The sequence below is a fragment of the Triplophysa dalaica genome, chromosome 10, assembly GCF_015846415.1.
Source record: "Triplophysa dalaica isolate WHDGS20190420 chromosome 10, ASM1584641v1, whole genome shotgun sequence".
NCBI lineage: Eukaryota > Metazoa > Chordata > Actinopteri > Cypriniformes > Nemacheilidae > Triplophysa > Triplophysa dalaica.
Genome location: NC_079551.1, coordinates 9,684,809 through 9,906,863, shown reverse-complemented (window position 1 = coordinate 9,906,863; position 222,055 = coordinate 9,684,809). Strand labels below are relative to the sequence as shown.

Sequence of the window (222,055 nt, the reverse complement as noted above, 5' to 3'; positions counted from 1 at the left end):
ATGTACTTTACATGTGGCAGAATTGACAATAAAGCAGACATTGACTTTGATTATAAACGACATACTGTGGCAAGGGTTACAACTTCCAACAATCCGATCAATTCCCAAAAGACAAAATCAAGCCCTGCCCTACATGTAATACTATTTATAACCTACAGAGGCCGCCATTTTCTTTTTTAATGATATTAAGTGTTGTAGCAGACTACATTTTCTACAATTTCATGGCAATGAGACAAACTGATTCATTGAAATTCTTTAACTTGAAATCATTTTAAGAAAAAAAATGAAACAATCCCACACCACCACTGTACACAACAAACAAAAAACTCTGAAGTGCATTTAGTTGCACAAATTATAATTGTTTTGTGCTCACAGCAGCTTTACAGATGATAAAAAGAGGACAATTTTACGAAAATAAACATATTTCGATTCTGTTTATGCATAAGTCAATAATAACTATTAGTTACATTATTGATTCATGGAAGAAATGCTGAAATTCTTTTACTCATAATCTTGACGTTTGCCTCTATAAGTTTAGGACTTGCTGCTCCCGTAGTGGTCAGACGTCCCCAGCCTGCAACACTGCAGTTAGTAGCCTTTTTGATCTCCTCTGGTGTAGTTGGAATGGGAATAGTCTTGATGTTCTTATTTAGTTTGACTGTTTGAGCTGTAATTCAACAACAGGATCATATGAGCTTCTAGTTCCCAAAATGTCCAGGAAAACCACCTCCACCCTACCAATGAAGTTCTCATTAAGTTTAATAAAAATCATTAACCACAGTTTAAATGATGTCATGTTTGTGGCAGTGTTGATATAACAATTCTGAGGGCAATGTATTACCTTCACAATCATTCACGGTCTTCACAGTGTACTGTGGCTTGAATACAGCGTTGAGGGGTCGTCCGACATACTGTCTGCGACCCCTTGACCCAAAAAAAATAATCTTGCTTTCATCAGTCCAGAATATAGCCCCATTTCTCTTTAGGTCAGTCATTGTGTTCTTTGGCAAATTGTATTCTTCTTGCTAAAAGATTGGCTTCACATAGGCGTCTTCTAATTGTTGCTGTAGTCGCAGGTAATATCAGACTTTCTTTGATCACCCTGGAGCTGATCATTGGCTGAGTCTTTGCCATTTTGACCAATTTGGCTATTCTGTGATATTCTTCGAATATTCCGTTTCCAACACGTCTTTCTGGTTTTGGTTGCCATTTTAAAGCAGTTGATATCATTTAATCTATGCAGCCTTTCATTTTCTGCATTTCTTTTTATGTTGTTCTCTCTCTTATCAATTTTCTAATCACAGTACGTTGTTCTTCTGAACAATGTCTGGAACGACCCATTTTACTCAGAATTTCAGAGAGAAATGCACAGTAAAACATGTGCTGCCTTCATCCTTAAAAAGGGCCACTTTTCTGGCACCATTTCTTTCACAGAATGATTTGCCACTCGTATTGAACTCCACACTGTTATTGAACTGATATTATTTTGAACACGCCCATTTAGATGAATGATTCATAACACAGAATGAGCAGCATGTATGTCATGACTGTTGTATCTGTTGGTTTTCTATTACTCTACAATAACAATATTTGCCATATAGAAATATAACTTCTACCAAAAACATTGAATGATCTGCTTAGTGATCTTGGACTGCTATTATTTTGTATATTTTTACAAATACAAAATGAATAGCCACTGCACAATACAAGTCCATAAATAATGTTAGCACAAACATTTATTCTGGATGTGATTAATAGTGATTAATCGTTTGACAGCCATATTTTTCTGCAAATTCATGGCAGAGAGACACAATCATTTGATGCTTTACTCACAACGCACAAAGTGTTTTTATGAAAAAAGAAAATGAAACCATTAAACACTCGGTAAGAACACCATTATCACTATGCTTACTGCAGTTTAATGAATGATAAAAAGAGAAACATTTGAAAACATTTCAATCTTGTTTATGTAGAAGTCAATTAGCTCTTAGTTACATTCTGGATCCATACAAGAAATGCTGAGATTTCAGTATAAACATCAGCTTGATCTCTTATGCGACTGAAGGATGATACACCCACTGCAGTGTCTCCACAGACTAGAGGACCTCCGGAATCCCCCTGTGAAAAAGTAAACGCACACATATCAACATAGTTGCCATGTATCTCAATTAATGGCAGCAATATAGCCAACTAATATACAATGTGTAGTCTGTTTTTCATACCTTGCAGGATCCTCCATGGCCATGTACACACAGCATACTTGAAGCTATGTAATCTCTGAATGGCTTTTTACAATGTGTTTTATTCATAATCTTCACTTCCGCCTCCATAAGTTTAGAACTTGTTGTGCCATTACTCTCCAGAAGTCCCCAACCTGCAATGCTGCATACTGTATTGACTTTGATCTCCTCTGGTTTTGTTGGTATAGTAATCGTCTTGATGTTCTTATTTAGTTTGACTTTTTTCTCTAGCTGTAATCCAACAAGAGGAGTGTGTGGTCAATATTAGAGTAGCAAGTAAAACACTCTTAATCACAAAGCATCCAAACACACACATTTTAATTCAGCACTTTTAATTACATATTAACATGCCTGTGGACACAATTTTGAACTGCAAACTTTTTCTGGCTTCTACCTTCCAAAATCTACCTCAAAGCTTCACATTCAGTTGTTTATGGTTGTGCCAGTGATGGTTGTGCCAGGAGTGATGACCTAACAGTACTGAGCGCAATGTATTACCTTCAGAATCATAATGTCCCCTTGTTTAGAGTTAGCTGGATCTTGCTTGTAGGAGAGATGCTTCTCATAAGAGCTAACATTAATACGGACAGTCTCTTCTCTTTTACTGAAGTCATGTGCACCTGTATGGAGGACCAGGAGAGTCATGTGTAAAGTAATAAAGCATTTCATTGTTTAATAACTAATTCTTCAATAAAAATAGGCATTAATCCATTTATTTCTAATTTCATTTTTTAATGGGCAATAAAAAGTGTGATTGTAAAAATAATTATTAAATTAAATATTAATCCATCAATAAATACTTCAATTTAAAAAGGGACTTTTAAAAATCAACATAAAACACGAAATAAATACACCATTTTAAAGCGCATTAATGAATTCCTTTATAAATAGTGGAATTTCAAAATCTATTTCAAAATGCGATTTAAAAAGAGGAATAAATAATTGGATTTACAAATTAAACTAGAAATAAAAGTTTTAATCCGTCATTTAAACGACTATTTCTTTTTGCATTTCCATTTCCCCTCTGCATTTCCTTATCCGATTTGCTATTCGATTTGCCAAATCATTTAGCTTTTCCATTTAGCCTCTCTATTTACCATTTCCGTGACACTCTGGGGCCTTGCATGCTCAAACGAGGTAAAACAATGCAAATTAGCCGCGGTGAGACAGATGTAACAAGCTCTCTGATTGGCTAGTTCATTTTACGTCATGTTCAGGGGTGTGTCAGATGAGCAATGGAGAAGAGAGGATAGTCTGTTGTTCACTACACGTGTAACCAGTGCGTTATCAGCGCCTGCTTATTCTCTAACACAAATCATAGAAAATGAAACTTATTGTAAGAACAGGTTAGAACATTCATACTGCACGTGGAAGCAGCAGTGCTGCGCTCATTTTGGCGCCGAGTCTATTTATGATGCGATGCTTACATGGAGTTAACGTGACACAAGTTACGGTGCTTATGGCCCAAATGATTATAGTTTCACGCGAAATGTAACAGTTTTACCATTAAAGCATGTAACTGATGTCAGCTGTGTTTTAATCCGCCAATATCTACTCTTTATGAAACCGCAAACACACACCATGGTGTGTATTATATGCATATAGTAGATCCAGTGCCGGTGTTACAAATTTTCTGTTACCCGTGATATTTTGTGAACGCAGTAGGCTTTGTTGTCACTGTCGACAATTCTCTACGCAAAGAGCGTAAATTCGGGCGAGGATGCCCTTTTGCTCGTGCGCAGCTTTTTAATCTTGGGCAATAACGCGCTTTGTTCTCGTGCACGTTACTGTGAGCGGGCTTTTCGGAAAGTCTGTTAAGAGTGCTGACGTGACGTGAGTGCCTGAACACGCAGATTGAACTGTACAAAGCAGGATCATTTAATTCCTCTACTGATTGCGTTTGGCATTATTGTGATTGCCATGGTAGTTGTTTTATAGCCAACATGTAGGTGTGTGTATGTATATATATATATATATATATATATATACATATATAAAAAGTGAATACACACACACATATATATATATATATATATATATATATATATATATATATATGTGAGTGAGTGCGTATTACCCTTTAGCCAAATAATAGAACAGCAATCACGACAATCTAAACGTTGTCCATTTAAGAAACATGGACATAAATGAGCTTTGTGTTATACATAAATACATAAATACATGCATTATAGGCTATAAAATGTACATAAGAACATAATATTATAAAATGATATGTTTATAATGTACAGAGTAACCTTGTAGTACAGCAGCTCACCATATTTCACTATGCACGGTAACAGGCTAAAAAAAGCTTTTACCTTCCCCTGTTTTACACAGAATAGCCTTATTGTTCTCCATATTCACTCTTTTGACATGTAATGCCTTCTGTGTCTTATCCTGAAGAGCATTTAGCTGTGATGAGAACAGTGACTGTGGTACAGCCGGTCACCATATATCACGATGCTTACTAACGGCCTAAAATAATCCGTTACCTTCCCCTGTTTTACACAGAATAGCCTCATTGTTCTTCATATTCACTCTTTTGAAATCTAATGCCTTCTGTGTCTTATCCTGAAGAGAATTTAGCTGTGATGAGAATAGTGACTGTAGTACAGCAGGTCACCATATATCACAATGCTTACTAACGGCCTAAAATAATCCGTTACCTTCCCCTGTTTTACACAGAATAGCCTCATTGTTCTTCATATTCACTCTTTTGAAATCTAATGCCTTCTGTGTCTTATCCTGAAGAGAATTTAGCTGTGATGAGAACAGTGACTCAGGTACAGCAGGTCACCATATCTCACGATGCACAGTAAAGGCCTAAAATAATCCGTTACCTTCCCCTGTTTTACACAGAATAGCCTCATTGTTCTCCATATTCACTCTTTTGACATGTAATGCCTTCTGTGTCTTATCCTGAAGAGAATTTAGCTGTGATGAGAACAGTGACCGTGGTACAGCAGGTCACCATATATCACAATGCTTACTAACGGCCTAAAATAATCTGTTACCTTCCCCTGTTTTACACAGAATAGCCTCATTGTTCTTCATATTCACTCTTTTGACATGTAATGCCTTCTGTGTCTTATCCTGAAGAGCATTTAGCTGTGATGAGAATAGTGACTGTGGTACAGCAGGTCACCATATTTCACGATGCACAGTAAAGGCCTAAAAAAATCTGTTACCTTCCCATGTTTTACAATATATGGGTTAACTTTCTGAAATGAGTGACAAAACATATTGACCTTTTTCATGATATTCTACTTTTTTAGCTTTATTTTATTAAATACTAAATAATTATTTTTTAATATTCTTCCCATCTCCCCATATCGCACATGCCAATCATGTGGGGGCTCCGTTAGCTAGTTTGCACCAACTGGAAAGCAGATTAACGTGATCGGATCCCTGATATTATATCTGTGCAAAATGGATGGTAATATGCAGCTGGGACTGAAGAACAGTCTTTTAAAAGGGGAATATCCCAAAGATGCTGATAAACAGCAGTGTTACATTTTGAAAAGAAGAGCTAACTACTTTCGTATCATTGGTAGGTAATGTTAATAAACACCTGAGAGAAAAGTACACTAGTGGGTATGGCTATAGGCTTTTCAAATATTCATTATCCCCACTATAAATATAGTCTTACTACAGTAACTGTTAAGCATGGTATTTGTGTTTAATTTGTTATAAATCAGCAAAAGCATCGATCGTTATTATTTGAAATTTTTCACCCATGTTGTACATATTTATTATGCATGCATGGCAACAGTTCATGGAAGGACGTTGATAGCATTTATAACAGATTTAAAATAACTTAAACACAAATTCAAAAATATTTTTTAACTAAATTATTACAGTATTGTATTTTTAGTAATGTAACATTTGAAGGTATAAAGTATTCATTTTGTGATGATTTAATCACATGTCTCAGCCAAAAACGGTGTGACTTTAGTGGCGCAAAATTTTGGCTAATCATAATCATAGCTAGCAATGAGGTCAGAGAGGTCCAGATAGTTTTTTAATGCTCATAAAAAAATTGAAAAAATTAATTAAACTGTTTTCAAATGTATATAAAACATACTGTCATACAGTATGTTCGACAACATCTTTAACAATAAATTATTATCAATTACAATGAAGTTAACGAAAGCAAACACAGAAAGTTCCCCTAATATTGGTTCCCATTTGGTTATTTTTGGGGAACCAAAAAAGAACGTTCAAAAAACGTTCCATACAGAAATTGGATACAGGTAAAGCTAAAAAATAGAATATAATGAAAAAGGTCAATATGTTTTGTCACTCATTTCAGAAAGTTAACCCGTATATTAATAAACAGGGGAAGGTAACAGATTTTTTTAGGCCTTTACTGTGCATCGTGAGATATGGTGACCTGCTGTACTACAGTCACTGTTCTCATCACAGCTAAATGCTCTTCAGGATAAGACACAGAAGGCATTACATGTCAAAAGAGTGAATATGAAGAACAATAAGGCTATTCTGTGTAAAACAGGGGAAGGTAACGGATTATTTTAGGCCGTTAGTAAGCATTGTGATATATGGTGACCTGCTGTACCACAGTCACTGTTCTCATCACAGCTAAATGCTCTTCAGGATAAGACACAGAAGGCATTAGATTTCAAAAGAGTGAATATGAAGAACAATGAGGCTATTCTGTGTAAAACAGGGGAAGGTAACAGATTATTTTAGGCCGTTAGTAAGCATTGTGATATATGGTGACCTGCTGTACCACAGTCACTGTTCTCATCACAGCTAAATGCTCTTCAGGATAAGACACAGAAGGCATTACATGTCAAAAGAGTGAATATGGAGAACAATAAGGCTATTCTGTGTAAAACAGGGGAAGGTAAAAGCTTTTTTTAGCCTGTTACCGTGCATAGTGAAATATGGTGAGCTGCTGTACTACAAGGTTACTCTGTACATTATAAACATATCATTTTATAATATTACGTTCTTATGTACATTTTATAGCCTATAATGCATGTATTTATGTATTTATGTATAACACAAAGCTCATTTATGTCCATGTTTCTTAAATGGACAACGTTTAGATTGTCGTGATTGCTGTTCTATTATTTGGCTAAAGGGTAATACGCACTCACTCACACACATATATATATATATATATATATGTGTGTGTGTATTCACTTTTTATATATGTATATATATATATATATATATATACATACACACACCTACATGTTGGCTATAAAACAACTACCATGGCAATCACAATAATGCCAAACGCAATCAGTAGAGGAATTAAATGATCCTGCTTTGTACAGTTCAATCTGCGTGTTCAGGCACTCACGTCACGTCAGCACTCTTAACAGACTTTCCGAAAAGCCCGCTCACAGTAACGTGCACGAGAACAAAGCGCGTTATTGCCCAAGATTAAAAAGCTGCGCACGAGCAAAAGGGCATCCTCGCCCGAATTTACGCTCTTTGCGTAGAGAATTGTCGACAGTGACAACAGCGCCTACTGCGTTCACAAAATATCACGGGTAACAGAAAATTTGTAACACCGGCACTGCATCTACTATATGCATATAATACACACCATGGTGTGTGTTTGCGGTTTCATAAAGAGTAGATATTGGCGGATTAAAACACAGCTGACATCAGTTACATGCTTTAATGGTAAAACTGTTAAATTTCGCGTGAAACTATAATCATTTGGGCCATAAGCACCGTAACTTGTGTCACGTTAACTCCATGTAAGCATCGCATCATAAATAGACTCGGCGCCAAAATGAGCGCAGCACTGCTGCTTCCACGTGCAGTATGAATGTTCTAACCTGTTCTTACAATAAGTTTCATTTTCTATGATTTGTGTTAGAGAATAAGCAGGCGCTGATAACGCGCTGGTTACACGTGTAGTGAACAACAGACTATCCTCTCTTCTCCATTGCTCATCTGACACACCCCTGAACATGACGTAAAATGAACTAGCCAATCAGAGAGCTTGTTACATCTGTCTCACCGCGGCTAATTTGCATTGTTTTACCTCGTTTGAGCATGCAAGGCCCCAGAGTGTCACGGAAATGGTAAATAGAGAGGCTAAATGGAAAAGCTAAATGATTTGGCAAATCGAATAGCAAATCGGATAAGGAAATGCAGAGGGGAAATGGAAATGCAAATGCTAAAAGAAATAGTCTTTTAAATGACGGATTAAAACTTTTATTTCTAGTTTAATTTGTAAATCCAATTATTTATTCCTCTTTTTAAATCGCATTTTGAAATAGATTTTGAAATTCCACTATTTATAAAGGAATTCATTAATGCGCTTTAAAATGGTGTATTTATTTCGTGTTTTATGTTGATTTTTAAAAGTCCCTTTTTAAATTGAAGTATTTATTGATGGATTAATATTTAATTTAATAATTATTTTTACAATCACGCTTTTTATTGCCCATTAAAAAATGAAATTAGAAATAAATGGATTAATGCCTATTTTTATTGAAGAATTAGTTATTAAAAAATGAAATGCTTTATTACTTTACACATGACTCTCCTGGTCCTCCATACACCTGCCACAACCGTCAGAGTCTTCTTGCTGTTCAAAGAACACAAACCCTGTTCAGTTTGATCAGTTTTCTATATTCTTTCTAAAGATTTTATCAGATGTGTTCTGAGTCAGTGATGAAAGTAATAATGGTCGTTTCTAAACAATGCTCCAAAGCAAAATACTAAATTCAGTCAACGTTTTTAAGCACAAATACATGTAGTTGATAGCTCAGTTGTCAATGGATGTGGTCACACTTTCAAACCCTTCAAATTTTTAAATCTGTCATTTATGGCAGATTTAAATATAAATGAGAGAGTTCGAGTTGGTTATGGTAATTTTTGTTATGTACTTTGGTCTGCAATGTGCAGCAGTCATGACAAACTGATCAGAGATGAGGAATCCTCCACAACTATGTGACCCATCCTTCTGAATAGAAACCATGTAAGGTCTGGAGTGAGGTCGTGCTTCACTGCCATTCACTATCCCCACATTCACACTGGCTGAAAGAGAGAGTGAGATACCAGTCAACATATTCACTGTGAAATATGTCATGCAAATATAAATATATAATATTTTATATAACAATGATAAAATGTGAGACCACATTGATATGTTAGTCGTGAATCATATTTCATTGTATTGACTTTCCAACTTACATTTACATTACATTTAGCAGACACTTTTATCCAAAGCGACGTACATTGCTTTATCCTATACATTTTACATAGGTATTTGCAATCCCCTGGGATCGAACCCACAACCTTGCGTTGTTAACGCAATGCTCTTACCATTGAAATACAGGAAAGAGATGATGATCATGATGAAGATGAGAATCTGTGAGATCTGACTGAAAAACTGTGTCATATATACTACAATGAGACGGAGGTGGAGACATCGAGTTGCCCACAGGATTTTTTAAATCTTGTGGTATAACCGTTTTCGTGTGATATTATGTAATTTTGCCTGTACAAAAAATATCCGGTCCATTCTAGCATGTTATTTTCTTTTAGCCTCAAGAGGACTTCAATAAAACTGAAGGTAAAGTGATTAACCTCTTCTGTTAATACTCTTTAATGTACTATAATCTTATAAGTTATCTTCTGTTTAACTACTTCAACATTTAAAATGCATGCAACAACAGTCTTGGTGGATGAACAGCAGATTTCAATCCGACTCCCACTCATGTCCAAACCCAAAACTAGCATCTGTTGAATTTCTATCTGGTGTGTTTTTTTTGCTCTTCAGGCAAGAAAAACTAAATTTGAATACATTTTATTTTTCACAGTGAAAGCCACATTTGAGATAAAGCAGAGAGAACCATAGGTCAAATATTAAACGTACTATAAATTCCTATATGTAATATTTATTATGTAAAACTTCTGATTCTAAAGCAGCCCCCCCGGCCAGGCAAATAATGCAAAACAGTATGCAAACGGTGACGAGGAACCCAAAACACCAATCGAGAAAAAAAACCTCAGGAGAACCCAGGCCCAACCAGGGGATTCCAGTTCCCCTCTGGCAAAAGCTGCTGCCTCTGCACAAGCTCAACAGTGTTTGCACAACAAGGCTAAATAAAAAATAAATAAACTTACTAATAAGGTCAATCTTATATTTAAGATTACCATTAACAATCTAATAACATTTGATATTTTGTAGTGAAATCATGTCAAGTCGCCGTGTCCTTTATCCAGCTCTATCATCTCAGCTCTTGTCATGTCACCGCTTCCCATTCTCAGCTATGCCATCAGGTCTGGGCATGAACTGCATCCTGCGGTAACCTTGGAACAAAGAGACAAGACTGGCTGAGAGAAGAGTACTGTTCTCATCTGTACAGCCTAACATTTTACTGGGTTTTCTGTAGGGATCTCAAACAATTAATTACGATAAAAAGCATTAAAAAAAAGTGGTGTTTACATAATATATCTCTTTCTACTGTGCATAGTTATTTATAAAAACATACACATATGTTCAGAAACATTTACAGTTGTGTTCAAAATAATAGCAGTGTGTTTAAATAAAGGGAGTAAAGCTCAAAATCCTTATAATAACTGTTGTTTCAATACACAAATGCATTGGGAACACTGCACATTCTATTCTAAATACTAAATCACTACAGAAAGTGAAGAAAAAGGAGTTTTAGGCTATTCAAAAAAATGTCTTTAGTCAAACATTTACTGTATAAAATGAAACATGCTTGAAGATTTAGCGTTCTTGTGAATCGCTGAACTATTATTTAGTTGTATAGACACAGTTTTTGAGAACTGCTTCACATCTGAGTTGCATGGACCTGTAAACAGGTCTTCCAGGCCAGGACGATTGCACCGCGAACCACAATTCCTCGTAATTTCCTTGTAAATTCTTGGAAAACAGTTTTTTTAGATTTTCAGAGAGAAATGCACAGTATCACATGTGCTGCCTTCACCCTTAAATAAGGGCAACCTGTTTGACATCATATTTTTCACAGAATGATTCATCACTTTAATTTATGCGACCGAAGGCTGTTACACCCACTGCGCTGTTCCACAAACTTTAGGACCTCCCGAATACATCTGTGACGTAGTTGCCATGTATCTCAATTAATGGCAACAATATAGCCAACTAATATTCAATGTGTAGTCTGTTTTTCATACATTGCACGATTCTCCATGGCCATCTACACACATCATATTTGAAGCTACGTATAAGTTGCCCCATGGCTTTTTACAATGTCTTTTATTCATAATCTTCACGTCAGCCTCCAGAAGTATAAAACTTTGTGCGCTGTTTTTCTCCAGACGTCCCCAGCCGGCATCGCTGCACACTGTATCGACTTTGATCTCCTCTGGTTTTGTTGGTGTGGGAACCGTCTTGAGTTTCTTATTTAGTTTGACTTTTTCTCTAGCTGTAATCCATAAGAGGAGTGTGTGGTCACTATGCGATCTCTAGCTGGAAATGCAAATATTATTGTGAAGTTTATTTCTGTCAAAGAAAAGAACATTGTTGTGCGTTGTCGGTCATGTGGTGGTAATCAAAACCCTCTCTCCAGCGAAAAACAACCCGAAAGGGCAGTACAGAATGGTTCAAATTCTCGAGACAATAATGTAACCGGACACAGAGAGCATTGAGTCAACCGGGACTGTCGAGTGCAGGCTGGTATTAGCAACTTGTTTAGTTTTGTCAGACTAGTTGCTGCTCTAACGCTGTTATATTTATTATATGACGATGAAATCATCATAGAAATATGCAGAAGCACAAGTTAAGATATACAAGTTTTAAGAAACTAGGGAAAGACTTTACACTATGGAGCATGCAGGAATAGAAATATTACAGTTAACATATGAAAACTTTTTAACTAAAATGTCACAGAGTTTCATTATCATTATTATTCATGAAATAATTTATTAAAATAATTTAAGACAGGCTTAATTAATCACATCGTCTCTGTTGGTCGGGATATGAGGTTTGCACACTGCACAGCTCTTCACTAACTGGCCTCAGTTATACATACACACACATTTTCAATAACCACTAATACTAATACCAAAAATACATTTTTATTGTAAAAGTAAGGGGACCTATTTCAGTATAAGGGGCTATGTAGGTATGCTCAACTGTTCCGACGATCGTATGATTGATCGTATGATTGACAGAAAGCCAATAAAGGCTTTAGTATTGACAATTGCTTGCAGCAATTGAAAAATAATCAGAAACATTTCAACACAAGGTGCATCTAGTTGCATAACAATTTTGGTTAAGCCTCGTTACGCCTGTTAAGCCAAGAGGGTGAGTGCACATCAAGCCCGCTAAGCACTCTTCTCCTGCAGTTTTAACTTCACCCTCTCGTTCCGGACGGGTTCTAAGAACCTCAGACCCGATGCGCTCTCGCGTCAGTTCGAGGCTTCCGAGGGATAGCTATCCGTGAAATGATGGTGGTTGGGGCTCTATCTTGGGTAATCGAATGGCGAGTAGTGGAGAATGGATGAGGGGTGCAAGTGCCAGCTGAGTGCCCAGGATGTAAACAGTTCCGCCCGCTCTGCGGTCCGATGTCCTTCAGTGGGGTCACTCCTCCAGATTGGTCTACCATCCAGGAATTCGGAAACCACAGGGAGCCATCCGCCGACGTTTCTGTCGGCCATCCTTGGCCGATGATGTCAGACAGTTTTTGTTGGCCTGCCCGGTTTGGGTTCAATGTAAGGCACCCAATCACCCTCCTGCTGGTCTGCTCCGCCCTTTACCCATCCCCTCCTCCCCTTGGTCCCATGTAGCTCTTTGATTTCTTCACTTGGCTAGCTGCTTTCAAAGGCAACACTGTGGTTCTCACGGTGGTGGATCGTTTCTCCAAGGTGGTCCATTTCATTTCATTACCCAAACTTCCCTCCGCCCGGGAGACTGCTCAACTGATGGTAGATCATGTCTTTCCTCTCCATGACTTACCAGGCGACTTGGTCTCAGATAGGGGTCCTCAGTTCTCCTCCCAGTTCTGGAAAGAGATTTTTAGACAGATCAGGGCCTACTAGCTGGCCTACGTTACAAATACACACACATTTTCAATAACCACTAATATTAATTACATAATACACATGCCTGTGGACACATTATTGAACTGCAAACCTTTCTGGCTTCTACCTTCCAAAATCTCCCTCAAAACTTCATTTTTTTATGGTTGTGCCAGAGATGGTTGTGGTAGAAGTGATGACCCTACGGTACTGAGTGAAATGAATTACCTTCAGAATCATAATGTCCCCTAGGTAAGCTTCTTCTGGAACTTGCTTGTAGGATGGATACTTCTTATAAGAGCTAACAATAATATTTGTCTGAACTTTAATTTTTTAGATCATGTTTACCTGCCACAACCGTCCAATGAGTCTCTGTGCTGTTGATAGAAACATGCTTTAATCCTTTTTTATAATTCTTTCTAAAGAAGCGTGATTTTGTAATTAAAGTTATGATGGCCTTCCAAACAATACAACCAATACAAAAATATTAATAAAAACCGGTCAGTTCATGGTCCTTGATTCTGATTGGTTGAGTTGATAAAATACCCGATTTGTAACGGCTGACTAAATTACGCAGCCTAAGAATCATTGTATGATACTCTGGGCCCTATTTTAACCATCTGAGGACATGGTGTACAGTGCAGGTGCACTCAGGGCGTGTCTGAATCCACTTTTGCTAGTTTAACGATGGGAAAACGGTCGTTGCAACCGGGTGCATGGTCTAAAGGGGTTTTCCCAATTCTCTTATTGACTAATGGGTAAAATGCAATAAACCTGTCAGAGTCTCATCTCCTTTTCCCTTTAAGAGCCAGTTGCACTAGCAACATGGCGGATTCGCAATTTAAACAAACTTTGGCATTATTGTGTGTTGCTGCGCATCCCTCTGTGAGTATCAGCCTATTGGCACATATTCGTAATGCAATCTTTAAATTACAAAAAAAAATTGAGGCATCTATTTTCACTTCCTCAAAATAGCATCGCACCAACAATGAGCCTGAACACCTCTTTTTCAGACCATACTTTCTACTCTATTTAGACTTTATCTGTTTTATATCTACTCAATTCTTGTTTAGATGCATTCAAGTATTTCTTTCATCCGGGTCGAAAATTTTGAAATCTGAGTGTAGACTTTGCCTTTGTTAGTTTTTGTTGCAGTTGTTCTCCTCGTTAAATGAAACGTCACCAAAATGTACTAACTTCTAAACCGTAAGGATAAATCCTCTTGTATCCTCCGACTTTTCATATTTATTTCTCATGTCATGTGCACCTGCCACAACTGTCTAAGTCTCTGTGCTGTTAAAAGAAAACAAGCCCTGTTAAGTTCTATCAGTTTTCTATACTCTTTCTAAAGAGTTTATCAGATGTGTACTGACTCAGTGATGAAAGTTAAGATGGTCTTTTCTTAACACTACACCCAATACAAAGAAATACAGTGGGTCAAAGTTTTAACCACAAATATATTTGTAGTTGCATCACATTAGCAACCAAAGCTTTTAATACGCCTGTTTCACAAAATGGCGACAGAGACTGGAAGTAGAGGAAAACTATTTCCGGCTGCACTGCTACCATTCATTCATTCAGCTTGTTTTCTCACAGGCATTCATTTTATTTACCAAAGACAAAAGTAGCATATGTTTTCCGATTTGTAAATTGTTTACTGGGAGATGTAAAAATAGGAAACCAAACATTACAAAAACATTGTTTTTTGAGTGATTTATTAATTATCAAGGTCTGACATATGTTAGACAAATCAGCATAAAGTGAGCTCTACATGCTTAACCTCTTCTGGTCTCATCAACTGTTCTGTGTACTGAACGGAGCTAGAGCATTGCAGGACAAGCGTTCACCCCACTTCCGGTTTGTACACGTCACACTGTGAAATAGGTCTATTGTCGTTATAATTACTCTAAATATCTTTGTGTCTGTGTGTGTTATGACTTTGTTTAATAGTAAAGACAAATTGTATAGATTTATTTTAAGTTGCACATTTTTTGAGTAAATAGTCTTTAACATTTGTGGTTAACACAGATAAGTCTGTAACTTAGACTTGTGTTCACAGTATTTTTCCTCGGTTGCTACATGTAACATGCATCGGTCAATACTGAAGGTCTGAAGAAAAGAAGTCTATGCACGCCAAACTGTTATTCGTTTTTCATTGGTTTCACACAAAACGCATTCAATGATACTGTACACTTAACAAAACTATTTTGTCATTCATTCTCCATCACCTGCGAAACAATTAATCATTTCAGCATATTTTTCAAATGCTAACACGCTGCTTCCAAAAAACACATTCAAAACAGCCTGATGGCAAATTTGATCGTAGGCCTAAAGATTTTGAAAACTTTAGCACAAAATGAAATATTCCTTCTGCAAATCTCAGGAGTCCTGTTGGGTCAATGTGGTCATTGAAAGCATTTTGTTAAAAATCATTTAGGATTTACAGTTTGGCCTGCATAGACTTCTGTTTCACTTTCTCTGTGTATAGTTGTGCATGCATGTTTGAACGTGAAAAAAAGTAAGAAGACAAAACATTCATTTTCAGTCAACAAAATGCATTTTTTAACAGAAAGTACATTTCTGAAGAAATTCATATAAATTCAACCATTAAACACGTCCAACTCTGTGACATAACAGGGACAAATTGTTTACAATTGTATTCGCTGCAGTCTAATCTCTAATCTGCAGTCTAGTCTTTTTCAACTCAGTCAGATCTTCTAGTTATCTTCTTGATCCATGAAAGAAATGCTGAAATTTTTGTATAAACATTAAAACGATCCGGATCGTTGCAGTTGTACATGCTAACAAAGTACGTAACACCCACTGCTGTGTCGCCACAAACCAAAGGACCTCCTGAATCCCCCTGTGAAACAACACAGTTGACACTTTAGCAATTCATGGCCTCAGTAAAGCAAATGAATACATGACATAATCTGTGAATCAGGAGTGATTGTTTGACATACTTTACAGGATCCTCCATAGCCATACACACACATCATCTGTGAATTTAAGTACTCCTGGCCCCATTGACGTTGACAGACATCATCACTCATAAGCTTCACATTTGCCACCTGGAGGATTAGATTTATGGGCCCATAAATACTCGTAAATCCCCAGCCTAAAACACTGCAGTTAGTATCCACTATACTTTCTTTTGGTTTCGTTGGTAAGCGGATCTTTTTGATGTACTCATTTAGTTTGACTCTTTCATCCAGCTGTAATCCAACAACACAATCATCTAATTTGTTTTTAGTAGAAATAAGTTTGATGAGAAATAACTGGAAGGATAGTTAAATGTTTATGTGGCAATGTGTATACAGGTTATTACCTCTAAAATCATGAGGTCAGCCTGCTGGTAATAGGACTTCACACAAAAGCGCATAGTATCTCCTTTCTTTGTTAAGTCATGTACACCTGCCAAAACTGTCAAAGCTCCATCGCTGTTAAAGGAAACATGCTTCAAAATATTGAACCTTTATCTGTTTTATAAAGTCTTTATAAAGGGTTTTGAAAGTGTGCTAATTGGTGTGCGAAAATCAAAATTTTATTTGAGCCAGAATTGTCAATGCAGGATTACCTTTTGCAATGAGCTGCAGTCAAGACAAATTGAGAAGAAATGAGGAATCCACCACAGACATGTCTTCCATCCTTCTGAATAGAAACCATGTAAGGTCTGGAGTGAGGTCGTGCTTCAGTGCCATTCACTATACCCACCTTCACACTGGCTGAAAGTGAGAGATACCGGTCAACATATTCATCTATATAAACATTTTAATAGGACATCAATCAAGATTTATCAGATGTTGGGTTATGCAAATGGAAGTCGAATTTTATAAGACCAAAGTATGTGTCATTGGTTCATTGTTATAATTTAATTGTAGACTCTCCCTTGCCAAAACGTAATACAAATGAATAAGGTATAATGTATGTTGTTAAATTAATCTTACCAGAGAAGCTCAAGTGTGGAAGTAGAAATCCCAACAGGACCAGATAGATGATGATCATGATGAAGATGAAAATCTGTGAGATATTTCAGAGTAAAACAGTGTAAAACATCCTTTTTATTCATCTAATCTTTTATGAATATACAATACATAACAAGCTTACCCTATTCAGGCGCTATAACTCTGTGTTCAAGATGTAATGTTTGGTATTTTTCACTCAGGCTGTGATCTGAATGTCTCGATCGTCTTCCACTCACCGCCTTTCTCAATAAAAAAAAGACACAAGAACTTCTTAGACTTATCATCTCTATTTATAGTCAGTTTAAGTGTTCATGCGTCTTGGAATACATGTATGTGTTACTTTCATTTCCGTCAATGCTATTTCACTCTTTACCTTTTCCCTCTTAGTTAAAAAAGCCTATTTTGAAATAGCATGAAGAAAAGCTAAAATGGGCCTTTTTTTAATGGTTTAAATACGTTTGTGGCCACAACATTGAATTATATTTATTCAACAGCAGTTACCAACACAACTCTACAACTATATACCAATGAATCCATTTTGTAAAACAATAATTACGCTAACATGCATTAAATTGGGAAGTGGCCCATTTTATTCTTAATTATAAATTACGATTCTTTTATACGCCTCACACCTCCAGGGTTGGGGGTTCGATTCCCGCTTCCGACTTGTGTGTGTGGAGTTTGCATGTTCTCCCCGTGCCTCGGGGTTGGCACTCCATCCAGGGTGTATCTTGCCTTGATGCCCGATGACTCCTGAGATAGGCGCAGGCTCCCCGTGACCCGAGGTAGTTCGGATAAGCGGTAGAAAATTGAAAGGAATGGAATATTTTATATAAATTAGCCTTAAATAGCCCATGATTCTTGGTTCTATCCTGCAGATGTGAAGCAATGATCATGACCACAAGGTGACTGACCACACAGTATGAGCTCAGCCTCACAAAGGAAGCTGACCATTTTTCCACTGAAAAGCATTTGTCTTTCCGTTTGTCACACCTGGTGTGAGGAAGGTCTTATCTGAGATCAGCATCAACTGCATGAAATGCTAGAAATTTTTTTGATCTTACCATGATGGTAAAGCACATTACTAAAAAAAGTTTAGAATTAATTGTTCACTAAACTCAAAGAGAATTATCCAGTGATTAGTTTTTGTTTGCTATTTATTTAAGTGCATGCTAGTGTTTTCTACTTAATGCTGGAGGACAGAACTTTATGTTGACATTTGCTAATGTTTATCAACCCAGTGTATATATACAAAAACAATTTACAAATTCCCAACCTATGTAGGATCCCCTTCAAAATTAAAATGACAAATAAATGTATTATTGGAAAAATGCAGACCACAAAATGATATATCGCTTACTTTAATAGTTTAGAAACTCTTCAGTTCAGATCAGAGGGTTGTGGATGATGATGACCCTGTGTGGTGAACACAGACCGACTGAAGGGGAACAAACATTACAAAAACATTGTTTTTTGAGTGATTTATTTATCATCAAGCTATGTTAGACAAATCAGCATAAAGTGAGCTCTACATGCTTAACCTCTTCTGGTCTCATCAACTGTTCTGTGTACTGAACGGAGCTAGACCATTGCAGGACAAGGTTTATACACGTCACACTATGAAATAGGTCTATTGTCGTTATAATTACTCTAAATATCTTTGTGTCTGTGTGTGTTATGACTTTGTTTAATAGTAAAGACAAATTGTATAGATTTATTTTAAGTTGCACATTTTTTGAGTAAATAGTCTTTAACATTTGTGGTTAACACAGATAAGTCTGTAACATAGACTTGTGTTCACAGTATTTTTCCTCGGTTGCTCTATGTAACATGAATTGGTCAATACTGAAGGTCTGAAGAAAAGAAGTCTATGCACGCCAAACTGTTATTGGTTTTTCATTGGTTTCACACAAAACGCATTCAATGATACTGTACACTTAACAAAACGTCTTGGTTACGTATGTAACCTCAGTTCCCTGATGGAGGGAACGAGACGTTGTGTCGAGAACGACAGATGGGGTTCGCCCTTGAGAACCAATCAACTCTGACTACTATAGAAAAGGCCAATGAAATTTGGCGAATGCAATTTGCATGCCGGGCTCCGCCCCCGGAAATCCGGTATAAAAGGAGGCCGGCGTGCAGCATTCACTTACCTTTGTTCTGAAGAGCCTGAGACCTCTCAAACTGCAGCAGAATACGATACGTGTTCGTGGCATAAGGGACACAACGTCTCGTTCCCTCCATCAGGGAACTGAGGTTACATACGTAACCAAGACGTTCCCTTTCTGTCGGACTCTCTACGTTGTGTCGAGAACGACAGATGGGGTTGCCTATGGAAAACGCCACAACGCTGTATCGCGTCACAATCTCTAGCGAAGCGACGGTAACAAGCCTGGGCGTGTCATCTCGAAGCTTTCGTGAGACTGTAACCTTCCAGTGTGGTGGTCGGGGGGTTCCAGAGCTTTCTTGGAGAAAGATGGCTACAGCCCTGACCGGTAACTTTCACGGACGGGGCCTTAGCTCTCTACAGGCGAGAGGCCGTCCAGATCAGTTAACACCGGGTAAGCGCGACTCTTAATCAGAGAAGCACTACAGAGGCCACCTCCTACCCGTGGGGAGGAATATGGTGGATATAGGTATGGTCTCGTCCTTGGAGGAGAACGCATGGAACGTGCGGACTGAGTAGTTAACCGTGAGGTGGAGGCCCACCTGGGGAAGCTCATGGGTTACCAGGAGTGGGAACCATTCTCATGAGGATACATCAGACGGAACAGCCCACGGAGGGGGTGTTACAGACGTCCGGTAGCACTAGGTCCGGTTAGAGCTATCTGTGATAGCTCACATGGTATCCCGGCCTAAGGGGGAAGGCTGCTCTGCCCAGCCAGCCCCCAGGGGGTGCTTGTTTGGTGATGGATGGAATGCCTATTCTTAACCAGTGTCTGGGTAAGAAGGGAGGCTGGTGAGGTACCAGTTTCTTAGCGATGTGTTCGGGTAAGAAGAAAAGGTAAATAGCACACTGACCCAACCTGTTAGAGGGTGGAAAGGTGCTTTCGCAGGCATACGCCCCCCCGGATGCCAGTCCTACATGTCGCCACGCAGGACGTGGGCTGACACCGGGTTTACGCGAAGGTTGTTAACCCTTGCGAAGGTGTTTGGGCATAGCCCAACCCGCAGCTCTACATCTGTCTGCTAGAGAGGCGCTTCTGCCAGTGTCCAGGAGGTGGCTAAACTCCGTGTGGAGTGAGCCCTCACTGCCAATGGGCATGGGAGATTCTGAGATCGGAATGCCGTCGTAACGGCGTCCACGACCCAGTGCGCCAGCCTCTGTTTGGAGACAGCCTTCCCCTTCTGCTGTCCTCCAACAGACACGGAGCTGGTCAGAGCTTCAGAGCTCTGCGTGCGGTCCAGTACGTACTGGACACAACACTAATCGGGTTGGGTCTTCCTCCCCTATGGGGAGCGCCTGCAAGTTCACCACTTGGCCCCGGAGGGAGTAGTGGGAACTTCTTGGGCACGCATCCGGGCCTGGGTCTCAAGATAACGTGAGAGTTTCCAGGGCCGAGTTTAAGGCAATCCAGGGACATGGAGGATGCTCGGTGGTCCCCTACCCTCTTGAAGGAAGTGAGCGCCCGTCAGGAGGGCCGTCTTACTCTATGAGGAAGATCGGAACCTCCGAGGGGCTCTTTGGGGGGCCCTGAGGCTCCCCAGGACCACTTAGGGTCCAAAGAGGGTATGGAGCGGAGATGAGGCGGATTCGGCCCTCTCGCTGCTTAGGAACCTGTTGACCAGGTCGTGTTGCCCTAGAAACTTTCCACCGACTGAGTCGTGATGAGTGGCAATAGCGACTACATACACTTTCAGTGTGGAAGGGAGATGTTAGTCTCCAGTCTCGTGAGAAGGGGAACACAATCCTGATCAAGCACCTCAGTGGGTCTTTCTCGTTGAGAAAGACACCAGGACGAGAAGAGGCACCGTCTAGAGGCGTGTAACCGCCTAGTAGATGGGGCCCTAGCCTGGGTGATGGTCTCAGCCGTATAGGGGGAGTAGCCATCTTAGGATCTTCTCGTCCCGTCTAGAGACCAGACATGGGTGTTCCAGAGGTCTGATCTGGGATGCCAGAACGTGTCCTTCCCCTGAGAGAGCAGGTCCTCTGTCAGGGGAATGGTTCAGGGGGAGTTGCTGTCCAGATCATCGGCTCTGAGGCCAAGTGCGGTTAGACAGGTGTGGTGTAACCAATAACACTTGGTGCTCCTGCTCCCTGACCTTGCACAGAGTCTGTACAAGAAGGCTCCTGGGGGGGGGAAGGTGTGCTTCCGCCCATCCCGCGGCCAGCTGTGCGCAAGGAGCGAGGTGTTACGGGAGGTGAACAGGTTTTACCTGGGCCTACCCGAACAGCCTCCAAATGAGCTGGACTGCACGGGGGTGGAGTCGCCACTCTCCACGAGGCATAAACTGGCGAGAAAGCACGTCGGCTGTCTAGTTCAGTTTGCCCGGGGTGTGTGGCCTGCAGGGAACGAGTCACCTGTTGACTCCACCGGAGGAGGCGTAGAGCAAGTTGTGTTTAGCTGCTGTGTGCGAACGCCACCCTGACGATCTGTATTCGCTATAGCTATAGTGTTGTCCTCGGAACAGCACGTGCATGTCTCGCACGAGAGGCCGTAGCCTAATCAGTGCAAGTAGCATAGCCCACAACTCTTGGCAATTGATATGCCAGCGCAGGCGGGGGTTCGTCCAACACCCCACCTGCGTGCCCGTTGCACACTACACCGCACCCCTGCAGGGAGACTTCAGTCGTCACCACGACCATGAAGGTGCTCTGTTCAGGGTACGCAGCCTTTGGGGGCAACCCGCCGTCTTTCTTGGGAACGATGAAGTGCGGGTGGTGACCCACTGAACATCTTGGTTTTGAGGGACAAACTCGATGCCTGTTTTGCCAGAAGGGTGGTGACCTCTACCCGAAGTACGGAGGCGTCCCTGCCTCTGACAGAGGGAGAGATGATGCCCCGAAACTTGGGTGAGTCTCTGGCGAACTGGATCGAGTAACCAAGACGGACCGCCCTCATTAGCCAGCGAGACAGTGTGGGCAGATCTCGAGCTCCCAGGGACTGTGACAGGGTGACCAAGGGGACGGTCTGCTTCATCATTCCCACGGGGGGTGGTTCGTCGGCTGGCGGAGCTAACCATGTCGTGGGGAGTCCCTGGAGGGAAGGTTTGTTCCGCCTACTTACCTGCCTGGCGGTACAACGGCACGCACTGTCGGTTTGAGAGTGGTGACAGCTGTCGTATGTGTACGACCTCACGCCTCGCCAGGGTGTGAGGTCGGTTCGCCGAGCACAGTCCAGTGGAGTGTGCGATCCGCTGCAAGTAAACCCGGGGAGAACAGAAAACTCAGTGAGTAAGTGGGCGTCAAGCCCTAACAAGGGCCCGGCTTTGGTGACGAGGCAGGAGTCGTCCCGTACCGACCGATCAGAGCCGTGGCTGTGAAGGTTCGGGCCCAATGTTGTTCTCCCTGGGGTCTTCCCGTCAGTGTCCCTTCTCGCGAGGAGGTTGCTGACGGGGTGGAGGTTTCCCCCTCGACCTCTGCTTCCGGGGTGCCGCCTGTGGGGGCACAGGAACCGGAGCCGATGTCGAAAGGGTCCTGGGTTGCAGGGAAGCAGACGTCACGTGAGATCTCGGAGGCCTGTAGGCGGCCGAGTCGCGGCGTGAAAAAAATGTGGTTAATTGCCACTGTCTGCTTCGCCGTCAAAAAACTGCTGAGCGCAGTCCTCGACGGTGTTACAAACAACCCACCCTGCGAGATGAGTGCATCAAGAAAGCGGACTTCCTTGCTGTCACTCTTCTGCACAAGGTATTGCCGGGGGTGTCTCTCCTGGACCACTACCGTGGACATCGTCCGACCCAGGGCCCGTGCCGCCGCCTTAGTCGCCCGTAGAGCGCTGTCAGCGGTGGCACGGAGATCCTGCATTATACCCGGGTCGGCCTTACCCTCGTGGAGCCCTCTCAACGCCCTGGCCTGGCGGACCTGCAGGATGGCCAAGGCATAGAGAGAGGAGGCAGCCTGGCCCGCAACATCGCAAGCTTTCGACACCAGTGATGCCGAAGTCTTACGTGCTTTGGACGGTAGGAGTGGTCGATCCCCCCCAGGTGGTAGCCGTCCGCGGCACAGGTGCACCGCAGGCGGACGTTCCACCCGGGGGATCTCGACGCAGTCCTTGGCTGCCTCACCATCGAGGGAAGTAAGGGAGCCAGAGCTGGTTTCACTGGAACGGTCCGTGAGTGGAGCGTTCCAAGTTTTACACAGCTCCTCATGCACCTCCGGGAAAAACATGGCACCCAGGGTGGGCGCGGTTTGCACCGCGCACCGACCTCGGGAACCACGTATCCCCGGGTTAGCACGGATGACATCACTTCTGCTTCCTCCTGAACTCGACCGCTGGGGGTGGAGTTTGGATTCGGCAGAGTCGGATGCCAGTCTCCCTCCGATGCTGCGAGCGACATCTCATCTACGTCACACATCGTTTCCGAGTGTGTGCGTGAGGATCCGGACGGTATGCCACCGCCGGTTGGGGAACGTTCAGAAGAGCGAGTCGGGGTGCGATCGGCCCGTGAGCACTTGGCTGGTGGGTTTACGTTCGCAGAGTTCCCCATATCACTAACGCTGCTAACGTGGGTGGTCATCGGGGCCGTAGGCACAGATGTCACAGCCCAGGTAGCAGACGAAATGGTGGCTGGTTCCCGTAGGAAGACAGCCACCCGTGACCGCAACTTCTGAATGACAATCTGCCCGCAGTGCAGGCAGATGTGTCAACGAACGCTGCTTCAGTATGCTGGACGCCCAGACACCTAATGCAGCGATCGTGTCCATCCCCCTCCTCGATGAGGGTGCCGCACCCAAGAGAACAGCGGGACATGCCGCGCTGGAGAATGCTCAGTCAGTCCTGAAAAGGACTTTTAGAAAAGAATCTCTAACACCTCCGGAACCGCCGAGACGCCCAGGGGAAGGTCGCTGCAGGAAGGGACGATCCGCTGTAACACGTCGTAGCACCAGCGTGTAGTTGTAGAGGATTGAATCCTGAGTTGTACTCATGAGCGATGGCTCTGAAGAACAAAAGGTAAGTGAATGCTGCACGCCGGCCTCCTTTTATACCGGATTTCCGGGGGCGGAGCCCGGCATGCAAATTGCATTCGCCAAATTTCATTGGCCTTTTCTATAGTAGTCAGAGTCGATTGGTTCTCAAGGGCGAACCCCATCTGTTGTTCTCGACACAACGTCGAGAGACCGACAGAAAGGGAACTATTTTGTCATTCATTCTCCATCACCTGCGAAACAATTAATCATTTCAGCACATTTTTCAAATGCTAACACGCTGCTTCCAAAAAACACATTCAAAACAGCCTGATGGCAAATTTGATCGTAGGCCTAAAGATTTTGAAAACTTTAGCACAAAATGAAATATTCCTTCTGCAAATCTCAGGAGTCCTGTTGTGTCAATGTGGTCATTGAAAGCATTTTGTTAAAAATCATTTAGGATTTACAGTTTGGCCTGCATAGACTTCTGTTTCACTTTCTCTGTGTATAGTTGTGCATGCATGTTTGAACGTGAAAAAAAGTAAGAAGACAAAACATTCATTTTCAGTCGACAAAAGGCATTTTTTAATAGAAAGTACATTTCTGAAGAAATTCATATAAATTCAACCACTAAACACGTCCAACTCTGTGACATAACAGGGAAAAATGTTTACAGTTGTATTCGCTGCAGTCTAACGGATGTGTAGGGGAGAAAGAAGTCTAGTCTTTTTCAACTCAGTCAGATCTTCTAGTTATCTTCTTGATCCATGGAAGAAATGCTGAAATTTTTGTATAAACATTAAAACGATCCGGATCGTTGCAGTTGTACATGCTAACAAAGTACGTAACACCCACTGCTGTGTCGCCACAAACCAAAGGACCTCCTGAATCCCCCTGTGAAACAACACAGTAGACACTTTAGCAATTCATGGCCTCAGTAAAGCAAATGAATACATGACATAATCTGTGAATCAGGAGTGATTGTTTGACATACTTTACAGGATCCTCCATAGCCATACACACACATCATCTGTGAATTTAGGTACTCCTGGCCCCATTGACGTTGACAGACATCATCACACATAAGCTTCACATTTGTCTCCCGGAGGATTAGACTTATGGGCCCATAAATACTCGTAAGTCCCCAGCCTAAAACACTGCAGTTAGTATCCACTATACTTTCTGTTGGTTTCGTTGGTAAGCGGATCTTTTTGATGTACTCATTTAGTTTGACTCTTTCTTCCAGCTGTAATCCAACAACACAATCATCTAATTTGTTTTTAGTAGAAATAAGTATGATGAGAATAACTGGAAGGATAGTTAAATGTTTATGTGGCAATGTGTATACAGGTTATTACCTCTAAAATCATGAGGTCAGCCTGCTGGTAATAGGACTTCACACAAAAGCGCATAGTATCTCCTTTCTTTGTTAAGTCATGTACACCTGCCAAAACTGTCAAAGCTCCATCGCTGTTAAAGGAAACAAGCTTCAAAATATTGAACTATTATCTGTTTTATTAAGTCTTTATAAAGGGTTTTGAAAGTGTGCTAACTGGTGTGCGAAAATCAAAATTTTATTTGAGCCAGAATTGTCAATGCAGGATTACCTTTTGCAATGAGCTGCAGTCAAGACAAATTGAGAAGAAATGAGGAATCCACCACAGACATGTCTTCCATCCTTCTGAATAGAAACCATGTAAGGTCTGGAGTGAGGTCGTGCTTCAGTGCCATTCACTATACCCACCTTCACACTGGCTGAAAGTGAGAGATACCGGTCAACATATTCATCGATATAAACATTTTAATAGGATATCAATCATGATTTATGAGATATTGAGTTATGCAAATGGAAGTCGAATTTTATAAGACCAAAGTATGTGTCATTGGTTCATTGTTATAATTTAATTGTAGACTCTCCCTTGCCAAAACGTAATACAAATGAATAAGGTATAATGTTTGTTGTTAAATTAATCTTACCAGAGAAGCTCAAGTGTGGAAGTAGAAATCCCAACAGGACCAGATAGATGATGATCATGATGAAGATGAAAATCTGTGAGATATTTCAGAGTAAAACAGTGTAAAACATCCTTTTTATTCATCTAATATTTTATGAATATACAATACATAACAAGCTTACCCTATTCAGGCGCTATAACTCTGTGTTCAAGATGTAATGTTTGGTATTTTTCACTCAGGCTGTGATCTGAATGTCTGGATCGTCTTCCACTCACCGCCTTTCTCAAGAAAACGAAGACACAAGAACTTCTTAGACTTATCATCTCTATTTATAGTCAGTTTAAGGGCTCATGCGTATACATCTATGTGTTACTTTCATTTCCGTCAATGCTATTTCACTCTTTACCTTTTCCCTCTTAGTTAAAAAAGCCTATTTTGAAATAGCATGAAGAAAAGCTAAAATGGGCCTTTTTTTAATGGTTTAATACGTTGGCCACAACATTGAGTCATTTTTAATCCACAGCAGTCACTAAGACAACTCTACAACAATATACCAATGAATCTATTTTGTAAAACAATAATAACGCTAACATGCATTAAATTGGAAAGTGGCCCATTTATTCATAATTATAAATTACGTTTATTTTATATAAATTAGCCTTAAATAGCCCATGATTCTTGGTACTATCTTGCAGATCTGAAGCAATGATCGTGACCACAACGGTGACTGACCACACAGTATGAGCTCAGCCACACATAGGAAGCTGACCATTTTTCCACTGAAAAGCATTTGTCTTTCCGTTTGTCACACCTGCGGAAGGTCTTATCTGAGATCAGCATCAACTGCATGAAATGCTAGAAATTTTATTTGATCTTACCATGATGGTAAAGCACATTACTAAAAAAAGTTTAGAATTAATTGTTCACTAAACTCAAAGAGAATTATCCAGTGATTAGTTTTTGTTTGCTATTTATTTAAGTGCATGCTAGTGTTTTCTACTTAATGCTGGAGGACAGAACTTTATGTTGACATTTGCTAATGTTTATCAACCCAGTGTATATATACAAAAACAATTTACAAATTCCCAACCTATGTAGGATCCCCTTCAAAATTAAAATGACAAATAAATGTATTATTGGAAAAATGCAGACCACAAAATGATATATCGCTTACTTTAATAGTTTAGAAACTCTTGAGTTCAGATCAGAGGGTTGTGGATGATGATGACCATGTGTGGTGAACACAGACCGACTGAAGGGGAACAAACATTACAAAAACATTGTTTTTTGAGTGATTTATTTATAATCAAGGTCTGACATATGTTAGACAAATCAGCATAAAGTGAGCTCTACATGCTTAACCTCTTCTGGTCTCCGCAGCTGTTCTGTGTACTGAACGGAGCTAGAGCATTGCAGGACAAGCGTTCACCCCACTTCCGGTTTGTACACGTCACACTGTGAAATAGGTCTATTGTCGTTATAATTACTCTAAATATCTTTGTGTCTGCGTGTGTTATGACTTTGTTTAATAGTAAAGACAAATTGTATAGATTTATTTTAAGTTGCACATTTTTTGAGTAAATAGTCGTTAACATTTGTGGTTAACATAGATAAGTCTGTAACTTAGACTTGTGTTCACAGTATTTTTCCTCGGTTGCTACATGTAACATGCATTGGTCAATACTGAAGGTCTGAAGAAAAGAAGTCTATGCACGTCAAACTGTTATTGGTTTTTCATTGGTTTCACACAAAACGCATTCAATGATACTGTACACTTAACAAAACTATTTTGTCATTCATTCTCCATCACCTGCGAAACAATTAATCATTTCAGCACATTTTTCAAACGCTAACACGCTGCTTCCAAAAAACACATTCAAAACAGCCTGATGGCAAATTTGATCGTAGGCCTAAAGATTTTGAAAACTTTAGCACAAAATGAAATATTCCTTCTGCAAATCTCAGGAGTCCTGTTGGGTCAATGTGGTCATTGAAAGCATTTTGTTAAAAATCATTTAGGATTTACAGTTTGGCCTGCATAGACTTCTGTTTCACTTTCTCTGTGTATAGTTGTGCATGCATGTTTGAACGTGAAAAAAGTAAGAAGACAAAACATTGATTTTCAGTCGACAAAATGCCCATGATTCTTGGTTCTATCCTGCAGATGTGAAGCAATGATCGTGACCACAAGGTGACTGACCACACAGTATGAGCTCAGCCTCACATAGGAAGCTGACCATTTTTCCACTGAAAAGCATTTGTCTTTCCGTTTGTCACACCTGATGTGAGGAAGGTCTTATCTGAGATCAGCATCAACTGCATGAAATGCTAGAAATTTTATTTGATCTTACCATGATGGTAAAGCACATTACTAAAAAAAGTTTAGAATTAATTGTTCACTAAACTCAAAGAGAATTATCCAGTTATTAGTCTTTGTTTGCTATTTATTTAAGTGCATGCTAGTGTTTTCTACTTAATACTGGAGGACAGAACTTTATGTTGACATTTGCTAATGTTTATCAACCCAGTGTATATACCCAGCAGGCACCGGACGTCATTGTAACGTCAGAATGACGTTGGACTCCGATGTTGCATATTAGTTGAAAATGAAAATCGGGTTGACGTCAGAACCCAACATCAAACCGATGTCAATCTTCAACATTGTCAATTCGGTCGACATCAGAATCCCATTTTGGACCAGTTGCATTGCAGTTGGTTGATCCCAAAACTGGAAACACTGTCTTTAAATCAAGCTCGAACTCTGAAAAGATTTTTGTACAAATCAAAATCGATACCTGTCAAAAACGAAGGATAACTTAAAGTGAAACTTGAATCCACACATTTTCAGAAAAATTAAAAAAGAAAAAAAGAGATGAACTGGATTATGAAAAAAATATTTTAATTTTTTTAAACAAGTTTTACAAATATTTCACATGTTTAGAAAAATTGTTTGGAACAATTTTTTTAAAATAAGATTAGATAATTAACCATCTACAATCTGAACAGAATGTAAAATAAATATTTAATAACCAAAACTGAACAGTTGCCACCTCCACCAACCCTGTCTAGTACATATTTTAAACAACAAACTGAAATTATTGACTACTACCAGGATAGTAAAAGACTTTCAACCAGTTTCTTTGAAAAAAAATCTTCTCTAGCTTTAATAGCCGTGAACATTAAACATTCCTACAGGTAATTGCTGAAACAAGATACTGTGTTTCAGCTTTTGATGCATTTCAGAAGTACTGAGCAGACAATCTAGCAAAAACTTAAGAAAACATGAAAGCAAATGTCTTAAGGTAAATTAACATATATAGGACATGTCAGTATGAATGCTAAAACAATTGTTAGAGTTCTGAACAATTAAAGATCTCAAATGGAATAAAGTTATGCTGGCGACAGGAATGACCTGCCAATCAACAAGTGTATATAGGAACGTTTGTTTTATTTCTGTGTGACAATTACAAAACTCTGAAAAACAAGTTTTGACAACACCAGAGGGATACCACAGTTTCTGAAATGTAATGTGACATTTTTTGAAGGTAGCAGATCACAGCTTGACTACAACACGTAATTAGTGGTTTTCACTGAAAAAAAAAACTGAATTTAAACTAAACAACCCTCAATGCCACAGTGATGTGGAACTAATATTTTCATTCTTTATTTTTACCTGTGACAACAGCATACAGGTGGAGCTTGGTGAAGGCAAGTTTCCCCTTCCCCCCTTCATATTAAAACTCCCCATGACCTCATTTGTCATCAACCTGTGAATACAAGAGGAATAATTAATTATACATGACACATTGAGCCGGTTGAGTTTGTTTAAGCTTCATCACTTTAATTAGGGTTGGGAACCTAGAACATGCCGTTTTTTTGAAAGAACCCGAACTGTTAGAGATTAGGTTCCTGAAAGTGGTTCTGATGCGACGTGTGGCCAAGCGCTGTGAACAACTTTGGGCAGCCATTTTCCATGAGGCGTGTCACAAATCAAACAGAAACGCCACACCACCTCTAATAACTGAACAGACTGTTTCAAATGATTTAGGCACATCTTTTTACTCTCAATGTTATTTTGTATGACTACATGTACCAGCAGCATGCAGCTCCTGTCGTCACTTTAATTTCATTCTGTGTCACAAATTGTAATTAATATACTGAGGATTAGTCTAAAGGTTGGTTCAAGAGTGATAAAGGGATGGAAGCATTAATCTACATTAAATTTTAAATAAAAAAGTATGAAAGCCACTCAATGCATCCCACCCTCTTTTGGCTGAATTATTTTGTGAATAAGCTTTATTCAGTGTGTACATAGCTATAAATATAACAGTTATGATTTAAAATTTATATTTTATTTATTTAATAAAATCTTTATTTTAGGGAAAATGTCTAAGCCCTCAAATGACAATTTGGTCAACAAGCTTATTCCTGATGAAAAGCAGAATGTTATCAACAGTGTGAAATCACCAACAAGAAATACTGAACATTACTATTTCACTCCATACACCGAAATGATCAATAGTTAGTTGAATGGCAATTAAATGGAATCTGAACCAGGAATCATTAGGTAGGACTGGAACCAGAATTGGAAATGAAAATTTTCTTACAATACCCAACCATAAGTGTAATGCAGACATCACATTGGTCCTCCTGTAGGTGCTAGATTAAGGGTCATAGATTTACCCAAATTGGCAGGTTATAGTCTTATTGCAGCACAACTGATACTGCGCCATTTCAAATTGTAAAACCAGTACCATTTTAACAACTTGGCCCCGTATTGATACTAAAAGTAAGTAAGGATGTGAAAATTTTGAAAAATGATCTAAGCATATACTGTAGTTGTAAAACAAAAAACCAAACAAACAACAATCGAGGGAACAATCTATGACTATTAAATGGTGCCAAAAGCAATTTGGGTCAGTTGTGGACTAGAGGTTAGAGAGTTAGACGCGCAGCCAGCAAGGCACCTTACCCCTGTTTGCTCTGCGGGGATAGCTGTCCACTGCACCCTACTTGTAAGTCGCTTTGGATAAAACCGACTGCCAAATAAATAAATGTGTTTTGGGATATTTCACAGTATGGATTCAGCGCTATTACTAGTCTTTAATAACTGCACAAAGAAGTTGGAAACATCTGCACATGGGGGCAATCATGGCCTAATGGTTAGAGAGTCGGACTCATGACCAGAAGGTTGCCGGTTCGATCCTCAGGCACCTAACCCCTACTTACTCCCCGGGCGCTGCAGTGATAGCTGCCCACTGCTCGTGTACGGGTGTTCACCACTTGCTGTGTGTGTGCTCACTAATCACTGGATGGGTTAAATGCAGAGGTCACATTTCGGGAATGGGTCACCATAACTGACAAATTGGTCACTTTCATTCTTTCATTTCATTCATATTCTTCCTACAGAGTCTTCCTGTATGCAAGTAATCTAAATCATGTTCTGTATCAAAATCATTTTTGAATCAGCTTTATGTGTTACAAATTTGATTTAAAAAAAATGCAGATAAACAAAACAAGTAGGGAAAAATTAAATGTGAAACAGTCGTGTGAAACTGTTATGGGTTACCTAATAAGGAGAAAGTCAGAGGGGGGTAGATTAAATGCATGAAAAAAACGAATGAAATTTGAATGGATCTCAATGGTTAATAAGGATGGATTATTTAATAGCCTTTATCTTATCAGATGGCCTTACATTGTGTCATCTCACAAGGTTTCTTTTTCACTCGCAGCATGCCGAACAAAATCCTTACAATTTGGAACGAGTTATTTTATTTGATGCTGAAGAGATATTTCACAATATAGTTAATAAGGTTTTTTGTTAAATTATTAGATGTGGAGATTAGTTAATTAATTCCACTTTAGATTTGACTATGAAATAACCCCCCTCAAAAATATTCAAAGCCATTATAGTGCAAAATCAGAAAAGCAACAAACAGACATTATAAAAAAGTAGTTATAGAAATATAGGTGGCAGCCTTATGCAGTTAAAAGATCGCATGTGCTCAAATTGCGATTGCGATTAATTGCACAGCCCTAATCCGAACAGGGATGAATTTAGAAGTCACCAAACACTTCAATATTTTTCCTATTTAAAGACGGTTACATAAGTAGTTACACGAGTATGTATGGTGACACAAAATAAAACTTTTCTAAGCGGATCATAGATTATAACTATAATGTATGGCGGAAGAGCATTTCGCAGCACTTCCACTTTGGCGAAGAGCGATTAAGAGCACGCACTGAGACGGGGACAGATATGTATCAACTCATCTAAGTTGAGGGAAGAACATAGTGACATACCTAAAAACAGTTGTGTTTCCTTTAAGTCTGACATGCAATCATTGTTTGAATGCTACGGTATAATAACATAAATTTCGGCGCCAATGGCTTATGTCCTACTTTCTCCTAATTCGATTCCTGTTGTCCTATCTAATGGGGGCAAGTATAAAAAAATCTTTCGAATAAAAAAGAATAACAAATGTTAAAGTAAGTCATAGTTCCAGATGGTAAAAATTAGGCTAGTTTACTGTTAATTTTATTCCATTCCCTGTAAACAAATCTAAGCATTCAGCAGTCAGATTAGCCTGCTGACAACAGATTTGGTACAGCTGGCATGTGTGTGTATTGGGAAGTGATGTGATGGAGATTTACACCAAAACTAAACAAAGTTTCCACTTTAGCTTGGATATTTTAAGAGTTGCATTTCTCAGGAGCCATGATAAAAACAGTGGATTAAGTGGTATTGACAAGGGCCCTATGATTTCTGTGATGTGGATAACACAGACAAAATTGCAGTATTCAGTCATAAAAATTAAATTATAACTTGTAGAGTCACATAGTTTTTCAAAGTTTGGATGAATTAATAAAAAGTAGATCAGTACACTTAAATATGTGATATGGACTAGTATATGTAAGTACTAAGCAGTAAAAATGTTCTGTGTGAATGAATGATGCAAGCCAAAAAAACTCATTCACAATTGTATTTAGCGCTTACCACTTGAGATCTGTTGGATTGTTTAAATCCTGTACTGGATACTGCTGGATGAACTTTTTTCAAATGATTGATCATTGTGCTCATTGTATTGAATTTTAAAACACAAAATTTCCCAAACAGACATTTTGCGTGCTCTCTTCCTTTCTCCCTTGCATCAGCTATGTTTTTTGGCGTAAACTGCACATTTACATTTATTCATTGGGCCGACGCTTTTATCCAAAGCGAGTTACAAGTAGGGTGCAGTGGGCAGCTATCACTGCAGACTAAACAGGGGTAAGGTGCCTTGGTCAAGGGACTTCAGTCATTTCCTGGTGGCACTGAGAATTGAACCAGCGACCTTCTGGCTACGAGTCCAACTCTCTAACCCATAGACCCCAACTCACCCCAATGTGTCTCAAATTATGCATGTTAAAATGACAATGTCTAATTATTTAAAAATTATCAATCAATTAATTAACTGATTGATTGAGTCCTTAGTTTTTATGCAGTAAAACAATAAAACAGAATATGAGAAAATTTATTATGTTAAATTGATCATACGCTTGTGTTCTGTAAGTAAGGACATTTTTTTCAGAAGCGTAACTGAATACAGTATTTGTGATAAAATATATTATTAATGAAAATTACATTGTACCCTTTACTTTGGACAACATATCCTTAAATAATTATAATATACTTACTTGCTACTGGCATTGGGTATGGGTAACATTTTCCATGTTATTTGGAGCGGCTGGACTGTTGATCAACATGTGGTCTGGTCTGTTTTTTGGTATGGGCTCCTGCGTTGCAGATGGGCTACAACAATCAGAGAGTAGGTTTTTATGTTAAGGCAAATGCTTCAGCAAACTTTAAGGTAGATGTTTTGGATAAATTATTTATCTAATACAAATGAGGCAAGGCCAAGCTTCTTAAAACTCTGACTAAGTCAAAATCTGACCCATTGATAGCTAGTTTCACAGACAAGGCTACGGACAAGTCCCAGACTTAAATGGACATTTGAGCGGTCTTAGCGGAAAATAAATTGCACTGACATATCTTAAAATATGCCATTGCTATTATTTTTCTAAAAGTGCACACCAGTAATAATTTTATTGAAGCCTAATTTTAATGAGGTAAAGTCTTAAGCTAAGACTTATCTGATGAACCTTTTTCGGTCCGTGGTTAAACTGAGATGGGAGCAAGGGTAATGCAAACCCTGTACATTTAAATCCTGCTTTCCCCTAATAGATTTCAATGAACAGCCAGAACTTGATGCACATGATGAAACAGAAGATTGCGAGCTTGCATTGGAGAGGATACACACCTTCCTTGGAGCAACAGGAAGTTCTTGCTCTATGAACAAAACATTTTAGTACTTAATTAATGTAATGTAATAAACTTTTAAGGCAAGGATACAGCACTTTTTTTTTTACGTTTTATGGTTTCAGTTCTGGAAAGTGTCCCCCCATACCATAGTGACAAGTAGTTTCCTCATTACATGTAAGAACAGAAATTAACTAACCTTCATTTCTGTTAGAAAGCTGACAATTTCCAAGGTCGTCTTCTTTAAATTGTGGATCAGAATCACAACAATCACCTAATTACATAGACAGATATAAACAGAAATTGTTTTTTAGCAATAAAAGGCGTTTCAATGGTTGTGACCGCTGACATGGTTCATGATAAGAAGGAAAAGTTGTGATTATATATAGTATAGATTTAAGTATCCTTCATACTATTTACATTATCCTTTTCTCTCCTACCATGTAGAACTTAACATAATGTTTAACATAAAGGTCATTAGAGAAATCTCTGTCCGTTCTTAATGGGTTGTCTCCCAGGAGTACGACTCTTTTGTTCTTATACTCTCCCTTAATTATGCATCTTTCACAACAATCATATCCAGTGTTTCCTTTAATACATTTTAAGAATGCTCGAGCGTCACAAACAAAAGCTTTGATGCACACATGGATATCTTCAAAAATTAACAAAAAAAAAAACATACCTGGCAACAATTTGGATTCTTCAAACCCTGGCGAGATACATAAATAAAGCAAAAACAAAACAAGTGTAATAACTCATACCTCACAGCTTTACAACATCTAAAATCACACAATATAATACAGTAATAATAGATCTCAGTGAGAAACTTTAGCCTGAAATATGAAAGTAAAGTAGAGCTGGTAGTAGAAAAGGCTATTTTTGCTTACAATGATTAAAAAGAAGCCGCCTTACATCTAACCGCTATAACGGAGGCAACTTAGCTTGACGTAAACGTTACACCAATAAGTGAATGTCTTGAACTAAACGACTTGTAGAGCAGAATAGTAACGTTACAAAAATATAAACATATCTGCGCATGAGAGAACAACATAGAATGAGTTTTATAAAGCTTATTTGTTAACAGTTAAAATAACCTAATATTCAAATGACAAACATACGTTTTAAAGTTTAAAATGTATTTAAACTGTTTTAAGCGCTAGATGGCATTGATGACTGGTCGATATAGATTTCTATTTCAGGAATGTCCTGTTGTCGAATTAACACCTTTTGACCCATTGTCTTACTGCTAAATAGGCAAATGTATTCTTTTAAATTAGATATGTATAATACATATATGTGCTCACCCCAGTTTAAGCTGGCATTTGGTGCACTGCAGGCCTCGTGATAACCCGATCATTATTATTATTATTTTTTTTTAACCCGATCATTAATAAAAAGACCGCCAAGTGGTCACTGACGCAATACTGTCGTCTTCTTATTGGTCGTCGTCATCTTCTTCTTCTCTTTGACGTTTACGGCGGTTGCCAGACTGGTGTCATGAGAAATTCTGCCCCCCTTGTAAAGTGTGTCACCGCGTGTTAGTTCAGTATACCATCACAAACTTGTTATTGCAAAATCTTAGTGTATGGCTAACCAAAGCTATGTTTAGTTTTTTAGTGTTAGCTTAGCGAGCTAAATACGGTGTACAAAATAAAAGCATTACAAGCTTACAAACATCTATAAGACAAATGTTTTTTATATATATAAAAGCTAGATGTTGGACCGCGTGGCAACAATATAATACTTTTAAATAAACCTTTTCTATTCAGCAGTGCTTCTGACAAAAAGTATTTTTTTTCCAACTGATATCAAGACAAATGTATACATTAATATCAAATGATAACATTTAATTAGATTAGATTATTACATGTGATTCTCCACAAAATCCATACACAGCAGAAGTGAAACAGAATCAGAAAATTATTTCTAATTTAACATTTTTAATAAAGATGTACTTTAATATGCCAAGAAGCAGCTATTAATCTGATCAGCTATTTTTTAAAGAAATGAAAATAGAGAAAGAACATCAAATTAAAGAGCACACGAGCTATAAATTGCAATAAAGACTGTACAAGAAAAACTGTAGAAATGTGTATTGTTTGCGTTATACACAAGTATATAACAAGTTGAACTGATAAAAATATAGCAACCTGTTGACATAGAAGATTATCAAAACAGTTAGTATTGATTAATCAATCAATGGCCTACTAACTGTTTTCATAATCTTATTTGTCAGCAGGTTGTTACATTTTTTATCAGTGTATGAATCAAACCCCCAACATTTTGACACAATGCTTTCTACATGAGCAACAGAAAGATCAAGTATTAGAACAATTTTACTTGTTTAAAAAAGCAATGTTTCAATCCCAGAATTGACAAATCAATAATAACTGTTTTGATCATATTGAACACTACACTGTGAAGTTCTGTGGGTTCCTGGACACTGATATTGTAGTCATTTAGATGAGTGTTTTGCCACCCACGGGGGAACGCTCCGGCGTGCTCACATGGTGATCAAGTGGTAAAGTGACGACACGTCCAAACCCCCTATAGACTGTCTGTGTTATCTTCTAACTCTTTTTTATGATTGTCTCATTACTAAACAATATAGGCAGCAAAATTTTTATATGGAACCATCAAAATGAAGTGAAATCACATTATGAAAAATATATAAAAACAATAACATTAAAAAACATAAGAGTGTTCCATCTGTGAACACACACCAAACAAACACCTTGAGCTCCACTTTGGCAGCCAATCAGATTGAGTGCTAAAGCGGCATTGGTATTGACAGTGGTCAAAATTTAAAACCAGACAGTTTTGACTTTACAAATCATACTATTTGAACATGGTGGAGGGCTGCTGTGCGCCATGATGCCAGAAAAGGCGGGGGGAAGCAAATGGAAAATCTTTTTATCATATTCCTAAGAATCCCAAATCCCCGATGAACAATTAAATGGTTAACTGCTGTAAAACATGCTAACCAACACATGTCAGCGCTATTATCTCTTCCCCTCTGTCGTTATGCTGCCATATCCAAAATAAGACACATAAGAGCAGCACTCACATTCACATCGGGCTCCTAACACAACCCCATCGTGACCACCTTCAATGGAAGGTCATTTAGTTTTTTGGGGATGTGTTACCTGCAAGGTCAGTGTGCTGGCTACAAACAAGGACAGCTATAGAGTTGATTACGTTAGCCATCAACACAGTTTGAAGTACCCTTCAAATGACGACAAAGCAGGTTAAAACCTTGCATACGCCAAAGTAGAATATATTCACGTCAATTTTTACCACTTCAGGCTTTTAAAGAGTCTCCAGAGTAGGATGATGTAAAGTGTATGAGGTTGTTGTAGATTTTAGAATCCTGCAGGTCAGGAAAGCTATCCGTTTCTATTTTGATACATGTTAAAAGTGCACCGGGGCATTATAGGGATCTTCTATGTTTAATCCATTAGGTTTTGCTATTTACATGTCCATGTATTTTGATATAAAAGGGCCAGTGAACTCTGTTGCCTTGAAACTCATGCTGTTCTTGATTGCCAGCATGGTGGTTTAAGCAGAAAACTTCACATGACTGTTGGAGCTCTATATGTTCCACTTTAAAATGGAAGATTAAAAACACTTTGTAGGGCAAAGTGTATGGCCAAATGGTTAGAGAGACGGACTCAAAGGTTGCAGGTTTAAGTCCGAGTAATAGCAGGGATTGTAGGTGGGGGTGAGTGACTGGCGCTCTCTTCCACCTTCAATGAGGTACCTAAGACCCTTGAGCAAGGTACTGAACCCCAACTGCTCCCTTCTGGGCAGTGCTGCAAAAAAGGCTCCCAACTGCTCTGGGTGTTTATTTACGGTGTGTGTGTAAATTGGATGTGTGAAATTCAAAGCACAAATTCCAAATAAAGGACGCCATACTCGGGCCACACGTTACACCAAAGCAGGTGGATATTATTTTATGCCCTCAAATATTCTTGCGACATCAACAAATAAACATGGCATCCGAAAGCTGTGGTCAGCTCTAGCCATTGACAGTGGTCATTTGTGACAATTGTTTCACTTTTGATGTCATTTCTTGTCAAAAATGTATATTGTATTCATTGAATATTCACTTGTCATCAAAGCAGCCTCTGTTTAGATTATCTAACCTTTACGCTGACCCAGAATTTGGTCTGCAATCTTTTTTTGTGAAGTTCTTGTGCACAAATGATGCGTTTTAAGTCATCATAGGAAAGTTAGGTTGTCCACAAATTTTTTTTTTCTACCACAACCTCTGAGGAGACTAATTTTGTTCTAATTTATTTTATGAACAAACACCTTTCGACAATAAACAAAAACTTCCATAAAATCTTATGAACAATTACTCTGTAAATTGGTATTGGTTTGAGGGAGTGGCTTGATATGTCAGTATATAATTTCACTTAGGTTTGACACGTTGGCTTGATGTTGTATCTTGGTTAATTTAGAACACAACCTAAAATCAACAAAATATCAACGTCTAATGTAGTTAGAATTTGATGTTGTGTGGGCGATCTTCTCATGACGTTAAGAGTACATTGAATTTTGGTTATTATTCCAACTAACTAAATGTCAGTATTTGACGTCAACTTGACGTTGACTTGAGATGTTGGGTTGACGTTGTACTTTAGTTATTTTTCAACACAACCAACAATCAACAAAATACCAACGTCTAATGATGATAGAACTTGATGTCGGGTGGACGTTCCTATTTTGACGTTAAAAAGATGTTGGATTTTGGTTATTATTCTGAATAACTAAATGTCAGTATTTGACGTCAACTTGACGTTGACCTGAGATGTTGGGTTGACGTTGTAGTTAAGTTATTTTACAACACAACCAACAATCAACAATATACCAACGTCTAATGATGTTAGAACTTGACGTCGGGTGGACGTTCTTATTTTGACGTTAAAAAGAGGTTGGATTTTGGTTATTATTCCAACTTAGTAAATGTCAGTATTTGACGTCAAATTGACGTTGACTTGAGATGTTGGGTTGACGTTGAATTCAAGTTATTTTACAACACAACCAAAAATCAACAAAATACCAACGTCTAATGATGTTAGAACTTGACGTCGGGTGAACGTTATTTTATGACGTTAACAAGACGTTAAATTTTGGTTATTATTCCAACTTACTAAATGTCAGTATTTGACGTCCACTTGACGTTGGCTTGAGAGGTTGGGTTGACGTTGAATTCAAGTTATTTTACAACACAACCAAAAATCAACAAAATACCAACGTCTAATGATGTTAGAACTTGACGTCGGGTGAACGTTATTTTATGACGTAACGAGACGTTGAATTTTGGTCATTATTCCAACTAACTAAATGTCAGTATTTGACGTCCACTTGACGTTGGCTTGAGATGTTGGGTTGACGTTGAATTCAAGTTATTTTACAACACAACCAAAAATCAACAAAATACCAACGTCTAATGATGTTAGAACTTGACGTCGGGTGAACGTTATTTTATGACGTAACAAGACGTTGAATTTTGGTTATTATTCCAACTTACTAAATGTCAGTATTTGACGTCCACTTGACGTTGGCTTGAGATGTTGGGTTGACGTTGAATTCAAGTTATTTTACAACACAACCAAAAATCAACAAAATACCAACGTCTAATGATGTTAGAACTTGACGTCGGATGAACGTTCTTTTATGACGTAACAAGACGTTGAATTTTGGTTATTATTCCAACTTACTAAATGTCAGTATTTGACGTACACTTGACGTTGGCTTGAGAGGTTGGGTTGACGTTGAATTTAAGTTATTTTACAACACAACCAAAAATCAACAAAAACCAACGTCTAATGATGTTAGAACTTGATGTCGGGTGGACGTTCCTATTTTGACGTTAAAAAGATGTTGGATTTTGGTTATTATTCTGAATAACTAAATGTCAGCATTTGACGTCCACTTGACGTTGGCTTGAGATGTTGGGTGGACGTTGAATTTAAGTTATTTTACAACACAACCAACAATCAACAAAATACCAACGTCTAATAATGTTAGAACTTGACGTCGGGTGGACGTTCTTCTATGACGTTAACAAGACGTTGGATTTTGGTTATTATTCCAACTAACTAAATGTCAGAATTTGACGTCAACTTGACGTTGGCTTAAGATGTTGGGTCGACGTTGAATTTAGGTTATTTTACAACACAACCAACAATCAACAAAAACCAACGTCTAATGATGTTAGAACTTGACGTCGGGTGAAAGTTATTTTATGACGTTAACAAGACGTTGAATTTTGGTTATTATTCCAACTAACTAAATGTCAGTATTTGACGTCCACTTGACGTTGGCTTGAGATGTTGGGTGGACGTTGAATTTAAGTTATTTTACAACACAACCAACAATCAACAAAATACCAACGTCTAATAATGTTAGAACTTGACGTCGGGTGGACGTTCTTCTATGACGTTAACAAGACGTTGGATTTTGGTTATTATTCCAACTAACTAAATGTCAGAATTTGACGTCAACTTGACGTTGGCTTAAGATGTTGGGTCGACGTTGGATGTAGGTTATTTAACAAGACAACCAACAATCAACCAAATTTAAACGTCGGCTGACGTCGGTATTGGACGTCAAATTAACATTAGTATTAGACGTTGAACCGACATTAGATTTTGGTCACCTGACGTCGCAACCTAAATGCAACCAAATAATGACGTCTTATGACGTTGTGTGCCAGCTGGGTATACAAAAACAATTTACAAATTCCCAACCTATGTAGGATCCCCTTCAAAATTAAAATGACAAATAAATGTATTATTGGAAAAATGCAGACCACAAAATGATATATCGCTTACTTTAATAGTTTAGAAACTCTTGAGTTCAGATCAGAGGGTTGTGGATGACGATGACCATGTGTGGTGAACACAGACCGACTGAAGGGGAAACAACATTACAAAAACATTGTTTTTTGAGTGATTTATTTATCATCAAGGTCTGACATATGTTAGACAAATCAGCATAAAGTGAGCTCTACATGCTTAACCTCTTCTGGTCTCCGCAGCTGTTCTGTGTACTGAACGGAGCTAGAGCATTGCAGGACAAGCGTTCACCCCACTTCCGGTTTGTACACGTCACACTGTGAAATAGGTCTATTGCCGTTATAATTACTCTAAATATCTTTGTGTCTGTGTGTGTTATGGCTTTGTTTAATAGTAAAGACAAATTTTAAAGATTTATTTTAAGTTGCACATTTTTTGAGTAAATAGTCGATAACATTTGTGGTCAACACAGATAAGTCTGTAACTTAGTCTTGTGTTCACAGTTTTTTTTCTCGATTGCTACATGTAACATGCATTGGTCAATACTGAAGGTCTGAAGAAAAGAAGTCTATGCACGCCAAACTGTAATTGGTTTTTCATTGGTTTCACACAAAACGCATTCAATGATACTGTACACTTAACAAAACTATTTTGTTATTTATACTACATCACCTGCGAAAATTTCTCAAACGCTAACACACTGCTTCCAAAAAACACATTCAAAACAGACTGATGGCAAATTTCATAGTAGGCCTAAAGATATTGAAAACTTTAGCAGAATATGAAATATTCCTTCTGCAAAGTTCAGGAGTCCTGCTGGGTCAATGTGGTCATTGAAAGCATTTTGTTAAAAATCATTTAGGATTTACAGTTTGGCCTGCATAGACTTCTGTTTCACTTTCTGTGTGAATATGTGTGCATGCATGTTAGCATGTGAAAAAAGTAATCAGACAATGCTTTCATTTGCAGGAGACAAAATGCAGTTTTTAATTGAAAGTACATTTCTGAAATTCATAGAAATTCAACCATTAAACACATAGTCGTTGAATTTATCACTCTGTGACATAACAGGGAAAAGATGTTTACAATTATATTTGCTGCAGTCTAACGGAGGGTTTTGGGGAGAAAGAATTATAAAGGAAATATTGAAATCCTTTTATCAATTCTAGTTCTAGTTATCCTCTTGATCCATGGAAGAAATGCTGAAATTTTTGTATAAACATTAAAACGATCCAGATCGTTGCAGTTGTACATGCTATCAAAGTATGTAACACCCACTGCTGTGTCGCCACAAACCAAAGGACCTCCTGAATCCCCCTGTGAAACAACAAAGTTGACACTTTAGCATTCATGGCCTCAGTAAAGCAAATGAATACATGACATAATCTGTGAATCAGGAGTGATTGTTTGACATACTTTACAGGATCCTCCATAGCCATACACACACATCATCTGTGAATGTAGGTACTTCTGGCCCCATTGACGTTGACAGACATCATCACACATAAGCTTCACATTTGTCTCCCGGAGGATTAGACTTATGGGCCCATAAATACTCGTAAATCCCCAGCCTAAAACACTGCAGTTAGTATCCACTATACTTTCTGTTGGTTTCGTTGGTAAGCGGATCTTTTTGATGTACTCATTTAGTTTGACTCTTTCATCCAGCTGTAATCCAACAACACAATCATCTAATTTGTTTTTAGTAGAAATAAGTTTGATGAGAAATAACTGGAAGGATAGTTAAATGTTTATGTGGCAATGTGTATACAGTTTATTACCTCTAAAATCATGAGGTCAGCCTGCTGGTAATAGGACTTCACACAAAAGCGCATAGTATCTCCTTTCTTTGTTAAGTCATGTACACCTGCCAAAACTGTCAAAGCTCCAACGCTGTTAAAGGAAACAAGCTTCAAAATATTGAACCTTTATCTGTTTTATTAAGTCTTTATAAAGGGTTTTGAAAGTGTGGTAATTGGTGTGCGAAAAAAAAATTGTCAATGCAGGATTACCTTTTGCAATGAGCTGCAGTCAAGACAAATTGAGAAGAAATGAGGAATCCACCACAGACATGTCTTCCATCCTTCTGAATAGAAACCATGTAAGGTTTGGAGTGAGGTTGTGCTTCAGTGCCATTCACTATACCCACATTCACACTGGCTGAAAGTGAGAGATACCGGTCAACATATTCATCGATATAAACATTTTAATAGGACATCAATCATGATTTATGAGATATTGAGTTATGCAAATGGAAGTCTAATTTTATAAGGCCAAAGTATGTGTCATTGGTTCATTGTTATAATTTAATTGTAGAATCTCCCTTGTCAAAACGTAATACAAATGAAAAAGGTATAATGTATGTTGTTAAATTAATCTTACCAGAGAAGCTCAAGTGTGGCAGTAGAAATCCCAACAGGACCAGATAGATGATGATCATGATGAAGATGAAAATCTGTGAGATATTTCAGAGTAAAACAGTGTAAAACATCCTTTTTATTCATCTAATATTTTATGAATATACAATACATAACAAGCTTACCCTATTCAGGGTAATTTTAGGTGTTTTTCACTCAGGCTGTGATCTGAATGTCTGGATCGTCTTCCACTCACCGCCTTTCTCAAGAAAACGAATACACAAGAACTTCTTAGACTTATCATCTCTATTTATAGTCAGTTTAAGGGCTCATGCGTATACATCTATGTGTTACTTTCATTTCCGTCAATGCTATTTCACTCTTTACCTTTTCCCTCTTAGTTAAAAAAGCCTATTTTGAAATAGCATGAAGACAAGCTAAAATGGGTCTTTTTTTAATGGTTTAAATACGTTTGTGGCCACAACATTGAATCATATTTATTCCACAGCAGTCACTAAGACAACTCTACAACAATATACCAATGAATCTATTTTGTAAAACAATAATGCTAACATGCATTAAATTGGAAAGTGGCCCATTTATTCATAATTATAAATTACGTTTATTTTATATAAATTAGCCTTAAATAGCCCATGATTCTTGGTACTATCTTGCAGATCTGAAGCAATGATCGTGACCACAACGTGGCTAACCACACAGTATGAGCTCAGCCTGACATAGGAAGCTGACCATTTTTCCACTGAAAAGCATTTGTATTTCCGTTTGTCACACCTGGTGTGAGGAAGGTCTTATCTGAGATCAGCATCAACTGCATGAAATGCTAGAAATTTTATTCAATCTTGTAAGGGGTTGCATTACCATGATGGTAAAGCACATTACTAAAAAAAGTTTAGAATTAATTGTTCACTAAACTCAAAGAGAATTATCCAGTGATTAGTTTTTGTTTGCTATTTATTTAAGTGCATGCTAGTGTTTTCTACTTAATGCTGGAGGACAGAACTTTATGTTGACATTTGCTAATGTTTATCAACCCAGTGTATATATACAAAAACAATTTACAAATTCCCAACCTATGTAGGATCCCCTTCAAAATTAAAATGACAAATAAATGTATTATTGGAAAAATGCAGACCACAAAATGATATATCGCTTACTTTAATAGTTTAGAAACTCTTGAGTTCAGATCAGAGGGTTGTGTGTCATGGCAGACAAGGAAACACGAGGGCGTGGCAAATGACAAAGACACCGAGTGCGTGCTAACCGCTAGAAAAGGATAGCACGTGCTCGACAAAACAAACAAACACCTCCCAAGTCAGAACATACAAAGACAAGAACGGGATCATGACAGTACCCCCCCCCCCACCAGCGCCCCTAGGCGCTTAGGGAGGGGGCTCACCTCGTCTCCGGTGAAAGTCCATGACCAAAGACCGATCCAGCACGTCACGAGAAGGAACCCAAGACCTCTCTTCTGCGCCATAGCCCTCCCAGTCCACTAGGTATTGGAATCCCCTGCCGTGGCGACGGACGTCAAGAAGCTTCCTGACAGTGTAAGCTGGAGCTCCGTCCACGAGCCGCGGGGGAGGGGGGGTGGGTCGAGAACTGGCGGGGTTGAGAGGGGATGTGACCACTGGTTTAACCCTAGACACGTGGAACACAGGATGAATACGACCAAGAGGAGGTGGGAGCTTGAGCCGTACGGCCACCGGATTAACCACCTTGGCGATACGGAACGGCCCAATGAACCAGCTTGCGAGAAGGAACCCGGAGAGGAAGGTCCTTGGTGGAAAGCCATACCCGTTGACCGCACACATAGGTTGGAGGAGAGGACCGGTGACGGTCAGCCGCGGCCTTGGTCCTCAGGGAGATTCGGGCCAAAACCTTTCTGGCTTTCGTCCAGGTGCGGCGGCATCGTTGGACGAAAGCCAGAGCCGAGGGGACCGCCGCATCGAGTTCCTGGGTGGGAAACAAAGGGGGTTGGTAACCAAGAGAGCACTCAAATGGTGACATACCTGAGGAGGAGATGGGGAGGGAGTTGTGGGCATACTCCACCCAAGAGAGCTGTTGGCTCCAGGAGTTAGGGCTGTTGGATGTCAGACAGCGGAGTCTCCGTCCGAGATCCTGGTTGGCTCGTTCGCACTGCCCATTGGTCTGAGGGTGAAAGCCTGAAGACAAACTCGCTGAGGCCCCGATTTGTCTACAGAACTCCTTCCAAAAGCGAGACGTGTACTGAGGACCCCTATCGGAAACGACGTCAACCGGAAAACCATGAATGCGGAAGACGTGATCCACCATCAGTTGAGACATCTCTCGGGAGGAAGGGAGTTTGGGAAGGGGGATGAAATGAGCCGCCTTGGAGAATCGGTCAACCACCGTGAGGATAACTGTGTTTCCTCTGGAGGGAGGAAGGCCCGTAACAAAGTCCAGAGCGATGTGAGACCAAGGGCGGGAGGGAATGGGGAGGGGACGAAGAAGACCAGCAGGTGGGCGGCAGGACGTCTTATTCTGAGCGCACACCGGGCAAGCCAACACGAACTGTCTGACATCGGTGGATATTGAAGGCCACCAAAACCGCTGGCGCACTGATGCCACGGTTCCCTGTACTCCTGGATGGCCGACCAACCTGAACGAATGACACCACTGGAGGACTTCAGAACGTGTCAAGGCCGGAACGAACAGTTTATCCGCTGGACACTCTTCTGGCACTTGTACCCCACGACCGGCCTCCGTCACTCGTCTCTCGATGTCCCAGGTGAGGGAGCCTATCACCACTCTTCTGGGGAGAATGACATCAGTAGACGGCTCCCTCCCAGGGGGCTCAAAGAGACGAGAGAGTGCATCCGGCTTGACGTTCTTGGAACCAGGCCGGTACGATAGGGTAAAGTTGAATCTGCCGAAGAAGAGTGCCCAACGGGCCTGACGCGAATTCAACCTCTTGGCTGAATGGACATACTCTAAGTTTTTATGGTCCGTCCAGACCAAGAAAGGCTGTGACGACCCTTCCAACCAGTGGCGCCACTCACCCAAAGCAAGACGAACCGCCAGCAGCTCTCTGTTGCCGATATCGTAGTTTCGTTCAGCAGGGCTGAGGCGGTGTGAGTAGAATGCACAAGGGTGCACCTTCTCGTCATGACTGGTACGCTGGGACAAAACTGCGCCTACCCCGACGTCAGAAGCATCAACCTCGACAATAAATTGCCGCTCGGGATCTGGAAAACAGAGCACAGGTGCAGAGACAAATCTGGACTTAAGTTTTTCAAAGGCTACCTGTGCATTAGAATTCCAAGAGAACGGGACCTTGGTGGAGGTTAATGCTGTGAGCGGAGTGGCCACCTGGCCGAATCCCCGGATGAATCGCCTGTAAAAATTGGCGAACCCCAGGAACCGCTGTAAGGCCTTACGAGAGTCAGGGGTGGGCCATTCGGCAACAGCTTTGATCTTGGATATGTCAGGCCCAACGCCTCGGGGAGAAATTACGTGGCCAAGGAACGAAACCGTATCGGAATGGAAGTCGCACTTCTCCGCCTTGACGAACAGCTTATTTTCAAGAAGACGCTGGAGGACCTCTCTAACGTGTCGGTTATGTTCCTGGAGAGAGGGGGAGAAGATAAGGATGTCATCCAGGTATACAAAGACAAAACGATTAATCATGTCTCCCAACACATCATTAATGAGGCTCTGGAAGACAGCTGGAGCATTGGTCAAGCCAAACGGGAGTACCAAATACTCGTAATGTCCAGAAGGTGTGTTAAATGCTGTCTTCCACTCATCCCCCTCGCGAATACGAACAAGGTGATAGGCGTTGCGTAGGTCTAGTTTAGTAAAGACCCTGGCTCCCTGTAAAAGTTCGAAGGCGGACGACATTAACGGTAAGGGGTATTTATTCTTTACCGTGATTTCGTTCAAACCTCGATAATCAATACAGGGGCGCAGGGAGCCGTCCTTCTTCTCCACGAAGAAGAAACCCGCACCGGCCGGCGAGGAGGAGTGACGAATGAGCCCAGCGTTCAATGATTCACGGATATACTTGTCCATAGCCTCTCTTTCTGGACTGGAAAGGGAATAAAGGCGACCCTTGGGCGGAGAAGTGCCTGGGAGGAGATCTATGGCGCAGTCGTAAGGCCGGTGAGGAGGAAGAGAGGTAGCTCGTGACTTGCTGAAAACGGATCCCAAGTCGTGATACTCCTCCGGGACCCCGGCCAAATCAGCAGTATCCACCTGAAACTCGGGAGAAACAAAAACAGGAGAGGGAGCAGGACCAAGACAAGACACATGACAAAAAGAGCTCCACGCAAGAATAGAATTGTTAACCCAATCAATGTGAGGACTATGCTGTGACAACCAAGGATGCCCTAATATGAGTGGGTTATTGGGGGAATCGAGGATGTACAGCTTAATTCTCTCACAATGATTCCCAGAAAGAAAAAGGCTTACGTGAGGGGTAACGTGAGTGATTGTGGTGAACGGTCTTCCCGCTAGCGTCCAGACAGAGATGGGTTGATTGAGGGGAGAGATGGGGATCCTCCATCTTCGTGCAGTGGAGGCATCAAGAAAATTTCCTTCAGCTCCCGAGTCGATCAGAGCAAGGCCGGAGTGCTGGGTTTGTCCGAAAGAGAGTCGAAAAGACAGTTGTGTGCGGGAAGTAGGAGAGGATCTGGAGATGGCGCCCACCCGGACTCTCCGCTCTACGGATGGGCGTTGGCTTTTAATGGACAAGTCGCCACCGCGTGGTCTGCTCCACCGCAATAGAAACACAGGCCCTGAAGAACCCGCTCTTGTTTCTGGCTCGGGGTGAGACGTGAACGACCGAGCTGCATTGGCTCTGCAGGGGGGTTGTGGGAGGAACTGGAAGAGGTAATGTCCCGGCCGGTATCTCGGTTGGTGTCCCTGTTGTTATCCCGGTGTCGCCAGGAGGGAGGTGGAGAACGGCGGCGGCGGCGTGCGTTGACACGGCTCTCAATACGCAGGCAGACATTAATAAGATCCTCCAGGTCTCGGGGAGGTTCCAGCGCGGCTATCTCATCCGCGATGTTCGGACTTAGTCCATCCAGGAAACGAGATCGAAGGGCCCCTGTATTCCAATTGCAGGCAGCTGCTAAAGTCTTGAAGCGAATAGAGTAGTCCGTGATAGTACCCCTGCCTTGTGAAACACGGGAGAGCTGAGCGGCGGCCTCATCGCCCTGAGCTGACCTATCGAATAGGCTGGCCATCTCCTCCCGGAAGCAACGAAACGAACGACAACAGGGGTCCTGGGCCTCCCAGACTGCGACTCCCCACTCACGAGCTCGTCCAGTCAACAATGTCAAGATAAACGCCACTCTAGTCTCCTCGGTAGAGTATCGGCGCGGTTGAAGAGCAAAGACTAAGGCGCACTGAGATAGGAACGCCCTGCAGGCGTTGGGATCCCCATCATAGAGGGGGGGGCTGTTGGCGTGAGGTTCCGGTTCGCCATGATTCCCGCGAGGGAGAGAGGATGAATGTTCTCCTGAGTGGGTAGCTCCACTTAGGTGCTCGTTGACCTGAAGTCTGAAGGAAGCCAATTGACCGCAAAGAACTTCTATTTCCTGTGAACAGGCGGCGAGGCGGGTCGTTTGTTGTCCAAGCATGATGCCCTATTGTTGGAGGGCGGACCTGAGATGATCCAGTCCCGCTGAGTCGTGTTGTTGGTCTGACCGTTCTGTCATGGCAGACAAGGAAAGACTCAAATGCGGGGCAAAACAAGGCTTTTATTCAGGCAAGTAAATCCACCACAGTCTGGCACAAAGCACACCACAGACGACCCCCTGCGGGCCACGGGGAAGAATCTAAAGAGATTAACGTCCGAGAAGGTAGCTCGACGCTGAGTCCGCCAGGCGGGAGAATCCGTGGAGATCTGGGTCCGGGGAGGAAACTCGACCCGGAACTCACAGGGCGAGAGAATCCGCAGAGCCCGGTAAATGGTGGAATCCAGGAGCAGTGGTGGAGTCTAGTGAGGAGGGGAATCGCAGTCCGGAACGCCAACGGGATCTGTGTAGATGTAACGGGAGATATTGCAAGGCAGGGTAGCAGGAAAACACACAGAGAAGTAGGAGTAGCGATCCAGAACGCTTATGCTAGGATGGTAGCAAGGCTAAGGCTGAGGCTAAGGCTAAGGTGAAGGCAAAGGCTTTGACAAAGACTAAGGCTAATGCTAATGCTAATGACGTCTAGAACACGCTAGAGCGTCGGCAGTCTGAACTGGCAAAAACACGCAACGGTCAGACAAGGAACAAGGGAAAACAGAGGGTATTTAAGGGAAATACTAAGGAGAGGTAATAGAATACAGGTGCAAGTGATAATAATAAACAAGTCACCGGTGTGGGGAAAGCCCTGACGGGGGAAACACGAGGGCGTGGCAAATGACAAAGACACCGAGTGCGTGCTAACCGCTAGAAAAGGATAACACGTGCTCGACAAAACAAACAAACACCTCCAAAGTCAGAACATACAAAGACAAGAACGGGATCATGACAGTTGTGGATGACGATGACCATGTGTGGTGAACACAGACCGACTGAAGGGGAACAAACATTACAAAAACATTGTTTTTTGAGTGATTTATTTATAATCAAGGTCTGACATATGTTAGACAAATCAGCATAAAGTGAGCGCTACATGCTTAACCTCTTCTGGTCTCCGCAGCTGTTCTGTGTACTGAACGGAGCTAGAGCATTGCAGGACAAGCGTTCACCCCACTTCCGGTTTGTACACGTCACACTGTGAAATAGGTCTATTGTCGTTATAATTACTCTAAATATCTTTGTGTCTGCGTGTGTTATGACTTTGTTTAATAGTAAAGACAACTTGTATAGATTTATTTTAAGTTGCACATTTTTTGAGTAAATAGTCTTTAACATTTGTGGTTAACATAGATAAGTCTGTAACTTAGACTTGTGTTCACAGTATTTTTCCTCGGTTGCTACATGTAACATGCATTGGTCAATACTGAAGGTGTGAAGAAAAGAAGTCTATGCACTCCAAACTGTTATTGGTTTTTCATAGGTTTCACACAAAACGCATTCAATGATACTGTACACTTAACAAAACTATTTTGTCATTCATTCTCCATCACCTGCGAAACAATTAATCATTTCAGCACATTTTTCAAATGCTAACACGCTGCTTCCAAAAAACACATTCAAAACAGCCTGATGGCAAATTTGATCGTAGGCCTAAAGATTTTGAAAACTTTAGCACAAAATGAAATATTCCTTCTGCAAAGTTCAGGAGTCCTGTTGGGTCAATGTGTCATTGAAAGCATTTTGTTAAAAATCATTTAGGATTTACAGTTTGGCCTGCATAGACTTCTGTTTCACTTTCTTTGTGTATAGTTGTGCATGAATGTTTGAACGTGAAAAAAAGTAAGAAGACAAAACATTCATTTTCAGTCGACAAAAGGCATTTTTTAATAGAAAGTACATTTCTGAAGAAATTCATATAAATTCAACCACTAAACACGTCCAACTCTGTGACATAACAGGGAAAAAAGTTTACAGTTTTATTCGCTGCAGTCTAACGGATGTGTAGGGGAGAAAGAATTATAAAAAAAAATGAAATCCTTTTTCAACTCAGTCAGATCTTCTAGTTATCTTCTTGATCCATGGAAGAAATGCTGAAATTTTTGTATAAACATTAAAACGATCCGGATCGTTGCAGTTGTACATGCTACCAAAGTACGTAACACCAACTGCTGTGTCGCCACAAACCAAAGGACCTCCTGAATCCCCCTGTAAAACAACACAGTAGACACTTTAGCATTCATGGCCTCAGTAAAGCAAATGAATACATGACATAATCTGTGAATCAGGAGTGATTGTTTGACATACTTTACAGGATCCTCCATAGCCATACACACACATCATCTGTGAATTTAGGTACTTCTGGCCCCATTGACGTTCACAGATATCATCACTCATAAGCTTCACATTTGCCACCTGGAGGATTAGACTTATGGGCCCATAAATACTCTTAAGTCCCCAGCCTAAAACACTGCAGTTAGTATCCACTATACTTTCTGTTGGTTTCGTTGGTAAGCGGATCTTTTTGATGTACTCATTTAGTTTGACTCTTTCATCCAGCTGTAATCCAACAACACAATCATCTAATTTGTTTTTAGTAGAAATAAGTATGATGAGAATAACTGGAAGGATAGTTAAATGTTTATGTGGCAATGTGTATACAGGTTATTACCTCTAAAATCATGAGGTCAGCCTGCTGGTAATAGGACTTCACACAAAAGCGCATAGTATCTCCTTTCTTTGTTAAGTCATGTACACCTGCCAAAACTGTCAAAGCTCCATCGCTGTTAAAGGAAACAAGCTTCAAAATATTGAACTATTATCTGTTTTATTAAGTCTTTATAAAGGGTTTTGAAAGTGTGCTAACTGGTGTGAGAAAATCAAAATTTTATTTGAGCCAGAATTGTCAATGCAGGATTACCTTTTGCAATGAGCTGCAGTCAAGACAAATTGAGAAGAAATGAGGAATCCACCACAGACATGTCTTCCATCCTTCTGAATAGAAACCATGTAAGGTCTGGAGTGAGGTCGTGCTTCAGTGCCATTCACTATACCCACCTTCACACTGGCTGAAAGTGAGAGATACCGGTCAACATATTCATCGATATAAACATTTTAATAGGACATCAATCATGATTTATGAGATATTGAGTTATGCAAATGGAAGTCTAATTTTATAAGACCAAAGTATGTGTCATTGGTTCATTGTTATAATTTAATTGTAGACTCTCCCTTGCCAAAACGTAATACAAATGAATAAGGTATAATGTATGTTGTTAAATTAATCTTACCAGAGAAGCTCAAGTGTGGAAGTAGAAATCCCAACAGGACCAGATAGATGATGATCATGATGAAGATGAAAATCTGTGAGATATTTCAGAGTAAAACAGTGTAAAACATCCTTTTTATTCATCTAATATTTTATGAATATACAATACATAACAAGCTTACCCTATTCAGGCGCTATAACTCTGTGTTCAAGATGTAATGTTTGGTATTTTTCACTCAGGCTGTGATCTGAATGTCTGGATCGTCTTCCACTCACCGCCTTTCTCAAGAAAACGAAGACACAATAACTTCTTAGACTTATCATCTCTATTTATAGTCAGTTTAAGGGCTCATGCGTATACATCTATGTGTTACTTTCATTTCCGTCAATGCTATTTCACTCTTTACCTTTTCCCTCTTAGTTAAAAAAGCCTATTTTGAAATAGCATGAAGAAAAGCTAAAATGGGTCTTTTTTTAATGGTTTTAATGGCCACAACATTGAGTCATATTTATTCCACAGCAGTCACTAAGACAACTCTACAACAATATACCAATGAATCTATTTTGTAAAACAATAATAACGCTAACATGCATTAAATTGGAAAGTGGCCCATTTATTCATAATTATAAATTACGTTTATTTTATATAAATTAGCCTTAAATAGCCCATGATTCTTGGTACTATCTCGCAGATCTAAAGCAATGATCGTGACCACAAGGTGACTAACCACACAGTATGAGCTCAGCCACACATAGGAAGCTGACCATTTTTCAACTGAAAAGCATTTGTCTTTCCGTTTGTCACACCTGGTGTGAGGAAGGTCTTATCTGAGATCAGCATCAACTGCATAAAAAGGTTAAAAAAAATTATTCAATCTTGTAAGGGTTGCATAACCATGATGGTAAAGTCCATTACAAAAAAAATTACTCTAAATATCTTTGTGTCTGTGTGTGTTATGGCTTTGTTTAATAGTAAAGACAAATTTTATAGATTTATTTTAAGTTGCACATTTTTTGAGTAAATAGTCTTTAACATTTGTGGTTAACACACTGTGGTTAACTTTGATTTTTTTTCTAAGTTTTTTTACAATCAACATTAGGGTCCCAATGTTGTGTTTCAGCTTTTAGAAGAGAAAATGATTAGAAATAATTAAATGTATTGAATGCAGTTTATTACCTCCAAAACCATGACATCAGCCTTATTACCAGTTGTGCGGTCTGAATGCACTTAATAGGACTTCACATAAATGCGGATAGTTCTCCCTTTCTTTGTGAAATCATGGATACCTGCCCAAACTGTCAGAGCTTCATCTCTGTTAAAAAAAACAAGGCCTATAATCAAAATATTTACCTGTATTTAATAAGTTATACAAATTGCTTTGGAGGTCAGTACAGTACTACCCCAAATTGTTTTATAATTGTAATATGGTTGTTACTCATCATTGCAGGCTTACGTATGGCAATGTGTAGCAGTCATGACAAACTGATCAGTGATAAGGAATCCACCACAGGTATGTTTTCTATTATCCTGAACAGAAACCATGTAAGGTCTAGAGTGAGGTCGTCCTTCAGTGCCATTCAGACTGACTAAGAGAGCGAGATAGAGAGAGAGAGAGAGAGAGAGATCGCTTAAAGCACTAAAATATCTTATGATGCTTCAAACATTGAGTATTAAAATATATTTATGTACATTTTCTATGTCAGCTATGAAGCATATATTTATAGAATTGTATAGATTTCTCCCAACTAAAACATTTTAAATGAGCCTTACCAGAGAAGCTCGGATGTGGCAGCAGAGACCCCAACAGGAGCAGAGAGATGATGATGAGAAGATGAAGATGAGAATCTGTGAGATCTGACTGAGAAATCTGTGTCATATAAGTGTGGATGGAGAATGTGAGTTACAACAACAGTACCTGATTTTATGAAGTTGTTTCTAATATGTTCTTAAAAACAAGGTTACATTTTCATTTCAACATATCATCTAGCAGGGGGCACGATTTCAATATATTCTTCGTAACAATTCACACTTTTGCCAGAAGAGGGCTCTAAACTCTCACAAATCTTCAGATTAAATGAAATAGACTGGGCACATACAGTCGTCATGACCAAATTACTGAAAGAGTCTATCATCAAATTTTTTTTCACCCTCATGTCATTCAAAACCGGTATGACTCTTTATTCTGTGGAACACCAAAGAAGATATTTGAAGGAATGTCTCAATGGTTTTGTCCATACAACAGAAGTCTATGGTCCCACATTGTTTGCTTACCAACATCCTTACAATGTCTTTGGTGTTCTACAAATACATTTTGTTTTTGAGTTAACTATTCCTTTAAGCATGTGCTTGGCTTTAACGGAAAAGGTCACATCATCCAAAAATATTAATCTTTGTGATGATTCACTTGCTGTTCAAAAGTTTTATTCTTGGATGAACTAACCTTATAAAGGACGTATTTCCCTATTTCAGCTTAATGACACCAAGTCAGTAAACTGGGTTGTTGGACATGAAAGTTGACCCTTTTTCTTGAAGTTCATTTAACAACATTCGCAGAATGTTGCTACCTTTTTAATTTAAGCAAATAAACATGGTTTAATTAATAAACTAGACTGATCTGAACTAAATTTGATCAATCAAAAATAAATCTATGGCAATGATACTCCATTCTGGTACCTGCTCAAGAGTAATAGTCAATAGAGTTAGAGACCAGTCCTCTTATCTGTTTTTTTTTTGCAAAGACTCTGACCAGTATACAATAAGAAAACACGCTTACCCTGTTCAGTCAGTTCAATGTGTAATGTCAGTTGTTTTCTTGATCTGAAGCTGTGGACCTCTACCCATTGCTGGTCTTCTAGAAGACACTACTGGGACTTATCTCCCCTTTTATTTTTAGTATAGGTGATATGATTTTGTGTACATATCTGTGTGTTATACTTTTATTTCCTTCTTACATTTTCGTAACAAAGCGCATTTTAAAATACAATCCAATTTCCGGATCCAGAACAGTAACATTGGTCCTTTTTATCTACCTAATTATAAATAGCAGCTGAATGTGAATGAAAACAGACTTTATAGTTTACAAAGAGCACAAGATACAATAAATACAGGATGTGGGTCGGTTCATGACTTCCAGGGGCAGCACTAAGGGTGGGTAGGTTTGCCCAGTATGAATCATTTAATCACTTTTATTTTATTCATTTAGTTTTTCTCATCATAATATTTCCAATAGCACTTTAAAATAAGTTTGTATTTGTCAACATTAGTCACAGTTATTCATTGGCTAACATGAAATGACAGTGAATGATACTACAACAGCAAATTTTAATATTAGTACATGTTGATTTCATTATTTACTAAAATGTTTTTTTTAATCTGTTAACATTGTGTATTAACTAATGAACTTATGTGAATAACTGCATTGACATCAACTAAACTTAACAAAAATGAAAAATTTATTATCTAATAAGTTTGCTAATACTAACAACTAGGATCTTATTGTAAAGTGTGATTGTTTTTTTTTTACTTCCTGTAATGTACGTCTGTAAGATACTACATTTCTCCTGACAAAAATGAACAGGTTCAGATGAAACCACCGTCTGATACTGACTACAGAATCAAAACAATGACAGACAAGGACAATTAAATGTTGAACTTAATTGTTAAAGAGTACATATTATGAGATCATGTAAAGTAAGTTTCATGCAGCGTGTAATGTTGCCGTGTGTGAATGTAAGCAGTCTGCCAAGTTGTAAAGCCGAAGGTGAATGAATAACAACCGTATTGGCTAAGAAAAAAGCGAGTCGATTCTGAATCATGCAAAGAGTCGTGACCTTGTCCGATTCAAGAAACCCCACGGATTTCCACACTACATGTAGTACCTGCCTTTAGCTAGGACTGCCCGTGGATATGTGTGACCCTGGATCACAAAACCAATCTTAAGTAGCACGGGAACATTTTTAGCAAAAGACAAAAATACATTGTATGGGTCAAAATGATCGATTTTTCTTTTAAGCCAAAAATCATTAGGATATTAAGTAAAGATCATGTTCCATTGAGATATTTGGTAAATTTCCTATACCTTAAATATATGAAAAATATATAACAACTTCAAAGGCACTTTTCTCAATATTTAGATTTTTTTGCACGCTCAACCCTGAGCTTTAAACAGTTGTATCTCAGCCAGTTATCGCCGTATTCTAACAACTCATGCATTAATAGAAAGCTTATTTATTCAGCTTTCAGATTATGTAAACATCTCAATTTCAAAAAATTGACCCATAAGACTGGTTTTGTTGTCCAGGGTCACATATAGTCCTTCACTCTTATCCCCCAAACACTGTAGCTCCTGAGCCTCATTCGCGATAGAACAATCAAAGCAGACTAGGCCATCTGACCAATAAGACGGATGATTCGCCAAACGAATCTTTTGAGAGTCATTCAAGAAGAAGGGTAAGAAAACCTGCCTATTATGACAAAATAGAAGTGTTTTTACACAATTTATGTACGTAAACTTGTTGTTGGACACAACATAAACCAAACTAGGACCTTAAAAATCAAGGTATATTTACTCTTTAAATGTGCCCTTTAACTAACCCAATGCCCCGGTCACAGCTAGACGAGCAAATTTACCAAATGTGTTAAGCAGGAGAAAATGAAACTGTGATTATAAACTAAACTGTAAACGTTCAGAAAGGAAAAATACTAAAAGAGCTCCTGAGCTGTCAGAGCCAGTGTGAGTTTCTCCTGAGAAAATACTGTAGCACAGATGGTGACAAAAGACAGAATCAATCTAACCCGAAAGAAAACTTTCTCTCAAATGCATACGGCTGTACCCGAGAGCAAAACAGACAGACGTTTGGCGTGGTTAAGAATTTGCGTGAACCCGACCTGTCTTATGCATTTTCCAGCCCCTCAAAAGCCAAAGACAATCTCTCAATGTCGACTGGGACTCCAGCCAATACACGGCCTTTTCTGCTGCTCAAAACCTATAACAATGGACAGCAGCGCGGCTCTACTTTACCCCCCCTCCTCCTTGTGACATTCTGCACAACCCACTCGCCAGTTTTGGCCTACCCGCTGGCATTCTGGGAATGCCAAAATGGTGCCTGAGTCTGGGGAGACTTTGCGGTGCGGCACATACCACGACATCAGCCCGGCGGGGTTCACGAGCCGCTGCCTGATTCTTGTACGCCCGATCGCTTCAGACAACGCACGATAATCTTCAACGTGATGACAATCGACGCTATGATGAATCTTGTCTGCCAGCATTGAGGGAAAAAGAGCGACCGCAGGAGGGAAGGGAACGAGAGCTTTGTTTTCTCAGCCTGAATGTCATGCAACAACTCATTTTAACTGCCGCCGTAAAATTGTCAAAGACAGATTCAATGCTACAATACTCGGCGCTTTGACAGATCTGAAAAACTATCATGCTGTATATGGTAAAACATGGTTGCCTTAAACTAAGTGGACTACGGCCTAAAATCAAATACAAGGTGATGGTGGATCACGTATAAGACAGATTTCCCCAGATTGATAATTATTTTTATTATTTTCATATATTTTCAGCATATATGACTTTTTTCATTACAGAATAACAATGCAAATTGACAAGAAATATGTAATTGGCTTTACAATTTTTTTTACTTTCCTGTATTTTTGTGGCATCCGACTTGATGGAATATTACAGTTTTTTTACAGGATTTTTTCGTAGTGTTGATTCACATTATACACATTGAGTATAGTTGCAAATGTTTATCTTCCCTACAACTTTTTGTTGTGTAAATGTCTTGAAAGTTTTGTCAGAGAGAGACTTTCTGTGTCTGCGAGACAAAAATCCTTTGATCTATTTTACAAAGACGTTTATCCATCACTATCTGACAAGACCCCAAACCTGAACAATCAAACTGCCACCACTGTCTAAAAACGGAGAAAAGACAGAAGATGTCCTCGCCAAGCTTTCCAGTGTCCCGTCCTCTGTTTTCTCAGGCATTCCATCCTGATTTTCCAAAGGAACGTTTGCGGGCTGTTTTACCATAGATCAAAGGTCCATGGCTTTGATCTTTCGTCCCAGTGCTGCCAAAAGATCACTCCGGTCTCCCTGGCGAATGAACTGACAGGACAGTAGAGCAGCAATGATAATTACAGACGCTTCATTTATGTGTCTTTCTGTGTCTTTCAAGAGAAAAACTGGCATAAACACATACTCTCAACTACAGGCTGAATTCCTGCGCTGACATGGCAACAAGGTGAAGGGCTTCAACTTGTGGACGCTGAAGTGAAAAGAAAAAATTGGTTCAAAGTAATATAAAAGGTGCATGATGAGAGAGAATTATGTATCGGTCAGAAGTCTTTGAGATGGGAATTTTCTTTTATAGAGATATATGGAGAAATTCAAGTGTTTTTTGCATTTACATTTCGCGTTATGGATGTGATATAAAATCAGAGAATGTATTTGTTACCAGTAATATTATAATATATGACTAGGAAAATATCAGTCTACGCTCAAGTTTTCTTTAACATGCGTTATTGATGTGACAAAAAAAATGACACAGTTTTTGAGAGACAACATTTTAGGATTTCTGTGAATTTAAATGCAAATATCAGAAGGAATAATAACTAACAACTTGAGGAGGGATAACCTAGAACCTAGGTGTTGTATACAGTAGTTATTATAGTTATATAGTTGTTACACTTTCATATGCCCATTTATAAGGACTATTGACCATTATGTATGTGACAATTCTGTAAGCGGCACTTACCTGGCTATGGAAAATATGCATTAGAAATAATTTGCAAAAGGCTGCAAAATCAAATCTCTATTTTTTGATGTTAAGGTTGAGATTTTCACAGAATTGCCCAAATCAGATAATTGTTGACATGTATTAAAAGCCTGGATTATTAATGTAATGCCAAACAGAATAACGTAGACTGAAAGTAGTTTAGAATGTATTATGCTTTCAGAAGAAACATCTGAGAAGCAGAAGATGTTTTGAACTATATTTGTCACTTTTTATTTCCTACACTGTAAAAAAATGTTGTAAAAAAACGGACATTTCTGGCTGCTGATGCGCCAGTTTATTAGTGTAAAATACATGTTTCCCAGTTTTCATGGAAATGTGCGGTCATTTTCTGTAATTTACTGTATTTTCAAAAATATTTTTTTAGCTAAAAAACAGTCAAATCTGTAAAATAACAGTTTGTTTTTACATTAAACATAAAAAAGTGTAAAAAAACAACAACAGTAAAAATATGTTTTTTAACAGTGTACTGTATGGGAAGATTCATTAAACCCTTTGCTTTCTTATTATAGTGATTTCTTACATTTAAATGAGTTTGAAACACAAAGTATCACCTGACGAACCCCCTTATCATTTTTGAGGCACAAACAAATTGATCATTTATTTAACAGTACAAATCACCTAAAACCAAAATAAACCTTGTAATGTTATTCCACAAAGCAATCCTTTTCTACTGTCTATGAAGTTTCATTATTAAGTCTGAATTGTGTCAGGAACAGTGGCAATAGGAATTTTCTTTGTTGCTCAATGTACACACGAGCTGAAATTTAATGAAGCCAAAAACCTTTAAAATACACCACAGGACTCTTACAATTTAATTTACATACGGTATCTTCAAATACCCCATTCATCACTCCGTTTAAACAAGTGTAGCTATACAAAACATGTCAACCAACATTTCACTCAGTGAATAAAATCCTATGTTCCTTCAATTTTTTGACTAACAGCCGAGATGGTTGTAGAACAGCCAGGAAAGCAGCACAGGTGTAAACGGACTCAGAGTTCCATTAGGGTGGCTTTTTTTGGACGTGGTTTTTGGTCTTTCTGCCACGGCTAACCACTTAGCAGGTGTTGCTCATCATTAGTAGGCAGAACATGAAGTTGCGGTCAGTGGCACGTGGATGAAGCCAGATTCTCATCCGTATGTGGACCAGACTGCGGTTTCGAAGAATACAGACAAAAACATCACAAACCAAACAGAGGGGTTTGAAAAGTTTAAATATATTAAATGTTCTATTTTTCGACAGGTTGAGAGAAAAAAAGGTATGTTAATGTGACATAGTAAGACATGTGTATAATCAGAACTTTACAGGAAGTTTGCTATGCTAAATGGTGAATCGAGTACTGGAACCTATTTAGTCTCAGATTTTGATGTTGAAATGTAAAACCAGATGATTTTAATGTCTTATGTAAACAACATTACTGTGTGACAAGTAGGGTCCTATGATTTCCGCGTTGATACAAAGATTGGAAATCAGGATCAATGTTACATTGTCATTCTTTTCAATAAGACTTTTTGTTAACTTCATTTAAAATGACCTTTTCACATAAATCCAATTCCTCGTAGTCGCGGTTCAGTCATTTAGAGATCCGTACGTTTTAACAGGAGGATGCAGTGAATGCTGTGTTAACTCAACAAAATCATTAATACATAACCTGTATATACAGAACATTAAAACTGTACTGGGCCTTAAGCTGAGGAATAAGTTAATGGACCATTTGACAGTACCAAGGGATAAAAACAGTTTAATAACACTCAAGTCCCTAATATTTCCATTTATTTGGAGGACTTTAAAGGATGATGTCCAAGCATTGCTCTTCATGAGAGTCCAGTCACGTGGGGAGCATGGGTAGGAAATGAGTGGATGGATGTCTTCGTCTAGCTTTGTGTCCTCTCCGCGGTTTCCCTCTTCCGTTGAGCGAGACGAACATCTGCCTGCCCTTGTGTTTCCAGCGCAGGGAGGCGTACGTGTTGTAGCCATTCTCCTCGATGCGTTCTTTAAACTTGCAGCTGGGGTTGTATCTGACCTGCAGCGAGGTAGATGAAAAGTGAAGGTGAGAAAATACTATGAAAAGCCTCCAGAATCATTTGTCTGTTGCAGGGGTCTTGCCTATAATAAGCGCATTATAAATTTATCTTGCTTATAGGCGCTCTCGAAACTGCAAAATGATAAAGGTGGTCCTGACTGAGTCAGCTTTCTCGGATGAGCCTCCAGTCTGATAAGATCGGTTTGAAATGAGTAAATGTGACTAAGATTCATTTCGGCATAATTCTGCGTGGGTTTGAAACGAAGGATGCTTTGGTTTTGAGCGATTCCCAAGGTCTGTCATGTTTACTCCGGGGATCGGAGGAAAGATATGGCCATCTGTAAGTCATCTTATCATGGCTGGGTGACAGATTGCCAGGTTGAGATTTCTCCGAGAGCATTTAAATCACTCAGACACCATGCAAATAGGCGTCCAACAAGAAGCCACAAACAACTGTCTGATGGCACGCACTGACTTCATGAGAAGCGTAAACTGAGCAGACATGGGTTGAGTCCAATTATGACATAAATTTAACAAATATTATTAAATGATGATTCCTCACATATATTAGATAAGAAGTCTTTGCAATTGTAAAGATTTATCTCATTTTTATCTTTCATTGCTTGTTATGGGATGTACCTACCGATCCGAAGAGCGTGCCTTTTTTGGACATGGCGAGGTACAGACCGGTGTTGACAGATTTGATGGCGACAACTCCCACACTGACAGATCGGATTTCCATCAGACCTGAAGAGTGGAAAAAAGGAACAGAAGTCTAGTTTAGAGGGGTTCTCTATCAAAAGTCGCTCTATTATTGCTGATTAGAAAACCAGGCATCCACATGCTCAAGGGATGGGTTTTATTTTACAAAGACGCTACAATAGGCCATTTTGAATTACATTTGACTTTTGTGAGGTCATCAAGCACAACTGCTGTGTACAGTGCATGTTCATTTAGTGTTTATATCATACACATAGATATATATGGGCCATTCTATAGAATTCCTGCAAACTGCTGTCCCACATAAAAAAAAGGTCAGTTGTTTACCAAGATCCTTACATAGTCTTTCGAAACCCACAATAATATTATAATAATAATAATAATTCAGTAACAAAAATAAAATCATTATTTATTGGGTACTTACAATTGGAGATGGGTGTCCCAAACCCCTAAATGTCAATTTATGATTTTTTTCCATTGTTGTTTATAAAAATATCTTTTTGATGTTTTAAATTTAAAAATTTTTTTAACAACCTGTTATTGATTAACATATGGAAATGTATTTATTTATTTTAAAAATAGCAAAAAATACATTTAAAAAGCAGATTTAAACAAATCTTAATATGTAAAATATGATCCTTCTCATTAAATTATATATTGTGTTTCAGTAGTGAAAAACTTTGGGGAACGGAAGAATTTTTAAAACTTTCTGAAATTACAATATGAAAATGAACTGCACAGTTACTAGAAATGTGTACCGCTGATATTATAAATTTGCACACATAAAACAATTCAGGGAAAAAAAGGGGTTTCCAATTCTGATTTTGCACCAATTCTGTAGAATGGCTGTATAAAATTTTATTTTGTAAGTGTATGTTCCTATAAATACAAAATGAATATGATTAAAAGCAAAAGTATCTAGAAATCTTCAAAACAAAATAAATTTTCTGCTGAAGAAGCAACAAGATATTCAGACTTGTTTTCTGAGAATATACCTTGGAAATAAGTGTTGTTTGTGCTACTGCACTGGAAGATGTTCCCTTGATTTTACTCACAAAAAAAGAGAAAAATATGCTAGTGAAGTTAGCCAAAATAATTTTATTTAAGATACAGCCTCTAAAAACAAGTCTGGTATTTTACGGGAAAACTGAAATACTCACTTTAAACTCATAAGGAATGAATGACACTGACGATCTACAGTATCTGTCTCAACTTTTAAGCTGGTAAAACCCAATTTAGAAAAAAGACAGCTAGGTGCCTCTCTATAAAACTTTGGAGGACGACTGTAAACACAGTAACACATCGAGGTGCTGAATGAGATGTTGACCGAGCGCCAGTTGGGTAATGAAGACAGAAAACACAGGAACCGCAGGATGTGGGCTCAGCTGAACACATTGCAGGTGTCAGGCGAAAGAATTTAGGGCTGGATTTTCGGTACCCTCCTCTCTTCAGCCGTGACTGTAATAACCCTCAGTTAGGTATGAGCAGGTGGAGCTGTTTCTACCATTTAAAAAACCTATAGGGGTGATTTCCCGCACAGAGCTTAAACCTAGTCCCAGACTAACATAAATGTTAGAGATGTCTTGATCTAAAATAACTTGAATTCACATCATATAATCTAAAATATTGCCTGGTTTATCTAATCCCTGTCCGGGAATCCACCCCATTGACTGTTGTTTGCAGCTTTGTGGATCTACTTGCTGCACAAAATCTATAATTATAGTCTAATTTTCATCATTAACAGGTTCTGATCGGATGTGAAAGCCTGCCAGGTTTCCAGATATTTAAAAAGGCTGTATCTGACCCAAAGATGCTTTTCTTCTACAGAGGCAGGTATTCAATATTTTGTGGAAATGTCCAGTTGGGCACAATAAAAAATGTGGGTGTGTTAAAGTCCCACAATTTGCACAAATCACAATTTAAGAAGCTATGATTACATATTTAAAATGATTGATAAATCTTTGCTTGTTTGAGTTTCACTCATTAATATTTACAATGGCCTTGCAATGGATAAGCAAAATCCAGGTTTTTACAGAGGTAGTCAAGTTAAGTCTAGCCATTCTCTCCATCTCATATGTAACTTCTAAAAGCTCTTCACATGGTCTTTACTCTTTCAGTTTTGGCCGTAATCTCACAGCCTTTACTTCTTGGAAGTCAGCCCACCTTCAGATCGTTCGGCCTTTTTAACATTGAAAGCAAATCTTAAAAAAAGCATAAGCTCTTAAAATGATTCCTTTGTTGGGTGAGAAGGAGTAGAGACTGGGATGTCGATTCTGGTAATAAGGAGAATCACGGTGGATGTCAGGAGGTTCCTAAAATCATGTTTCCTTCAACTGCCCCTTTGCTCCCAATAGGCTTTTGTTGCCTACCTGAGATTTGGAAGCTGACAAGCTCTTAAATAATGACCCGGCTTTTGTCGCAGCGAGGGGAGATCCGCCCACATCAATTAAAAGCGAGGGAGGGGGAGACGGAGTGAAAGATGGAGCTAAGTTTCTGTGCTTTTTAAAGAGGGTCTTTAATTTCCCAGGTCGCCCCCTCTAGTAGCCCTCTCTGGCCTGACGCCCTTTCAGGAGAAGGCCTGGGAATCTCTTGTCCCTGGCCGGGTGCTTGTAGTTGATTGACGTACCTTTTCAATTTTTCCACAGTTTGCTTTTTTCTTTAAACGTAGAGGGTTTTGATGTTGTTTTTTTCGTATTCTTTCTTTTCTTTTTCTGCAACCTTTTCAAATGGCAACCTTTTCATGCAGGGTCCTTATTGCTGTGCCTAATAGCCGTGACCAGCACCTTTGATCAGATCGGACTCCTCCTAGACGCTATTGAGGGCACTGAACTCCAGGCCTATGTGTGTGGTGAGCGTTCAAATAAGCCCACCCCAGTAACCAACCTTTTATACAGCTTGAGTTTCAAGTAGTGTGAGCCCTCTGCCCTACTTTTTGACCACATTAACCTCAAAATCTCATTTGCTTTACGCTGTGAAAAGCAGTGTTATCTCTGATTCCATTACCTTCTGTACATTTAAGATACACACTCAAGACTTAACATTGACAATGTCCTCCCTAAACCTTTGGATGTTTTTCAGGAAATGGAATAAACACTTTGAAAATTATGAAATATTGTGTTGTTGAAGTTGACACGCACATTCTAATACTTTTATTGGTTAGATAATTTCAAAACCTAGGGACAAACATAAAGTTAATTATTATGACTAATTATGATGATTTATGGCAAAAATATAAACATAAACGAAATGTGGAGATACAAGGTTTCAGAAGGCCAACAGCTATATATTACAGTAATTCATTTATTGCAACTTCGAAATTACAGTTTTGCATTTTGTCGTGGACATCATGTCTGAATCAGCAAGTTCACCAAAATTATGAAAAACAGTAACTCCTTTTTCACCTTTCACTATTTTCCATATTTTTACTATGAGTACAACTGGTTCATTTTTCATTCATCTATATGTTAATATCATAAAGATTTTAATAAGTAAATACATTTTTCTTTTGAATTTTTCATTTCCATTTTTTAAAACCTCATGTCATTTTACTTTATGGCAAGGCATACAGTCAAGTCCATGTGTGGTCAAACACCCTCACCTGTGTGCAGGGTTATGAAATATATGAGCTTATTAACAGCCGAACGATCCAGGGAGCGTTCCAAAGAGCAGCTAGCCGGGGCCAGCTGTGAAGCTCTGGCCTGAGTTTCTGGACATGCATCATAACCAAGGTTTCCAAAGGTGGGAAGGGTTTATTCATTAAAGACATAAGGTTATGACACCTGTCATCTGTACTCGCAATGGAAAGCACTGTTGTGCATCCTTATGCAGAACACACGTGCATAAGGTGGGATTGTGAAAAGACCCAGTAACCTTAGCAATACTCTCCTTTCATACTAATGTCACCTGTTTTTACGCCAGCATTTAATGCAGCTTTCCGGCTTGGCTTTAGGTTTTGTTATTCGAATGACACAAGTCATTCATCCATTTTGAATGATTCTCATGTCATTGATCCCATGAGACCCTACACGGCAATAAACGTAACTTACGGTTGTTATTGATGTAATGAATGTGAACAGCTAAGCTGTTTATAATACCGCTTCCTGCAAAGAAGTCTCAAAACAAACGTATCGTGTATAAAGACATGCATGGAAAACAAAATGGCTGCTTACTGCGCCATTAACTCTATCCGACAACAATAAGCAATTCATAAAAATTTACATAAAAAAATAATAAATAACAATAGGTGTTGAGTTTGTGAATTATCTATGTTAAATTGTTCATTTTAAATTAACAAAATTATTTAACAAAATCTATAGATTAGCATATTAGAGCAAGACTCTGTGCAACACAACGCTACACCACTCCTTGTTTGAAAAAGGTTTTAAAACTGCTATTGCCATATTACAAAACAATTTGGTAGATTCGCTAATTGTTGATTTTCCCCAACAGTATGTTAGTGTATAATGCAATGCATTCACTATCATGTTTGATATTCTTTTTCTGGTGTACTTGCTTTTAGTAAAGTTGAGCATGTTAAGAAAGGACGTCGCTCGGGCAATTCTTTGCCTGGCCTGATTTCTCATTTCGTTCCCACATTCTTTCCATCTCCAGGGGCCGGGGTGGTTGTGTTCGACAACGCTGCTCACTGATAACATCAGTCTTTCTCATACTATCAGTCTGCTATCCATTGCACCAGATGGCTGCGTGTGAGGTAAACATGCTCTTTTTCACGATTTAATTGGTCGTTAAATAGATTTTTCGGCAATAGTAAGCCTCAGCAAGATGCCTTGTGGCTTTGGTGCAATTACTGAAATACACAAGACCCAACCTTTTTGAGGGATTCCTCAAGATTATGTAATCCGATGTAATTATTTATCGTCGCACATGTACTTTGTTGATGTGCTGCAACATAATATGAACAATATTCTTTCCGATAACATAAACACAGTTTAGGACTGTACAGTTCACATAAACGTGATCAAATCTGCACCATGTTTTAATACAATTGTATTTTTTTTTCTTTCGTATGACATGTGTTGAAGTTAAATAACTTGCCCAAGCATTTACTGTCCAGTCTCATAAATGTCTACTGGCTATAATCTAAAACATCTGTTTTAGACTTGGTCTTTACCTCTTACCATGTATTACCTAGAGTTCAAGTTTTAAGCCATATGTCATATTCGTTCAAGCTTAACTGAGTGAAAGAAAAAACAACTTTATTCCATGTACCAAAGGGTCAAGGTGGGAAAACTACAGTAGTACAATACAGATATTAGTATTTCCTTCTTAGACTGGGCTAATTTCAATCCATTGCTTGATCAAAAAGGAATAAACATAGCCATTGGGTTGTAAAATTAACCTACTGTATGCTGGCTTGTTTCAACCCAAAATACTGGGTAGTTTTAACCCATTGTTGGATCAAACATATACATTATCTTGGTTAACTTAACCCAACGGTTGGGTTATCCTTTGTTGACCCAACACTGGGTTGAACATAACCCAACACGTTGTACTCTTCATATTAAACTACAGAACTATTGAGTTTCTATACAACAGGTTTTTAATTCACTTCCATGTTTCATCTAAGAATCTTTTGAAATTTGCATGTGGTCAAAGGCCACAAGGGCCATAAGCTACCACGGTGGCGAGCCAATATATGTGAAACTCGATTATCAAGACCCTTCTGTTCAGTTGAGAGTGCATTATCACACTCATTCGCCAGGACTGCACACTTGGGTGACGTTCCCTTTCGCACAATTCAGAGCTGTTAAAGTTTCAGGGGCCTGGCCTTGGCCTCATTTTGCCTTTATGGCTCGCTGAATGCAAGCTCTGGGGATTAGCCGGGTCCTTCAAAGGCCATAAGAGCCAGTGACAGGTATCCCGTTACCCCCCGCACACAGAGAGACGGTCCAGGTGAGAGGCACAGAGGCCGTGGAGGAGAGCAGAGGTCATTTGGGGACAAAGAGAAACTTGGTCAGGGCCCCAATGACTCTCTGTCTACTTGTCTGCCTGGTCTAAATTTACAGGCTTCGTTCTCATAGAAAGGTTTCGTGGTGGGAAATGTGTGATGACGGTGTTTGGGTTTTTGACTCAATTGACGTATGATTTTTTTTAACTACAATTAGTTTTTAAACAGATGCAGCTAAAACTAATAACATACAGTAGGAAGCACTCTGCAATCTATCAAATATGGGTTTACTGTTGAATAATTCACATTACAAATTACAATTTTATTTTTATACAGTTTTTGATATAAAGCAATACTGGGTATAGATTAGACTAGGGAAGCAACTTTTATCATATTATGTAAATGTATATATGGTATAAATGTAGATTTAAGCTCCTTCAGATTCTATAGAAAGAGAGTTTAGAGATAAGAGTCCCATCACTGCCCAGTAGACAAGGAAAGACAGATTCTCACAAGGCAGAGGAAGTCTTTCATTAGTCAATTACTGTCCCAGATAAAGAGGCCACTTCCAGAGTCAATGGGCCCAGGGTCAGAGGCCACATGACATCAAGCCCTAAAACAAGATCCCAGAATGTCCATTTCATCCACTGTTTCGTTCACAGAAGAGTAAAGTGAGACACTTTGAGCCGGACACTTTACTTCATTAGCTTATCACAAGTCTCTTTAAGTCTTTAATGGTAGAATAAAGGCTTTGGCTATGTATGCAATGAAATACTATACTGCGCTTTCTGCGTTTTTTTAAAAGCTATGGAACAGTATTGTTTGTCATATCACCACTCATGTTTGTTCTGTTAAATTGAGTGTAGTAGTCCACCTCAATCAATAGTAATTTCAAGTTTTAAATCAAATGCTTTGTTCAATTTGTTTGGAAGTGCATGTAAACAAATTGATTGAAAACCCAGCTAATATTATTTCCATCATACTTAAACGTTAAAGGTTGATGTAGAGTGCATTGTCTTACTTTCTTCTCTTTTAAGTCAGTCGAGTGAGATTTGAACTTGTAGCTTATCGCAAGAAATATTCCTTGGAGCCACATCAGCTCATTTTAAGGTTGAATGCTAAACCCTCCTAAATCTCAAAGCCTAGCATCCCCTCCGGTCCGCCGCAAGGACCGCCAAGGTGTGAGAGGTTAACAAGGACACGATCTGGTGTCTGTCCCCGTGAGGTAATTAAATAAGGAGAGGTGCCACAGAAATAAAGCAGACCCCCATAAATGGGTTTTTCTTTAATCATGGGGAAGGGTGTGCAGCAGTGCCTTCAAATCACGCATCACTTCCTTTGCCAGTAAGCGGCTAGCTGTTAATGGCCTGAACAGATAGTTAAAAGCTGATTCAAGGGCTACTCTTTGACTCAAGGCTTCTGTTGTTTTCCACACCCAGGACTATCAAAGGCCTGGGGATTAAGACTGAGGTCATTGTTGCGAGGAGGTTAATTGCGCCGAGTTGCATGTGAAGAGATCCGTTTGCCTGCCAAGATGCAGAAATAAATGTTCTGACTAAAAACAAGCTAGGGGACAAGAGCGTCATCTTATGTGTGGTATCTACTACCTCATCTCTGAACCACGTTATCCAGATTCTATCCGGAGAGTCTGTGGGGCTTAATTCCCTGTCACACAGAACAACAGCAATTATCTTAATCTAGCCCATAAATCAATTACATCACCAGTTTTTCTCTCCTTATCCTAACCACCTGAGAAAAGCATCGGAGCTCCAAAGGTTGTGTTGCACTGGCAACAGAGGAGACGGGATTTAAAACAGGGGTGACCGAGCATAAACAAGGAGTTCCACTTGGTCAATCCAAACCGGGACGTTTTCCATGGCTGGAGCTGGCTCTGCGTTTCAAAGCTCTGAAATGAGACGGAGCGAACAGGAAGCTGACAGGCGGCACAATGGGGCCATCGGGTTTTTTTCAGATCTGTCAAATCACTCAGCTAGAGAGGCCTTGACCTTAACATTATCCTCCACGGGGGATTTCTGGCCCTTGTCCGCTCAACCCTGCTCACCTGAAACCTTGCAACCGAAATGAGTGGGGCAAAGAGGTAATCCGGGGCCAAAATGAACATGCGCCAAATGAGAATAAAAGTTGGCTTGGGCGAGTTAATAAAAAATTGTCTGGTAACTTTATAAAGGTTTTGAATTGTTTCATGAACATTTATAATTATTACATTTTTGGCAGCTGTATCAAAAAAGTTAACTTCAAGAGGTTTAGCATTAGTCAATGAACTCAATGTATTACTAGCAGACAGCTGTGCTGTGCGTTTCTTTCAATAGCAAAGGTTAGACTGTCAAACTGCTTGTAAATGTACGCAATGCGATGTAATGTATGTGACTTAGAAGAATTGAGTGAATGAGTGAGTGTATGTGCCCTGCGATGGGTTGGCACTCCATCCAGGGTGTATCCTGCCTTGATGCCCGATGACTCCTGAGATAGGCACAGGCTCCCCGTGACCCGAGGTAGTTCGGATAAGCGGTAGAAAATGGAATGGAATGGAATTTATTTGCATTGCTTTCTAGAATAAGAAATACAGATAGCCCGCAGCCCAGTCTAGCCACTTAATTTACCAACAATCCCTATGATCAAAAAGCTTCTCAGTACATTATGAACAATCCTTATCAACAATGTCCTTGTATTCAAACAAATACAGTTTGCACCCATCATGGGTTCGTTCCTATATGATGATGATGATGGCAATGTCCTTGCATGTCATGCCGGACAGCATATTTCAGCGGATCATAATTACTTTATTTCTTTAGGTGGTAAAGCAATTGAAATATTTAGTTAATTTGGTCTAACTTTAGAGAGACCCACCTGTTGTTGTTATCACGACTGATCGATGGTTGTTTTAGAGACCAAAAGTTACTTTACAAGTTGTTCCAAACCTGTATGAACTACTTTGTTCTGCTGAAAACAAAGGAAGATATTTGGAAGATTGTTAGCAATTTTCAGTTCTGGGACATCATTGACTCCCCGTACAAATTGTAAATACGTAAAATCTCTTTATTTTCAACAGAACAAAGAAATGTATACAGGTTTGGAACAACTTGAGGGTGAGTAATTCATGACAGAATTTTCATTTTGTGTGGAGTATCCCTTTAAGCACAATAAAATAAAATCAATATCTTAGTCATCCTTTGTAGTATGAAACGCCATTGATATACTCACTCTTATGGAGTTAACTCTGTGGAAATAACTGTTTGCTTTTTATTGTTATTTGTTGTTGGGCTGTTCTATGCCAGTTGTTTTGCAACTATAATTACGTCGGTCAGAAACTGTGTAACACACTTCCAAAAGACATGTTAAAAATGTGAAGTATAATGCTAAATTAATAGTCATTACCCTATAACAAACTATAAAATGAATGCATCTTAATCAAATCTAACATAGACTTTGTATTTGAAGTGATCAAAGTTCTATAGCAAGTTCTATAACAGCATGTGCTGCCTTAAAGGGATAGATCACCCAAAAATCTAAACGGGTAACGCCCTTATGTCATTTCAAACCTGTGTGATTTTCTTTCTTCCGCAGAAGACTAAAGAAGATATTTTAAAGAAGGTCGGTGAAGAAAGAGCTTTGAACAACATAAGTAAATGATGACAGACTTTTCATTTTTGGGTGACCTATCCCTTTAAGGATCGAAATCTCAGGCCGATGAAGGTACAAAAGGGTGGAACTGACTTCAGTGACAGGGTAAGACTTTTATTGCTGTTTTTACAACTCAGTCAGCTGTGTCACAGTCAAATCCTAATAGAAATGTATCACACTGTGCGTGTCACATTCTTATCGTGCAATATTTTAAGGAGCTATAGATTCAATGTCTGATTAGAGATTTAACATAAACTTGTAATCTCTCAGGGGCTCACTTTTATTGACTGATGTATCATTTTAAATGACTAATACCGTAAATGCAAGTACAAAAGGCACTTACAAATACAATAACCTTTGCAAAGAAATCCAAAGGGAGTCTCATTCCAGACTATGAAAAATCAGTGGAATAAGCCTGTTTCCTGGCACTTATCCCATGATGTCAGCTGTATTGTAATAGACAGCCGAATAGTGTGTAAATCTCCAAATGTCATAAATGTATACGAGGAATCCCCTAACAGTCGCTCAGAGGCCAATATTATCCGAGTTTACAAGATACACGGTCCGTGTCAAGCCAAGCTTGAGGGTGAACAGCTGTAATCAAAAGGTCAATTCAGAGCAGCTAAAATCCCATGAGAGTGCTTCAAGTGGGCACTGCCCAGTGCCTGAACCGGGTCACAATGAGACCGAGTCTGTCTGTCTGTCTGTTTAATTTAGCCTTCGAGCTGAGAGAGGTGGACTGTGTTGCCTTTGGCAGATGTTAGTCAGCATATGGAGCTCCATGAGTGAGCCAAGCTTTGGGTTCCCAACTGATCTAATTAATACTTGTTTTATGTCCCTCGTAAAAGGTTAGAATAATAATAACAGTGCTAATGACTTCTCATTCAGGCCCCAGGGTCAGTTTTCTTTAAACATTACATATGCAAAACGATACCTGCTAAACTAAAGTCTGTCCATGGATCGAACTTTGTATATTTTGTGAATTAAATTTTTCAGCAAATCATTATTCATAAGTCACTCTTTATGTTTAACACTGTATTCTGCAACTATCTTACCTTCAAAAAGTACTTTCACAACACAGTATTTAATCATTTAAGACAGTGGTTCTCAACTTTTAAATTGTAAGGCCCCCTGTGTGTATAGTGCTTCACTTTTCAAACCCCCCCCACAATAAAAAAGTATGATCTTAAACTTAAACTGAACAAAAATATATTCAGTTATACAATGCTGGAACATTGATACTTTTGGTTGGTGGTTTAATTTTTCTGATGTTGGATTCATATATGATTCACTACATTTCATAAAATTCCACAAAACATGTGCCCCCCTGGATCTATGTTGGGGGCCCCCAGGTGGCCACGGCCCCCAGTTTGAGAACCTCAGTGTTTTTCTATTTCCTGAATAATTTGGACATCCGATGTTGTGGAAGGACAGAGACGATATGCAAAAAGAGTGGTAGCTTTGTGTAGTCAGTTGTTTTTGTCACCGCCTGACGTTCAATGACTGAATCACAAAAGTAAGAGCGGGTTCGTTTCTTTGCGAACCCAAACTACGAATATGGATGAAATAACATGGGCAGCGTGGTAAACGTCAATGACATTTCAACTCGTTGAAAAAGAAGAGTTTACAATATTAAGGCAATTTTGGGGTATCTATCTTAGGGTGTTTGTCCATTTGTGTCTTTTTTACTTTCGCAGAGACAGAACACCTGGCAAGAGGACTTCCAGCATTTTCTTTTTATGCTCTGGACCACTGTACATCGGAAGGATTAGAAAGGATGGATTTGTCGGGTTTTCTTTTTTCCTGGCACCAAATCCTCCAAGAGGCCCCCACAGGCTAAATGTAAGCAACATTCCTAGACTTTCCAGAAGCGTCTGGAATCACCTAGCACCCATGTGCCCTTACCGCTCCAACTGTCACAGAGACCAGGATCACTTAGACACTTATGAAAGCTTATGAAAGTATAACCGTCCCCTTTCAGTTAACCTTAACATGCTTGTTTAAGGTAGACAAGAATTTTAGATGACAGTCAAGACAATCCTTAAATCCCTTTTCTGAACTCAGCATTCTGTAATTTTGATACATGTGTTTAATAAGTAAGTTGTAGCAAAAATGGTAATTTAAAACATATTTAATTTTATGAAACTGGCATATAACAACTTAAAGAGCGGAGTTGATATGAGGCTTCAGTGATGAATATGACATTTTGTGAATTCATGTTCACCTCCCATGATTCTGCATGGGTTAACAAGCCAACTTTCAGTTGCACACAATCTCTCCTCTGTGGCCACTACAGGCGTTCATGGACTGACAGTCTCTCTTTTTGAAATATGTTTTAAATAATTCCACAATATATTCAGAACGGCTGGATGATTTTCTTCCCGTGACTCGGGTCCAACCTCAACACACCTATGAAATCACGGCAAGGGAACACGGTAACATCTAAACTGAGATGCATAAAAGCGAGGGGAAACTTGGTAAACATGACACAACTCTTGTAAATACAGGCGAGATGGAAGAAGGAGAGCGAAAGAAAACGGGAGATGGAGGAAAAGGCCTGGCAAACTGCAAAGTGGCTACATTTTAGCAAATGTGACTTTTCTGATTATCCCCGTCGCATGACTTTATTTCCTTAAGCGGCATGTTGTTGCCTGGACTCAAGTCAAGCATTTGATGTCCTCAACCACATACGCCCAAGACTTCAACAGCATTCTGTTCAAGCCAAATTTTAAGGGAAAAAAGAGCTAAGCTGGTTTCGTCTGCCAAAAAAGTTTTAGAAGTACCTGCAACATTTAAAGTGAAAAAGAAAACAAACTTGTCTTGGCAAAATCCTACAGTGGGATTCACAGAAAATACTGGGTTAAGATGACTTTGTTTTCTCATTCACAAACCCGCTGCAGATACTGTATCAAGTCTTGACGCAGTCTTAATTTTTTTAAGATAATTTGACAGAAATTTAGATGAATAAGTCCAATTTCAGTCAATTGGCATCAATATAAAGAAAATCCTGAAACCTTAATGCCAGCTCATGGACCAAATAAGAATTAGAACCAGATTATGGTTTTCAAAGCTAGTTTGTGGTTAGTGAAGCTTCAAAACCGTCTGCACAATTTTGCGAGCCATTTCCTCCAGGGTTCTTGTATCTCACTCCTTGCTTTCTGACATCAGCATCCAAACAAATTAAACTTGGGATGAAAGCAGCATGTATTATATTCTTATGACAGAATCCTCAGAAGAATGAAATCTAAGAATGATATTTTATTTTCCTATTTCTCCAAAAAAATCTTTAAAACAGGATACATTTTCTTCATAAGCAACAGTGCATGTGCTCTTTTTTTATAACATACATGAACAGATTTATCAACTTGTTTTGAGCATAACTCAAATTAAAAAGATAAAATGTTACTATTTTACTATTAGATATGTTCATATCTAAAACACTTTTTGTGTACAAGTTCCATCCCCCTTTGATTTTCACCCCGTGCTTCACATGGAAGCCCTTCTCTCCCCTGAATTTGGCTGGGATTGATACAATATTTTCCTACCTCAATTAGCCAAGGGCCCGTTGACTAATTCCAACTGTTTTTGCACCTGAGAGTTTGGGAGCGAGAGTTGGAAAAAGTGAGAGGGAGAGGGGCTGTTTGGGCAACGCGGCAGTGTTGACGGACGCTGAGGGCTAAGCAGAGGGCAAGGTGGACGGTGGCAAAGCAATACTAACATGATCGATGTATGCTTTTGAATTGGAGATCTGGCTTGAGTTGCCACAAGTTAGAAAATACAATAAGTGTTCTAAGAGGGCTGTCAAAATACTTGAATTTGTTTTGTGCATAGATGTAGTTCTGTTATAAATGTGCTAAATGCAATCATTATACCTATATTTTCAAGCCCTATTTCTTATTTAGAGAGAAAGCTAAAATAAACCAGAATATTTCTACTAATGTGAATCCTGGATGGCAGTATCAGGATATTCGTTTAGGCTCATAAATGCAGGATATCTTGCTGTGAGAGGGACCTACTTTGCATAAAATGAACTTAATTCAGCGTCAGGAAATGAGAGGATGGTAAGTAAATGTAAAGCAAATTGCCTCTGAGGGCTGCACAATTTCAACCAGCTGTACCAAGCACAACCATTCTAAGCTGATGTGACACAGACCTGGAAAGAAACTCATAAACAATGTCATGCAACGTTTCAATCTGCGCGGTGGCAGTAATGCACAATATACACAACATGTCATCCCACTGTGATCTCTACAGTTTGACACAAATCTGATCAAAATAAATGTAAACATACCGGAACAATACAATGGGAGGTAGTGTCAAATGGGATTCTGGGAGCCGTTTTATGTGGATCAAGGGATTAACTTGATGACATGCACATATGGGTGATTTATTACCATAAACTTTGTAGAGACCGACTGCACTTGCTATTTCCAAATGTTCTCCACAAATAAGTTCTGTTCTGGCACTTTACAAAGTTGAACTAAAATATCAAAATAAAGTGCCTAACACAAGATGGTTATCTTAAATACACAGTCCCCTTTTAAGATAATTTGAGACCATACATACATTGCAAACCTTAAACTGGTATTTAGTCTTACAAATGGCTCACGGTCACTTGTTACAATAAAACGTTCAAAGTGGACTTCACCTTCATCTAAACTTCAACTTCTCTTCTTCGGTGTTATACATCGTAACTAGCAACACTTTTGCACACACCCCAAACAAAATAGTCTTGACACAAGCCGAGATCGAGGAATCCCGAATCATAAAACTTCCATAAAAGCTCAAGTGACAAAGATAATGATGACAAGATCATAAAACAAAGCCTACAACTTAACAAGCCCCACTCCCTTTCCATAAATAAACATAAATGGGTGTCTACTCACTTTCAGCGTAATTCTTCCGACGGGTGCCATCCACCTTCCCCGTTTTGTCGATGCAGAGAAAAAACTTGTTGGCGGAATAGAGGCGTCGCAGGCGGACGTCACCCTCTAGGTGGTTGTAGCTGCGTGCATGCCGCTCCAGGGTCCATGAGCAGTTCGTCCCCTGTGCCAACGCCTGAAGGGGGTCATGCCCCTGCGCAGGTGGGCAACCTCCAAGAGCAGAACAAGTCAGAAACAGCAAGGACATGCATACCAGGGGAAAAGGATAAGATTGAAGTGGCAACCCGGGGAGGGCTGACCCAGCGGAGGTGAGGTCGTAGTAGAGACCAGGGGTGGTGCGTGTCCATTTGCACATGATGGGTCAGACTCCCAATATGCACCTTGCGTAAGTAGTCGGCATGATGCTGGTCTTCGATGGGCAACCTGCCTCACACAGACCCTGCAAGCAGGAACATGGGATGAGGGGGTTACAGATCCTTGAGACAGGAGTCATTCAAACAAAGCATAGACAACGTGACCGGCTTCAAATTATTTCTGGTCTTGAAATCCGCTGCCGGTGTCTCCTTCTGCCAGTCTGCCTTTTCAGGATGATGACTCAAAACTTTGCAATTCCATTCCAAACAAACATCTCGATCTTCTCGGAGGGTTCAGACAGCGTCAAACTTGATTGAGCTGTGGAAGCTGGTGTCCTTTATGATGGCTGCACCTTGCAGGGCTCTGTCCTGTCAGCCGGGGGCAGAACAAGGCGAAATGTGAGGCTGCCTGACCTGTGCCGGTGAATGAGCTGAGTGAATGAGCGTATTTAAATGAGTGTGTTTGTGAGAGAGAAAGCTTCAAAGAGGAAGTAAAACTGCAGACAGAAAGAGACGGAGAGGATAAGATAGGGGGGGGGCAGTGAGAGCAAGTATGACGGACTGAATGAGGCAGTAAAGCTGTAAATCGGTGTCTTTCTCTCTCTCACTCTCTGTACCTTGGAGTCTGCCTGCTGTTTGGTGGAGTGGCTCAGCTCTTTCCTACATTTTATTCAGGGCAGGGCTTGCATCTGGGGGACTGTTAGTAGATGGGTGGGACCTAGATTATTCATAGTCACTTTAAATGTCACTCTTAATATTGGTTTATTGTAGTGTTATTACCTTTAGGAAAATGATCGTATTTTTGTGTGCCAGTGTTGGGAATGCAGAGTATTGAATAAATATGTGTGTAGCATAAACAGAGCCATATCGATTTCACATCCCTTCTTTATTTTGGTAGGCGAACTTAAATAAATGGTGTTGCCATCCTAGTTCTATTACAGATCTGTCTTTGGAGGGGTTAACCATCCAGTAAATGACATAAATTTAAAAGCGGGGAACTGAAGTTACAGTCTTACAACCACTTACATTTTTTAAAAATCTAAGTGGCAAATATAGTCAATGGTTATACAGCAGTCCTATTGACCTACAGTATATGAGTCATTGGCTTCTCCAATTGATAATGTTATCCCACTTCTGACCTGGTGAATATGTCTCTGAAATATCATCCAGGTACGTCTGGAGCTCCAAAAGAAGTTACACTCTAAAAAATGCTGGGTTATTTTTCAATTCAGCGATGCGTCAAAAAGCGACAAACCAAACCGTTTGGTTGGGTTGTAATGTAATGTATTAAATTTCCTAACTCCAAAAATGTAATTTAATTTGTTTCAACCCAAAATGCTGAGTTGTTTTAAGCCATTGTTGGGTGAAATATAAACCATTTTCAGGATAGTTTAAACCTTTGGCTGGGTTCATCCCTTTCTGTCCCAACTTTGGTTTGACAATTACCCAGCATTTTTTGTATTTGCAACTTGTTTGTTCATGCCAATTCATGATGTTAAGCTTTACTTAAAAAATGGCATTCTGCTGCACATTTGTCTAAAGTCTAAAGCATACTGTTGTTTTCAATCACATATGCACCTGGAAATTGTTTTAAGGATCCATAAAGTAAAATGATATTGTTGAGCTCTTGCACCAACCACCTATGTTTGTGTACTCCATCAAATTGAGTATTCTTTAAAGGGCTATAGCGTATGACTGTCCTCATAACTAAGGCACACAAACCGAAGTGTACTTTTGGTTTGATTGAAGCTATGTTCTAAAGAGGCACTAACACCCTTTTAAAAGGCTTACCATTTTAATGATGTGTGCAGCCTGGGGTAGAGCAGGGGGGTCAAGGAGTGAAAATGATCTTGAGGTGTGCGTTTTACCAGGAAGAGACACAGTCATTCACACTTTGTAGCTAGTTAACTAACAGGTCTCTGAAGCTTTAGCAGTCATACTTGGCCTATAAAAGCATGTGGAGACAGCAGTCTGTAGCCTTTCAGCTTCCCGCAGTCATTCCCGTCTGCTTGGTCATATTGGCCTTTGGGTGTCCTGCCGCTGTACTTCAAAGCTTCAACTCACTAGCCTCAACAATTTGGGTCACATACATCATCCATCACTCCCAATTAGACCTAACTGAGGTGGACCCCAACGTATCCCATGCTTTATTTCTCTGCGCCTACCTTCTCGCTCCTTTAAAAAATGAATTACACAGAATAGGGAACAAAATAGCCTTAATAGCTTCTTAATTCCAAGGATGTTGTTTGCTGGCTGAATTAAAAGTGAACCCGTCCATGCACGCACGCAATCTTGTGCCCCTCCAGCACACCCAACCACCCCGGAAATCAAACTCCCGGCCCTGCTTCCTTGGAAATTGATGGTAATTAGAATTGTTTGGGGCAATGTAAGACGTTTCTGAACAAACTTCTGTGACATATGAATGTCAGATGTGGAGCTAACACGTAGATGATGGTCCCTAAGTAAAACACATGCAGCTCCTTGAATCTTTCTATCAGTATGACCACAATCCCAACTATTAGATTTCTATTGTTCATTTTAATTCCAACAATAACCTTACTTGAATAATTTAATGTAATTTATGCAATTAGCACAATATCATCCTAATTCATGGTGTTACTGATACCGTATATATCAGACTATGAAATTAATGATTTAAAAAATACTTTTACATGATCTGACATAAAAAGGTAATTTTACCTTTAATTCCACACATCACTAGCCATCAATAGACGTTTCCTTCGCTCCCATGATGCCATGTCTGTTGCACCCTGAGCTGAGAAAATGTGTGCGGCCGTGTAGGATGTTCACTGATGAAAGGAACCTAATCTTTCCCAGCAGGGCTCCCATCAACTCTGAAAGTGTATGAATGGAGATAATATCTCAGTAATGAGGCCTGGTTTGTACCATCAAAGTTCTCCAAAAGGGCCTGAAACCTGACCTCCCTCTTGCGCTGATCTCCCCGTAATAGCTCCCATTATTAATTGTTTTCTCTCTGTTTCTAACATACGGACTCTCCTCAATTGCCCCTTCATCACCCCCTCATACACCCTTCCCTCTATTGCTCTCAACTACTGTGTCATTTAAAAATGATACAAGGTTTATTATGACTATATTCCAAATAATCTATTTTACTGGCCTGGTCAATGCTATTCTCAAATTATTAAATCAGGATTAAATGCCAATAACATGGCAATGCGCATCATGTACCATCTAATAGCTCTAAAACGCTCATGTCAACCACAGACTTCCCGCTAGATTCTTCTGACGCAGGTGGCCGAGATAACCAGAGTGCCACACTGTGCGGTCGCTTACATAAACATCCGTTTCTAATTCAGGATCTGTCTGCTGCCGCCACAACTAGAGATCAATCTGCGACAAGCCCATTTGCATTTCCTCCTTCGTGACCATTGTCCATTGTAGCTAAAATCAGTGATAAGTTAGTATTTTATCTGATTAGCAGCGTGGAAGTCTTTATCCTTTGGGGATAGTTGACTGATATCCAAGAGGATAAGACACGCTGTTACTTTTTTAAGAAAAAAGTGGTAGGGGGATCGGTGGACATCTTTCATTCAAACACTCAAGATAATCTTGTGAGTGATAATCGAAGATATACATCTCACAGATGTTGCATATGTTCGTGTGAAGTCAAGCAAATCTATATCATACATCTATAACCAGCGCAGCTTGGATGTTAATCTTTCAGACGTTTATGCATATAGACTCTGAATTATTGCTATTGACAGGTGTGGAGAGATCTTTTCAAAATAGCTCGCACGAGGGTATTCTAAACTTCCTTGTGTGGTTGTAAATGACACCAAGCATTGGTATATTCAAAGGACTAAAAGAGAAATACTAAAAGAGACTTTCCCCCCTTTCCAGAATTTTTCATGTTCCAACGAATTATCATAAAACCACTTACTACCAACACCAAGTCACACAATGCATTGTCTGATCAGGTGAACATTTAAAAAACCAGCAGCATTTCCATAAAAACAAAGATATGCACTCTTTCTTTAGGTGTGCAAAGAGGTCTGATTTTCAGAATTGAAGAGAATAGCAGCCTTGTTCGGTCTGGAGTTATTTTCAGGGTCTTGAATTGCTCTCTTCTCTTCTTTTGTTGACAGGTGGTCACCCAATAATGACTGTCACACCAGAGTTTGAAACATCAAATGGGTCTGTCAGAGAAGGAGACCCTATGAACCATAGCGGAGGACAGTCTATGATCTCCACCACACACTCCACTCATTGAGATCACTGGCATCATTGGCACTGAAAGCAAGCAAGGGATAATGCAAATGTATATGTATGTACTGTACTCCTCTTAAGGGTATAATAAAAATCTAGCTTTCTTAACATATCAATATGGTAGTTATAAAATATACAAATACAGCGTACATGTGTGCTACGGTGTATATATTTTATATTATTAATATAGCATAAAAGAGATTGATCTTCATTGTTAGTTTTATTTATTTTTGCTGTCACACCATAGGACACACTTACGGTTTATTTGTCAACTATCTATGTACTGTACAGTCAGTTAGCATTATATGTACTCATGAACTGGTTGGAAGTTTAAAGTAATTTACACTGTTAACTTTTAATATATATATATATATATATATATATATATATATATATATATATATGGGTCAATTACGTGTTTTTTGTCCAAATTCATTATTTTCCTAAAAAGAATTTGAATAAATACATGTCATATATCAAATGGATCTACAATATGTCCTTTATAAGAAACCCTTTTCATTTTATTGAAATTCAATAGATTTTTTGAGTTTTGGTGTTTGAAAGACCAAAAATGTCAGGTGGTGCGACCGTTCGAACATACAAACAGAGAACAAAACTGAGAAATAAATGTTAATTTTCTCAATAAAATTCTTAATAAAATATTTTGGCATGATTTTATGTTAAATTTCTTATTTATGAGGGGAAAATACTCAGTGCTAAATACATTAAATGTATATTATTTTAAATTAATATATGGTCGCACCACCTGATATTTTCTTATTTGTCATTGACCCATATATATATATATATATATATATATATATATATATATATAATCATACAAATAAATGTAAGGAAAAATATAAAAAAGAAAAATGAAGAAATAAGTAAATAAAATTAAATTCATGTTTATATTATTACGGCCTGACGTTACATAGCAACTAAAATCTTCACTTACCAAAACGTTGTTCTATGAGGAAGACATTTAACTTACATTAGGAAGTTTACCAAAGCCCCCAAATACACACTTAAAAAGACGTGAGCACATCCAACAGATCAGTTAAAATGGCAAATGTGTAAAGATAAACCATAAATCTGTAAACTTGTGGCTTTGTAAAACCACTGGCGCTCGCGCATGACGTGAATTTGCTGGGTTGCGTGAGGTGATCTGCCAAAGACCGCCATCTAGAGTCTCTAACCTAAATGTTAGTTTAATTCAAAATGAATACTACAACAATTTACGAAAATCCTCTATTTTAAATCAACATCTCAAATGTAATGTCAAAATAAAAACATAACATGCTTTACATGTACATAGCGACATATACAAGCATAATATAACTGACCGCTATTCCTATTTACCTTTTCACATTTCCTAAAAACTTTTCTTTAATGATTACTTGAGTTTTAAAGGTGTGTCATCATGGACATGGCAGCTGTTTCATTGCTATTCTAAAATGAAATTTGCTCGATATGGTCGTTACTCTTTTGAGCGGGTCTACATCGATGTATCCTCTATCTGCAATCAGGTCTGAACCAAGATGGCGGCCTTCTGCACGCGATAATGCGGTGGCTGGATCTATCATGTCAACATGTCACTTTTAACATTGTGTGCCTTTTCAAAGGGCTTAACGCGTAGTTTTGCGGTCGACCGGTGCATGCGACTTCTTGATGCGGATTATTGCCGCCTGTGTCTCAGAATTCGGTATACTGGAGGGGGACAACTGCGAGGTAAACTCGTGACATCTACATGCTGTCATGTGTAACGTTAGTGCCCTTCAGATCACATTAGTGTTACTTTTTGTTTTGTGTTACGGTACTACAAATTCGAGTTTGTTTGATTGTATAAGACATTATGTAGATGCGTAATGTTAGTCTGTAGCAAAGATGGGAAGACTTTTGTTTACATGTAAAAAGTATCACTTACTGTGTGATGTCTTATTTTGTAGTCTAGCCCCATAAATACTTCAGTTTGTAAACTTTTTATTTTATGTATCTCTCCTTTCAAGAGAACCCATGGGCTTCAGTTTACCAAAGAAACTATTCGGCTGTTCCTAAGAAGGAGGATGGGAAAAAAAGATTCTGGGAACAGACTCAGTTGGTGGATGGTATGTTTATTTTTCATTATATTATTTATCATTTGTTCATTTAGATTTTTTATGAATATTATAAATAGAATATTGCATTGTCAAATAAAGGGTATTACAAGAGATTCATTGAATGATCGATTTCTTTGGAAACATGTTTTAAGATTTTTTTCATAGTTGACATGTTAACTTTTCTATATAAATTTGTCTTATAGTTCTAGAGGCCCGAATCCAACAGCTGCAATCAGACGGCATTGTAGACATCAAACATTCAAAGGTTCAACTAGTCAAAGCCCAGCAAAAAGGAAAGGAAATGTCACCTACCAGCAGTCTGAAGAACTCGCCAGCTGCTAAAAAGGGAACCTCAGAAAGTGGAGTATCTTTTAAAACTCATGCGAGTCGCTGGATGGAGAAACTCAAGCGTGAAAAGTGGAATCAACCCAAAAAACAAACTTTACAAAGGACTCATGATAAGCCAGTTGCAGGTAAAAGCAGCAAAGGGAGTTTGATGCTTCCTTCTACATCTACAAAGACCATCACAACAGGTAAAAAGAGTAAGAAAAAGACTCAAGTAGATGATTCCAAACCTCCGGCGCCTGCTGCAACAACTTCCAAAGGTCAAGAACGAAGCCTCCAGAAAAAGTCTAAACAGAAGGTCTCCAGAGTCTCAGAAAGTTCTGCCTCCAAGTTATCAGGAATGGCGAAGGTCGCAAACATCTCCAGCGATGAAGCTGGCAGCGTTCTGGAGATGAAAGAACTAGCCGTGTCTGTCGATAAAGAATTGGCTGAGGAAGAAGAGCTAGACTTGGATAAAGAGCACATGCAGCAGACCCAGAGCGCTCCAGAGAAGCTTCTGGAGGACAAGGAGGGGAACCGCTATGGAGACCCCCAGCTCAGAGTTCGCTGTTACTTGGAGGCGTGTGTTTTTACTGATGATGTAGCTCGAGCTCAGAACTTTCTTCTGACTCATCACCGACACCTGTCAAGACGGAAGCACCTGTCGATCAGTGCCTACAACATCATCATGAGGATGTGGGCCAAAAAAGTATGTAGCCATCTGTTGCCGTCTACATTCTGACAAATGTTACTGATGTTAAGGATTTTTATTTTATTATTTTTTTCAGGGTTCCATCAACCATATCCGTCGCTTGTTCATTCTTATTGAAGAAGCAGGTCTGAAACCCAACGTTGCCTCTTACTGTGCAGTGCTGGAGTGCATGGGCCGCATGGATGAGTGCTCATCATTGATCATTACCAGGTGAACACTTCAATGGTTTTCAGTCAAAACAGATGATGTCATCACCGACGGAGGGTTTCATTTCGATTGTTAGTATTGATCTATATTGAACTCTGACTTCACACTGAATACAATGAAATATAAAGCTAAATCAGGGCAAACTTTAATGTTTGAAGGCGGTTTCTGTGTAGTGTTTAGAAATGTGCAATGTTGTGTGTAAACCACCACACAAAAAAGCTCTTGATGGTTTTATCAATGTCGTACAATTGCAGGACGTGTCACTAGATGTCAGTGTTGCAGCATCGGCCAGACTTCCGTCTGGATTTGCTTATATGCAATTGCCACTATTTAGATTCCATATAAGCATTCAGATTGAACTGATAAACATGCAGATTGGTGATGGCACTCATGTAAATGACTTTTTGAATCCATTCAATGTGCTAATCCGCTCATATATAGCACTGAGCGCTAAGATTATTCCTAGTCCACAAGTCCGCCTTGACCGTTTCCAAAAATAGAAATTCAAATCGTGGTCATTTACAGAGGATTAACTCAGTGCCTTGACAGACTCTCCGGTCATCAATTTTTTTTGTGTGCCACTCATCATTTGAAGAATTTAGCTCTTTCCAATTACCTTGCATTCACACAAGCTCCTTGACAGAATCAGGTCAGAATGTTATTTTTACTTTTTATTCTTCTCGATCAATCTTTGTACTGCCACCTATGTTATATTTTCATATTTTATGATATTTTGAAAACGTTGATAGAATTAGTTTTACCACATTAATGAAAATGCTTGTAGCGCTTTCTTACACAAAACTCAATAGAATGATGCTAAATTGTCCTGGCTGGTGACTACGGCATTGTCATGCAGTTGCTATGGTGTTTTTGGGTGGTTGCTAGGATGCTTTGAGTGATTGATAGTGTGCTGCTAAGATGTTTTGGGTGATTTCTAGAGGGGTTGGACCGTTGCGCTTCTAAGATGTTTTGGGTTGTTGTTTGTTGGTCAACATAGAAGAGTCTCTATAAAATATTTTTATGGTGCTTTTCTGTTGTTTTCGAACTTAACAGACCCAGTTTATATATTATTATTTTTTATATATAAGTCACTTTTGTTATATGGAAAAGAGATGGCTAGCTTATTCTTCAGATATTTAATTTTCGTGTTCCGTCTTAGAAAAAACTCAGAACTGAATTTTTGTATGAATTGTTTCTTTATGGTGGTCTGTCTTGTTGTTTTTAGCCCGTTTTTGTGCTTTTAGTAAGTGTTTAAGGTAACAGCTTTAAAAGCAATATGGCACATGTGGCAGATGGGTGGGCGATCGATCACTGTAAGCTGATAGCAAACACACTGTACTCATTTAAATTTATTTAAGCAATTTAAAGCGAGAATGTGTTTTTAAAATTGTTGTATTGTAATGTACTGTTCTGTCAAACATGCGTTGACTAATAAATCTTTTCCTTCTGGAATTAGAATCTTGAGACAGTTAAACTTATCAAACAGACTACGTTTATCAGTCAAATCCTTGTTTTAGTACAAATAAAGAAATAAAAATAGATTTGCCTGTCTTACAACCAACCACCTTTGCATTTATCGGCCTTCTCAGCCATTGAAGAATCCTTCAGTATTTATACGCTTGTGAAGCTGTTACACCTATTCCAAGAGAGAATGCACTTAAGAGTCTTATCGCTTTCCACAAGGCCTCATAACCGACTTCGATAAATTCAGCTTGTTGTGCGTCCAATAGAGGGCACTGATGGCCTGTATCTGTATGTTCCACAGCCAAAGGAGCCTGTTGCTTTGGAAACCATTTAGGCATCACGGCATTGTCAGGCAGGCTTTAGGAATAACCCTGTCTGTTTGCCTTTGAAAATGTGAAATATCTCTTGAGGTTGCTTTAAATAGAATACAATGGCGTGGTTAAATCCGTGATTTTGTTTGTATGGCCAAAGGTGTTTTAATATTTATCTCTTCATGGCTTTGAAATAATTTCAGGTTTGTTAATCGCATTGTAATTTCATATATGGTATTGTTTTCAGATTATTATTGCTGCTTGGATTAGTTTTAGCAAGATATATTGATGCGTTAAGAAAGTTATTACACATTTAACAGCTAAATTGAGTCCGAAAATTACAAAATTTTCGGACTGTATGTGAAAAGACCTTACAGGAGGCATGAGTTAAAATCACAATTTTAACCCGAGCTTTTGTTATATAAGAGGGAATCGTTACCGGGAGTATCCTGTTTGTTTGTTTATCATGGAAACTCTCATCACATTTAAGACCCGCGATCGCGGTGATCTTTTGTCCGGTTCGTGATCACGGGTCTCAAATGCTGACAGGTACTGTCATATATCATTCACGCAATACAACTATAGTCTATACAAACTATACGCAAAGCCTTGCCATCACTTCAGGTAAATAAGTCAGTCAATTTGAGTAAAATCATCTCTTGCGATTACGTCACATGAAATACTGATGTGGGAGGTAATTTTTAAATGACACGAGTTCTCCAGATAATACTAATGCTGTGCGAAAAACTGTAACTGGTGCTTATGTGTATTGTGTAACCTAACGTTACATCTTCTCGAACCAAATTCACAGAAGGCTCCAACTACATTTACTACGCAAACTGCTATCCAATCTAAGCGGTGGGCTTTTACTTATAAAGTCTTCGCCCATCAAAACCGATCGTTTGTAGAGCTGGCCTCCAAACCAGTGTAGAAAATAGCCTAATACTTCTTGATTTTGATGTTTTTGAATGTAAAAATCATGCGAATCAGGCCAGTTCATGAGACCTTTTACTGTTAGTTGAAATATTCTGTGTTTCAAATAAAATAAATTTGAAGATATAATATATCATGTTACACTGTTAAGCACAATTAACTCTCTGCGAAGTTCTGTCTGTATATTGATCCTCTTTGTTAATACCACCATTGCCAACAGAGGTAAACATTTTGTAGAAGATATTTTTTTTTCCCTAAATCCTTAAAGTTGGTCCATCATCCCCTATTCTTTATTTGTGCCAACTACTCCTCTTTTTCTTTCGTTCTGAGTGATATAATTTATATTCGGGTCCACAACTGACACATAACATTAGTCCACAACACTCAGCTGTCCGGCTGCTTGGGCATCTGTCTGACTTGTTCTTGGTAACCACAGACTTGTAATTCTTGGACATACTGCAGTGGGCTATCTGACACGACTATTAGAGGGAAAGGAACCCTCTGTGCAAAGTTCTTCCGTGTCAATGCAAATATTTGATATTCCCCTCCGACACCCTGCCAGTCTCAATGCCATGAGCCCAGGTGCTGCAGCCATGGACGGTTTCTCATTATAAGGTTTTTCCCTGCCTTTGGATTATCGGTGTCTTTTTTTATTTTGAACAAATGACTGAGTATTTTCCTTCTGGGGCAATTTAGCGCACAATGGAAATGAATTTGAGTGGGGTTCAAGCTTTGTGTTAATAAGTCCAAGAGGATCTTGAGTGTCCTCCGTGAAGGTCAAAAAACCAACTATAGAAGACATGATGAAGTGTGGTGCGTATTAAGTCATTCAAAATGAAAGGAATGACCCAAACAACGCTTTGCCAATGTTGTTTTTCGTACTCATTCTTCAGCCACTAAAGTCACATGGTTGGTTAAGCTGTTCGAGATGCTTAAACAAACAAAGCAATGTTTTGATAGTGGCACATGTTTACCCTTCGTATAGAAATCAACAAATGCTGTAATTAGAGTTTTCTCTGGATATTACTTTGGAACATTTTAGCAATGAGAAATGAACACTTCAGAAATAATTATTGTTGACAGAATGATCTCCTTTCTGGTCCACCTAGGTGCCTGCAGCAGATGGAGGTGGATGGCATATCTGTGGACGATGTGTTCAGAGAATGTGTGTTTAAGCAGGACGAGAGAGACGTGGTCCTTAGAGCCATTCGATTGGTGCAACCCGAATACCAACCACATTTATCCAAAGAGCAGCCACTATGTTCCTTACCACTGGTGGAACGGTTCTATGCTGAGGTACATTTGTTTTGTCTAGTCTAGACTGTGCTTTATATTTTGTCTATTTGTAATTAATTGTATATATACATTTATTATGTTACTTAGTTGTTTATGATATATATCACCCAAACACCGTACACATTTTATCACACATAAAAGACCTTGTTCTTCACGCACTGTTCTTTTAGGACTATAAATCCCACCGTACCCAAATACCAGCATCCTTATCATTCCATCACTGTAATTATTTTGTTAGCGATCCAGTCGCAAAAGACGTTAATTAAACTGCAAAAATGTAGGGATGCGGACGGAAGCAGCAAAACGGATAATGCGTTTTATAAGAAGACTAGTTACCTCGGGCTGCATTTAAAGACCTGCCCGAACACGTCTGTGTGTCACAAAGTCGAGTCTCACAACCGTGACAGCTGTCGTCTGCTATTTATTTCCTCCAGACAAACGAACCCAGACTATTTTTGGACCCACTGGGTATTGTTATCAGGACAGTCTTCCCCACCACCAATTACCCGACAGCCCCCCTTGTTCCCCGTTGATTCATTACCGCAGGTGCACACCAGCCCATTTGTAACCCACACCAACCACCTTTTTTATTTGAATGGAAACTTCCTGGGAAGTTCACAGGAAGTGGGTCATCTGGGGGTCTGAGCTGAAAGTGTACACTTAAGTGGATGGGATGTAAGTCCATCACAGACATATTAGAGTGTTAGTAATGCCCAGCAGACTTTGTTTGATGATATATGTCAGAAGCATAATGCTGGAGGATGTTTTAAAGGTATGGCCGATATATTATATTATGGTGTAGGTATTTTTACTCTTAGGCAGGAGAACTTGGCAGGAAAATCCAAAGATTACATTTTGTCATCATATTTTACTTGTAAAAATTTGTATTTAAACTATACAAGTATTTAAAAAGGTTACTAATGTAATAACGGTTGAGTAGGAGTGTGAAAGGCCTCTTATATCAGCATGGCTGTAAGACAATTACAGCTACTGATATTAGAGATGCACCGCAACTATAGTTCTCCACCGATACAACAGATCCAGAATCTGCCGATACCGATTCTGAAGTTTAAACTAATATTTTTTAACTTTCTTTATGTTAATCATTTATATAATGACTATCACTATTGAACATCAATCTGGCGATGTTTCTTAACATTTTCTTAATACACAGCACAAATTCATTGGATTTTCCTGTCCTCTCTTGATTGACAGAATATATCGGCCCTGATAAACGGTTCTACTACACCGATTATTGGCCGATATATCAGTGCATTTCTAGTTAATATTTTAAAATAGCATTAACAATTTAAATTAGAGTAATATATTAAACATTTCAACTCGAAATGTGCGCATAACATTAGGGCTGAAAATCTTCAAGATACAAACAAATACAAAAAGTATTTGGAAGACAAAAAAGTATCTATAGTTGTGTAGTTACATGACACCGCCACAGAAATGCCTTTTTTACTTTCCCCCTAAATACACAAACGTGGGAACGAAATGACACGTCCTAAACGCAGAGGTCAGCGCACGCATTTCTTCCTGTCAGGTGGCAGTTCTCTGGAAATATGGGCCTCTGCCGAGCCGTTCCTATACAAAACCCAACCTTGTATTCTGCCTGGCCGGGCTGTAGTAGTCATCGCCGCCGGCATGATTTATCCCACCATAACCTTTTCGCTTATTTTGGCCGCGGTCCATGCGATGATCTGTTGAGGACAGATTTAGCATTCTCCCTCCTTCCTTGTCTCCCTGGCGAATATTAACGCTCAGACCTTTCTGTCCAATCGAAATCCTTCCATGATGTGTTCGGTGATTATTCCCAGACCCCGACGCCCCCCCCCCATCCCTGAATAACAAAGGGCCGCACGTGTCAGCCTTTCAGAACGTGTCACGTTTTCTTAGCATCACTTAGCAGGCTGTTGCAGTAATATATGCGATTTACAGTTTCATGTGAACACCGATTTGGCTGTCGCCCAAAACGCTAGACTCCTGAATGGGATTGCTCAACCTCATTTGATTTTAATTGGGGGTTATGAGACAGAACACACATCCTCTCTGATCAGCCATCTAGCTGTTGTTTTTTATCAAAAAAAGTAGCCATAAGATTAGGGTTGGGAATTTAAAACCTGAATCGTTTGGGAATCGGAATCGAAAGGAAAAGGAATCGGATACTTGAAATAAAAATGTCAATTGCTCTTATCAATTCCTATGTGTATATTTTCAGAAATGTCCTTGTGTTAACTTGTGATAAAGCACAGGAACCGCAAATTGACCATAGTTACATCATAGTAACTACAGTTTAACCATGACATAGTTAAGCTATGATATTACAAATTTTAACAAAACACTGTTGCTATATGTACATATATACACAAAAGGATGCTCATAGAGACATATATTTCTGCAAATCAGTCAATAATCAGGCTAAAAGACAATACAGGTTTATATCTTACTGTTTTACTTCAACTGTGGAATCAAAACTGGGAATCATAAGAATCGGAATTGACGAGAAGAATTGGAATTGGAAGCGCTAAAATGTGGATTTTTAAGTGGATCTTAAAGGACCAATAAGCCGCAGGGTAGAATTCCCACGACTGGGAAACTGTGGGCTGGTAGTAATTCAGAAATGCACTTGCCCTGGTGACGTTTCACTAGCCCTGGGGCAGTTGCTATTTTTTTTTAATGAAGTGTAAATAGTCTTAGGAATAACGGTAATCACACAAATGATGTCTTAATGTTTGTTTTAATGTGATTGAATCCCTCTTAGACTTCACATGCAGTTATAAGAAGGCAGTAATATTCAGTATAAAGCCTCCGGGTAAATTATGTCCTTGATATGTAGCAAATCGTCTAGGGCTCACTTACAGTACACACAGAGCTTATTCCTTGTCAAAGCGCTACATCTCACATAACGTTATGAAGTCGCTTACAATGATTAAAGGAATCCAGTTTAAATGGTTATGGAAAACATAGATATTATGGAATCTTGTTTTACATGAAATTACATGTCATTTCTAGGCCTGTATGCTGAAAATATTGGCATTTTGCACACTTGCGTATATACAACAAATATTTCCATAAAGAAATATTATGTAGTATATTTATTTTATGTATAAAAATAAATTACACATATTTCTAAATAAAAAATATACATGTATTCCTGTGTTTTTTAAATACATATAAATGAACAAATAATACAATTAAAAATACCCCACCATATATATTTTATAAGCACCAACGTTTTGGAATTGAATAATCGCGATTCATCGATTTCACAGCCCTAAATGAAATCTGACATTTGGTGATATCCGCTTCCTTCCTGTTGTCATTTTACCTGATCCTGTGTGTTTTAGAGGGAAGGGATCTCGTATCCTAAGATGGACTTCAGTCTGGCAGAACTGCGGGATCGGTTCAGTCGTCAGCTTGATATGGAGGCAGCGAACACCGTCACCATCGACTCCGTGGAAGCCATGAATCCTATCACCAACAACATGGCCAAAATGGTACAAAACCAAGATGCATCCTGTCTGTTGGTGATGTAATGTAAAGGGTTCTGTAAATGCACAGGTCAAATATAAATATATATTTGTGTGTACTTATTATAAATTGGTATATATTTAATATATACCATTTATTCAGTTAAAACATCTATGTATGTATAAACAGCATATTTAAACGTTAGCTTGTAGTCCAGTATCAATATTTGGTATGACTTGGTATTACACAGTGGGAATCCTCAAATATAGGAAAGTACCATAATGAAGCCTTTTAAAGTCAGACACACTCCCAGATGTTCCTCGCAGCAGTCAACACATCGTATTTTGCCAAAATGCAGATATGCACCTGTGAACGCAGACGTTTGTGAAAGTTTCCACCTCATGCCTCGGCATATTCGCACGTTCCAAATTCTTTCTCTATTGGCATTTTACTCCACTGCCCGTGGTCTTTTAGCCATAGATGGAGAAAGGTCCCTCGCGTCTCTGCAACATTTACGGTAGAGTCTAATGGAATAAAAATCTGTTGTAATGTGTCCCCGTGAGCCTGGTGAAAGCGTCACCCTTCCAATGCGGGGTCAGCAGATCCGATCCCTGTCATTCGGCTGCTCTACTGCTCCGCAGGGAAAGAGAAAAGCACCCGATAAAGGGATGACCCAGTTTTGGACGGGCGGCAACGACTGCACACTGTACCAAAGCTGTGTAGTGTGTTACATGCACATCTACATATATATGAGATTTTCATTTTTAAAGTCTCAAATGAGAACAACTATTTATAAATTAAAAATGTTTACCTTAAATTGAAATTTAAGAAGCACATCTCCACCCACGATCTCAATCACTTAATGTTATGTAATATATATATTAAACAGTTTATTGTGAACAAAATAACATCACAATGTAATGGAAAGGAATTTTTGGGGGCATTTATAATATGATAAGGTAAATGATAAATAAATGATAATTTAGTTTCAATAATAAGAAAAGAAATGTGTTCAACTGTCTTGATAATGATGTCACAGTTTTTTTATTTATTAATTGTCTTATTAAACAAGACATCTTTTGCACACATTGGAGTCATTCTATTCTTTCCAAAAGCCCAGGTCTTCATTGCAGTTCATTCAGAATGTTGTACAGATGTTGTACAGAAAATTAACATGTAGTTGTATATTTCTACAGAGAGAATTATTAGCCACCCAGCGGACACATTGGGAGAAAGTTCTGCTTCAGGCTCTGAAAGACAAAAAACAGATATTGGCGAGCAACAGCCAGAGGACATGGAGTACCTGTATATACCCTTACATGTGTATCTTGGATGATCAGGAGTATGTAAACATCATGCTTCAGGTACCAAGGAGTCAAACATAATTTACAGTAATTTGTGATTTTTCGCATTATTACACCTTTGTACAATATGCTAGCAAAGATGTAGAAGGTTATCCTTGACTTCTTTCAGAGAACATGATTTCTTGAAACATCTACTTGAGTCTATTTTGTTTCCTTATGTTTAACCCTTTTGAGGGGAGGAAATGACTAAATTCCAAATTACTTTAATTACAATTTACATGTTATTGTGCGTCTCACTGTACAGTTAGTCTATGGAGCCCCAGTAACCGTTTTTTATTTAATGGTCTTATTAAGACTATAGACAAACAATCACCCAGCGGTGAATCTTTGCTGATCATGGCTGAGGAGATGGGAGCCAGAGTACACAATATGTACCGCATCCAACAGAAGAGCCACAGCCAGATGACCGAGAAATTGAGGAACATCTACAGCTCGTACGCTGAGCTCCTGGCACACGATTTTAAGGTATGATGTAGGAAGGTTCATATTGACCGTTTAACCGTTAACCGAAAGTAAATCTTTTGACCGATTAATTCTATCAGTTAAAGGATTTGAAAGGTGTTAATAGTAGTAATAATTTAATAATACATTTTTAAATAACTATTAAATGATACATGTTTTTGTGTTTTCTGTATAGTGAAAGAAGAATATGCTATGCATGTGTTAACACGTGCGACCAGGTGTAAATGCCCTCCAAAACGTTTTCGAGACAGATTAAAATCTGATCACGCAAATCACTTTTCACTGATTTAATAGTTATTTAAAAACATATTATTACTATTAATTACAGATATTATTTAACATAAACGTACCATTTAAATCTTTTAACTGATAGTATTTATCGGTCAAAATTTGTACCATCAGTTAAATGGTTAAACAGTCAATATGAACATCCCTGATGTGAATGCACGTGGTGTTGTTGATCTATTCGTTATGCTGATGTTTGCATGTAAAAATAAATCCGTGAAAAAAATGTTTGTATTTTTAATGTGTCACAGACCCTCGTCAACTGTAGCTGTGTCTCATTTCGAAGTCTGCGTCCTCCGGTTGTCACATGCGAAGGCGTATGCAGCGGACAAAAGCGAGAGGACGCTTTCGAAATGAGACGCATGCATTTTTATTTAAATAGTAAATATTCCTTTATTTTTAAGGTCGTATTTTGGTTTATTTTGTGTCCAACAACAAGTTTACATGCATAAAATATTATTTTGTTATAATAGTTAGTTATTATTACCTTACTTCTTGACTGACTCTGAAATGATTTGTTCGGCGAATCATCCGTCAATCGGTGTAGTCTGCTCTGTTTGGTCTACCTTGAACGTGGCTAACAAGCTACAGTGTTTGGGGGAGAAGAGTGAAGTTTTTGCAGGCAGTCCTAGCAAAACATAGGCAGGGACTATGTAGTGACGTAAATCCACAGCGACTTGTGAATCGGACTAGGGCATGACCCTTTTTTTGAGATTCCGACTCCCTTTTTTCCTAGCCAATAATGTTGTTATTCATTCACCTTCGGCTTTTCAACTTGGTAGACAGCTTACATTCACACAAGGCAACATTACACACATGAGATGTAATTTACATGATCTCGTAATATGTCCCTTTGACTCCAATTGAATATTGATATCGAATCCGTTAACGGTTAATGTTCAGATAACGAGTGACGGTTCTCCGTCAGGGAAATTAACAGAAATGAGCATCCCTAGTATGATGTGAATTTGATCTTCAAAAAAAAACTCATACTGATTGTGTAACTTAAATGGATTTTCAGTTTTGCTCTGTGTGATCCAGGTTTAAAAATCCAGTGAGTTTACACGCATTTGCTTTTACATAAAATGTCTTGTTTCTACACAGATCAATGACCAGTTGCCGCGAGAACGTTGGGTGAGTCTTGAGATGGAAATGTGTAACGGCCCGTCTCTTTTGAATGATGACACCCCTTGGCCGCAGGTCCTTATGGTACAGCTAGGTAGCTTTCTGGTTGACCTAATGGTACGGGAGCTCAAAATCAAGGCCAATATTCTCAATCCCGCTCAAGAAGAGAAGCTTATTCCCATCCTGTATCACATGTACACTTTCCGCAGCAGTCGCAAGGTAAGTACAGCTTACATTTCTAAAATAAAGAAAATAAGATATGATAAATAAATTGAGGCGATCAGATTAGTTTTCTTGTTTTAGATATAACGTACGTCCTGTACATACTCGATAGACCGGGGCCAATAGCGTAAACATTTTCATCCTCTTCTCACCCCCTTCCATAACCTCTCACAGGCACGAATGTTTTCATGAATTATGCAACCATTTTTTTCTCGTGGGTCAACTGGGGAAGACTGATCGCTCTAAAACGATCTTATTTTTTACCGTCTCCTCAATTATCCGGCTGATTTACCGCAAAAGGGCTCGAGGAGAGAAAGACAAAAGCAGATCAAGAGATTTTTACCGTTTTGTCCACAGAATCTCATTGCCGAACATTACGACCGTCTCACGGCATGGCCATGGGACTCAAAGACGCTGCGCTTAAGTCCTGTTCCTCCGCTGGGCATGCAGATGGCCTCTCAGTTCAGCGTGTTTTTGGATTATTTATGTGATATGAATGCTGTCAATTAGAAAATGCTTTGATTTTCTTTGTTTCTGGCTATTTTTACATTCCTGCAATTTAAAAGACCCTTAATTAATCTTAAATTTATGCCATGATGCTAGGGGTTTGTGGGTGGTTGCCGGGCTGTTGCTTTGCAGCGTTTGGGGTGGCTTGTTGGTCAAGCCAAATTTCTGACTTGATGTTCTTGATTCTAGATATGCCATACTGCAAGAACTTTAAACACAATTTGACGTTTCTTGAGGATACAGTAGGACATTTTTTCAAAATGGTTAAATGTAGCTTTTATCTGTCCAAATTTATATTAGATTGGCTTCATCAAGCCACACCCTATTGTGACCCAAATGCAAAAGGAGGCGATGGAAACCAAACTTACCTTCGACTCCTACGTCATACCCATGTTGTGTCCGCCCATACCCTGGACCTCCCCTAAAACCGGCGCATACCTGCTGTCACCCACGAAGCTGATGCGTTCAACCGACGGAGCCATCCAACACCAGCTTCTCCTAGAGAAAAGCCGTTCTGAAGACCTCCATGCCGTGCTGGACTCCCTCAACCAGGTAGGAAACTGCGCGTGGAAGATCAACAAACCTCTTCTAGATATCATCATCTCGATCTTCAACGACAAGGGAAGCGAAAAGCTCTGTATTCCTCCACCGTTGTCCGAAGCGCCTGAGATTCCACGCTTCAGCCCTCACGACCCTACGTACACCCAGGCGGAGAAGGCGTACATGAAGCGGGAAGGCATCAAAGCCAAGAAGAAGGTCGCCGAGATGCACAGTCTCCGAATGGATGCGCTTTATAAGCTGTCTATCGCCAACCATGTGAGGGACGAGATGTTCTGGTTTCCACACAATATGGACTTTCGGGGGCGTACATACCCCCGGCCACCGTATTTTAACCATCTGGGTAGTGACGTGACCAGGGCCTTGCTGCTGTTCGCAGAGGGAAGACCGCTCGGACATAAAGGTCTCGACTGGTTGAAAATCCATCTGGTGAATCTTACTGGTTTGAAGAAGCGTAGCTCACTAACCGGAAGACTGGAGTATGCAGAGAGCATCATGGAGGACATACTGGACTCGGCAGATCTTCCTCTTGACGTAAGTGTTAAAGACATTGTGAGCATTTAAAAAAAATACATATATACAACTTGCTATATTTTGACATGCAAAAATGCTGCAACAAAACAATTATTGGCTATTATGAAACTACTATACTCACGATTCGATATGATGCATGGGGTTTTTATAATTATATAACAATATTTTGAGCAGAATGTATAACAGGGGTTTTCAAACTGGGGTCCGGGGACCCCCAGGGGGCCTCCAGAAGGTTGCAAGGGGCCCCCCAGAAAAATGGTAAAAGTCGACAGTGTTTATCTGCTTTTTTATCTGCGACAGTGTTATCTGCTATTGATTGTCTCCAGAATTGTTTATATTTTAATCTTTCTAGTGAGCAGGGCAGTGTTGGCTTTCTCACCGGGAGACTGCATTTATTTATTTATTAGATATTATTTATTAGGATGATCTTGGTTGTTCTATAAACACCATGCACTGTGCTATGTTTTACCTTTTCTGTTTTTCCTGTTTGCCCCTGTAAAGCTGCTATGGAACAATGCACATTTTGAAAAGTGCTATATAAATAAACTTGAATTGAATTGAATTTTTATCACTATAGTTTCTTTTATGGAAATTGTTGGCTACTATTTAGGTTTAGAAACAATGTGTTGTCTTTATAATATCCTATACACTATTTATCTAACAAATGCAAAACCTTAAGTAAGTAACAGCACAAAATGGAACAAAATATTATTTATGATATTAAATATTACAATATGATAAACAAATGTCATACCTTAAAACAATCCAAATACAGATGCTCGGAGTAACATTTTTGTGATATGTGATTCATAATTTTTTCTCTATAACCATGGTGTATTTATTAAAATCCTCATTTGTATTATTCAGTAGGTAATATTTTCCCAATAAAAATGCAGAATACATTCTTTTACTTACACCTGAGCCACATTTTGTGTTTTTTTAAAATGTGTGTCACGTTCCACGGTCCCTAAAGAGCAATGACCTTTTTTACAGGGTCGTAAATGGTGGATGAATGCAGATGAGCCATGGCAGGCACTGGCTTGCTGTATGGAGATAGCAAATGCCTCGCGTGTGCCCGACCACACCAGATACATCTCTTATTTCCCTGTACACCAGGTACTGACTCTTTCTAGATTCACAGCGTGTTAAGTGAATGCTGTTCTGCCTGTGCTCCTGAATTATGAGCATATTTGGCTTTACTTAAATGAAAAAACGTACATTTTATTTGGCCAATCCAATAAAATTCTGTCTGCCAATGCCAGATGGCACCATGTTTTACATTAACTTTGACATGCTTTTGCAATTAATAATCTTTAGGGGTTCGAAAATATGTCCTTAATGGACTTTAAGATTACAATCTGTGGCTGTTTATATTTTTTCGTGATAACTGCTCTTGTGAGAATAAACATTTTCTGTCTTTCAGGACGGCTCGTGTAACGGTCTCCAGCACTATGCTGCCCTCGGGCGGGATGTCATTGGTGCCACTTCGGTGAACCTCATGCCCTGTGAAGTTCCTCAGGACGTCTACAGCGGCGTCGCTCAGCAGGTCAGTCCCACTGGGGCAGCAGGGGGCGGCAGTGGGTCTTTCTGCCTACTTTCCAAACCATCACAAACCAAAGATCATAAGAAATATGTTGCTTTTTACTCAAATTATTTGTAGTGTCTCACATTCAAACAAATAATCATCAGTTCCGACAGGTGGACACTGCTACAGTAAACATGGTTGTATATAATGTTTTGGGATCACTTTGATCCATGTTCTGAGTTGACTTGTGTGGTCACACGAGACTCGTTTGAGACGGTATCTATTAATCTCCAGTCTACAGTTCTGGGAAGACAGTGAATTTTAATAGAGCTCTGTTTGAAATACATTGACCGAAGTATCAATTTCATTATAATTGGGGACAAAATGTATGCGAGTAAACGCCAAATTTGTCCTTTCTGCCAAAAACATCAGATTTTGCTTGTCATAGAAACAGAGAACATAGCAGTCTTTTTTGTCATGACTCTCAAGGTGAGACATGGCGTGAGAACCCAAGTGCAGGCAGACACAGACGGTATAGATGGTAAACGAGGATATTTATTAACAAATAAACACTAAACAAGACAGGCAAAACAAAACCCCACATGGGGGGAAAACAAGACAGGGATATATATAATTTTAACAAGAAACACTGACTTACTAAACTATAAATAAACACTGGTAACAAACACTAAACTAACACTTACTAGACAAGGAGACAGGAACAAGTAAAGACGGGGGCGTGAAGCAAACAGCAGACAGACTCACAGGTACTGCATACAATGCACGAGCAACGAGACAAAGAAACATGAGGACTCTTTATAGGGGAAACAGACAAAGGATAGTTAACGAGAAACAGGTGCTGGGGATTAGCACTAAGGAGAGGCTGACAAGGAACGAGATGTAGGGAACAATGACAAGACACGAGAAAGATCACTCAATCTCACACAAAACCATAGGTTATGCCATGACTCCACTCAAACAACAAGAATAAACATGACATGATAGTGGAATCATGACATAAGCCCCCCCTTTAATGAGCACCTCCAGGTGTTCATCAAGGGGTAACTAACGAGACAAGACTGACTGGGAAACAGACAAAAACCAGACAGACAAGGTGAACATGACAAGGGGCATACAAGATATGATAACAAAAGGGTTGGGGTGAGATAACAAAAATAACAGACATGGGAGGGGGGGCGGGGGCAAACAAGAAAACACAGGAAGTCCAGAAGGGGCAGGGCCGGGCGGGGAAGTCCCAGCCCTGGGGGACGCGCCAGGGCGCGGAGCCCCAGGAGGCTTGACAGGGGTAGTCCTGGGGGGAACTGTCCTAGTCCCCTGCAGGACTGCAGGGCTAGTCCTCGGCTGGAATGCCGGGCTGGACCAGGGCTGGAAGGCCGACTGGATTGTCGGCTGGACAGGGCTTGGTGCTGACGGCGGCTGGGCAGCCGGACTTGACGGCGGCTGGGCAGCCGGACTTGACGGCGGCTGGGCAGCCGGACTTGACGGCGGCTGGGCAGCCGGACTTGACGGCGGCTGGGCAGCCGGACTTGACGGTCTCCTCTGGACCGGGCTTGGTGCCGGTGGCTGGACCGGGCTTGGTGCCGGTGGCTGGACCGGGCTTGGTGCCGGTGGCTGGACCGGGCTTGGTGCCGGTGGCTGGACCGGGCTTGGTGCCGGTGGCTGGACCGGGCTTGGTGCCGGTGGCTGGACCGGGCTTGGTGCCGGTGGCTGGACCGGGCTTGGTGCCGGTGGCTGGACCGGGCTTGGTGCCGGTGGCTGGACCGGGCTTGGTGCCGGTGGCTGGACCGGGCTTGACTCGGGCGGCTGGACCGGGCTTGACTCGGGCGGCTGGGCAGCGACCTCCGCCGGCTGGGCAGCGACCTCCGCCGGCTGGGCAGCGACCTCCGGCGGCTGGGCAGCGACCTCCGGCGGCTGGGCAGCGACCTCCGGCGGCTGGGCAGCGACCTCCGGCGGCTGGGCAGCGACCTCCGGCGGCTGCTGGGCCGGGCTCGGTGCCGGGCTCGGTGCCGGACGGACCGTCACCATCCCACAGCGCCCCCCCAAAAAATATTTGGGGTTTGACACCACCGGACTCGGGACCACAGGACTCGGGACCACAGGACTCGGGACCACAGGACTCGGGACCACAGGACTCGGGACCACAGGACTCGGGACCACAGGACTCGGGACCACAGGACTCGGGACCACAGGACTCGGGACCACAGGACTCGGGACCACAGGACGTCCTCCACGTGGCCTTCTCCTCCCACTACGGTCAGTCTGGCCCACGGCTGACTCAGCCGGGCCAGTGGGGAACCGAGGGAGTACCGGGAAGGAGGACTCCCGCGACGTCGTCCTCGAGTCTCTAGCCACCCACTCACCTTGGACTCCACCAGAAGGGCTGGCGACCGTGGAGCTCGAGCCAGAGGGTACTGACTCCCCAAGGGCAGCGGCGGCCAGGACGATACCCTCCGCAGCGCTCGACCGTGGGGTGAAAGTCCCATGTGGAACCTCACCCCCGGGATCGCTACGGTTGGCCACGTACCTGACCATGTCCGCAAACCCCAAGGGAGCCAGCAGCCTCTTCTCTGACGGTGTGAGGCGCCGGGTGAGGCAGCAGTTGAAGATCGTCTTCAACTCCGCCTCACCAAACTCGGTCACCTCCGCCACCGCCGAGAATGCCCTGGCGAACTCCTGGTCACCATAATTCCCCTGGCGGAATCCAAGCATCAAGTGGGCCTGGCGAGACCGCAAGGACAACGTCGTACCGTCCATGCTGCCTACTGGGTTCTGTTGTGGCTCGTGCATTCTGTCATGACTCTCAAGGTGAGACATGGCGTGAGAACCCAAGTGCAGGCAGACACAGACGGTATAGATGGTAAACGAGGATATTTATTAACAAATAAACACTAAACAAGACAGGCAAAACAAAACCCCACATGGGGGGAAAACAAGACAGGGATATATATAATTTTAACAAGAAACACTGACTTACTAAACTATAAATAAACACTGGTAACAAACACTAAACTAACACTTACTAGACAAGGAGACAGGAACAAGTAAAGACGGGGGCGTGAAGCAAACAGCAGACAGACTCACAGGTACTGCATACAATGCACGAGCAACGAGACAAAGAAACATGAGGACTCTTTATAGGGGAAACAGACAAAGGATAGTTAACGAGAAACAGGTGCTGGGGATTAGCACTAAGGAGAGGCTGACAAGGAACGAGATGTAGGGAACAATGACAAGACACGAGAAAGATCACTCAATCTCACACAAAAACCATAGGTTATGCCATGACTCCACTCAAACAACAAGAATAAACATGACATGATAGTGGAATCATGACACTTTTCATTGTGATCCCGACGGTGCCTCATTGTTTCCCAACCTTTCAGGAGAGCTGTTTCACGGGTCAACAACTTTTACAACTCGTGTGAGAAATGAAGTTGCTCTGCCACTCCATGCAAATGAAATTTCATAGAGCCACAAGCACCATTTAAGGTCCAGTGTGTATTTTTTTGGAGGATCTATTGAAAGAAATGCAATATAAAATGCATAACTATGTCATCAGGTTATATAAAGACCTTACATGTTAAAGCATTATGTTTTTATTATCTTAGAATGCGCTATTTCTGTCTACATACACCATGGCTCCCCTTACACGGCATTCGCAAATTTGTTTCTACAGTAGCCCTGAACGGACAAACTGCTCTAAGGAGCACGTTTCGTAAATAAGATATCTCCTTCGGCGAATAAGTAAAAAAGTGACGACATCTTAGTCCTGTGTCAGCCTCCATAGTGCTTTGATTAGATTAGATTAGATTCAACTTTATTGTCATTACACATATACAGGTACAGTGTAACGAAATGTAGTTTAGGTCTAACCAGAAGTGCAATTAGCAAGTGCAGATATACAGTGTGAATAAATACAGAATACAATATTAGGAAAATAATTTACGTTGGGCATGTACTATGAAAATATGACAATCGGTATGTACTATGAACAATATATACAGAAGGCTATATACTGTGAACATTAATGTACAGGAGGTTATGAACAGATAACAATATAGACTATACAATAGTGCAAGTGACTTGAGTGTGCATTAGTTACAGACATTAGCTTTTAAAGTTACAGTGCAGTAGATGAGTTAATGTGGTTATTAAAGGTACGGTGCAATACATGAGTAGATGCAGATATACAGTCACAGTGCAGTAGATGAGTTAATGCAGTTATTGAAGTTATAGTGCAATAGATGAGTAGATGCAGTTTGTTATGCGATAGATGCAATAATGCAATAGATGAGTTACAGTGCAGTAGGTGAGTTAGTGCAGTTATTAAAGTTACAGTGCAGTAGATGAGTTAATGCAGTTATTAAGGTTACAGTGAAGTAGATGAGTTAATGCAGTTATGAAAGTTACAGTGCAGTAGATGAGTTAATGCAGTTATGAGAGTAGTCCATTAGTGCAAATGAGCATTCAGTGTAATGTTCCTGGTGTGCAAGTGAGCAGTATAGAGTGCAAATGATGCGTGTAAACAGTCCGGTAGAGCAGATACATGAAGTACTGGTGTGTACAGTTCCGTCATGCATGGCAGCCCTGTAGTGCAATGTAAACATTATAATAGCAGCATTAAGTTAAAGTTATGAGAGGTAGTGAAATCAGTGGGGAGCAGAGTTCAATAATGAAACAGCTCTGGGAAAAAAGCTGTTTCCTAGTCTGCTGGTTCTTGCCCGGAGGCACCTGAAGCGCCTACCGGAAGGCAGGAGAGTAAACAGTCTATGAGCGGGGTGAGAGGAGTCCTTGAGAATGCTGCGAGCTCGACGCAGACAGCGTTTCTTCTGGATGTCCTCAATGGAAGGGAGTGTAGTTCCTGTGATGCGCTGGGCTGTTTTCACCACCCGCTGCAGTGCCTTGCGCTCAGCAACAGAACAGTTCCCGTACCAGACTGTGACACAGTTGGTCAGGATGCTCTCTATCGTGCAGCGATAGAAGTTCACCAGGATAGTTGAAGACAGTTGGTTCTTCTTCAGTGTCCTCAGAAAGAAGAGACGCTGGTGAGCCTTCTTGACCAGGCATGAGGTGTTGGTGGTCCAGGACAGGTCCTCCGAAATGTGGGTCCCCAGGAACTTAAAACTGGAAACACGTTCAACAGCCGTCCCGTTAATGTGGATGGGGTCGTGTGTGCCTCCTTAAAACTGGAAACAGTTTTATGAGCATCCTGACCATCTTTGAAAGGGAGGGGTGGTGTGGATGGTTGCCATTCACAACCTCACCGCTAGATCCAGCTAAATTTCAAACACTGGACCTTTAAAGTATTGTGAAAGTTGTTGATACTATTGTATTCAATCATTATTAGGTTTGAGGAAAAGGCTGAAACTTTTTGTATGTTTGTCAAAATCATATTATGTCAAACTGACATCTCTTATCATATCGTACCTGACAGCTCCATTTATAAATCACTGTGTTGTTTTATGTCGATTTTAATACGGGATGTTCTGTCCTCTCTCACAGGTGGAGGAGTTCAGGGTTCGAGACGCAGCTAAGGGTCTAAAGATCGCTCAGGTGTTGGATGGCTTCATCAGCAGGAAGGTGGTGAAGCAAACGGTGATGACCGTGGTCTATGGCGTCACTCGCTACGGGGGCCGTCTGCAAATCGAAAAGCGACTTAAGGAAATCGATGAATTCCCAAAGGTGAGGCTTCTTGTTCGTCTGTGAAACAAAACCAAAGTTGGCTCGGAGTTCAGCTGTCTCGACATGACACAAACCTTGTCCTGTGTTATGTTTGGATGAAGGTGGTCTGTACCTTTGAGCCTTGCAGTCTGGTTTGCATTTGAGCATCTGGCAGTTAAACGTAAGCTCTCTGTTAAGGCATAGTGCATTTCGGATGTTATCGTCATATTATTTTTTTCCAAATGTGAATGATGAGTGATAAGAAATAGCGTGTTTTATTCCGACAGTCACCAGTTACATTTGTGACACAGTGACCTCCACAGAGAAACTAGTACCGTCGTCCCCTTTTCTTCCTTCAGTATTTTTGAAATACCATCTGTCCAATGTTTAAGATTAAAGATTTAAAGGTGGATTATAAGATCAATAAATCAACCCTTATTTTGGTCCATCATAGGCTTGCTTCACTTCGAATGTCTCTGCGCCTGACGTGAGGCGAGGATTTAGTTTCCCTGCGTTTGCATCACTCTTGATTTCCCAAGTGTGATCCTGTGTGGGAAACCATAGAAACAGGTGACACTCCTCTTCTCTCTCCGTGGGGAGAATAAAAGGGGAAAGAATTAACACCTGTAGCGTCATGGGATCTAATCTCCACACACTGCTTGGTAAAGCACAACCAATGTTGATCATTTGGGATTAGGCGGTCTTGTCACTTGTATTTTGTTTTAAGGTCCTGCTGTTGATGTTTCTGTTAACAAACTTATTCGGGGGATATCACGGCCTGGGTGAAGCCTCAACCCATGCTGGATGCCGCTGTCATGTTTATGTGATAATGTGTCCTCTATGACAGCCTAATAGAACAATTCATTGACTTTCTCAGTTTTTTATCTACAGTAAGCAGAACCACAAAAGACGATTCACACCAAAAACGCTAACTATGAGCTAACTACTTTATATTAGTGTCCAAAACTGTTTATTAGAAGCTTGCACAATGCGGTTTCACACTTTAAATGTGCAAATTCTTTAAATTTGGATGGAATTTCATAAGATGTCAGTTTTTTATGGTTGTATCATAAGCTGGAAGATGTCCCTCTCTATTGTTGTTGTGGTTTGGACTCTGCTATTCTCTTAAAGGGGTCATATGACACGGCTAAAACGAAAATTAGCATTTGTTTTAGATGTAATGTTTATACACGATTTAAGGTTAAATAAAGTTTTCCACACCGTGCATGTTTGTATCTCCTCTTTGCGGCACTCTGAAACGCGCAGATTTTTTACAAAACTTATGTCTCTGAAAAACGAGGAGTGCTATGATTGGCCAGTTAACCAGTGCGTAGTGATTGGTCGAATACTGCAAGCGTGTGACGAAAATGTAACGCCTCTTACCTTACCATTTTTGGAACATCAGGTTCCAAAGCAATTGTACTGACAGGTACCCCCACATTACTTATACATTTGGGCATCCTTAGTCAAGTCATACCATGACTGACGTACATTTTTGGGGATCTGGTTACAAGAGGCATTTCTGGCAGGTCTGGGTGAGCATTCATTTGTTCCGACACTTTAATTTTACGTATCTAAATGCATACATGGACAACTTCACACCAAAGGCACATAAAAACATGCAGTCGAACCATATGAGCCATTTAAATGTGCAATTATTTTAAAGAAATTACTTGTTAGAGTTATTGTCCCGAAGTGAGTATTTAAAAAGAAAAAGTTCCTTGAAAAGTTTAAAACCAACTTGCTTGTTCGACTTCATGCGGCGGCGCTCAGACCGATCGGCGCGTGACATCACAGTACCTCGAGAGTAATTCAAACGCGGCTCTTAAATCTCTCTCCCCATGTGTTGTCTTGCGCAGATCGTTCTGAGCGGCGCCGCATAAAGTCGAACAAGCCTAGTGGCTTTCTCGTTCTTTTATAATATTGTAGTTTTTATTTGAGCAGCCCAACACAGCACATTAGCTCAAACAATGGTGTGAATTTGGGGGCGGGCCTATCTGTTTGTCATACCATTAGAAGATGAATATTGTATAAAGAATCCAAAGCCATTGAGAGAGAGCGAGAGTCGCTACAACGAAGGTTCACACTTTTCGTGCGTCACGTGATTAATGGAGCCTTCAGATAGTTCCAGGAAGTAACGTTTTCTATTTTTATTCTTTGTTTCTTTCATTTTTTATTCATTAAACGAATTGTGTCTTCAAATGGGTTAAAGTTCACCTCAATTGCCCTGTTTTGCTGCAACTCCATGCGCTACTTCAGTAGTAACTTTCGGGAACTATTGAGAGGCTCCATGAACCGCCATTGCTATGAAGAAAAACTGTTCCATTGCCGTCTACGGAGTTGACAAGACTCTCTCTCTCTCTCTCAATGGCTCTGGCAGAATAATTGTTTTGGCTGTTCCATCTAATGCTGCCATTGGTGCAAAAATCACACACTGTTGCTTTATATTTGTGAACAGATTGTATGTATATGTATGTATATCTGAAGACGTGTCTAACTTTTATCCCCAGGAGTACGTATGGGATGCTTCACATTACCTGGTACATCAGGTTTTCAACAGCCTAAAGGAAATGTTTACAGGGACGAGAGAGATTCAGGTATGCAATATCACGTTTGTACAACCTTGCAGCGATTAATGTGCAGCGATTCTGCTTAAATGTCTAGCCAGTGGCCTATTTATGCACACAAACATAAAAGAAAAATCCTTTCAGCTTCGGTCTTTCACAGAAAAGACTTATCTTTGTTATATCAAATTGTTTATGTAGTCTTTTCGGGCCACGTGCCCGGCTCGCGAATTACACTTGTAGGAAATGGAAGGCAAACCTAGCAGATCAAGAGCCATGCGTTCACCGTCTCCTGTCGCCCACCCCAGGGAGACAACCAGACATGCGAAATGTCCTCCACCTCACCTACAGACGCAAACAGCTTCCTAAATAGGTCAGATGCTAGAGAGCGAGAGGGAGGGACTTGAGTTCAGGTAGTTGATCATTTCACAACACACCCCCCGGCAGGCCTCGTGCGGAGGGGTGCTTTGAGACCGAGCACTCTGATGAATGGATCCACTTCAGGCCAGGCCTGCTTCCAGATGAACAGAGGAATTTATCTCCCACAAAGCGCTTCCGAGGTGCACCTCAGGGGTGTGGGACTGTGCCATATCACAGGAAGCACTGTTGCTGTGTGATCAAACACTTCAACCCAGCAACAGCTTCCCACCTGTGCATCTGGGTCTTTCCAACTAGCACAGAAGGAGTCTCGAATTGACCTTTTTTGGGCTGCCGGTTTAGCGTGTTATTTTTCAGGTGAAGTTAGCACAGCGGACAAATAACAGATGTTTTTTTCGTCGCAGTGGGGTTTTCAATTTCAGTTCGGCTTGTACGGTAGACCGGTTCGATTTATTATGTAAATTAATTTTAGGAGTCGAAAAAAGTTCAGTTTCAAATAAATTCATGCCGAGTGAAGTTGATGTTGTGACTGTTTATCTTTTTGTCTCAGGATTGGCTGACGGAGAGCGCTAGGCTAATTGCTAAGTCGGGGCGAACGGTGGAGTGGGTGACGCCGCTGGGACTTCCTATTGTTCAGCCCTACCATAGAATGAAGAACCAAATGGTAAGTGGCAACATCGCGAGAAGAAAACATAGTGGTGTGCTAGCGGTGATCCGATACTTTGATAGGTAATGTCCCAAAATTAGGCATTATTTCAACTGCCCAGTTTTTTCATCTTCGAAACATTGCCAGAGAGTTAAACTCGAAATCAAGTAAATTCATTCATCACACATTTTCCCATAAATCCCTTCCTGTAGATGTTCCACTTAACTTCCTCAGCAGAAGTCAGCAAGGAGTCCTTCCTCCCTCTCCACCTAGCAACCCCCCGTTCGTCAAAAAGGTCTTGTGCAGCTGGGAGTGAAACGATGGACTAACGCGGTCGAAGTTTTCGCATGCAGAAAGCCCGCGCCGCTGTCAGATAGCATCAGCCACATAGCTGAGGTGGCACAGCGGTTGTCCTAGCGCGAGGGAAATCCAGCAGAGAGCATCTGGCAACCCGTCTGTTTCATAGTCGCTGAGCATTTGCTGCCGCTGCTGGTGCTGGGCGTGGCCTAATACCACATTTACCATATGTCCAAATATTGTTTAAAGCATGTTCTCTGATGAAAGTTTAGGTGAAGTTGAAAATTTGCTGTATTACGACCACCATTAAATTAAGCCATGTAAGTTGGGGCGCTTTTTACTTTTTTGTGTGGGGTTCTTTAAAGGAGCACTTCGCCCCCAAAAATGTAAATTCTGTCTCAAATTGTTCCCAATCTGTATGAATGTATTTGTTCAGATCCTAGACTATAAAATGTGGACGTAGTGTCCGTGACTTCACACGTAGGTTTCTGAGGAGCTTTTTTGAAGCTTAAGTGGGCGGAGCCAACTGTCTCCATTTTAGCAGCGTGTCACTCCCTGATAATTGAAAATGGGCAAGAGGTGGAACGTGGTTGGAGCCGAGCTGCCTGGTTCCTGAAACCATTTGTGACTCAAGTGGCCACGCACCTAATTTGCGGTTTAAGTCTCTTCCATGATGGCTTCATGAGAGAGATCGGAAGGTTGCTGCTTGGTTTAGATGAACACAGAGGAAGATATTTGGAAGAATATTTGTAACCAAACAGTTCTTGGCCAACATTGGCTAACATGTACACTATAACAAAGACTCGTAAATGTAGGTCTATACATTTGATTGGACTTTTTATGGAATTTCTAATAAACGTCATCGTTAATCAAAGCGCCGGTTCCCCCTCATAAATTCTTCATGATTGAAGCCCTTTTCTTTTGCTGTGTTGGAGACGTGAAGGCAGTTTATGGCATTCAACGTATAAAACCCTACTCATCAAACCACAGGCTGTTTGAAGTCCATATAATTAAAGCTCAGTGCTTATGTTTCAGCTTAATTATCATTAGCTTCTAATTGTAATGGTCCGCTTGCTAAATTTAGCATGAAAACAGCAGCTTAGCTAAAAATTTATGCCGCATGACATGGTTCTTTTGAGTTCTAACAAAAACCAGTCTGCTTTCCAAAAATTGGTATGCCTCCTAATTTCATATTTTACTTTATTGGATGGGTCATGGTAGGTGATGTGGTGATGTATTACATCGGCCAATTCCGTTTCACCTTACTCAGAATAGTTCCACCGCAGAGGAACGCACAGCTTGTCGGTGTGGCTGCGCCGTGCGCTCACTCGTCCGTGAATCACACAGCTCTTTAACCTCAATAGCAGCGGATGGGTCAAGGTCAGAGGTCAATAATGTACAACACCATTTAGAGCATCAACCTTGGTAAAGCTAGTCTATATTTATTCTGCCCAACGATGGAGACAACCCTCCCCAGGCGGTCACACCAGGGGTTTGCGGTTCTCCTGTAAATGTCACGCTGACGAGATTAATGTAGCACCATTAAGACCCCCATTAATCACCAACGAGCGCCAGGTCTACATCTACCTGTTAGCCGCAACACCCCCTACACAGATGAACCGGCATGATGGATCTTAATGACCCTTAATGGTGTTGGGTAAGAGATGGTTTTATAGACTGTTTTTATTCAAACGCTATCTCTTAATATCTCATTATTACAAGTTTGGTTTCATTGACACGTTGGATTATTTATGTCTGAGGGGATACGTAGTGGACTGTCAGGTTAGGTTTTGGGTGGTTCTCACGTTGGGCAAGTAGTTGATTAGGATTTTGGTGCATGTGGGTGTGGGTGTGAAGTTGTCAAGACGTGCTGTTGCAATGTCAGTCGTGAGGAGTATTAAGTGTAGCAAAGCCATGAGAGTACGAAATTGTTGTTTTATTTGCTGTGTATTGTTCTGCCTTTTATTAATTTCAAATGAAAGAGAATTTGTTTGTAAAAACCAGAGTTTTGTAATCAGATTTATTTTATTAACACTAACGTAAAAATAAGCTTGACTTTTTTATCAACATTTACTGCATAGATATAAATAACTAGATGCAACATAAGCATCTGTTTCTATTATCTGCTATAGGCCCACGTAAATCGTCCGCCATATAGGAGCGGTTGGAGCTGGTCCGTTAACACTCAGGATCAAGCTTACTGTGTATGATTATAAAAAAATATTTATTGTTGTGTAAACTCAAACAATATATCTGCTGCACTAAAATATGACAACAACGAAAGGTTATCCCATTTTTCAGAAATTTTAATCCCTGTGTTTTTCACAGCCATGGCTGCGCATTTTAGTGTTTGTGTGTTCTAGTAAACTGTGAGTGAAGTCAGTGGACCGCTCCAAGATGGCAATCACGTCTTGCTTTGCGTCGGGTGATTCTTGGACTCCACGTCGTGTATTTAAATCCTTTAATGCACAGCTAGCCGTGGGTTATTCCTTATTTAAAATAATTTTAATCAGCTTTTATTTTAGTTACATTTTTGAGCAATCTTGTTATGTGTTTGTCATTTTAATGTTTTTATAAAAATATGTTACTTTTATATTTTAGAATATTTTTATTTGCTGTTGGTGTTTCAGGACGGGCCCTTTATATTTTTCTCCAGACTGTGTTATGGAGCACAATAGATAGAAAAAAGGAAGTTGAACTTTCATTTGCCTTATCAATAAATTTCCTGTTTCGCTTGGTGATATGTAGCATAACAGAAGGTAAAAAAAGTAGATAAATGCAATTACATTTTGACATTTTACTGCTCCCTATTAAAATGGATGCTATTCAAGAAAAGTCCAGCGAGTCTCTTTTCTAACAAATAGGTGCTTGAAACCTTTTTCTTATCTATTTGGCAATACAACCTCACAAGGTACCCAGATTCAACGTCAAAGTCAAGTAAACCCTCATTACCTTTCAGACGTTCTGTGTGCCGTACAGAACCAAATCACTATTAATCTCAACCTCCTACTTCAAACGTAATAAAGCCGGTGTTTTATCACGCCACGGCAATGTGACTCTTCAACCGAGGTCGCGTCTCTGCGATTTCATCTCTTCCAACCCACCCTTGATCTTTCTTTGCATGGGAAATGGCGTATTAATAAGATGCCTGGGAAATGGGAGCGCGACACCATCGTAACCAAAGTCAACAAATAAGCCAGGGTGAAATCGGTGGTATTTATTCTGTCCACGTGCGGCCCTGTGACTGTAGATAGAGGGAAAGAAATCGCACTTGGGAGGGAATCAGACTGTGGATATGCATCGCGTAAGCTAACTAATGTGATTGTTTGCTGCTAATCACTTTAGGGGTCACTTTTGGAAGGGGAAATGTTTCTTTCACAGGCAATACATCAAGTAGAGTCTGTTAATGTTGTGAGGAAGACAGCGGGGAAGAAAGCCGCAGGGAATCGTATGTCTCCTGTGTTATGGTGGCCAAACGCTTGAGGTGCCCTTGAATAGAGCAAGTGTGATTTCCCCAGGGGGTCTGTTGTAGGCCCAGTTTACAGTTTGATCCTTGAAGGATACTGTATATGGAGCCGTGCTGATGTTTAGTTCTAATGCTCTTATGATACTTTTCAACTTCGACATCCTACTAATTTGCTAAAGCTAAGGTTTTGCTTGGCAACAAAGGCAGATCAGATGCTGGGTGCTTTCGCATGCTCCGCAAGATGCTTTTTATATCGAGAAGATCAGGGCTCTGGCCTTCACAGCAGTGGATGATGAATCATCCATTTTAATTGATCTTTTAGCTAAACAAAGTTGTTTTTGTGGAAAGGTTGAAAAGCGTCATGCAAGCCTTGAAACTCCGTTTCATTGCTGTCATGTTTGGTTAAAGGGGCTTAATGTTATCCAGGTGTCCATTTATTCTACCTGTACGTGATTCCAATCCTCTTCTGCAGAACACAAAAATTTATATTTTAAAGAATGTTGGTGACCAGACAACATTGGCCCCCATTGACTTCTGTTGTATGGCCACAGAACCATATCATCGTTTGCGTTGCACAGAAGAAAGAAACATGTTTTGAACGAAAAAAGAGGTTTGACGTGAGTCTGGTCAGGATTTAAGAGCACTACAGAGTAAGTGAGGAAGATACTGTCCACTTCTCCAAAGTGTGTCCTGATCATGAGCATGTGTGCACACAGACAGCTGTCCAAACCAGGAATTATTACATTTCAGATAGGTATCCCTTCATCACTGCCCGGGCATCACGCCAGCAGGACAAGACAGCTTGCTTTAGTCTCGTCTCCCTTCATTCTGAGTTACTCAGAGCAACCAAAAGCAACAGATCAGTGTATAACACAAACAGTTGCAGTCTTTGAAGTCGATTGCCCAATAAATTTGGTTTGTTTGCGATAAAGCGTAGCTAAGACTGCTTTACAGAGTTAATATTTGTATCACTTTGCCACATTCATAGCATATTGTTATTTATGTTGCATAGCACCGTTCTGTTATAGTTTACATATTAGACTGTGTTTTCCGCTAATGAAAGGATGGCAGTAAATGGTTTGATTTAAAGGAATAGTTCATGCAGATATAAAAATTCTGTCATCACATATTCGCCCTCATATTGTTCGAAACTTGTGTGACTCTTTCGTCTGTGCAAATCAAACGAAGATATTTAATAAAATGTCTCAGTGGTTTAGATTTCCATTCATTGGAAGTCAATTGGGGCCATTGTGTTTGGTCACAAGTATAAAAAATATCTCTTTTGGGGTCTGCAGAAGTAAGAAAGTCATACAGGTTCCCAATAACATGAGGGTGAGTAAATGTTGAAATATGTTTTATTTTTGTCTGAAATATCCCTTAATAACCTTCAGTAGGTAAACCATTATTAAGGGTTCTGTCAATTTTGTTGCTACTGAGTTCAATTCTTTTTCTTGAACCTGCTTGATATCTTCTGTGGATTTTGTTGCTTCTGTTAATGAGCTTTAATAGACTCATACATCTTTTGTCATTATAGACCCCATCTGGTTTCACCCTACACCGTGCAGGTTTTTGCGATCTCTTTTTTTGTGCTTTTTAGTGACCCATTTATTAAGCCAAACCTGGTTATGATGCATTCAGGTCACAATGACCCTGAGAGAAATAATCAAGAATGAATGAAGCTCCCTCTGACGGGTCCTATACTGTGAGCAGTCGCTCACTCACATGTACTGTGTCTTTGCATCTACGTGATGGATGCCAACCTTCGCTAAGGTTGAGCTACTCTTGACGGTGTGCTTGTGTGAGTTTATGGGAACATCTTGCTTGTTCGGTCGCCGCCTGATCGCATTCTGATTGGGAGTGTCCTACTCAAATTTCTGTCCGATGTCTTTGGGGAAAATCAATAGTAAAACTTGAAGGTCACTCTGGCGCGTTTCGAAAGAGACGATTGATTGTAATATTCGTATGTGTCGGTTCATACTTGAGGTCAAAGAGGCAGATTGCATTTAGGCCTTGTTATATGCAGATGATATAGATTTCCTCTCTTTTATCTCTTTCTTATAAACGTTTTTATATTCTTTTATATGAAAATTTGTACTTGACTTGTAGTTTGACTTGTTGCAATTTGAACAATGTAATAGTTGTTTGCTTTGTGTAGTAGCTACTTCCTCATGGGATGCTCAAAGTCTCTTTTGTGTTTTCACAGCTCAAGAGCAGCATGCAGAATCTGAATATCCACATCGGCCATGACGCCAATGAGTAAGTGTCTCCATCACACTGTGACCCCTGCATTGACACTGCCCCGATCTCTGACCCCTCTCCTCATTTCCATGCACTCCTGTTAATTTTTTTAACGTTCATTACAGAGGACATGAGGGTAGTGCTTCATTTGAAAGTTTTGTTTCATTTTCTTAAAGCTGCAATTTGAAACGCTTGCCTCTCTGTCTCTCTCTGTTTGAAACATGAAGTTGCATGTTACTTCTCTTTGGATAAAAGCGTCTGACAAATGCGTAAATATAAATGAAAATAGGAAGCGCATTAGAACTTAAAGGGGCCGCGTTATTAAACGTGCTGCTGTTTCTCCTGTCACTAATGTTAATCAAAGAACAAAAGAAAAGAGGAATTCAATGTGATTTTGTAGCTTTAATGAGGATTTTTCTGTATTTCATGTATTTAGCTGGAAAGACTGTAAAGTGTTTGAAAACTTTATTTATTTTCTGTATAATTCTTACCTGTTAGACAGGTAGGAATGGCACACCTATTATAATGGGTTTGATTAATAGAAAAAATAATACATTTAATAAAAACATCAGTTGCAAAGCAAACAATATATGAAAGTTGGCTTTTATTCATAAAATGGTGCTGTTGAAGAAATTTGTTAGATATGTGAAATGATTATAATGTAAAAGTATATTTAAAAACACAAATGCTTTGTGTGATTAGTTTGTTCTTTTTTTTATCGATTGACAGCACTAACATTTAATTTGTTGGCTTTGCAACAAAATAAATAGTGTATGTTTAATTTCACTATACGTGTGCGATTAATTACAGTTAATCATATGAAAAGGGGGCGATTAATCGCGATAAAAAATTTGAATTTAGTGACTGCCCTAGTTAACCCCCATCGAGACGAATAGATAGGAATGCAAATTCAGAAACTATTGTATAGCAATTTAAAAGCTTTGTTAACAGTGCAAGTTTTATTATTAAGCACTATATACCACTCCTCTTAGCTCAGTGCAGTAGTTTTGTTTCATTCTGTCCTGTATTCGCATAGCTTGAGTGGTTTTAAATGTGACTGTTTTAAATAGCAAACTGGTAAGAAGCAGGATCACTCTGTTCTGGTGCCATCGGTGGCCGGCCAGAATTTATTATAGTGTATGGAGACTCTGAAGACTATGACACATGCAGAAACCCTCAGATGAGACAAATGGCATTTCGTGTTGAAATGTCAATGCGGCACGTTCTCTGTGTCATTTATTGAATGGAGGGCTACACGGAATGGACAATGATTTCACATCAGCTGTGGTTTTGTCATCTGTAGACATGTGTTTGCATTCGGAAACCAAGTATATTTTTGCAGAGTTGGAATCGTAAACGTTTTGTAGAATACAGGACACTGTTGTGTTGTTAGTCAATTTTAATTTAAAAAGAAAACTTTGATTGTTATTTCCATGTTTTGTTCCACAAAACCTTTACGACTGTGGAAGACAAAATATTGACTCGCGACTCTAATAATTCGTTAAAATATCATACATCACTATTTGTTGTAATGTCATGTCATAATTTGTTTGTCGGAATAAATGTTACGTTTATATTTTATCAAAAACGTTCACAAAAAAGTTACATTTGGGCAATTCCATGAAAATGTCAACCTTACTGTGAAAAAAAAAGTTTTTTCCAGCAGTCTTTACTATGGACACAACACAGATATTAGTATTTGGTGGTTCAAATACCCATGTGAGATCTCTCTTAACATTTTTTTAAATATTTGTTTTATTTTTAAGTGTAGGTAAGTGCCATTTTCAGGATTTTCACATCCATAACGCTACATATTCCTCATAAATGGACACATGAAAATTAAAATAAAGTAACGATTCAATGTTCTATAAAGAGGCATCCCTTCTCCAATCATTGGGTATTATTGCTTCAGGATTGGGCATTTTATTTTACAGAAATCCTACAAAGTTTGTCGTCTCCCAAAAAACGCATCCTTTTTTGTAACATCCATGTTTGGTTCCCTTATTTAAAATAGAAAATTTGTTCATAGACTGACATTCTTTGATGTTTAGACTCTATCAACAAGGGTTTAGTAAAATATAAACAGACGATTCAATATATTCGTAACAAATTCATTCTCTGAGCATTTTTATGTCACGTCCATGACGCCCATTTGTTGTAATTGAATGGAAAATAACCAGACCATTGTGGAGTTGTTCTTTTTAGATTACATAAATAACAAAAAGGCATACTAGTTTGGAACACTTTTAGAGGATATAAATGAACACAGAATGTGTATTTTCGGGTAAAACGTTAAATTGACCCTCATTAGTAACAGGCTGTGTTCATTTCTAAAGTCTCTTTGCTTATTACGTTCCATCTCACGAAATTTCATGCATAAACAACCACCATTCTACCATATGTTTATAAGCCAACATCATCTTTTATCAAACAAACCTTTCTGTACTTCCATCCAAACAACAAGCGCTCAATCCACACCCAAGCATCTGGTGTTTATTAAACCCGCTTCGTTTTTGCTTTACCCAAGCATACTCCACCACTCTTAAAAAAATATCTCTTCTGCCTCCTCTGACAGCTTCAGATGCGAGCAATCTGGTCAACCTTTCACCAGAAGCTGCGAGGACATGATTAAAAACCACTTACAACGGCCCTCACTTTTGTGCACTTATACTTCCCTATCGCTGCCTCCGATAGACAACCCCAGCAGAACTTGTTTAAGACAGGAATCGCATTAGCAGAAGCTCGGGTGTCGAAAGGGATCCCCGTCATCACCCTCCCCATGCTGCCTCGCTCGCCAGAATCGCTCACAGCTAGACCAATAGCCGCCCCCGCAATCGTACGTCTCTCGCAGGCTTTGAGAAATAGCAGAGAGCCATCGGCGTCTCCGCCGAGAACAGACACCGCCATCCGGTTCCAATCAAATCCGAGCGACAGGTTTCGGTGGAGCTCTGTCTAAGCTCTCCTTTAGTACTTCATTACAATGTACCAGCGTTCAGATGTTAGATATGCTTCTAGGTGTTAAAAGAAATATTAAACCCTCACGCTGATATAATAGAGGTTTTCTGAGGACGGTTACAGGTTGCACACTAACCATGCATGACGTAAACCACAAACCGTGTACTCGAGGACTCCGATGTCCCTCAAGTGCTGTAATTAGAGGTTTGAATAGACGCTTATTAACGTGAAGACCTGAATAAACCATGAAATTAAGAGGGTGGTAGCAGCTCTGTAGTGGCCGTGACCTGATGCCATCTTGTGATCCCACCCTTTTATTAACACATATAAATACAATGTATATGCAAATATTTCCTATGTAATTTTAATAATGTGTTGACATATTTATATATATTATTGATTTAATATATATTATTGATTTAATAAATAGTTTTTCTTATATGTGACCCTGGATCACAAAACCAGTCTGTATGTAGCAAGGTAACATTTTAGGTAAATGCCAAAAATACATTGTATGGGTCAAAATTATTGATTTTTCTTTTATGACCAAAATCATTAGGATATTAGGTAAGATCATATTTTTATGAAGATATTTTGTAAATTTCCTATCCTAAATATATAAAAAATTATTTTTTGTGAGTGGATTGCCTGCTACTGACTATCAACTTCGAATGCCATTTTTTCAATATTTTGATTTTTTATAAAATATTGAATATCAGATTCCAGAGTTTTAAACGGTTGTGTCTGAGCCATTTATTGTCATATCGTAACGACCCATACATCAGTAGAAATCTTTATTTTTCAGCTTTCAGATTATGTAAAAATCTCAATGTCGAAAAATTTACCCATAGGACTGGTTTTGTTGTCTAGGGTCACATATACATACATTTATGTGTTTGTTTTTATAAATACATAATTTATATGCACATTACACAGACATATATCTGGGATATATATATAAATATAGGGAGCGATTAAGACAGTGTATGCTGTTCATTGGGGTGAATGAATGGGATTTCGAATGAGCAGGAAAAAATAAAAAAATTAAAGATAAATTTGACTGATAGAATTTTTTATTTATTTAATTTCTACTGTTATAATAATATTATTGGGATTTTTGTGATCGTGTTATGAAAATCTAACAATGGGACAGCTGTGAGCTGTTTTTAATGAGTATGACAATACATTTTTAATGAAAGTTGTTAATGCGGTCGGTTGGGTTGCATATTTTGTAACCAGTCTTTCAATCCCACTAAATGTTAACAGTGTGTTTTCTTCGATAACTAACATCACAAATAGATTAGAAAAGATACTTGGCCTGATTCACGGTGGTGTTTCTTTCACTGCTTGCTCTTTCACACGAGCCCAGCTGTTCACACACAACCCAACTCACCGGGGAGCAGAAATAACCCCTGGATTTGTGCCGGCGTATCCAAAGCACAGCCCAAACAATAAACTCCATCCACTCTCCATTCATCTCAACTTCCCAAGAAGTGAAGAACTGGTGTGGACCACCCATAATGCCATGATGAGCTTTTACTTTTTTTCTCTGTACTATATGAACAGCTGAAGGATTTCACGCTTACATTAATTATGTCAACATCTACAGACTTTCACTGTAATCCCCAATATTTGCATTTACATGCATCAGCGGTTGCTGTTTATAAGATTTGAATAACTCCCAGCGCTTTGGGAATCACAGTTTTTTGTTGAAGCGACACCCATTAATATATACAGGTAGCGTCTGATATACTTTAGGACGGGGTAATGTCATATCTTGAGCGGGGATAAGCGCACACATTAAGCTCAGCCGGTCTAACAGGTGCTCTGGGTTCACATGTGTATACGACTCAGACGATAATTAAGACTGCCCACCTGTTCAGTGAGGTATGTCCTCCGGCTCTACAGGTGTGGGTATAACCCGGTCGAGGAGATTGGGAAAGCGGCCTTAATTATCCAAGTGTGCATGTGTGAGATTGATGGAAAATGAGTCTTTCCTTCTCACAGAGACTTTTCCTTTTTTCCCTCTTGTGCCTTATTTAGGAAACCAGACAGCATGAAGCAGAAAAACGCCTTCCCGCCTAATTTCATCCACTCACTGGACTCTACTCACATGATGCTGACATCACTGCATTGCTATAGGTGAAGAGACAACTGTTGTCTTACATTACACATCATTTATAAAGGGACAATTCACCCCAAAATTCAGTGTTTTAATATCATATCTTTCCAAACTTGATTTTTGTTTGTTTGTGGAAGAAAAATAAAGTTTTTCTATTTTTAGCTTTTATGTTATTTTTTGTTTACTGCTCTATAAGTTTATTAATATTTTCAATTAGCTTTTTTTTTTTTGCCTTTTTTTTTTTACTTTTTATTGTTTATTTTTATACTGTTCTATAAGTTGTTTACTGTATTTTTGTTAATATTTTGCATAGCTTTTCTTTTTGGTTTACTGCTTATAAGTTCTTTATTTGAGGTCATTGTTTTCTATTAGTTTTCATTTTAATATTTTAGCTTTGATGTTAATTTTTCAGGATTGTTTTTGTGATCTTGTTATTTTATTTTATTATTTATTTATTTTATACTGCTTTGTTGTTTTTTTATTCAGTTTTAGTTTAGTTTTCATTTATTTTTCAGTTTTGAATTTTGCATCCTTAGCTTATTGAACTTATTTTAGTTATTTAGCTTTTTCAGTTGATTGCTGAGACAACATTTCTTTATTTTTTTTTATAATGTTTAGGCAATATTTTACTTAATTTCAAATGTTTTAATAGTTTTAGCTTCAGTAAATAACATTAACCTAACTTTGATCTTTGCTCTCTAATGCAAATTTTGTTGTGTGCATTTTCTTTAATCCTCTCTTTTAAAACCTTGTATGGTATTCTTCAAAATAAGTTATCTAAATATAATATTTACTCTTGTTTTTCATTAACCTGACGTTGTATTTGTGTTGCAGTGCTGGTCTCACATTTATATCTGTCCATGACTGTTACTGGACCCATGCTTTAACTGTGGACATTATGAACAAGGTGAGTAAGGATCACAGCGTTTATTGTGGGATGTATTTAATGCATATTCTTTCAGCAGGAATTGCTGAACGGTTTGACCACATCAGCTTAACTGCCAGATGTTAGCGTGCAGAGTTCACCATATGTTCAAAAACTAACCCTGTCGGCACAGGTTATTTCAGTATTGAATGGCCTCTGATCCTCTCAGTTGAAGCAGTTTTGGGAGAGTTGCCATCAAACAGTTGAGGCTTGATTTAAAAAAATATAAATTTTTATACATATTATTTTTTAATTTAAATAATTCATAAAAATGGGTGAATTTATTTTTTGGAAGAAATACATGGGCAAAAAAATACTGCTTTTCGCTGCTATCCCCTATTTTTTGCCATAAATCATTATTATTAATTACCCTTTATGATTGTCACTGAGTTTTGCAAATATCTAACTAATAAAAAGTGCTTTCAACTTTTACATCACATTAATAATCATTTAAAAGTTCAGTGTTTTTCCATTTCCTGAAACACAGCAAATTTGGACATACAAGGTTTCAGCAACGTTATCACAAATTGTATAATTTAAATATTAATATAAATATACAGTAAATAAAAAATGAAATAATGTGAATGATTATGTTATAGTACCAATAGTTTATGAGACATTAGAACACTTTTAATCACAATTACATTTTGTTATTAGTATTTATTATTATTATTATTATTATATTAGTGTCAAATCCAGCAAAGCCATGCTGACATTGAGGTTGACCAAAAGCTGCTTTCTGGATGTTAACCATATTGTCCAAAAATGTTCCACTTTCAAAATCGTACAGTACGAACTCAACATCATCTATATCCCAAACCATATTCAGCCCCATTCTGTTTGCTCTTTTACTTTTATCTTGTTCCATCCCTTTCAACCCCTGTGAGTGGTCTATTGTCTGCGATTCTTTCCCTGACACCCTGTGACCAAAGACTCCTCTTAAAATGGGACAGTTTGAGAAAGTGAAGGCCCAAAGTCTGAAAGGAGAGGCGAGAGAGAGAGACGCCAATCAAGTCATCATATAAGTACGCAGAATGATTGACTGAGTGCTCTTTGTCCTCCTCAGGTGTGTCGAGAGCAGTTTGTGGCTCTGCATAGTGAACCCATTTTGGACGAGTTGTCCAAGTTTCTTGTGAAGAAGTATTGCAGCAAACCTCCGTAAGTCCCACTTTTGCGTGTTTAACTGTTAAATTGCATTAGTATACATTTTGTCAACACATTTTCTTCCATAAATGCCATAAGTATATAAACTTTACTGCAGTTTACTTGAAAGAAAAATGAAGATGATGTTATGTAAGCCTATTTATTTCAAATCTCACAGCGATGTATCCAAGCCAAAGAAGTTTCAAGAATACTGGAAGATGGCTCAGCTTTTAGCCAAGGTTCCTCAGACAGGTGAGTTAACACATTAACCATCCCATCCTCAGCGGCTCGACCCCGCGTGATTGATAGCTCGGCAGCTTCGGGCTCTTGCGTAACGGCTTCCTGCAAAACTGCACATGTGCTTTAACTGTATGTTCATCAGCGAGAAAGATCTCATTAAACTGATGACAATTAATTCTGTCAACTGATTAATCCAGTTACGTAACGCAGCCCGGGAGGAAACGCACCGGACAACATACATTAGCCGCGAAATGGTACACATCTGTCGCATATGTTGAATCAGCAGAGCCTGAAAAAGTAAACGAAATCTCTTTAGGGAATAAACGTCAGTGTTCTCGATTTTGATCGTGATAATAACAGCTGAGTCAAGAGGATCTATTAGATTCAGGAGTGTTGTTGAAGAAACCCAGAGAAGTCAGACACTCTCTCTGTGTTTTTCCAGGATCCCTTCGTATTATCACCTAATGAAATTGGCTCTCTCAGGGGACAGCTGAAGGCTGTGTGTGTGTGTGTGTGTGTGTGTCCCATAGGCCTGATTTCCGCGGTGTTCTTCAGAACAACGTGACATCTTGTGCCTTGGTGAACGTGCATTAAGACCACCCACAATTCCATTCATGAGTCAGACAGTCATTGCTGAACAGCCTGTTTTGTATCTTTATTTATGTCTACCTTACCCGTCTAGTATTTTAGACGGGTAAGGTAGTTTCCTAATTCATTTTTTCTGGGAGATGAATGGGTTCATGTGATGGAGTTATAGTTAATATTTATTGATTATGGGCTTTTTTATCGATTTAAAACAATGGTTTTATTAAGTAATGCCTAAATGTCACAGTTCAGCACACAGCAACGTAAATCACAGATACGTTCAATTCAGATTTTTCCCCATTGTCGCAAAGCAGCTTTACAGCAAATGCATATTTATTCATGCAGTAGATACATTACAAAAAACTGTATAGAAATAAAGAAAAAATAATAATAATTTTAATCAAATAATGAAATATATGGACGGCTTTAAAGCAACAACATAAACTAACATTGCTGTGCATGTACACTTTTGTGGCCCAAACTTAACTTCCGGTACACATCCCCAATGAGTTTTACAAAATACAACATTTTCATGATTTTGAAGTAAAAGATCAGAGACCCAGTGGTACTTACCATTTTGCATAAACAACCCTGTTCCAGACGCACTTCCTGTTTAAGCTTAGTTTTTTCACATATATAATTACAATATTAAGATATTTGTTTAACATTCTGATTAATTTCTAAATTCTCTGTTGGTTGTGTTTTGTTCTAACGTTGTAGTGTTATGAAGCTAAAACAGGAAGTGCTTCTGGTGTTGTTTATGTCTTACAAATGATGTGTAGAAACTACTTAGTAACATTGCTGCTAAAAATGCATGAATGTCATTCTCATGAATGATGACAAAATAACAAAAATAAACACAAGACAATTCAATCTTTCTTATTTTCCCCTGTAAAGCGCTTTTGGAACGTTCCAAAAGCGCTTAACAAGAGAAAATAAGAAAAACACAAAAAAGGTAAAACACAGCACAGTGCATGGTGTTTATAAAAAAAGCAAGATCATTCTAGTAAATAATATCTAATAATTGCAGTCACCCTGTGATTTATTTAGAATATTATGCATTAAGTAAACGCTTGGCTGAAAAGATTGTCTTTAATCTAGATTTAAATTGGGAGAGTGTGTCTCACCCTCGAATAGTATCGGGAAGGCTATCCAGAGTTTAGGTGGATTTAGTTATTCTAGGTGTCTGGATTTCGATGTTTTTAATATTTTTGCTATATATGGAGAAAAGCAAGGGTCCTAAAACCGATCCCTGAGGTAATCCATACTTTACTTGCGTTAGATTTGATGATTCTCCATTTAAATGACCAATTGATATCTGTCTGATAAGTAAGATCTGAACAATTGTAGTGCCTGTCCCTGAATACCTGTGTAAGCGATCTGTAATATCCTATGGTCTACAGTATCGAACGCAGCCCTAAGAACAAGCAGGACTAGGAGTGAGATGTTATCTTTATCTGACGAAATAAACAGGTCGTTTTAAAAAAAAATGTGTATGTCATTATTTTGTAAGAAAGAGCACAACTGTGTAGACACTACTTTTTCTAGTATTTTAGACGGGTAAGGTAGTTTCCTAGTTCATTGGGGCCTAAGTTTGGTTTCTTGATAAGAGGCTTAATGATGGCCAGCTTAAAGGGTCCTGGGACATGGCCTTGATTAATTGACAAGTCGATAATGTAATAAATGGGCTCAATTCCAACAGGTAGTAACTCTTTTAATAATTTAGTTGGTATGGAGCCTAATTAGCATGTTGTAGGTTAGGATGTTGCAATAAATTTGACGAAATCTTCCTGTTTTATAGGTGAGAAACACTGTAGCTTTTCTTATGGGGCCATCGTTTGTACTTATTCATAGCATAGACTTGGAGGCTGAGTTTTCACAATTTTGTCTCGTATGTTTTCGGTGGAATAAACAGGTCAGGTGATGTCTATTTATTTTGCAACTGTACTAAAAATTTTAAACCTTGCATTGTTTTTGATAGTTTCTATGAGGTTTCGGAGGTACTCGGAACAATGTTGTAATAACATTTTCAAAGGTTTTAACTGGGCATCTGTCTTAGAGGCACTCACCACCTAAATCCATTAATTGACCACCCCCCTGCGATTTCAGTCGATTTTATAATGAGCGCTAAACTTAGCATCTGTTTTCATTGTCACATTTTTTTCTTAAAGTCTAAGTATCTGTGTAATCATGTAATTGCTCTCTCGCAGGTGATTTCAATCTAGAGAAGGTGAAAGAATCCGTGTATTTCTTCAGCTGAGGAGCGTATCGTACGGCTGATGGACAGGTTTCATCAGGAAGCTAAGGGCTCTTCACAGACCTCATCAAAACCGATTGCTGCTTTTCGCTGCGCCGAGAGCGTGCTTGACTGAGATGGGACTGGTTAATATGGTAGAAAAGTATGTATGTGTGTGTACCCGTCTGTCTTGTCATATTCTCTTAAAAACATCACTGCGAAGAAGAGCAAACAGCAGGAGTCGCTCGTGTGGGTGCGTGCATGCGGGGGTCCTTGGCCAGTACGGAGAAAGAATGATCTCTCAGCAGGTCTGTGATCCGCTTCCGAGGGCTAACGCTGGGCTGATTAACCGAACCATCCCGGCTCCCATCGATTTCAAGGCAGCCCATCTGAAAGGTTCTCGCTGACATTTCCAATTGGATAGGATTTACCCCTTGTTCACACATTCACAAGAACTTTTATGATAACAGAGTGCCAACATAATATATGTTTTACACACTGTTGATGGCATACTGTATGTCGAGAACTTTTAAGCACTTAAATGAGTTTTGTAAATAAAGCCTGTTGAATAATTCAATATAAAGGAGGCATGTATTATGAATGAGTGCTTGTCAAAATGTGTCAACATGGCGTTCGTTGAGAATAAAGTCAATATTTTTGTACTACGGTACTGGGAAAGGTTAATTGCTATTTTCGAAACCCAATACATTGCTTCAATAACTCACTCTTGCTCTCAAGTTTTTTTTTCCGGAATTTCTTGTTATTAAAAAGGGGAAAATGAAACAAAACCGATTAACACACTTGAAAACACAAGCGTTAAGACAACGGTTCTGTTCATTGGTTCATATCGCGGGCTGTCTCCATATAAAAGGTTGCTTTAAAACAAAATTACATACTGTAATGAAAACATTGTATCCTTTTTTATTTGGTAAGGACTTGAATATTGACATGCTGAAATATAAAATATATAGAAATTTTAGTTTCATCTGAAGTTATATGAATGGATCCACGTTACAGATAATCTGTCATGTAATGGAGATGAAAATTGTCAAATTGCGTTCTGTACCCTTCATTTGAAGTTCTCATCAGCATCAACCTCCATAACACATATTCACAGCGAAAAAGTAAACAAGTTGCTCTCGAATCAACTGATTGGATGAATCTCTGCCGCTAATCATTTGTGTGCTGGCTCAAATCCATTAGACACCACTTAAGAAGTCAAATATTCTATAACAATGACCATCGAAAGAATGGGTTTCATAAAAAATAAGCTTTTTTGCAATCATGGATCTCATATTGCTAAACTGTCAGCAACATCTGAATTGATGAATGCATGCATAATAGATTTGCATAAAACGGATACATTCAAAGCCCTTTTTGATTCCTTTGTGGATGATTTATCATAAATGTGGATGTGATTTGAAACGTATAGCTTCAAAGCTTTCCCACTTTTGGTTGTTGATATTTGGATAAGTTGACTCACGTCGTTGACCGAAATCCTAGGTGCAGCTTGAAGCGGCCGAGTGAAAATGTCATTGTTCCCTATGGACGAAACGTGCGGCAGATGTAGCTGAGCTGGCTGAGATAAAACGCAGAAGCGATCGTGCATAGAGTTTATTAGCACATTGAGGACAAGTCGGGAGGTTCATTTTCATAGTGCTTGTTTAACCAAAGTGCAATTTATCTATGATAGAACCTGATAGTCTAGGCAAACTGGGAACAAAAAGCAGTGAACGTTCAGAAAATATTTTGGGGATGAATGATTTATTGAACCCAAGAAACAGAAAAGCTATCCCTTTAAATGTGTTGAACCACACATTTGAAGGCGTTTTAAAACCTGATCTTAGTGATGATTGATTTGAAACATGATGGCAAGATACGTACATCGATGCTATTGATAAACTATCCCTGCTCAAACTGTGTAAGGTAAGTTTCTCATATCACACTTTTTGAAAAGAAAATACCCAGATTCAGTATAAAAAAAAATGTGCTCATTTATAGCAAAACTTTTGGTGCTTTGTGGAACACAAACATATAATGTTACGGGTAGTTTAGTAGAAGTGAGACAAATATTAATTTCTCATAGACAAAAGACATAATTTCTGTGGTGCAGATATTAGAATTTGGCAAAAAAGTAACTTAATAAAGTAATTTATATCAACCTGTTTTTGTGTCACTTAAAATGGAGAAATATTGCATCATTACTATCAAGCTATAATTTTCTTAATAAGCATACAAGGCGAAGTTATCTCTTGGACTACAAAGCCCAGAGCTCATTTACTAGACTGGTTTTTTTTTGTAAGGAAAAGACATTGTAATGTTATTCAAATTAAAATTGAACTTTATACCCTGCATATAAATGACCAAATGCACAATATCCTGTGCCTTGATTTTAATACTCAACACATGGCTCAGGATTAAATGAAAAACATTACAACAGCGCTTATAGCTACCCACTTCTAAGATGTGAAATGTATGCACTATAATAGCGGATTATAAATAGATTTTCAAGGATTCACAGGCCAAGAGGATCTTAGCTCCTCATTTGGTAGCCATGGCGAGTGAGTTATTTAGTGTTGCAAACAACAGATAGTAGATACAGTCACATTTCACAACTAATCTGCGACAATGTACAGACTCGCATTCTGTTCCCATAACCTCACAGTCCATTAAAGAAGTGTGAACCTCTCAAATCTGCTCAGATGTCTTTCATCATTAACTCACCCTTGTGTCATTGAAAACCTGGTAACCAAACAACATTGATTTTCATTGTCTGAACACGAAACAATTCTTCAAAATATCTTCTTTTGCCTTCCACAGAAGAAAGTCGTATAGAAGTTTGGAATGACATAAGGGTGAGTCAGGAATGTAAAAATTGATATGTGTCCCAACACTAAATCAAGACGTGGATTCATTGTGCCGTGTAGTGGAACATAGAGCTAACACACAGACAGTCTTAGTCAAAATCAAGGCAATGAAATTATATTTGTTTTCATCCTTTCGTGTCATTTAACACACCTTTACATGTCATTTCAGGTTAACATTTTCGTTTGGCCCAACTTTGGTCTTAAGGAATAAAACACTTAACAGTTCCATTCCAGTAAGAATTACAATTACTCTTCAGTAGTGGTGTAGGATTCTGTTCAGCAGCCATTTAATACGTCATCATTTTATTAGTTTTCTATAACAATAATGTGCATAATAGGTTAAATATCTGTCGTCTAGCCAGTCCATGTCAAGAGGAGGGAATAAGCTCCTAAATTGTGATCAGAAGCTGCTATGTTCGGTTATTTCGACTTAACACCAGTTTGTATCTTTGTACTACAGTTTATAAAAGGAGGTGGGTATATTTGTAATCTTTGTGTACAGCTACAATAAAGAAAACCATGTTAAAGAGGCAAATTGTGTGAGTGGAAGCTACATCAACGTGTATATTATAGGTACAATGTAAAAGTCTCGGTCGTGTAAGAATTATACAGACATGTTCTTGTAGTATGCTGTCAAGTCTGAGGGATCTCTTGTGGCCAGTCACACCATGTACATTCTGAGAGTCAAATCCAAGGTGCGACCGGGAACGGGAAAAAGTTCTCGGTGAAGGAAAAAGTCCACACATTCCTGACTACAGGAAGTGGCCTCCAGCTCCGTCTTGGTCACAAATTTGAGGATAATCGCGATCTGGCATGATGTTCTGTTTCTGGAAGGCTGATTATTGAATCCTTCTTGGGCAGTCCTGAATCTAGGATGGGTCTCATCTGGGGAAGCGTGGCAGGAGGGAAAGCGCCAAAGGACATTTGGTGCGTTAGAGCCATTCTTGGAGGGATGCCACCTCGAAAACCTACCGGCCCTGGGAGGTTCTGAGGGGGGCCGATGGAAGTCGAGGAGACTCGGGTGGATTGGGAAGGGCTTGGGGCAGCTGGCGGCACCATATCCTGGGGTAAAGACAGTTGGGAGGCAGATAAAGCTCGGGCACCCTGGCTCAGAGTGCTCCTGGGGCCTGGTAGACGATGAGTGGGGCTTGGAACGTGTTGCTGAACCAGGGATAGCTGTGACCCTGAGGGTGCACCAGGGGGGCTGGAACCATACTGAAATGTTCGACCAGTAGGTGCTAGGGGGCTGTGGACAGGTGTGCTGGCGAGAGCTGAAGCGAGGGCCAGGGTGGAATACTGGGACCCTGGAGGTGTCTGGCTCTGGACCACTTGGAAGCGGCGCACCATGCGGGGAGATTGAACTGCCCCGGAACCCACTAGAGAGTTGCCCATCTGGGGGCAGAAGCTCATGGCTACGGCCTGTTGGAGAGTCGCAATGGCAGAGCTGGTGGAAGGTTGGCTGAAAGGTGCAAATATGTTGCCAGGAGTCGAAGTAGTCATGGACATGGCCCTGGGTCTCTGCATTTCTCCTTCTTTAACCAGCTTAACCATTTCCCGATCGTACTTAACGATCTCCTGGATCATCTCGTTCTCGCGGTTGTTGAAGACGCCAGTGTTAAGATCGTGCTGTACTTTGTGCATCAGGATGGAGTTTTTCTTGCCTGAAAAAGTACAGATTGAGAACAGTTATAGCATCGTCCATGTATCCATGGTTAAGTTTCATTCAAAGGGATAGTTCACCTAAAAATGAATAATATGTATTCACCCTCATGTCATTGAGTTAGTTTCTTCTTCAGAACACAAAATAAGATATTTTGAAGAATTTTCAAATATGAACACAAAACCACCGAGACATTTCTCAAAATATCTTCTTCTGTGTTTCACCAAGTAAGGAAGCTATGATATGTGTGTCTGGTGTCGCTCTGCTGAGTCACCGCCCTGCTAAGTCTAACTCAAGACACAGCACGTGCCTAACACCTACACCCTGATGGTAACAGACACCAATTTGCAGCTAAAATGACATCCTTCGCACAGCTCCCATCGGCAGGACCCCATCATCACCTTCATTTCCTCTCACCTTCATCTCAACACACAAATAACACTTTCTTGGTTGCCTATTAGGTCCACTGCTACTTGGCGAACATGATAGGATGTGTGGATGCGTGACATACCCTGTTTTCATGTTCTTTCAGACATGCCATATAAACGCATTTAAGACGTAAATCTAACAGGTAATATTTTTGCGAAGCAGATCTGATTGTGATCGCAGATCTGCAAAGCGTCTGGAATATCAACCCCTGCGTGGGCCTTTATGGAATCTGGCTGCCATGGCAACAGCAGCGGAGAGGCCCATATGTAAACAACCTAGGTGGTCATGTGACAAGGAGTGACATCATCAGCACACTGACCTTGGGAGATAAGGAAAGCATCCTGAATGGATACCGTGTGTGTTGGGGAGGGCAGGTAGGCAGCCCAACTTGGCAAAATACATGTTTATGTGCTGAAGACACCAGCCAGGAATTGCAAAATAATTGAGTTGGAGACGAACAAATATTGGATGGGACTCCAATCCACCAACAGATGTGACCCATGAAAGTCCAAGCATGATGAAATGCATGAAATATCTGCATGTGTAGAGTTATTGAAGGTGTACCAGTCAAATGGAGAATGTGTTATGGCAGTGGCACAATGCTTAACTTGTTTTATCCCAAAAAACAAAAGGAGAGTTAGCTGTGTGTATCGGTCACATCTTTCTTAAAGAAAAAAATATATTTATACAAGGTCATCTTTTTCTACACAGTTGGCATTACTCTTTTACTCTCATTACAATTTTTGTAAGTGTACAAGACATAAATAAGTAATTTTGCTCCTCAATGTACCTTGATTATAGATTTTTTTTTATTTGTACGAAATAAAATACAATCTCTGAAATTTATCTCTGTATTTAAATAACTGGTAGCTGATATTTTGAGATTCCAGGTAAGGACATAGGATGATTTTATTTCAAGGGGGTTATTTCAAAGAAGTTAGCGTTACAACCACACATGCAGGGTTGCCAAGTCCACGCTTTTCCAACTGATATTGAGCTACTTTAAACTGTTGCCTTGGCATGTTTTTATTCTGCAATTGAAAAGTTTATTAATTTTGGTTAGCAGTCATTTTTAAGGTATGATTGGTTAAGAAATGATTTATGAAAACAAGGCTGTGCTTATGAAAACTTTGAGAACTATGATAAACGTCTATATGAAATGTTTTAAAGGGAAAGTCTCCCCAGAAATGAAAATTCCGTGATGAATTACTGACTGTCTAGTTGTTCCAAACATGTATAAATAACTTTGTTTGGTTGAACACACGGAAAAAGTAGGAAAAATGACAGTGGAAGTCAAAATTGCCCAAGAACTGTTTGCCGTCCAACATTCCTCAAAATTTCTTGTTTTGTGTTCAACAGAACAAAATCACTAATAAAATATTTTTTTCCAACCATGGGAGTCAATAGGTTCCAAGATCTGTTTGGTAATAACCATTCTTCCAAATATCTTTCTCTGTGTTCATCAGAACAAAGAAATTATACAGATTTGGAACAACTTGAAGTTGAGTAAAGACAGAATCTTTATCCCTTTAAAGATGAAATTGTGTGTAACGCAGAAAAGGGTCTTTAAAATATTTATTTTAGGTATGGTAGTGGCATTTCTTGAGATGGAGTATTAGGGATGAGTCATTGGGCTAGTTTTGTCACAAAGATCTGGCAACTTTGGCACTTTGTTGCAACTGTCCCGTAATTATTTGTTACCAATTGAACTCTGCAGGTAATTGACATACCTATCCGGTCAAGTCGGTCAATGGCAACCGTCTCAAATGCTCTTCTCATCATGGGATACTCTTCCAGGACTTCATTGAAGTTGTCCACAGACAGTGAGTACAGCCGGCAGTAGGTGTCTGCACGCACGCTTGCAGTTCGTCTTCCACGGGTCAGCAAGCAGATCTCTGAGAAAGAAATAAGACATCGTTATGGTTCAAGATTAAGGAACAATTGCGGAAATTAATTTTTGTGAACCAACAGTCCAAATCTACTCACTATACTATACTGTAAATAAGACACAATAATGATAACAATAATGCTTCACCTCTGCTAAAACAAGATTCAGGTGGTCGGATTTTAGTCTTTCGAAGTTGGGCCAGGGATGTGTTAGCTTTGACACTTTGAATCAACTTGCAATAAACACTATATGTCATGGCAAAATATAGTATAGTTTAACATCGGGTTATTCTTTGCTTTTAAAAGAACACATCTATATACACATGAGCAGAGTAGAGATCTATATATAGCTATATCTCCTATATCTCTTGACTGTACTTCTCTAAGGGGGAACAAGGTCAGAATACTCAGTATTACTGAAATGTAAGATCTCATTTGCAGACTGAAGAGTCTACATGCAGTCAAAAGATGGCCAGCAATTGGGATCTACTCCGCTGGAAATATGGTCACACTTCAAAGTGTTGGCACGGCTCTCTCTCAGTGAAGTTCGTATCATCAAGACCAAAATGTCCCTCATACCTGCGGAGTAAAGCTCCACTGCGATTGTGGAACGTGCTTGTTTTAAAAAAATCAATAAAACTTTTAACATGAGTAGCGTTAACAGATTAATAAGAGAATAATAGATGAATGTGTCCTTCAAAGTTGATCACACATAGTTGCTTAGAAAACCCAAAAGCCACAGAAATTAATTCATTCCTTTCAAAGAATGAATCAACGTAAAATCACGTAAAATTTAAAAGATCCTTGAGACACACATTTATGTTCTCAAGGAATTTCTATATATATTTGAAGAGCCTTAAACACATTCCCTTATGATATTTTGCCTGCGTCCTAAGCAGTTCTCAAGAGGGCCATGTGGCATCTGAGGCCTTTAAATGGGTGCGCCAGGTAATACGCCAGAAATCTCAGTTGCTAACATTCTTCCAAATATGTTTCTACGTACATTCTTCCAAATACGATCTGCATTTACTTGGATCCATAGAAAAGCCTCTTTTATAGAATGCTGGTTAGAAATCGTCCTTAATTCGATTTCACGATTATTTCTCAAAGTGCGTATGCGTGATTCATCATAGAACGAACTTACCCACAGAAAACGCGTGATCAGATGTTTAATCTATAAATCGCAATGTTCATGAAATTGCGCGCAGCTTAACAGTTTCAGATTTCCACCTTTTAATGATAAATTAATCATATACAAGCGTTAAGAATTACTTATATTTCCAAAAACCTGCAGCATTTGGACAAGCAAAAGTGCGTAGGTGTGCTCATACCCTGAATTGGCGCTAAGCGCTTTTTTTATAAATATGAACGTTGCTGTGGAGTTTGAATTTTTTACGCTTTACGATCAAATCTGTGCGTACGCACGTTTTATAAATGAGGCCCAAGATTTGATAATCAAGTATCTTTGATGATTGACATATTTGATTTATTATAAGTTGATCAAGTAACATAACGCTAAATTTAAGCAGAACTGTATATTGGATACAAATCAACAAGAAACTAACACCACCCCTGAACTGTCAAACATAAAAAAACTGCGAGAAGCACCTCCATTAATAACCCTGCAAAAACAGCAGCCTGCCAAAAATCACAACATGCCCAGTTTGGGTTGATACATCCCAGCGTGCAAAATGGAACTGCCAGATCTTTGATGAGGTGCCTTAAATTTAGCCCCAGCTGTCACTTATCACAGCTGCACACGGAACATGTGATATCACCTGCAAGCTCTTATTCATCACAAAGGTGACATCACAGAAGCACATGAAAAAATGAACATCACAGCTGTACAAAGAAACTGTGACATAACATGCCTATATTGCTTTCATGAACTAAATTTAAATTGAAGCACACAGGGCTGATCTGGATGCTCACAGCAATATTTTGAAATCGTTTATAAATATATACAGTATGAATATATTAGTACTGAACAGTGTCATTTTTGTAGCCAAGGGAGCATCGCAGTTGATGTTTAAAATCGCTCCGTTATCGCTGTTCTGCTCCATCAATTACGTGTTATAAATTAGTCATATTGTTCTTTATCTGTGGCTCTCGATCAGGACCCCGAGCCAGTGGTATGTTCATAGTCTCATTGAACTCAAGGCTTCTCCTGACTGTTGCCCGGCCAGACCGTGCCCTAATGACTTTGGGAAGAGCATTGGCTTTTTTTCTGGATCGCCAGCGCCCGGCCCTCTGTGTTTGCAACATTGTAAATGGTACAGAGCTCGCTGGAGGGAGAAAGGATGGAGTCATGCTCAAATGTCAGTGATATTTATCACTATAATTCTCAACAAGAGGCAGCTGTTAGGGTCTAAGAGGGAGCAAAGATACGCAAGAACCTAAACATCCCGCATCCTTCAGAGTACCTTCAAGTTCACCTTCTTATGAAAATACCTTTAAGATCAAAAATCATGAACGAAATTTCAACAGAATACCTTTAGAGAATATACAAGTATAATAGTAACATTTATGCATAAAATCTGCAACATGCAGTATCTCACAATAATTGAAATGATCTCAATGTGTGTTCCTTACCCCCAAAATAAGAGCCATCGGAGAGCTTCATGCCTATATTCCCTTTGGTCAAAATGCTGACTACACCATGCTGGATGAAGTACATCTTCTTTCCGATGGTGCCCTCGCGAACGATGTAATCTTTTGGTTGGAAGACTTCAAAGCGGAGTTTTGTTAGCATAGCTGTTACAAAATTGGGATCTGCATTTGCGAAGAGAGGCATAGACGCCACCAGCTTCCGGCAGTTGAAGTTGACTATTTCCTGCAGGTCGATAAAGAAACAAAGAAATAGAATTTAACAGTGTCTTTCAGTCTCAAAAAATTTTATCAGTATATGTGAATCCTGGGAATGCTTTACCAAGTGAGCTACATGAACACTGTACCTCTCGTAACGGCTCGTTCAGCTCCTCCAAAATGCTTTCTTCGTCGAACATCTTGCCCTGGTATCGATGCTCATAGTAGTCGTGGATCTTCTGCCGGAAATCGGCTGGAAGTTTATGGAAAGACATGTACTGCTCAACTTGCTTGTACTGAAAAGTCCAAAAAAACAGAACATTTTTACAGATCATCATTGCTAACCAATATTTCACCCAAAAAATATCACCAATGCTATGTCAAAAGCAACATGTCCTCCATTGTGGAGACGTGCGGGATCACTATACACAGATGTAAATAATTACTTGTTTTCCTATTGGAAACGTTGGCTATTTCGGGAAACATCAAAGGAGTTTTTTGCCGTGGATGTGACCCGCTCAAGACCATATGATAATGTGATGTTCTCCAAGCAGAATTACGATCAAATAAAAGGACGCTCCGTGTAGTTGATCATTTTGTCTGTTGTTATGGCTTTCTGGTTATTATCTTGACCATGTGTGCAATATTGTATAAAAGCAATTGTAACATATATGTTTCTGACTAAAGCCAACTAATGATAATGCATCCAACCAAACATGTGCATTGAAATATGGTGACAACTTGGCGATGTTACGTACAGTATGTCTAGAAATAGTATATTTAACAGGACAGCAAAACAACATAAATGTCAGATTTATAAAACCACTCTAAATTGTGCAAAGTAGCAGGTTATATAACAATCTTTATCTTGAATGGTAGAGCGTGGAGGTTATTAAGTGTGTTAATAACATCTGCTTTGTAACGCTTCACTGCAACAGTACCACACTGATGTATGAAGGCAATAGTGGCCAACAACAAGAAAATTGAAAAAACTGAGATATGTCTTTCGAAACACACAGACCAATAGTTCTCTTGTAAGGTAAACGTTACAAGAACGTGAGGCTATATACGGTAGTTTTGCTTATTTCGAACCTTGTGTTACAATATTTCTGAAGCATCATGGCGTCCTCTTATCTGTCATATCTCCACAGAAGTCGACTCTAGTGGGTCATGTGCACAGAGGGATAATGATGTGGGGGTGTGACCTCGTGGATGGAGAGGTGGTTTAGGATGAATGCATGTGGGTAATAACTGTCAGTATGTGCGCCATGACATACGCTCAGCTTTTGCTGTGCCTTGGGTCAATTCTCAGAGAGATTAACAGGGTGCGATCTGATGCTCATGCAAGGGACACAATCCATACATAGATGAATATCTAGGGCAATATCAAGAAGCAAAAAACAAAACGGTGGAAACAACACATGGTTATTGAGTCAATACTTTTGTTAGAGCAAAGCAATGAGAGGTTTCAGTGTAATAAAATCCAACAACTCCTGACAGATGTAGAAGCTATAGATCAAAGGTCCTCAACCTTGTTCAGGTCAAGGAGCTTTAGATGTATAGAAACAAGGAACATAAATCGCTGTTATACAGGTATGCTGTGTAAAACTAAATTATTTGATTCTGGTCAATTATAACACATATTTAAATATTTGCTTTGATTTTGACAAAAGAAAGATATAAAACGATCATTCTTGGTACGCAGTCAATGTGTAAGATTAAGGAGAATCTATTGACACAAATGCAATAGTATCTATGTCTTCAGAGGTGTATAAACATCTATAATGAAGCGTTACAGTTTTATTACCTTCGAATTAGCTATTTCTATCTACATACACTGCGGGTCCCCTTGCATGGAATTCACCATTTGTTTCTACGGTAGCCCTAAACGGACAAAATGCTATACAGCGTTTCGTAAATACGTTATCTCTTGCGGTAAAGAAGCAAAAACATGACCACATGTTTGTCCTGTGTGCTTTGAAAGGGAGGGGGTGCGACAGTCTGAGCCATTGGTTGTAATTCACAACCTGACCACTAGATGCCAATATAACTACACACAGAACTTTTAACATACATAAAACATTTGTAATGTTACTCAATAGATTTTATTGTAGGAGCTGTGCTCTATATTTTAATAGTTATTATTTAATTATCATCTAATTTTTTGTTTTCTAAAAAATTTATAATACCTGCAGTACCACTATGGACCCCCACTGAAGACCCTTTCAACAGACACGACAGCAAGCGCATTAGCATGGACACCGTTACTCATCATCGCTTTTGGCGGTGTATGTGGAATCATGGGAGGAGAAGTGACTGACTTTAATAAGCTCGGAGTGGAAATCCCATCATGAAGCTGTTTCATAAAAAAGCCTTTTGTTTCTGTAATCCGCCGCAAATCCTAATCTAATCTAATTCCATGCTTAATTAATTACAACTGGATAAAATAATTATACAATCGCACACGGCTGACAGCTGGGGTTGCCAACACTCCAACAATTTCATTGTGTATCAGAATATTTAACATGAGAATATACTCATGTAACTGAACAACGGCGGTACCAATTGACATGCATTGGTTTTGTGTCCATACAATAGAAGCGAAAGGGTACCGCCGTTGTTCAGTTACCAAGATTCTTCAAAAAATCTTTTTTGTGTTCTGCAGAAGAAAGAAAGTCATACAGGTCTGAAACGACAAAATGGTGAATAAATGATTTGTCCCTTTAAAGCTGCAATTCCAGCCATGTCTGTTCGAAATGTAAAATGGCATATTGATGCATGATTTCATTGCATATTATAAAAATACAAGAATTCTGAAATACAGGAATGACTTTTGGCCCCAAAAGTTGGTCTCTGTTTAACACTGACAAAACCAAGTTTATATATTTTCTTGCACACCATCAGTAAGCAACCTTAACTCGTCCAGTTCGACAAACTCTGTAATTTGCACTTTGTCCCTTTCGATCAAGAAAGCCTCTTTTCACTTGTGTTCGATTCATTCAGTCAGTCTTGAGTAAGACAAGGTGTTTAGCCGAAGACAATTACGCAGACCGTGTTGCAATCACGATTTAAAGTCTGTGAATAAGCATTGGAAAGACTAGAGAAAACTTTAAATCGAACCAGCCATTAGTCTGAGATGGGCTATAGCTTAAACCAAGAGAGATAGAGAGATAGAGAGTGGGTATGTATCAACATCAGATCTGCCGTGTGGCTAGGTGACAAAACGTCTTTACATTTTCACTGAAAGCACTGGACGGACGCTTCGTTTCTATTTTTGACGCACTACTCCAAGTACTGCAATTTTCCTGTCATCTGATATACAGTAAATATTTACAAAATAACATTTTACTATGAACGCTCAGTAAAAGATATGAGTGGCTGTTTTTTTATGGAACCCACGTTTTTCACTAGAAGGCATCAAGTGAGGACTGTTTCTAGCGTTCCTTTGACATTAAAAAAACAAATAACATCTATGAATAGAGACCAATTTATATCCAGTGACAGGACAGAGCTAGCATTAGCCTTGCTTCAACCAAACAAGCTAAACATCTGGCAACCTTTGCGCAGGTAGATTAACAATCATAAGCTTCCTAACAAAAGTCATCCAAAAAGTTATAGTGTTGTGTAATATTTTTGGAGATGATCACCTTTGTCCTCAAATAGCCGATTGAATGAGAATTCTGTCACCAATGTTGTTTCTAACCCTAACAGTGGATAGCAAATCCAAAAAGAAAAGGGTTTGGAGCGACATGAGAGTGAAAGAAAAGTTTCAAAATGTTGATTTATGGATGAACCGTTTCTTTCATTTTGCTCATTCTGTCTCCAAAAAAATGACTGAATTACTTTTAAACCGGGCCAGCTCATGAATCAAAGAGTTCAGTAGACCCAAAGAAACATTAGGGGGGCGGGGATGTTTTTCAATTCCGTAGAGATGGTATATTTCTCATCATGACCATCTGCCAAAGCATCAAGGTCTTCGTGGTCACAGAGGAAAAGGGATGAAAGCTGTTTCATGTGAATTGTACATAAAGCTTTCCATCCATATGCTCCGTCGGTTCATCTACAGCTGCATTTAAACCCACAGCCAACTTGGATTATGCTTTATGCAAAGCCCTAAGGCCCTTAGGTCGCTTATATTCTCTGTAGTAAAAAATACACCTAAAAGGAAAAAGCAGATTTTCTTCTCAGCTTCTACATGAGAAAAAGTAATTAACGGCCGCTAAATCACATGCATAGATCACATTACTAGCGGTTCCTGTATCTCCATTGGAGGAGTTACTACGGTATATGTCATATTAAATGTGATTGATCATTTTAACTGATACATTTGATTGATACAGCCGGATCATTACATTTCAGCACATCTATACACACAACCACAGATCCTAGGCTTCATCTTAGAGAAAGCTGATCTGAGATCTGTATCATAAAAAGGTGCTTGAAAGCCAGCGTTAGGTAAAGCATTCTCATTACGTAATGGTTAATGTCCCATTCATCTGTTGCTTTTTGGCAATCCATTGGATTTTGCACAGAAGGAAGAGTTAGATGTGATGAGATGATTGGGGACGTGTAAGGACACGATGCTGTGTGGAGTTCAATGCCTATACACCTGAATGAGTTTATCATGGCCTGGTTGAAAACTTTGGCGTGCAGGAGACCCCTGTGGCCCCCACTGTGGAATGTGGGCCGGACCGTGGCTGTTGTTACATGTAAATTATATTGTGGGTAGAATTGCGAGGTTAAACAACATATATACTGCATCCAAGTGGCAAAAAATAGTGTGTATACACAACCTTTATAGTCCTTTGCGGAGTCACAATTAAGTGTCGTACAAAACCTGTATATGACTCTTTATTCTGTGGAACACAAAAGAAGATATTTTGAGAAATGTCTCAGTGGTTTTGTGTCAAAACAATGGAAGCCAATTCTGTGTTTTTAGCTTACCAACATTCTTTGAAATATCTTCTTTTGTCATCCGTTAAAGAAAGAAAGTAATAGAGGTTTGGATTGACATGAGGGTAAGTAAAGGACGAGTTATCACTTTTAGTTGAACTATCCCTTTAAGCACTAGAACCACCATCAGCGTCCCACCTGTGAGATCACTTCATCTTGAAAATGCTCAGTCAGCCATCATGAACCAAACTCTCCCATCAATGTCAGCGTTTTGGTACAAAGGAACCGCATTAGATGTGTTTTCTGTTCTGCGTAAGGAGGATTAAACTACAAGTATTCAACGATGTACTCTTTATCACATTCAAAGAGTAGGCTTTGTGAAGCGGTTACCACACTCCAGTTCCCCTCGCCCTTAACAGCCCTGCTATCTGACAACAAGCGGCCCCGTTGCTAATGATTAATGAAGAGGAAAGTCTATCGCCTCAAGCAAGATTTGATGAGCTCCACTGACAGTTCTTCTGGGAAACGTGGCATTATTTCATTTTTTCAAGTGTTATCCTTATTTATTCAATTTTAGAGTGAAATAAAAAGAGAAAATCTCTCTAAAATGATTTAGTAGAAGAACAACTCCGGATGAATTCTACTCCTGCTATTGAACAGCCTCATAACGGCTACAACCACTCTCTGTAAGTTCTGTGTTCGGGTCGGTACACACAGCCCCTGCCTGCGGAGGAGTGCGATATGGTATCCAAACAATGTTTCTGCATAGCCGCTTCCATCAGCTTAGTAAACAAATTCACGTGTATTGCCGTGCCCACGGGGAAGCTTATACAGCCACATTATTTACAACACTGGTAACAGACAATTGCGCTTATCAACCACATGGGGGAACGCGTGAGCAAAAGTTCTATAGTGTTCCTTTAAATCGAGATACATTCGCAAGAGAAGTAAAATGACTTGAAGATTAGCCTTGTTTTCTGAAAACAACATATAAAAATGAAGGGAATTAATGTCTAATACAAGTAATGATATCTGACAATAAGGTAAGAAAAATTGTTACATCAAGCTTTGCAAGAAATCTTAAATTAAGATACATTTAATGACTTAAGATTCATGTTTTTCAAAACAATTAAGTGAGTTTAAAATATTTGCAATGGGGTGAGAAAATAAACTTGAATTACAAGATAAATTTATGTCATATGGAAAGTGACATAAGAAATTAAATTAAATAAACTTGCAGCTTCTGAATTTGTTCGCTTTACGTTTGTACCGTCTCAACAAGCTGGTAAGTTGACTTAACAACAGTGTTTGTCCTGTAAACCTAAAAACACATGTTGAATCAATTTATTAGGTAGTAAAACTATATTGGCAACAAAAATCTAGATTTAAACATAAACTTAAATAATATTTTCTTTTCTAAAAAGAAAGACTACATTTCAGTTCACATTCTTTAAAGTCAAGTTAAAGTATCTTGATTTAAGAATTTGTAGATATTTGTACCTGACAACAAGACAAAAATTGCTAAGGAAGAATATATTTTTTGCACTGAAGTCACATATTTAGCAGATTTTATTTGTAACGTGACATGACTGCCGGCCCCAAGGGATTTTCTGATAGCTTCAAATGCATTCCTTTTTACTTGGTTGGCCTCAAATTTCTAAGATGTTTCCTTAAAACCCCTCTTTACATTTAATTCCTATTCCACAAAGCTATCATCATCTACTTCCAGAAACAGAAAGCGAGCCATTTCCAGAGAGAAGTCAGCACAACCCCGCACACTGTAGTTAAACCAAATAGTTTCTGACACGTGACAAGCTGCGAACCGAGCATCGCAGGTGTAAACAAACACCAGATGCCGTGATTAGAAATCAAAGACAAAGGAATTACAGCAGTGGGAGGGGTCGACAACCGATCAGATGTGAGGGAGACCAGATTGCGGAGAACTCCCAGAATCCGCAGCTGTTGGGATAGCTGGCCTGAGAGGTTGCAAACAGATGATGGGACCGACTTTGATCTGGCGAGATCAAACGATCGGCGACACATGAGAAGGTCATCTGCAGGTGTTTCGGTACGTGTGTGTGTGTTTAGGCAAGCGTGTCACCCACCTTCTCCTGGTACTGGCGACGGGACGAGTCCAACGACTGTATGAGGGCGGTGGCGTGGCCGATGAACATGGCATAGCAGGTGGCTCCCACGATCATGCTCAGCATGGTCAACCAGATATCAGACATACTCTCAGGGGCCTGGCGCCCGTACCCGATACACAGCATATGGCTCATGGCCTTGAACAGGGCGAAGGAGTACAGCTCGCTCCAGGAGTCATTCTGGAAATCGGGAGGGAGAACAAAGGGGACTTTGATTATTTCATCAACACAAGATGCATTTCATCATGATGTTCATCCCAGATCTTGACTAAGGAGCTCAAAACTCAAACTAGCATCTTCTACGACTAGCTATGAACTTTCCGCATATTCATTATTCACTTTCTCTGCGGCTTTAGGCAATTAATGAGCAGCTGTCTGTTTATTATTTCAGCCGGGATGATCTCATAAAGTCTCCGCACTCGCAGATATCTGCATAAGACCTCAGCTGCCGCACTAAGATGCTTCGTTTCCTTTCATAAGCGGCTGATTTTTCAGAACTGACCTGTCGGGTCCCTGTTTAACCTGATTTGCATTCAGTTCGTGCAGGGTTTAGACAAAGCTATGAAAATCCTGAATCAAAGAGATAAAGTCAAGGGGGCTGTGGGTGACTTTGAATGATGACGTGGGGGATGTCTGGGGTGAGAAATGGAAAAAGGGGCGATGGGTAATCAGTGGAATTACTTTGTGAAGGAGATAAGACGAGGAGGGGCTCGTTGGAGTTGGCATGGAGAAAGCTATTTATAGTAGTAGAGCCTGTCTGTCTGTCCGTCCGTATATTTGTGGTTCAATACATATGTAAATAAGCCTCGGAAGAAAAAAAATGCATCCGATTGATTGTTTTTTTTTGCTTGACGCATGCTTCCAGAAAAAACTGTATTTACCCATCAATAAGCAAAAGTAAACCAGTAAACGTCAATTGAATAGGCCAGATGGTACATTTCTACATTATGTAAATGTTTACATTCATATTATGTATTTACGTTTTGAAATGTACCTTCCGTTGTAAGATTTATTTTGCATTTAAAAAAAATTGAAGCTTGCTGAAATATGCCTTTTAAACTAAGATACAAAGTATACTTTCAGTCTACTTTTTATGTATAGTTGGCCTATACTTGCACTCAATCTTTTGATGGAGATATATTGGGTGGGTGTATCTACTCTTTTGATTGAGTTGCCCATAAAAGGTTTAGTGTATGAAATTTAGCAGCATCTAGTGTTGAGGTTATGAATTGCAACCAATGGCTCACTTCACCCCTCCTTTTTGAAGCACTAAGGTGGCTCTCACAGGGCTAAAATGTTGTCATGTTTTCGCTTCTTTGCCGAAGGAGATAACATATTTACGAAACGCGCTCTGTAGAGCAGTTTGTCTGTTTAGGGCTACTGTAGAAACAACATGATGAATTCCATGTAAGGGGACCCGCGGTGTATGAAGTAAGAAATAGCTCATTCAAAGGTAATAAAAACAAAAGGTTTCATTATTTAAGGTCTTTATAAACCTCTGAAGACATAGCTATAGATATTAAATTGCATTTCTGTAAATAGATCATCAGAAAAATTAAACATTTGTCCTGTAAATGATTAAACATTGGACCTTAAAATACCTTTTACTCATAAGCTTGGGCGTTTATATAGAAACAATATAATATAAATAATGTATGAATGCTAAAATAGAGGTTTCATGTTATGTTCACTTAAAGAAAACTTAAGCATACTTGCAGTATAAAAACTACCAAAAAAACTACTCTAGTTTACTTGCATAAATTGAATTGCAGTAGTCGAGACGAGAGGATATAAATGCATGTACAACTCTCTCGAACTCTGTTAAAATTAGTAAATTAATTAGTTAAAAAGTCTACAAGTACTACTATAAAAGTATTGAACTAGTAACTATGAGTACTATGAGTATATCAATAAGTCCACTTGTAGAATATTGGCCTTGTACACTAGTCGTGTACTCAATGTGTACTACTGTTACACCTAAAGTATGCTTAAAAAACACTACTACTTTTGATATTAGTTTGCTATATAAAGTTTACTTAATACTTGAACTTTACTTAAATATACTTGATAAAATGAACTAAAAGAATACACTTTGAAACATGATGAATGCTCACATCATACCCCTGATGAAAAAAACAGTAAATGCTGGTTTCGTATGTCATGTGCTGGTCCTTAGCTGGTTCAAGCTGGTCAAACCAGCATCAAAACATACCTAACCCAGAATATACAGTAAAAACAAAAAATGTGTCAGTTATTTGGCAGTAATTTGTTTCTCAGTGCAAAAGTATGCAAATGAATGCCACCCGTATGCCTTACAAATCATTCACCAACCCAACAAATCTCTAAGGAGATACAAGGATAATTAAGTACTCAAAAATCATTTTCATGCATATACATCAAAATAATAAAGACGTTTAACGCTGTATAATCTATTTAAGCAAACATTGTAGCCCTGCTAGCATGATTTTTAATATGCTAATAAAAGATTAGCACATTAAGATACACAAGCTGTGTAATTATGCCTACGTTTGCTAACTTAGCGCATATTATACCTTGTGTTACTTGTCCCGACTAGCACTGAGAGGAATAATGAGAATTTATGGCTAAATTGATTTAGCTTGACTAGCATAGCAGTTGGTTCCCATAAATTTTCCAGAGAAGACGCACTAAATGGAGATGGATTGAATTAAATAAAACCTGGGCTGGAACACACAACATAAGTCAATGAAATGACAAACAACATGCTCGTTCTGTGTCAATGTTCACTTTGAACGGTTCCTCAAACTTGTAGCTCAAGTGTTCGTTATTTGCTTATATTCTTATGAGTGGCACATGGTTTATTTAGGATTCTAGCCATGCAAACACGGATTTGATGATGCTAGGTCATGGATCACAGGCCTCAGCTGGATCAAAGGGGATCAAAGGGGTTATGGTCCATTGATCTATCAGGTTCTAGATAACACAGCGACAGGTGAATAACAGCTAAACCATCTGGAACTCTTTTATGCAAGTCAATATTGAATTTCAATTTTAACCTCGACCTTAAAGCAATGGTCCACCTTAAAAAGAAAATTGTGTTTATTAACCCTCGTCTTAGTAAAAAACATTAAAGAGGTAAGATGGCTTGAACACAAGAGGTGATTTATTTCGAATATCCTGGCAACGTTGTTTCCATATAATAAAAATGAATAATAAACTGGGACTGTCAGGCTCTAAAATAAACGTACATTTACATTTTTAAGGCAAGATTTTAAGGCATGGATTGTGTACACATATTTCTAAGATATAGTTTATCTACCCCTCAGCGAATGTGAAACCGTACATTATGGCCAAAAAGGGCTTGTTGTTAACACCAGAAACACACTTGACATGATGAGACAGATCATTTTGGCATCATTTAGATTTTCATTTCAAGCGATCTGTCTTTCAGAAGCTGCTGACCTTGATTGCTGAGAAATGGCAGCAACAAAAATAACTGGATTTATAATACTGTAAAAACGTGTCACACGGTGTCTGAAGACACAAGACCGTGTCACAAAGACTACGAACAAAATGAATGACCAGACATGAAAACCCCAAATTGATCAGCTTTTACCAGAACATCCAATGAATTCCATTCCTTTGTTGATATTGGTATCCAAACAATGGTGGTCACCATTGACTTCTATTGAATGGACACCAAACCAATGCAAGTCAATGGGGACCAACGGTTCACAACATTTTTCTGAATATCTTCTTTCGTGTTCTGAAGAAAAAAAGGTATACAAGTTTGACATAAGGGTGAATAAATGATGAAAGATTTTACATTTTTGGGTGAACTATCCTTCTAAATGATAGAGCTGAGAACTTCGGGAAAAAACTGTCTGCAATACAGTTTTCCTCTTTTTCATTTCATAAGTTTGGCAACTCTTCTATTTGTAAATTTGATTTAAAAGATGTAAAAATTGTCATTTCCTAGTGGTCGATGATCCTTTTTGTGACTAACAGTTTACACTAGAAGCCTTTGCACCACATACTGCATGTGAATGAACCCAAACGTAAATTAGCTGAAGTCATTTGACATTTCACACCTTACAAGAAGGAGTTTACGGTCCCTTACCATACATCTCTGTCGCACACATTCAAACAATGTAAGACCAGACTAAACGGAAAGCAGGGGCTCAAGAGGGATGGGTAATAGTGGGCAGTAAGGGGCGGCTTTGAAAGTGATTAAAGCTCCCCTCAAATGTGTAACTGCTCATACACCAAACTGTTTGTTTCTCATTTAGCCACGTGTGACAATGCTTAAGATTTTGAGTTAAACCAGCATGTGGAAACCTGAAGCTCTGACATCCACCAAGGGTTGCCAGGTATTGCTTATTTATGAGGTGCTGGTGGGTGTTTGAGAAACATATTATGGGTCCCCTTGGGGCAAATGTTGCGTTACACTGTTTAATATTTTATGAGAGTTTAGTTCATTTAAGGTTTTTAAATAAAACCAAGATACATGCAAGATGTTAGAGGAAAGACTTACCACCATCTTGTTGAGGGACACCCAGCAGTCCGAAGGGAAGTCCTGCAACATGGGCACCAGGAACTGCAGGCAACCGTCCCAATGGCACAGCAGAAGCATCATGCCAATCAGATTGAAAATGCGCATCACGGCGCTGGCCAGGTCATAGGTCATGTGAAAGATCTGCCAGTCAAGAAGAGAGCAACATTAGATTGGAGTAGCAGAGGGCAAAGAGAATGTCGAGGATAAAGCAGAGCATTCAATTATGTGTAACAGAGACACGGGTAATTGCTCTTCGGTTTGAAGGACAAACAGCTTTAGTGGTTTTGATTTCCTATGAGGACAATTACCAAAGGTTTATCTTTTTCATTTTTGGGAGGATTTTCCTAACAAGCAATTGTTTCTGAACCCTTGTATCGACTCGCAGATTATTTCTGACCTCTAGATTTGCTCTTGTGTGAATATGACAAAATCGCCCTTAATGCACATGGAACAGCTGGACAGGGTTTGGCCAGAGTTTTTATGTAATGGGTACTATCCAGTCCACCGGTTTAGATTCAACCGCCTGTCGGGTCATGATGGTATAAACATGCCGGTGAGTGGTGAAGGAGGAATGTGCCCAACTGATATCACGTTCTCCCTGACAGAGAAACTTGCGACCAAAGAATGAGTCTCTAGGAAACATCAGTGTGTGCAGTCTGTTTGTGGTTACAACGTGAAGAGGACTGCTGCTTGAAAACAGATCTGGCAACTGTTCAGGATATTGCCTCGTGTGGTTGAGCGAGACAGCCTCGACACTTGCTTTCTGTACCAGAAACGATGGCTGTCACACCTAAATAAAGCCAAATGCCCTAAATAGAGACTAAGCCAAAAACAGACATGCTGTTGAAGAATCCACCGCCTTGGCTGTGTGGTTATTAAGATCTACGTCCGCGGGGGTTGTTGCTTTATCTAGCTGAGTAAAAGCAGGGACGTGAGCTTCATACCGATATTAAACAAAACGTAAAACTGGCAAGAGCATAACTGTTGAAGAGAAACATTAGCCCAACGGCTGTACCAAGAGCCTTTAGATCGGGTTCAATGATTTCAAACAATGTGGAAGCACTGGAAGTTGTTGAAAAAAAAACCCATGCTAAATATCAACAATACTTTTTATGACTATTTATTTGACTATTTTTATTTATTACTACAGTATTACTACAATGGAACTTTACGGGAAAGTGAAAAAATATATTTCTTGCAGATTGGCCAATCAATCAAGATTACTCAACAGGTACTTCATATGACACTCAATAATTACAAACTCATTGACTTGGGTTCCACCATCTGGTCCCACTTTCTATGAAATAACTGTTAGAGGGGTCATACGACACGGCTAAAACAAATATTATCGTTTGTTTTAGATGTAATACAATGTGTATACACGATTAAAGGTTCAAACCGTGCATGTTTGTATATGCTCTCTACCGTGCCTCTCTAAAACTCGCAGATTGTTTACAAAGCTCATCGCTCTGAAAAGCAAGATGTGCTATGATTGGCCGGTTAACCAGTGCGTAGTGATTGGTCGAATACTGCAAGCGTGTGTCAGAATTGTTAGGCCTCGTAGCATATTTGGAACATGAGGTTCCAAAGCAATTGTTCTGACAGGTACGCCGGCCTTACTTGCGTATAAATTTAGGCGGTCTCAGTCAAATCATACCATGAACTGACGTAGATTTGTAGGGGTGTGGTTACATAAGGCGTTTCAGGCAGGTCTGGTTGAGCATTCGCTTTTAGATAGAATACATCTTTTCTTCCGACACTTTCATGTTTGCAATTTTACGTGTGTAATACATCCATGGGCAACTTATAACACACCAAAGACACATAAAAACACTTGTTCGTGCCATATGACCCCCTTAAGATTACTGTACCTGCCTATGCAATCAAGAGCCATAAGGGGGCCAAACACTGGGCAGAGCGGATGTTGCACCGCTGGGTAAGGTTGATTCAGTAATTGAGGGCCATGCCCGCTCGCATTACCACTGTGTAATCATGAGCATAATTGTCCCGTTTGGAGAAAAGAACACATATGAATGAATCATTAGTCAGTTCAACCCCAGTCAAATCTTCACGGTGGTGTCTGTCGCGACAGCTGTTCTGTGTGTAATCAGGTGAAGATTCTCAAGAGCTGTGTCGAGTGTTTTAAAGCATCGGCTTGGTTTCGCATGCAATTTCGATGCAATGAACTGCTTTTACCATCAGTCCATTGCTGTTAGTAATGCTTGCGATGGTTAATTACTTAGGGTTGCATTAATTAAACCCAGAGCCTAATTGATCACCCACAAAATCTTGTAAAAGGGAATATTGGAGATCAATGAAAAGCATCATCGATTGCATTATTTCTCTTGCAATCACAAACCAGAAACAAAGTGAACCAGAGTTCAACAGGTAATTGAACATATGGAAGCATGGGACTCTGGAGAGATTTTGCATTGACGGTTATCCACATGGTATACAGTGTATGTCTGTCCCTTGGGTTTCAAACACACAGCATGTGCTTCTTGGGAACAGGATCGTTTTTCCATCTCAAACATACTGTTATTGTTGACATCAACAATAAAGTCAAACCATCATTGATCTTACCTCCTCCCATTGATGGATGTAACGAATCAACCTGGACAGTCGCAGAAGTCGCAGCAGACTGAGAATCTTGGTGAACCGCACGATCCTCAACGCCCTGGCCGTCTTGTAGACCTCAGAGTCAATGCCTTTCTCCACAATGAGAAAGATATAATCCACCGGGATGGAAGATACAAAGTCCACTACGAACCACGTCTTGAGATACTTTTTCTTGATCTTCCGAGGGTCCAGTATTATCTCGGTGTTTTCTTCGTAGACAATGCCCGTGCGAAAGTTCAGCACCAGGTCCATGAGGAAGAATGTATCGGACACAACGTTGAAGAGAATCCAGGGGGTGGATGTCTCCTCTTTGAAGAAGGTGATGCCCACGGGAATGATGATCAAGTTGCCCACCATAAACATCAGCATTGTGAAATCCCAGTAAAACCTGCGTAGAGAGTCAAAGAAATATGAAGGAAGTACAGGTGAAAAGTCATACAACACGGGGGACGACTGAATAATATAAACATGAAATTACAAAACATGGGTTGTGATGAATGCATGGGTGGCACGGAACGTAATAGTAATGTGCAGAATTTTACATATTATCCTTTTAATGTAACATATGCAATTGTGATTTAAAAAAATAATTGTGATTTTGAGAGAAATATAAAGGCTAAGCTATCTCCGAATCCTCAATGCAATGAAAGGATTCATTAGTTTTGGCAGGATAAGTATTATTAATATGAGAATGTTTTTTAAACTAGTCTTCGTTAATATAATGCTCCGCCGTTGTAAATCCAATGGATTCGGGCACACCCTTTTAATAAAGGAAGGGGATTTAGTCCTCGTGCGTTCACTGAGACAGGGATACACCCTATAAATAACCCGAGCTTTGACAAGCACGCAGCTCGCAGACATGAGGAGAGACTCGAGACAGGCCTAATAAAAAAAGCATTCGCGTGATATAGCGCCCATTGGTTGAGATCAATATTGCGAAACGTTACACCAATAAATAACAGTTACCCAAACCCGTACAAGGTCATCGCAAGGACGCACATCAACACAGACGCGTTGAGGGCATAACAAGATGAATCGGGGTGTGAATTTTGAGTCTGATTTTAAATAATAGGACATGATGGTCCGAGTGGATTCTTTTGAGTATCAGTCGTTTCTGGCGCTGTTTGCGGTACCCAAACTTCTAAAGCGGAGCTCTTTCAAGAAAATGGTGTAATATTAACACGTGTTCTACTATATAAATCATAATGGTGTTTTAGTGCAATGACTGGTTTGTTTTCACAATCCAAACAATATGGGATCACCAACCTTTACTATGCGCGCTTAAAAATAAACAAAAACGAGGACTTGAAAACAAGGAAGAGAAAAATGCATGTTATGAATCATCTAGGGTGTTCGTAACGCACATGCAAACAATGACCAAAATGCGTAAAAGTCGCGGATGCGTAATGATGCTTATGTTGAAAAATCATTTGGGTACCAAATCGTGTTTTCTCCTATAGAATGAAGTACTTGCCCACATATAAACATCCTGTTTGTTGTATTTATATTGTGTCCTACAAAAGTGGGGAAGCAGTGAACTTTGGTTCACTTGATAGAAAATCAACCTGTTTGTTTCTGTGTTTGAGGAACGCCCTCTTTGCTCCGCGTCCTGGGAGAAAATTAAGCGCAGATCACCGGAGAGTATATTATGGTAAGTGCTTGCTTGTAGAACAACAAACAAAACATAAAAGAAAACAATACCTTGCTTGTGATGTCAATGAACCATAAACGTATGACATTATAGTGCGCGCAAAGCTGGCACATCCGGACCAAAATAGGGAGCGCAAAGCTGGCACATCCAGACATAAATTTCATTGAGGTTTTAAGTAATGCTGTGTGTCTTATCATGCGAATCGTTTAGCAAAAAACAGATCGTGAGAATTTGGTGTCCTTTGACATTTAAAGATCGTCTTTCTTTAACCACAGCATGTCTATCAGAAGGCCTGAGGAAGTAAAGTTTAAGTAGCATTACTAAATGCATTTTTATCCTGAGAGGACAAGCTGGATGATATCTGAACTTTGTAGTATTGGCCATTTAAAACAATATTGTGTCCGGCTTTTACGCACAAGAATTTCCATAAATAGTCTTGCAAAATGATGCACACCTGATGACATGAAAGTACAGATGTCAAATTGGTGCACTTCTTAGATTCGTGATTTATCCCACATCTTACAATATGATAAAAAAAAAACGTTTCTGTACCCTCAATTCTCGTGGCTAACTATAAGAATTGTCATTCTTCACAGGGTGACAATCACAGTTCCTTTAATTGTATTGTCCTTACCTGAAATCACTATACGGATGAATAATCCAATTGCCAGCAGATTTGACTCGTTCTTGTTCCTTTTCCACTGCCTTTTGGCTGCCAAACATACGCAGTGAGAATTTATTGACTCCGGGTTGCAGCATGGAACTAAACTGTCTTTGCATGTAAGTTTGATTGTCTCTGGAATCCCCTTCATCTGCCAAAATCTGTCCATCTTCAGATTTAAGAAAGGTGCCAGAATTGCCTGGTTGCTGGTTCGGGGTGGCTCCGCGCCCAGGTGAGGACGTTTTTCTGCTAGGCGCGTTCGAGAAAGAAACCCTGGAGTCTTTCTTTTCTATTGGAGCGTTTGGGGCCCCCAGGCTCGCCGTCTCGGCCCCTGGACCCTGTGCTGCTAAAGATCCCTTAGGTGTGACAGAGCCATCCATGCTGGAGGTGGTGGAGTGGCATGCAGACACTGGGAATCCTCCACCTGTATGCTTCTCGTGTTTAGAGAGATTTGAGGACAAGCTCCAGGAGGTGGCCGCGTCTCTTCTGCAATCTCCGTTGATTACGCATCTCATTCCGCTGCCCTCCTCACCTTCAAAGCCGGCGGCTCCAAGGGTCCTTTCCGCGCCACCCCTGATGACCGGGTATGTAAACCCGGGGACATCTCCCTGGCACAGGAACGCTGATTCCGTGGCGCGTCCACATGAGACAGAGGCGAAGTCCTTGTTGTGCGCGACGCGGAAATCATTGTTGTTGGAGATCCTACTCACTGATGCCGTTGCTCCCCCTCCTGGTGTTAAATTCTTCATCTTGGAGGAAGGGTCAGGAATGTCGCTCCTCTCTGTCTCTTTGTGGTCTTCATCGCCGTCTTCAGTTTCGTCCATGACGGGGTTGCTTAGGGATCCGTCCTGACGCAGCCAGTTTGCGAAAGCGCAGACGTGGTCAGGGACCCTATACGGTCCTTAACTCTTCCCAATGTCACCAATACACTAGGAGACAACTACACCAGTCGCGTTGCCATGGCTGCAGTCGCTCACTCCCTTACCTGGTAACCATCGCAAGCACTACATTCTCCCTCTCACGTCGGCGTCAGAATGAACGCAAAATTAAACACTGCGTAAGAGAGCGACAGATGAACAGGTGTATGGATAAATAAACCTGATTTGGACAAATTTACCACTATTGCATTATTTTCAAGTGTGTGCTTCTAAACCCTATTAGAAAACGCATGTATTTGAGGTTTTAAGCATCATCTTTTTACTGGGTCAATGAAATTTGGCTTTTAAGTATTTGACTGCATTATTTTGCAAGTGAAGTTATAGTGTAAGCTATTCTGTAAGCTAAATAAGGATTTAATAAAAGCCTCTATAAACTCAGCTGGCTGCCATTTAATTTTGCATAGTTTAAAATGCTTAAACTTACAAATGTGTTGCTTGCTACTATATAAACTGTGATTTGAAGTATGGATCTATTGTAACACTACTGAGAGCGTTCAGTCACAGTGCCGCTCCCCGAAACAGGCAAATAATTGAGTATATGTCGCCACCTGCCGGTGATTCAGAGAACGTGCTGATATGCACCTTCACCCAGATACATTTTATATTATATTGCTATATAAAGTGGCAGGAAACATTATGTGAACCTTTTGGAATGTCATGGTTTTCTGAATAAATTTGTCATAAAATGTGATCTGATCTTCATCTAAGTCAAGGGTATTGACAAATAAAATGTGTCTAAAATAACAAATTTATTTAATCTTTCATGTCTTTATTGAGAACCAAAAAAACTCAGTGCTTGTGGTAAAAGTATGTGATCCCTCGAGACCACAAAAAGCTAATTGGAGTCAAGTTTTAGCACACCTGGAGTCTTTAAGATAAGTTTGGAGGTTTGGACTACAGCTACTTTGACTGATAAAAATCCCTCAAACTTTTGAAGTTTGCTCTGCACAAGAACACGCTTATGTGAGCCATTCCTCACCAAAAAGAGCTTTCAGAGGATCTACGATCAAGAATTGTTGATTTACATAAAGCTGGCAAGGGTTACAAAGCGGTTTCAAAGACTTTGGAAATTCAACAGTCTGCAGTTAGGAAAAGAATATACAAATGGAGACACTTTGGGACCATCGTTACGCTTGAAAACATCATCCCAACTGTAAAGTATGGTGGAGGAAACATCATGATTTGGGCCTGCTTTGCTGCATCAGGGCCTGGCCAGCTTGGAATCATTGAGGGAAAGATGAATTCCAAATGTACATCAGACAGTTCTTCAGGATAATGTGAGACTGTCCGTACGTCAGCTGAAACCATGTAGAAGCTGGGTGATGCAACAGGACAACGACCCAAAACACCGGAGCAAGTCCACAACAGAATGGCTTCAGAAAAACAAAATCCACCTTTTGGAGTGGCCAAGTCAGAGCCCAGACCTCAACCCAAAAGAGATGCTATGGATTGACTTGAAGAGGGCTGCACACATGAGATGTCCAAAGAATATGACAGAGCTAAGGCAGTTCTGCCAGGAAGAATGGGCTAAAATTTCTCAACGATGTGCAGGTCTGATCCACAGCTACAAGAAGTACCTGGTTGACCAGTTAGTAACTATAAAGGTTCACTTGTCCCACTTCGATTTTGCATGTGTGTGTTCTTTTTATGTTTGTCAATACCCTTAGATGAAGATCAGATCACATTTTATGACAAATTTATTCAGAAACCAATGAAATTCCAAGCGGTTCACACTTTCTTGCCACTCTAGTCACCCTCACTCAGGTACAAAGATATTTTGTCGAAAACTTAAAAACAAAAAGATCTTAATAATGTTAATGCGGTCTATTTTCAAAATTATGAATTAATAAGAGTGTCAATAACATTCTGCATAACATCCACTGTTCCATGAAACCGAAAGATTTTATTTCCAATTTTTCACGTTATCATTTAAAATTTTTAAAGGTTCATTAAACAAAATAAAGAAACACTTTTTTAAAATCAAATAGGTTTATTTAAACTGTTGAAGTCATTACAGTTGATTACAGTGTATTAGATTTCCTATGACACCAAGGCAAAATAATTTATACACTTCTAACAAGGTCTTTGAGCATCTCTTGGAAAAGCACACATCCAGACACTATACATCACAATGTATTTAGGATGACTTCTGAACAGTCTCTATCAGAGTATCATAAAACAAAAAAGAAGCCTTCACATCACTTCCACAGACTTCATCTAAATATAGAATCATCGTGTCATTCTCTTCAGTGTTACATTTAAAAATTAGGCTAACAATATATAGAGTTAATTATCCGAGTAGCCAAGGAAACACCTCAGCACTTGGTCCTTTAGGGTTAGTGTGACGATGAGGGAAAAAAAAAAATCAGTAAATTAGAGTCAGAACGGGTGGAAAATACACATTGTTAGTCTTGCTAAATGGAAAGTTCTCAGTCAAACAAAACTATGATATTAAATAGTGTTTCACCAAAATAACTGGAACAGTGCAATTATGTGTAGGAATAAAACAGTTAACCAAGCAGCTAAAAGATTATGATGATAAAAATGAGCATGAACATTAAGTCTCACAAAAAAAATTATAAAGCTCCTGCCAATAAAACCTCCAACCACATTTAGCCTAAGCAATATATCTAGAATTACCATGTCGCTGAACAATCGTCGTACTAGGCTTGGTGTTTTAAGAAACTTCTGTGCACTATGATTGGTGAAAGAACCCAAGACGATAAAATCGAATCTGTTTATTCCCACAACAAGGGATTTTCGCTAAACACACACATCTATATCGAGAATACGATCATGCACTTATCCCCTCGCCCAAAACCACTTTATAAACATCAGCTGGCAGCACAAACACCGATAATAAAAGGAGACCACTTAATATCAAGACATTAACACTCGAGCAAAAGGATTCGCAGGGGATTCGCACTATAATGTGCTACTCAACGCTTCGGCAGTAGTCATCAGGATACCTGAAACGATACATGAGCTCAGCTGAATGTTGTCTTTATTAAAATCGAATAGTAGAGAAATACGGGGTTGTATGGTGTGGCCACTACTCACATCTTAGTTGGAGTTTCTTTGACGGACATTTTTGTCTTTGTGGTTCGTGGCAGAGTTGCTCTTCCTGAAAAACAAGATTTTTCACAAGTTCACTCTGATGCGTACACAGACTTCCTGAGCAAGATCGCCATACAAGGAACTACGGTGTTGACTTCAAAACATTACGTTTTGTAGAGAATGATCTGCAATACAAACTCATTATGTAGTCGCGAATGGAAGCAAAACACTTACAGTGGGGCAGATCCTGAGTCCTCATCTATAGGCATCAGGGAAAAAAGAGAAAACGAGATAGAGAATCAGTTAAAATACAACATTTTACAGGGGTTAAACATACAATCATCCTGTCAAGAGACTTCTCTAAAATGAAGCGGACAGTTTTAAGAGGCGGGGAAATAACCATAACATTAAATCAGATGGCCCAGTAAATGATTGTATATTGTGACTTATCTATAATTTAGTCAAATCTAACCTTAAACTGCATGATTGATCTATGAAGTTATCTACAAGTATTGCTACTAGCATATACAGTCATCACTTCGAAATATGATTCATGCAGACCATGCGACCAGATTTTTTTTTTCTTAAAAAGGACACGTTCAGTGGTTTTCAGCCCAAAGCTTATTGTAACAATTTAGTCAAGTATCATTGTTTGTAATACAAACTCACCAACAGCTGTAGTATAGAGAGAGATGCTGTCCCTTTACTACGTCTACAGAAACTTGTCGCAAAAATGTTGCCAATTCAACTTGGTCGCCAAGTTGTTCTTCATGGCTCGTCTTAATTTAGTTGCTATATGGTTACAAGAAGGTTCTGGGTGATTGCTTCCCTTAAAAACAAGGCATCAATGATATTCTGGTCTACAGATATGTCTTGAAGTCTAAGTTTTTTTTGTAGTTTCCGTCTAATCATCCGCCAGGCGCTTATCTGAAAACACCAGATGTGAGAGCGCTTTTGAAGACTTCTGTATTGTTTTACCGTCATACAAGTAGAACGTGCTGCATTTTTCAACTCCCTACAACTAGAATAAAGGCTCAACCCCTCACTAAACCTAAACATTGTTTTTTATTATTTCTACAACAACTGGCAAGATTGTGCTACAGACAATTATACACAATAAGAAACATTTTAAGGATGGGCTAACAAACCAACAAACGTACTCTTTTTTTTTTTTTTTTTAAAGAACTTAGTGTAAAAGACACCTTTGCCCAGTCGAAGGTTTTCATGCAGAGAGTGTATCCACACACTCAGAACAAAGTAGCAGTCAGAGGTGGAGTTATACAACATCACCCTTAATGTCATAAGGGTGCAGATTCTCAGAAACAAATGAGACCCAGGAGAAAGCACTGGAGTATTCTGCTTCTGCAGATTACCATGCAGAGAGAAAATGATGCAGAGAGCATGCAAGGAAATATAACATGGACGTCACCTATAATGTCACCTTAGTTGTTATGCATAATACCTTGACATTTCAAACCCATTTGAAACCGCAACATGTCAGACTCCGCTAAACCCTTTCACTGGCTACATCAGAACCAATAAATAACTTGCTTAATAGTCAAAGCTAACACAGAGTTAAATTATTTTGTTTAATTTTCTGTCTCTGACTGCCAGTGAAGGAGTTGTATGGTTCAGCCCATCTGGGAGTGCATTCCAACTCCCCAAACCACCTGTTTAAGCAAATCCACTTCAGTCTGACATGCAGTTTTGGAACACTTACCACAACGTAAAAGCAGCAGCGAACAGAGAAATAAACAATGTAAATCATAAAAATAGACTCTGGTAAGGCGCAGCCATACACTACAGCCAAATAAAACAACGAATACAACATCAAACTGAAATGGGAAAATACAAAACATCCACTGAAATTTCTACGTTCACAAAAAAAAAAGGAAAACCGTTACGACGTGAACGGTTGTTGCAGCGTACCGTCGGCGATGTCGTCAGGCTTTCTCCTCTTCTCGTAGATGAAGATGATGGTGACGAGGATTATTACCTCGGCGACGATGCCGAGGAAGGGCCAAAGGGCAGCCAGACGGCTGCGCACGCGCAACAGGATCTCATCCTCTGCTGATCCCTGATCATTTATGCCGAGGCATAGGTATTTGCCCATGTCGCCGCTTATATCCAGGTTATTAATGTACAGAGTGGTCTTGTTGGGGGTGTTCTTGATTTCATACTTATCGTCTGTGCCATTGGAGATGGCAGCCTGTGTGTTGATGAGGGCAGATCAAAAAAGGGAACATTTTCAACAAGTGAGTTTACCCTTGATGTTATACATTAAATGAATATGCATTCTGATAAAAACATGGTCTAAAACAGCAATTAACTAATACGTTAATATTAAAAATACATTCTGTTGATAACAGAAATAGAATTAGGAGTTCAGTTGGATTTTTTTTCATAAATTTTAGTGCCGTTTATTGATTTTAACATTTATTGTAGCCATTCAACAGTATAGTTGAGAGCCATCATGACTAACAGGAAGGAAATATACAGAAATTGAATCAAGTTCAATTTCTGTAATCCTAAATACAGAAGAATTCTCATTAAAGCTACAAAGCACATTTGATTCTGATTTTCTTTTGTTCCTTGAGTAACATTAATGTCAGGAGTCAAAGCCAGCAGGTTTAAGAATGCGAACTGTAACGCTAGACAAAGGATGACAAAACAAACGGATGCTGCGTAATGGCGTTAAATATTTTTAAAGCGATAATCAGAAATTATTTTTGCATGCGTTAACGTTTAGAATACAGTTTTTGTAAACAGTCCAATTAAGCTTTTAGTTACCTTAGAATTTCCATCTTCAGAAACCTTGTACCAGCTCCAATCAGTAGGCAGTGGGTAACCGCTGCCCACACATACTAGAACAGCCCTGTCATTCTCATTTCCGTATTCAGAGTGTTTGTATGCTGCAACATGAGGGGCAGCTAACAAAGAATGTAACAAACATAGAGTCACATACGGGCACAATGGTAAACTTTTGCACAGACACAGGTAGACAATTTTGAGAGTTATATCTGCAGATAATGATAGTTTTGTTGTTTTATTAACTCCCATAGACTTAATTCTAAAGATCAAAGTAATATTTCTTAACTTTCTGATTGGTAGATTCATATGACAATATTTATGCTAGAGATGCACCGAAATTTTGGCTGCCTAAATTTTCAGCCGAAAATGGCATTTTCTGTTTCGGACAAAGGAAAAAGCTGGCCGAAATAAAAGCCAAAATATTCAGCGCCCGCGCCCCCTTTAGAGCTCGCCATCACTCTCTCATTAGCCGTTATCGAAGGATGATCATTTAAGCACGCCATAGTCTAAAACTAATACATATAACAATAAAAGCTCAAAACCAGCGAACAGAAAATGACACGCAAGCATGGTGTGATGCGCGACTGCGTGAACGGCTTTATGTTTGTTTATAGTCGGAGATCAAGCGCATTTTCATTTCGGTGCATCTCCAATTAATACTGAACATCATACAGTTGATATTTCTTAACATTTTCTAGATACAGAGCACAAATTCATTGCGATTTCCTGTCCTCTTTTGATTGACAGGATATATTTGCCCTAATCACTGGTTGTTTTTAAACTATCGGTGGATAGCATGAAAAATTGCCGTTACCGAATATTGACCATCGAACGATATATCAGTTAATTTCTCTACTAAATATACAGTATATCCTGAAGCTAAGGAGTCATTTTTTTATTGTGCAAGCTCTTATCTCAGCTTAATATGACAAAAACAACAATATTGCAGTATTGTTATTCACAGTATACTTGTAAAGTAAACAGTTCTTACCTTTAACCTCAATGGTGGCATTGACCTGAGGTTCCGTTTGGAAGACGCATGCATATATCCCAGAATGATGGTAGTCAATCTTACCAATTCTGTTCATGTGTGGAAGTAAAAACAATAAAATTAGACAACAACCATATAAAACTATTTTTATTTCATGGGCCAACAGGGAGCCTTCAACATAACAGAAGTGCTCTACCATTAAAGGCAAGAAAACACACAACACAAATTTAATCTAATATCGCTAGCCCTCTTAAGGTATAACTTAAGTAACATAGCATTAAGAAGGTTTCAGAAAACCCAGTCCTGATCTCTGTAAAAGTAAAGAGCTTTTACAGTGTGCTGCTAAGGCATCCCTGTGGATCTTTTTCCATACCAACAGGTGTCTCAGTTCTTTGCTTCAATGGGAAATAAGGTCAGTAAGCGTAGAGCACCGCAGGGTGTTAACACTGCTACTGTTAATAGTCACGTCAACCATATTTAATAACAAAACCTTTCCCAGATTATTACATGATTAACAGACAAAACACTACTTTGTGATTTTAATTCTATGTATTTATTGTAGTTTAAAGAACATACTGGTATTCAGTGTAGGGAACTTTAATGTCCGACTTGGAGGCATCAATGACCTTGCCATTCCTAGTCCAATAGTGGCCTTTGATTTCAGAAGAGGGGTTGGTAAGGTTGCAGCTGAGAGTGGCAGAGGTCTTGTTATTGACCTCAGATGGTTCAGTCATAATGAGTGCATCTACACAGGAATAAAGAGACAAGTTACACCAAATCCACTATGCAAAATCCAATATCATTATATGGACTGTTTAATGTTTTACTACACATAAATAAGTAGGGTTGGGTATCGTTTCAGTTTTTCCCCGATAACAGTGCAAATAAATACTTTTAAAATGATACCGGTGCTTAAACAGCGCCTAAAACGATATTTTAAAAAAAAAGAGCCACTAAACACCCATGGGTGACATTTAAGAACAATATATTCAATTTATGTTCAAATAATTAAAAACCATTTCTCAAATTCACGATTAAAGTTTTAAGTGAATGTGAAATGAGCATTGACACTAACATTGAAAGAATATTTACAGTTTACCCTCCAGCTACAACAAAATGCCGTATTAATATGGGCAGAAATTGTGTTGAATACATCAAAAGATTAAGTCCATTTACAGAGAGCCTTCTAGGCTACATTATATGTGCATCATTTTAAAAACCGACAGTATGTGTGATGAATAAGAATAATTATATGCCTAAACATGCAGTCAGAGTAAAATGCTTGATAGACTGATGTCTTTCACTGTTGTGTCTCACTTCCATTTGACAAGAAAGACTTTACGGTGTTAAGAACAAGCTCCATGGCACGCAGCACGAGCTTCATTGATTTAAACACACTCAACAGTTTTATTGTGATTAATTCAACATGCACATGATGCATTTGTAAAGCAAAGATTATTCGCAATCTGTTTACCAATTTATAAGATGTGATGAATTTGTTTTATTGGAGCTTTCTGACTCATTCACGTGAATGAGGGCAAACGTCTCAGTCAGCATCTGACAGCAGACACTCTGAATTCTGCGTTTTTATTCAATTGTTACATACCGGATATATAGGTACGGGTTTCGATACCCAACCCTATAAGTCAGTTAAATAAATAAAAACTATAAGTCTACCAACCCTTGAATGAAGTGACTGTTTTAAAATTACACAATTTTGCATTTCAAATTAGATACAACAGAATGATTCAGAACATTCTCGTTCAGATGTTCACTACAATGTGCACCTAACGGCACATTGTGATAGACAACACAAAGGAAGAGCAAAGGTATGTTTGGGCTCTTAGCTACAGGGAAACATAATAGAACAAGCCGTTTTATAAAGTCCCAAGACTGGAAATGTTTTTAAGACCATAAGACCCTTTTACAGCAAAACAGTAGGCTTCTTGCAGATACGTGTACGGAAATTTACTTGGGTACTTACTAGAAGGTTAAGTAGTGTTCTAAGACGCTGGATACCAAAAGGTTCAACCACAACAAAAGATCCTTCTGATGTTCCAGTACAATTAAAACATCTACTGAAAGACACCTTAAGTAATCTGAGCCCTTTTTCAGAAATACTTTACAATTAGTATAGCTTTAACACCAAGCATTTAACACAAACACTAGTATTAGCATTAACACCAAGAGCAACGCTAACAGGCAACAATATGGTAAAAAAGGCCTCAGATTGCTATGAAGAAGAAGATTAGAAACCGTGCTGTTGTATGTTAGCCACTCTTCTTGGTGTTTGGTCGAAGGTAAACTAGTGGGCAGAGGGTGAGGCAAGGGAATCTGAACCTACATCGTGTCTTCTACGCTAGTGGAGACAATGCGTTTCTGCCTCCACAATGTCACTCACGTTCAATCACTATAACGTTCGCTTGAGACCGAATCCACTTGACTTTCGGTGGGTTCCTGAGGTCATTCCGGTCAGGATCATTGGATGCACGGCATTCATAAACTCCCGTGTCGTTGAACGTTAGGTTGGTGAGGAAAAGCGTGCTGGTGGAGTGGTGGACATAGGTGGCGTTGATGCGTACGCTGTCGTCTCTTGCCCCTTCAAACAGCTGAGTAATGATCTCATCTGGCTCCTCACCCTCTATGAACCACCACTGAATTTCAGGGATGGGGTCGCCAATGACCTCACAATGCAGCTCTGCACTGTCCTCCATCAGTTTCATCTGAGACATGGGCGATTTTAAGAAGCTCGCTGGGTATTGAATTTGACCGATGAAGCGGGCGAATCGATTGGATTCGGGTTAAGTGCGAACAGTTCATTGAGATGAATAATGATTAGAAGCAAGCAGGCAACAGCAAAGAACAGAAGAGAAAAGAAAAAGAAAGAATGTTAGAATGGAAGACATAAAACAGGCATACGGCAAACACAAGTGGATTTGGGGTATCACCATGTGAGCCCAAATCCAGGCACACATGAGTGTTTCATCACTTTATGATACCAAAATCCAAATGTCGAAGAACAATAGAAGCAGGCACTTAAATACAATGAGTTAAAGCATGCATTAAAATTCAGTTTGCTAAGCATATCAAAATGTAAATGAAAAACAGAAAGTATGAAATTCACATGGTATGGAAAAATGAAGAAAAGCAATGGCGATGACCAATATGCTGATGACATTGATGCCTTTGATGTATCCGCCAACTTTGAGTTACAATGCCGAAAGGTGTAAAATAAAAATAAAAAGGTTTTCTTTGTTCTTTTTTTATGTACACTTGTGAAGACCCAAGTAGCACGTTTTCCAAAGAATAACATTTAAAGGTTGTGCCGTGCTAATACCCCATGGAGAACGTGCACCGGATTTCTTCTGATCACCTTAGAACAGTACACACCCTGCACAACACAAGTATGTGCCTAACAGTTTTGTAAAAACAACCCTCAACATCAATGACAAGATCTGATGTGCTGTTGTTCTTCTTCCTGCGGTGTAGCACATGTTGCACATGTTTTAAAACAAGATTAAGGCGCTCCCATTTCAATTTTTTCATCTCGCTTCCACGGGAGAGATATTTGGTCTGTTAGCCAGGGAGGGGTAAAAACATTGGAGGTCCACATTACTGCACTGTGACTCCACACATACCTTGGGCCTGAAATAACATGTGCCCTTTGAAAGCATACAGGCTTCATCCATTTGACCATCATACAAAGGTCACCTATACAACATTCACTTAGTAAGCAAAAAAATACATACATTGGTGGTTTGGTTTGATTTAATGTGTTTATATAAGCCGGACATACTGACCAAATATTTCAAGCTTTAAATATAAACCCCCTCATTGGCCGTCAACATAGTGAGGTCACCTAAAGTACAACGACTTGGTCCAAAGTCTGCCGCTACTAGATAATTTACTTATTTAATCTGGAGTAGTCAACAAGTCAGTAAGTTTTCTTTCTTCAGTGGCCTAAAGCTTGTTTTAAAATCATCAGAAAAAGTTTAATTTCTTGGCATGGTTTAAAGTGCATTGCTACAGGAAACATTATTCTAGCTAAAAATGATGAAACATTCTGTAAACGCCAATGAAAAATGATGCCATGTTTGCCATTTAACTAGCTCACAAAGATGGTCTTTAGATCATTTAGTTAGCAAACCAAAAGACATATTTCCAACACGGCATTAGCCAAGTGGTTCTGGTTGATCCCAAAGTGTAAATTAAATATTTTCAAAAACAGATCACCTTGCAAGTTAGTCAGGAAAACAAATGCACTGTTAATTGTTGTAACATGATAAAAGGACCCTCATCTAGTTATGCTGGGTCTGGGTGCATGCTGAGAAACACATTTTCGACATTGCAAAATGGCCGCCAACATGGCACGTACACAACAAATGCACAAACAAACCATTGTTTGTGTGCTCATTCACCTGAAGGTAAATAAATACCACGTTCTCCAACTCAATAAGCAGAGTTATGCTGGAGAAAATCTCATTTTAATTCTGATCTGTGCATCCTATCTGAGGTTTCTCCTAAGCATTTGTGCCACTGGGCAATGCAGGCACACCAAGACAAAACCTGTTGCTCGAACTAAACCTGATTCTATGAAAGAGGTCATTTGGAACAACTACTTTCCTGTTGTTTTGGGGAAGTGCTTGGACTTATCTAGAAACACAATTTCCAATAGGGGCAAAAAAGAAACCACTATTTCCCTGTTGTTTTGGGGAAGTGCTGAGCCTTACGTAGAAACTCAATTTCCAATTACATGCATGAAGCCAAGTTTGGATTTGACTGATCATTCATTAGCTACTTTAAGAAATGATGTAGCTAGACCACATAGAAAAAAACATTCTGCCATTATATTTTCATTATGTATGCAAACGAATTCACCCAGGGCACTGGAACAATACTGCGCCCGGTCTTGTATAACTAGCTTATGCATAAGGGCAAACTTGGTATTATTTTCAAAGTAGATGGTAACTGCTATAACAAAGATTTAATTTTCTAAAGAGTGATGTCGTGCACATACAAGTTCAGCCGGGTTTACATGGATTTTTGTGCGTGGGCCATTTACAGTGATGGTACATTATAATGAGCTTAAGCTAAGCCTTTTAAATGACAAGGAAAGACTGAAAATCGTTGCCCAGATACAGGCTGGTATTTATCACAGTTCCAATTTACCAGATGATTGGACGAAACACTCTTTCCCCAACCTCCATTACACGATTACAGGGGAACAATGGCCTCAATATGGGACATTTCCCAATTGTTTTCACTACTAATGTTTCACTAGATTTGCAAACTACTGCACAACTCAAACTAGCTAGTACCGGTTTTATGGTTGCCTGCTGCTTAGCGTTTAAAAAAAACCATTCCCTACACTAGATAAAAGGACATGCCAGGCAAAAGTACGGACTTATTAACCAACAAAGCCTGGCGGAGACATTCTGGTCGTTGAGCCCCATTGGAACTTAATAATTAAATGACATGCAAGGGAGATCCACTCAAATTTAGGAAATGTATACATTTTAAGCCTGCAACAAAAGTGAGGATTCCATGTCGTTTACCGTGAAAGCAATAGGAAAAAGTACTTGAGGTCATTTAATACGTTCATGTTTCATCACACCGTTGCTAACAATTAGCTTACGTTAGTCAATTTGGCCAAGATCGTAAATACACAATGTTAACTCTCGATAGATGCATCAATGTTTGAAATGATTTAAGAGATGATCACTTTTTAATAATATGAATCTTATTACTGTAAAACACATTTTACAAACATATCAGCTGTTGCTATAGCTCGATGAGCTCGAGTCGTGTCCACGTTTGACAGTTTGCCGATGTTTTCCAACGGCATTCGCAGCTTCCAACCCTTTCAAAGCGTTCGTTGTCAATACATTTCGCTTGTTTTGAGGTTATAAAAAGTGGTGTAAACTGCTTGCTTGTCGTCAATGGTCGTGTTTGCGTCGACATCCATGTTAATTTAATAGGCCTGTGGAAAACGAGCTCGCGAGCGAAGTGATCAAGAGAAAATTAAACGCCTTACCTGTCCGTGCATCGGCTTGGAAAAAACACGACAGAACGGCAATAATACCGCCGAACAGCCACACGCTTCCACTCCTTGTCATGGCGGCTTATTTTAAACTATGTAACAGTGTAATGTTAGGTCTGTTTACAGAGGTAGTTACGACCCGAAGCCCACGATGAAGCCTCGTCGTCCTTCACTTGTTCCAAAGCGCACACGAGAACGCGCACGTACGCGGGCGAGACCTTTTACGTAATCACGTCCGGTCTTTAAACGAAGCGCCGCCCCTTTTGTCTGTATACAATTATCACACCGCTCACAAAACCTTTAAGTATAAGGTAATGTTTAATAATAATAATAATTATTATTATTATTTTTATGATATATATATATATATATTTAAAAGAGTTATAAGAAAGGCTGGGCAAATCGCGATTATTCGCATCCAGAATAAAAGTTGAGTACTGTGCATATTAATGTTATATTTATAAACACACACATACAAAATTATAAATTTGGGAAACGTTTACGTGTATTTATGTTTTTTATACATAATTGAAATTGTATTGTTCATTTATATAGACATTTATTGATTTCTATGTTTATATTTTTCTTAAATATATACATGTGTGTACGTATTTATAAGTCCCAAATTAATTTGCACAGGACCGTCATTTCTACCAACCATTCTTGATCCAGTGTAAACAAATAAGTATATAATTCATTTATTTTATTTTTTTAATCATGTTGTTTTAATAAAAACAGTGATATCTTTTAATAACAAAATAATATAAAAATAGGAATTTAAGTCAGTGGCAAATATCAGAATCGGCAGTTGTTTGTTAACGTCGGAATACATGTATATTTGTACAGTATTTAAAAAAAATAACGTTAATTCTAAGTGCTGTAAACTGTTTGATACCTATAGATGCGTAATATTGCATTGGCTAGTAGGCCTATCTCTAAAGTTTGTACAAGAAAAGTGTTGGAGGTCAATTTTATATATCCATGTAAGTGGTATCCAATGTTTTCCCCAGTGTTTTTTAATCTTTCACCAAAAGCGATGCATACTGTACTTATCGTTGGCTTTTTCCGTTCATTGTGTAACTGCGGTTCAAAGAATGTTCCTTCCTTGAGGAATTATATTCCATCCATGTGAAGCTATTTCAGGTCACTTGCTGGATCCTTAAGATCAGCGCATAAAGCACTCCTCATTATTTTCTATGTATTTAAGCTGTTGCCAGCCATATTGTAGAAGTTTTGAATGTGCTTTGGTACCTCATAACATGATGACGACAAAAGTCAAATTTAAAACATGAATCTAACATATATTACTTTCTATCATAATATCATGTGTCACACTTTCTGTTTCTGTTGCTTATCATATTTTTCTCAATGCACAACACAACAGTTTGACTACTTAACCACACAAACAAAAGTGTAAGTCTAACACATAAAGGCCTTGAATCCTTTATATTGGATCCTGCACTCCAATGCGAAGTGCCAATATAAAGCCGATCACAGTCCAACAGAACTAAATGGCCTAACTAATGAAAAGAGAAACAAAACACAAAAGACTACTAACCCAAACCGTGAGAGAAATATATTTACAAACAGCCCTACTAATATTAACCATTTCCAATATTTACTATACAAAATGAAACAACATCAGTAATACCAACAATCCTCAACAAACAACTCACAAACCAATAAACAAACGCACAAGTAATCAAGTAAAAACAACACAAATCAGTGATTCTATACACAACACATTTTAACATCAGCATTTAACACAATGTCTGGACAATCAAGGTCAGCTCCACCTTCAGGCGTCAACCATCTGTTTATATCCTGGCGTCTCTGTGCTGTGACTCTATTTACGTTTTAGTTTGAGCCACATACAATCACCAGCAGAGGACGCAATTGTTTTTTCCACAACCGATGATGGTCTTGAGCAAGACTGATCTTTAGGGCCACACAACACTCAACGTTCACAACAAGTTATAACAGCGTTCTTATTATTGTAGATAGCAGAACAACATATTGCTCAAAATACACATTTTCAAGATCTGTATACAGTACAAGATGTATTGGGTGTTACAAAACATGAAACCATCACATTCTGAAATGTTTAATTACATGAATCATAAGTTTGGCACCCTGATGCATGGACTCTGCATCTGCCTTTTAAGTTGTGTACTTATAAGTATTATTTCATGTTTAAAAGGAAAACCTTGAGACTTTTGAATTGAAAGGCAATACATTATTTTCTTGGACTGTTTCTGGAACAGTACCTTGAGCACAATCCCATGATGGTTGTAGAAGATTTAATGACCTCCAGAGACATTTTACACATGACTCCAGACCTCATGGCTGTTTTGAAGGCTACCTATTGAAGTGCCTCCAGTTCGGAGAAACAGATCACAATCTTGGGGAGTAGGTAGGAGTTTCCGCATAATTGTATCTCAGCCAATCCCAGCGCCCCTGTCCGTTTTCCTGACTGTGATTTCAGATATATTTTTTTACGGTGTGCGCTCAACACGGTGATCTGGAACAAAACACGGGAAAGTTTTACAACTGGGAATTAGTGTCATGACAATTATGCAGCATGATTTTCTATGCTTTCAGCAGGCCAAGGTATTTCAACAGGCTTACGAAGCGTGGTAAAACATTTACAGATTTTAACAGTAGACAATGCCTTGTAGAGTTTATTATACAACATCGTTTTGCTTTTTAGCCTGTTTTGGAATTTCATTGCCAATGTGCATAAAAATACTTTGCTCCGGATGAAGAACTGTTACCAGAGCCGAATCATAATAAGTTAGAGAAACCTTCCATCCCCAATTTCTCTACAGATACGTTTGCAGCAAACCAGATTCATTTACAAAGATTCAAAGAATAGTTCATCCTAAAACCTTATGGCCAGATCATTGAGTCAGCACTGAATCACACTGTAAATGAATCATTTAGAACAGTTCAGGTTTCATTGAAAAAAACAGTTTGTTATAGTAAGATCAACACTTTTCTGGTGATTTGTTTGTCATTTCAAAGATTCGACAGCCGCAGGCGCCATCCACTTCAATACATAGAAAACAGGAGCCGGGATATTCTTAAGCAGGACGTTATTGTTGCCTATAAGATAGAAAAAAAGCATCACACAAGTTTGGAACAAAATCAGGGGTTAGTGAAAATCACAGATTTGTATTTTTTGTAATCATATTTGCTCTGTTAACAAGGTTGTTCAGTTCATGATGTGTTCAACTGTTGCAGTAGGCCATTGGGTAAATTTCATCTGATACGTGTGGGAGCCCTGAATGGAGGAATCTGACAGCACAGACGCTGCTATGTTTGCACTCATTAACTCGACTATTGTATCCACTGTTCCTCGTGCGACACCCCCACGTCTGAGTCTCTGAGTTGTCGTATTTGTGTCTGGAGAGTACCAACAATTATTCAGGGCCATTGAAATGCACTTGATGTGGCCTCTCCTTTTGTGCATGTGTTATTTATTCACTCGCTCCATTATTCTTTGTGATTTTAGTTCAGCGTACAAGAAAGAAGTGATGCGTTTCACCAAATTGTTCTGTCTTAAAGGGATTTTTCATCCAAATATGGAAATTCTGTCATTATTTACTCACCCTCTTGTCATAACAAACCTGCATGACTTTCTTTTAAATGCAGAACACAAAAGAAGATATTTTGAAGAATGTTGGTAACTGAACAACAGCGATACCCATTGAGTTCCATTGTTTTTTTGTCCATACTCCGAAGTCAAAGGGATACAAGTCATACTGGTCTAAAATGATGAAAGGACGAGTAACTGATAGAATTTTCATTTTTGGGTGAGCAGTCCCTTTAAGATGTGCTCTCAGATTTGTAACCAATTGTGTTTAGAATAATATGTTGATATTTCATGGACACCTGTCATTCTCACTTTATCCAGAGTATGATAAATAAAACATTCTTCCCTTTCAATCGCAGGCAAACACGCCAGACTGGGACGTCCCGGGTTTAATCCTTAAGTTTAGGTTAAACAACTGGACTTAATCATCAACGCTCTTTTGTGGCAGTCAAGTATCAGATGGAAGAGTTATATAATGGGATATGAGTTATCCACATGGAACCAGCTGGAAACCTTGCATCATACAGTGCAAAGAAAACACACCAACATCATCATTTATTCACCCTTATGTTTTTCAAAACCTGTGTATTACTAGAACACAAAATAAGATATTTTGAGAAATGTCTCAGTTTTTTGTGTCATTACGATGGAAGTCAATGGGAGCCAGTGTTGTGTGGTTACCAACGTTGTTCAAAATATCTTTTTTTGTGTTCTGCAGAAAAGGAGATGAGGAGTTTTCATACAGGGGATGAAAAGTCAGTATGAGTAAATGATGAAGACATTTTATAATCGGGTGAACTGTCCCTTTAACACATCTGAGAGCCAAACAGGCTTTGTGCAATCCAAGACATCCTCCGTCTGGAGTATTTCTCAATGGACCTTTTCCACCTTACTTCTGCGCTTACCAGATTTGTTATTTGCTAACACACGAGGGCCTGACAGTCATAATGAGACAAACACACAAGTAGCCAACAATTTTTGTGACACTTCAGCGATTAGTTGATTGATATGTTATGACTGTGATTGACAGAACGAAATGTTCTAACATGCTGCAATGTTCTTTTGTTTATGATGTGTGCACCGTTGCTCCCGGAAACATCCATCGTTGGTGGCACAGGGGCCGTGGTGAAGCTAGATCGCTATCGGCCTGTCGGAGAATATTAACCAGAACAGTCAATTGGACTTGGTCAAGCCTCAGTACATTAAAAACAATACAGTTGCTCGAGACTAGTAATGACGTTGATGGTGGAGATAAGAGGGAATGCATCTGGCTGTTTTTGTGGTCGGCACGCCAGACGTCAGTGGGGGGGTTGAGAAGAAGGGCACTGTCCAGCAGGCAGCTCATGTTTCCAGTTTTCTAAAAAAATAAACCTCATATGAGATATAAAAATGCTTCAGATGTCAATAATAGGACAATTTAATTACAATCCGTGATTTAGAAACAAAGCTAGAAACAATACGTTTTTTTATAACTTTGTTCAATTCAAATGCTCTTTGCTTTTAACCAAACTTTTTCATCTTTTACTCACTCTCATCTCATTCCAAACTTGTAGAACTTCTTCTACAGAACACAAAAGAATATTTTCTTAAGTGTTGACCAAACAACATTGCCCCCCATTGACTTCCATTGTATGGACACAAAACCACTGAGACATTTCTCAGAATATCTTCTGTTGTGTTCCACAGAGGAAAGAGTCACATAGAGGTTTTGAATGAAATGTGGGAGAAGAAATTATAACATAATTGTTATCCCTTCATCAAAAAATCTTTAAAGACACAAATCTATGTGAACCTCAGAGTCGAAAATGAATTGTTGTGTGTGTGTTGTTTCGATTTTAGGTAGAATACAATCATTTGTTTAATAGAATAGAATCATTGCTGGGGCCAAAGTCTCAACACCAAACTGCAGTGAAGCCTTAGACCACACAGAGAGACATCAGGCAGTCAACAGATACCATCTCTCTTCGGTTTGATGTGTACCACATTGAAACGAGACGTTTGGAGCTTGCATACCTTCCCATGCCTGTGCTGCAGTCTATACTGTTGTCTAGTCCACTTCCCTCGAAGGATATGCAGTTGCTTGCGCTGGCTAACCTTTAACCTTTGGTTTGGTCTAATTAGGACACTTTTAGGTTACAATTATGTTTGAACGCAGAAAAACAGATGATATAAAAGTTCCTAACATTGAAACTTTTGCACATGCACTTTTGAAACAAACAACTACGCAATGGGGTAGAAAAAAAAGAGAAAAACATATGCCATTTCATGGTCTACGTGAACCAGAAATGAACAAAATCCAAATTAGCATTAGAATCTATCCTTGTAACTTCATAGTTTTATGTATCACCAATATTTTGTTTATGGAGATCTTTTGGTGTCTGACCAGAACTATACCGCATGTTTCACTTGTTGATTTAATGGGCCGACTAAATAATGTGTGTGTTTCCACTGTATCGTACACACATTTGAAACTCAAGGAACGTGTCCGGAAATCAAAAGGAACCCCTCCGGCTACCTTTTCTTCCCGTATTCACTGAGGAAGTGGAGGTTGCGATAGTTCATGGATTTCAGAGCAGACCCCATTTAATGTTGACAACATACAACTTAACTGCACTGTGTGTGTGTTTGTGTGTCATTCTAATTACAGACTTGCACTTCCCGAGCATCATATCCGTTGTGAATCGGTAAACAGGGCTGTTAATGACACACCGTGAACAAATGACTAATAATGTGTGTATAAGCATCTCACGCAGAAGTACTTTTGTCACATCCCATTTAATATCTCAAAAGTCTTCTGCTTCTCACATTTGTTCCTGTTAAAATAGATGCCAGTAATCTCATACCCCAGTGTCCCCTAACACTTTAAAAATGCTAAAATCAGATTTCAGAATGAATTTAAACTTCTAATTCCTCCAAATTGTCTAAGCGGTTTACTCATATGTGTACTAAATGCTAAATGCAATGTAAGTCGCACTGGATAAAAGCGTCTGGCAAATGCATAAGTGTAAATGTGTCTAGTTGTATGTTTGTGTCAAGTTTTAGTTCTAAGAAGTAATTTCATGAGAAACATTTGAAACAAAGTATGAAGAGTTGTAATTGTGAGGTCTCCTGAGCTGGGATCATATATGAATTAATTCCAGGATCTGTTAAAAACTAGACACAACAATCGGATCATCCTCGTGTACAGTACGGATCTTGCGGGGCAGCCAAACAAATAGAAGTTTTTCTTTGTTTGACATGAAGCAAAACATCAGTTCGGATGCCAGGCACCTGATGACCTGCTTCTGTCATAACAAGAAAATTAAATCAGGCCCGTGAACCGCTCTCAGGATCGTTGTGGAACGTTCTAGACAAACAGAAACAGCTTTTCTTTAAACACGGCGGTAAGCGAGACGTCGAAACAATGCATTACAAACATTTTTTATGGAATTGTTATGGCCTGTTAGAGCAAACAATTAATTCCAGTTCCAATGTAATAAAAGTACACGGGATCAGAAAATAAACATGTCTCAAAAGTTAAACCAGATGCTGAGTGCAGTCAGGAGAGCCTTTCAAACGGGGCAAAGCGAGCACGTTTTTTCAGACAGGAAAATGAGTCAATAGCCCCTATATTATGGGCACTAGTTAAGGGGCCCTCTCATAAACAGTTACTTAACCTTCCAAGTCCCTCCATACTGTTATATAATGGTATAAAACCATGAAAATAAGATTTCAAGGTAACTAATAAAACTCACCCAAAAACGAAAATTCTGTCATCATTTACTTTCCCTCTTGTCACTTCAAATCTGAATGACTTTCTTTCTGTTGAACACAAAAATAGATATTTTGAAGAAAGTTGGATATTGCCGGCACTCATTCACTTCTATTGTAAGAACACAAAACCAATGAAAGTGAATGAGTGGCAGTCAACGACATTCTTCAAAATATCTTCTTTTGTGTTCCGCGGAAGAAAGAAAATCATACAGGTTTGAAATACAATTTTTATTTTTTGGGTGAACTATCACTTTAATTCTACTTGGTCGGTGCTGTTCCTTTATTCAGCTTTGTAATTTGCACGGTGTTGAAACTACATGCTGCGACAGATCTGTGACTTTTTGACCGATTTTGCACATAGTAGTCATATTTCATCACAGCTGTTTGGGTGAAACTTCCATATTTTCCTCAATAAATTCCTCAATATGATTGCACAATGGTAGGGCAATAGGTAATAGAAAAACAGACGGATTAAAAGTGACATTATTTATGCAGTAGATAATTTAGTACAACAGTTAGATTGTGATATCGCATTAATTCCACTGTTCTATAAACAAGAAGTTATTATTGAGTTACGTGAGTTAAATTCTGACATTGTTTGGCTTTTTAGTTTGTGTCTTTAAATGCTTTTTTCTATTATTGTATTACAAAGAAAATCAATGTGGGAAAAATTCTTCCATCTGTTTGTTTTGTGTTTCATATGTGTATCTGTTTCATTTAAGATTAAATATCTATTAATCGTTAAAAGTTATTAATTTATGAATTTGGCGATAAAAATTGCATAATTTTTATGAAAAGAGAAAATTTCACCAAATGTGTACGTATAAGAACGGAATGCCAAGATTGTTTTAATATGGATTTGTTGAGAAAAATGACCCTTCATAATTTTAAACATGAATCAGCAAGAATGGCATGAATTAAATTAACACAACATTAAACGTAGTTTTTTAATTTAAAATATGTAAGTTAACAATACAAAAATCTCCTGCTGTGTTGATATTTTTACAGTATATACACTGATACTGCAAAAGTCTATATACAGGAAGGTTAAAATATCATATACAAGGTTACACAAAGTTTAAATCTTGTATTCACAGAACACCCAACCATTTACTGGGAATTACCAAAACATCAAATAACTGACTTTTTACAACGTCTAGTTGTTCAATTTGTCTTTACCACCAGTAAACTACACAACAAGGTCAAGTGACCTGAAAACTAGCATAGACACACAAAGTGAACCCTACAATGTGAAAAAAAAAATTAACACTGTAGAATGTACTGTACATTTTTGGACTGTCCCAGCGCCCTCGTAAAAACCATTGCCATTAGACTGTAGCTGGTAATTTCATTGCTTGGTGGGTGGCTGAGTTTTGTCTTCGTGCCAGTGTAGCGTGCACTTCAGCGCAAGGCCTGGAAGCGTTGCTGTTTTGGCTGAGTAATCCTTGCGAATACAACCAGCACACGCACAAAACTTTATCTCACTGAGTAAACAGTCTCCCATGTCTGTATAAGAATTAGGAGGAGAGGAGAGCCACATTTCGTTAAAGGCGTACCTGGACTGTTCAAGTGGAATCTAAGGTATTTGAGTCGGATTTTGATTTAATGTATGACTCATTTCGAAGTTTAAAGGGACAGTTCACCCCAAATTTTATTCTGTCATCATTCACGCACCCTCGAGTTGTTCAAGATCTGTATAAATTTCTTTGTTCTGATGAACACAGAGAGAGATTTTGAAGAATGTAACCAAACAGTTCTAAGCCACCATTGACTATAGTAAGTATTACAATGGTAATCAAAAGTGCCCCAGAACTGTTTGTTTTCCTACATTCTTTAAAATATCGTCTTGTGTGTTAAACAGAAAAAACTAAGTGATACGAAGATATTTTTTATGGTGATGACAGAATTTGATTTTTGAGAAAACTGTACCTTTAACAAGAACTGTGTCTAAGTGAAGAAATAATGTTGTTATCCTTGCTGCCTTGCCTTAAAAGGGAAAGTTCACCCAAAAATAACAATGATGTCATTGTTTATTTACCATATTATCAAACTTGTTTGTCTTTGATTTTCTGTGCAACTGGAAGGGATTTTTTTATAGGAGAATTTCCATTATAATATAAATACATTCAATGCATATAATACATACTGTAACGTAATGAAAATCTAAGGTGATCACAGCTATCAGTTTTAAGTAATTTGCATCTTTAACTATAATATACGAGTCGTAAAAACTTATTCCCAGGTTCATAGTCCCTGGTCACCATTCACTTTCATAGAATAGAACAGTGTTAACGTCCTTCATTTTGCCACATAGCTCTTTTCAGAAAGCAAATAACTCATATTTGTTTATCTTTGCCTAGACACTCCCATTAAACACAAAATTGGTACTGTATACATTGTAAGCTTTCTTTATCCTAAAACTAGCTGAAGTGTGATGCATTATAGAAAACACACAATATACGCCTTAATAATATATGGTGTCTCAAACGTGTTAAAACATAAATAACACTGACTTTATTACTTTTCTCCAATAAATAGTAGCATGTAGTATATTTACAATATGCACATTGTCAGTTGATCAGTCCGGGTGAAGCAAAGGCACATTTCCCTTTAAATATGTATTGCATGCGTTAAAATTGAAGTAGTGTTTTTTTAACAGAGGATCCTGTTGTTAAACTATATGGTTTCAAACAGGGTCTCTCTCATGTCAAATGTGCCGTCATAATATGTACATAAAGCAGGAAAGCTGGCATCCTCAGTACAGTGAATTCTCCTCACTTTCTTCATTACCTGGAAGACAAAACATGATATGGTTTTATTTGAATGATCCCATTTGGGTGTTTCTTGGGTATAATGGCTTTTGGTATGATTTGTATTTTTGGGTATCTTTGCATCTTTTTTTGCTTTTTAGGGGCATCTTATATAAAAAGCCAAATGCAGATTCTAAAATATTGTCAAAACCAATCACAGAGTAGTGACAAAATGTTACTTACTTCTGCAGTGTCCATAGTGGCGGACCCCTATGGAGCGACCCAGAAAGCAAGTAGCCCGACGCAGGTGGCAGGCGCTGGCGTAAGTAATGTTGTCATTGCCGCAGATGCTTTGGTTGGTGATCATGGGCATCGGGCAGGGCGCGGTGCGACACATGACACAGTGGGCACTGTTGGTCTGGTCCGTCACACAGGATTGCGTACCAGGACATACAACCTTTAAACAGGACTCTGAAAGAAAACAGTGTTTTAGGGTCAAGTATATTTAGAAAAATGAACATTTAAGGGACATGGCAATACCCAGAATTTAGTAGTGCAATGCAGTTTAATGTGCCGTATTTAAATGTACCCAATATACTGATATTGTAAGTGTGTAGTTTGTATAATAACATAAATGAATTATGAAGTAAATAATAACAAGATGAACAAGCACAACATTTTCCCCAAAATGCAAATCAAAATCCCCGGTCTGCAATATGCAAGTAAAATAATGGATTGCTATAGGTAAGCAAAATGATGTGCACCCCAAAAAGAACAAGCTTACTCTTGCATTCCCCCTGGTACATAACTTCCAAGTCAGGGTGACCTCTGCAACGAGCCATCAGAAGAGCGCACTCGTCTTTATACGAGTTCCCATCGCTCCCACATACAGAGTGTTTAGCGGAGATGTTGGAACAATCCGGAGCGCACACGCACTGTGGACGTCCGGCCTTCATCCTGCACACCTTTCCAGAGCCGCAGTCCACCCCGTCGCAGTTCTCTATGAAAGAAAGATGGGTTTGAAAATGAAAATGTACAAGTATGAATGAGGAAAGCACATTAAGACTGTTTGCTACTATATCGGCATTCCTGTTTGAAACCTTAAAGGCTTTCTTCATCAATAACTCAAAATTTGTGTTTATTTTTTACGAAAAAAAACGCTATTACGCTATAGCTCTAAAACATTTTCCCAATATGAATCCTGACCCAAAAAGCTGCCTTCTACAGACATCATTTTTTCCAATATGAGGTGAGAGAAATATCAATTGTGAATAAACGTCTCTAGTTCATTAAACACAAATAATATGATTAAAATGGTTTAGTAATAAAAATATATTATTTATAATACATTAATTATATATATATATATAATGTGTTTGCTTATTTTAGTTTTTCGTGTAGCCACAAAGTCATTCCATAATCACCTGTGTTGTCAAATGTAAATGAAGAATATTTAAATCTGTAATTCGTTAGGTTTTACAATGACTTGTGTGCTACTTTAGAAAGCACCTGTCTATGTATGCAACAAGGTTTTCAAAGAATATTTGTGATACAGTCCACGTCTGTTCTACTTCGTTCATAACTCCTGGTTCCCATTCCTGGAAGTCTTTTAATATCCTGTTGCTCCGTTTCTCTGTATAGAGCCACCGAATCACCTCCTGTGGAAATCGCACTTATGTTTCTTTAAGATCCGTGAGCTGTCACATATGATTTATGAACTGTCTGTCTCCAAAAGAAATGTAAGGAAAAGCCACTAGGCGTACGTTGGGATTTAAGGAATGCTTTGAAGCGTTTGACATTGAGAACACACTAGGGAGGTCACTCGGTAGGGTCCGTCAGTCCATATAGTTTTATGATACTGGAAAGCGAATGGCACGGAACAATATACAGACTTTCATTTACAGTGTTTTTTTACAGTCTGATGATGTTGATTGTCTTTGAGCTTTATTAGGACCAGACCTCTTCAGCATGTGGCAGACATTTTTCTTTGTGGTGGACTGGAATTCTCCAACAAAACAAGCCTGCTTTCCAATAAGCATTAGGAAAGAGTGAATGCGAGGAGAAATTAAGAGAAAATTGGTATTTTATGTTGTGTTATTTTGTTTATAATTAAAATCATAATGAAACTAAGAAGAGATACAATATGCTGTTAAAGATGTTGATTAAGTCAACACTTGTCTTGGGCAATATGACTTTAGTCTTTGTGGGTTGAAGCAATTCAATCAACTTCAATAAATCTCAAATCATAAAAATCACACATACTTGCATACCTTGCAACATTCACCAGTAGTCAGCGCTTTCCACAACAGCCCAAGAAAACTAAACATCTGGTATAGATCCGTGCTTTTTAAACTTGCTGGCGAATTTTCAAAGAAAACATTCCCAAACCTAGATCTGGCCTACCACTTTAAAGGATCCGCTCAGAGTACAGAATGCTCTCTACTGTGTGTTTAAGTCAGGAGGCTTTTAGTGCAAAGTATCCATGTCAATATCTTGCGTTGAGATCAACACATTTGAACATCTGCAGAGACAACCAAGCCTGCTAAGATCTTAGACCAGATACACGGGTACGTACCTTTGCACGGCTTGCAGGAAACGATACCCAGGAATCCCAGCAGGCTGACTTCATTGATGGGCAGACTGGTATTGGACCATGCGGTGTCCAGACGTCCGGTGGAGCAACACTCCTCCCTGCTCACACCTCTCATGAGGACCATGTCACAACGGTGCTCTGGACCCTGCTGCAGCCAGCACATGCCAGCTAGACACCAACACACAATTAAAACATAGCCTACGATTTATATTAGATACATACAACCTAGCCGAATAAATGATGTTCTTCCCTGTTCCTTCTTAGTTCTGCATGTGACATTAATGCCAAACTGGTTGATGATGCAGGAGTAAAGATTATCTTAACGTAACTTTAAAAGGTAATATATTTCTTGGACAAACCAAAGCCCTGCTATTTTATCTTATTTATCCTAAATCCGAGGACTTTTACTTTTAGATGGATGGTTTTCATTCCATCTGTTTTGTGATCTTTGACATTTTGAAATATTCAAAAGTTTTGATAAAATAAAAAAGAAAGTTTATATCTTAAAGGATAACAGTGTGTACAGGGCTGTGTCTTTAAAATGAAAATATTTAATAATAGTAAATAAGAACGGTTATAGTTTTTCTTCTTTAAAATAAATGCATGTGTGTGTTTTTTGTATATGTTCTGTATATCTAAAAAGTTGACTGTCTCTGACGGCATTAAAAGTTAATAGGATAAAGTTTTATAATGCAGATGGTGGTGCTAAGATCCTATACAACCTGGGTAATGGATAATTTAACATAGAAAAACAGCCGAAGTGAGTCAAATCATCAATAAATAAAATGAAGTTTACATTTTTTTTCAACTTCTATTGGGGTTTTATGACCAACGCACGTTTGTGCACCTGCGCAATGCGCACGTCACATCACATCAGAACTTAATTTTACGAGAATCAGAAACATTTTTACAGTACAAACGTATTTTTTTTATAAACTGCTACTGTGATTTAAAGCGTTTAAAACAAACGTGTACAACTTATTAAACTGTAAACTTACATAAAAAAATATGTAAACGTCTGAATAGTATCGAAAAGAGAAGCGAAATATCGCCACGCGTAAAAGTCCGATATCGCTCACTTACCGATCGTTTGGTGTTTCCCAAGTATTTCACAAACCGAAATAAGTATCACAACTTGAAGGACAGCAAAAAAGTTCATGGTGCTGTTAAGTAGGCTTCTTTACACAGATGTCTGAAGAAAGCGGCGACTTTCCTCACAAGTATTTGGACCGATAAGAAGAGCGCGCGGTGCGTTTGGCGAGTTGTTTCCACTCGGTTTCGTGAATGGACGTGTTGTAAGTGATTTCGGTCCGCCTCTGTATAAATATTTTGCCCGAGTAAATTATGCTTCTGGGATGGGCGATCATTCCAGCCAGTTACGTTGCTGATGTGGACGATGTCGTGAAAGTGTTGTGTACTTGAGTCAGTTCTCGGATATGAGGCTGTAAACTCCCACACTTTATATCGGTGCGTCTGTACGCAGTAAACCACATGTATCATGAAAGCTGCAATGCGTGACGTGTGCACACCATTAAACATTTACAAATCACAATATCTTTTATAGACTACTTGATAAACCACGTGGTGGGTTTTCCCCAAATATTGAAGGCATAATCATACTGAAGGCTTGTTTTAGGGTACTTTACTTTAGTTGTTGAAACTAGAATTGTGGTGATATGTGTGACCAATACAGAAAGCAAATGGTAATTTTCATATTTCCGGAAATAATGTATGGATTTAGTAACATTAAAAGTATAACATTATAGGGAGTGTTCACACAAAAATGTATATTCTGTCATCATTTGCTCCCCCTCAGATTTTTCAAACTAGTATAAATGTCTTTGTTCGAATGAACACAAAGGTAGATATTTGGAAGAAAGTCAATAAGCAAAAGATTTTATCCCCTATTTACAACCATAGTGGGGAAAATAATATAGGGAGCCATGGGAATCTATGGGGATGAGATCTGTTTGGGTGCACTATCCCTTTAAAACCATATTGTTAATAATTATTTAGTAGCTTTAAAATATTTATTAACATTATAATTGCCGTTCCATAAATTATATCGGGGTTGATGGGGAAATATCCTAAATCCGAGTTGAACGCATGCTAATGACAGATGATTGATAAATGATATTGTTAATGTACTGTACAGGCCACGTTCTGTCTTAATCTATTGTTTATCATGCTTAAAATTTAATTGTGCAATAGAAATAACAGATTTCATACATAAAACCTATACATTGTTTACTGAATGAAAAAGCAGTAATGTCCGCTTGAACTATGTCAGTTCACGTGTTTCTTATTTTTAAAGTTCACATCACATTTCTTGATGAAACTTTACCCTGCATGAAGCGAAAGAGAAAAGTAAACACTGACAATATATATACTTGCATGCAATTTCTAATCTCCTTTTAATTGAGAAAAAATATTTAGAGAGAATTTCATTTGTTAACATCCTCTGTCACAAGAGATAGTAAAATATTTGCCACACAGTCTGGCCTGTGTTGCAAAATTCTGCGTGCAAGAATTTCTCCAACGAAAGTACAGAATGGGGCCTAATTTCACTGGATATTTTAGCCATTATAAAGTTTAAATAAGTGATGAGAGACATTTGTAGCCAGATAAACAGTGCCGTGACCACCAAATGGGACAAGCAGGGGGGCTTGGCAGCACAATCCGCGGCCCGTCACTCATCAGCAGGTGACTTCTATTAAACTGTGGTCTAGAGCTTACTGCCGCGGCCGCTAAACAGATGAGACTCAGTGTGTCTGTGGGCCGATCAGCCATGTGGAAAACCACCGTCCGTTGAGCACGGAGCTCATTAAGATGTTGTGCTCAAGACAAGAAGTTCCCTGAGATCAGAACACATGGTTCATATTGGCAACGTTGGGTTCGATGTAAACTCTCAAAGTCAGCCGTTGGCACGCTTTCCATGTTGGCACACCCTGCCCCGCACTGTGCTCCTTTCACCGTGGTATGATATTTCATGCCAGCTAATATTTTGCAGGATTTGTAAATCTGTCTTGAGCTTGAATGTGGGATCTTTGATCTGGAGACATCAGATGTGAACTGTCTATATCTGTGTTTAGCGAAATGGGCGGGGGGGATGTGTTGATTTGTAATAATTCACATGGTTTGGGTTTAATACTGTCCTTGGGTGGCACGCGGACACTTGAACGTTTCACAGTTATTAAACATTTATTCAATGAAATCAATCCCTGTTAAACAGAACCATAGAAACCCAATAAAAACCATCACAGAAATTCTAGTGGTTTCCATTATAATACCATACAACCCAATAGTTTTTTCAATTAAAACCATTTTTAAGATTCTTTTTTTATCCCTGCTGAAAAAAACAACAATAGAAACCATTAAATAATTTATAATGGTTTTAATGGTTTTAAAGGGATTTTGTACTGGCTTTAATGGTAACTGTAATGGTTCTACTGGTATGTGATGGATTCTATTGGTGGGATGTTTAATCCTATTGGAATAATGCCCAAAACAAACTACAAAAAGGCATTTTGTTATGGTTTCAATGGAAAAGGCTAATGGTTCATAATGTTTTTTTATTGTAACCATTAGAAGTTCTGTAATAGTTTCTGTTGGGGTTCTATTGTTTTTTTTCAGCAGGGTTTTGGGCATTATACCAGTAGAATTTATCATCCCACCAATTGAGGTTATCACACAACAGTAAACACCATTACAGTTTCTGTTAAAACCAATACAATTCCCTTTAAAACCATTAAAACCTTTGCAACTTCTTTAATGGTTTCTATTTTTCACAATAGAACTCTGCCCAAAACACATTAGAAATATATTGGATTTTATGGTTATAATGGGAATTGTAAGGGTTTTAATGGAAACTATAAGGGTGTCTACTGGTGTGATGCATTCTATTGGTGGGATGTTATCTGGCAGATGGGAACCGATTAAATCCTATTGGAATACTGCCCAAAACACATTGCAAAAAGGGATTTTGTAAAGTTTTTTATGGTTTATAATGGTATTTTAATAGAAACTTTTTTATAATAGAATTTGTTTTTTTCAGCACGGATAGCTGCATGATCAACATCATTTAAAAAAAATGCAATGGTTTTATGTTAAAATTATTGAAATTGCTTTAAAATAATATAAATAATATATCAATAAATGATATACATATAAATATATTAAATAATATAAAATATCAACAATTCTGTAAACCAAATCTGGCATTTATGAATAATTCACTGTTGCACAGTTTAAACTAACACACTAGTGGGATATTTAGCAATGCTGCCCTCTGCTTGTCGTGTTTCACTAGACATTTTCTGCTTTATTCATAAAATAAAGCATTTAAAATAAAACATTACACCGATTAAGGGGTGTTCTTTTGTACATCCAGTACCTTTAATTTTATTGCAATAATTACATTACTTTGCAAAAAGCTATACCTTTCAACTTAGTGTCTCAGCTATTGGAACTTAAACAGACACAGTATTTCAGTGTCTGCTGCAAGTTGTGTGAAATAAAGACATGTTTTGCGACTATAATAATCCTGGATTATATTGAAATGAATTATGCTTGTTATTTTGATTTAAGAGATCAAGACAGAACAGAATAAACACATTATTCATTTTGTTGCGTAATGAGATGAAAGCCTTGATTTACATGTGATGCAGAACGCATGCTAAATCTGGAATGGATACTAATGGGTGTAATAGAATTATAAAACATCTCTGCCTTTCCAGAGAAGACATCCTAAAAAAATTACACCAACATATTTTTGAGCTTAACAAAATATTCAATTGCTTTCTCGTGTCACAATAACTTAGCATATCACTCAGTTAATTTCCTTTGAATGTCTTTTGCTGATTGAAAAACTCTTTACAAGAAGTGACTCATTCATTCACCCCCTCGCATCAACACACCTTGATTTTAATGGCCATTTGAAGTCCCTCCAGCTGTTCATTGATGAGTTACGCCATGGGGTGCCGGGTCTTGCTACACAGAACGTGCTCTGACGAAAGTCTAACTAAAGGAGAACGGACTGTGGCAGGAAGCCTGGGAGCCTCGGGGCGAAGGGAAGCATCCCACATTGATGTCTGTTCAGGCCTGTGCCGGTAAACAGAACAGAACACAAACAACACAAACATGAAACAGTTAGCAATCTCAATGACAAAGTAAACAATTATGTGAGCATATATTTGGCAGAGCACACTGGCTGGAAAGTACAAAACTGAAATTTTACCGTCACTGAGGTTTCTTTTTGTACATCTACAAGTGCAATGTGTGTATGTGTAGAGGTAGGAAAAGGAACCCTTAAGGGTACCACCCCGGAAACAGCTGTTGTACCTTAAAAAGGATTCATCAATGAATGTGTTAAGAGATAAACATGTTCTTGAAAGTTTTTTTAAGAAATTTCTTTATTTTAGGTTTGCTTTCGAATAGGAAAGCAGCAAAAATCCATGGCAAGTTGATGTCATTTTATTTTAACATTGTTTATATAAAATGTATTTATTTTTAAAATATTAACATTATTCTATATTAAGGATTTAAATTTAGAAGATCAACAATATTTTTAAAATAAAATATACAATTATTTGTAGTTGTGACGAGCTGTCAGAGAGAAAAATACACCTTGTGAGGAATTTGTGCGTGTTTTTTTAATGTAATTAACAGTTTTTTTCAAGCTCAGACTGTCATATTTATTCAAGATAAACATATTTTTTCACCCAAATCGTTTTATTCAGCTAAAAAACAATAAGTACTTACAAATAGTTGATATTAGTAAAAATTCATAAAAATAATTAAGGCTAACAATCGACTAATCACGATTAATCGCACCTATACAATAAAAGTACGTGTTTACATATGTTTGTGTACTGTGTATATTCATTTTGTATTTATTTATATTTACCAACAATTTAAATGACATAGAAATGTTTATTAATTGTTATATGTATGTATTTGTATGTTTTTGTAAATACAAAATTAATGTGCACAGTACAAAGACATATTTTATGGCAGCATACTATCTTCTATCCATCTTTCTGTATCTTCAGTTCTCTATCTTAGCGTCTGCTGAATGCAAACTTGAAACGCCATATTAAACACTTTACGTATGGAAAATGTCGTTTGGTGCTCTGTAATATTATAATAATCTTGAGTGGTGCTCCACAATACAGCCATCCTCACTTCTGTTTGGTTAGCAGCCCAATAATTATGTTATCTGTGCTCATTTATCTCAAGATATAACCCAAGGCACAGAGTCTGCTTTTGGCAAAAGATGTAGATGGCAAAAATACACAGGTTATCCAGGAGGTGGCACTGTTATGGCACGAGCACCTTTACAACAGTTGGCAACCTGAACTCCTGCATGTTGAAATGCGTGGGTGGGATGAGAGTCGTGATGTTTGTCATAGCACTGATTGAGCTGAAAGGCGCAAAAATGGCCTTGAGATGCTAGACAGCATGTGTTTTTATAGTTTCCTACGTGTTTATGGAACATTTTATTGTAAGTAAGAGGTCAAGTGGCTATATAGGCAATTTTAGCCTTTGCATTTTATATCTATGTTTTAGCTTGTTTACTAGGAAACATTTTTCCCTTGACAGATGCTTTTTATGATTAACCTAATACCTATGACAAATCATCTCATTTTAACACAGTGCTGCCAAAACACTGTAATTAGCAAATGACTGAATGTTTTAATTGAATGTGCTGCAATGTTTTCACATAACAACATCAAACAGTCACAGATGACATTATTTTGATGAATATTGGGGTGTGGGTCTATTGTGACGCTGATGGATATCACGACTAAATGTTCAGTGACATACTTGACAGTGACCTTCAGTATGAAACAAAACCCTAAAGTAAATGATACCCTATACTTGTTTATATTTTTGGTATGGCACTCTTGTTGCATAACACACGACAATTAAATGACAATTAGGCTAACAAACAATTTGGTCACGACAGCCTATCAAACGTTACATTATGATAGGAAAATAATGATAAGTTTAATCTTTTTCAGAGCTCAAAGCGCTTTACAAATAACAACATAACACAAGTAACAGAGAAAACAGGAGTCATATCACAATATACATCAACATCACAAACTATGATGGTACCGGGTTCAAAACATTGTCCAACGAAAGCAATTGTTCTGTCCAAATGATCTGCCCATGCAATTATCTGTCCGAAAAGTCCTTCAACCATCAACCACAGTAGATAGTGCAGTGTTCTATCACTAGAATATATATACTGTATACATCTAAATCTTTGCTTTAGTGATCATTTTGTAATTTAAGTTACACCTTTCAGAAAGATTTTGTGGCTTTAAGATGCAATTGATGGAGAGGTGACCAAAATGCGAATTTTTTTATTTTTAACTCAGTCCAAGGTTGAAACAGCAAAGCAGAATAACGTCTGTTGATTACACCTCGGTAAAAAATCGAATGTAATTTATAAACTGTTCACAAGTGTTGAAAGCTCAGCTCAGAAGGCCAGGACACAGTCGCCATGGCAACAAATGACTGAAGCGTAACATCCTCGAGCTGGGCCAGCGTTTGAGGACCTTCGAGCTTGTCTGACTGAGCGAGCGCGGGAGTTTTTCCCGCTTCTCGGTTAAGAGGTGAAACTCAATGACCTGTTGTTTAAGACACGAGGGGAAATGACGAATTGACAACTGCTGTTTTTTTGTTTCATGGGAGTGACTGTCGTCCCACTTTAGTGATTTGTACCACTGAATTCTGCAGAATACAGAGGAAGATATTTTAAAGAACGTGACCAGACAACATTGACCCCGATTGATTTCCACCGTATGGACACAAAACCACTAAGCCATTTCTCAAAATATCTTCTGTTTCACACAGTCACTAATTTTTAATGGTATGCGGGTGAATACAGAAATATATATTTTATAATTAACCATTGTTGTAGTAAAAATATAGTTCAACTGTACATGGTTTCTGCATGTGAAAGCACTCACTGACAATACAAGCCATGATAAGATATACACTCATTATTTACTCATCTGTTAAATAATCACCCTTCAATCACATGGGCACATCAGTGCTCAACATGAAGCAGGATATGAGGCAAAGGTTGAAAGAAGAAAAACACTTTTTATTAATATTTAAACAACCTAAAGGGCAGACGGGTCTTAAAAATTAACAGCACAGCTCCATGCAGAAATTAACATAAAGGGGATTTGCCATGGAACAAAGGTGCCATGAGGAAACATGCTATGCAAATTTAATGATTTCTTATTTAAATATTCTTGTCTTGAAGAGTACCGAAAACCTAATTTATGGCTATTACATATTATGTAGAATGAGTCACAATCTTGTGCTAAAGTTTTGTTCTTTTGTAACTTCACCTCCGCCCTGCTTTACGTAGTACACAATTAAAGTATGAGATGCAGTCTTTTACACATTCATAAGCGAATCAGCTGTTCGCTCAAATTCCTCATCAATAAACTTTGACCTTACACCGTATTTGCATTCTTTTACAGATGAATCACTGTGAATCAGGCAAACGGTCTTTACAAAAAAATTGTTATGAAACAAACACATGCACACATTCCGTGCACGCAGTTACCTTCTTTTGTCTTTGCGACCATATGCTCAAACGTAACTCTTGCTGCTTGCGAGCAAAGGCCGAATTGTTCCTCCATACACACTGTAAAAAGTAATACCTAGTTCTACCAGAAAGACTCGGAAGGCCAAAGTTGAGTATTCAACATTTATTTGACAGCTGATAGACAGAATACATATGGTTATAATAAAGATGGTAACAGTTCTTTGGAGTAGGCCCTGACTATGGCTCGCAACCAGAGGGCCAAGAAGTCCTCCACTTCCCACCTTGAGATGGTAAGGCGGGGGCTTAGCCAACCCCCCTGGGGTTATATTGACAGGGACTTCCTGGTGGTGGTGGGGAGGATGGGGGGCGAATCACGTTGCTCTGACTGCGGACATAGAAAGGGGTAAGTGACGATCTTTTATGTTTCATGTTGGAAGGTGATTGGTTGGGTGTTGATTGGCAATGAGTGATACAGGATTGAGTCTTCCTGGCAGAACTAGCGCTGAAGCTACATATCTAACTTATAAAAAGTGAGGCAAATGGCTGCATTGGATTTTTTAAGTTGAATCAATTTGCAGCCTTTTTTAAGTATAATAAACACTTTAACATTACTTTATACAAACTGAACGAAATCAAGTTGAGCTAACTATTGGTACCAGTATTCCTCAGCTAGATAAACCTACTTTTCTTGGTAGAGGGAACTTATTTATGGGTTGCTACAAGTAACCTGTAATCATTTTGATTAGGTTTTATGAACTTTATGTTCTTAGTAAAATGAACCTAGTCATATGTGAATAAACATTTTAATTGAGTCCTGGCTATAACCTCAAAAAATAAATCTAAATTTGTATATTCTAAGCACTATGGTAATTAACTTTACATAAACAGACATTGTCAATGACAATTACAAATTCAATTGAAGAAGAAAAAGATGGGAAGATAGATCGAAGACAATAACATTTATTCAATGTCAACCAGTGTCACTTTTTACAGCGACTACAAAACAGGCAATAAATGTGGCCACACTCGTACACAAAATAAAAAAACAAACACTGTTTAAGTGCATTTTCAACCTGTTTTGAACAGATAAGTGAAATATCCAAACTGCCCAATCTGCAATGTTTAGATAAAGGTAAATGTGAGCCATAACATCACATTGCATCACACCGGAACTGCAATGTCAAATATTATTACAGTATTTCTATATATTTACAGTCCAAAGTCCACATTCATTAAGGCATTCATTTCTCAATTCATAAGATGATTGAGAAATCATTGAAGACAACTTGGTGGGGAGATTTGCATACTTGGATGATGGTTCAGGACGAATGGGATCCTATCCCACAAAATGCCTCTGACACATCTCAAATGTTTACACCAGTTTTGAGGGATACTTGAGGACGAGGGCATAGCAATGTTCAAACAGGAGGCATTATGCTTTCAACAGGTTTGGCAGACCCCTGACCACGGTCTGTCCTTCTATGATAATCCTAATCGTGTCGGGCTGATGGCACATGTACAATTTCAGTTGGCAACTGCCAAGCTCAGCGTGCACCTCTGCTTCATCACAACTCTATTGGTGGAGACAAAAAAAGAATTAAGAGTTTGGTAAGACAAACAGGAAACAGGATGAATATAAAATACAGGTAGAAGACTGATAAGACAGTCAATTTTACTTTTGTTGATAAAGGTGGTGGATACTAGACGGATACTGTGACTAGAGCATGTGACCAGAGTGAGGTCTAACATGACAATGCCATTGAGTGAGGGTACTATACTATAATGATCTACAGCAATTGTCCTCGCCTGTACCTGATTCGTCATCATATTATTGTTTATTAAGCTACAGAGTTTAAATATATTTCAAGAGCAAACGTAATTACCCCACATCATCACAATATTAATACATACAGACAGAAAAATAGACAAGTAGCTTTAAGCCCAATCCATACGTTGGACACTGATGAGGTCTTACTGTCTCTCCCCCCATGTACTCAATCAGGCATCTCCGGACCACTTCCCTCGTTTTCTTCACAAAGGCAAATGGATCCTGTCAAAAGGTACCACAGAACCTCTGTATTTCAACCATTCAATTGCTGTTAAAGGTTCTACTATATACACACCACTGTACTACAAGATCTCTGACAATCACCAGCCTCTCAGAAAAATAAAGAAGACCCCAGGTAACAAAAGCAATTGGGTATCTACAGCCCAGGATAATGCATGTTAGAATAAGGTTAAAAATGTGTTGTTTTACCAATAATATCACTTTTAATCGTTAGTTAGAATCACCTTAAACTAGCGCAGTACTAATGTTAACGTGTTATGTATAAGACTTTTACCTTACCGTTAAATGTTAAATATTAGTTTAATAAATGTGAAATAAAAATTTCTCAACTTAACGTGTTAATCAGTCCCTGAAATTCAGATCCGATGGAGCGAACAAATACTTGAAGTGCTGCGGAAGATGCTGCATCGGACTGGAAAATCCCCGCCAGTGAAAAGGGGATAATGTACACAATAACCACATACAAAGAACTACCCAAATAAATTGCAATAGTTATACTTCAAATATATTGGTTTATAAAAATAGATTGCCCTGCGATGGGTTGGCACTCCATCCAGGGTGTATCCTGCCTTGATGCCCGATGACTCCTGAGATAGGCGCAGGGTCCCCGTGACCCGAGGTAGTTCGGATAAGCGGTAGAAAATGGATGGATGGATAAAAAAAGATATATTTTAAGTAAAGAGGAAGTATATTGATACGTTTTACATTTACATTTACATAATATTTAGGCATTTGGCAGACGCTTTTATCCAAAGCGACTTACATTGCCTTATCCTATGCATTTTACATAGGTATTTGCAATCCCCTGGGATCGAACCCACAACCTTGCGTTGCTCTTACCACTGAGCTACAGGAAAGCTTTAGTATAAAACAAATAAAATGAAGTAGATCAAAACCATTTAAAGTAAATAAAACCTACTTTGTAAATGAAGCACTTTTTACAGTGCAGAAGCTCCAGAAAGTGACTCACCTGTTTATTTTCGTCCTAAATATGCTAATGTATTCTCCTTGAACTTCAAAACATTTTCATTTGGCCATGATTAGCCTGTCCTTTGAATCACCCTCCGAAGTTAATGACTTTTGCTATAAGGACATCTGCTGGGGCAATCACTTCAGGCTTAATTGAGAAAACACAGAAGTCTGGGGATCGACTGCGGCTTCTGTGCAGACTATGTTTAGATTTCTAAATCAGTAATCTTAATTTCCGCTGGAAATGGTCTCTTAAATAAATGAAATCATTTGATGGGTATAGGTCCATTTGGTTTATATTTCTTTGTCTTTTTCTGCCTTCCCCTCTTTCTAATAAATATACACATGTGCATGTTGGTATTTCGAAAACCTTATTTGACATCTTGAATCCATTTACTTATGAAGGTTTGTACCAGAAAAGCATCATTCCATCTTTTAATTTATAGCATCTGATTGAAAACACAAGAAGCTTTGTTACTCATAAGATGTAAGATATTGAAAGGCGGGTAAATCAGATTTTTTTAGGTCAAAAGGAATGAGGATAACAGCAGCTGTTACTCACCAAATATAAATATTGAACTTTTGAAAGTTGTAAACACGTACGCATTGAAATGAATGTCTTTGACTCCTTTTAAGAAAACCACCCATGCTTCCAATTTTAAGCTGTTTATGAATGCACGGCAGGAATTTGGAATCAGTTTACACGTAGGCAGATTTTAACTCACTGCTTTGACATATTGAGTCACAACCCAGACTGCAATGATAAAACATGTTTTATTTAACAAAAAGATCATACAAGGTCGATTTATTATTATTTTCATCAGTTTCTCAATACATAATGGGAAGGCAAACACATTTTATCAATGGGAAGTTCTTGTTTCCTCAATGTATTTTCCTGGGGTTGAATAATGGTTGTAATAATGTATGCAATCATAGAACAAGCAGAAGTGTAATTTGAATTCATATATTAAGGTTTTTTTTTTTGCTCCATTGAAATGCTTCTCTGTATTTAATTCAATGCATAATTTGCATAATTTAACAACTTTCCTAGAAGAACAATCCCCTAAGAATATTTGAGGAAATCTACAAATCGTGTGTTTTTTAAGTAGGCTGCCTTCATGTTGTGTCTTGTTCTGTATGTCATTCCATTATTCAGGCATCCATTAAGACACGATTGTTAAAATTGATGTCTGCTTTTACAACCCATCCCTGGTCTTTTGGGCCCGTCCAGCGCCGTGCCTTGATTATTTAAGGGATTTTACTCAGCCTTCGCTCACTTCATCTGGCTGCTAAAATAGCTTATTAGAAAGTGAGTGGTAAAGTTGCCATGGCAACTGTGAGTCATTCTGCGGCAAGCGAAATAGTCACACTTCTACAATAGACGGCGCTGGCCCTTTCTCTCTTTCAACACATTCACAACTCCGATTGGTGTGCATTCTTTTGTGTTCGGCATTAACTTTATTAATGCACGTCACTGAGGTCAGGTGCATTTAGTTTGCGTTTAGTTAGTTGTAACGGAGTTAGTGTAAAAGTCGCGTTTTGTGACACTGGCTTAAAATTTATGGAACAAATTTTTCAGCGAATTGCCTTTTATGCCACGTCTTATTGTGTTACTTTTATTTTTTGATGTTCAACGAGTAGTGTTGCTTAGTTGCACCAACAGGCTACAAATTTAGCATTGTTATCATAGCAGTTTAAAGCTGTTGAATATGAGACCGCCTGATTGGTTGATCGATGACGTGTCCACACAATGAAAGTAAATGAGGGCCGATGTCGTACAGCATTCTTCAAAATACATTCCATTGTGTTCTGAATTGGAAAAACGTTGAAATGACATGAATAAACGATGACAGAATTTCCATTTCTTGGTGAACTGTCCCTTTAAGTCATCTGAACGTATTGCTTTTTGGGTAATTGCGAGGTGCAAACCACACTTTGCACAGAGACATTGAACTGAATAAAAAGCTGTTTGACGAAAGGTCAAGGTTTCAGAGATGTTCGGCTCACTCAAACGCATTTTGAAGGTCAGTATGATCTTTATAGATATTAAAAAATGTTATCTTATACCATAGTGATTTCCAGCATCTCTGGTTAAACATTGAAGTGGCCAGGCTTTCTTTATATTCAGGAGGCTGTACACACAGCATCACAGTAAAACGACACAACGGGGCTGTTATGGAGGTGGACGCAGACAAGAGGAGCCCTACGCTTATCATCTTTATAAGAGGAGGAAAGGCAAAGGAGGAAGAGCGTGTGGGTGGATGTGTGGGCATGAGCTGGATCCTAATCAGCTTTCCAGGGATCTCTCTCTTACTCTCTCTCTCTCCCCTTTTAGTTTTCATTCTATATTTCTTTGGCTTTTTTGCTCTTTGTCAAAGGGATTATTTCATTATTTACTCATTCTCGTGTCATTTTAAACCTGAATGACTTTCTTTCTTCGGCAGAACACGAATGAAGAACGTTGGAAACCAAACAACTTTGGGCCTCGTTGACTTCCATTGTATGGACACATGAGACATTTCTCAGAATATCTTCTTTGTGCTCCACAAAAGAAGTAGTCATAAAAATGTTTTGAATCTCTTTAATAATAATGAATAACAATATAATAAAAATGCAAGATATTAATAGACATTGTGTGGACTCTACAGAATTAAAGATTCGCTCTTTCTCTTTAGTGCATGTGGCACCTGCCCATTCATGTGGGCTACACTGCCTATGACTCATTCATAAGCACAGGCTCAATCACTTAACAAGTTCCCACTTTCCTCTGCCTACTCAGCCCCTTAGGAAAGAAGCTGCTAGAATCACTTCGCATTGTGCTCCCAATGTAACCATTACCATTCATCAGAGTCAATGTTAAAAATGGCACTTTCTTGCATTTGCATCTTGTGTCTGAGAAAACGCTCAGAGGATCTCTGAGGTTTGAATGAGACAGACTTATCTAGATGTCCATCGTCGTTTTGTCTGTCATGTTCTCACACATTATCAAAACACGGGACATTTTATGTGACGTCAAAATGCGCAGAGAGGATGTGGTGAGACGACATGGAAGATAATGGCATTGCTCAAATTTTGATAGTCGATTATGATTCATATACATGTTAGCTTTGTATCAAGTGTTGTTCTGAAAATGTACTTCATCTTATTCTGTAAAATATACATCTGCGGAAAACATTTAGAGACCATTACTAATTGTCGCCATTCATGTCCAGTCAAAATTTCAATAAAATCAAACCTCAGGGATGATAAAGTCATCCAACAGCCACGTGAAGGACTGACAGCTTGACAAAACACATGAAAGGTTATCACAAAAAAGTACTGTTAAAAATAAAAATATGACAGTTGTATTGCTTAAAAGAACTTAAAAGATCTGAACTTGTTTTCTTTGCCATATTTGAGGTCTGAGAATATTTCCTGTTATTTTGACCCATTGCCTGCAAATAAATGAGAATAGAAATATTGTTAATAGTTTACAGAATCAAACAAATAATCATTTTCCTAAACACACCTATTAATAGTAAATTAAAATAATTTTGAAATGGTCTTATTTCTTCTGCGACTGTACATACATAATAATTTCATAAGAAATGATTAAGCTCATCTGTATTGATTGCAGATTTTATTATTTTAGCAAATCCGAGCACAATGTGAGATATCGAAAATATGTGATGTTACTAAAGATGTTAAAAATCTCACAAGCAGAAATAATGGCTTTCCATTTAACCTCATGGCTGTCTAAAACAAACTTTTGAGAGACACAAGAACTCTCATATGCAATTATTTTCCCTGTGGGAACCAGATCTTATTTGGCAGCTAAATTCCTTTGCTTCTGAATTCTGGCATATTGAAAATACCAGTAACCAGTTTTTCACATTTTAAACATGGCTTAATTGGAGAGGAGAGTCTGAGTGACCTTCCAATAAAAGTGTGTCTTATCGTGTCTGAGTCACCAGGTCTCCCACGCGTTCTCTCTCTCTCCCTCCCTCACTGAGATGGGAACAGGCTGATTGAATGTTGATGCAGAGTACCATTCTGTCTCTTTCGATGGGATGGAGTGTGGAGTAAGTTACATTTCACCTCCATTAATTCGTGCATTGCTGGTGACTCACTGGCCATCTCCGCTTAATGGATTGCACAGGATATTGTGTTTCATATAGCAGAGACATTTCATCAATTCTTTCTGCACTTCATGGTTTTCTAATCTCATGGTGGTTCTAAGCACAGTGCCAATAATCCAAACTTTTGACACTTCCATTAGACAAATAAATGGATACATACAAATAAGTCTCAAAGGGCAACACCATCCCCTGTTGTATCTCCTGTTTTTACAGTATGCTTTCACTATAGTGCATTATGTAATGACAGCATTGAAAGGAGCCGTATGTGAAGGCCAAAGTTTTCTGTAGCCTCAAGCAGGGCATATGTATACCCAGCACGCTTCGCAGAGAACAGTCATACTAATGAGAGCCAAGCTCTGAAGGGTGACGCCGTGGCTGTCCATGTGTTTTTCTTTCTATTTGTTTCTCTCCTGAGTACTGAATAAGGTTTCGCTTAGTTTAAAATTCAATGGAGTCAATGTGTGCTCATGCACATTGAACTATTGTAAAGGATTAAGACTTTGCAGATATATTATGCAGGATTGTTTTCTTGTCCAGAAGGTATTCGTAATATGGTCGAACACATTTTGTGTGTATATGGATACGTTGCTGAATGAGCGTTTTTTATTTAATAATCTGATTTTAGGGTAAATTTGGCTGGGTTTGAACGATGCTGTATAAAAATCACAAATTAAATCTTACAAATTAGAACACGTGTTTTTATTAGAGTGGAAAATTCCAACTATAAAATCTCAAACTGTGCACAGATTTGCAAAGGCAGCAAGTTTAAAATCAAAAGCCATTTGAAACATTTAATATTATATTTTACAACATTTTCGTGAGCTTTGTCATCCTTTTTATTTTTGTTCAGTTCAATTTACACTTATTTGTAAAGCGCTTTTCACAATGCATACTAATCTGTTAGTCAGTCACTTTATAGAACAGTCAAGCAAATTTGCAGAAAGTGGATTTTTTTACATAATAAACCTGAGTCTGTGATCAACACTGTAAAAATCTTCTGTGTTTCTGGAGATTTTTCCCTGTAAAATCACATGATTTTCTTTGTTTTTTTTTGTAAATTTGCGAGTTTTTTTGTAATTTGAAGTTTTACTGTAATAAAATCTATTTCTTAAACAGAATTTATCTGGCAGCTGGGGTGCCAAAATATACTGTAAAAATAAAAATCATGTAAAAGTACATATTTTTAGTAATTTCACGTTTTTGACCGCATTTCAATAATCAATATGTGAAAAATCTGTAAATAAAACAGTAAAATGTTGTAAAATTAAAGTCTTTTGTTTTGTATATAGGAATTTTTACAGTTTGTATTTTTTCATGTTTACAAATATTTTTGGGACAAAATAATACAGAATTTAAGAAAAGGGTCCTATATATAGCAAATCCGCATGGTAACATGTCTCTCTACTTTCTATCTTTTACATCATCCCCATTGAATAAAGATCGAACATCCGGTTTCCACAGAGAAATAAACCTCAAAGCCGGACATCAATTGACAGGCAAAATTTCTGCCGGGTTGTTCATCTTGAATACAAATGAGAGACATATAATGGCACAGGGAGCTGAATGAATGCGATGTGTCTATGATATCTTTTGTGCCCTCACACTGATGATTGATAGCTGCTATCACAAGAGTAACGTCACTCCCTCATTCTTCCTGGTTACCCGGGTTGCTATTGATTTAGAATCATAATGACTATACAGTCATCTTTAATTTATTAGCTTGCCTGATATGAATATTTGATGTTCCTTGAGGGACATTTCAGCACCTAAGGTAAACAACAGGATGGAACGTAAACAGGTGCTGATAAGACTTTAACATGGACAATCTCTCGATCTTGAGGTTGAATAACGAAACTGACTCGGGCGAAGTTATGCATCATTCTTTATTGACTAGTTGGAAAACATAACATGAAAATAAATGTTTAGATTGGTTGGTCCCTCAAGGCTCGATAGATAGATCTAGAACAAAGAGATCAAGGTATATAAACAAAACAAACATTCAGAAAACGGTTCTTGCTCTTTACGGTTAAAGTCCCAGTGAAATTAAAACTTACAATTTTTATTTTTTCATGAAATATTGCAGTGTTTATAGTAAATAGCTTATCAATGTGGGTAGTTTTCTTTTTAAATTCATGTACACTAGTAATCTTCAGTTAAAATGAGAAAATACACTTCCCCCCTGAAGACTCCGTCTCAAATGACGTAAATAAGATGGCTTGGGCGGAGCATCCGTTAACTACTTCCCTTCAACTATCAGTCTGCTGATAGTTTCATTTAAAAAAACCAACAGCGGTTTTTATACATCCAATCAATTCGCAGCTAAAAAACGCAAGCCACGCCAACAAGTTTTCTCCTTTGAACTTCCTATTCGCTCGGAAATGCGTCAGAATACGGAAGTAAAAGGATAGCAATTTTCGCTTTCACGGGGACTTTAAATGATTGTTTAAGTAATTTTAAAGATCGAGTGTAACAGTTTCTCTATCATCGAAATATACCCAGCTGTAGAAATATGACAAAATCGCATCCACCAGCAAAGCTAAAATAACAGACTTCATAAAATACTTTACCATATTCAAGTCTATTTCTTTCAATTATCAGACTCACACAAAATACATATGGCTGCATCTTATTTGGTGCTGGATTTCGTATCTGCTAAATGATGTCATCACATGCAAATCTATACACTATAATTCATCAATGGACCATTCTAGTTCCTGTAAAACGACATGATTTGTGCTTATATACAACTCAGCTTTATACTTTGTACATGTTTGGTCGGCCCTGACCGACTACAGTTCATCAAAACCGCAAACAAAACAAAAGAGAAGATCTGGACATGTTGGGTCATATTTCCACGTGCATGCTGCAATAAAAGCCTATTGTTTGTTATCTGTTTTTTTAATAACCACGGGTAGGTAATTCAGACTATTCAATTGTGTCCTGGTGATAAGAAATAAGTGCTCTGCGGAGATCCCGCTCCATCAAACCTTTCTTAATGTTTAAGCACACAGGAAGGCCCCGTACTCATGTGAGTTGGTCAGCACGTTTCATTTATCCAGAAACAATCAACAATATAATCTCTCTCTCTCTCTCTCTCTCTCTCTCTCTCTCTCTCTCTCCATTGTTAATTACTTCCCGCACATCAGTCATTGTTCGCCTAGATAATAAAGGTCTTTTATTTTTATTATCGTTTATTTCTGGATATGCCACTTTAGCTGCAGCCTAAGCCGTACAATTAGTTTTTGTTTTTAAATGCATCTCGTCCTTGTAGCTTTTAGCATCCCACTCAAAAGCTCAAACAATTCCCCTAAAAGGACGACAGCTATTATAATGACATTGTGGGTCTTTGTAGACAAAGGTTCGCTTGGTTTCATTAAGAGGCTTCCGACAAGGTTGCCAAAGCAACATGAATGGCCATCACAATAGTAAATGTGAATACTGTGAATTTAACTGACTATTTACTTTCTACACAATTTTATAGATTTTTTCTTTCTTTAAGCTTCCAGTTTATTAGATATCTCCTATTGAGCTGAATGTTGTTAGGTCTTGTGCTGGATAGTTGGAGTCGTTCTAAATGACTCGTTGTCCATTTTCCCCCCAACGTCTCTAGAGATTCTCTTTGTAGTAATCCTTGCATGAAACTAATGCTAATGAAGAGTTCAATACATGCAAGAAATGGCATGCCTTCCTCACACAATGCCTTCCTCAAACCCCTAGAGTGCCATTTCGCTATCTGTTTATATAAAAAGCGGTACTGCAACTCTTTTTCCCATTTGTTTGATCTCAGTATGTCCTTGTACAATTCGGCACTGTATATTTCACTTCTCATTCTCACGTGTGATAAACAATACACAACAAATGATACAATTAAAGATACGAGAATATTAATAATATGGTTGTGAAATTACAGTATCGCACAAAGAGGCAGTTTAAGCCTTTTCGATAATAAAATAAAGCTTCATATGACAGTGATTCTGTACGGAAGAAGCTACTGTGTCTAGCGTTACTTAACTAATCCAAACTATCTCTCTTTAAGAAGACGGCTATATGATAGACATGTCTGTCCACATTTTTACAATTTGTAAAACACTGAAAATTTGACAATATACTGCATAACCAAATCTGACAACATGATAAAAACCTGATTGGCAAAAATAAATAGTGTTTCGTTTTACCACATCTCAAAAAGCAAAACAAAGCTAAATAAATTGAGGACCATTGTTCTGAAATACTATTAGAAAATAATATCAATAATAATAATAATTGGGTTTTGAACACATAGGCAGCATCGCAACAAAATTCAAGGCATGCACATAGAAATATAATCTTAAATCTAATAGCACCCAATTTCACAGTGGATTACCTAGTGCAGAGGAAATATTGGCTTTCAAAGTCCACACGTAGCTAAATGGAAAGCTTTAATAAAAAAGGACTATTACATTTCAGTTGTTGTTTTAAACGTGGTATGTTGATCAACGTGAGGTAAGAGCTTTAATCCCCATTTTTTAACACTGGGCATGGAAGAAACGTCCCTACACCGCTGATCTTGGACACAACGATGATTTCAACAGCATGTGGATGGCCAAAGCAAACCTGTTCCAGATCCGAAACGTCTAGCAAAATTTGTGTGTCTGTATGAAGCGATGAATGGAGCCACATGCTACACCGGACTGTAATCGGGCGACGTGTAGGTTACTGTCACTGCACTACACTCAGGCTGTTCCCGGGTTCTGCGGAGATCCGAGTACAGTCGTTCTTCGAGGGTAGCTGCTAGTTTGTCACTTAGCTCGTCTATGATTGTCTGTGGGCCGTAGCTTGTTTTGGCAAGCTGTGTACTTTCATCAAGTGCCGCCGAAGGTGGCAACGCTTGACTCGAGTTCTCCCTGTCCAACGGGGTCTGTAACGCTTCAAGAACCTCACTTTCATTATTAGTGCCGCTGGTTTCAGTGCTAGAAAATATTCTTATCTTACAGTCCTTCTCCAGATCTGTTGCCGTTGCATCCTGATCCGCTTTGGGGGTGTCGGGAGTACTGGTCGCACCTTCGATGCTCTCTTCGTCGGGGGCACTTACGATTCGGGGGAGGGGGCTGTGGTAGCTAGTCTCTAGGGGGTAGTTGACGGTTTCACCACGACGGAGGGGAGAGCGGTACCGGTCGAAAGACGTTTGGAAGCGCTGCCCGGGGTCACTGTACTGCTTGGAACGTTGCCATTGTTTGCGCAGGTGCACTCGGGAACGGTGCTTAGAGCGTAACGGAGATTCCTGCTGATCGAACTGCGGATCGTGCCGAAGGAACTCTTGAAAAAGCGCTTCCGTTTTTTCGTCGATGCTGTAGTCGCGTCGAGAAAGTACGGGAGGGTGAGGTTCGACGTCACGTTGAGTAAACATCTGGCCGTAGGGGGACCAAATTATCACGCTATCGTCTGTTTCCACTCCGTCTACGCCACCGCTAGCACCAGCAGGTTCCTCCTCCAGTTCCTCATCGAAGATGTCCGTATCAAAGCTCTCGCAAACCGTCCCTTTGCATGCGGAACTGAAAAAGTGCCTGCGCTCTACAGCAGAGCCATCTTTACAACTACTACTCGTGCTTCCAAACAGTCGCAGCTCTTCTGGAGCGCGTGACGGGGCTTCTATAGATGCATAACCACTGTCCATCTGCAAAAGCTTGCGGTTTCCCGATTCTCCATCACTTCCCTTTTCTGAATCTAAACTGTCCTGTTTGCGTCTTTTCTCCGCCGCTTCGTCTATAGGCAGGTCCGCATTCACCTCCATCTCATCTCCGATATCTTGAGAAGGGTCTCTAGGAAGCCCACCCGTCTCAGTCCTACCCCCAAGAGAACACACGCTGTCTGCATCGCTCCGGACCGAATCTCTGTCGTTGTTGCTGCTCTGGTCGGAAGAGACATACCGCTCGAGGGAGGCACGAAGAGTCCAGATATCGCGGTACAAGGTTTGAGGTTCTAAGGTCTCTCGGTGACTGGGATCTGTCAGATCCGAGGGCTCGGAGGGGAGGCCGATCACACCCGGCCCGGTCGCTCGGCTGCAGCTGGGCTCCACCATCACCTCCACCTCTAACCTGGAGAACAGCAAATGTAAAAAGTAAAATTCACAGTATTTTATGAGATCATATTTATGTGGATGTGTCTATTTTTAAGAGATTGGATCGGATTATTTTGTAAGAACTTTGAGCTCAGATTGAAAGATGTTAAAGGAGACATCTGCTTTCTTAATGTACAGATGGTTGTGACTCACTGTGGTGGTTGATTTAACAAGACCACAACACAGCGACAAATATCGGTTTTAATAACTACGCGAAAATAAACAAATATATTAATGTTGAAACTGTGCATATTGACCTTCACGGATCATAATGCAAAACATATGAGGAAAAATTGTAACCATTTGTTAAAAATAACTTAAGTTGATTTAACTTAAGTAGACATCAGCGCATGAAATGTTTAAACGTCTTCTATCCCCCAAAGCAAATCTCTGTTACTAAGGCACAGCATGAACCTACTGAAAACGTAACCGATGATGGCGTGATAACTCAATGCTATCAGTGAGATCAATCCAGCATGGAATGGATTTTGCCGTATGAGGCGTGAGGGCAGATGGTTGGTATAGCAAATGCATGAGCGAGGCAATTAAAGATACCTGCCGAGGGAGGGTGGGGGTGTGGAGGGGGGTGACAGGAGATGCGGGCTGGGCCGGGTGGGGCAGTAGGTGACGTCCTTAGTGCGTGCGATGTACTGAATGAGGTCAATGTGATTGGCGTCGTGTTCCTCCTGGTCCATGCTCTCGCTGGCTGCACGCTGCCTCTGAAACTGTCTCCGTTTGGGAGAGCCTGCGAGGACAACATTTAGATGATCAGCTCATGGGTTTAAAAAAGTGTGGGAAGTGGCAAAAAGATTATAAATGCATGGCCACAGCTGACATACAGTGAAAGAACAGTTCAGTGTTTTTACAAAATTTATCTTCCCACATTGAATTTAAAAAGATTTAGTTATCCAAACTCCAAAACTTAGATGAGTATTAATAAAAAATAAAAAAAAATGTCAGTAAGCTCAACTTTTTAAAAAGTGAGCTGTAATTTTGTATCAAACAGAGAGGGCGATAGAGAGGCAAAAGTGTGAGATTCAATCTGTAAAGTAAGAAATAATATATGTTTTAAAATATATTTACCTTCTAAGTCCTTAAAAATGTTAAATTACTTTTTTTTTCCTATTTATGAAAAGATTAATCACGATTTGAAAATAAATGCTTGTGTTTATATATTATGTTTGTTTGGCGAGTATATTTACAGTATATGTAGAAATACAAAAACATAAATGTATATATTTAAGCAATATGGATCATATAAATTTATATTTAGACATCTTGTAAATTACATTTAAATGTAAATTTATATAACTGAATGTTAATATTTGACCTTGTATATAAAAATGGTTTGAATATAGAGAGAGCCCTGCGTCAACCGGCCATCTGCTTAAGCGCCAGTTTTGGCAGTCAAATACAGCAGCTTCGTCTTGGCTGAGAGATTATTCTATAGTCTGTTACACACAAACAAAAGCCAAGGTCTGATTCTGAATCTCTTCAATGCTATATGGAGGCAATAAAACTCCAATAAGGTTTTCAATCATTTCCAAGGTAAAACGCAACACTGGAGCTAAATGAAAAGCAAAGAAATGTTTAATATTGCTTTGCATCCCCTAAGGTTATAGAAAACGGATCGCTACAGAAATATAATGTATAATAATTATGTGTTTTATTGTCAAAGGTTCATTTTACTGCCTGAATTTTTCAGCTCCAGAGCAGTGATATCTCACTTCTTTTAGACCTGACAGACCTGAGAGGACATAAATCAAAATATATTATATAAATTTATATGCATAGAGCTATGTTTGATTACATTTATGTTTAATTATTAATTTATTTAGTGCTATTAGCTATCTTTGATAAGAAGCAATGGCATACTTAATAATATCATTTGCTCAAAAAGCTTACAGCCAATGGCGCAAATCATTAAAAGCAATGAGCTATTATATCTAACAAAACCAATTAACCAAATCCTCTTTATATTCAGAATAATAGCAATATTCCCACAATGCTCCCGGAGGTGTCCACTCACCTCTCATGTCCAGACTTGAAGCTCTTTGGCTGCTGTCAAACTTCCACTTCTTGATCTTAAAATAAGGACTTGCTCCCTCCAGACTGGCGTGTCGCCGGAGCTTGGTGAAGAACTGTTGCATGGGCCCCTGCAGCGTCCCTCCAGAGCACGACAGGGCTGTGACCGAGCCTGACGCACCCTCTCTGCCATTACCCATGATGCCTGCGGTCCTTACCACTCCTCCTCTCACCTCCATCTGTTTTTGTTGGCATGATTACAAAATATAACTTCAATATTACATGAGATAACAACAAAAATGTAATATTAACAACAAATCACTTGTTGTAAGAGATTAAGACAGAAATCCAATTATTTGGGAGCAGTACACTATATTTATACAGTATATTTTTTAAGCAATGCAGCAATTTAATGTCAAAATAATATATAAGATGTGCAGTAATGTGTGTTTGTAGCAGTGCTGTTAAATCCTTTCAAAATACATGTTTGTGGTAATATAGTATTTGTGTGTGGCATGTATTTATTGAAATGCACTCACATACATTTGTGTATGAAACAAATACTTACATAAATATACACATTCATATTTACATATACTTCAGATTATGCATAAATATATATGAAGAGTTTGGTTCCAAAATGAGAACGGTTTAAGAAAAATCTAAAATCATGATTTTATAGTGTTTTGTTGTGTTAGTTAGCTTTATTTATTTTTCAAAACAAGCTAACTGCAGTTTGATTGATATTCACTGGAATGTACAATAAAAATACATGATTTTTTAACAATTTTAATCTCATTTTGGAACCAAACTCTTCATATATATATATATATATATATATGTATATGTATGAAGAGTACAGAAAATTATATTATTTAGTAAATTTACACGTATATGTAAATAAACAACATACACGTATAATGAATAATATGAACTATACATACATATATATATTAATTGTACGTGTATATTGTTTATTTACATATACGTGTACATTTACACGCCACACAAACAAATGATATGAATGATTATTTTGGAATCACGGTTTTGATCATGATTAATCGATCTCATCACGGTTTTGACCGCACTTGTTTGTCATTTACAATGACATCAAATGCTATTATGTAGCTGTGACACTAATAACCTTTGTAACTGGTTATTCATTTGTGAAATTTGTGTTTATCATGCAGAGCTGTAAGTGATATGTCAGAAGTGAGTGTTTGTTACTCACCAGACATGGGCTGGAGGGTTTAGGACCAGCTGTTGTGACACTCTGACAGAACGATGTGTCCACAACAGAATTGAGAGCATCGCCAGGAAGGGCAGAACTAGGGCTGAGACTTCTACTGATCAGGGCAGTCTGGGGCAGTGAACACAATGGTGGCTGTCCATGTGACAAACACAATAATGAAAAAATTCAACTCAAAATCAAGTAATTTCTTCATTTAATCATTTCATCTTTTTATATATATACCATAAGGCAGGTAGGTTCATTTCAACCCAATAGTGTAGCTCTCATCAGGACCACCCGAGGCATCCAAAACAAACTTTGAAACCACTGACAGTGCGATTTCTTTTCCTTCCCAATGTAATCTATCACACACAGTATGGCCATCCCATAGACAACATAAATAAGCGCCTCCTCTATAGGTGACACAGTCCTAATTTATAATTTATCAGCTTACATGGGTTTGTACAGAGCATTATACCAAACAAACACCCCAAACTACATTAAATGCAAAACAATAGGTTTAGTTTGAATATTCAGCAGGTGGCGCAAGACTTAACAACGTCAAATCGATGTTGACATTTATCTGCTTAATTACTTTGTTATTTACAGAATACTATTACATTGAATAATAATAATGCTGACTTTTATCATATTTTGAGTGACGACAGTAATGGTGCAAACGTTTGCCAGAAGCTAAATCGTGGCTACTACTTGACTAGCCAAGATAGTGTACAATATAGTTAGTACATTTTGCTTCACATTTCATTTTTGAAATAATTGTTTTGAGCGAAGTCAAATGTGTTGTCACTCCATTACGGAAGCCCAGAATCAAACTTTCTAGGTGAATTGTGATTGAAAGTCATCGCATAAAGAAATCATTCCAATGCTAAAGCGGCCTGGAGTGGTGGGCATTAGGCCATAAAAACATAATATGTATGTATGTTTGAAGCCGTTTGAAATAACAATGGTTATATAAAATACTATTACTATTTATAAGGTTTTTAAGGTGAAAATATACTATGAAAAGTATTGAAATATTTACTTCCCCAGGGGGAGTATGGCATACCTCTCAGTGGGTACTTCAAGTAAATGATTTTGGTCAAAAGGGCTCAGCTGACCAAAAAGTCTGAAAACCCCTGATCTAGATACATTAAATCCATAAGCTTCTCCTAATGTATCACATAATTTCAGTCTGACGCCATCAATCATGACCTCAATGTTTTTAAGTGACCTAGAATAAACACCCTCACATGCTGTCTATGTTATGACTGACATCAGTATTCCAGCTTCTGTAACCAGAGCAATGCGACTGTCACCTGAAAAATTGAGAGGCTGGATTTAGCGACGGCCCGCGTTGTCATGGCAATGCTGTTCTCGGATGACTCACACTCATGGATGGTGAGTATCTGCAGGGTGGGGGGAGGGAGATGGAGGTGGGTGAGGCGCGCATTCTTCAAATGATGAAAGTCGCCCTCCGTGAGCGTGTACCTGAGGTCAGAGAGAGCGGAGATATGTTACAAACATGAACAGCTTGACATTTTCTACAACTGAGGTACCGAGCACATTCTACTGTATATAAAGTCTGAAAGGTACAGTATGTTACAAAATTAAATAAATAAAATAATTGTATACATAAGTCAAAGTTTAACAGAAATATTTCTTTTTAAATGCTTTCACAATTTATCACATTTTATACTTCATTTAAAATTATATTATTGAATAAGACAATACATTTTTCTATTTCTTTAAAGATTTAAAAATCTTAACAAGTCAGGATTATTAGTCAGTTAAAAGACTGTATTTGTTCAAATGCATTTATTATATATTTTTTAATTTGTTCAGGTCAAAATATGAATAACTAGATTTAAAATTACTGTAAAAATATTTTTATGTTTGCAATCAAATACACATAAAAACACATTCATATAATTTTTTACCAAAAAACCCTATATTTTTTTTTTTTATTAGTCAGCATATGTAAATGGAATCTGTACATGTGAACTGCATGTATAAATGAATAATAAGAGCTGTAGTCTGCTGCGGCAGTAACCGCTGTGAATAGGAGCTCTGTGTGTTTGGAGTGGGTGGTATGAGAGCGTTGGCGTCTGACCTTCGACCTTTCTCCTGTGTCTTCTTGCTGTGGTCGAAGAGTGCCGCTTCGTTGAAGGAGACCCGGCGGCCCATGGTGCCCGTGGAGAGGAAACGCTCAGTCTCCATGTCGTGGGAGCTGGCTGCCGACAGGCAGTCTGACTCATCGACACGAATTGTAATCTCTGTGTGGAGCGAGACAGATTACACCAGTGGATTTGTGTGTTTGATGTGTGTGTGTCTTGCATACTGCCTTCAGTTGCTGAAGTATGAATTAAAAACGTAACATTTACATTTAAAGCCATTGCTTGCGATGTAAAGTATTTGGATTCCATTATAATATACATTTGTTTGCAATGGCAGTATGATGGTGAAGTTCTTACCATGAACTGGCTGGGCCTCTTCGATATAGGTGGTATTACTTTTCTCAGCATCATCACTAGCCCTGAGGCAAAGAATGAACCTTCAATGCAAACATGTAATCAGTCAAATTTACATTTAAGTCAATCTCGCTCATCTCATTCATCACATACTGTACATAGCTGGGTCATTCTCAAATATTCCCCCTTGAGACAAAAGTCCTTAGACATTATTTCATATAAAACGATAAAAGATTCTATAAAACGTTCAAAAAAGATATATGTATGGACAATTGAACACATTTAAGATCTTTTGTTTAATAACAAAAAACTTTTATTTTGAAAAGTCCTACCAAGGTTTTATTATATGTATTGTTTTTCTTCAGTTATTTTGTGAGTGAATTGTGGTGTATTTGCTTTTGCATAGTATTATTTCTGTGTGAAGTGTTTTGTCAAAGATAATTATTAATAAATACAATTTATAATATTATTAATTTAATTCAATCAACATCACCTTTTAAGGGAGAAGTGTTTTGTTATTAGACTTTTATTCAAATGTTGTGTCTTTAAGCTCGAGTTTGTTACCTTTGAGGCCATCTATACAGTAACATGCTCCTACACATTGACAAAATCACTTTCAGCAGATACATTTAAATTCCTCAGGCTCTTTTCTAAACAGAGCGAAAACACTCGTGACTCGTTCTGCACAACACATATTTTCCTTTCTAAAGCATATGTCCTTCTCCTTTCAACACCTGAAACCAACTTGACTATTTTAAAAAGCAAAAATCCCCCCGACTGCACTTGAGTTATTAGGGTCCTCAACATTTACTATATCAGTCTTTCTGAGATTATTTTGGGAATGATACAATTGTACCCAGTGCCGCCGTCTAAATAAATGACAAGTGATGGGCACAATCATGACAGTGGGTTTATTGCAACAAAATGCCGTTTCATTTGCCATGAGGCATCGCATGGTAATGAGAAACTGGAAATGTGCTGTAACCACAGTGAATGTGTGTTTTAGTGGGTGTCGGCTAGAGTGCACTCCACCGCACCAGGAGTGATTTATAACGGCTGATGGCTGGTATGAGATCTCATTATGCTTGTCATTTGTGTGAGCCTGCACTCCTCTAGGCTGCCCGGAGAGCAGGCAGACTCCACACCTCTCGCCGTCGCTGAGAAATATGGCCAAGCTGACAAATGTGCATTTTGGGGTTTGAAAGCCTGTAGCTTTACGGAACATCCATTTATTCCAGTTGAATCTCTATTACGGCTTTAAGAATTCTGTAAAATTAGTCAGTGATACAATATGCATCATCTGCCAAAATCGGATGTTGATGTGCCAACGAATCAAACGCATTGGCTGTGCTATTTTTTGTATCCCATGTTATATACAATATTACTACTAGCTGCCAGATGTCACTAACGTGGTTGTTTTTAGAAAAAATCTGTGATATCCTTAGGTTTACCAAAAAATGCTTGCCATGGTAGCCATTTAGAAAACTGGTAGCTTTCAGCCATTGGCAAAAGTGTGGGCGGAGTTTCCTATTTGACTAGCAAATTAAACGGATAACGTTTGATGGTTACTGATTTCTTTTAGGGCCAATAAGGATGTTTATACTGTAAGATGTTAGCATATGTGTGGGTTGAAAGGCGTTCATCTCACCATGCATGGCGTCTGTCCCCTTCACAACAGCGGCGACAGACGATCAGAAGAACAGAGAGCAGGACCAGCGTCCCCCCGACAAAGATGGACAACAGGACCAGCAGGAGAACATAGCCATTCTGTGTCCCTGATGACGGGGGGCCATCCTTGACAAACACCACAGAAAGGACAGTCAGTCTGGAAGTTCGAAACTCAATTTAATAGTAACAATGGCTTATTAAGAGGAAATTCCGTTTCTGAGTAAAATCTCATGACTTTAATTTACATTACACCAATTCTGTAACCAGTTGAAACGGCAGAACTTGCAGAAACAGAAGCTGTTAAAATTCACTTCTTGCTTAGGCAATTGGATTTTTCTATTTTTTTGTTTCTATCAAAAACACACAAAACTATATAACATATGAACTAAAATAAAAAAATACTAATAAAAAAACTTTTAAATGAAGAAAAATAAATTCAGTAAAAATAAATAAGCTGCTTCTAAAAAATAACTTACTGTATAATTTAATTAATTTATATCAATTTAAACTTAGAAACTAAAAAACGTAAAAAATTGACTACTTCTAAAGATCATGGGTTGTTTCAACCCATGTTTGAGTAAAATATGGACAAACCCTATCAAAAAGTTGCTCTATTTGAACCAAAAATTGGTTAAAATAACCCAGCATTGGTTACTTTTAAACCCAGCAGTTGGGTTTGTCCATATTTTAACCCAGAATATATTTGTGATATATTTGTGTGGAGTATACTTACAGAACCCTGAATCGGTTTTAAAGGTATAGTTCACCCAAAAAAGAAAAATTTGTCCTTGTTTACTCACCCTCAGATTGTTCTAAACCTGTATAATTTACTTTGTTCTGGCAAACACAAAGAGAGTTATTTGGAAGAATGCCAGTAACCCCAAAAAAATACAATCGAAGTCAATGGGGGATGATATCTGTTTGGTGTCATTCTTCCAAATATCTCTCTTTGTGTTCATCAGATCAAAAAGTAGTGTGATGTAAATGATGACCGAATTTTTATTTTTGGGTGAACTATCCCTTGAACATGAAAACTCTTTGTTCAAAATTTGCCCTATAGGCTAAAGCTACTGTATAATACATAAAGCTCAGTTTCTCTTGATCCTAGTGGGCCGCTGGTACGGTTAGGAACCATTGCGAGGAGGGTTTGTTTCTAAATTAAGATTTCACGTCTTCTCTCTCCCAAAGGCTACGAGATGAGGTTAAAAATATTTAAGAGGTGGAGATCTACACCGCAGAGATAAGTGAAGATAACACATATGGTTTCTTTCTCAAAGACATCAAAGCACAAAAGTGTACAGCATGTCTCACCTCACCACCTGCTTAATTGTCATCTTCAGAGGTACATAATGGAAAGAATGCTAATAAGTGCATAAGAACAAGAGCCCGTGGGCTATATTACCCAGAATTATATATTAATAATTACCCAGAAGCCATTGTTACCTTTAAGAGCGGCGACTATTATGTTCTAATTTGGACAGGTAGGAGGACTGATAACTCTGCACTAGTTTTGTATTAATCCCAGCAGGTGGTTAATCATCGGGGCAGTCCACCATTAACCCAGCTCAACAAGAGCAAAAATTGTACTAGGAGGAGAACCGGAGAACTGTGAAAGGAAAGTTTCACCTTGAGTATTTAAAGTAACTAAACTAAAAGAATATGCACAAACCAGATTTATGCAAACTATCGCTATCTCTGTTTGAAACCTAAACTGTGAATTACTTGACATCAATCTGAATCCAACGAAATAGTCCCTGACACCTCAACTTCTAAATTATTATTGTAAGCCGTTGCAAATGTAAGTAAATTAAGGGGACAGTTTGATCAGTTAAACAATGATCCTAAAATTTAACAGATTAAAGACTCAATATATAGACTTTTTTTCTTTAGTTTAAATAAAAATATGTATATTGCCTTATTATATTGTTTTCTTATCATTAATGTGATATTCTGTTAAATGTACTATTATTTATGAGTTTACTTATTAATCATGAACATTTTTATTTATTAAATATAATTTTACTCACATTTGATTACAATTTGTACTTTACTTACATATTTCAGCCTTATTTACAATTCATTTAGGCATATTTAAAAAAAAAAAATAAGTTATTTCCTTGCAGCCGCATAGGGGTCCTCATACCCCAGTTTGCTTGGTGTCTTAAAAAACAAAATGCTTATCTGGTGAACCTTAATATAAAGTTCAAATGTTTTAACATTTAAAAAAACGTGAAGAACTTATACAGTATAATGTAGCACCAAGAAGTTTGAAGAACCCTACTTAGAACCATGGCAACCTGGGAACCTGGCAAAACTCTTGTCCGAAATTAAGTAAGATTAAAAAAACAGAGGCGCTGCTGGACAAGAGTTTACATTTGCGAAGTGTTCGATATTCAAAACGATTCCTGAAAAGTAGGATCATCTCAAATCTTCACAAAGCCAAAGAATTTTATTTTTAGTGCCGAGGAGATCACCGCGAAAGCCATTTGAGCTGTCTGGTTATAAGTCACATCAACATCTTAGAGAAGGTCCAAAATACTTTTCTTGTTCTGCAAAGCACATCCCTTAATCAAATGATGCTGTTTATTCCGGTAATTGAAGTTCCTGACAGTAATTCTGGGTTCTGATGCGCTATCGTCTGAGTGCAATAGATTCGGTCTGACTCAAAGTTCTCTAATTTGCTTAGACACTGTGATGGATCCAATTACAAGGGGCACAGGACAGGATATTTTCAATTTGCATTTCTGGAGATGTTGCTGTAAAGAGGGAGAACGGGGGTAATGAAAGCGAGCAGCACAGGAAGGAGAGGCACAAAAAACTTACTGTGGAGTGATCTGTAAGGTTTTTCCATAGGGCAGAGTCATTGCTCATGGTCCAAGACAGAGAGAGTGTCCCCCCTGAGGAAGGCAGTACAGGAAGTCAGGCGGCTGCTTTGAAGCTGGTTATGGCACTAAAGAAGGACTTGATTTCCATTTCTCCTTTGGAAAGTGAAATGAACGCATCTCTGAACCATCAGTTTTTTCAGCAAATACCAGAAGTGTTCTTCTGTGAAACAAAAAGACAGAATACAATTTCTGCATGTAAACACATTAGAGGAACGAATGCAATCAAATCAATTTTTCTTGTGTTGTGACCACAATAAACGAGGAATAGGTTTCAAACTACTATCAACACCATAATGGTATCACAAAATTCCTTCATAAGACTGTTTAATGAACAAAGTTAAATTGTTGTTCATTTGTTCATTGACCAAAAAACGGATTATTCAAAGTGGTTTTGTGAAACAAATTTAGCAATCTCATGGGAATTTGTAAGTATTTTACAAATTCGTATGATCCTCTTCGTACGTTTTAGTGTGATTTACTTTCGAACCTGTGACATTACACTCCAAAAAAAGAAAATCACATACAATTTTTAAAAATGTAATTTTACTCTTTTAACAGGCTTTGAGAAAAAAATTAAAATATGGGAAAAAGCATCAAATTACAGAAAAACAACGCAAATTTTCAAGATTTTTTTATTATTTTAATAATAATAATTGCATTTTTCACAGTGTACATTTGGGTGGGGTTAGGAGAGAGGCTTACATTTTGCTTTTGTCGTACATTTTATACGATTCACCGAATTCATGTGAATTGGTCTTCTTGTACAATACTTACGAATTCCTGTGAGATAAAGTTGAAAACAAATCCATCTATTCACTATAAAAAAACAATATTTCAGTGCAGTACAACCTAGATTTAGTATTCTTACCCCCACCACATGAGTTTGGAAGATGAAGTAATCTATAAGGTGCTTTTAAAGATTGATAACCTCAGTCCCCATTTCATAATGGGCTCTATTCATGGTATTTCCGGTGAATATGCTCAGAACCCTCGATTACTTGGACCGATCGTAGAGTGCTATGCAGGAGCAACAGCCAAAACAGCACTTCTATATACCACTGTTGTGTGCTACAATTTTTTTGTTCAAAGATCATACATGTGTAATGGAACAACAAGAGGTTGAATAAAACGTATTTCTCTTCTCATTTTTGGATTAACCCTTCCATTAAATGAATCGAATTCATGCAGTCCTACAGTGCTTCCAAGATGCAACAGTAAAAGAAAAGCAATTTGCATCACACCGGATTCCTTTTCCACCCAAAACCACCCTTTCGTTTGCTCTTTACTCTTCCTCTTTCCATTATCTTGAGATGTTTCTGGCTCTCCGGCGACTCAGGCCTGACAGCATGTTCCTCTATTCTCGGATAATACCATTATCGCTGCAGGTTTCCTTTCAAACCATAAAACCCTCTCTTACTTGCGCACTCACCTCCAAAGCAGCTTTCAACAAACAGAATGCTGTTTGTATTTGTCCTCGCTTCTTTACTGTTGCGAAGTTGCCTCTTCTCACATCTCTAAAGGCAGTGTAAGTGTGTGTGTGTGTGTGAGAGAGAGGGAGAGAGAGAGAGAGAGAGAGAGAGAGAGAGCGGTGTGTTCAACAGTGTCTGACTGCAAAGCTTTCAGCTCTTACTGCATGCTCGTCTAGCTTCTGCCCACCTACCTGTTTTTAGGATTTTATTTCTCGCGCTGTCTCTCTTTGAATTTTTAGCATTAAATGTCTCAAAAATTATTGAAGCTACAGTATTTTTTGCATCTGGAAGCATAATGCTGCCAAATCTTTACAAGGACATTTTACGGGAAACAAACCAAAAGAGACTCAACCGGATTATCTCTTCAAATGTGATGACATTCACAGATATCTGTGTTTTGTCACTGACAGTGAATGTAGGACTGCCCGCATTCTTGCTTTACTGCAAACATAATATTTAGTGTTTACATAACAATACGTATATAACATTATGTTTGATACACTGTGAAAAGTTTTACTGTTTACAGTAATTATACTTGAACTGACACCAAGAATGCATTGCAGAATCATTACTTGTGCCATCGCCAATACATTGAGGTTAGATTTGTCATATCAAATATTGACAAAACGTGCAATGTAGTCATCTTCTAAAAAGATGTCAACATGGACTTGTCAAAAGAAAGTTTAAACCAACATACATCATCACGGTATTTCCTCACTTTTGAATTGACAATAAAATAATATAAAACAGTCTTAAACTACAGTGGAGGATTATTGTAATGTTCAGAGATATTATGCAACATATGCTCCTCTGGTCTTCCTCGGTAGACTCTGCGTATAGGTTCGCATTAGGCTATTGAAGAAATGTTTCTGATAAATTAGACGCTTGTATTTTTCGATATTATGAAACTGATGAAACGCATTAATAATGTAGACAGCTGCGCATTCATAGACAGGCGATACGAAGCAAAATGAATGGATTTAATTTGGATTAAACCGGTAATGCTCCTTTCCATCCTTTTTAAACATGATATAGGCTGAGCAAAGCCTATAAGCATTTTCCTTTTGCAATAAAACACGATTTCATTGTGAGACACCAAAACAAGAAACAATGCAGGAGGTAAAACAAAGGCAATGCCAACTCACCTAACTGTAATACGTGTGGTCCATGAGACAACAATCTCACCAACGATTCCCCGATCTTCTCTTTAATTTGTGCATTTAAAGCTTTTTGTATTTATGAATGAAGTCCCCCGTTAAACACACCCCCTCTCCCATCACCCAGTGAGAAGAACATGTCGTGACGTCAATGTGAGGTATAGCGTTACATATCAAAAGCGTCTATCACGCCCTCGTCCTCCGATTATGTTATGGAAATGAGGTAATCCCCCATTTGAGTCAGAGAAAAATCCTCCAAGGAACGGGCATCCCCATGCGGTCTCAACTCAATGGGCGCATCTAATAGCGAAGATGGAGTTCAGTTTAACGTGAAAAATGTAGATGCATTGAATTGAAAGCACTGCACGTCATGGCTTTCATTTCACATGTGCAGAAGAAATATTTGAGGTGGATTACGTTACTGGAGTCGGAGTCTCACGGTTGGAACGTGCGACGTAACACATATGTTTCTGAAATCTTTTAAATAGTTTTTACATATTGACGTATTAGATAATCTGGAAAATAAAATGATCAATTTAAAGAATTGAATTTTAAATTATATTGACTGAGCGCCCTCTGTTGGTCGTGTCACACACAGCATCTTTGTCTACACATTAACAATATAAGGTACAAAATTAGTAGGATTCTGTTAAAATTTCGGAAAATAAATAAATAAAATCTTAAAACAATGATCTTTATTGAAAATGTTCCTTGTTTAAAAAAAAGATTTTTGCAATTAGATTAGAATTTACAATTAAAGCCTTTTCACTATCAGTCCCACACCTGTATTCCCCTCTGCATAACGTTTTAAAATCTTAAACCGCTATTGAATCTGCAAAACGTGCGCCCTTCTTTTGGAGAAAAAAAACTATATTTCCCATCAGGCGCGCAAATCTCGCGAGATTCGACGGGAAAGCCTGACCGTGTCCTTGTTCTATCAGCCCCGCACCGTGACTGCTTGACTGTGCTGACAGAGAAGCTGAGGCTTGTGTATTGCGTGCTCTGAAGGTCTGATCGCTTCTCTGTTATAAAAATGATGGCAGCAAGATTTCTTCTCCGTCGTGCGGTCCCCGCGCTCAGACACGCGCGTTGTTATGCCGACGCGCCTGTCGGTCAGATGTCCTTCACATTCGCATCTCCGACACAGGTACTGACGCTCCGGCTTTGGCCTAAACAGCATGCTAACATGCTAGTGCATTGCTCTTTAACCATTTTAACTACTGTTACATGTTACGTCATACGTTCAGGTGCAATGTATATGCTATAAAATGATACAATATTTGAAGTGATGTATCGTTAACTTCCTTAACGGATTCTGTTCGTGGGCTAGCATGTTGCTAGTGTATGTCAGGGTAACGTTACACTTGAAATGTCGAAATTATGCCATGGCTAGATCCTATTTGTTTTTTTGCTGGTGATGTGTTTAAATGAGCACAGGGTCTCCGAAAAATATGAAATTGTTTGTTTTTTTGGCTTGCAAAAGACGGCCAAATTTGAATGACTGAGCTTAGCAGACTGTTAGCATTGCTGCAAAGCACTCATTCACCTTGACTTGTATTTTGACAGATCAGGATCATTTGTTGTCAGCTTACAAGTTTCAAGACAGTAGTTTTCGCATATTTTCTCATCTTTTAATTATTAGTTTTATTTTTACGTCACAGATTATGTACAGAACACAAATCGTTTTTTATTTCTGGAACAAGTAGATGCTGCACACCATATGTGCATAACGTTTTTTTTGTAGGATGTTAGGTTATTTTTGACGTCCCCTTTTAAAATGTATCAGACCACAGTTCCTATGTTCACATAGAACCAGGAAATATTGTTTTTATAGTTATTATAATCTTATTTACTTTCAAAGTCACAGAGATTAGTAAAACCCTACAAAATTCATGTAGCTTTCTTTCTATAAAAATCAACACTTTTCTCTATTTTCTATGTGCATTTAGACAACTAAGCAACACTTAATGAATGCTTTTGTGGAGTAAGACTTGCAATTTGGTGCGAAAATATCAGTCTGTTTAGCCCCTTTTTGGAAACATCTGTGTCTGAACTTTTTGTAAGGCTGCATTTAAACGGTTTAAAGAATCTTCACCCACTAACAATAAGGTCAAAAAGTGTGCAAACCTCTTTTTACGTGTAAAGCAACTCAGTACTTTGTATTAAGATCTTTGATCAAGAGCACAATTGTAAAACGCACTTTGTATATTAACCTTTTGGTTGCCCGTCTTCATTTTTAACCACTAAGTTTGAACTACAACATACCAAACAGTGTTTATCTGGAGATGGTGGTGTGATGCTTGTTCTACTTGCTGCAGGTGTTCTTCAAGGGGGTCAGCGTTAAACAGATTGATGTCCCAACATTGACAGGTGCCTTTGGTATTCTCCCAGCCCATGTTCCCACACTGCAGGTGCTCCGGCCTGGCGTGGTCACTGTCTTCAATGATGACGGCTCTTCTGCAAAGTATTTCGGTGAGTTATAGCTACAGTAACCAAAATAAATTTAATAGCTTGCAAAATAAAAGAACGAATAAAGGCTGCTATTGTGGCCAGCACTGTGAAATTCAAGTATACGTACTTTCATTACCAATTGCGTCCAGAAGGGGTCAGCCTTGCATCATTTTTTTGTGCACTTGTGAAAAGTGAAAAATAATGGTTTCTCTCCCATTCATTTACATAATGCGTTTCTTTTGAATCAAACCCATGACCTTGGTGTTTCTAGTGCCATACATATCCAGTTTAGCCACAGGAACGTAATTCAGATTTGGTGTGTCTCGTGTTTTGCAGTGAGCAGTGGATCAGTCACGGTCAATGCCGACTCTTCAGTACAGCTGCTGGCTGAGGAGGCCTTTCCTTTGGACACCCTGGACCTTGCAGTACGTATTTGATAAGCCTCATAGTTTGTGAAAAACCTGGAATTATCTGAAGAAGGAAAAAATTCACATAAATCTATGTTTTTAAGGAGACTTTGACTTAATTCCCCTTCTCCCACCACACATCAATATGATGAGAAAATATTCTGTTTGTAACCTCTTAATCATTTTGAGCTGACTGTTCATAGCACTGTGTGGACAATGATGCCATTCCAAATGGGATGTTCTCAGTCATGCCCTTTTTCCGACACTGAATAAAGAGCACATTCAGATTCGTTCCACATAAATAGACAGCCTCTTTTTATTCTTCCCAGAGATAGCTGGGCTCCGCGCCCTCGCTGGTTAATAAGGAAGGAAAGGTCAGTCACCGTTGAAGTGGTGCAGATGTGTCAAATCCCCACTGAGAGACCTTTCACTCCCAGCTATGTTTGGCCTTTACACTGTGTAATCGCCAGTGTGACAAATGTCCTTCACAGAAAAAAGGCCAAGTTTATTTGCTCATACCATCGAAAAAACAGCCATTCTAGTGCAGAATACGGTTCAAGTAGCAGATGCATCGATTTTTGCTGTACAGATGAGTTTTCTTACAAGGTGCTTCAGAATATCGAGTTTTTCAGGTCTGCTGGACATGTGTTCCGATTGATGGCGCGGGTTATAAAGTCAGGTTTTATAGGTTAGAGCTGGGTAGCGTTAACTACCTCACGATGTGATGCATCTCCTACAGTTGTTCAGACTTAGACTTGTTCAGATTGTTAAGCTCAAAGGGATAGTTCACCCAAAAATTTAAATTCTGTTGAGAGGTAAAGAAATGCATTAATGGCTGAACTCTTAAAATATAAATTGCGATTGAAGAAGCTATGAATGTTAGAGTGGCTCTGAGAGACTTTGAATAATTTTTTTAAATCTTACTCTGTCATCCTTACTTGTACTTTTGCAATATCTTAAATATTAATGCAGTTTTGTAAGACAGTCATTGTATTACTTTACACTACATATACAAATCTTATTTTAATATTTAAAACAATATATATATTTAAGAACGTTTAGTAGATTAATCAAAACCATGATGTAACACAGATAGAACTATGGGGGTTAATGTTGTCATCCTTTCCCCCTTAGATTTGCAGAAATGTTCCCCCGATAATTTTTATATTTTTCTAGTTTCTGAGATCTTTTCATATATATAAATTTTAATTTCCGTGCTATACTGGACTCGTATTTGGCAGTTTTTTCTTCATTATTCTTTTCAAGTCATTCATTTCTAGATGTATGACTTTAGGTGTTTCCCATAGAATTTTGACAGACTTGTGGCACTGGTGACGACACTAACCATCTAACATATTTGTGATGTCATCACGGCATATTAGAAATAATGAGAGAAAACTCTGTTTACTCCATAGTATTATAATGTAAAACAGAAGCTAGCAGCTTTAAAAAAGAAGTCAACTCTGAACATGGCTATAGTTTACAACTGGAGGCAATCAGCAGTCACTTTAACCGCTGCTAAAATTCTGTTTTTAAACACAACATCATTGGACAAAATCACTATACAGTACAGCTACATTAAAGTGCGGCTATATGCTGTTTGCCCTTTCTCGACAATGTGTTGCTGTATTACGAACGCTGCTTTGATTTTAAATGCAAGTGACAGTTTTATACAAGAGGCCGAGGGCTCACGCAAACACATGGAGCTCATCGGAAGAGAGAGTGCATGAGAACACAGAAGATGAGGACGCGTATGCGGCCACGCTCCACTCACAAGTCAGGAAGGAGAGAAGACGCATAAGCGCTGTTTATCCACTAGTTATTCGATCACAGATACTGTCATTGGATACTGTCAACCTGTCATTGAATAAAGAAAAAGTGACTCCAAATATACTTGGGCCTCCATGAATATACCTCGGCGGACCTCCCAAGTAAATGCATTGTATGGGAAAGGCAGACTTTCTAGATTGTGTCAAAGTCATGCATTTTCATTTTATTATTCATTATTTTTGGGGCTACCAGAATACTCTCACAGAAACATTTATGCATATGCATTCATATTAACAGATTTATTGGGTTATAAGAAACATTTTAGTCAAATCACCCTAAACTTTTATATAAGTGCTTGTGAATATCACAGTAAGCCTCACATTAAAATTGCTCTAAACTATTTTGCACAGGCGGCGAAAGCTAACCTGGAGAAAGCCCAGTCAGAACTATCCGGAGCTTCAGATGAGGCAGCCAGGGTGGAGGTTCTTATCAGCATAGAAACCAACGAGGCAATCGTCAAGGCATTGGAGTAAACTACTTCATGTGTAGGTTTGTATCTAAAGCACACTGCTTTCTAACAAGATCTGAAACCACACAACCTACATGAGACAAGTTTCTTTTCATGTGCATGTCTGTGTTCTTCACTGTTGTCAAATATCAATTCATGAAAGTCTGTTCCTGTCATTTGTTTACAGGTAGGAAATTCTGTTGATGTGCAAAGGTTTCAAGCTTCGTCAGTTCCCCACCCCAGTGAAGTCATAAACTGCAAGACATACTTGCTTGCTTTGTACAGTGGATGAAATTAACAATAAATTTATTTGGAAGTACCACATGTTGCCACTTCGTTTTTTTTTGCTTTTATTTTCCATAACGTTTGCATTATGAAAGTGGTTGAAGTGCTATGCATGGCAGAAAGGGGGCAGTATGGTACTGCTGGAGCCTAAAGGATAGCCAAGCCTTTTGCAATGGGTTTTGCTTTGAGCATATTACTTTATCTTCATTACTGCTTAACCTTTCTGTCTGTGCATGGTTCATAGTAGCTTGAGCAATTTTGTGTAGGCAGTGTTTCCCGCTCAAGTTTCCTTTATCGGTCGCCTGCTGAATTTAAAAATATCTTTCCACGAACTCAACTACAGTGTTAGAAATACAGCTTCTCTACACTGTCAGAACAAACTACCAACCGACAGCCGATGTTCTTGAGCAGTATAAAATCTAGAAATTGCTTAAGTATGGGGTGATTTTGTCCCAGTTGACACATGCTTGCTTCTGTAAAGTTTTACAACACTAAACCACATGTGTCTTTATGAACGTCTGTCGTGGCAGCATGCTGCAGCTTGCTAAATTTCCACATGTACAGAATTGGCCGGGAACGCTTTCAGGACGGAGACATTGTTTGTAAATTTTCTTTTGGATGATAGATTTTCCAGTTGATCTAATTTGTTTTACACACTGCACAGTTTGCACAAACAGGAACATTACATCTACATAACGGATTGTTTATTTGTGATAATCGATCTTGAATAGATGGAAAAATGGACAGAATTGCGAGAAAAACCAATTTCAGATGTTGCCAACGATGAAGGCATGTGTTATTGGCTAGCGTTTCAGTTTTTCCACAAGGTATTTTTGACAGAAGCGAGTTTGGCACGGTATGATGTACGATTTTGGGATTACATGTGGCTGGTTGTTGAACCACACGCTTCAGCTCACATTACACGTTGCATATATTCTATGTTTTAAATGCAATAATCTGCCTTTTCAAGACATATTCCTGATACTGTTAAATTTGTAAAACACGATATGCCTTAAAGAACTTTTAATCCCTGTATATGGGTGGATTTAAATATCTAATGATTGCAGTTACAAAATCTTTGTTATAAAAGTCTTTCTCAGGTGTAGCAATCCATCAACTCTTTAAGCCTAGATAAGTTTCTGACCCTGTTTTGCTTGCGTTGTGCAAAAAGAGGCTACAGACTCTCAAGTGGTTGCAAGATACTGCACACAGGCTGGAGGTGGGCGCGAAGGCTTGGCGCTCCCACCCACGCGGACATGCGGGTCGGCGCAGATCTGCGGCTGGTTCTGCATTTAGTGAAACCGATTAAGGCTGGAGCTTCAACAGAAGGAGCTGGTCGTAGGTCAGTCTCGGCGGTCTGACGTAGACCCTACACCACATCCTCATGCATCACTCTCAGCAGCAAATGCGAGGTGTCTAGAAATAGAATTTCTTTTTAAAGGAACGTGCAAATCCACAGCACACCTCAAACATGCTGGCTGAACTTTATCAGCTTTGCTTTAGTGACCCTGATCATCTCGGGTATCAACAATGGGTCTTTGTATGAGCGTGCAATCGGGTATGAATCGCACAAGCTATGTCAGATGAAAAACTTAGATTTCATGTTCGCTGCAAGCCTGCCATGCACCATAATGTTCACATTTTGTTGCCGACATGTATTTGGTATAAGGATGGCAAGGTACAATGTTATGTAACTTTTTCCTGGAATCGATCTATAATTTGACCGAAACGTGTCTGGAAATAAAGTTAATCCTGGTATTATTTTTAAGTTGCCACTGTTTATGCAGACCTCCAAAAGATAAAGTAATCAATCAAAAGCATTTGCTCTAATATACATGCTTGAGAGACATAAAATGATGGGTTAACCTCTTCTCGGCTCCCTCAGGCAAACAGTGATATTCGTGGCGGTCTTGTGTTTCACAGAGCAAAGTATCAAATTCCAAAAGGGTGAGGTTGTTAAATCAGTGGTTGGCCTGTGGGTATGGTGGTCTCTGATAGATCAAAACCCTGTATTGCAACAATATAGCACTGTTCCAGTAAAGGCATGTTGTGTCGTTTAATGTGGATGTTATAAGAAAAAAATGTTCATCAAAGATATTGATGGCGAGTTTTACAAACGTCAGTGTTTCTCTCATAAGGGCGCATCAGGAAATGCCAGTTCGCCAAAAGTCTTACCCCTACACTTTCCGAATCCAAAAGCTTCCTGCAAGATCTAAGTTTGTTTTCATGTTTCGTTAAACGTTAAACTTACAGATCAAAACGTTTCCTTCCCCACCTCCATCACATTCCTGCGTAAGATATGGACAGACACCTAGTTATAGAAAAGCTGTGATTTTTCCCTCTAAAGTGCAAAAACGTTGCCTCTTAGAAGCATCAGAATGAACCGTGAAGCGCTGCATGGAAAACCAATTTGGGAAAACCCCAGCTGACTGTTAACTCGCATGTCTGTGCATGGGTATGTCCTATCATAGCACGCCTTGTTTGGAAAGAACATTGGCAAGAATTTTCACGTTCTATATCAGAAATCGTTCATTCGTTTTGCAGAATGATACAAATAATGATAATTCTCCATTTGAATACTGAATTGCGCTAGTTGGGTTGTATAAAAGTGGCTGCACAATATCCAGAGACATCAACTAAGATTAATAACCCTTTGCGTCACCTCATGTCCTTACCCAACATAGCGTGACGTTATGGTTTCCTAATCACATGTCTTTGCACTGAAGCACTAGGAAAATATGCCATCAAGCTTGTTTCCACCCGCGCGGACATAGTTCTATTTAAATGCTTACGCTCTTTTGGACAAGGCCTGGACTCTGACTCAAGGCCCTGTTGCCGCATGCAAATGTGTGACGCCTTCCAGTGCTGGCACTGAGCAGATCGAGTGTAAGCATGAGCCATTGATCTAATTCTGTCAGCTGGCCAGGTATTAGCAGCTGGGAGAGGGGCCGGGTTGGACAGGCCATTAGGCGAGGTCAGGAATGCAGCGACTGTAGTGGCTCAACAGACAAACAAGATGCTGATTGGTCGCTTAGATTTATGGTGGACGCAGGTGACGATAAACGATGACAGCCATACAGCCCAGCCTTATACTCAGAAACGAAAGGTAACCCACCATCCAGTTCTATTACCAATTTATGCTATGAAGTTCCCTGTGAGCTTACACTACCAGGAATCCTAACTCTTTCAAAGCTGTAACATGTTAAAGCTAGCCTTTCGACTTTTAGGCAACAGATGTCTATCAAATTCAAACTAGGCAAGAGATGGTATCAGTTTTTCACATAACGGTAATTGCGCTGTAAGGTATTATCCCGGTGCCTCCATGTTGTTTTCCGATACATTTGCAAGTTGTTGATAGCAACAGATTTGCAACTGGCACCATTCAGCCTTTCATTTATTGGTTGCATTAAAAAACAACATTTGATATTTCAGGTACCAAAGAGTATTTACTGTTACTCAGAACTAGCCAAACCTAGACATGTAGCCATGCTACCTTATGGCGTACTGCTGATAAGGTATTACATACGGAGAAAATGCAGGGTTCAAGCCAGGACTAACCCCCAAATAGATCAGCTCCTGGAATTCTTATGCCCTCAGATTAGGAGAACTTCTTGTAATATGTAGATGGTTGCTGATGTGGATAGCATAGGGACATTTAAGTAAGGAACGTCTCCACACCGTTTGCTATGTCAGCGTAAAGATGTTGTAAAAACATCTAAAGTACTTAAACGTGTGACGCCTTGCATTTGTAGCTCATCCCAGGGGTAATGCACCTTAAATGCGAAATGTTACATTTACATAGCACTGCATGTACACACCCGCATGTACCTAGTGCCAGATAGGTTAACAAGGATATAAAAATAGAGCTCTTTCTCTAATTAACTAGGCATTAGTCCTGCTGCACATATCAAATTATTGAATCTGCTATGATACACCGGTGTGACTAAATGTTGACAGCAAGCCAACCTACACATGGCTCACAGCATTAAGAAATTATTCATTGAAAGTTCTCCTTGGTTCCTCCAAGTTAAAGTTGAAGGTTTTGATTTGATATTTTGTCACAGTATGGTTAACGCTATAAGTAGAACAGGGTTTTGCAGTTAACTTTGAGGAGGATTTAGCACAGTTTTTTTACCCTGGGATATGAATAGTTATCAGAGCGAGGTTAGCTTTGCCAAGGGTACACAGTGTGAATTTGTGATCTGGATATTGTATGAGCAGAGTTAAGAAACAGAACAAGATAATCCAGTGTTATATTAACCTAGGGGGACCCAAATGACTCATTAATTTTTACGTTTTTATAGCTAAAAAAATGACTAACTTTAGGTGGATTTGGTTAGTCTTGGTCCAACCGGATTTGATTACAAAATTCTTGCAATATCTTTGCCGCTGTTTGCTATCGAGCGCTGAGGTACTGAAAGTCACAAATTGATGAAATGATATAAGAACATAGAGCAATAGACTTTTATTAAAGATTACATTGATTTTAGCACAGGGTTATACAATGGTGGCAACAGTATTGTGATAAAACCAACCAATGTTACACAGAGGGCAATAAATTTAGCCGCTAAGCTTAGGAGGCATGAATTAAAATCACAATTTTAACCCAAGCTTTTGTTATATAAGAGTAAATCGTGTTCACGCGAACATCATGTGTTAAAACTGAAAACGCCCTTGTTACTGATATTAAATCTGTTATTGACACCAGGCCCAGCGAACAGCAGGTTCTGTAATGCACCAATCTATGATGACATTGAATTAATTCCATAATCCGGGAAATAAGGCAGTAAATTTGAGTAAAATCATCTTGTGCAATTGCGTCTCATAAAATACTGAATTTGGAGGTCATCTATAAATGACAGGAGGTCTCCAGATAATACCAATTTCCCCTTTGAAAACTGTGAATGGTGCTTATGTGTAACCTAACTTTACGTCATGAACCAAATTCACAGAAGGCTCCAACTACGCAAACTGCTTCCAAACAATGCAGTGGGCGTATACTTCCAAGTGTCTTCAATGCACCATGCCCATTACAAACTAGCATTTTCAGAGCTTGCTTCAAATCCAAGGTAGAAAGTAGCCTATTACTTATTGATTTTGATGTTTTTGGATGTTAAAACCACGAAAATGTCATAAGTAGTCCTCATATAACAGTATAAAACAATAAACAAGCACAGTTCATGAGACCTTTAAGACTGGGTCTTAACAACTAGACTCACTGACTAGACATTATTTAGGACCAATC

General features: G+C 38.9%; 12 protein-coding genes across 30 annotated transcripts; 2 read left to right on the top strand and 10 right to left on the bottom strand.

The window, feature by feature from the left end:
- Positions 1–1,980: 1,980 nt before the first annotated feature.
- LOC130429940 (mast cell protease 8-like) lies at positions 1,981–9,633 on the bottom strand. The gene is made up of 5 exons (XM_056758795.1): positions 9,558–9,633; positions 3,338–3,349; positions 2,739–2,860; positions 2,223–2,471; positions 1,981–2,118 (listed from the first exon to the last, which is right to left on the bottom strand). The coding sequence occupies exons 1-5, from the start codon at positions 9,631–9,633 to the stop codon at positions 1,981–1,983; spliced, it is 597 nt and encodes a 198-aa protein (XP_056614773.1).
- A 5,458-nt stretch (positions 9,634–15,091) lies between these two features.
- LOC130430525 (serine protease 57-like) lies at positions 15,092–18,641 on the bottom strand. Of its 2 annotated transcripts, XM_056759645.1 has the most exons (7): positions 18,570–18,641; positions 17,352–17,448; positions 17,192–17,264; positions 16,822–16,969; positions 16,573–16,684; positions 16,208–16,315; positions 15,092–16,107 (listed from the first exon to the last, which is right to left on the bottom strand). In XM_056759645.1, exons 3-7 carry the CDS (start codon positions 17,247–17,249, stop codon positions 15,949–15,951), a joined length of 585 nt encoding a protein of 194 aa, XP_056615623.1. In that variant the 5' UTR covers positions 17,250–17,264; positions 17,352–17,448; positions 18,570–18,641; the 3' UTR covers positions 15,092–15,948. The 2 variants fall into 2 exon arrangements, with proteins under 2 accessions (XP_056615623.1, XP_056615624.1); XM_056759646.1 differs by lacking the exon at positions 18,570–18,641 and having other exon boundaries at positions 17,352–17,733.
- Positions 18,642–25,009: 6,368 nt separating this feature from the next.
- Positions 25,010–35,950, bottom strand: LOC130430191 (granzyme M-like). 5 transcript variants are annotated; one of them, XM_056759191.1, is made up of 12 exons: positions 35,838–35,950; positions 35,216–35,242; positions 34,733–34,807; positions 34,535–34,563; positions 33,912–34,026; positions 29,908–30,001; positions 26,416–26,512; positions 26,256–26,328; positions 25,886–26,033; positions 25,637–25,748; positions 25,273–25,524; positions 25,010–25,172 (listed from the first exon to the last, which is right to left on the bottom strand). In XM_056759191.1, exons 8-12 carry the CDS (start codon positions 26,311–26,313, stop codon positions 25,014–25,016), a joined length of 729 nt encoding a protein of 242 aa, XP_056615169.1. In that variant the 5' UTR covers positions 26,314–26,328; positions 26,416–26,512; positions 29,908–30,001; positions 33,912–34,026; positions 34,535–34,563; positions 34,733–34,807; positions 35,216–35,242; positions 35,838–35,950; the 3' UTR covers positions 25,010–25,013. The 5 variants fall into 5 exon arrangements, with proteins under 5 accessions (XP_056615169.1, XP_056615171.1, XP_056615173.1 ...); XM_056759193.1 differs by having other exon boundaries at positions 33,912–34,563; XM_056759195.1 differs by lacking the exon at positions 34,535–34,563.
- A 6,367-nt stretch (positions 35,951–42,317) lies between these two features.
- On the bottom strand, positions 42,318–43,960 carry LOC130430330 (granzyme M-like). Its single transcript, XM_056759387.1, has 6 exons — positions 43,882–43,960; positions 43,722–43,794; positions 43,352–43,499; positions 43,121–43,232; positions 42,756–43,007; positions 42,318–42,656 (listed from the first exon to the last, which is right to left on the bottom strand). Exons 2-6 carry the CDS (start codon positions 43,777–43,779, stop codon positions 42,471–42,473), a joined length of 756 nt encoding a protein of 251 aa, XP_056615365.1. The 5' UTR covers positions 43,780–43,794; positions 43,882–43,960; the 3' UTR covers positions 42,318–42,470.
- A 7,149-nt stretch (positions 43,961–51,109) lies between these two features.
- Positions 51,110–53,832, bottom strand: LOC130429651 (granzyme M-like). Of its 2 annotated transcripts, none has more exons than XM_056758327.1 (7): positions 53,697–53,832; positions 52,702–52,798; positions 52,542–52,614; positions 52,172–52,319; positions 51,923–52,034; positions 51,559–51,810; positions 51,110–51,459 (listed from the first exon to the last, which is right to left on the bottom strand). In XM_056758327.1, the coding sequence occupies exons 3-7, from the start codon at positions 52,597–52,599 to the stop codon at positions 51,301–51,303; spliced, it is 729 nt and encodes a 242-aa protein (XP_056614305.1). In that variant the 5' UTR covers positions 52,600–52,614; positions 52,702–52,798; positions 53,697–53,832; the 3' UTR covers positions 51,110–51,300. The 2 variants fall into 2 exon arrangements, with proteins under 2 accessions (XP_056614305.1, XP_056614306.1); XM_056758328.1 differs by having other exon boundaries at positions 52,702–52,802; positions 53,697–53,781.
- A 3,802-nt stretch (positions 53,833–57,634) lies between these two features.
- fgf22 (fibroblast growth factor 22) lies at positions 57,635–82,582 on the bottom strand. Of its 7 annotated transcripts, none has more exons than XR_008907650.1 (6): positions 82,462–82,582; positions 79,552–79,706; positions 76,502–77,220; positions 61,989–62,092; positions 60,857–61,345; positions 57,635–60,472 (listed from the first exon to the last, which is right to left on the bottom strand). XR_008907650.1 is itself a non-coding variant. In XM_056758333.1 (6 exons), exons 4-6 carry the CDS (start codon positions 76,851–76,853, stop codon positions 61,151–61,153), a joined length of 651 nt encoding a protein of 216 aa, XP_056614311.1. In that variant the 5' UTR covers positions 76,854–77,265; positions 77,469–77,548; positions 79,552–79,706; positions 82,462–82,582; the 3' UTR covers positions 57,635–61,150. The 7 variants fall into 7 exon arrangements, 6 of the variants coding, with proteins under 6 accessions (XP_056614311.1, XP_056614308.1, XP_056614307.1 ...); XM_056758333.1 differs by adding an exon at positions 77,469–77,548 and having other exon boundaries at positions 57,635–61,345; positions 76,502–77,265; XM_056758330.1 differs by adding an exon at positions 77,469–77,548 and having other exon boundaries at positions 57,635–61,345.
- On the top strand, positions 82,526–124,708 carry polrmt (polymerase (RNA) mitochondrial (DNA directed)). Its single transcript, XM_056758326.1, has 21 exons — positions 82,526–82,830; positions 83,109–83,207; positions 83,402–84,231; positions 84,311–84,444; positions 88,259–88,445; positions 91,802–91,951; positions 93,122–93,289; positions 93,584–93,754; positions 95,141–95,380; positions 96,191–96,982; positions 97,976–98,098; positions 98,406–98,528; positions 104,031–104,210; positions 106,700–106,786; positions 107,682–107,795; positions 113,744–113,796; positions 118,777–118,875; positions 119,690–119,762; positions 120,847–120,938; positions 121,102–121,175; positions 123,959–124,708. Exons 1-21 carry the CDS (start codon positions 82,692–82,694, stop codon positions 124,006–124,008), a joined length of 3,978 nt encoding a protein of 1,325 aa, XP_056614304.1. The 5' UTR covers positions 82,526–82,691; the 3' UTR covers positions 124,009–124,708.
- A 1,002-nt stretch (positions 124,709–125,710) lies between these two features.
- On the bottom strand, positions 125,711–152,428 carry hcn2b (hyperpolarization activated cyclic nucleotide-gated potassium channel 2b). 2 transcript variants are annotated; one of them, XM_056759585.1, is made up of 8 exons: positions 150,108–152,428; positions 147,787–148,210; positions 145,183–145,344; positions 140,631–140,849; positions 133,782–133,928; positions 133,420–133,660; positions 130,671–130,835; positions 125,711–128,512 (listed from the first exon to the last, which is right to left on the bottom strand). In XM_056759585.1, the coding sequence occupies exons 1-8, from the start codon at positions 150,956–150,958 to the stop codon at positions 127,635–127,637; spliced, it is 3,087 nt and encodes a 1,028-aa protein (XP_056615563.1). In that variant the 5' UTR covers positions 150,959–152,428; the 3' UTR covers positions 125,711–127,634. The 2 variants fall into 2 exon arrangements, with proteins under 2 accessions (XP_056615563.1, XP_056615564.1); XM_056759586.1 differs by lacking the exon at positions 140,631–140,849.
- A 614-nt stretch (positions 152,429–153,042) lies between these two features.
- Positions 153,043–164,182, bottom strand: bsg (basigin). Of its 2 annotated transcripts, none has more exons than XM_056758634.1 (8): positions 163,966–164,182; positions 158,508–158,676; positions 157,932–158,020; positions 156,920–157,059; positions 156,059–156,338; positions 154,364–154,376; positions 154,133–154,196; positions 153,043–154,041 (listed from the first exon to the last, which is right to left on the bottom strand). In XM_056758634.1, exons 1-7 carry the CDS (start codon positions 164,045–164,047, stop codon positions 154,136–154,138), a joined length of 834 nt encoding a protein of 277 aa, XP_056614612.1. In that variant the 5' UTR covers positions 164,048–164,182; the 3' UTR covers positions 153,043–154,041; positions 154,133–154,135. The 2 variants fall into 2 exon arrangements, with proteins under 2 accessions (XP_056614612.1, XP_056614611.1); XM_056758633.1 differs by having other exon boundaries at positions 154,364–154,388; positions 163,966–164,181.
- Positions 164,183–172,252: 8,070 nt separating this feature from the next.
- Positions 172,253–178,112, bottom strand: fstl3 (follistatin-like 3 (secreted glycoprotein)). The gene is made up of 5 exons (XM_056759912.1): positions 177,746–178,112; positions 176,645–176,830; positions 174,854–175,069; positions 174,313–174,540; positions 172,253–174,109 (listed from the first exon to the last, which is right to left on the bottom strand). Exons 1-5 carry the CDS (start codon positions 177,819–177,821, stop codon positions 174,075–174,077), a joined length of 741 nt encoding a protein of 246 aa, XP_056615890.1. The 5' UTR covers positions 177,822–178,112; the 3' UTR covers positions 172,253–174,074.
- A 16,142-nt stretch (positions 178,113–194,254) lies between these two features.
- On the bottom strand, positions 194,255–213,790 carry cbarpb (CACN subunit beta associated regulatory protein b). 4 transcript variants are annotated; one of them, XM_056758765.1, is made up of 10 exons: positions 213,655–213,790; positions 208,702–208,923; positions 205,859–206,004; positions 204,214–204,293; positions 203,853–204,015; positions 203,059–203,230; positions 201,743–201,895; positions 200,516–200,750; positions 199,042–199,231; positions 194,255–198,463 (listed from the first exon to the last, which is right to left on the bottom strand). In XM_056758765.1, exons 2-10 carry the CDS (start codon positions 208,747–208,749, stop codon positions 197,050–197,052), a joined length of 2,601 nt encoding a protein of 866 aa, XP_056614743.1. In that variant the 5' UTR covers positions 208,750–208,923; positions 213,655–213,790; the 3' UTR covers positions 194,255–197,049. The 4 variants fall into 4 exon arrangements, with proteins under 4 accessions (XP_056614743.1, XP_056614745.1, XP_056614741.1 ...); XM_056758767.1 differs by lacking the exon at positions 213,655–213,790 and adding an exon at positions 211,378–211,586 and having other exon boundaries at positions 204,214–204,275; XM_056758763.1 differs by lacking the exon at positions 213,655–213,790 and adding an exon at positions 211,378–211,585.
- atp5f1d (ATP synthase F1 subunit delta) lies at positions 212,297–216,847 on the top strand. Of its 2 annotated transcripts, none has more exons than XM_056758769.1 (5): positions 212,297–212,536; positions 213,708–213,861; positions 214,177–214,265; positions 216,428–216,566; positions 216,717–216,847. In XM_056758769.1, exons 1-4 carry the CDS (start codon positions 212,423–212,425, stop codon positions 216,548–216,550), a joined length of 480 nt encoding a protein of 159 aa, XP_056614747.1. In that variant the 5' UTR covers positions 212,297–212,422; the 3' UTR covers positions 216,551–216,566; positions 216,717–216,847. The 2 variants fall into 2 exon arrangements, with proteins under 2 accessions (XP_056614747.1, XP_056614746.1); XM_056758768.1 differs by having other exon boundaries at positions 212,298–212,536; positions 216,713–216,847.
- Positions 216,848–222,055: the final 5,208 nt, after the last annotated feature.

Bases quoted from the DNA above. Each gene is read 5' to 3' on its own strand.
- LOC130429940 (XM_056758795.1), bottom strand. From the start codon at position 9,633: ATGACACAGTTTTTCAGTCAGATCTCACAGATTCTCATCTTCATCATG. The intron at 2,472-2,738 runs GTAATACATTGC...GTTGGATTACAG, and splicing joins GGGACATTATGATTCTGAAG to CTAGAGAAAAAAGTCAAACT. The intron at 2,119-2,222 runs GTATGAAAAACA...ACTTTTTCACAG, and splicing joins GCCATGGAGGATCCTGCAAG to GGGGATTCCGGAGGTCCTCT.
- LOC130430525 (XM_056759645.1), bottom strand. From the start codon at position 17,249: ATGATCATCATCTATCTGGTCCTGTTGGGATTTCTACTTCCACACTTG. The intron at 16,685-16,821 runs GTAATCCTGCAT...TTCCTTTAACAG, and splicing joins ACTGCAGCTCATTGCAAAAG to CGATGGAGCTTTGACAGTTT. The intron at 16,108-16,207 runs GTATGTCAAACA...GTTGTTTCACAG, and splicing joins GCTATGGAGGATCCTGTAAA to GGGGATTCAGGAGGTCCTTT.
- LOC130430191 (XM_056759192.1), bottom strand. From the start codon at position 26,313: ATGATCATCATCTATCTGGTCCTGTTGGGATTTCTACTTCCACACTTG. The intron at 25,749-25,885 runs GTAATCCTGCAT...TTCCTTTAACAG, and splicing joins ACTGCAGCTCATTGCAAAAG to CGATGGAGCTTTGACAGTTT. The intron at 25,173-25,272 runs GTATGTCAAACA...GTTGTTTCACAG, and splicing joins GCTATGGAGGATCCTGTAAA to GGGGATTCAGGAGGTCCTTT.
- LOC130430330 (XM_056759387.1), bottom strand. From the start codon at position 43,779: ATGATCATCATCTATCTGGTCCTGTTGGGATTTCTACTGCCACACTTG. The intron at 43,233-43,351 runs GTAATCCTGCAT...TTCCTTTAACAG, and splicing joins ACTGCAGCTCATTGCAAAAG to CGTTGGAGCTTTGACAGTTT. The intron at 43,008-43,120 runs GTAATAAACTGT...GTTGGATTACAG, and splicing joins CTGACCTCATGATTTTAGAG to CTGGATGAAAGAGTCAAACT.
- LOC130429651 (XM_056758327.1), bottom strand. From the start codon at position 52,599: ATGATCATCATCTATCTGGTCCTGTTGGGATTTCTACTTCCACACTTG. The intron at 52,320-52,541 runs GTAAGATTAATT...TCTCACTTTCAG, and splicing joins TCCACACTTGAGCTTCTCTG to CCAGTGTGAAGGTGGGTATA. The intron at 52,035-52,171 runs GTAATCCTGCAT...TTCCTTTAACAG, and splicing joins ACTGCAGCTCATTGCAAAAG to CGATGGAGCTTTGACAGTTT.
- fgf22 (XM_056758333.1), bottom strand. From the start codon at position 76,853: ATGTGCAAATGGACACGCACCACCCCTGGTCTCTACTACGACCTCACC. The intron at 62,093-76,501 runs GTGAGTAGACAC...TCCACTCTTCAG, and splicing joins TCGGAAGAATTACGCTGAAA to GTCTGATGGAAATCCGATCT. The intron at 61,346-61,988 runs GTAGGTACATCC...ACCTCGCTGCAG, and splicing joins AAGGCACGCTCTTCGGATCG to GTCAGATACAACCCCAGCTG.
- polrmt (XM_056758326.1), top strand. From the start codon at position 82,692: ATGTCACTTTTAACATTGTGTGCCTTTTCAAAGGGCTTAACGCGTAGT. The intron at 82,831-83,108 runs GTAAACTCGTGA...TCTCCTTTCAAG, and splicing joins TGGAGGGGGACAACTGCGAG to AGAACCCATGGGCTTCAGTT. The intron at 84,445-88,258 runs GTGAACACTTCA...TGGTCCACCTAG, and splicing joins TCATCATTGATCATTACCAG to GTGCCTGCAGCAGATGGAGG.
- hcn2b (XM_056759585.1), bottom strand. From the start codon at position 150,958: ATGGACGAAACTGAAGACGGCGATGAAGACCACAAAGAGACAGAGAGG. The intron at 133,929-140,630 runs GTGGGTGACACG...TGGACTTTTCAG, and splicing joins GTCGCCAGTACCAGGAGAAG to TACAAGCAAGTTGAGCAGTA. The intron at 128,513-130,670 runs GTATGTCAATTA...GTACTTTTTCAG, and splicing joins TGACCGACTTGACCGGATAG to GCAAGAAAAACTCCATCCTG.
- bsg (XM_056758633.1), bottom strand. From the start codon at position 164,047: ATGACAAGGAGTGGAAGCGTGTGGCTGTTCGGCGGTATTATTGCCGTT. The intron at 157,060-157,931 runs GTAAGAACTGTT...ATTCTTTGTTAG, and splicing joins TGCCACCATTGAGGTTAAAG to CTGCCCCTCATGTTGCAGCA. The intron at 156,339-156,919 runs GTAACTAAAAGC...ATCAACACACAG, and splicing joins CTGAAGATGGAAATTCTAAG to GCTGCCATCTCCAATGGCAC.
- fstl3 (XM_056759912.1), bottom strand. From the start codon at position 177,821: ATGAACTTTTTTGCTGTCCTTCAAGTTGTGATACTTATTTCGGTTTGT. The intron at 175,070-176,644 runs GTACGTACCCGT...TTTCTTTCATAG, and splicing joins TTCCTGCAAGCCGTGCAAAG to AGAACTGCGACGGGGTGGAC. The intron at 174,110-174,312 runs GTAAGTAACATT...TTTGTCTTCCAG, and splicing joins CCACTATGGACACTGCAGAA to GTAATGAAGAAAGTGAGGAG.
- cbarpb (XM_056758765.1), bottom strand. From the start codon at position 208,749: ATGAGCAATGACTCTGCCCTATGGAAAAACCTTACAGATCACTCCACA. The intron at 206,005-208,701 runs GTAAGTTTTTTG...GTGTTTGTCAAG, and splicing joins ACCTTACAGATCACTCCACA to GATGGCCCCCCGTCATCAGG. The intron at 199,232-200,515 runs GTGAGTGGACAC...TTGTCCTCGCAG, and splicing joins TTCAAGTCTGGACATGAGAG to GCTCTCCCAAACGGAGACAG.
- atp5f1d (XM_056758769.1), top strand. From the start codon at position 212,423: ATGATGGCAGCAAGATTTCTTCTCCGTCGTGCGGTCCCCGCGCTCAGA. The intron at 212,537-213,707 runs GTACTGACGCTC...TACTTGCTGCAG, and splicing joins CATTCGCATCTCCGACACAG to GTGTTCTTCAAGGGGGTCAG. The intron at 213,862-214,176 runs GTGAGTTATAGC...CGTGTTTTGCAG, and splicing joins CTCTTCTGCAAAGTATTTCG to TGAGCAGTGGATCAGTCACG.